The 288358-nt window shown below is 40.1% G+C and overlaps 13 protein-coding genes, 3 long non-coding RNA genes and 6 other non-coding genes across 42 annotated transcripts; 11 read left to right on the top strand and 11 right to left on the bottom strand.

Moving 5' to 3' along the window:
• The first annotated feature begins 56244 nt into the window (after positions 1–56244).
• LOC114568887 (uncharacterized) lies at positions 56245–57270 on the top strand. The gene is made up of 3 exons (XR_003694357.1): positions 56245–56395; positions 56916–56956; positions 57089–57270. It is a non-coding gene; the product is annotated as an uncharacterized LOC114568887 (long non-coding RNA).
• A 3482-nt stretch (positions 57271–60752) lies between these two features.
• arf2a (ARF GTPase 2a) lies at positions 60753–68198 on the bottom strand. Its single transcript, XM_028599271.1, has 5 exons — positions 67945–68198; positions 63973–64127; positions 63757–63867; positions 63523–63647; positions 60753–62095 (listed from the first exon to the last, which is right to left on the bottom strand). Exons 2-5 carry the CDS (start codon positions 64115–64117, stop codon positions 61934–61936), a joined length of 543 nt encoding a protein of 180 aa, XP_028455072.1. The 5' UTR covers positions 64118–64127; positions 67945–68198; the 3' UTR covers positions 60753–61933.
• Positions 68199–69853: 1655 nt separating this feature from the next.
• wnt9b (wingless-type MMTV integration site family, member 9B) lies at positions 69854–76248 on the top strand. Its single transcript, XM_028599885.1, has 4 exons — positions 69854–70028; positions 70678–70931; positions 72623–72888; positions 74323–76248. The coding sequence occupies exons 1-4, from the start codon at positions 69943–69945 to the stop codon at positions 74782–74784; spliced, it is 1068 nt and encodes a 355-aa protein (XP_028455686.1). The 5' UTR covers positions 69854–69942; the 3' UTR covers positions 74785–76248.
• Positions 76249–79116: 2868 nt separating this feature from the next.
• LOC114569522 (uncharacterized) lies at positions 79117–84061 on the bottom strand. The gene is made up of 3 exons (XR_003694403.1): positions 83697–84061; positions 83297–83386; positions 79117–79262 (listed from the first exon to the last, which is right to left on the bottom strand). It is a non-coding gene; the product is annotated as an uncharacterized LOC114569522 (long non-coding RNA).
• On the top strand, positions 82669–88197 carry gosr2 (golgi SNAP receptor complex member 2). The gene is made up of 7 exons (XM_028599402.1): positions 82669–82932; positions 84141–84334; positions 84581–84645; positions 85283–85391; positions 85938–86070; positions 86323–86463; positions 86980–88197. Exons 2-7 carry the CDS (start codon positions 84306–84308, stop codon positions 87139–87141), a joined length of 639 nt encoding a protein of 212 aa, XP_028455203.1. The 5' UTR covers positions 82669–82932; positions 84141–84305; the 3' UTR covers positions 87142–88197.
• gpatch8 (G patch domain containing 8) lies at positions 88044–116720 on the bottom strand. 9 transcript variants are annotated; one of them, XM_028599394.1, is made up of 9 exons: positions 111661–111741; positions 110744–110779; positions 107800–107929; positions 104198–104270; positions 95747–95814; positions 94760–94846; positions 93777–93920; positions 93499–93629; positions 88044–93045 (listed from the first exon to the last, which is right to left on the bottom strand). In XM_028599394.1, the coding sequence occupies exons 3-9, from the start codon at positions 107896–107898 to the stop codon at positions 89214–89216; spliced, it is 4434 nt and encodes a 1477-aa protein (XP_028455195.1). In that variant the 5' UTR covers positions 107899–107929; positions 110744–110779; positions 111661–111741; the 3' UTR covers positions 88044–89213. The 9 variants fall into 9 exon arrangements, with proteins under 9 accessions (XP_028455195.1, XP_028455198.1, XP_028455194.1 ...); XM_028599397.1 differs by lacking the exon at positions 107800–107929 and adding an exon at positions 107184–107202; XM_028599393.1 differs by lacking the exons at positions 107800–107929; positions 110744–110779 and adding an exon at positions 116575–116720 and having other exon boundaries at positions 111661–111738.
• A 2707-nt stretch (positions 116721–119427) lies between these two features.
• Positions 119428–120693, bottom strand: pts (6-pyruvoyltetrahydropterin synthase). The gene has a single exon (XM_028600038.1). The coding sequence runs from the start codon at positions 120441–120443 to the stop codon at positions 119997–119999; it is 447 nt and encodes a 148-aa protein (XP_028455839.1). The 5' UTR covers positions 120444–120693; the 3' UTR covers positions 119428–119996.
• Positions 120694–125699: 5006 nt separating this feature from the next.
• map3k14a (mitogen-activated protein kinase kinase kinase 14a) lies at positions 125700–140176 on the top strand. Of its 3 annotated transcripts, XM_028600660.1 has the most exons (17): positions 125716–125754; positions 130904–131190; positions 133369–133632; positions 133721–133802; positions 133925–134147; positions 134528–134902; positions 134986–135120; positions 135212–135341; positions 135767–135895; positions 137374–137478; positions 137583–137740; positions 137823–137973; positions 138437–138760; positions 138841–138950; positions 139248–139386; positions 139483–139583; positions 139696–140176. In XM_028600660.1, exons 3-17 carry the CDS (start codon positions 133383–133385, stop codon positions 139855–139857), a joined length of 2574 nt encoding a protein of 857 aa, XP_028456461.1. In that variant the 5' UTR covers positions 125716–125754; positions 130904–131190; positions 133369–133382; the 3' UTR covers positions 139858–140176. The 3 variants fall into 3 exon arrangements, with proteins under 3 accessions (XP_028456460.1, XP_028456461.1, XP_028456462.1); XM_028600659.1 differs by lacking the exon at positions 130904–131190 and having other exon boundaries at positions 125700–125754; XM_028600661.1 differs by lacking the exons at positions 125716–125754; positions 130904–131190 and adding an exon at positions 131312–131408.
• A 2118-nt stretch (positions 140177–142294) lies between these two features.
• On the bottom strand, positions 142295–144590 carry LOC114569518 (apoptosis regulator BAX). The gene is made up of 6 exons (XM_028599392.1): positions 144485–144590; positions 143626–143674; positions 143030–143188; positions 142766–142901; positions 142568–142672; positions 142295–142455 (listed from the first exon to the last, which is right to left on the bottom strand). Exons 1-6 carry the CDS (start codon positions 144513–144515, stop codon positions 142357–142359), a joined length of 579 nt encoding a protein of 192 aa, XP_028455193.1. The 5' UTR covers positions 144516–144590; the 3' UTR covers positions 142295–142356.
• A 1061-nt stretch (positions 144591–145651) lies between these two features.
• rps11 (ribosomal protein S11) lies at positions 145652–148210 on the top strand. Of its 2 annotated transcripts, none has more exons than XM_028599036.1 (5): positions 145652–145761; positions 146274–146414; positions 146650–146725; positions 147440–147569; positions 148012–148210. In XM_028599036.1, the coding sequence occupies exons 1-5, from the start codon at positions 145747–145749 to the stop codon at positions 148133–148135; spliced, it is 486 nt and encodes a 161-aa protein (XP_028454837.1). In that variant the 5' UTR covers positions 145652–145746; the 3' UTR covers positions 148136–148210. The 2 variants fall into 2 exon arrangements, with proteins under 2 accessions (XP_028454837.1, XP_028454836.1); XM_028599035.1 differs by having other exon boundaries at positions 145712–145783.
• Positions 146485–146568, top strand: LOC114570449 (small nucleolar RNA SNORD35). Its single transcript, XR_003694524.1, has one exon. It is a non-coding gene; the product is annotated as a small nucleolar RNA SNORD35 (small nucleolar RNA).
• LOC114570450 (small nucleolar RNA SNORD35) lies at positions 147221–147304 on the top strand. The gene has a single exon (XR_003694525.1). It is a non-coding gene; the product is annotated as a small nucleolar RNA SNORD35 (small nucleolar RNA).
• On the top strand, positions 147825–147908 carry LOC114570451 (small nucleolar RNA SNORD35). The gene has a single exon (XR_003694526.1). It is a non-coding gene; the product is annotated as a small nucleolar RNA SNORD35 (small nucleolar RNA).
• Positions 148211–167387: 19177 nt separating the features above from the next.
• Positions 167388–168004, bottom strand: LOC114570434 (uncharacterized). Its single transcript, XR_003694510.1, has 2 exons — positions 167895–168004; positions 167388–167803 (listed from the first exon to the last, which is right to left on the bottom strand). It is a non-coding gene; the product is annotated as an uncharacterized LOC114570434 (long non-coding RNA).
• Positions 168005–171396: 3392 nt separating this feature from the next.
• trnac-gca (transfer RNA cysteine (anticodon GCA)) lies at positions 171397–171468 on the bottom strand. Its single transcript has one exon. It is a non-coding gene; the product is annotated as a tRNA-Cys (tRNA).
• A 1148-nt stretch (positions 171469–172616) lies between these two features.
• Positions 172617–172688, bottom strand: trnac-gca (transfer RNA cysteine (anticodon GCA)). Its single transcript has one exon. It is a non-coding gene; the product is annotated as a tRNA-Cys (tRNA).
• A 947-nt stretch (positions 172689–173635) lies between these two features.
• On the bottom strand, positions 173636–173707 carry trnac-gca (transfer RNA cysteine (anticodon GCA)). Its single transcript has one exon. It is a non-coding gene; the product is annotated as a tRNA-Cys (tRNA).
• Positions 173708–179365: 5658 nt separating this feature from the next.
• lfng (LFNG O-fucosylpeptide 3-beta-N-acetylglucosaminyltransferase) lies at positions 179366–186813 on the top strand. The gene is made up of 8 exons (XM_028599482.1): positions 179366–179899; positions 183802–183850; positions 184080–184182; positions 184260–184413; positions 184518–184603; positions 184736–184901; positions 185009–185094; positions 185199–186813. The coding sequence occupies exons 1-8, from the start codon at positions 179498–179500 to the stop codon at positions 185263–185265; spliced, it is 1113 nt and encodes a 370-aa protein (XP_028455283.1). The 5' UTR covers positions 179366–179497; the 3' UTR covers positions 185266–186813.
• A 10290-nt stretch (positions 186814–197103) lies between these two features.
• Positions 197104–219363, bottom strand: ttyh3a (tweety family member 3a). Of its 2 annotated transcripts, none has more exons than XM_028598971.1 (15): positions 218994–219363; positions 218339–218521; positions 215626–215795; positions 213287–213398; positions 212910–213130; positions 211971–212066; positions 210943–211015; positions 209682–209757; positions 207054–207109; positions 206258–206350; positions 205340–205432; positions 204479–204615; positions 202925–203098; positions 202374–202449; positions 197104–197785 (listed from the first exon to the last, which is right to left on the bottom strand). In XM_028598971.1, exons 2-15 carry the CDS (start codon positions 218462–218464, stop codon positions 197711–197713), a joined length of 1578 nt encoding a protein of 525 aa, XP_028454772.1. In that variant the 5' UTR covers positions 218465–218521; positions 218994–219363; the 3' UTR covers positions 197104–197710. The 2 variants fall into 2 exon arrangements, with proteins under 2 accessions (XP_028454772.1, XP_028454773.1); XM_028598972.1 differs by having other exon boundaries at positions 219004–219363.
• A 376-nt stretch (positions 219364–219739) lies between these two features.
• snx8a (sorting nexin 8a) lies at positions 219740–234639 on the top strand. 4 transcript variants are annotated; one of them, XR_003694411.1, is made up of 15 exons: positions 219740–220076; positions 220173–220239; positions 221220–221365; positions 223854–223983; positions 224893–225083; positions 225442–225562; positions 226834–226970; positions 228540–228620; positions 228715–228875; positions 229064–229193; positions 229284–229352; positions 229879–230028; positions 231106–231255; positions 231737–231890; positions 233420–234639. XR_003694411.1 is itself a non-coding variant. In XM_028599652.1 (14 exons), the coding sequence occupies exons 2-14, from the start codon at positions 220218–220220 to the stop codon at positions 231815–231817; spliced, it is 1551 nt and encodes a 516-aa protein (XP_028455453.1). In that variant the 5' UTR covers positions 219740–220076; positions 220173–220217; the 3' UTR covers positions 231818–234639. The 4 variants fall into 4 exon arrangements, 3 of the variants coding, with proteins under 3 accessions (XP_028455453.1, XP_028455452.1, XP_028455454.1); XM_028599652.1 differs by having other exon boundaries at positions 221238–221365; positions 231737–234639; XM_028599651.1 differs by having other exon boundaries at positions 231737–234639.
• Positions 233202–237303, bottom strand: nudt1 (nudix (nucleoside diphosphate linked moiety X)-type motif 1). Of its 6 annotated transcripts, none has more exons than XM_028599658.1 (4): positions 237160–237303; positions 236805–236965; positions 235361–235506; positions 233202–233708 (listed from the first exon to the last, which is right to left on the bottom strand). In XM_028599658.1, the coding sequence occupies exons 2-4, from the start codon at positions 236954–236956 to the stop codon at positions 233536–233538; spliced, it is 471 nt and encodes a 156-aa protein (XP_028455459.1). In that variant the 5' UTR covers positions 236957–236965; positions 237160–237303; the 3' UTR covers positions 233202–233535. The 6 variants fall into 6 exon arrangements, with proteins under 6 accessions (XP_028455459.1, XP_028455458.1, XP_028455455.1 ...); XM_028599657.1 differs by having other exon boundaries at positions 236805–236961; XM_028599654.1 differs by having other exon boundaries at positions 237169–237303.
• An 880-nt stretch (positions 237304–238183) lies between these two features.
• mrm2 (mitochondrial rRNA methyltransferase 2) lies at positions 238184–242382 on the top strand. The gene is made up of 2 exons (XM_028599680.1): positions 238184–238617; positions 240400–242382. Exons 1-2 carry the CDS (start codon positions 238320–238322, stop codon positions 240831–240833), a joined length of 732 nt encoding a protein of 243 aa, XP_028455481.1. The 5' UTR covers positions 238184–238319; the 3' UTR covers positions 240834–242382.
• Positions 242383–288358: the final 45976 nt, after the last annotated feature.

Below are 288358 nucleotides of genomic sequence, written 5' to 3'. Positions count from 1 at the left end.
GATCATTAATAATGACTATTTTAATGATTCTGTTTGTTCCCCTCATTCCTCACTGACACATAATCTAGTGACATCTAATTTCCCCTGGTAAGTGACACATTCCATATAAACAAACATTTACAATTTTCCATACATTAAAACACCAGTAAAACCATTATAATAATGAAAGTAACTTGTTAGGCTGCAGATCTAGTTGCTAAAGATCCTTGATACCAGCAGCTATAATCAATATTTGTCTAACAACAATTTATCACATAATGTGAAAGGTTTAGCTTGCAGTGATGAACCTACAGAGAAGGAGTTTCAGCTCATTGTTTAGCTGTCTGGACGCAACTTTACTGTTTTGGTTCACTCTCACCGCTCTCATAGCGTAGTTAACTAGATTTCAGCAAGAAACCCACTGTACACTATCTGCTCTGCACCAAACAACAGTGCAAAGTGACAACCTCCCTTTCTTGGGAATGAGGAAATAGTGGGAGTAAAACCCTTGATGCGTTTCTTCGCTCGGCACAGCTCTGATCGCTTGTTTGTTTAATAGGGATGTTATTACGTCCTTTAGGACTTGTGTTGCATCCCCTTTTGTCATTGAAACTAACACAGTTGAATCTCTGTGATTTCATAGCAAACTGTAGCCTGTACCCCTGAAAAATAGTGGACAAAACCCACGGGTGAACTGCACATCCGCGCAAGCAGGAGTCGCACTGCAGTGACGTCACCTCCACGGCCTGGAGGGAGCGGTCTTTCCCTGGGAGGAGTGTGAGCGCCCCCTGCAGGGATTAAGGGGACCTGACATTGGTTCAGTTTTATTTGGTGTTTTATTTTGTTTTGAGGGGAGCATTTAGCCCTTGGCTCTGCACCTGGATGCGAGAATGCAGGCTTTATTTGTTGCCTTTTTGAACATGGTGAAAGTACTTGGTGACACTGGGATACTTTCTGCCCCTGACTCTCCTCCTCTTGGATAAGGGGGGAAAGAAACTGAGAGGGGCCCCTGGAGAACTTAAGGGCATAGGCCCCTGAACCACAAACCTCGGGCCTCTGCTCTACCTCTCCAAGAAGTTGAGAGAAAGGAAAAAGAGACTGTGTCTCTGTCCGTGTGTGCGTGCGTCCTTGAGAACTGTAACTCGTATAACTTATGTTGTCAGTTAATTGTAGCGTTGACCGGCATGAAATCGGCATATGTCTGACTGACGTGCCGGTCGCCGGTCATGGCCGAGCACGTGAAGCATGGCTTCGGTAGCCGTCATGTTGAATGTAAACAAAAAGCTGCTCGCCGTCGCTGCGCTATCCTCGTCCCGTAAAGCCCGCCTCAACGGTTGTGATTGGTGCCTCAATTTTGAGGACATTGGAAATGGGTGTGAATGGGCTTTTTGCCAGACTGACTTGCAGAGCAAATCTCAAATTTGCCGGAAGTTTGTCGGAAGGGTTTACCCAGGCTAAGGCTGGACGCTTCTTCTTCCCCTCTCCGGGGTGAGAGGGGCGACTCCTTGCTGTCACAGCAGCGAAGGAGTGTTTCCCCCACGGCTTGTGATTGTCTGACCGAGACTGGTGGCTAGTCTGTTGACCAGCAGCTTGTCTCTGTGGCCTTGTAGCCCTGTGTTTTACCTTCACTGCTGCTGCAGCAAAGCCACCTCTCTGTCCTTGCTGGGGGTAGGGGGTGTGTTTTCGGGGCAGGCATAGGTCAAAGGCTTCGCCCTCCTGTTTTCTGAGGGTGCTGCCCTCTCTCATTTTCTCTAGAGCTGGACCAAACAGACCTTTGGTGGGGTTGTATGTTGCGTCCATGACCTCTGCTTTCTGTGTGTCACTCAAGCCCAAGAGGTTTAGCTACAAAGCCCTCTCACCTGCAACTGCAAGCCCCATTACATGGCCGCAGCCTTGCACTGCACCACGTGAGGAGCACAGCACAAGGTCGTTCACCACACAGATTTCGTCCCAGAGGACCGGGTTAGGTGCCCCTAAGTCCAGCTGACGACCCATCTCCTTGAGGATTTCAGCCTGGTATGCAGCACAGTCAGTGTGCTCTGTGATCTGTACATCCTCTGAAACATGGAGGCGGTGAGGCGCTCCATTTTGTTAGGCAGAGAAATGCTGTGGGTGGCTCCACCACTGGGGATTCTGCCAGCCCCAGTGCCCCCATTCCGTGGATCTCAAGCTTAGAGTAACCCTTGGTTGGGAGCTTACTCTTAAATGGGCTGGACCAGTACCGGCTCATTTCCTTCATACAGGCAGGCACTGCCGGCAGAAGCTGTTTCGCAGGCGGCTGGGCTGGTGGGAGGCTCTTGCCGTCGCACAGGTCTCTCTCTGCCCCCTCGAGGTCCTGTGCTGCCGGCCATTGTATCCCCAATTTGGCAGCCGCCCATTTACAGACCTCGTACAAGTTGCTGTCCGCTGGGGGAGCAGCGTCGGATGCACTAGGAGTCCTCCTCCTCGTCCTCCATTCAATCCATGTCAAGGAGATCAGAGATGGCATTGCCCTCTGCGTCCTCACAGCCCGGTTCCACTTCGAGGAGGTCCTCGAAAAGTGGAGGCATGTCCGGGGTCTCCTCGTCCATCATGTCCACCCAGCTAGGTGTAGCTTGCGGCTGATGGGTACTGTTTGTGGCTTTCGGGGTGGTTCCCGTCAGACATAGGCCATGAATGTTGGCCACCGCCACCCTCAGTCGCCTTTCCTGTTTTTTCTGGCATTGACGCATAGTGGGTGCACGACTTAGGGTCAGCCAGCGCTGCCCGAGCGTGTTTAGTGCCCATGCAGGCTATGCACATCGGGTGAGGGTCCCAGCCCGAGATGGATGCCCCACATGACGCGGGGCACAGGCAGGATACAGCCTCACTAGCCTTCGGTTCAGACTGCCGAGGACATGGTCACTGGAAAGGAATAAAACAGCTTAAATATACAACCTTAGCAAGCACGTTGTGACACAGGGTTTAGCCCAAGCTAACGTTAACCATGTACCAAAAGAGCTAACATATTTTAAAAATATTATATTTATTGTATTTAATTAAAGTGCATCAACATAAACAAAATTGCAAAGGCAAACCCCTTCTCTAAGTGAAAACTCACAAAGATTGTTAAACATCCAAATTATTTATACTGTATTTGGATTAAAAAAAATCTAAAAAATCGATTTTTTGAAAATATGAATCGATTTGACCTACCAACTCGATTTTTAAATCAAATCGATTTTTTTCCCAGCCCTAACTAAAACCCAGGGAGGCTCGCCATAACGCGTTAGCCAGAGGATAAAAGAGTTACACAGCTAAACAACCGATAAACAAATACCGACTAGCCGACAGAAGAGCAGGTCGCCTTGACGCGGACACTGCTTTCAAACTGTGTAACCACAAGGTAAACACTTACTCAGCAAATCCAGACTGGGTCGGGAACTGCGTTCAGCGTCGTAGTCCTTAACGGTCCGTCTGGGAACTGTTTAGCAGATAACCAACCAAGCTAGCCTAGAAGCGCTGAGGGAGCTTAGTATAGTTTCTTCACAGGAAGAAAGCGAGAATGATTTGTAAGGAGCTGGTCGACTGTGATTATATGAGGGGGCGTGGCCCAAGCACAGTTTGACCTGTCTGTCACGGACAGACGTGGTGTCATTGGAGCTTCCATAGTTGGTCACGCCGAGGCGATTCCCATAGTGAAACACCAAACAAAGTTAAAAAAAGAACAATGTTTTAAGAAAATTGCCATTGCTGATGAAATATGCTATGAAAATATAGCCTGAACGTTTGTGGTGAGAACTCATCCCTACAGAAAGCTAATTCCAGAGGTTGACTGCTCGTGTGGTGCCAATGTGACTGCACAGGAAATAGAAAATATATCAAAGGGAAACATCACTTTCAGGGTAAGATGGAGCTCTCACAAATACTGCCACAGTCCTTCATCATCTCCTCTCTCCTCTCTCTTCACGACCAATTTCACCCTCACATCTCACTTCTCTTCTCCATGGTAGTGACATACAGTGCATATCCGGAGTTTCAAGTTCAACCCGTGCCTGGAGAAAAAACAAGGCCAAGCTAAGATGCATCTCTTAAAGTAAATCCTTACTTGTTACCACACAAATGACAAAGTAAACTTTGGTTTAGTGCACATTCGTTTAGGCTTTGTGCCAAATTCAAAGTTAGTTGTACAATACTAGTGCTGAACTAATTTAGCTGATCCTCAGAAAAATTAAGCGTTTTTTCAATTGTCATTTACCAAGGAAAAAAAAAAAACCATTCCCTGTGTCCTGCTTATTCAATGTCAGAAATTGCTACCTTTCTCTGTTTTATACAATGTAGACTGAATATCTTTGTATTTCCAAGATTAAAACAAGCTGAATATATCACATTTATAATAAAAAGAATTGTAAGCTACAGTGCTATAGGCAATGTTTACTGTAGGATGAAAGTAGTTGAGGTAGTAGTAAAGATAGTAAGAAAGCTTCTTCCATCACACACACACCTACACCTACTTATCGTCAGTGTTGGGCAAGTTACTTCCAAAATGTAATACATTATAGATTACTAGTTACTGTCATTTGAGAGTAATTAGTTATATTACAATATTACTGTCTCTGAATTGTAATGCGTTACACTACTTTTGCATTACTTTTGAGTTACTTTCGCCAAAATAACAGCGGAAGTTTGACTTGGCAGCTAGCTTGTGAATTTCATCACCGGATCAATAAAGTCTCCTCTTTATCCACTTTAATACTAATATTATAGATTATTCATAATATTTTGTATAATTAATATGGATATGCAAAGTAATTAAAGCTAGAAAATAGATAAGTAAAACGTACAATAGGCAAGTAGGGGAAAATGAAAATACTCAATTAAAAGTACGTTACAGTTGTGTTGAAGTACATTGTTGTAAAATGTTTGTTTAAAGCACTTGAATAAGAAATTCATGTTGTTTAGTTTAAAACCGTCTAAAGGAAAGGGTCAATTATAGTGTGATTAAAACTCACTATACATTAATTACAGTACTTGATTTACAGCTGATATGTGAAAAGGTCCACAACCTTATTTAACAGTAATTTAGTTTTACTGCGAACCGTCACAGGAAGGGCTTTTATTTTGAAGTAGCGACACGGAAGTTGTCTGTTGTGTACTCTTGCTAGCTTGTGTTGAGATGAACGTGAGACCCTAGATGCAAACATGTCCGTCAAGCTAAATTGCTCACTTTCTGGTTTGTAAAACTGCAACATTGAACAGCAAATGGTCACAGTAAAAGACAAGCGTGTTTGGTCGTCATTCGAAGCCATTCCACTACAGGCATAGCTACTCTCCACGGCTGATAAACTGAAATTATATTTACGTGTAGCAAGCCTAAACATTAATTCCCGACATGTTTAAATCTGTCAGCAGCTACCGTCACCTGTTGGGACACAGATGTTATGAAATAATATTCACAGCTTTTTTTTCCTGTGAACAAATGTTTTGCGGTGTTGGGAAATTCTTAAAAAATGTTGCGTTAAAATGCGTTGTAACTTGCGTTACTGAGATTGTAACGGGTATAATATTACCGAAATTTAATTAGTAATGCGTTATATTACTGCGTTACAGCAAAAAGGAATACATTACTGTAATTGCGTTACTTTTGTAACGCGTTACTCCCAACACTGCTTATCGTCTACTTCGCAGAGCTCACATGCATCTATTCTAAACAAATCCCAGCAAAACCCAAGTGTCAGCTGTTGCTTTACTAAAAGTGTACACCTGAGTGAGTGAGTGTGAGTGTGTGTGTTTTAGATGGTCTTACCAGAGCCTGTCTATGGAGAGCCTGTTCACTCCCTATTTCACCCCCTATTAGCCCCATTGTACCAACCCGGAATTTTCCCGAGAGTGGAAGTTCTCCTCTTATTAGACATTCTCTGGTCTTACTCTGAAAAGACTCCTTCCATTCCATTTCCTTTCCATTTCGCTCTTTCAAGGATACTTTGCCACCTGACCACGCCCACCTCACCTGTTGGCTAAAAACTGTGAATCATTTAGCTCATCCTTTGCACTCTCTGCCAGCACTCCAATGCATCCTGTGTGGGTCTTCATAAGTTAAAAGGATACGCCACCGTTTGTTTAAATAGGGCTTATCACGGTCTCCCCTAGCTGTAGGTAGGTGGGCCAATGCATTTTTTGTGCATGCATTGTTTTAGTCCGGTGCAACACCGGCAGCGCCACCGCTAGTTAGCTTAGCGTAGTGAATGGAATCCTATGTTGCCGGTTAGCATGTTGTGAGTAAAAGTGAGCCAACAAAAGACAAAAAAACAACCTAATTACTTGCACTGAGACAAAAAATGCGTTGGCCCATCTATCTACAGCCAGGGTAGACCGTGATAAGCCCTATTTCAACAAACGGTGGCGTATTCCTTTAACGTGAGTCAATCTATCCTTTTGATTGTGTTTTTATGCCTTGTCATGATTTACTGTCACTTTGCTAACATGTGCACTGCTGACTGGATTTCTTTGTTTGCCAGACATGTGCCATGAGCCATGTGGAAAGATTGTTTGTTTGAATTATCTTTTAAAGCCTGTGCATTTGTGAGTAGTAAACTCACATCTCCTTTGTTCATTTGTGTCCACTGTCACTAATTGTATTGTTATCTCTTTGTTCTCCCTTTATGCAGCACACAGACCTGAATGCAATGAATCAAAATCACCTTGAATGATAAGAAAATAAAATACTGGTGTTGCATCAAACCCTGCCTTCTCCATGCTCTTATTCATCACTCCATATCACTTGACGTCTTCTGACCGGGACTCTGTTTGCTCACCAAACCCTCACTCCACCCAAACCCTACAGTTCCTTCAGACTCTGTGAACCCTGCAGCCCCCTGGCATTGATCTCTCTCACTCCCACTCTCTCTCTCTCTCTCTCTCTCTCTCTCTCTCTCTCTCTCTCTCTCTCTCACACACACACACAAAATTCAGTGATGAGATCGAACTAAGGGCATGATGAATAAATAATGGTTTAAGCTCTGGAGGTTCACTTGACTAATTAACGAGGGGGAAAAGATTATTCTAGAGAAGCAACAATACAAGAGAGCAAGAGAAGGCCAAGCAGTAAATCAAGGATCACTGCACAGGCTTCATACACACCGACACATGCACACTTGAAATATATATACACACACATATGCACACATATACACACTGCATACACGCACCTCCTAATTTGCGATTCAGTGTTGTGAAGGGAAAGACAAGAGAGAAGAAGCGTTGGCCTCCACTGACTCAAAACCCTGTGGGCTAATGAGAACTCCAATACACAGACACACACAAAAGACCCCCTTACACACTCATTGCTGTCATATTGCTGTGTCGGAGTGTGAAGGCGGTGTGTTATCATCTCACCACAGTCCTCTTCACCCGAGGTTATCATGAAGGAATATCTAGCGAGAGAAAGGCCAGTTGCTTGTCAGTGTCCTTGTCGCTCTCTGAGCATCGTGGTCACCCAACAACATACTCGCACACACACCCATGCTGTCACTGAGGTAATTAGACTGGTATAATTATGAAGAATAACCAGTCTAGCTGGCCCAGCTGTCCTGCTAACATCATCCAACTAGTTCCCGCAGATCATTCACTGTCACTAAATATGAGCCGACAGCAGAGGGACAGGGAAATGAAAATGAGGCATAGTTGGAAAAGGGAGTAGCAACACAGAGTGACTGAGGGCTTTTATTTTGCCATGCTGACATCTCCTTGGAAACAGACGTGTTCGATATACAACGTATAGCAGGAGCCCTCAATAATAAATCCAAATAAGCTTAAACGGCATCAAAAATATGTTCGCTCTCGTGAACATGCAAATATGAATCAGTGTGGCAGCAGGAGAAGCAACAATAGAAATCAAATGAACTAAAAGTGACTGGCTACAAATGGCTTAAAAAGTCCCGAAGGGCGCACAAGAAGCCATGACAGTTTGTGAAGAAGCTTGTCACGAATGAGGCAGCAGCTTGAGTCCTGGAGGAGCTACCAAGCTCCACAGCCTTTGAACATACAGGAGGCAGGCAGAAGCAGACAGCAGAGCTACGTGACTCTAATGACAACAACCACAATCACACAAATAGACAAACACACCATCACACACATCCAGAGAGTCCCTTCAATGCTGTGGGTTATCAAGATTAAATACCACAAGTATCCACATAAATGCACCAACTAAAAGCATGCCTTAAAAACAAAGTGAGAGGGGAAAAAGGAGATAGAAAATGCAAAAAAGACAAAAACAAAAAGGACTGGGATATACAAAAGAGGGACGAGGGGAAGCATCTCCAAGCGCCCACCTGAGGGTTTCCCAGCATTCTCCATCCACGCTGCTTTCAGCCCTCAATTCCTAACTCACTTCTATCGTCTAGGTCACTCCATCCCTCCTCTAACCATCTCCTCATTCATCCCCAGCCGTCGCCACCTCACTGGGACACTGGCTTAGGCAGAATATTGTGTAAAAAAAAAAAAGAAGAAAAATCAGAGAGGGATGGCAGGGAGGGACAAAAGGATTGTGAAAGAGGTGGGAGAGAGGAGGAGTATGGGAAGAAACACAGCGAGAGAGAGAGAGAGAGAGAGAGAGAGATACAGAAAGCATGAGAGTAATAGAGAGAGAAGAAAGGCTGCCACTTCTGAACATCATCTCTTTTCTCTCGTTCTGAGAGTCCCTGGCTGTCTGTCTCACTCGCGTCCCTCTCCATTTCCCTCATTATGTCCATCTGAGTGGCCGTGCCAAGCTAGCAGGGAAGCAGGAGAAAACATGGCTCGCTATGGCCTTAAAACACCTTGCAGACTGGCCACCTCCTGTTGGCCACTGACTGTAGACCTGTGCACACTGGCTGTGTGCTGGAGGCCATGGATTGTGTTTATGGACGACTGTCCTGGCTGTCAGCCAGCCAGAGCACCAGATTACTGACGCTCCGCTGGCACGTCCCACTTCATCCTTCTCTCCTGTCAACCCGGCAACACCTCTGCTCCCCAACTTGCTTCCGCCGTCTTTCGCTCATCATTCTCCCCTCCTCCCCCTTTCTCCTCCTTCTGCCTCCACCTCTCCCTCCCCCATCTCCTTCTTCTCGACGTAACCTGAGAAAGTCTTTCAATTTAATTTCCGAAATCTCATCTCCGAAATCTATACCAACAGAGCTAACTTCATGTAGCCCACAGGAATAGTAAAGATTGTCAATCTCTGCATCTCAATCTGCTCTAATAAAAAGAGCCCCATCAAAGCAGTGTATACACACACTGCCCCCAGGGTGTTTCCTTGCTCAGATAAAGATAGCCAATCAGAGGCAAGAGGAGTGGTGCGGTAATTAACACCAGCGGGCCTGGGTTTAGGTCCATGTCAACACTCAGCAAATCTCAGAAACCGCACTGACCAACAACCACGGTTAAAATCTGAGTAGAAAGGTGAATGCTTTGCTTTCTACTCCTCTGAGATACTGATGATGTTTAATTAACATGTTAGATTCAGAGGACCTGAGAGGCCTTCATAAAATGCAGGGAGAGGTCAAGGCAGCCCTCGAGGTGAAGACCACCACAGACCGCATTGCAGGAAATCAATCTGCAGTGAGACAATCTGCTTTGAGTGAGCAAGAGTGTGTGTGTGTCAGTCATTTATCAGATCTAATATTTCATAATCTTGCAATACTGATGAATATTGTAATATGGCAGATGTATGCAAACTCTCATAAATGATTAAAATTGATGTTCAGTGCAATAAACTATATTCTACTGTTACAACTTTGATCAGAAAAAACTTCTGTAAAATATAAACTTCATTAACTGATTAGCTAGTTTTTTGTTACAATTTGCTTAGAATCATTAATTCTGACAAAACAATGATCCCACAGAAGTAATAAATTGAAATCGCGGATTCCATTGCTTTTTACATTTTAAAAAACATTCAGTGTCAACAAAAAATGTGTCCATGCTTGAGGCATAATATACAAGTTGAATGCATTTCCTTCATCATGCATAGTTGCATCATTTTTACTAGCTTGTAGTCTTTTAAATTGACTATGTTGGTGCATTACTTGGATGACTTGCAGAACTCACTGTTCTTACACGTTGTTTTTACTGTTATGAAAAAATTAGCCTGCGTGTGTGTGTGTGTGTGTCAAAGGCCCACCCACCATTTTCACTGTAGAGTAGACAGAGGAGCCGAGGATGACACCCACAGATATCTTACCCTATGCAAAGCTGCACCTGCTGAGCAGTGCAAGGTTAACAATGGCCACATAGGGCTTGACAACTGCTGAACACACAGTTTTACTCCCCACAGAGTTCACACACATGAAGACACACACACACACACACACACACACACACACACACTTTTAACTATTCCCTCCATGCACATGTATGTGTTGTGTGGGATGTGTGTTGGTGTGCATACTGTCTATGTTTGTGCCTGTGTGGATAAGTTGACACACATAAAGCATGTTCTTAAGCTAACACAGTGAGCTAATGCCTCACAAGGACAAGTAAACAACAAGCAAACATAAAAGTGTATCCTCTACCTTTGAAAAACAACCCTGTACCCACCAAGCAATTTAGCACCTACAAATACATACAGATGAGATATTAATGGCTTACTGCGTCCTCTTTGACCTTTTAATTATTCTGATTTGTGTACAGAGCAAGCGTGCTGTAATTGTATTAGCAACTCTGCAGGTTTACCTAATGTTCCAGTAGAGAGGGAATAGTGATCAGTAAGCAGATAGGATAACACTCTTTTTGTGTACACTAAATGATCCACTGTTAGCGTGTGTGGCTGTTTGTGTGCGTGCCTGTATGGTTGCAGTAAATCATCTGAGATTTATTAGCTCAGTTACCACTAGTCAAACCCTCTGACGTGCAATTATGCTCTATCAGCAAATAAATGATTTGGCCATTACAGGCCATAATTGGTGCTGGAACAAAGGGTACAATATATTGTCCGTCTCTTTGCAGCTGGTTAACTCCCTGTCCTCCTCTTTGCTGCTTGTATTACCGGAGAACTCTACTTGCCCCGTGTTTGCCCCCTCTTCCTATTCCCCATTTCCTCCTGTCCTTCCTCTTAGCAGTTCCCTGGAGTGGACCAATGCTCCTTCTTTCCCTTTATCTTCAGAGCGAGGCATCTGGAAAACAGGCTCTGTCTCCGCCTCTCTCCATCACATTCAATCATCCCGATGTTTATTCAGCTCTCCGCCCTTTCCATCGTCCCTCCACCTCCCTTTCTCCCTCCTTCTGTGCCACCCGCCTCCCTCTCCAAGCTCACTATGTCTCAGCTCTAAACCACCAGCATCGCTTATCACAGTCCTACATCTTTCCATTTCTATCTATCTCTCTCCAATTGTTTTCTTCACCACCATCTTGGCTCCTCTTGACGCCTTTTCCTCCTACATTTCCTCTCTGCCTCAAAGTGTTTTTGTCCTGGAAGATGCTGTACCATTTGTATTGTCGGAGGATGGAGTATGTAACAGGTGAGCCTTTTCCCCTCTGAAGCTATACAGTTCCTCCATCATACATGATGTAGTAAAGCTTGAGGTGCACCCATTTTTGCAGGATTGTAGCTGTACAGTAGGTGGTGACTACTACTAGGAGTTTAAATATCATCCGTCCTCCTAATCCCATTGGTCTGCTCTATACTTTTCTATTGTTCGTTCGATCCATAGCATATTTTCTAATACTTTCCTCATCTAATATCTTGTGTGTACCAACAGAAAATATGGTCCAGTGCAGGTCCCAGTCCAGGAACCAGGCAGCACGGCTGAGCAAGTGCGACCATCTGAACCCAGCCTCAAAGAAGTAAAAAACAAGCACCCATCTTCGACTACCCTCAAAGGGTTTGCTTGTTATTCTATGCTCTCACATCAGATAGGTATTTTATCTCTAATTATTCTAACAATGCAAGTAGGAGTGGGAAGTGAAAATAAAATCCTCTGTCACCTATATTGTGTATAATTTCAGATTGAGATTATAATATATATATATATATATATATATATATATATATATATATATATATATATATATATATATATATATATATATATATATATTGTGATATACAGTAGTAACATTTCTATAAAATCAATTCTTATGGATAAAATTACCAGACAGGGATGATCCAGTGAATTAGCTACCTGAAATATAAGGGTGATCATCATATTTATTTAACAATTCAACATCTAAAAGGTCAATATTGCCATAAAGCAGTCCCACTTATTAATTTGCAGCATCACACCAGATTGTTAGACAAACCACTCCAAGATTTAGACTCAACTGGCAGTGTGAGGGTCTGAAATCCGGAAATCAGAAACAGAGTGAATGCAGCGTCAGTGGGCTGGTTGAAGAAGGCAAAGAGGAGATGAAATACCCATCAGGACTTGGTGAGGGTGAATAGTGTCTAGCTATGGGCTAAGTAGGAGGAGATGAGCCTGCTGCCTAGAATTGCTCTTACACTGCAGCTAATTAACGCTGCCTAGTTCCAGTTCAACAACCTCGGTGCTACTGACTTCAACTGTGGCATCCTGCGATGAGAAAGACAGGGGAGAGAGAGAGAGAGAGAGAGAGAGAGAGAGAGAGAGAGAGAGAGAGAGACTGAAATGACAAATCAGCAAAAACAAGTGTGACCTTTTGGGCCTGATCTTCTTTTGACAATTCTCATAAGCAGTCTGTCCCACACAGAGATACAGAGTTGGTGGAAGAGGGATAAAGCTGGTATCTCTGTGTGAGAAGGTGGCTGAAGAAGAAGCACTTGTCTCATTATACCCTGGCATGGCCACACAGGACAACTCTCTAAACCACAGGGCCAAGCTACGCTGCAGATAAGAGGAAGCCCGAAGAAACTGTTGAGCCGATAAGAACTGGTCTTAGAAAACGCAGACCCTGACAAAATGGAAGATAAGCTCGACAGAAGAGCAAGGGGAAAGAGAGTTAAGGACGCCAAGAGAGAGAGAGAGAGGATGGATGGATTTGCTGAGTAAATGGCTGCGAGCTAATCATGACGCTAACTGTAATGGATAGGCAGGGCTGTCCAGATTACCTCATTTAAGGACACTTGAGTATCGTTTAGGTAATCTCTCTGACACACTCACAATGGATGTGAGCGGAGAAGACAGAGTGGTCTGTACTGAGAAAAGGCAAATAGTTTTTCCAGACTTTCTTATACAACGTAAGAAGTCACAAAACAACAAACTTCCAAACTTTGTGTTGTACTATTCTCTCTATTCGTAGTAAAACATGCTTGACCTTAGGTCTGCAACCAGGTATTTGATGATGCAAGCGGTGTAGAAATACTGTAGCTCCATCCATCTCGGGGTGAGTTGGCAGCGCACAAAATCACAGGAAACCTAAAATGTGTTTTCCGAGTTTTGCCCTCCTTTGATCCTCAGCTGGAGGTACACCACAAAATAAGATCAGCGACCCTGAACACACAACACACCATTATTGTTCCCTTGATTATGGCCCTTTACACTCTGCCATACACTACAGGCCGGGGACTCCTCTACGTCAGCACTCTTTTGTTTCTGGTATCCCAGTCGCTCAAAAACGTTGTCCCTCTTCTATATTTTTTACGTTAATCTGTTTTTTATCTCCTTATCCCTGACAGCATCTAGGTTTTGTATCTACCCTCCTACCCTCAGAGGTGTTGTTGACTGTACTGTAGCCCACACTGCAGTATTCCAATGTTATTGGGGGTGCTATAACTCAGTTTAATGTGATCAGGAGCCCCACAGCCCCGTCTGCTGCACCTTGTGACAAATGATCCAAGTCAGACGGGGCATCAAAGAGTCAGCCACACCAAGAGGCTGTGATGAGACCAACTTTTTAAAACCCTTTTTATTTCTGCTTTTCCAGGCTGGGTGTTGAATGTGTGTCAGTGTTTGTCGCTGTGTAAGTGAGTTTCTCCATCATTGAAGAGTTGGTGCTGCAGAGTAACATTAACATTAAATGTGATCAGTCCACCAGGAATCCAAAACAGACAGCAGAGCCATGTTGGGATGTTAGCTTTTTAAAATGAAACAATGTAAGAACGCAAGTGAATCACAGTGCTGTCTGTTTATTCTGCTCTCACAGTGCTTCCCGACAGCTTTTCCTCTCCCTTAACTACAGGCTTCTGCAATGGCACGCACCAAAGCATAAGCGGGAAGACATTCAAACGCTGGGTTTGCTCGTCATTGGTCGCTCTTGTAATAAACATAGGGTAGTAAGGCCTTGGTTTTTGTTAATTAGCATTTCCTAGCCTCATGAACGACTTTTCAAGAGGCAAGCAAACAGCAGCTCTTAGGATAAAGGCAATGTGCTAAAACCATCATACCGTAAACAACTGAAGCACATTATTTGATCCTTGATCCATCATTGAGAGAATCAATCTGTATGTGGAAGGAGGGCAGCCTTATATTCTCTCTGTATGCTACAGTTTGTCATTTTAAAAGAAAATGTGGGTTTGAAAGAGTCTTCAGGAGAGATGCTAAAGACTTGTCATTATGTTCTGCAGCAGAGGAGAGAAAAATGCTACACCAACCCATAAAACAAAAATCTGTATCCTATATACTGTACTTTATATGATTTGATTGATTGAATTGATTTCAGTTTTTACCAACTTTCTCCAAAAACTACCAAGACTGAGCGCATTTTAAACTAATTTTTACTCCCTTTTTATGTCTCCACACAGCCAAAACATGTTCCAAGTCTCCTATTGCAGGACTCACCACCACCACAGTTTAAAAAAGGAAGTGCTCTTGCAACGTTGAATATTCAAAAAATATTCCACTAATAGAGTGAAAAAGGCTGAGAAAATACAAATGAGCTGCAGATTATGCACCAGAGTCCCACTAAGTAAGTGAAAAACAAACTGTTAAACCAAAGAGTGTTTGTACTGCAAACGGTATTTTTAAAATACAATTTTTACAAAGTAAAGTATGACTTTGGTTTCTTTATACAGTGTAAAATAAACACTAATACATTCCTAAATGTTATTATTTGAACCAACATGAGCAACAATATGCTGTATAAAAGAACCAGGAACCTAATATACCCAACACAAGTCCACCATTGTTATATAGGCTTCCAAATATAGACAGGGCTTTACATTAATCATGATGCTGTAATACGTCAGCAGTTCTGTGAAGCTGCCCTCTCAAGGTCTATCCATCAATCCTCCATCCCTGATGACTGCCCAGTTCTATGATGAGGAGGAGGGCAGTCTTCATCCTTTAAAAAAAACACAAAATGCTTGAATTGAGGATGGTAGCCCAGATAGTCACTGGGTTTTCTACAATTACTACAGCATGGACGAGAGAAAGCTTCTCTTTGCAGTTTACTGAGAGTTGAATTACCCATCACACATCCTGCACAAAACTCCAAAGATGCTTTAAAGTGTATTAATTATGTAGATTGTGTTGCACAAAGGACTAAAACAATCAAATCAAAATGAAGCGCAGGGTTCTGTGATAAGCAGCTGTTTAAAGACTGTTAGATAGTGTGAAAATGGGTCCCTGGCCCAGTGAACAAATTAGTATTCAGCACTGGATAACATGAAGACTCAGTGAGGTCTGAAGGAGATCCAAAGGGAGTGGGCCGGCTCTTTCATCGGGAAGCTGGACAGGACTGTGTGACATATCGATCGGCTATTGGCTACGCAGTACTGCACTGTGGGCTCCATCACCGTCATGGCTACACTCTGTCACTCCCACTTTTTAGCTGTTAATTTGTGGTAGTCTGGATCTTTACATTCCGACCTACACTCTGGCAGCCATCACATTAAGGAGAAGACCACTACATCAAACCGCTGCTATGACGACAGGAATTTTAAATACTCGGGAGGGGGGGAAATAGTGCAGCTCAAATCCACACTTTTGTACATGAATGTGTGAGAACCTACACTTGTGCCACCATACTGTATGTCTGATATCTGTCCTTCTGCGTTACCCTCAATCCACCTCTCCTCCTCTCAAAAAATGTCATTCTTAAAACACATTCATATTTGCTTTAGCTTACACTTATTGATGTGCTGTATTAAAGTATTAATTCTTCCAGAGTGGTAAATTATAAACACTTCCTATTTAATAGGCTTAACGGCTTCAGCAAGCAGCTTTTCTACTGTTCTGCTCAACTTTATCAGTGCAAATCCAGACGTCCTTGTAAGAAAAAAGCAAGGTTCTGCTGACAAAAAGGCACCAGTTTTACACATTGTAAAAGTGACATTTCTGTTCAGTCTTTGTCCACGCAGATGTTGACTTGGATAATCTGTCTGCAGAGAAAGAGACTGTATCACTAATGAAGCCACTAATTAGCTATTTAATTCGCCGCAGTTAGAGACATCTGTATTAAACAGCAAGTTAAATATCAGTAGTAATGAGCTGTCATATCTGTAAAAATGTAGAATACCATATGAGAGAGGATCAAGGTTATCACAGGGGGGCAAATGGAGGGAGAGGATAAGACAGAATAGGGGAAAATGTCTAATGGTGGTGAAAAAGGCAAAAAATGACAGAGGAGCATCAAACTGAACCGTCTTTTGTTTACTTTATATGAAAACATTTCTCATTCTATTCTGTCTATGAGTCCAGAAATGTGTGTTTTATGAACGATATTGGAGGGTTTATGTTCTGCTCTCTCTGCTCAACAGGGCAGCACCGGATCTACTGGGGGCCCTTGGTGAAATTTAATTTGGGCTCTTCATTCCTGGCTCTGTGTCAACAATCAAAACACCCACAGCAGTGTACCTATAAAGCATGAGTCAGTTTCACTAGAACGTGTTTGCTATCAAGGCAAAAAATAACCCTGGAATAGGCTGCAGCAATAAAGTAGTTTTGTTCAAATATGTCTGATTTGGCTACTGTAAAATTAGTTGTTTTTAAATGAATTAAATATTGTATGCCCAATTTGTTATCTTAACAACACAGCTTGAGTAAATTAGCTGTAAAACATTCAGCTCGTCATATTTCTTAATTAATGGCTTAATAATAACTGTCAACACTGGCATTGTGTTGACCATATTGTACCATAATGGTCCCTTTAGATGTTACACAGGGAGAGCTCAATGATTCCTCAGGTTGTCTGAATACACAAGGCAGATTCAAGCTAGTCATACCCGGCGAAGTGAACTTCATCCTAGTCATATTTTTTGTATTTTGCACACTTTTATTATACACATTAAGGCAGGTGACTCTGCTCCCCAATAGCCTCAGCTGTTTTAGCAAATGCCTGAAACGACATATGTTTACAGTCAAGTGACCATAACCATAAAGGTTCCCTAACCTTAACAAAGTCATTTTAACCCAAACTAGGTTTCCTTAAACCTAACAAAGTCATTTTAAATGGTAAATTTTGTAATGGTTTTGGAAGCCACACGTAAATGATGTCCTGCCGATAGGGGCGTAAAATCAGAAAACACTTCTTTGTGTCATTCTAGAAAACATGGACAAACTACGTGTTCTGTCATTTCATTTGGAGGACTTGTTGTTGGGTAGATATCCTTCAAATATAAGAAAAAAGGCCAGTGGGAAAATAAATAAAGGTATTTAGGGAGTGATAGAATAGATTCATAGACAACATGCAGCCACATGCTCAGAGGGAAGGCACAGTTTTGGAAAACAGCATCTCTGACTAATATATGGAGGGAGTTTGTGTGTGTGTGTGTGTGTGTGTGTGTGTGTGTGTGTGTGTGTGTGTGTGTGTGTGTGTGTGTGTGTGTGTGTGTGGACAGGTCAGATAGCCATGAGTGTGGGCGGGGAGTCTGTCTCTTGAGCCGGTGGCGAGCTGCAAGTACAGCCATCTGGGAGAGAAATCTGCATAGCCTCACTATAGCAGAGTGCAGCTTGCAATTAAGAACTTACAAAAGGTTTTGTCATCTATCAAATGCTGCAGTTTTTCCTCTAAGAAAATGGGCTATATCCAAAGCACAACGAACTTCCACTCAAAAAAATGTGTGCAGTTTTCAACTGCAGCCTTCACAGTGCCCTCTGATGGCTACAAAGAGTCAGAGAAAGATGCTCTGCATGGGAGACCTTAGAGGTTCAGCCAACTGTTGTTGTTAGGTGCTCTACCATGGATTTGACAAGCCAATGGGACTGGCAGAGTTAAAAGCCAAATATAATCATAATCACGCATGGGCCGCCACCCCTCCTCCACACAGTTACTTGTAGCCAAGGAGGACATGGAGGATAAAAATAACATGATGGAGTCTTCAGAAGAGGTAATTATCTTCACTCGAGTTTCTGCGCGCGAAAGTCGCTGGATGACACCACATTCTAAACATAGCCATACTGAGAAATACAGAGTGTTTTGTGAAGCTGATAGTCTTAATTAGCTTTGTATCAACTCATTTAGCAATGGCTTGAATGTAACAGATGTTCATTAATATAAAAGAAAGTTACGCACTAAAGCTTTAAAGGTTCCCTGTGGAGTAATTTTGTTTTGTGTGGGTCCCCATTTTGTTTTCTCTTGTGCATGCGCACAATGACACACATACACATTCCAGCCAATGGTGTTACACTATTCTAGTGATCAACAAGTGACGGCAACATGTCAAGAAACCCAGCAATGCGCCACAAAAGGCAGTGAAGAAGAAGACTGCATACACACTTACACACACCCACAACTACATGCATTGTTTTTTCTTAAGAAACCTTTTTTGGCTCTCAGATCTGTTTTCTCCCTGGGGATTTCTACAGCTACTGTCTCAGCTACAAATAAGTTCCCGTACATTGATGATGCTTTTGATCTTTAAAAGTCTGGAAAGTGAACAAAATCATTTCAAACAGATACACAACTGAAGCCTATCATCCTGTCATTCCGAAACAGCAAAGCAAACCAAAGCAAACTCACCTGTGGGTGCAGGTGGTTAACAGAACAAGTAATCCTGGCCTCTGTCAAGGGAGATGTGTGGATTTATTACTTTAAGCCTGACAGATCCAAGAGGAACTCCCAGCCTTTACCTAAAACCCTGCATTCAGCCTTAGGCTAGTCCTGGAATCTAGGTAATCATTTGCACTCCTTCAGCCTAACCGTCCATAGTGAGTCTGTACAGTTTAAGAGAGGTATGACATAAATTACATTTGACTTGCAAAATGAATCCCAGGTTACTGGTTCAAATGGAAACAACAAAGAAGATTACCTGTCATTCATTCCGTTTGAAAACCTTTGAAAATGAACTCCACTGCGCCTCGACATTAGCCATCATTTAGAGCAGATTCTAGGATGTTTTGTCTGTTTGAAGCAGACAAAGCAACAAATTGTGACTCTCTCACACTAAATCCCTCTAAAACCAGAATAAGGTTGTTGTTTTCGTACATTACTGCTATCATGACATTTTCACATGAGCAGCATTTAAGGTTCCCAGTCCTTTGGTCATCTCGACCCTCAGAGAGTCACATTTAATGGACTTAATGGAATCAATAGCTGCTATCTATCCTGGTTAATCCTCCTCTCTGCTGCCCAGATTCCTCATCTGTCTCAATAAACCCTGTTGGTCTCCATCGCACTCTGATATTTAGCCAGGTGAGCAGGAGATCTGATCCCAAGGTTGCTGCAGAGAAGCTACTGCCATGTAGCTGACGACTGCGAGATTGATGCATGTGATTAGGGCATCCTCAGGAATATGGAAGACTGTGTGTGTCTACGTCAGATTGTGTGTGTGTGTGAGTGTTTTTATATCTTGAACACAAAAGCAGGTAGCCTGGTTGACACCAGACCCTTCTTAGTTGTAACTGAAAGTGGGTCTGGGCAAGCTTCATTCACAGCTCATTTCCAAAGGGGCATCACCAACGGACTCTGCTCAAATGTCTCTGGGCGCAATTGGATAGTCCTTCAACCAATCAGACCAGCGATCTGGGTGACGTAGCAGCGACAGCGGCATCATGCTGCGCTTCGGTGGCCGTCATGTTGAATGTAAACAAACTTGCCTTCGCTGTGCTATCGTCACCGTATAAAGCCCGCCTCAACGGTTGTGATTGGTGCCTCGATTTGGAAAAATTGGAAATGGGCTAGAACGGGCTCTTGCCCGGACTGACTTGCAGAGCAAATCTCAAAAAGTTCGTCAGGGTTTTCCCAGGCTACAAAGCAGGTATAATCAACTCCTAATTCTTCAGGTCACAGGAAAGGCTTGACATTTGCTTTGTTTGTCTCTTCTACCTGACTGCATATCAGGGTCACTGGCAGAACAAATCAGGGAGCATGCAGAGTGAGATGGGTGTTAATAATGCCTGAGTGAGGGAAATAGAGGCAGTGGTAAAAGGCGGAGCATTTAACGTGATTGAAATGAGATTTGTAAATGTGAAAGCGAGAGATTTAAGAAATTAAAAAAGGAATAAAGATGTGAATGGTGAGGGAAAGAATTGGGGGAAACAGAGAGGCGAGGTTAGGTCTGAGTGTGACCGCTGTCATGCGTTGACAGTCTAGAAATAGAGTGGGGGCGCGTGCCCTTGTCATCTCAACATCAGACTGATGACAGCCCGTGTAGTGAACCATAGAATGACTACAAGTCAAGGCTATTAAATTGAGAATTGGACAAATGAGAGCCTGCACTTACTAAACCCTAAGACCTGGTTCCAACAGTCCAACACGATAGAAAACCAAGACATCATACATTCATCGTCTTACCGACTCTCCTGGCTCAGTGCTGTGAGCTTATTATGTGTGTGCATGTCTGCATCTACTTTCAGGGATGCGTGAGTGTGAATGTGTCAAAGGGAGAAAGGACCAGACACCCATGGGAGGAATGTCCAATCCTATCGCCCTGCCCGAAGCAGAAGAGGAGGAAAGCACTCTTCCCTCTTCCTCTCAATCAACCCCTCCTCTACAACCTCCCAGCACTTTCCAGCTTTTGGCCTTAGCCTTTCCTTTTTTGTGTCTGAGTGGTGATAATGGCAGGCTGTCAGTCACGCGAGGTCTGACCCAGATTCACTCTGTAAGAAGGACGGTGGATGAGGTGATGAGGATATCTCAGGCCTTCACCCATGGGCCCCATCCTCTCCAATCATAACAGTTCACCTCCTAGATGAGGTTCAGCAAGAGGGAGAAAAACCAAGGGCACAGACTAGTCATTGTCTTCAGCCCGCACACTACTGAAAAGTCTGACTGAAGTGTGATGCAAACCAGCAGCAGCCATCTCATTAAGCCAGTAACCCACGGTCGGGTGCTGACTTATTCATGGCCAGCTCCACAGTATAAAGGCCACTGAGACGGAGTTAACTGGCTTACTGGCGTGTGCCAGGCAAAAACCACTGAACTTTGTAGTCCGCAGTCAAATGTGATCATGGATCAAAAATGCCAACCTTGGTGCCAATCAGAGAGAATCCCCTGTGGCCCTGCCTACACCTTGCTGCATAGATACTGTTACCAATGAGGGCACGAAGGAGCAGAGAGAGCAGTGCTGAGAGAAGGCACTGGGGAGGGAGGATGGGTGGAGACATGGATGGGACACAGAAAAAGAGAAGAGAGAAAAAATAAGACTTAAATCTGCCAAGGAAGTTGTTCTCTGGGGACAATAATACACCAAATGTCATGGCAATGCATCCAATACTTGTCGAGATATATTTCAACCTGGACAGAAGTCAGCCCAATCGACCGACTGACCTTGCCATCCCTACAGCCACACTGCTAGGATGTGGCCCTTATACAGCGTCTGTTACATGGCCACTTAACAGGGATTAACAAGGAAAATTAAAGAGAGCGATAGTTCACATAACCTTGTTTATTTTAACCTTAGACATCTAATCTGACCTGAGAGCTCTTTCTGTAATGAAACTGTAATGATACCATTATGTCAATAATGTCAATTTCATTCAGATTAACAAAGTTGCATTTGGCGGACAAACAAACATAACACATTGGAAGATATGAATCTCAATTGCAAAATGCAGCTGCAAAGACAGGTATTGTCATGTAGAATACTAATTAGAAGTAGATATCAGATAAAATAAAGGTCTGAGCAGATCTAAACATCACTATGATAAATTCCCGACAAAGAACGGAAGGCTCTCTATCTGAAAGAAAGATCTAACATCAGTAAAAGGACTTATTTGAGGATTTAATCTGTTTTCAAGGCAGAGGAAGGTTCTCTTTCTTCCATAATATTCATATTATGCTAGTAATTTCCATTGTTTTCTCCATTCCCTGTGGAGTGGCATGCAAAATTGTATTTATGACCAATTACCAACCACAGTACCAATCACTATGTACAGGAGAATTTATTTAAAAGCTAGTGTAAAGTGCCTTCATTCACCTTTTAAAAAAGACGATGGTATTACTTTTCAATATGTCCTTTAAACCGAGCAGTAATAGGTTTTTAAGAAGGAGAACATGAGCTACAGTACGATCATTCAATTCGGTAAAACATGTCTTTTTCTCTCCCTCTCGCTCAGTTTGAATGCTCTCTGCCACGGAGGTACAGCCATCCTCCCCCCCCTCTCTCTCTGTGTCCTTCACATGTCCTTGCGTGACAGTGCGACTGCAGTGTGCTTCACCGTTTCTGTGGGAGGTATCTCTGGGATCCCTATGTGTGGGAGAGGACTTCTGCCTGGCTCCCCATCTATCTGTTGCTTATCTCAATCATGCACACTCCTGCTATCCCTCCCACTGTCTCCCAATCTCTCTCTCTCTCTCTGCTGTCACGCACAGCAAAATATCACTCTTTCATTTAGCTCTGCCCTGCTTCGCTTTGTTTTTTCGAACAAAGGGGCATTTCTCAGTCTGTCACCCAGATGATGACTGACACTGAATTGAGGCATTTGTTGCCTTAATTCCTCTCAAATCTTTTTCAAAATGAATCCAGGCTCTGTAGAGAACAGGCCACAGCTACATCTGACGCCTTGACACTGCTTTGGCGTGAAAATTAAGATTTTTCCATCACTATGAAAGTGCTGTCATCGAAGTGGCAGGCAGGTTACTCACGTTAATGTGAGAAGATCTTTTTCCACTCTCAGGGTATCCTCTCACACAAACCTTTTCAGCTACATTTATTAGAACAAAATAAATAATTTTATTTAAACTATCTATGGTTTTTAATATACTGTAAGCTGCCAAAAGTGCAGGACAGAATTCTGCTGCTCAAATCTTCAAGGCTGATAATCATGATTAATAATTGTCATAATCACTATCCAACACACACACACACACACACACACACACACACACACACACACACACACACACACACACACACACACACACACACACACCATAGCTGCAGAGAATTTCTCCTGATTGAGAGTGCTATAGTGCCAGAACTAATTAACAGCATTTGATTGTCTTGCCGCAGAGGTGGAAGTCATTACGATCAAATTTCCCTGTGTACGCACTATATAGTGGTTAAAAACTCAAGCAGATGTTCGCAATGGGAATGCGCTGTGGGTGAGCTTAATTCACATCTATATTACGATCCTATTGAGAAAAAAAGTGTGACATCAGCCCTGGTGCTGATCACAAAGAGACTGGATGCAGAGAGGAAGTGACATTTGTTGGGCCTTTCCTTACTGTCTCCTGACAGTTTTCACACCTATTATTATGTTTGTGAAAGGAGATACGATAGTTGCCTTACAATCGATTCTCATTTTTCTACCAGATAACTGACTCCATTGACTTCAAAGTCTTTTGAACATTTTCATTGGGATTGAGCAGGCTAATTATTCTCACTGCCATCCCCGCCTTTGATAGGGAGATAGGGAGACAGGCAGACGGTGACTTTAAAAGCAAAAGGAGGAAAACAGGAGGCTGCACATCCCTTTCCCATTCCTTTGCCGGTGATCAATCACAGCTTAGGTTTCTACAGCCTATCCTGTTTGCCCCTACTCAAACTACAGAAAATTTACACACATACATACACACAGAAATGACAAAGACAGAGAGGGGTATGAATGCAAGAGCAAAGAGAGACCAAAAGCAAAAACTGTTTCACACTGCTGTGTGAAATGTTCTCTCAGGCTCCACTTGGCAGACAAAGTAGGCCTAAATGATTTATGAGAGGCAACAAAGCTTGCCAGTTGTTTGTTTTAGATAAATGCTACACAAAGCAAAAGCTAAGAACTCTGATGATGGCAAACAAAGAAAGATGAAAGTTTTTGGCCCAAAAGAAAAAAAAGCACCTAGTTTTCCTGAGCTGCACATTGCCATTTCGGGAGCGGTCCAAAGTTCAAACCTGGAAGGTGTGCAAACCTTGGCACAGAAAGGGGTTTTCTGTAACAGTGCAATAGATTTTTTTTTAAACTTAGCTTTTCAAAGGAAGTGATTGCCATTGAATTTTAAGTGGGATGGATCCCTGCCTACCTCCTGCAGCAGGATGCCTGTGTCCCAACAACACCACCTGGCCAACTGCCCGCCCATCAGATAGGAACACCTGGTAGTCCTCACCAAACATCCCCTCCCCCTGCACTGCCAGCAAACACCCTCTATCCATCCGCTCAGCCTGCACAGCTTTACTCAGCTCAGCACAGAAAAACGTCTACAGCCAACTGAGTGATGCATCGCAGTACTGGACTGTGATGTACTTTACTGTATTGATACTGTGCAACGCTGTTCTCCAACAGTAACATCATGCCTCAATGATTATGTTCATAAGAAGTTAGAGTATAGCAGAGGCCAGATTACACAATGAACACACACAATTGGAGAGCTCCACTAACAGCACATCTTGCTCTCGTTTTCTTCCACACACACACACACACACACACACACACACACACACACACACACACACACACGCTACTATACATTCTCTCAACATCTGCGCTCTTCATCAGCAGCATGCTTATTCACCAGCGCTCAGGGCTGCAGAAGCACTTCCCTTCTCCTTTCCTCTGCACTCTCTCTCTCTGCCTTGATCTCCCTCTTTCCATCCTTCTCTTTCTCCGTCTGAAAGGTTTCTATGAAAGGCCTGAGATGAAAGGCTGTCCTCAATGGGAGCGTGATTGCAGAGACAGCGCTTGCGGCCCAAGGTGCTACCAGAATTGCTCACTCAGAGTTGCTCCGCCCTACAACGATGCACACTGCCATTGTCCACAGTTTGTGTGTGCAACATCAGAATGATGCTCAGTTGAACAGTCTCTTTCTTACACGGATTTATATTCCAGCAGCGTGCAGACAGTATTTGTATTCTGGAAATCACATATATATATGAACCCCATATCACATGAAGATGATGTAATGGTCATTTAGATACATGACCACCGGCAGTAAAATGTAGACACACCTACTGCATAACACTTTGTGCTTTCTGTGACATCTGAATTAGTGTCAGCATATTCACACAAACACACAGTCATCATGCATACACATATACTGACATACACAAATACACACACTTTTTTTTGTTATGAACTGCTTTTCTAATCTGCTTATCTGATAGCAAAAAGTCTGGGGACTGGTGCAGAGAGCAGCCGGCAGGACACAAACATCTGCTTATGTAAAGTTGATTACTTTGAGAGAAACCAGGACAAACCACACAATGGGCACTTGACTGACAAAACTGCCCAGATGATGAGACTTATTGTCTGAAAATGTCCAGAACCCCAGACAGTAAAAATCTATATCCACCTCTCTCTGTGGTGAGTGGAAATGTTTTGAAGATATCAAGAATCACTTCGCTTTTTGTGGGCAAAAGCCACCAGAAAAGCTGAGTTTGAAATCAATGCGAAGGGCGGTGTGATCTGTTCAGACACTGCACGTTGTGTTTGGTACTTTTGCACAGGACTGATCATGACAGGCTTAGCACAGATAGCATGCAAATCATGAAAGAAATGTATTGGGAACATTTATTTCACTTCCTGTTATTGTTACATCTGAGGCTAATATCTGTGGATGTCATACATGTAGCAAGTAGCTTTGTGAAGACATAGTGACTCAGCAATGCTAAATCACACAAGTGGTTCTGCTCAATATGATGTGAGCAGTCTATCTCAGAATTTTCTCTGAAATTTTAAACATACAAAGTGAAATGTAAAAAGCAAATATTGAAAAGCAAATATTTAATTGTATCCTTAAAGTCATATAACAGAACCACACAGAAGCACAGAGAGTCCTCCTCAATATGTCTTGGTTATAATAGTAGCGCGCCCTTGTCGGTTCTATAATAAGCAAGGCTGCAGATCGATAATGCAGAGTGATGTTTCCGTAATGTAACCGCAAACATACTTTTCTTTCAGCGTCAGGATGAATACAAAAACTTTATAATCTACCAAAGACGCTACAGTGAAAGTGATTAATATCAATCAGATGTGACTGAAATTAACTGACCGGCGTGCCAGCATTACAGCTTATGTGTTGCTGTCATGAGACATGAGCTGTAGTGTGTAGTGAATTTGATTTCCAGAGGCCACTGACAGACGATAAGTGAGAGAGAAGCGAGCTCTGCTAATGTTATACCGCACATGCACAAAATGGCTACAGCAAAAGCCTGCTGTCAAATCTACAGAAAGACAGACTATTACCCCTCTTAATCCCAAAGATAATATGCAAACACACATAGACATAACCCCTAAACCTATTCATATATTTGAGAGGACAGAGGATTTTCAGCCCAATTCTGCCATATGCCTCTCTCCTCTCTTATCCATCACAAAATTGCCTCTTTTTTTAGCTTCAGTCCAATTAAAGTGATTATGTGTCAGAAAGGGAAGCGTAATATGATGATTATGATGAAAACCAAACATGACTCTTTGTCAATGGCACAGGTGCAAAGCTAGACCCAGGCAGCTCTATCCCAAGCGAGTATTTGGCATACAAGAGCCAGTAATATGTTACCGTAGGGGGCAAAGAGACGAGGGATAAAAGCCGACCCTTGAACTCCCAGAGACAGTAATACACACTTGTTGTTGAAAGGAGATACAAAGTGTCACAGCCCAATATCTCTTAAATGCACTTAGGCTGATTTACAACAGAAGCCGGCGCCAGCAACTTCTTTTTAAGTGGTCTGCAGGGTTTCAACAGTGCCTGGAATTCATTATGATGGTTAACTGGTGTGATTTTAATTAATGCAAAGCTAAGTTAACAGTATGTTGAGAGAGTGGACAATGCCTTTAAAATCAGCATCAGATAAAATCAACTGCTGTGTTCTCAGGACTGCAAATACTGATTATTTTCAAAATCTCTTAATCTGCCAGTCAATAAAATGTTTTTAAATTCTAATCACATCCTGATAATGGCTTGCTGAACAGACCCAGAGTGATACATTTTTGAGGCAGATATCTGCCATTATAGATATTTGAGCGTTTCACAGATATGCTAAACTATATATTTCTGTGTAGAATTGTGTAAATGTGTAAGAATTGTGGCTAACAAACATACTGAGCGGGACATTTTACATTTGAAAATAAACTTGTCAGTGTCCTCTGGTGGACAAACTATTTCATGGTGACACTGTTTGTAAATTACCTCAAAACTATCTATGGCATTTCTGTAGTAAAATGTGTTGTTACTTATTGGGTGATACGCAAATATCATATATCAGCAATAAGTTCATTTCAGAAAGGGACGATTTATAGGTCGGGCGGTCATCTTAAAACCGATGATACTGAATTTAGAAAGATATAAAAACAGATAAGCAGGAAATCCTTATATTTGATCATTTAACCATCTTGAATGATGAATTAATTATTAAAATAGTTTTTTGTCTTTTTTGACTGACTGATTAATTATCTAATCATAGGAGATTGACAACATCCACGGCTGAAACTGCTAAAATGCTAAGCAAAAGTCTTAAAAGTCTGGGAGTTTAATTTATCGACAAATATAATTTTATCGCTGATATTGTTACCGGCCAATAAGTTACAAAAAAATGCCAGGACAGAACTGCAATAAAGTAATTTAGGGTCTTAATTACATATTTTGCACCCCATGGAGCACTGACAAATTAACCAAATGTGGGATTATTGTCAAATACTTTTGTTTATGCTTTTTGTGTAATTAAAACATCGATTTCATTATCATTATAATTCAATTTTTTTAATTAAACCATAAAGTCTAAAATACTGACATCAGTCATGCTCTATTGGACATTGAATACAAAGTGATAATTAAATGATATATATACAAACCTGAACTATCACTTTTGCCTCACTGATTTCCTTACATGAAATACAGTACTATATATAAACAGTAGTGAGGTGCCTGCCTACATGTGCTGCTCTCCACAAATACCTACATTCTCCATCTTGCAGTGCTGAGAACGTAGTGATTCCTTTTCCTGGTTTACAACAGTAAATAGTACATTATAGGTACTCTAATCTCAATTCAAGTAACTGTATCGACAGCCATTTTAAACTCCATTAGTCTGCTGCTGAATTTTCAAACTGTTTAATGTACATGGATTTCCAAGGCGCTCTGGAGTCAATCAGTAGGATATTTTCTTCATTATTCAAAGACTGTGCTTAGATTTTAGTGCACCCTGCTGCTCTGGTGGAAGGTCTTACAGGCCCTGTGGCCTCCAGACTGTGACACCAGGCAAGGGCAGCATTCACAGGGCGGCCTGTCAGGTGGGCAGCATGCAGAGATAGGGTATTTTTTGTGATGTATCATAGGCTGGACCAGAGTGAAGATGTGGGAAAGGAACAAAGGCCACAACAAAGCCTTGCGTGTCCCTGAACTCCTCTGCCAAACACCCACCAACAGAGAAATCAATACCGACTCATGCTATGCCCAGGCAGCATCAGGTATATTCGACCGTGAAGACGAAACAAGAGAAGAAAAAAAGAGAGAGCAAAAGATGAGATGAGGAGAGGAAGAGAGCGATGAGACACATTTTGAAGGCCAACGCTGCTCCCTATTGTTATTAGACAGCTCCCTATCCACCCTCCACTGCACAACGCTGATGTTCTTTCTACCCGTGACCTTCTTCTGTTAGATCTTGTTGCACTCTCTTCCCAAACAACTTATCTATTGTAGAGTGCCTGCAGAAATGATTCATCTATTTCAATCTGCTCCTCATATTGCTTTCAATCATGTATGCATTGTGCAAGTGTCATAAATTACCATAACAACACACAAAGTTATAAAGGTTAAATTAAGTCCAGAACAAATAGGAAATTAAGAACTTGCTGCATCAGTTGGCATTTTCCACGAAGCTTCTGTTAGTCGGGAGCTGTGAGAGCGAGATGTGCAGGTGACCAACATCCCCGAGGGCTGAGTGACACCTAAAGGGCACAGCTTGGCTTCTCCAAGACATCTGCAGCACGTCTCATTAGTATTCAGCTATGAATCATTCAAACACAACCGGCTGTCATTATTAGCAGAAGAAAGGGACACACGCAGAGATACACACAAAAAATATGCCCAGAAATCTGCACAAATATGGATGAAAAGAGTCTGAAGGCGTCGCCTTGGGCTCTGGAAAATTGTGATGAGCATTTTTCACGGTTTACTGACAGAGACTAAACGATTAATCAAAAATATTAATGTAATGATTTTTTAGATTGATTTTTAAAATCGATTAATCCGCCAATTATTTTCTTGATTAAAGGTTTTGTCTTTTAAACAGAAAGCAGTGAAAATCTCCATTACAATGTGCTGGTGCTTAAGGTAACGTCTTCAGCTGCAACTAACGATTATTTTCATTATCTATTAGTTTGTCAATTATTTATATAATTTTGTCTCTAAAACATCATAAGATAGTGAAAAAGGCCAATCACAATTCTCTAGAGCCAAAGATAATTTCATCAAATGTCTTATTTTGACTGACCATCAGTCTAAAATCCAAAGATTTTCAATTTTATATAACAGAAAACAAAAAAAAACAGCAAATGATCACATGAGAAGCTGAGAAGATATTACCTTTACTGTCACAGAAGACTGAGAAAACCAGCAAATATATTTACATTTACGAGTCTGTGCAGACAATAACATGTCAAACACACACAAAAAGCTCTCGGTTTGCCTGCACAAGGTGAGACCTCTCTCCTACAGAACCACATTTGCATGCTGTGCAACAACAGTTTGTGGTTAACGTGCTTATACACCGAACCAGAACAGACTACTAATGTAGGAAGGATCAACTTCAAATGAAGATACCCCTATTTATCTTTCTCTATCTCTCTGCGGTTGTGTGCGAGTAAGTCAGAGTGCACAAGCTCAGTGGAGTTGCAAAACTACAAAAAGGCACAACAACTTTGTGTCCTCGACATTTCATCGCATTATAACAAGCACTATGCGGTAACAAACAACAAGACAGTCAATGATAACCCAGTGAGCTAAAACCCATTTGTGCTGGACCTGGCTGGGAGTCAGCATTTACTGTATTTGCCACATCACATCTAATGTCTATTGAGGGCTCCATTCACTTTAAAGGTCCCATGGCATGAAAATTTCACTTCATGAGGTTTTTTAACATTAATATGCGCTCCCCCAGCCTGCCTATGGTCCCCCAGTGGCTAGAAATGGCGACAGGTGTATAACCCGAGCCCTGGGTATCCTGCTTTGCCTTTGAGAAAATGAAAGCTCAGATGGGCCGATCTGGAATCTTGCTCCTTGTGAGGTCATAAGGAGCAAAGTTACCTCCCCTTTCTCTGCTTTGCCCACCCAGAGAATTTGGCCCACCCATGAGAGAGAGACATCATGGCTTTCAAACGAGCAAAGTGGCAGTTGGTCAAGGCCACACACCCACCCTCTGCCTTGCCCCCCCCCTCTCCTCCTCAATAGCTACAGACACAGAAATGGCACATACTAAGAAAAGCTCATTGTGGGACTGGCACTAGTGGCTGTAATTCTGCACCAAGGCTGAATTTCGGGAAAGAGATTTCAGATACAGTATTAGGGGACCACTAAGGCCTATATAAAAGCATTCAAAGAGCACCATGTCATGGGACCTTAAAACATTACAACATCAGATGTGTTTGCATGCCAATGTAAGTGAGTCAAAGTGTATTGTTGTTATACTGGATACAGTGTGTACAGTAATATACTGTAAACACACAATGTGAATGCACATAATTATCTTTTCTCCCAGCAATGCTTCAAACTGTATCCAAGGGAGATTTTCTCCACTCAAAATGTGGCTTCACTGTTCTCAAGTTTCACTTGACACATCACAGAAGGTGAGAAAGAAACAGAAACGTCAGTTGTGTAATTTCAAAGACAACACTGGGGAAGACACAGAGCAATAAGGAGAGGTCCTCCGTGGCTTCAGCAAGCTTTTTCTGGCATTTTCCACAGCATGTTTTAATGAAACCAGTAAAATACAAACTCCCGCAAACGCACATGATGCATTTGTAATTCTACATATTTATGAATATTTGAAGCTTTGTTTCAGGGTGAGTGCCAGTAAAACTTGCGAAAGCTGAAAAAATGAGTGATTGATGTTGATGTACAATGAGCGGATGCACAGACATTGCCTGCATAACCTGAAGAGGCATCACATATGGGCAGGGAAGCAATTTCCTAGGGAATAAATGGATAATAAATACCTCATACAATAATCTTCATAAACACTATGACTTATCTCTGACACCACCTACCCAGCACCATCCCCATTTAGAAATGACAGTTTTTCTAGGACAGATTACTCAACAGGCCTGCAAAGTGTCACTGAGAGACTTGCAAACAGATGCATCAGCCAGGCCAATATTAGCTCATGAATATATATATATATATATATATATATATATATATATATATATAGATAGATAGATAGATAGATAGATAGATAGATAGATAGATAGATAGATAGATAGAGAGAGATCATAGCTATAGTGTATAATTATCAGATTTCTTTTTAAACTCTCAAATATCAATGATGGTATTTGCCTTAAAAATCCTGTATCAGGCTATAAAAACAACCACTAGGAAATCCCAAACATCTTCAAGGAGACGCACAATGTTCACAAAGAGTTGCAAAATGACTAAAAATACACAAAATTACCATAAAGAGATGCAGAACGCCTACAGATGCAGAAATGACCACAAACAAACATAAACAAAGAGACGCAAAAAGACTCCTCCGCAACCTCTGCAGAGATGCAAAACGACAAAGTTTGCTCTTGTGTAGGAGGGGTAGGGGGCCTGTTGTCTCATAATCCGCACATGCATTCCTGGCAATATTTAACTCAATGAACAAATATCATGGAGGTCTGAATGACAGGCAGTGACCCATCTGTGTGCACTCCTCCATCTTCAGAGCATCTGTTTGGCAGTGGCCCCGGTACCAAACCCTGGAGCTTCTCACTGCAGCCATCGATGCAACATTCCTGCTGCCATCTAGAAGGTGGAGCTGATGTTGTACTGTGACATCCTTTGGCATCCTGGTGTGCCAAGAGGAATCAAGAGGAAGGAGAGAAAACTGCAACACTGGAAAAATAGCCAGCCCCCAGTTCCTGGCCAAGCAAAAACACATCTGCCAAAAGGAGCAGGCTGAAGGAGCCACCCTTCTGCACAGAGGGAAATAATGGACACTAAAATCTTGCACAACTATTTTCACAAAAAACAAAATAAAAATATATATGCATCATACAGATTAACATGCAAATGCATGTGCGTGCATCAACAGAGAGATAGAGGTCAAGATTGCTGCACTTTGTTTCCAAACACCTGATAAAAGATGAGTTGTTTTATGTATGGCTGGGTGATGCATTATGCATGCTCAATTAGGTTTAAACATTGTTTATCAGTGTGAAAGAACTGGTAAGTGGGGTCATAATGGATGTTTACACATTTACTGTATTACACAGTAGCATTAATCTACAATGTCAGAGACTGTGAAGTTATGTTTTTAGAGGGCAAACCCAAGAAAACGCAGTGAATGACTGTAGAGTTTAAGAGCTGGGGAAGTGAAGGAGATTGAGCTTATGTGTATGTGTGAGAGTGCAGCATGTGCACAGGTGTCAGTGAAGTGATGCCAACAAACGTGGTTACAGTGATCTTTTTTATGTGTACAGCATCTAGTGTTTAACCCCAGAGCCTTACTTCTCATAATCACATTACCCCTCGCTGCCGGTCTGCTTCCTCACAGCACCTCCACAGACTCAACAATCAGCTCTGTGAGCCTCTTGTTTCCTAGTAACTGTGGGAGAAATGAACAAAGGAGCTTTTCTAATCCCCAAGTGTCTCTCAGTTGTGTGCACGCATGCATTGAGTTCCAAATGATTACGTGTGTATGTGTGTATGCATGAACACATGAATGTCTATGGTAACATGGGAATATACCCTATGTTGGCAGTTTGTCAGGTATCTAAAACTACTTCAGTCTAATGCAACAACCTTGTAATATAGTCTACCTTTACTGAACATAATATTCATAAATGTAGAATATTGTACCATTTCATTTACTATTTATGTATTTATTGTATTAAACTGCATTTGTTTTAGCTAGTTGTACCTAATAAACTGGGAACTTGTTAAGTCATTTGTCGAACAAATTTGCCAAATATTCTCTGGATTTGCAGCATTTCTCTTTTACATAATTGTAAATTGAATAACTTTGGGCTTTTGACAAAATAAAGAAAAAATTTTGTTCTGGCATGAAATGATTAACCATTGATAATGAAAATAGTTGTGTTGCAGCTCTAAAAAAATAATAATTAGAAAACAAAATAAACAGAAACCAAATCCAAACGAAGGAGCATGTCCACACCATGACAACCTATAAACATGCTTGTTATACACTAAGGCTGAGCTCAGGCGTTGGCAGTGATAACCTCTGTGTGCAGTCAACACAGCTCTAGTTACTGAACAAGGTCAAACATTAGCAGGAAACTCCTTGCTGCTAAAATTATGACCATAGAGTGGACTCACTACCACCAGCAACAAAAAACAATGCTATGCACAAAACCAGACAAACATATCCAGTTATATTTGGCATTTTCCTCCCTCTTTCTCACCCACTGCTCACTACAGTAGAAAGCCAATCCATCCCAACACTTTCTCAGCTCATGATCTCAGAAAATCTCTGCACAGTGTTGATATCTCTCCCGCCTGTCGGGCATTACACACACACACACACACACACACACACACACACACACACACACACACACACACACACACACACACACACACACACAGCTCCGTTTTAAAAATGTCATGCAGTATGTTTCCCATTAATGCCTCGGACTGAGGAGATGGATGCCACCCAGCTAATCGATGAGGAGACACAAAACACAGGCAGCATCGGATGAACTAGGGGGATACAGGTCTTTCTCAGTGGAAAACAGAACTAACCTTTTCATACACACTGCTCTAATAGTTTATGGCAGTGTGTTTAGGCTCATCCTTGGATTTCACATGCAATGTTTGTGATGGCAGCAGCCCCTGTTACAGAAAATCCATCTTTTAAGCTCAGCTGGACTACTGGATAATGCAAGTCCGTATCTGCTCCCCAGCCGGTTACAAGCCATTACATGTATATTAGTGGGCGATAACATGGGAATTGGTTTCCTTGTCAGAAGGGTAGCTCCTAGTGGGGAAATGAGGAAGGAAATGCAAAGTGATCCACAAGGTTGCAGCAGAGCATAGCCTTTCTGACTGCAGAGACTTGCAATGGCATGAAGAAGTGCAGCCCAGAATCCGCACACGAGAATATACTAAAATAAATGAGTGATTTAAGAGATTAAGACTAGCAAACAACTGACAGTAAATGCGATGGAGGTTTAAATGTTGACTGAGAGCAAAGATGGAAATCTAAATTGTAGGCGAGTCCAAAGGCAGCGCAGATGCTTCAATTCGCAAAGTGATGCTAAATCTCTCATTGCAATTTGATCAATCAACCTTTAATCTGGAAGTAGAGTTTCAAGCAGAAAAGAAGGGCATATAGGGAGATGGTGACGGAGTCTATTGAGACGGAGACCAGAATGAGATGAGGGATATGTGGATCAGTAGCAGGAGGCGGCTCATCTGCCCAAATTCATCAGAGCCTGCGATGCCTGCTTTGTATTCCTGCGTGAGCAACTTGGGAATGAAAATCAGAAGTGATGGGAGGAGAAAGTAGGTGGAAACGGTCTGAGTGAGAAGAAAGAAGACTATTACTGCTTCTTCAAGCGCTTCACTAACACAACCCTCTTCATTTCCTCTAACTCTCCCCCTTTTTCCTTCCTTCTGGGGAAGTTTCAGAAAACGATTGTTTCTCAGTTGCTTTACAGTTCAGCCCCCTTTGTGAAGTAACACAGATGCCAGATATGATTCTTTAGCCCAGAGGTATCTGAAATGCACGCTAAATCAGGCTCTCCCAAATATGAAATGCACTCCAACCTACACTCAGGAGTTGACACATTTGTAAGTGATTCACCTCAACTCTCTCGGGACCTTTTTAGGCATTCACCTGGCTTTAATGTTTAATAACAACCACAAAAACATGGAACAAAACACAACAGGAAAGAGAACATCGCAAAATGATCTGCATCCCAGACTACCGATGTGCCCGTGCACAGAGGAAGCAGATGTATTAGAATCTGACACTGTGTGCCCCATTTTTACGAGTATTCAAAGCAGAGTGTATGCATGCTGCTATTGCAGGTGCCCGACAAAACACCAGGTGAGGCTCAAATGGATGTTAGACGTCTTTGTTCCACAAGGAGAGATACCATTTAGTTGTACTAGTAGGTAGGAGAAAGTAGCGTTCTGGTACACAAAGCTCGTCAATGAATTCATGACCTATTTTTCTTCTTAGTCTCTCATTTCTTTTTGCAGCCTACAAGTGACAAATAATGATAACAACCTACAGGAAGAAATTAAATGTGTGTTTTGTTCCATAATGACAAAAAAGCACAGATGGCAGCCTTTTTTTTATCTCAAAAAAAGCCCAAACCTTTAAAATAACTACACTACACTATTCATATTGGGTTCTCCTGATGCTTTGCCCACCACATTTACAAGCATAAGGGGAGAAATATATTAAAAACACATTTCAAAATAATGCAGTCCAGTACAACACCACCACTAACTACAACCTTAAAAAATGAACGTATAGTGGAATTAACATCTCTCTCACAGTGTCAACAAAAACTGCAAATTACAATCTTTGTAAATGTAGAATTTGTGGTAGATCTTTTGTAATCTATATCGATGTTTCATTTCCGGATATATCAGGTGCCGCCGGAAATTCCGCCGGATGTCCCTCATTTCGGCCGGATGTCCGTAACCTTCCTCTTCCTTTGTGTTGCCATTTTAATGATGATTCATGAATACTATGGTTAAAGTGATGGTTCGGAGTAATTTCACCCTAGGGTCCTTTGCACCATGACCTCAAGCCAAACACCCCCCCAGAAGCTTTTTTCACCTGAAGCAACAGAGAGCAGAAGAGAGCAGGCAAGTGTTCATAAACTTCTGGTGTACTTACAAACTTTCCAATCCATCATTTTATGAGTACATAACCTATTTGTACTAGTGTAGAAGTTTGGTATCATTTCGGGCATTATTAGTGGGGTCATTTACGAGATACAAACGTGGGTCCATTAGCCCCTGCGCTAATAAGCTATTCAGCTGATAATGCTACTCTACGCTAACTCTCCCTATGTTAGACCCAGGTGAAAAAAGCTTCTGGGGGGTGTTTGGCTCGAGGTCATGGTGCAAAGAACCCTAGGGTGAAATTACTCCGAACCATCACTGCTCCTCAGATCTCTGCAGGGTAAATCCAGACAGCTAGCTAGACTATCTGTCCAATCTGAGTTTTCTGTTGCACGACTAAAACAACCTTTGAACGTACACATGTACCACAAAAACAATTTCCTTCCAGAGGCTATTTTGCAGAAGCACCGAGGCTCCATCCAGCGCTTAGTGCCCTCCATGATGATTGTGATTGGTTTAAAAAAATGCCAATAAAAAAATGCCAATAAACCAGAGCACGTTTTTCTCCCATCCCGGAATGCTGTGTGGACCAGTCAGACCCTCCTCCGCCGCGCTGTGGAGGATGATCTGGCAATGCGAGACTACATCTTTTGTAATGGATTGCCGTAAATTATATAGATGTCTCTAATAAAGTGGCCAGGCAGTGTGTTTAAAGCAATCTTAATATTTCCCCCAGATAGTATTTTATTTGTATGCATGTCTTTATACTGGGGTGTGGGTGGGTGAGGAGAAAGTAATAGAGAAGGCAAACGATTTGGGAGAGAAGATGGATCTTAACTTGACAGCAATAAACAAACACAGATGAATCCTGTAACACAGCTGAGGTATAAATACCTATTATCAAAAACTATTAAAGCAAGAGTTCAACATTTTGGGAAATGAGTTTATTCATTTTTTTGCTGAGAGTTAAATGAGAAGATTGATACCACCCCCACATCTGGGCAGTAAAACTGTAGCTGGAGCCAGCAGCCAGTTAGTGTAGCTTAGTATAAAGACTGGACATATTTGAGTTCTAGAGGTGATTTATTTGCCTTTGGACATAACCACGCTAGCGTTTTCCCCTTGTTTCTAGTCTTAAGGCTAAGCTAAGCTAATCGGCTGCTGGCTGTAGCGTCACCGTACAGACATATAAGGGCATTTTCAAAAATCGTCAAACTATTCCTTTAATCTGGATAAAGCTACATTAATGAATTTATGACTAAAACATTACTTATTACTTATACTTACATATAGATTGGAATGGCTAAAAGTCAGACAGTGTGGTTATCTCCAGTTGAGGGCTTCCAGTTTTGAGCCTGATCCTGTACAGCAGGACTGACTCAGGTTTATTTAATTAGACCAAAATAAACTGTAAACAAAATTTACATGCACGCACATAATCTTCAATGAGCTGCAAGTCAGTTTTAAAGTCGCCACAGGCACATTTTATAAGTTGATGTCTATGTACAGCAAAAGCACACTTTGGGAACACAAATGAGTAAGATGTCACAATCCTGAAAATACTGACTGGGTAGTTGAAGGAGAGGAGTACGTTTTTCATATTTGCAATTTAAATAACTTTCTGCAGACAAACTGAAGGTTTTCAAAGCTCAAAATGTCATGATGTCATCCTGGCAGCCCGTGCTTCTTCTTGTTCTTGTTCTTCTTGTGTTTTTGTTTGTTTTCCCTCATCTTCCTCCCTCCTGTTCTGATGACTGTGAGCTGTGGGCGCGGCTTAGCTGGCAGGTGGCGCCAGGTGAAGCTCATTCCCTAATCACCTTCCTGCAGTATTTAAGGCTGGCTCGGCGAGCCTCGTGTTGCCAGATTGTACAGTCTACTAGTGTGGTATAGTGGCAATCCTGGCTTCCTGTGTTATCTGTGCTCCTGGTGTTTTAGCTTGTGTAGCTGAAACAATTTTTCTGTGTTCATCTCTTGTTGCATCCTGCCTTGCTTGTTCGTGTGCCTGCCTGCCTGCTTGCTCCTCCCACCTGCTTCTCTCTCTCTCTGTAAGGATTGGATTCAAACTCAATTGTTTGTTGGATTCTGGAGGAGGCCTACCACGTGGTCATCGCCACCACGTCACAGGGCACGCTCTGGAGAGCGCACAGCACCCACCACTCACTACTGGATTCCCTCGACACAACTCCCCCTTTTTTGCCACCAGCACAATTATTGTATATATTTCACACATTAAATCACTTAATATTACTCTTTGTGTTTGTCGTCTGCTTTTGGGTCCCACCTCCTGTGCCGTTCCATAACACAAAAATGGCAAAAATTCAACATTAATCACCATAAGAAAAGTTGAGTTCTGAAGCCAAACAACTACCTTTTCCTAACAAATATTTAGCTCATTATCTCCTAGATTTTCACAAATTGATCTGCGCTGTACCAACTATCATTAAAGTAGAAAACAGATGCTGCCTTAAAATACTGCCTGGAAGTGTTGTTATTACTGCTCGGGTATATTTAAACAATATATATATAAACTGGCATTAAACGAATAGAAAAGTCTAATTTTGCATCGTTAACATGCCAAGATGTGTTATTCTCATTATATGATTATACTTGTTGTCACTACATTACATTACACTAAGAAATATGGATCTTTTCCCCTTCTTTCTCCTGCTGCAGCACAAAGTAAGTAGTCAGCAGAAAACTACTTTTGATTTAGGGTCCATTTTGTTATGTCTCGCCACAAGTGCTCATATTATGCTCATTTTCAGGTTCATAGTTGTATTTAGAGGTTGTACCAGAATAGGTTTACATGGTTTAATTTTCAAAACATACCATATTTCTTTGTTATTCTTTTCACCCTGTGTGGTGAGCTCTCTGTTTTATCTACTGAGTGAGGCATCTCACTTCTGTTCCATCTTTGTTGGGAGTCGCACATGCACAGTAACTAGGTAAGCACTGCTAGCTAGTCAGTTGCAGAGTATGAGGGCGTGCCACGCTAGCAGCTATATAACAATAAAAGAAAGGGAAAAGGCCAAAAAGCATAATATGAGCACTTTAATACACGACAAGTTGTTTTTATGACTCACAGGTTGGAGCACATTAGGACAGCAATTCTGTTCTACCAGATCACTGTGGACCAACTACATATTTGCAAGTAGGGAAAATCTAGAGGATAATCAAGTAAAAATTGGCCTCCTAGAACCACACTGCAATCGCTTTGCTGTTCATTTCCAGCCAACTTTATTTTGTTTTGTTTTTTAAACATGACCATGACCATGATTGTTCCCTGACCTTAACCACTTGCGTATTATTGTAACTGTGACAATGATGCTCCCCTAACCCTAGCAAAATATTCAGTTTAACCCAAACCATGATGTTTCCCTCAGTCCATCATTATGCACAGATATCAAACTGCACATAATTGCGGCATGTAAACAAGGACCTTTCACGAATGGAAGTAATATTAAAACTCCTGTATCATAAATGACCTTGCTATATGACCTAGCTAACTAGTGTGATTACCACTGCAGCTGTGAGACGCTCATCATATAGACCACAAACCCTAGAGTAAAAGATCAAACCATTCACATAGTTTGACTTGCAACCTCAGTTCACATTAAGGATTCCCTTACCAAAGTACCAAACTGAAAAAAAGGCCAAAACTCTACTCTTGATGTGAAGACAGTCCCAGCTCTGTAGTGATCATTTTATCACAGAACTATCATCTATCTATTTATATTGAAGCATGCCTCAATCAATTTAATCCTAAAATGTTGCATGTGTATCATCGCTCCTTTGTACACTTGTACAACACATTTGTGAGCTCAAGACCTGGTGCATTTGCAACTTGCTGTGACAAGGACACTGCATGAAGCAAACCTAACATAAGGACCGGCTTGCTGGTTTGGAAAGAGAAGCCTGGCATTTCCCCATCAATATGTGCTCAGCCCCCTTTCATGCACGCAAGTTTGTGCCTCAGAATGTGTGGAGTGTGTATATCATGTTAATATTTTGTTTAGCAGATTTACTTTAACATTAGTACAACTCTGGCACTACTGTTTTCCCAGCAGGGTCAATTATTTCAGAAATGCCCTGAAAACATGCAGCTCCTCTGCCAAAAAACATTGCATCACCATCAGCCAATCACAGGGCGGCATTCATATGGCTTTGTGAGGCACAGACCTAGGGAAAAGGCAGGTGCGTAAGTAGAAAACAATGCCTGAGATCCACACGACTGCATGCTGTCAATAACATAATCCTTAAATGCTGGGGATCAGCTGTGGATTTGGTAATAGACAAACATTTCTTTCAAAAATTTGTATTACTTGTGATCTAATCCTTGCTTAAATAGACTTCAACAAAGGAAGGATATAATGTGGTTCAATTGAGGTTGTGTCCTTACATGTTAGATAAATATCAGACAGGCACACGATGACATGACCCGGTACAGTCCACCTATCTACTGCTTTCAGTATTGTCCTCTAAAATGAAAAGATAGTAAACAGACCAACAGAGCTCAGCTGATTTCAAAACAAACTCTATTATCCCATCAGAAAAGCATTTATCTGCTTAGTTTCCTTAAAGCTCTCTTTGTCCAGCTTATACCGGTTTGGTACTTAGTACTATAATGTAAATATGAATCTATCCCTGTCAGAAATATGGATGAACTCACTAAACAAAGTCTACAAAGGTATATCCTCCTTCATCCATACTCCTACATTATATCCATCCTACATTATATCCGCAGTATTGACTGTATCATCCGGTTGCCAACAAGTCTGTGCCAATGTCAAGATTAAATCCTCTACATTATCTGTGATCAAGTTCAAACATATCGCAAAAAATATAACACGCTACCTTGGTCAAGAGGTCATCACATCACCTCATACTTTCAGTCTTGGTCCAAATGTTACTGGATTGTGTTTAAATGCAGTAAATCACAGCATGTTACTGGAAAAATACATCCTATTCTTCATCACATATCATCTACACCCACAGCATGTTTATGTATTCTCCTTACATACAGTGTGCATGCAGTATAACAGCATCTCAGTTCCTGCAGGCCCCTCCCAGACACAGTTCTGCATTCGCCTCACTAGAGAGGATCAGCAGATAGACAGACATGTGTGTTGACATAAACCTCAGCTGAACATACTAGGTATAGCATGGAGGCATAAAGCTACCAGGATCTGCCGTCTCTGCACAATGGTGAAATCACGATAGCATTAACTCTGCAGCAGGCTAATACTGGGCTTAATGCTTGACTCTGCTTAATCTATTCTTTATGGTTTAGCCTAGCAGTGTGAACTGGTACAACTCTAATGGGCTTATAGGGATGCTTCTTTGTGCCGTGATAGGCAGTGGTTTAACGGTGACTACCATGTACAAGTTATACTTCTTTAATGGCCAACTTGGCAAAGCTAAGCCTGATCTGGCTAGGTCACTGGTAACCTGAATGCACAGCCAAAACCATAGCGTTGTTTGTGACAGTGGTCTTTGGCTGCAAAAAGTTAAATAGTACCTTGAACTGCCACTAACAGCAGTGTCAATCCTTACTACTGAATAATAATGAAAATAATAATGCATTTTATTAATATAGTGCTTTTTTTAAACACTCAAAGACGCTTTACAAAGTTTTTAAACTGCAGGTCCATACATCTAGAAATCTTTTGTTCCAGCACACTATTAAAAACTGTGAAAATAAACTCATTGCTTTAACATTCAGCCAACTCAATTCTCTGTTTTTAGGAAAAAAGACAGCCATGGCTCAGTATTCAGCCTAATCCATGTCAATCCCTCTAAGATAGACACTCCAAGGACAAGCTTTACGGTGATAAAGCAAAACAATAAATCCAGTAGACACACAGACCTCTGGCTAGTGCAAAAGGTCTCACTGCAGCTTGTGTCTGCCTTCACCTGAGCCTCAAAACAATTTCTTTTTGCGTTTAAAAAGACACTGATATGAGTGTCTGACAAGAGAATTTAAATATCAACTTGGGAGAAATGAGAAATGAAACTTCCAAAGGTTATCCAGGGAAAAAAGCAAACACACAGCAGCCGAAAACTGACCAAACAAGTTGAGTACATCAATATTCTACACCAAACGCATCTGAGAAGCTGACAAACAGGTTTAAAGAGCTGTTTACTATTCGACTGTTGAGCCCTTGCAATCATCCAAGTAATGGCCTCATTTCGACACTCAACACTGTTAAAAACAATGATGATGATGCCAGACTTCAGTGTTGCAACTTACCTGTCCATCTATGTGCCAACCCTTTTTTTGTCTTTTGTTCTTTCAAACTTCCTTTCATTCTTTCTCTGTCTTTGATATCCTCTATTTCTTGCCTCTGTCCCCTTCTCCCCACTAGCTACCAGACTGTCCCTGGGTGAGAGGCAAGCAAGGAATGAAGAGGAGGGGAGGAAGAAAGGAGGGAGAAATAGATGAGGGAGAATGAAGAGATAGAGAGGGAAATAAATGTTGTTGAATGTATTCCCAAAGCTGTGCGGCGCTGCCATTTTCTCCGAAAAGTAAGCGCTCGCCCCCTTCCCCCTTGCTTTATTTCTTTGCATCTTGATAGTGAATACTTTCCCTCTGTTTCCTGTCGGAGACTCCTTTCAATCCAAGGAGTGTTCACTTTATTTTCCCCAATTCTTTCTTACTTTCACACCCATGTCCTTTGCACTCTTTTCTTTGTCTCTTCATTTACACCCCCTTGTCCTGAAACACAGGTGTCACACATGGACACAAATGCAAATATACAGCATACTGCATGCAAAAATATAATATGTGCACATACACATCTGAGACCTTCAGTTCATTTTCAAGCAAAGCATTTTCAGGATGCAAAGCTTGCAACTGGTATTTTACCAAAGGGATTGTAAAAGAGTGAAATATAGAGATTAAAAGACAGATTGAAAGAGAGAGAGAGAGAGAGAGAGAGAGAGAGAGAGAGAGAAAGAGAGAGACCCAAAGGGAATAGAGAGAGCATCACATGAAGGAGTTGACCCAGCCAATCATCCATTTACAATACCATCCCCCATTCGCTCAAGGCAAAGCTGCCTAGTCCACTCATTAAGCTATCATTACATACGGCAATTATTTTATTTTTTGTACTTATCTTTGTTATTTCTCTAGCTTATTGTCTTTTACACACACACACACACATGCACACCTTGAATCACTTTACTTCTAAGAGGTCATCCATGTGGTTGACAGCGGCAGTTGCAACCACCACTCCAACACACATAAACACACACACCCATACTGTGTGTATGGGTGTGTACAATCACACTTTGCGCTTAACTACACACATCAAAAACCTCTCTCCCTAGGCACCACCCTCTTACACTTACACTTACACACACACACACACACACACACACACACACCCACACCCACGAGCACCACCTGCTTCACTGATGGTACTTCTGCTCTACACCAGCCCCCTCCCATTTCTTGATAATCCCACAAATGGTGCCTCCACCCTGTGTTCCCAGCACCTCATCCTTATATTCAACATCCCTGCAAGCCTCTCCCCATGAACCTCACTCCTAACCTACTACCCATTAACCGATGCTTCCCTACAACATCACTCTCCTCAAGTGATGCTGCGCTCCCAGAGCCCTCAGCCCAACCCCCATCCCCTGTTTTCATAGAGTGTAACAGGAGGACAGCCAGCTGGTTGGGAAGCACAACATGCAGAATCAAAAAGATACCTGCTACACAAGTATGCAAGGAGATAGGGTTGACATGCCTTGGGATGGTGCATTGCCCATGCTGCGACACGGACCGCTGCAACTGAAAGTGATCGCGTTTCCTGTTCCCCCTCCTCTTTTTTCCTCTCTCCTCCTCCCTCCTCCTGTCCTTCGCTTTCTGGTCTTCACAAAGCGCTGGTTCTCTCCTTCCTTGTGCCGGTCCCCGCGCTCCTATTCGCTCCTCTCCTTCTGCCGTCCTCCTTCCCTTTGTCTTGCTCTCGCTTTCTCTTCCCTCAGCTAGAACCTCCTTTGCGAGATGGCTGTGGTCCAGCAGCGGCGCTCCTGACAGTACTGCGCGTGTGTGACTGTGAGCATGTGTGTGTGTGTGTGTATGTATGTGTGTGAGGGAGAGGTAGAGTGGGAGAGCCTGAGTGTGTGTGTGCGTGAGTGAGTGAGTGAGTGTGTGAGAGAGAGAGAGAGAGGGGCGTACTCTTCAGCAGTATGAGCCTTGGGAGACTGTGCATGCCGGTGCAGGGATGCTCAGCATACAGCCAGCTAAGAATGAAGCACAAATTTTGCCCATGACAAATTCACACTCCCGCACCCACTCTCTCTCACTTGCACGCTCCATGCCTTATTTCCTCCCCATTACACATTATACTCTCTCTCTTAAAGACACAGGCGGCACACTGCTTTGCTACACGCCTAGGGCACATCTCATGATATGGTAATAAAGGGGAGTCCAGGGACATGGTCCTGTGTGGGGCTCAGCAGCTGAGCTAGCAGGGGGGCGGGTGGAAAAATGCTTGAAGCATTTACTGTACCAGGAATGGGGGAGGATGGGAGAGGGTGGTGCTGGTGATGCGAGGAAGAGAGAGGTAGGGAGAGACAAGAGTGAACACTTGGAATATTCCCTAGTGACAACAGCTAATGATGAAGCAGTGTTAGGCCCCAGGCGAGGTTGTAATGGATTGGCATGGCAATCGGAGCACAGTAGCAGGTGAGAATGACGAAAAGGACGCCACAGGAGGACAACCTCAGCATCGCTGTGGCCTGTGGCTCTGCCCTGCTGGATGTATGTTTGCAAGCATAAATTATTGCTATTGTGAATTCTGGCTTCTATCACCTCCACTCACCAACAATCACACTCCAGAAGTAGGGCAGAGCCCAGCGTTATGTCAGCTATTCAAGAATGCCCTTGAAACACACAAAAAAAAAATCCATACTGAAATCAATCATGTACAATACTGTATCTGCTAGAGGACAAAAAGAACTAAAAATGAGCTACAAGTGGCTTAGTGCAAATGGATGGAGTGAAATCAAAGGCAAAAAGTTTGGATCACGGAAATTGTCAGGTGTTGTGGATGAGAGAGATTCAGAGTATTGCTGTCAAACAGAGAGAGACTTTTCTTTGCTGTAGTAGCTAATGGGTGCTGATGAATTAAGAAAGTAAGAGTAGGAGGGAGAGAGACTGAGAGAAAGTAAAATGCCAGGAGATGGAGAGATAAAAGAGGATGGAGGGTGATGAATAATGTATGGTCAGGCTGCACATGACTTACACAGCACACTGGCCTGTCCGTCATGTCCAGCTGGCTCACAGGCTCAAGGAGAGGATACATCAGCTAGTCAGCTGGCGCCTGTCCACTTGAGCTTAAAGCAAGCCGACAAAACCCTTCAACAGCACAAATTTACACAATAACTTAAAGTTAAGGTAAGGGAAGTTTAAATACTCTTTTCCAGATGTCAGTATCTACCAAAGGCGATACAAATAGAAACACCCTTTATTTACATATGTCAAAAAATGCCTCCTAGGTAATCAAAATGTCATGTTTGGTAAAAAACACATACATTCCTGCACAAAAACATGAACTTATACACCACAACAACAATGGATGGCCAATCTTAAATAAAAAAGTATGAGTATTTGAATGTTGTGTAATTAAGTACACACATGCCATGTACAAATAGCAATTTGTATTTAGAGACATAATATTAGATGTAAATGTAATCCAACAAAATCATAAGAGGACAAAAGGTAAATGAGTATTGTAAATGTGATATATTGGACACGTTAATGTGCTGAACTACATCATGAAAGACCTAAATTAAAGCCATGCTGTTCAGGGTGCTGGTGCTGAAAACGATTTTACCCAGCAGGGGTTGGTTACTAAATATAGCTGATGATCCCATATTGAGATTGGAAAATTTCTAAAATCAAATTAGTTTTAAAGTGGCAACAGGTACGATTTCACTTCCCCTAAAAGCACAAAATGATGTGTCGGCAGGGGGCTTATAGGTTTGCTGATAAGTACCTAATTACATCACAGATGTTAATATTTTAGCAGCTTATACCCTCATTGGCACTAAATCTCTGATCATTGAAACACAACTGGTGCAGAATTGATTACTTACTGCAATTATATCTGCACCCAAATATCTGTTCAGAAAGAGCGGTTGTCGGCAGCCCTCTTAGCTGCCATGCAAGCGAGATGCTGTTTGATTTTATCATGGCACTCCAGCATTTGTTTTCTGAATGACGTGACGTGAAAATTATACCCTTCTATCTGCCTTGAACTTGCAGCAAACTTCCGAAAACATTGTAGTTGTTTCATCGACATCCTCTATTGTCACACAAGAAAACTCCTTCTTCCGGGATGCTTGTAGTCTCGCACTGCAAGATCTCCACAGCGCTGCGGAGGAAGGTCTAGCTAACATTCCTGGTCAGGTTTTTTTTTGCATTTCTTTAAACCAATCACAATCATCTTGGGCAGCGCTAAGCTCTGGACGCAGCGAGTGTGGCTCTGCAAAATGGTTTCGGGAAGGAACTTGTTTAGGTGGAACATTTGCACCCGGCAAAAGAAAACGCCACAAACAATATTAAATGTAGTTAATTTTTAACACAATACAGTAATATGAGCTGATAAATTAGCTGGATACATGGTTAAACGTAATCTGCTCTTACCAGTGTATCGCCGTCAATACACTATTCTTGATTGGCCAACGTCACATTCAAATCAAATCGTTCAACAAGCAATGTGGGCAAGGGGAGCGGGGCAAGAGAACGATAACGTCATTTATGAGACCATGATGATGTTATTATCATTACTGTTGAACCTTGCCTTATATACCATGCTGTGTGGCTATATTTCATGTTGTATACCTGTGTACAACTACAAACAAACATAAAACTGCTGCAGTAGATCTAATAGATTATCAACCCAAGGACATTGTTGTCATATTGAGATAATTGCTATGATGACATGCATCATTTGTGAAACAACATATTACTGTCTGATATTGTTTAAGAAAAGATTGTGTAGTGCTGATGGCCTGTTTAGCCTGAAGGCTTCTATATTTTACCGAGCACAAAACTGCATATTGCAAGGGTGCAACTTGCTGAGTAAGTAGCTTTGTGGAGGTGATGAGCATGCTCTGCCACTGTTTTCTAATATAATTACATCTGCTGTTTTATTGTTAGCTCTGGAGCTAACCATATTGCAGTGTGAATTGTCAGGCTGCTAAATCTAAAAATGATGTGGCCATTTTTCAGATGTCATTTTACAAGTTTTAAATTCATGGTCTTGAAAGACATGGTCTGGTTGTCCCTAAGGAGATAAAGGAACACAGTTTGTCCTGGTTGTCCTCCTTTTTTTCTCCCCATCTCAGCTGTGAGAGCTCATCGACCCAGAAACACTTCTCCGCTCATTCTGTAACACAATAGATCTGCCCTCGCTTCAGTGGAAACTGGCCATATAAGGTTATTAGAGGGGGGCTGGGGATGACTGTCAGTAGTCATGTTTCCGTCAACGTACATGTATTTTTATGCGCATTTTGAAGTATTGCATTAGAAAATGTTGATGGAAACAGCAAAATTCGGAAAAACTTATTAAGCTCGCTTGAGGTGCTTTTTGCCTTTTTCGAAAAAGAGTTAATGCGCAAAATGGGAGAAAATAGCTTTGCCGAATAAGTTGTGACGTAGCAAACATGTAACTCACATGACTATAGTCCCGGTATCCATTGGATGGGAGAAGGATCGGGAAATGGGTCCCATCCAGTGCGCCGTACACTTGTGGCACAAGGTGTGTAGTGAAGTGCGCTATTGCCTGGGCCTCAGCCACGTCAGGTAAATTGACAAATTGGTTCAACAGCTTGAATCGTATGGCCCTGCACACCGCGTATACACAGCGGTGTACAGTTGCCTTGCCAGATGTCTCTGCCACAACCCTGTATTCTGCACAGGTGGCCAACTTGTACAATGCTACCTCTCTTCATTTAGCCAAAGAACTTAGCTTCTAAACTCTTTGATTTAGCAAGCCGGTTTGCAATCGACAACCATGCGTATCATCAACGTGTGACGAAACTACGCTTTGCGTAGTCTAGTTTATTCGTTCTAAACCAGTTGATGGAAACCCTTCTATTTCGCATTTTCTTTTTTATTTGAGACATTTTAAAAGTTCGCTTAAAATTCGCTTGACAAGTTGATGGAAACATGACTAATGACTTGGATGCAGTAAGACAAGACAACCTGGCAGGTGTTCTTTCTGTATATGAGAGAGAGCAAAGGTAACTATTCACAACACGTCAATCATATTTCAACCTTCCCTTCACAACAAGCAGAAACTATCCATATGCACTAATGCACACCGTATGCACACACATGCACTAATGCACAAAGTTGCTTATGTCACATTGTAACCTTCAGAGCACTACACAATGACACTGTACGTTCAGAGCTAGTAGTGCGGCACGTAGGATCCTCTAGGTACAGAGAGAACTGCTAAGAGCTACTGTATAAGTCTAAATGTCCACAATGATGGATACCACTACTCTTCGTGTCCGCTAAACCTCCAATACACAATGAACCAAGACTGTTCCAATTATACTGTATGGCAAACATTTATTATCTAACCATTTTAAACTTTGCAGAAATACAGCAGAGTTACTGCTGCTAAAGCACTTATGCCCCTTTGTCCAGTGTAGACAATAGAGAAAAATGTTTATTGGAGCCAATGAGCCGTATTCAGTCAGCCAGCTCACAAAGAGCAATAATAAATGTCTGCTATAAAACTGCATTAGATACAGAGCATGACACCAGCTATTATGTGGAATCTACTACGACTGGGCAGCGCACCGACTCCTGTGCGGCCATTCCTCTGCTAGGCATGTCTTACCAAAAAGGTGCGGGGGATACACTGTGAGCACCTTTTACTTAAAGTGAGAAGTGGACATAAGCTGCCCATTGAAATAGATGTGAATTCAGCACACCACCTGAGGCACAGCAGGACGCTGAGCCACATCGGCTATGCAGAATCAGAATCAGCTTTATTGGCCAAGTATGTTTGCACATACAAGGAATTGGACTCCGGTTTGTTGGACGGGTGAGAATCACAGGGTACCTCACGATACACAATACATGATACCTGGCTCACGATACCAATGATATCACAATACAGCAATTCTGTGTTAATCAGTATATTGCTAGACAATACTATAATAATACATTATGATATTGGTCTAACAATGAATACAAAATGCCTGTGAAAAGGTTAAGTGCAGCTTCTCTCTCTTTATTCACTGCAAGTCCAAACTGTTAGAAAACAGCACAATTCTGCAGCACAGGTTTTTCAGTCTGTAAATTGAAATTACAGTATAGAGCAACTATGGGTCCAGACTTTGGACTTTAAAGTGGCTAAGGCATCTGTTATTTTCCTAAAAATGCTGTCCACCATCCTGTTGTAAACCTCTTCCTATTTGGCTAGTTAACTTATGTTCAAGTTTCCCTCATTCCCTCGTGTGTTGAGTCCCACATTTTAGGAGCCATGAAGTAGCAATCTATTTAAAGCGCCTTATTTTATTAATTAAAATATTGATATTAAGCACCAGTGTATTGATTCTTGTATCGCATGAAGGACAACGATATATTGCTGAATCAATATTTTGTCCCTACCCTAGTTTGTAGTGGTTCTCAATGTATAGAGTGCTGAAATAAATATTGCATGCATGGTTAGTAGGGTTGCACAATATTGACAAAATGTGATATTGATTATGAATATTGCAATATCAATATTAATTTCGATATTTTTAAACATATGTAAAATGACTAAACTTATGGGAAAACGCATCAAAATAGATTCATAACAAATAAAACACAAAGGTTATTTCAACTGACAGTCATATTGGACTGGTAAAATATGAATAAATAAATAAATAAATAACGACCATGCACAGAACAGTTAAGTCATATTGGACTGGTAAAATATGAATAAATAAATAAATAAATAACAACCATGCACAGAACACATGTTTTACTGCAGGTTTTACTGCTTGTACAGTATAAAACAATAAATAAAGAGCATGTCTATAGAACAGGACATATTAGAAACAATAAAAATAAATATAAAAAAATATTGCATACTTATCGCGACACTTTCAATATAATATTGCACAACGTAATATCGCGACAACGATATTGAGTCGATATATCATGCACCCCTAATGGGTAGTGTGATATGTTACTTATACAGTGGGTGGTTTATGTACAGTATACATGTATACACACATGTACAGTACATATACAGCCTCTTTAGATTTCCGTTTAACAATGATAGATAATATGTACATGTTATGGCACAATCTGTATGTAAACTGGAATATGCAGTACATGGTTTGTTGTACATCAAGTTAAGTCAAGTCAAAGTGTTTATCGTATATCCACAGTTAAAAACAAGTTTCCCTGTACAATGTAATTCTTCCTTTGCTCTTCACTCTGAACGGCATTCACAAGTTAACACAAGGTACAAAGAAACAAATAATAGAAAGAAAAAACACTATGTACAATATCAGATGTTTTAGTGTTACAGGGTTATTGCACAGGAATTGTTTTGTGACATATGAATGATTTCACTGTTCACAAGTGTGACGACATGTGGGAAGAAACTGTTCATGTCTGGTTGTTTTGGCGTACAGTGAACTGTAGCACGAGAGAACATTTAACTGCAGAAACCATAGATTGACTGTGTGTAAATCAATAAACATGTTTACATCCCTAAAGCCAATACACATTATTACCTTCTACTAGAGACCAAAGTTTGCAAATATGCAAGCCCACGACAAAGGCAACAACCAAGAGAGAAATACACTGCAAAAGCACTAAAGCCCATAACCAGTGGTAAAATATAACTATGTAAATGTATTCAAGTGTTGTACTTAAGCACAAATTTAAGGCACTTGAAAACTAGTCATAGCTGGTAGGCCTACAACTTGCATAAAATTGAGTTACTTGTAGTTTAACTATACTTAAGTATTTCCATGTTCTGCCAAGTTATACATTTACTTCCCTACATATTCTAGTTGTTACTCTATTGCATGTACTTCACATCTATTATCTGTTGTGGATTTTAGCAAACCACAATTAGTTTGTAAAATGTGATCTTTTGTTGGAGAATAAATTGCCTAACAATATATTATTGAAAATACCTCCATCTATGGCCGGTTAGCTCAGTTGGTAGAGCGGGCGCACATATGCAGAGGTCAACGCCAAAGGTCCAGAGTTTGAGTCCGACCTGTGACGGTTTTCCTGCATGTCTTCCCCCCTTTCATATCTCAGCTTTCCTATTCAATAAAGCCAGAAATGCCCAAATAATTTAAAATAAATAAATAAAAACTGCTCCATCTCAACCAGCAACAACAGTAAACTGCTGTTTTCAAGTTTTATGCGGGTAAAAATAGCTAATTTAATATGTAGGCTACAATAATATATCTTGTCAAGTGCCATTCTGCTACATAATAAGCACTTTTTTATTTTTGATACCTTAAGTACAGTTTGCTGATAAAACTTTCGTAAGTTAGTAAACATTTTAATGCAGAGCTTTTACTTACTGTATGTTTACTGCAGTGTTAGTGACTCTGACTAGCCTGACAAGCCAGACCCACATCCAGATGTAGGGTCTGGGAACTCACCATTGACGGAGCTCGATCCGAGGGGCGGTATAAACGGTTGTCTTTCAAATTCCCTCTGCACGTAATAGGATAGCGCTACAACCAGGCAGAGCAACGAAGAAGGAAGAGAAGCTAGTTGATAGATTAAACTTTTGCCGTATCCGGTCGGCAAAACTCCGAACACATCTTCCTTTTTTAAGAATGATTTCTGTGCCGTTCTTTGTTCTTTTATCAAAGAAAAGCTTAACTCCAAGTCTTCCAGCAGCAGCAGCAATAAGCCCCGCCCACCGACTCTATACACGATGTGATTGGCCTGACCATAATTTGGTTTTTGCAGCTTGAAAGTCAACGGAGAGTGCCTAGACCCCCCCTGGCTGCCACATAAATTTGCTGCCACTAGGGGGAGTATAGATTTCTAGGCTAGACTCTGACTGCATAATGTGCCAAACAACTAACAGTAGGCTCAGGCCTACTGAAAAAAAAGAGCACATCAACTTCATGAAATTAATTCACAATTGATTCAAATGCAAATAAAGTGGCCAGCATTAGAGCAAAAATAAGATAATATTTTACGCCAGCTAGCAGCTTAACCTTAGCCTCATAGCTAGCTAATGTAGCCAAGTGCTAAGACATACCTGACCATCCACGTTAGCAGAAATACTTACCAATGGACATGAGTACACTGCCATTTGGCTTGAAGTGTATTGGATGTTGATAGTTAATATGAGGAAAAACTGAGTTGGGGAGCGAACAAATGTTGGCAGGTGAGCTGAACAGGGACAGCGGCGGCGGAGCAGCATCTTAACTAGACCGCCTCATCTCAAAGGGTGCGTTAGATATACGTTACAGTACCGATTGACAGTTTGACAGGCGGTACTATTTCTTCCCTCTATCAAATAAATAATCCACACTGTATTTAGAAGTAGGCTATATGTTAAGTAGGCTAGTGTTACTGTACTGTACGTGTCTTATGAAGTAAAAGTAGCAATACCACAGTCTAGAAATACTCTGTTACAAGTAAAAGTCCTGCAGAATGTCCCAATTCATAATCATAATATATTATAGGCTTATTACTATATCATAATTATGAATGAATAGGCCTACATTATGTACAATAATACATATGTATTCTAAACATATATGTTAATACTTTGAATCTGCAAAGTATATACATACATGTAGTGAAGTAAAAAATACAATATTTACCTCCAAAATGTAATGGATTGAAAGTAAAGGAGCTTAAAATGGAATTAGTCCACTAAAGTACAAGGAACTCAATATTGTAAGTAGCCTACAATACTTGAGTAAATAGTAACGTTCTACCACTGCAGATGGCGGTGGCTCTTTGGGAGCAATTTAGGGTTCAGTGTCTTGCTCAAGGACAGATCGACATACGAACAGAAGGAGGCGGAGATCGAACCACCAATCCTATGATTAATGTGTTCTACTGTGCGCTCCCAAGTTAAATCAATATGATTTTTCATAAACCTCAACAAGAGGATGAAATGCAATTCATATGTTATAAACACAAGTTCATACATAGAGTCCAAACTAATACAATAGCCTACATTAACTGCATTTATTGGCAAAGCTTTATTCATATTAAATGATCTAGCTTGTTCTTTTTTCACCTACAGCAGACATCTGTCTTCAACTACGTTTGTAGGCTACAAGACTACAGATTCAGCTGCATTATGAAATCAAAGATTTCTTGGCCTCAGTGTTAGTCCACTGCCAATCAACTGGACATATCCTGTGTTTCCATGGCGATGTGAAAGGCTAAAGATGTCTGCCTTTACAGAAAGGTTCAGTCATTGGTGAACTCTGTTTCCTTTGCTGTGTGTGGGTGGCTGGACAGGATTTAAAATACCAGCCTAGCCACAGGCGCACTGCTGAGCACCTTCTGTGACTCCTGTACGCCAAGAAATGCAAGTGACCATCAATGTTACACATGCATGCATTGAGCTTGTAGATAGATAGTTGATGTAGTCATGGATAGAAAAGATTTACCTGCACTGTCAGAAGACTCAATCACAGCAGGAAACAGCACCACATATTTATATTTATATCAACACTAAAAGAACCTTCTACACCTTGTTTTTGTTGTTTCATGTTGCTCAATATTTACACCAGGCAAAGGGTAAAACTAATAAGAGATGCTGGATGATGTAGCTTTTATGTGACTACTTCTTCTTTGTCTATTCCCTTCTACCCTTTACAGTTCATTACCAATATCCTTTAATTGATCTTCAAGGGTTGATCATTGATACATCTGGTCGATGACAAACAATGGTGCAGTTGAGCGCCTCAGCACCCCTGGGATGGAGGTCATCAGTGGTGGAAGAAGTTAAAGGAGCTTTTACAACAATGTAAAAGTATTCCACTACAAGTACAGCTATATAGATGACAATATTATATTGTATGTTGCTTAAGCAGCATTTTACTGTTGTAACAGATCAAGGTGCTAGTTAAAACTACTTTATATAGACAATCCAATAGTTCACAACCTAGGGGCCGGACCCCCTCCAATGGTCACAAGATAAACTGGGCAGTTGTGAGATGATTAATCCAATCCATTGGATCCAAATTTATTCATAGAGCACATTTAAAAACAACAACAGTTGGCCAAAGTGTTGTACAATCAGAAAAAGAAAAACATAGAAAGAACACAATGAACACAAAACAACTAAAGGACAACAGTTTAACAGCAAAATGATAGTAATATCGAAAAGCAGCTATTGTAATGTGTTAAAAGCCTGAGAATAAAAATATGTTTTAAAACGGGATTTGAAAACAGACAGTGTAGGAGCCAACCTAATATGTAGAGGCAATTCATTCCAGAGTTTAGGGGCTACTACTGCAAAGGCGCGGATTAATGTGGTAGGAAAGAAGAAAAGCAAATTTCTGCTAAACAAATATCTATAATCTTTTTGGACTTATCTCTAATCTTTGCTCTTTTTGAAATATTAGATAATTGGATCAGTTTGAATTAAACCATCTGAGAAGTTTAGAGGAGAAATCTCTCTTTGGTGGAACTGCTAACAACTCATAGATATCTGAAACATGGCAAGCTAGGGCCCCCGACCAGACACTGCTTATTTGTGAGTGGTAGCCTACCAAAGTCGAAAAAAATGTGTGATTCTACATATCCTATTAGAATTATTTCAGGTAATTTCAGCATTGTCTGATAGTCAGAGCGTGTGAGAGACTGAGGTAGATTTAGGAAGGAAAGATGTCATGTTGGTGGCAAATGTGTTGAACCAGTGAAAGTGATTCAGATCCACAGTGCTGGAAAGATGATAATCACCTCAGCTCAACCTCAATTACAAAGCGAGATCTTTCTCATACAAATATTACCAGATCAGGCCATTGAGCATCTTGTAATTCCTATATAAAGGGGAACTGGCAGCTGCTGCAAGTTGAGGGATGATGTGTCTACGATAGACCCTCTGTTCAATGAAAGAGCCTTAGCAAAATAAAAGTATAACTACGTCCCCATCCCTCTGCACCCCAGTGTGTGCGTTCCAAGCTAAAACCTGTATCACAGTCAATGTCTTGTCTCCTGCGCTACCTTCTCCATTTCTACTCAGTTGCTCCCTATAAATACATAAGGTGCTGTTTCCAAGGTAACACCTCTATGGAGAATTGGACACCTGAAATCTAGATGGAGTGGAAAAGGAGGGTGAACAGTGATCTGCAGGCTTATTGATTGTCAGAAAAAAAAACTCATCTTTACTGTGTCACCGTCTGTCCAGCTGTGTGCTGCAGCGTGGCCCTTGGGACTATCAATCTTCATTAACCCAATATGTTATCCCACAAATTATGCCTTAGACCTATGAGAGAGAGGCATGTCTAAAAATGACTCCCATTAGTGTCAGGAAATATGTTTGGTGTTTGATCGGTTGCTGATTGGATCATTTGTAGCCTGTATCAATCTTGTCATCTAACTCCTGGCCCAAAATGCTGGAATATTCCTAGTCTACATTGTTTGTGTAAAGTGGCTGCAGTCCAGAGCAGAATATCTCTTTTATAGTGCACTTTGAAGCCATGGAGACTTACCAATATTGTAAGCAGATTTGAACGTGCAAATTCATGTATTAGTGGGAAAATGATAAATAAATGAACAGCACTAACATCCATATTGGTAATCAGTGGCGCTATATGCGTCGCATAGGGGAGCCAAAGCGATGGTAAAACAAAAAATAAATAAATTAAAAAATATATATTTTTTATATGTAGCTGCTTTTGTGCGTTTCTAAATAATTTCTGCATTTCCTCAATGTTACATAACATTGTAGTAACATAAGGCTAGAGTAGGCGCCCTATCTCAGAAGATTCCATCATAGAATGTTGACACGCCATGACCCCCCCACCCTCCCCATAGACAGATAAATAAACCCGGGCAATTGAAGGGCGTGTCTTGGGCGCCGTGAGAGCTGAGCGAACTGGTAGCCTACGGTAGTGAGTTGTCGTCTATGGAAAAAGATGGATAAAGCAAAAAATCTAACAATAGGGGCTAACAATAGAAAAAGAAAGAGGAAAAAGGAGATAGCATGTCAATGGATGCAACAGCAGTTAAACAAGTGGATGGTGAAAGCCAAGACAACAGGTAGTAGGATTTAAAGTGTGACGTCTGTGCTTGGAGGCTTGCAAATATTCATGTTAACAGACTATAGCTAGCGTTTGCTAACACTGGGAATGTAGCAGCCCAGTGGGGGTTTACAGCTTAGCTTAGAATATGCAAAACCGAGGTTGCTGAGCTGAAAACTGGAAAATATAAGGTAGCATGTACAATAGATGACAATAATCTGGAAAACATAACTAATGCAATAACTCTGGTTTACCATGGAATCATGAATAGATTTTGTTTTACCATTAGCTGTCAGACATATACAGGCTATAGTCATATCTGTTGGGTGACATGGAAGCTGTAATTACAGGGTCACATCTCTCTCTTTAAAGGTCTGTGGCTCTCCATATTTGTACTTTTTAAAATCCAAAATGTGAATGTAATTTTAACAGCAGCACAACCTTACTGCATACTAGTTGTCTTATCTGATGCCATCACTAGGCTGATTTAAGAATTGAATTCAGGTTGCTATATTTAACAGTGAGTTAATTTCATTCAGGTGTGAGGATGTTGGATCAGGAAGACAGGGGAAGGCGACAGGTAGGTCTAACATTAGGTGGAAGTGTAGGGGGAGCCACTTGATACCAACAGATTCATTTCTTAATATTATTAATATGGAAAAACTAATATGGAAAATCAATTACATAATCTTTGTTTGACAATATGTCTTAGTGGAGAAGAACACAGGCACGGAGTGAATGAGACAGACATGAGGTCGGTGATGGCATCACGTAGAGATGAGACTAGTGATGACATCAGGTAGGAGTTCTATTAGTTACACCACACAACACCAGTATGGTTTGAAGTTCTGTTGACCAACATATTCACGGTGTCGTTTTTGGGGAAAAAATAGTGTAGACAGAGATGGAAAATATAACAATTAGCCTAGGCCTATGTCTGACAGCGGGGACGTAGTATACAAATCAGAAAGCAAATTTAAACATCCGCAACGCATATGCTCAAAGATATTATAGATTTATTGTAATGAAAATACAGTACAAGAAAAAAGTGGGCTACAATAATATGGTTGCCACGGGGACAACCAGGGGTGATGATTAGGTTGCCACTTGTCACAATTTGGTTGTGGCATTAAATAGTTATGTTGAGATATATGTATATGTACATATATACAATATCATTATTTCTAATTATGGTAGGCCTACAGTGGCTGATATACTTTAAAATAAACCTTTATTATTTAAAGCCCATACATGATTGATTGATTTATTTATTTATTTATTTTTTTGGGATAGACACCAAAATTGTTGCTGCATACCCCTCTGACACTGGGTAGTTGCACCCCTGTTGGTAATGATTCTATCAATAAAGAGTTGTTTTCTGGTGTGGAAATCAGCCTACTTGTTAAAGATGTTCATACAAGGCCAAGTCAAGGCAGATATGATAGTATACACTTCCAGTGAACACCTTTTCCTCTTTTGATTGCTTTATTTTGAAAGTACATACCGGTAATATAGCGTCTACTCCATGGTCTCCTCTCCTCTCTCAATTTACCGTAGACTCAAATTACCTGTGTATTTAGAATCATGAGTGTTCACTGCCCTCCAGTGGTTACAGTCAAGAAATGCAATATTGGATTACATTTGTCCATTTAAAAAGATGTATATTTCTGTAACTAATTGCTTGTGACCTTTTTATTCTTCGTAGGGCTGGGCGATATGGAGAAAATCAATTATCACGATATTTTTGACCAAATACCTCGATATCAATACCGCAACGATATTGTAGTGTTGACTAATGGTGCTTTCACAAAATAGTTACACAATGAGATTTTAGATAAATAATCATCAGTAATGTGGATATAATGACTAAGTGGATAAAGGCAAATAATTGAACAGTTACAACAGTCTGGTAAGTTCAGAAAATGACATCACTTTACTGCAATGCAGCCTTTAAAACCAGGAACAATGGACAACATTTATGTCATATCACGATATTACGATATCCAAAATCTAAAACGATATCTAGTCTCATATCACGATATTGATATAATATCGATATATTGCCCAGCTCTAATTCTTTGATTTATTTTTTAAATTGAAAGCCTTGTCTAGGCAAGTGGCTTGAATGAAGAAGTGATTGTTAAATGATCACACAGAGCTGTTGGGAACATCAGTTTGATCCTAGATACAGATAAATTGTAAAAGGTTATATGGTGTCTTTGTTAGAGTGTGCGCCTAGGTAAAAGGAAAAAGATTCACTGATACTGCCCACTTTTATTCATCAGACTCTTTTAGAAATTGGAATTCACCTAATCAGATGTGTTGGCAGTGTAACACTCATGTTAACACCTCTTCACTACAAGTCTACTGGAAATAAGATGGTTAGAAACAGAACATCTTTGTATTTTTTTCAAGCCACATACGCATTGTTTATTCACCGTCAAAGCAGAATAACTATGTTGGATCTTATACTGTAAGAAACTAATTCACAACTAGTTCATCAAAGGTCATAATTTTTGCTGATTGCACACTGGAAGGAAAATTAAATTAAGAGTGAGAGGATGCGGTGGTAGATAATTATTTTTAAAGCTTTAGATGCTGCCAGATTATCTTCTTGTAACTTCTTCATGTAACTGTGGATATATTGAATTATGAATTAATTTCGACTGTCAGGGAAAAGAAATCAGACAAACAAAAACAGAGCTCTTGTTGGAAACAATTTTTCTGAACAAACATGATATGGCCTGAAGAGGACAGATCTGTGTTCTGATCCTGTTGACTGATGGGTGACACATTGAGGATGGCGTGGCGGATTTACATGTCTGTACATTTTACGGAGCAGGAAAACAAGACCTGAAAGGCAACTCACATTGTTGACATCTGTAACATCTTTAATGATGTTGAAAACATAAAAAAAGTGGATTTCGGGCAAAATGGCTCATTTAATCTACACTCAACAATAAAACATGCTGACAGGTTTACAAAATAAAAAGGATTCATATTCTGAATTCTCACTCTTTTAGAGCTGTTATATGTCTTGCACACTGACTTAAGTCTTCTCATAAATTCATAATGGATTTGCCCCTAATTAAACTATCACTATCATGTTATTTATGTGAACTTTACTTCGGCTGCTATAGAGGAATTTGAAAGGATTATCTGTGAGGCATTTAATTCTCATATGAATACCATGAAATGATCAAAGTTATTCATATGGAAATGCCAGTAAAGCAGATGTACAATAGAGATCTCTTTATTATAGTGCATTTATCAAATGTTACAAGCTTAAAAAAAACATAAGGTTATCCAGACAAACATATGCACATACCTTGTCATTTGTGAAACTTCCTTGAAAAGTGAATATTCACATCTGAACATTGGTATGTGGATGATACAGTTAAAATACATTTTCAGACAAAATATTATGTACATTTGTATTTCTTGTTGTTATTTTCTTGTTGGGTCCCGAATTCAATACGTTTTAGGCACCGACCGAATTGCCTCTATAGTATCGAGTATCAAAAAATGCCTTGTCACTCAATACCCAATTTCAATACCTAAGGAGCAAATCTCATCAGCGTCAGTGAGCCAATAAGCATGCAGCATGTTTCCACCAAGATCTAATAATGCTGCCGATTGGTTGTCTAACATTACATATCCTAGAGACGTGCAGGAGAAATACTGTACGTTTGCAAACTGATGTAGCTCACGTAGCTGAAAAATAAATAAAAAGATTTGTGCCATAATGTGTAATGTTGTAAATTCCTTTTGGTTTATAAAATTGGTATTGAAAAAAATAACCTGTATCAAAATAACGGTATTGGTATTGAATTTTTTTTTAATGATACCCAGCCCTAATCAATTATTTTATGAACTCTATGTATTGATGTTTAAGAAATACCCCAACGCAAGGACAAACAAAAACCCCAAAGAATAGTCAATTGGCTATTCTAACATCCCAAGAAAACTTAACTAAAAGCCTAGTCCTAGAAAAACAGAAGGGAAAATTAATTTTCCTTTGGAGGTCAGTGTGATATTATGACCTTGGTGTGCACAGTTCAAGATTGGTTTCTAATTAATCACAGTAGCCTTTGGCATCAGTGTTACTTTAATACTTGCACATTTGCATGTGTGCTGTTGGAGAGCAATGGGAAGGGTTATTGTATATGGGTTCATTGCAAAGGCTGATGGATAAGCCACTGTCTTCACATAGGCCTGTGTTGTGCAAGTTGCTGCTGTTGTGCAAATGATTATACAGGGACATCATGTAAATAACTCCAGGGGAAGTGCCCTGGCTACATGCTGGGGAAACACGATGCTTGAAGCATCAAGGAAGCATTTACAGTCCTGATACATAAGGGGACCAGAGAAAACACTTCCAATTCAACTGTACCTTTAATCAAAGACAATTTTGTGTGCTCTAGAAAACCACAGGTGGGAAAACTCATGCCCTGCAGGTGAACCAAATACTGAACCAAACCCGATGTGCACTTTATGAATCAAAACAATTGGTCCCTAGAGCATTTGCACACCTGGCACGTCAGCTCATCCCAAAGTAAACCAGGTTGTCTGTGCATCAACAGAAACATTAAAAAAAGAAAATGGACACAAAGAAATATATACAATAGAAAATAAGACTACCAGTAAATAAAAGAGAGTGGGAGAAAGTCCAAAAAACAAAAGGCCTCACCGTTCCAGTAACTGGACGAGGCTGAAACCCAAACAGCACCGGAAGGATACACACATCCACCAACAATATAGTAGCTACACACAACACACCTCCATATACGTAAACATACACTGCAACATTTATTGCCTTTACTAGACCCAGTCCTGATGGATCTTTTAATGCTCGGTGTGTAAAAAACAAAACCACATGTAAATATATATCAGGTTATTGCCATAAGAGGGATAACATTTAGAGGTGGCACTGAATTCAATTTAAAAACTGAAGAAATGATTCAAAAACTTCTCTTCAGAAACAGAGATGCCAAATACATTCTGACCCTAACAGGACGTACAACATACAGACTTGGGGATTCAAACATTTATGAAAGAGAGAAAATAAATAAGTATCCAGTGTTCACTTCAGCAGTCAAAATCAACTTAAATCCACCAAAACTCAAACTTTTCAAAACAATGTGAACTGATCTGGGATGTGGGATATTTTACCATATCAAACATGACACTGTGGTATACTGTGTGTCTTCTTTGCAGGGTGAATAAACAGTTCAAAAAGGCCTTAATGTCACTAGCAGATTTAAAAAACAAAATTACGCAGGACTCAATATCCTGTGTCCTTCTTTGCTTTGTGGAGACCAGTGGATTTGGATGTGCCAACACTGGAGGAATGAGATGCTTGAGAGTTAACAGTCTTCAAGGCCCAACATGGCTGCTCCCACTCACATATCCAAAAAACACACACCTACAGTACACAGATGCAGGGTAGCACTGGCCAAAGGTCCAACGCTTCAGAGGAAAAAGAGAAAAGGAGAGAATGAGACCAGGAACCAGTACACTGCAGACAGAGAGGACAGACAGGAGGTGGAGTGATGGATCATTTTGCTTTCTTTAGCTGGTTAGAAAGCCAGTCGAGACCCTCGTAAAGACCATCCCCAGCAGTGGCGCATGTGGCCTGGATATACCAGTTGCGATGGCGCAGGGAGTGTAGGCCCAGCTTGTCTGTGATCTCAGCTGCATTCATTGCATTGGGCAGGTCCTGAAAACACAACACTTTATTAACGACAAGAGAAAAAAGCAACCAACGTTCCCTGCTAAGGTTTGCACGGATCACTTTCTTACCCCCCTGCTTGTGTATGTATACAGACAGCTGCAGGTCCTCTCAGGAAGGCAGTTACCTTGTCAAATTCTCTGACAACACCGCCCTGCTGTCTCTCCTTCATGGCCACAAATCTGAACATGGTGCTGCCCTACCTGCATTCGTCAAATGGTGCGACGAAAAATTGTCTAGATCTATATGTGACGCAAACTAAAGAACTGATAATTGACTATTTGACTTCAGAAAAGGCGGTGTCGAACCTGAAGCGAGCATCATACATCGAGATGTACAAATCGTTCTCGAATACAAATACCTGGGAACTGTGCCTGATTCACAGCTGAAATTGAATGAACGAGAACACAGACTTTAAGGCCCTGACACATCAACCCGACGGCCGACCGTCGGCAGAAAAGGCAGTCAGACTGATCAGTCGGCTCCCCGAGGTCCAAAAAGGTCTGCTCCAAGATCAATGGAGTCCAGCAGAAAAACCTCAGCTCTCTATGGAAGGTGCAAGTGGTCCAGAAAGCTGATAAAATATTAACTCAACCTGACCATGCCCTTTTTAGTGAAATTTTAGTTATGCCATAAGGTCGGCGCTATTATGTTCCTGCAGGGAAAACTAATCGGTATGCAAATTCTTTCATTCCTTCAGCCATTAGGCTACTGAACACAAATCGTTGATCTATGCTCTTGTCACAGGCATGTTGATGTTGATGCTGATTGTTGTCGTTACTCTTGTACTTATTTATTACATGGATGGGATAGACTGTAAAAATTAATGATTAATAAAGTTTTCTATATCTATATCTTTTAAGGCCAATTACAATCACCAATTGCTTATTGCATTAATATCCTTAGCAGAATACTGATCCGACATTCTGTATCTCTCAACTCTCAAATCTCAACGCTGTTGGAGTTGTAACAACAAAAACACTCATGGTTATACAGTGGTGTTACAGTAGGCTGTTTTAAAGAAGAGCATGGCTGCAACAACAGCCAGGTAAGGTGGACAAAAGACAGTAGAGTAGCCCATACCAATCCATTAAAATATGCCCAAAATACATATCCCTAGGATCAGTATGGGAAATCTCTAATATCTAAACAAATCTAATAAATTGGGGTAAGTGCTGCTCTTTCACTTTCTCCACGCAGATTTATCCTGCCTGTCTGGGGGTTGAATCTTCCGATCTCAAGCCCGCTTCTCTAACCTTTAATTTACCACTGCATCTGCAATCGTTGGTCCTTTGATCTTACCATTATGTTAGTGGACCAATCCCCTGTTCAGTGACCAATGATTAATGACCAATTGATAGGTGTCAGGTTCTCCCACTAATGATTTTTTTCTCAGAACAGTGACTCAAATTCACCTGTTTGTTGGCAAACACAAGCAGCACAGCATCCGCCAGCTCATCTTCAGCCAGCATTCGCATCAGCTCCTCCTTCCCCTCACCAGCTCGCTCCCTGTCATTACTATCCACTACAAAGATAAGGCCTGAAAATGGAAAAGAGGGGAGGTTTGTATAAAGAAAGTGGATAAAAGGTCTCCACATGTAATGGAGGATTCAACCAACAGTGGGCTGGCAACATGAGAAGTCTCTCACCTTGTGTGTTTTGGAAGTAATGTTTCCAGAGTGGCCTGATCTTGTCCTGACCGCCAACATCCCACACTGTAAAACTGATGTTCTTGTATTCTACCGTCTCAACATTAAAACCTGCGGATGAAGGGAAAAACAAAGAGATAAAAATGTTTGATAACTTGGCATTGGTAAGAAGACCATGCAGTGTGACAACTTGTAAAGATGCAGGAGAGGACTTACCGATGGTAGGGATTGTGGTAACAATTTCTCCCAGTTTGAGCTTGTACAGGATAGTGGTCTTTCCAGCAGCATCCAGTCCTACCATCAGGATCCTCATTTCTTTCTTGCCAAACAAGCCTTTAAACAGGCTAGCAAAAGCTCCCATCTTGGCTCACCTGCAGAAAGAGAAATATTATCAAGTGGCCAGTTCTCTAAAAATATAGATACCAAACTGTAAACCATGACAGAGATCATTCATCGATGTTGTTCCACCTTCATTTTGTTGTTGGCTGACCTGTGACTTTAAGATTGTTTCTGTCGGTTACACATAGCTGGCAAATTGACTGTTGTGCTATAGACAACACTAAACATCACCTCCGAAGGCCTATTAAGTATAAATTCTGATCCGAGTCCTCCAATATTGTATACTGGCCAATACCAAGTCCAATCTGATAATTATATTTACCTAAATGCGATTAAATATATTTGACACATTAAAACAACAGCTGTAGCTACTAACTCGGACATGTCTTCCTGTCTAGCCTGTTATCAAGTTACTCACAGAATTAATGTTATTTAGCAACAGCTTCTATGGGCTGCCGCCACAGTGTTTGTCATTTTAACTGACAAAAGCTTGATGGTGGTGATGGTTAAGTGATGAGGTAAACAAGTCAGACCATTGCACTTTATATCAAAGTATTGGTAAGTAAGCCACTTTTGCAGTGTAAAGTGACTTCATTGAGCACATGTTCATCAAGCTACCCATTTGGCCAATTACATTTTTTGATCCTGTTTAAGTGACACTGCTGTGACATGACATCACAAAGCTCCAGCATGCAGTACTAGTTCCATAAACATAACTGAAATACCCCAGCATTACATACATGTAATTATAATACATATGTCCAAATAGAGGTTATTCAATTCAATTTCTTTCTTTTGAACACTTATGAAGACCTTTTTAATACCACATAGAACGGCCTATAGGATATAACAACAATTTTCTAATGCTATAATGAATTAAAGCAATGCAACCTAGTCCTTGCAGCAGAAAATGGATAGATTCGCCAATTAAAAATTATTCACTCAGTTCATTAGATTTTTCTACACTGTTTTCTGCAAAAAAAGACCTGCAGATACTCCTATGTGCTCACTTTCTTGTTTTTTAGACTAATTATGTAGAAATATGCTGGTTCAAACTACAATATCTTTAAGTAAAATTCCTCATCTATGACAGAAATTTTCATCATGGACTGAAAGTCATGAAGCCAGGTTGGATGACAAATGCAGACCCATATGTAGACCAGTTGAACCACAGACTTGAGTTTAACCTGTACTGAACCCAACTGACACCAGACAGCCTTTGCTTGCTGTAAAGTTTGAATGCAGAAATCTGTGATTTAGGTTCCCTAACACGTTCACTTTCATTACGGTTTGTTAATCATATAGTCTATAAAATGTCAAAAATTACAAATAGCTATCGCAAAAGTCAGAAAACATAAATTATGTAATTAAATTATTTATTAAATGCCATTTAATTAATCAATTAGCAGTTGCAGATTCATTTTCTGTTGCCTACTGTCAACTACTTGATTAACTGACGAATCATTACAGCTCGAAATAGCTATCTAATATACTGTATGTCACTCTTCACCTTAACATTCAGCAAATTCTGCATTCATAGTCATGTTATGCTCCATGACAATCAACTGTAAATCATGTTTCTGTTGTGTTTTTCTCAACCTACACCTGCCTATAGTTGTAGTTTCTGAAGAACAACTTGTTGGCAAGTTGGTGCTAATCTCTATTGCACTATTGAGCTGCATATTTACCACACAGCTGAGCAAAACAAGTTTAGGCACGGTGTCTCTAGTTGTCAACAGACATTGTGTCCTAATGTAGCCTCAACTTTAGTATCATAACCATGTAGTCCTGAAACAACGAGTCTATTATTCGAAGAAAAAAAAAACGTATTGCCAGCTATGTAGATAATTTAATTAGCCTATTTAAGTAATTTATCAAGACAAATGCCGGTAACACTTACAATACAATAAGGTACACAAAAAAATAGGTAGTTAATGATTAGTTACTGTTTTTGAAAGGGTAGTTACCCTTTTTCAGAAGGGTAGTTACCCTTTTTGAAAAGGGTAGTTACCCTTGTTCAGAAGGGTAGTTACCCTTTTTCAAAAGGGTAGTTACCCTTTTTCAGAAGGGTAATGAATGGTTAGTTACCCTTTTTCAGAAGGGTAGTTACCCTTTTTGAAAAGGGTAGTTACCCTTTTTGAGAAGGGTACTTACCCTTTTTCAGAAGGGTAACGAATGGTTAGTTACCCTTTTTCAAAAGGGTAGTTACCCCTTTTCAGAAGGGTAACAAATGGTTAGTTACCCTTTTTGAAAAGGGTAGTTACCCTTTTTGAAAAGGGTAGTTGCCCTTTTTCAGAAGGGTAGTTACCCTTTTTGAAAAGAGTAGTTACCCCTTTTCAGAAGGGTAGTTACCATTTTTTAGAAGGGTAGCGAATGGTTAGTTACCCTTTTTGAAAGGGTAGTTACCCTTTTTCAAAAGGGTAACTAACCATTCGTTACCCTTCTGAAAAGGGTAACTACCCTTTTCAAAAAGGGTAACTACCCTTTCAAAAAGGGTAACCACCCTTTTCAAAAAGGTTAACTAACCATTCGTTACCCTTCTGAAAAAGGGTAACTACCCTTTTGAAAAAGGGTAACTACTCTTTTCAAAAAGGGTAACTACCCTTCTGAAAAGGGGTAACCACCCTTTTCAAAAAGGGTAACTACCCTTTTGAAAAAGGGTAACTAACCATTCGTTACCCTTCTGAAAAAGGGTAACTACCCTTTTAAAAAAGGGTAACTACCCATTCGTTACCCTTCTGAAAAAGGGTAACTACCCTTTTCAAAAAGGGTAACTAACCATTCGTTACCCTTCTGAAAAAGGGTAACTACCCTTCTGAAAAAGGGTAACTACCCTTTTCAAAAAGGGTAACTAACCATTCGTTACCCTTCTGAAAAAGGGTAACTACCCTTTTAAAAAAGGGTAACTAACCATTCGTTACCCTTCTGAAAAAGGGTAACTACCCTTTTCAAAAAGGGTAACTAACCATTCGTTACCCTTCTGAAAAAGGGTAACTACCCTTCTGAAAAAGGGTAACTACCCTTTTCAAAAAGGGTAACTAACCATTCATTACCCTTCTGAAAAAGGGTAACTACCCTTTGAAAAAGGGTAACTACCCTTCTGAAAAAGGGTAACAACCATTTTCAAAAAGGGTAACTACCCTTCTGAAAAAGGGTAACTACCCTTTCAAAAACAGTAACTAATCATTAACTACCTATTTTTTAGTGTATCTTATTGTAAAGTGTTACCCATTGATTCAGTGATTAATCGATATAAAGAAAACCTGACAGATTCATTGATAATGAAAAACTTGAGTTGCAGAACCAAAAAAAAAAAAAAAAAATATATATATTATTATTTTTTTTTTTTTTTTAAGTTACATAGCCTAGCTATATCACAATTAATTTCTGTATTGGTGAAATCCCAACAAACCTATTTTTTTAATTCATTCATCGGGGGCTAGGATAGCATCCTGGTTCTCAAACAAATGACGTACTTTCGATTAACGTTAATAGCTAACGTTACTCCTTTGAGTAAACAGGAATGTTCTTTTTTTTCTACACCTTTATTTCTTACAAAAAAGACAACTTACATTTAGAGTTCACAGTCAGCAAACACATTTAAATTAGTGAGCTGACAATAAAGCAGGCGTTAACCCAAGCTAGCCTAACGTTAACGTTAGCTATATTTGAGGAAGAATAACATTAGCTAGATTACCGTTTACAGCATAGGATACTCCGTCACGTACAAATAAGACTGTGACTGACGTTAACAGGTTATTGCTCGCCACTTATTTAAATGAAAATTAATATCTAACTGGATATGACTGAAACTAGTGTTAAATGTTTAATTACAAATAATAGTTGTACCTTTACTGGTGCTTCTAAATCCTTCTTCCTGGTCTTGACCAAGGCTTAATAAATGAAGACAAGACACGTCTCTGAATCTGCTCTGAACCTCCGGTGCTGAAGAAATGAAGCCAATGCGGAAGTGCAAACAGCTGCAGTTAATCGAGTGGCCACTTGAGGCTGGCTCCAAAAGGGAGTCAATCTCCATAGACCCCTATGTTGAAATCATTGACAGTCTATGGTTGAAATGCACGCCTTTCCAGCAGAATTAAACACTTTCACAGCCTGTTACGACAACAAAACGGGTTTGGATGTATAGCTAAGTTCTCCCTTCATTATAACTGTGTGGCGCATCATATCATTTGGAGATGATACATCTGTCATGAAACACCCACAGGAGGAAGGAGGAGAGTGAGAAACGTTATTGGGTTATGGTCACTTTTATCACCATACATTAAAAAGAGAAAAGAAGAAAAAAAAAATGTAAGGAAAAATTTGTCACAGTTTCACACTTAGTTTGACCCCCTTTCATGGTTGTCAAAGGTTAAGGCCCCCTTTCTGAACCCTGTAGGATAGTAGCCTAGTGATTGTGTAAATTATTTCTAGGTCCCTCCTAAATGCAAATGTGTTACAACCTTATCCTCTGAACTTCTTTACCTTGTACCAACCAGTATGTACCTCACAAGCATTTAACTGGCGCTAATATTTACAAAATTTTGAATCTAAAGCATATTTCCTCATCTGGATTATGGGGGACGAACAGCAAATACTCAGCAACTATTTTGATGATAAATTAATCGTATAATAAACATGAAAAATTATATTCTCTGCCTCCAATTTCTCAATTGAGTGGATTTGCTGCTTCTCTCTGTTTTATATGATATTATATGACAATGTTTTTGGAATTGTGACTTTTAGTTGACAAGACATTTGAAGACATCACCTTTGGCTTTAGGAAATTGTGATGGGTGATTGTCACCATTTTCTCACATTTTATCAAGCAAATGATTAATTAATCAATAAAAAATAATCTGCTACATCTCCTCAGCTCTTACTTTTAAATTCATTCATGTTCCCAGATTGAATTTCTATATTGAATCCACTAGATGGGGCTCTATCCATGGTTGTTTTTTTTTCTCTCTAAAGGACCAATGAAGTTTGAAAGTACATGGAGTGTGTGGTTCATGGAAGAACAGGCTATAGGTCCTTTAATAATATACTACATGGTTGTGTCCTTTAATCTCAGACTTCATGGATCATTTACATCTCATCCATATGGTTCTCTTGAATGCTGTGCTTTAATTTGTTTGCAAGATTGGTGGATTTTGCTGCCTAGAAGCAATGATTATAATGTAATAACTTATATGTCTAAAATGGAGAAATTCTCTTTTGCTTTATCCATGGTCAAGGACACTTCAGGGTGGATGTATACTGCCTTTGTGGGTTAAACTCCGGGACTGGTGGAGCTTCGGGCTCTGATCATGAAACCACCATGCTGCTTTTAAATATGCTGAATATCATTTCTAAGACTACTGATCAACAGAATGGCAATTTATGCAAACAATTTAACCTTAGTTGATTACTTAATGAGTTGAGACCTACTGACCACAAATAAAAGCTCTGACATCAAAGAAAGGAGTTTTTAAGTTTCCCTAAAAATGTCCCAATTTAAAGTTTTCATCTCAGTACATAACTAGGATGGGGGTACCCAGAATATTCAAGATTTCCATATCACAGCAGGTAAACCCAGTCATTTTGCAGCTTCGTCCACCTGGGTGGCGTTACAGTGGGAGGGAATATACAGTAACAATAATGAGAGAATCCAATGAGGGTGCAGCAAGATGATGCCCCCCTCCTCTCCAGCAAAGGGCCCTGCCTCCCAGCGGACCACTGGGCCTGTCGCACCGGATTGAAAGTCTGTGTACATGTGGGGCCGCTTAAAGAGGTGCGCCGACCAAACGGCACAGACTTTCTCCGTTGAAGAATCAGCGAGATGAAGAGCAGCGCCAACCCGGCACCATGCGCTCCAGGCTCCCACGGACCGCCTGCTTATTGCGACTCTTTGCACTCTGCATCATCCTCTCGCACACTGCAGCTTATTTTGGGTCAGCCGATTTGTTTTTTACTTCTGTTCATCACATTTATTGGTTGCCTTTGTTGTTTTAACCCTTAGAGGAGATCAAAACGTCAACCATTACAAACTTTAGCCAAATTACGCACGCGTAATTGTGCGCAAACTATTGAGGTAAATTGTTATTGTGTTGTTCGAAACCGCTAGTTTTTTTTATTGTCATGCTAATTTGTTGCAATATACTATTTCCCTCACCAGTTGTAATTTAAGATGTATCTCAACCAAATTAATCTGAATTATTTGACTATTCTTACGTTTTCCTGGATTTGTTAAATTACCGTTCATTTTACCCGTATATGGATTTTTATTGTTTAGTGTTGTTACAAATCAGAAAAAAAACAAAAACCCCTATTTTTTAGTTTAATTTTACTGACGGAGTAAATTAACTTTTTCCAGGTGGCAAGACTGAGTAAACAGCGTAAAACAACAAATTCGTCACATGTTTCTATTAGGTCTAATAATAACGGCATCGATGGAATAATTATTAGAAAATGTTTCAGCGTAATAGTAGCCACGTATAACTACAGTTTATGTCAAAGTTAGATGCATTTATGCACTGCATTTATCAAAGACTAACTCACAAATGCAACTCATCGGGCTTTGTTTTTTCTCTCCTCTCCAAGGCTGACAGGTCGGGAACCCTTGGTGTTTTTACCAGGTCCGTTTTCCAATGAACCTCCGACAGGCAAGGCCCACCTGAAGCAGTGCGAGCAGATGACTCTGACCAGGCGGCAGAAGAGGCTGTGTCGCAGGGAGCCTGGTCTGGCCGAGACGCTGAGGGAGTCGGTGCGCCTCAGTCTCCTGGAGTGTCGGTATCAGTTCAGGAATGAGCGCTGGAACTGCAGTCTGGACGGCCGTGGAAGCCTTCTGAAAAGAGGTAAGAATACAATTTCAACACGCTTTACAGTTTTAGCACTTTGTTGATCCGTCATCTGAAGCGGCTTGCTGGGCTCAAACCTGACACCACCCAGTTGCGCAGTCCCTTTTGTGTATTTTATCTTTATTTGTCTTAAAATTTATTTACATAAAGTGAGACAGGTGCATAGCTGCCATTTTTTTTTAATCTACATCCACTTAGATGGCGGTATGTTTTTTTGTGTGTCCTGCTGAAGTGTCTCTGAGCAAGATACCAAAATGGCGTGCTGAGCCACATCTGCCTGCATAGCCCTGACGCTGATGGCAACATCCATTTATCTTAAAACCAAATGATTATCTACAGCAAAAGTAGTAGGAAGTTGAGAACAAACGTTTTGGGCCAAGACTGGAGACAGTAATCAAATAATGATTGCGGTGTACCTTTAATAAAAATATAGATTTATTTTTTAATCAATAATGACTCATAAGCCATGCAGACAAGACAGGGATGTGGTCAAATGTAAACATTTAAAGTTACATTTCCATATAGGATCGTGTTAATTATCACAAAAAATAGTATAAAATGAATATCAGTTAATATATTATGTCTATGTCTTTAATAATAAAACACATACAAAATGGTTTTTAGACTATCAAATGTTTGTATTGATTGTTGCTGCCTTTCCTTACTCGGCCCTGATTTTACAACATAGAAATTAGCTTTTCTATTAACTTTTATCTAACATTTGGAGAGATTGCTAGTATATCATTTTTTTTTAGAGTTGTGACAAAGTGACTGTGATTTAAAGTCACAGTCATTCTTGTGTACTTCGAGCAACTGTAACACCAAAGCGTTGGTCACAATGACACCGGGTGACACTTCTAAATCCTTTTTCTTTTATTGTGTAACTTAAGATGTTCTGCACACTCCCTTGACTTGATACAACCCCTGAAAAGTTTTCAAAAAGTAGTGTACTTAAATATTTTTTCCATGACCTGATTCAACCATTGATTAGCTACACTTAAGATATGCCATACTAAATCACCATATTGGATATAGCTCAAGTCCCCTGCAGGTCTGCTGTGCACAGAAAATGCTTTATGCATATGGATATCAGTGTGTGGGAGAACATGAACAGGTCAGCATGGAGGTAATGAGGGAGTAGAAAGCCAAGAAATGTGGTGCGGTGGAGAGTGCTCAAGCCCCGTGGTTATTTTTATCTCGGGAAAGCGCCCATTCAGAGAGGAAAAGGGTGGCATGATTACCCACTTTCATCTGGGAAAATCCTTCCTAGTCAAAATAATAATTAATTGGATCAAAATATACCCTGGTGATGGTTCTGGGTGAAGCAAATAACAGTGTGTAACCAAAAGGAAAGAAGAGGAATTATTACACATGCCATTTTGCAGAATAATGCTGAGGTTGTAGCAAACCATGACAACTTAGTGAGCTCTTTGGAAACATTTTGGCTTAAAGGCTTACTCAGTGACACAAAAGGCATTTGGATGATTGTAAACTATTAATTAATCTCTTAAACTATACACAGTTTGCACTCAGAACACGTTTTTTAATGACAAAAATAGCTCTTGCATTAAAAGCTTTGTAAATTCAGCTCTTTAAATCGGTCCTAGATATAGACAAATTTACATTTAAACATTACAAACGTTTACACAACATTAATCCACCTCCTCTGTCTTTTACATCTATCCCAGCATTCAAGGAGACTGCCTTCCTACTGGCAGTGTCCTCTGCGGCGCTAACCCATGCACTTGCCAAAGCGTGCAGCTCAGGCCGAATGGAGAGGTGCACATGTGACGACTCCCCCGGCATCCAGCATCGAGAAGCGTGGCAGTGGGGGGTCTGCGGGGACAACCTGAAATATAGCACCAAGTTTCTCAAGAAGTTCCTTGGCCAAAAGAAGGTCAGCAAGGACCTGAGGGCTCAAGTTGACACACACAACATCAACGTTGGAATTCGGGTGAGTGTGAACAAATAAAGCCAAAGGAGTAGAAATTTTACGTCAGATGTGGTTCAGCAAAACAGCCCCCTCTTCCCTTTATGATGCTGTTGCCTCCCGAGGCATCACAAACATCACCTATACCTGAGCCACACTTAGCTCAATTAGTTGGGCTACAATTTTACACTACAGTTATACCTCTGGCACACTCCAGCACCATTAGAGGATACAGAATTGTAAACCTCACCTGCATATTTTTCACAGTGCCAGCCAGACAAATGCCCCTTTATTTGCTGCCGTCGTTGGCCTTGGAGGATAATAAAGAGACAGAGGGTGAGGCAGTGCAGCAGGGAGTCAAGACGGCTGTGGGATCGTTGGAGCCAGGTGTTCTTAGACATGATAAAGCTTGCTGTGCGGGCCTACAGAAAATTAAAGGTCTCATGTCGGAGAGAACGATTATAACCGAGGCCTCTTTTTAATATACGAACGAGCATTTTTTTCCACTTACTGGATCACTGTGCTCTTCATAAATCCACCTAATGTTCATAACCACCACTGTGTTGCTATGAAATGGCAGGCCCCAGGGTCCTACTCCGGCAGCTCACACCTAGGGAGAGCCAGAAAGAAACAACACAACAGGAAGAACTGAAGGCATCAGTCTTATCTCATCTTTACTGAGTTAAATGTTTTCCTCACTTTACACCAATGTGGCCGAGAAGAGACCACGAGTCGTGTTAACAGAAACATGAAGCGGTTGGCGTCCCCCCTCATCTTTCAGTAATGGTGCTCTGAAGCCCCTGAGGGGTTCATACCTGCAAAGGGAGGAACTGAGCAGCACTTTTAAACCCAGAATTACCCTCTGGCTCCCTCTGTATGACCTGTCTCTGGCCCCCGCCAAGACAGCAGCTCTCAGGCTGAGTGATCGCGCTCTCATCACTGACCATCAAGCTTAGTGAACTATTAACCTAAATGGCACCATGGCAAAACGCTGCTACTTTTTTTTTTTGGCACTTCTTGTACAGAAATTCTTATCAATGTTTTCCATGAGCAGGCATGTACAAAGAACAGGGTGGAGAGATTCCACTGTCTGCACCGTTTGTCACCAATGCCTCGGGCCTGAGGAAAGAGACAGGAGAGAAGCAGACAGAGCTAGTTTCAACACATTGAGAAAAAAAATAAATTGCAAGAGCTGTCCAAGTGAGAAATGTGAAGTAAATGAAATACGACATTCTGAACAGTCCTCCTCAATCCATTATGTCAAAATTTTTGACTGAGGTGGGCTAAGGTGCACGTTCCCAGACCACCACTCTTAACCCTCTACCCACCCTGCAGGAAACTGTCTCACTCTGTCCAGATAGACCTCCCAGATAAGAGGCCAGGTAATGAATCAAACTGAAAGAACTGACATCTCTGCATTTTCTTCCACTCCTTTGCTTTTTTTCCCTCACATCTCAGGCAGTGAAGAGTGGGCTGAAAACAACCTGCAAGTGTCACGGTGTCTCCGGCTCTTGTGCCGTACGGACTTGCTGGAAGCAGCTGTCTCCTTTCCATGACACTGGACGGCTGCTGAAGTACAGGTATGACACCGCGGTGCGAGTGCTGAGTGTCACCAACGCAGCCACCGGGGAGACGGAGCTCGCTGGGCCCCGTCGCCACGGCCAGAGCCTTCGTACTACTGACCTGGTCTACCTGGAAGACTCCCCCAGCTTCTGCAGGCCCTCGCGCTACTCCCCGGGTACAGGCGGCCGGTCGTGTGCCAAAGACACCAGTTGTCAGAGTCTGTGCTGCGGACGTGGTTACAACACAGCCATGCGCCTCACCAGCCTGTCCTGCCACTGCCAGGTACGCTGGTGCTGCCACGTGGAGTGTCAGACATGTGTGAGAGAGGAGGAGGTGTACACCTGCAAAAACGCATAACAAATAATAAGAGAGAAGAAATATGAGAGAGACAAAGTGAGTTCATCATTGACCTGACATACTGTATTGACATGGCTGAACTATAAGCTCCTATAGACAATTCGCTGAGGGATCTCACACCAGAGCATGTCTTTGCAGATCTCCAGTCTGGCCTGCATGTGATTTGGGGAGGAATACACACTTGTAACATTATAATATTGCTGGTTATTTGCTAATCATCACCGATTTGATACGCAGCAGCTTACTGTAGGTGAGGATGTTTTCAAACTACTCTGCTTTTCTCTTGCTGGATGCACTGAATTCCCACTCCTCTGGGACGTAGGGGAAATGAGCTCTTAAAACAGGTACTGGACTGGACGTCACCAGCAGTACGACGTCAAACCCCCGTCTGCAGGGGATCTCTTGACACTGACTTTGTTGTATTGTAATTACGCTGGCCCCTTCCACTTGACTATTTATTGTATCAGTCATTGTATCTGTTGTACTGCTGATTTATACTTTAACCTTCTTGTAATTGCCACTAAGGCTAAAATGGCCTTAAAAGGAATCCACCTGTCTGTCTTTCTGTCTGCTGTGGAGAAATGTTAGGTGTTCATTTCTGATTAAAAAGCACTTAAGTTGCTCTTGCTACATATGATACAAAGTATATAATTAATCATAGACGTTAGAAAAATCTATAGGTCTAAATATGTTTAAACAGAATCACTGGAAGCTTTGAGGGGTGCCACTGATATACATTGTTACAAGCATTAACAGGGTTATTGTGTAAAGAAACAAGCTGGGTTTCAGTTGCTCTTATGGAAATGTCTATGGAAATCTCTACATGTAGCCTAATGTCTGCTCAACAGAACAAAGGGAACTACACGGGGTAATAGTGAGGGAAACACCAAACAGTGTCTTTGATAAACAAAAGAATGAAAAACGCTTCATTTCTGAACATACCACCCCTCCTCTTGTATTTCTTCTATTTATAGAAGCACACACAATGCTATACTTTCAAGTTTAAAATTGCCTGCCAGAACTATTTGGTTTTCAAAGTCTAATTTAGCCACATCTTTGTTCCAAAATGCCTTTGAAGTGGGCTAATCGTGCTCCTCATTTTCCCAAATTGCTAATCAAGGAAAATCCCCATGTTTACTCACTTATCCTTACATCTAAGACAACTCTCATGCGTCCATTTGTGCAAGTCAAAAGTGCACATTACACCCAAGGGTTTATTTTATTGGCCAGTTTATGTTTTGTTTGAGTGATTCTAAACTGTATATATATGATATGAATATAACTCATGTCAGGGCTCCAGGCATATGACAATGTGGAATCGTATTTTTCTACCTCACTTCATCTTTTGGCAAATATCAGTAAGATTTATGAGCTATGCAAAATTAAGTCCTGTCCTTTGCATTAGTTTTTAAAAGATCATATTTTAGATTGTTGTACAGTTCTTTTGAATTTGGTAATACATATCTCCAGACTCCAAATGTATTTTTTTAATCTTGTTGCATTACTTTCTTATTTAAAATAAATAAGATTATTAAATGGACATACATTTGTAAGAGCTGTGTGTTTGTTGTGTCTTGTTCAGTTGCCGCAGGCAGGTACCCTTAACCGTGCTCTCGCACACATGCACGCACACTCCACACGCAACCGCAATACACCTGCTTGAAACTCTGTGCCCTGCATCTATCGAGCAAAACCACTTCCTGCTGATACTGCCCTGCCCTCCTTTTCATCTGAAAGGACTGTGGTCTGGCTGCATCACCCTCAAGCGCCCAGTAAAAGGTGAGGGGTGGGTGGAGGACACGCATACAGGTGTTGCGCCTCTAGCCAGCACACCAACCACGATGGCAATCATAATGACGACAATGACTCAGAAGAATGCTGTCTTACAGAGCGTTTGACCCTCAATTCATCATTAGAAAGTAACATTGCGCTGCCCCAGAATGACGATGAGAGCAGTTTATATGCTATTATCTGTGAATCATAACGTTCCACTCATTTGCAAAACATCAGTGAACCCACAGCATACAGAGGGCTATTGTATGAGGTATTTATAGTGTGTGCTCTGGTGCTTTTGATGTTGCTCTCTAATTACTATGATTACACATTATTATTCCTTATTAGATTATCAACCAGAGACGCCAAGTATTGCAGTGAATTATAGGACAATTTTAAAGTTACTAAGTTTAATGACCTTTACAATCTCTATCATGGTTGTACAATATATTATGTTGTTGGAGCAAATTATCTCTCAGTGTCATGAGTACACTGCATGACAAAAATCAGCCCTTTTTTATGTAACGATAAAACGTGATAAAACTATGAGATGAGCCAAATGTTGTTTAATTTCAGCCATATGACAAATATGTTTGTTTTTCGTTTGGAGGCCACAGTTCTGAGACAAAAGGGTTTTAAAGGGGATAAGGCTAAAAGGTTTTCCTCATGTAAAAGAGAAAATAATCATCAATCTTTCTACTCTACTATCTCTTATCTTTTTTTAGATTCCTAAAATGTGATAATTGCTAAAAAACAAACAAAAACAAAGATATATTTTCTTCAGCACTAAAAATCTTATCGTTCCAGAATGAAAACCGTGTGTCTCTAAATCTGGCACGTTTTTAATTTTTCCGCTAAACTGACGGAGTTTGTGTTTCTTTATGGGTTGAGAAAATCCTTCCACTTCTAAAGTTATAAACACCATTTTAAACTTTACTGCATTGGCTGAAGAATACATTTGTCACAAAGCTGAAAACAAGCGGCTTTTTCTTAGCTCGTGAAAAGTTGACATTTTTGAAATACGTGGTTTTCACTGGACAGCAACAATATGTTTTTGTCTATCTAATAACATTATATTACCAATAGAAACCTTTATTTGTACCCTTTGCTTCAATATTAATTTCCCCTCTAAGACAATAAAGAAAACAAAAACTTCAGTTCAGTGATACATAAATGCGTCAGCCGTCAGGTCAAACAAGTTCATACGCTGAGACTACTGACTCACTATATTAACTCGTCATATTTTAATATTGTGGATCAATATTTAACTTTGTTCAACATGAAATGCTGTATTTAAAAAAAAGCCATGTTCTTCTCAGCAGAGCTGTGGGATAAGAGAGAGGAGTGTGTCGCAGAATGCAGGGTGGATCGGGGTTGAGATATTGAAGGACATAAAAGAAAAAGATGAGGATGGAGGGATGAGAAGGGGTAGTTTGTGGCCCCAGGAGGCCTATCCCCTGCTGCTGCTGTTGTTTTTTTATAATGAACTCCTAAAGCCTTCATTTCCCTCACTACCCTGAGTGGAAGGGGTGCAGCGATGGGGGCTGCTGAGTCCACAACCGGATTCGCACGCACAAGCCCCGAGGGTGGCTGCTTTGAGCGGGGTGGGGGGTTGGACGGAGCAGGGGTGCAATATACAAGCTCCTATGTGTGTGTTTGAGACAGTCCTGACAGGAGACAGGTGAGGGCAGAAAGGTGTTTGCATATGTGTGTGTGCATACTTGCCATGTGCACACCTGTGGTCACTTTGTAGGAGTGATATGTGAGCGTGTGTTTGTAGTCAGGTTTTCCAGTGCGGGCGGTCGGCCTGCTGGATGCTGGAGCTGCTGGAACTTCTCTCTGTCACCCTGAGACACTGAATGACATAGACAATGTAGGCTGACGCTGGTGGTAACACTATCTCTTGTGTCTGCATCGGCCTGGTTCAGGTAAAGGTTACTATGCCGGGCTGTGCTGCAGCAGTGCACTGTGCTCTGATGGATGAAGATGAATTGGCACACCTGAGCGGAGGCATTTTTTGAGATACTGTATGTATTATATTTGCTTTGTTTGGCAATTTTTTTTTATCCAAAGCAACATACACAGCTTTCAGGTTTATACATTACTCATTTGTGTAAGAACAGTAGATGTTAACTGAAGCGTAGAAGGCTTGGTAGATACTTTGCTCAAGGACACAAAGCGCAGTCCCGTCCTGTAATCGGAACCTCTGAGCCTCAGGTCAAACATCTAAACCCTACAAGACTTCCGCCTCTGAAGAGAAGGTGCTTAGATAGCATCAGTGCTGGGACTAATCCCCACAAACACCCTGACATGGCACATAGAGAAAATGAAATGATGAAGAGGATGAGGAGGGAAATGGATTTGGTGCACAAAAGAGGGAAAAGAGAGAGAGAGAGAGAGAGAGAGAGAGAGAGAGAGAGAGAGAGAGAGAGAGAGAGAGATTTGTGAATACAGCATGGGGTAGGAATTTGGAATGTGAAATGACTAATGCAATTGCTCAACCCACAACAAGAACATGCACTGCCTAGAGCTATGACAAGGCTGAGTGCATACCTCTATGGGGGGGCCTAACGCAGAGGCTGGGGTGGACTGGGATGGTGCCTCAGTTCCTCACAATGGGTGATGAGATGCACGGTGTAGAGAACGTGCATACATGTGTGATGGTCAATTGAGGGGGCAGCAGGGTTGAAATGATGGATTTTCACCTGAGGACAGAGGGGGAAAAAAAAGTTTATTATAGTATGAATAGTAATAAAATGTAATACGCAAAATGTAAACAGACAAAAAAAGTATTTATTTCCAGAAGTAGCCTGTAGTGTCTACCAGAGTCTAGCCTGGAGAACAGATGATGCGCGATATACAGAGCCTTCCCCCTCACCCTCTCTTCTAGAGAGGCTTCTTCTACATGGATTCTTCTTATTTTTCCCCTACAATATATATATATATATATATATATATATATATATATATATATATATATATATATATATATATATATATATATATATATATACATACATATGTTAAGTGTACTGTAAGACCTACTGTGTTTTAATGTGCTGGGTAGCCTAGCCGTGCGCTACATTAAAATCAATGCGACATACCTTCGTCGATAATTAAATGAATCGTTGCTACAGCTTTACTGTTTGTCTGTTCACCAGGAGACTAACTGGCGCTGTGGCCTTATTGGTTTACTTGTCACATTGACAACCATCACTATAGCTGGCTTCTTTAAACAATACTGTATATTTGTATTTCATACAGCAAAATACCCTACAGATGTATACTGGAACCCCCCCCACACACACACACACACACACACTGAGAAACTCCTGGGGGAGTCTGTTCCCATGAACCTGAAACACCTGCATCGCAAACAGCAGGGTTTTCATTGCAGCCGCTGTGATAGCACATGATAAGACCTCATGTACCTTCATAACTTACTCCCCATGCTCAATATATGGTACTCCTCTGCCTTTCTCACACACACTCACACACACACACACACACACTGACCTCCATTACAACTAAAACAAAACTTTCCCAGATCAACAATATGCAATGGAGAAAAACACAGATAAAGGGAAGAGCTATGTGTTCTCTCAACCAGCAACACCTCTAGAAAATAAGTCTGGAATGCTGTCTGTAATTATTTGTAATATCTGCAGCTACACAGTTATGCCATCTGTTGGCTTTATGTCCAGGAGTGCTCTTACTTATTAAATCCTCACTGTCATTAAAGGATTCAGATACACAATAATGTGCCATCAAAATCTATTAACTTTTGAGCTCTGTGAACCGCACTCTCTGGCTAACTGACTTGGTCATGATGAGAGTGTGGTTGTGAGTGGGTGCATGACTGTGGGTGGGAAGCTGTCAGGCAGAGGAAGCCCAGTGTAGCGCTCCATGCCATGTTGCTGTTTGTGTTCCCATCTTGGCTGAGCTGTCATACGACCGCAGGAGTTGACGGCACCTCTCATCCTCAGAGGTCTGGGTGTCACAGGTGGTATGGCCACAGGGCTCTATATGTGTGTGTGTGCGTGTGTGTGTGTGTGCGCGTGCGTGCGTGTGTGTGTGAGAGAGAGAGAATGTCTGACAGCTGTATTATCAATATAGGCTCTTTGAGGTCAGACAAAATAAATCTGGGAGGAAGTAAAAAAAAAAAAAAAAAAAAAAAAGCAGGAAACCATGAGGCTGATAACCTTCCATTATTGAGAAAGGCATCACTTTGTCCACTCAATAAATGAAATAGCAATAAATGTCAAATAAAATGTTTTAAATATTCTAACATGATTAATATCAGTAAATAGCTGCTGTCTGTAACTCCAAATAACCTACAGCCATGGACAGATTATGAGACAACAGACCCCTGGACAGTGGCCACAGAGATGTAAAAGGTCCCCCACCCTCCTATATGGGAGAAAGACACCAGAACTAAATGATACAGAACAACTACAGTAGACGTTTTGCATCATTTTATGGTCATTTTGCATCTCTCTGTGATTGTTTTGCGGCTCTGTGTAGGCATTTAGCATTTTTTTATGGTTGTTTTGCTTCTTTGTAGTCATTTTGCATTTTTTGTGGTTCTTTTGTATTTTGTATTCATTTTGAATCTCCTTGTGGTCCTTTAGCATGTTTTAGGGCTGTTTTGCATCTCTTCACAGCTGTTTTGTGTCTCTTTGGGATTGTTTTGCATCTTTTTGTAGTCATTTGAGTTTTCTAGTGGCCGTTTTTGTCTCTTTCTAGTCATTTTACATCTCTTTGTGGTTGTTTGACTTTGTGATGTCACTTCAGTACCTACAGTACCTATCACCTTCTTACTCTGGTAGAATCAGCTTCCAGGGGAGGGGGCATGTGCCACCCTTGGCCACCCCTCTGGCCCCGCCTCTGCACCCCTTTCCCAGCAGAAACCACTGAGACGCTGGGAGCTTATGAGTTTCTCCTGTCATTTCTGACAGGCCCTCATTTGCTTTCATTCAGCGTCTCATCACAGCTTCAAAGACGAGTGGATCATCTCCCTCGGGGGTAGTGAGAAGATCAGTGTGCCTTCAAAAAATGACTGGTATCCAAAAATTGTTGACCCGAGGCAATTTTGCTCCTCATAATTGGCTTCTTCACTCTGTCTGTCTTGGGCAATCATTAAAGAGTTATGATGTATTATATTGCCTGGAAAACATCATTAAGTATGTTGTGTAAAAGTGATTCAATAACATATAATTTTCTCTTGATAAACAAAACAGTGTTATTGAGGGGGGTAGTCACAGAGTACAGTGAGTGCTTTCTTTCCTACCAAATAACAACTCTGCTGTTGTCTAACCAGTACAAAGACATTGATCCAGCGCTAAATTTTGTTTGGTTCCAGGTGGAGCCCCCAAAGGACCAAAGCCTTTCACCAGGAAATGGAATTCTTTGACGATCCAGTGAGGAGGCCCCACACACACACACACACACACACACACACACACACACACACTTACTTAATATTCTGTGCTCACATAAATCTCATTCTAAGACTTACCTCCACCAAGGATCTAAATTTGTTAAATGTGAATACCTAAACATTTCTGAATCTGGATCCAGGTCTGCTTTAAAATACACATAAGCTAGACAATTATGGGATACATGTGCACTTTATGTGTCTTTTTTCATTCAAGTAAGAGTACCAATATTGATATAAACTGATAAAAAACACACACACACACACACATACACATACACACACACACACCTAGGAACCTAAGAAGTAGCTTCCTTTGTGGAGGTAACAACTGGACAGAACCCTAATTTCGCACCATGCATGTACATTAAACTATAAAAGTGACAAACAAGGTCTAACACACATGATCTCTCGGTCAGTCAGAGTGGCGTGATCAAGCTCCACACCTGGAGTCTGGATTTCATTTTGTGCCCGTGGTGCTCAGGTGTGGAGGAAAACCAGTAAGCTCATCTCATCCTTTCCTCAGGGCTGAAAGATAAAGGACAGACAGAGAGAACCCTGCGACCTTGAGAGAGAGAGAGAGAGAGAGAGAGAGAGAGAGAGAGAGAGAGGGGTAAATGTGCCTCATGTTCTGTTTGGAAATGGTTTGAAGAGGGCCTTATTTGTCCCTTTCTCTACATCTTCTTTACTCTGAGCAACAGGTTAAAGCTGTGCACATCCAACCAATGCCCTGGGGATGTGTTATGACAACCGAAAACGGTGAACAGCGAGAGCAAGAAGTGGCATGAACAGATCTCAAGGTTTCTGACATGTGGGGGTGGGTGAAAAGGACCTCTGTTGAGAAGTGTCTAGCCTGAAGATACAACCATCAACTCAAGTACCATCAGGCAGCCACGGAAAACTGCCTGGGCCGACTTCTGACTGCTGCGTTGAATGAGGTAAACAAATACAGCTAGCACTGGCAAACGGTAGCTTGTAACAGCTCACTGCACTAATTAGGTTAAAGGATGCTTGGATTTGCTTTGCTTGCTCCTGGTCTCATCGATTCTCCCCTCGCAAATTAGTAGTAGACAGCGAGATGATGGAGGGTTGGAGCAACTTGATTGATATGTGGTTTTGTGAAGGTGCCAGGCAGCACCCCAGGAGGATTTTCTTCACACTAAATCACCGATGAACTATTGTGAAATGTTCCCAGCTTGTTCTGGGAAATCCAAGCATGCCACTTTCACACAGTACTCACAACTTCACAAACAAACCTGTCTCCTTCCTCAGACATCCTCTCCACAGTGATCTGTGACTTACTGAAAGTTTGATATCATTAGTTTTGGTGTCTCTGACCGCAGGCAAGAAGGAAACCTCTGGATGGGCAGGCAGGAATATTCTGACACCTATCTGTGGAAAAGGAGGACAGACTTATTAGACAGATTGAGTGTGAGCTGACAAAAGCTAGCCCCAGGACATGTTTCAGAGTTTTTCCTGCCACATGTCTACATGTCAACAGATTATGCTATATGCTCTCAGAGTTTGTCTTGGGTTAGGGGAAATTATCTCTGCTACCACAACTGTCCGCTACTGCATTTAAGACGATATCAAATATAATGGAAAATATAGCCTGCAGCCTAGATTTCATTTTGAAGGGGTTAGGCATCAATTGAATAACCTGAACGAAATGACAATGGGGTGTTGTGAGCCAATAGCCTACCTGGATTCAGTGTGCATGACATTTAGTGCTACATTTGTGTCCTGTTTCACCTTAGTGATGTATCACAGCATTTAGGATTCAAAACCAAAAAGGACAATTCATAAAGGGGAATAAACGATGGGATTTGTACTAGCTTTTTTACAGTGTTTCTGCTACTGAGTAGGCTCGCTTTGCCAGACCCTCCTCCAAGGCGCGCTGAAGGAGGAAGCTACTGAGCGGTGTCGACACTAGGTGGTGTTTCTTTAGCATTTTGTACAAGCCAAAGATCGTAAATTAAAAACAAAACAAAAAAAAAACATATATCAGAATGAAAATGTCAGAGAAATAGCTGCTACCGGAGCAAAAGATCTGCAATTACATTTCCAGTGTCGAGAAATCGAGGCAGAGTGAGCACTCTTCATCCCCCTATCGCCTCCCCCCCATCTCCCTCTCTCTCTCTTTCAGGTGACGCGGCAGAACTTCCGCTTTCCTATTTCCGTACACAAACGCTCTGCTGATGACGTGTACACTCCACCACCGTTAGCTGGCTAGCTAGCTAGCTTAGCCACCTGTCAGAATAAAGTAACGCTACAACGCAAGGGGAAACAGTGCTTCAACAAATCACGGAAGATGGAGACGCTTTACCATCAGACAAACAAGTAAGTGTGTTTGTGTTCTGTGGAAACTGTGCGCTGCAGACTCTCAGCTAGCTAACGAGCTTAATTCTGGGGCTATTTAACTTCAGCCGTAGTTAACAGTAGCAAACTAATATCATAACGGTCGGGTCATTGGTCCCTGAAATCTTTACACAGCTGTTCGTTGACGTTCCTAAGTGTTCGTCTGGTTGTATTCTGGCATCATGTGTTGGTTCCCATCCACTAATGTTATGCTTTATTCTGGATAAGGCAAATCCAAGAGGTGCAGTCTCTTATGGGACATCTGGAGAAGACGGATCGTCAGTCAGTCCACTGTAAGTATGATTTAAGCTATGTGACGGTGACAGTCCGCTCTCCCACTGCTCTGTACGAGTGTTGTTATGGTACATTATCAGGGTTGATTTCACCACTTCTAGCCAATTTTCCTCTGAATTGTTTCTCAATTTCTATTCAGTACAGACTCTTTTATTATGGCTGCCTCTCTGATATAATGACAGGAGGGGAGGTGGTGTCTCTCTCTAGCTGATTGTTTTCTGTGGTTGGTGCCTGCTCAATCAGTTCTGGGCCAGGCTGGTGCCAGGACAGGAAGAAGCAGGGGTGGGTGCAGTGACACAAGCTGCGAGGGCTTCTTCTAGATAATGGTGGGAGCCAGGCAGTAGACACCCCTCCCCAATGATGACATCAACATGTGTTTTAACCCAGCCCACATGCTTACTAATGAGAGAGGGTCATTCCATTGATAAATACCGCTGTAGTCCCTGTGGAATAAACAGGCAACCACAGTCTCAGAAAACCTAGTAAATCCTACTTTCAAACAAATCTATTACATTTACCAAGGGTACATTTTTACCTGGTCATTTGGTATGGATCCAAATAGAAAATGTCTTCCTTCCTGTAATGAATTATACCAAATAATTTTTTTTTTTTTGTCTTTCTTTCTCATTATTCAAGTGTTAGAGAATGAATTGCAGACTAGAATCGACCAGATCTTCAATCATTTAGAACGCCTCGAGATCCTGGCCAGCAAGGAACCACCAAACCGCCGCCAGAATGCCAAATTGTGAGTTTGGAGTGAGTCAATTGATGGTGACCCTAAAGCCCCAGAGTTGGCTGTGGTGAGCCGTATGTATCCGATAAAGGCACAGGGCAGAAGATGAGACAAGCAGCCCTGTCCTGCCCTGTGGCAATGTGGCTCTATGAAAACAGTTACTCAGAAGCCCCGTCATCACCGGCATTCCTGCTGCATTGGGCAAAGACTCATTTCTGAGCTGGGTAAACAGGCCTCAGGGGACACCGTACACCCCATCCCACATCACTCTTCTGATCCTAGTCAAGCTCTAGTGGGGTGAAGCTAAGGATAGGGGGAGACTGTGAGAGACTGTTCATTCCAAGCGCATGAGATTTGAGGGGAAAGAAGTGTTTTCATTAGCCAGAATAACTACAAATATTTAGAATTACGTATTAGATTTGGTTTAATGATGCATTGTCATAAAATATTTCAAGGAGGTGAGCGAGAGAATATTTTGCGTTGTTATAGAGAGAGGTTTTGTCAACTTCATATTAAAGTTGAATCAACAGTTTGACTGTATTCTTTGCTTTCCTTTAGGCGAGTGGACCAGCTTAAGTATGATGTCCAACACCTTCGAACTGCCCTGCAAAATTTCCAGTACAGAAGCTACGCCAGAGAGGCCCAGGAGAGAGAGAGGGAGGAACTAATGAGCCGTACCTTCACGACCAACGTAAGTCTAATATAACTTGTGGGAAGTGAAATGTAAACCGAAAGCAAATACTGTTGCCACCCAGCTTAGGTTGGGCCTAGTGAAGATGGCAATCGCTTTATTGGGCATGAATCCAGCATTCAGAGGTCCAAGTCTTCTGATAGAAAGAGGTTTGGTAAAATCGTGATAGTGCTCTGTGAACTTTGACTCTTTTTTTTCTGGTTGAATAACGTGGAATAAAAAATAAATAAATTGTTTGTTCTTGTTCAAAAGGACGCAGATACCTCCATCCCCATAGATGAGACCCTACAGTTAAACTCCAACTTGCACAACGCACACAGAGGCATGGATGACCTCCTGGGCAGCGGCAGTAGCATTCTCAATGGTCTGAGAGATCAAAGATCTACACTAAAGGTGTGTGCATATGATTTAAGATCTAGAAATAAAAAAATCCATCTGTAGCAGAGCAGAGGACATTTGGTTTTTAACAGAGAAAGCAACCAGTATAGAGGCTTAACGGTAAAAAAAAAATATATATATATATATGTTCCCCGACCCAGTTTCTGGCGTTCACATTGATCACAATAGTCGTATTGTTAGTGTGCATATACTCAGCTAAAGGGTGAGTCCTTGTTTCCAGGGAGGAGATGGTCTTCCTGGTTTTGCTTCAGGCTTCCTCTTATCAGGGTGTGTCTGTTGATCAGCACTCGTAGCCCAGTTGTCTAGCCATGAGAAACTTCTGACGGAGTGGCGCGTCCGGGAGGGTGTTGACACTCAACTACTCCCAAAATCAGACAAATTAGTCTAGATAATTACAATGTGTCCATGTAATGCCTGAATTTTCCCAACCATTTGGTGTATTTATGGCTGTTATAGCTTAGCACATGTGATCATAATCTGTTTACGTGGCTTTGTTTTGGCTCTGCACAGGGGACCCATAAGAAGATGTTGGATGTGGCCAACATGCTGGGGCTGTCTAACACAGTGATGCGACTGATAGAAAGGCGAGCCACCCAGGATAAGTTCATCATGATTGGAGGCATGCTGTTGACCTGCATCTTCATGTTCCTGGTAATCAGATACCTGGGCTGACCACCATCCATCCACAGCGGCCATTGTGATCAGTCGTGGACCTTTCTGCAGCACATTATCCCTCACGATGTGAAAAGTGGCAGAATTGAATTTTTAACATCCGATTTGAATATATTTTTAATAGTGCCAATATAGTTTTTTTTTTTTTCCCCCCACCATTTAAATTATTTTGAGCACCTGCAAAATGTTAAGGTTAGACCTTAATTACATTGAGTATTTTATTCCACTTGAAGCTACAATAGAGCATTGCACTGTATCATAGGTCTGCTGCTTTCCTCAGAGGACTACCACAAATCCATAACCTAGTCATTTTATCAAAACCACTTCATCACTCTTGTGACTACCCAAGTGGCTTTTTCAAAAATACTTAAAACTGATCTTCATACTTTACTTGCTCTTGCCTCCAGTGAAAAGCTATTTGTTTTGATCCTGAATCTGTCAGTGTTATTCTGCCTTGTTGGTTCTTAAATAGAAACATCCTGAAGAATATTTTGTTTTATGTTTATCATGTACATAACAGCAATATGAATCTGTTCTGAAAGACAATGGAAGCAGCAATTCATTTATCGTTAAATTCTTTTTCCAATATAAGCTTGGGTCTAGTCTCACTATGGGCGTGATTGAGTTCTAATGTAATAAAACATGTTTGATTTCCTTTGTATATCTCTATCAAATGACTGCTGGAATCAGCGGTTCACAGGAGGGAAGTATAGTGGAAACTGAAGGGTGTTAACTCAGCTGTCAAGTTTCTTTTTTCACTGCTTTCACAAGTCTATTCAAGGCAACTAGGGCACCATCTAGTGTTGGTTGACTGTTCCCAATGACGCTGGTGTTTCCATGTTTGTGACTGAATGGTTATGTTTACGTGTGAATTTCATTAACCCTATAGATTATCAAACACATGAACTCAAGATTTTATTTGCTAAAACAGTAAGTTTTTAAAAAATACAGAGTTGCTACTGTAAAACAAATCAGTCATTTACCACCCCAGCCCATCTTAACCCAGCTGATTTAGAAACAAATGTAATAAAAACACATGTGACCATCTTCCATCAATCTTCTCATTCTGCTTATTCCAATACCAAACCTCTAGAATGTTAATAGGTTAATCTACAGCAGGTTTATTTACAAAATTACACAAAAGCAAAACACAGCCCTTCTTTTGAAGAGCATTTTTGGAAAATAACTTAAAAACAGAAAAATACATTTATTGCAGTATACTACAATCTTATTGTTACATGATGCAAACGCACCATCTTGATGTACAGATTTTCAGTGCAATTTATTCTGGTGCACCCTCACCACAGGGACCATGAGCTTTGCCTCGGAGCATCAGGGATGTTAAAACTTCTCCATCACATTTCCCCTCACTTATGTGACGATATACCAATTTGGACACCATAGCTGTAATTTCATATCGTCATCATTGATGAGATGCTTCACATTACACACTGATATATGTACAAGTTACTGCATTACAAATTATTTGAGAGCAAGGATCCAATAGAGAGCAAGTAGTCAAATAAGAACATAAACAATATCAGTAAATATGAAGTAGTCTGTCTCTGAAGGTTACATTACAGAGTCGAAGCAGTTTGCCTACCACATACTCCTCCTAACATGATTCAGTTTATAGCTTCAGTCATTACGCCGCTCTTTGGCTGCCAACATGAGCAAAAACTGAGAAGAAAAAAAAAAAACTCCAGTGGTTTCTCCGACTTGATTCAAAAACAAAATGTGTGGTGTTAATATACCTCAAACTGGAATATAAACCAATGTCTTGAGAATGTTGCTTTAAATCTACATCCCGTTTTATAAAATTCAGGGCAAAACATGAAAAAAGAACTTGCATGAGCCAGAAGAAAATATTAATGTTAATTTTATACCCAACACAGGCAGCACCACTTTGTGGCTACACCTTCTGCACTGTGTTGGCCAGTAAAAGGAGGAAGTAGTTTATTGACAGCTTCCTGTCTCGCTGCCTGCATGTTGCTGCAAAGACTTCATCTTAAAACCCTGAACCAAGCCGGTTAAGTCTTTTCTCAGTGGTTGGGTGCTGTGACTATACTCCTTCAAGAGCCATGGTTAGGTGGGTGCTGGAGGTCCTGCCCTGAGAAGATTGGGTGTAGCAGTGGGTGGAGTTGGAGAGCTGCCGCTGCAGCAGCTTGTGAGGGCCGGGGTGTGAAAAGTGTGGGGTAGAGGGCGTGTGGTACATGGTGGAGAGCTAAGGGGGTGTGGTGAAGTGCAGAAGCTGGGATAATATGTATGGGCTGACCGGAGAGGAAGGCTGTATGGTGGGCAGGAATCAGCCCAGCATGTCCTAGTGAGTGGCCCAGAGAATGGCCAAGGGAGTGGCCCAAATGAGACAGGGAGATGGGGGTAAAGTGGTGCTGGGGAATGTGGTGTACCTGGGCCAACTGGGCATGTGCATGGTGTGGGTGGTGGGCATGTGCTGGGTGAATGCCCATGGCTGCAGCCGTGGCAGCATGGTGCTGCAGGATGGCGTGTTGCACTGTGGTGATTGATGTGCCGGAGGCCATGGAAGCCATCGACACAGTGGGCTGCTGGATGTGGATCTGTTGCAGGGTTGGGGGAGGGGGAGCCGGGGCCATGTTGGCAGCTGCAGCAGCAGCGGCTGCAGCTGCCGCAGCTGATGGAAATGTCTTGACCTGCTTGGCCAAAAGCTGCTGCTGGATGTGCTGCTGTGCAGCCTGTTGCAGCTTGCTGTACTTCTCCATCTCCTCTGGTGTGAACGTAATGGGCTGACTCTCTAAAGGAGCCAGTCCATCCTCCTCTCCCTCCATGCAGTCTTCCTCCAGGTTGGGTGGTGGGTAAGCAGGGTAGGCATGCATTGGAGGCTGCTGCATGTCTGGCATGAGGGACTCCATCATGGGATTCTGAGAAGGGTCCTGTCCGGATTCACCTTGGTACTGGGGCATCATCATGGAAGACTCCTGTTCAAACAACGGCCGGGGTTCTTGGTGCACCTGGGATTCTGTAGTGGGATGCTGCGTCTCCTCTGGCACCACCGTGATCTGTGGGGCCTCCTCAACCTTCTGGACAGGTGGAGCTGGAGGTGGTGGTGGAGGGGGGAACTCCCGTATAGGCTCTACCAGGATAACCTCTGCCTCAGAGCACTTGCCTGCCCCTGATTTCTCACCCTCATTGGGTCTGGTTAGGGGAATCATCGGTTTCTTCCCTGCTTGCAGCTTACCAAAAAGCGGCAGCATGGTTTTGTTTCCAAGGGTCGGGGGTAGTTTGGGACCAAAGTATCCCTGTGGTGGGTCCTTAATCTTATTCCCAGATTTTGTTCCTGTGGCAGAATCATCAGAGCTTTTTTTAGACTGAACCTTCTCCAGCAGCTGGCGTGCTGTAAGGGTGTTTTTCTGTTCCCCTGCATCTCGGGACCCCCCTAGCCTCAGAGACTGGGAGCTGGATGAATGGGTGTTGCGGTTAAGGCCTCGTGATGAAGATGAACGTGGAGACTGGGAGCGGTAGATGCAAGAGCGGTTGAAGTCTCTGCGCTGTGCGTCACTGTCAGCTCGAGCCCTGGGGCCTCGTCGCCGGGGAGAGACTTTAGTGGAACTGGAGGAGCGGCTGGCAGAGCTGTGGCTACGGCTGTAGCTGCGCCTCCACGATCTGGCACTGGTGCTGCGGCTCCAGCTACTAGAGCTTCTCGAGCTGCTCCGATGGTGCCGCCGGTGCCTCTTCCTGCGACTGTAGCTGCGTGAACGCGAGCGGGAGTCTTCTGAGGAGGAAGAGGTGTACTGAGGTCTCCTGGATTGTCTTCGTCCTCGGCTTCCCCTACGCTCATACTCTGAGTCCGACGAACGTTTGGAGCGCCTCCGTCTGTGGCCCTCTTTGCTGTAGTCGCTGTAGCTGTCCGAGTAGCTGCGGCTACGGTGACTATAGGCGCTGCTGCCTGCTGAGGAGCGCTCAGAACTGCTGGAGTATGAGTGACTACGAGAGGTTTGGCCACGATGGCGCCGACGACTGCTGCCCCGTCTTTCCCCCCGTTTTGAAGAACGGCTGCAGGACCGCCTCGATTCTGCACTATGGTGGCGGCGTTGTTCCCGAGGACTTGACCGGTGATGACGTGAGCGCTGAGTATTAGAGCCCCCTTCTTCTTCACTCTCGCTGCTGGGCGGTCTACCAGGACCAGGACTCTTTTGGGCTGAGGTGGAGCAGGAGGCACTTTGAGGTGCACTGGAGTCAGTCTTTTGTCGCTTGGTGCCACTGTGCTCCTCTGAGGAGTTGACCTTGTCGGTGCCTTTTCCGGCTCCTCCTTCCTCTGCTCCAGACTTGCAAGGTACTTCCTTAGTAGCACGTTTCCTCTTTCCCGGTTCAACTCCTGTATTTCCCGTAGCTCCTGCCGCTCCAGTTGTCAGCTGAACAGAGGAGGCAACGGCTTTATCTTCTGACTTTGGTTTTGCTTTTTCCTTTTCATCACCTGCTGCCTCATCTTGATCTGGAGCCTTGTTTTTGCTCTTCTTCCGTTTGTGTTTTTTCTTCTTTTTGGGTTTCTCTTGCGTTACCTCAGTCTCGCCCTCTGCATCTTCTTCTGCTCCCTTGTCTTTTCCCTTGCGTTTTGAGTGCTTTGCAGACTTCTTATGCTTCTTCTTTTTCTTTTTTTTCTTGGCACTGCCAGTTGCAAGCTTTTGCTCATCACCTTCTGGTTGGCCAACATCTCCCTTACTTATTGGCTTGTCTTTGTCAGTGCTGGTCCCGGGTTTAGCAGTTATATCTACTTCAGCTGTTGATGCCGCCATCTCTTGCCCCTTGCCATCAGACTCTTGACAAGGCTTAGGGGACTTTGCTGCTTTCCCACCACGCACGCCTTTGTTGCGGGACAGCTTGAAGTCAAAGTAGAGGGGATTACAGCTATAAGACAAGGAAGGCTGAGCTTTTGTAAATTCGAGGAGCTCAGAGGGCCACTGCAGGGTAGTGCTCTCATCTTTGCTCAGAACTGGAAAGAAGGGACCTGTGGGGATTTTAGGACCCAAGTTGGAATCCAGAGTGTCCTGTGTTGTTGTGCTTTCTGCATTTTGTGGAGGGGAGGTGGGAACCATGGCAGCTGTATCTGCTGCGAATGAAGACACATCCTCCGTCTTCATTTTAGGCGATGGAGGAGTTGGCTCTGGGTCAGGGGATAAAGTGACATTATCTTGTCCTTTTTCAGTCTTGCACTCTACAACGTCAGGCTCTGTCTGTTCAGAACTATCTTCAACTTTCTCCTCCTGCCCATCTTCCTCATCTTCTTCTTTGCCCAGACACTGATCAGTGGCCTTCATAAACAGCAAAAACTGGAAGTGAGGCTTTACCCTGCAGTGAGCTGGAGGTATATAGTGGTAGTACTGAGGCTCTTGTCCAGCATATCCTTCCTCTTTTTTCATCATCATCTTCAGTTTGTTGAGAGTAGAGGCTAGAGAGGCTCCGTCGTCAGGCTGCTGCACCTCTTCCGTCGTTGCCAAACTAGCGTTTTCTCCTCCTTCACCTCCTCCTTCACCTCCCTTAGAGCTGTCTGTGCTGCTGCCAGAGGTCTCCTCTTGCCCTCCAGCCTTCTCTCCCTCCTGGGTCTCTTCTTCCTCCATAGCCTCCTCTCCATGATCAGCAAACACTGCTGCTGCTGTCTCCAGCTTTACTGGGGCTTTCTTGGCAAAAGAGAAGGACACGCTGACTTTAGATGCGCCACTAGGGGTTGGGGATGAGGAGCTGTTCTTCCCCAGAGAGAAGCTGACAAGTGGACCTGGCTTCGGGGAGGCTTCCCCAGTTTTATCTGCCGGAGATCCTTCCATGACACAGTCTGCCAAGGCAGTGTTTTCAGGTGTCACGTCGCCATCATCCGACTTCTCTCCATCCACAGACACTGTGGTAGTTTTGAACATGGGCCCACTTCCTGGAGTACTGAAACACAAAAGCATGATAACACAGAGTTGTAGGTTAACTGTGCCCACTGAAGAAATACCAGACCTAATTGCAGTGACAGCATAGTCGCATGCATGTTGAGTTTGTTTAATCATCACAATGGGCCAGACAAGGTCTCAGTATTGTTCAGTATCAGGATTCAATTTTATAAACTAAAAAATTGTAATTCAAGGAATTATTATAGTAGAGTATTTGACATGTGTCTTAATTTGAGAAAAATGTCCTCCAGACAAGTCTGAAGTTTAAATACTATATTTTGGCCTACTATTGTTAAAATAAAATTCAATTTATATTTTTGTTTTAATCTGTGGTGTGTTTGGCATTAACAGGTTGCACAATGGTCCTTCAAAACACAAACATGCAATTGTGCTACCACTACAAATATATTTTGAAATCCAGCCAGCAGAGGGCACTCCAGGAATAAATTCATACCGGTCCTGTTGTTTCCTCTGCTCAGCTAGCTCATGCAATCGGCGCAGCATCTTTTCTTGCTTCTTTCCACCTTTCCGGGAACGGGATGACACATTACGAGCAAACTCTCTCTGCTTCAGCTCCTTAAGCCTCTACATTACGCAAAGACAAGACATTGACAAGACAGGGAGAAACAAAGCATATCAGGATCTCTTCTCCTACAGAACAAAACAAGACACTTTGACAGAAGAAAAAAAAAAAAATCCATTAAGAGTACAATAATTGATAATCAGAAGTACCTGCTTGTGAGCGTGGTCGTAAGAGTTAATGTGGTTGTCAAATTCCTGGTGTTTGGTGTACTGTTTGTCACATAGCTCACAATAGAAATTGGCTCTCAGGTCTTCCAGAGCCTTTGCAATGGCTTTCTCCTTTTCCACCTGGTCCTATTGTTGATGGGAAATACAGGAAGGAATGAGTGAATGTTTTTTTACTACAGTATCTAGAGTACTTTGTCTCCATTTTGTTCCACTTTTAGATGTACTACAGCAGTCCCACTTACATACAGTGGTGCTCATAAGTTTATGAATCCATGCTAAAAGTTGACTAAAAAGAGGAATACAAATTTTTTTGGGGAAATTGATCTAATGCCTTAATTAAAACAAGTAGGAAAAATCCAACCTTTAAGGACACCAATTTTATTTGTGAATGAATAATGTATTGTAAATAAATAAATGTTCTTCCTTAAAATACAGGGGGCATAAGTAAGTACACCCCCATGTTAAATTCCCATAGAGGCAGGCAGATTTTTATTTTTAAAAGGCCAGTTATTTCATGGATCCAGGATACTATGGATCCTGATGAAGTTCCCTTGGCCTTTGGAATTAAAATAGCCCCACATCATCACATACCCTTCACCATTCCTAGAGATTGGCATAGTTTTATTTCAGTTAGCCTAATAGCTGGTTTGATTTGCATTGAGAGATGATTTTATGTAAAGTACCCCATGCCAATGCTGGCCTTTAAAAATAAAAATCTGCCCAACTCTATGGGAATTTATTTATTTATTTACGATACATTATTCATTCACAAAGAAAATTGGTGTCCTTAAAAGGACTGATTTTTCCTAATTTTTTTTAATAAAGGCATTAAGATCAACTTCCAAAAGATGATTTTTTTTATTCCTCTTTTAGTTAACTTTAGCATGGGTTCATAAACTTATGAGCATCACTGTTATAGAACCAACACTAATTATCAGAATGACACAGGACTGAAGGGCCCTTACCTTGTATTTTTGCCGCAGTTCTTCTGTGTCCTCCTTCTCCACTTCGAGCACTCTTCTCTTCTCTGTGGCGTCCTCTGCATAGTCCAGCTAAAAGTACAGACACAGCAGTTAATACTGCAAAATACTCCTGAATCAACGGGAGCAGTCCATATTCATCTTATATGCCGTTCATACATTTTTATTACACGTTGTGGACAAGCTGTTATGCTGTTGGCACATATGGGCTACAGAGGCTGTGATTGATCTGTGTTGCTAGTGTTTTCTCCTACACGTTACTGATCCTGACAGATTGTTAAGGTCCAACTGAAATCCAAATGAGTCATCCTTTTTTCAGGTGGATCTTTAACAGACATTGTGACAAACCATTTAGCTTTGACTGTGACAGGATCATGGTCATGCTTATGTCACTGTGTGCTGTGGCATTGAGACTTCAGTGTTTAGGCACCTAACCCATCATGAATCTTTCTCCACTGACCGCTTTACATTTGGCACCTATTTACTGTATTTATTTAGGTGAGTGCTCTTCTGGCATCCACCGCACTCAGCGTTGTCCGTCAGGCTGCCAGTTGTGAAGCATGATTGATAACTTCAGAGAATTGTTTTCGCTGCCTAACAGTCCAATGCTGCGGAGCTTTACATGCCTCCAGCTGAAACTTGACACTGTGCTTAGTACTCTGCGGTTCATGTATGTTTTTTTCTGCCATGGAAAAGGATTTGAAGAACCCAATGAATCTTCCAGAGACCGTTTGGAAGTCAGCACTGAGCTCTTAATGACCACTGGTTGTGTTACCACGTTCTTTATTTCATACACCTCTCAGCAATGGTTGCAGTAATAGAAGGTTAAAGATTACGGTGGTGAGAGCTCAACCAAGAACTGGTCTTGTCCAATATCAAAACAAGTTCAGAGCAGATATGTCATTGATGATTCTATCATTTCCTCATTAAAAACATAAACAAATGATGGGGATAAAATAAACAGCATCTTACCTCCATCTCCATCCGTCCCATCCCCATGACATCATATTTGAGGATGATTGGCACAGGGTCGATGCGTCCTGAGGGAAAAGAGACAGAGAGAGGACTAGGTGAGTTTTTGAAACTAAGATGGAGGGCCAGCTCGGAGACAGCCTGCTTTTAGAGCATAGGGTGCTGGGGTTAGAGAATTTTGCCTTAAAGTGCAAAGAGACCAGAAAGCTACAGTGAACCAAACATCAGCCATTCTCACAGCTTACTGTAGCCACCAAGTATAGAGTATTTATCTAACTTTCCTTACATTTGACCTAGCTGCTGGTTTGCATTTTAAATGAGTCAAATTAACTGCAATCATTGTTTTGAATGAAGTCAGGGCAACAGGGTTGTTCAGCAATATGTCTTACTGGAAAGATAAAGCTCACTAGAAACAAGCCTGTCAGCCTTAAGGCAATCTATTTCCATATCTTTCCAGTGTAGTTGTGCAACCCACCACCCCTCCTCCACCCTGCTCATTGCTGCAGTCCTGTTAAACCAGATTGCCAAGTTTATCAAGGACACTACAGCTTGAGGGACTGTTTGGTTTTGGTGTGTGTGTGTGTGTGTGTGTGTGTGTGTGTGTGTGTGTGTGTGTGTGTGTGTGTGTGTGTGTGTGTGTGAGAGAAGGGAGTTGCAACAGGTCTGCGCAGCTGCTGCCATTGCTTACTGTGCGCCAATGCGACATCCTCCATGAGGAGAACAAAGCCTCCCAATATTACCTAAGGCCTATTGCATCATCACTTTCTAAACTGTCTGCAGGCCGGCTGACCCTTGCAAGCCCCTTCTATTGTACTAAAGTCCAATTTTGTTCCCTTGTCACAGGCCCCCTTTCGCATCATGACTAGAGCTGAAAGATTATTTCTTTCCTCTGTCTACTTAAGCTACGTTATGAAAGCTGTGAAAAGAGCTAGATCGGAAGGAAATTAACTGTAGAAAAATAAACAAACCAAAGAACAACCAAAAAACAGAATGAAACATTAAAGATATAAAATATATAAAAATCAAAACTACTTTGGAGATTGACACAGAATTGCTTAATCCACTTATAATCAGCCAAACAAAGCAGAGAGAAAGACAGTAAAATTAAAAAAGGACACAAGCACTGAACTACAGCAGAGTGACGTCACAGGCCAGGTATCGCCATGGTGACAGTGCAAGGGATGGGGATACTTACCTGGTAAAACACGGGTATGGGTAGGGGAAAGAAGGAAGGGGAGGACAGACAGGGGAATCTCAAAACAAAAAGGCATAAAAAGAATTTGGACTAGTTCTGCTGCTCCTGTTGCCAGCCAGATACAATAATCAATCTTACTGATAGTGATTATCAATTCAGTTTGGTTTCAGTTTTTTTCCTCCCACATACTCAAGTTAGTTTTTTGCATTAATCGATTTACTATGTATACCATTGGGCATATGGAATATCTACAAGTATTGGGCTTGCAAGTGTACCACAAAAGTTGAATTGCTGAGACACCTGTGCAAAGTAAGGCCAGTGGTTTCAATTTCTACAAATTTGACTCAAAATTAAGGGTTTTCTCTATTACATAGAAAAACCAGAAGGCCAATACCATGTTTCCCACTGGCTTGCCAAAGTAATACTTACCAAAGACAAGATGTATAATGTACTAAATAATACTGCATTAAACTATGAATTTATTACTCTAAATGGAGCCATTTCCTGGCACATTCTTACTTTCCTGGACAGAGGTAGGAAGGTAGGAACATTATTTAATGTTAATATCTGTGCTTTCCTTGAATAATTTAGTCATCATAGCCCAATGACATTAATTCTGAAATCATAGATGCATGAGCATTGTAACATATAATGGCCTGCCTAGACTCTCAGTCCCACTGCAGTGTCTGGGTGGGTGTTTAGCTGAAAACCTTACTCTGATTGCATAATTGTGGAAGCCTTCTTCCAGTGAGGAAGTGAGAGGAGAGGACTGATTATGTGATATCTAGATCACAAGACTATCTGTTGATAGAAGTGTGTTCACACTCCAAAAAAGTGGTTGGTCTGTTAGTCAGCCACTGCAGTGGTCTGTCTGAATGGAGTCACAAGCCAGGCCTATAATTAAAGATTAATGAACAATTACAGTCATCCCAAACTATCACCAATCTTTAAACACAGTGACAATACTTCCACATTACCCATTCAAGTGGAAAATAAAGGGACTAGACAAAAACAATGTGCATCTAAATCACAGGGTGTGAATCACAAGGTTTAAAAAAAAAAAAAAAAAAAAAAAAAAACTGAAAACAAACGAAATGACAATGTTCTAAGAGTAATACATATGCATGATAATATACAAGCAGCAGAATGAGGACTAATAGAGAGAATTGAAATCCTATGTAGCATTGGTGCTCTGATGAGAGGAAAACAAAACAAATGGGAGAAATTAAAACAAAATAAATAAAACAATTCGATTGGGGGATAAAATAACATTTACCACTAAGTTTACCATCAGCACAACATGGGCAGGATCAAATCGCTGTAAAAAAGAAACACCAATTGGTTAAGCAGGAAGATTGAGGCACACAGAGAAGGGATTGTGGGGTTAGGAGTGTGGTTGTGAGGTTTAGTGGGGTTTATTACCAGAGGAGCTTCAGTGTGTGTCCACCCCCCCAAATCATCCCTTCACTCAGGGCTAGGTGCTTACAGGGATTTCCTCTCACCACTCTCCCAAACACTCGTCCAAGTCCCCAGGCCACTAGCCTGGTGTCATCTTGCAATCTCAACCAGAATATGTCCCAAAGGTACCAAACTACCACCCCTTATAAAGTAAGTCCTGTATCCCCTGCATCAGTAAAAACCTTAATTTTTTACCTTCACCGAAAATAAATTAGAAAGGCCATCAGAAGTAGTTTTGAAGGAGCTGTAATAGGTGAAGGAATAATTAAAAAAACAGCTGAGTCTGATAGCATATTAACTCCGACAGGTAAAGGAAAAAAAAATAAAGTTGTGAAGCAAAAGTAACATCTACTTTTGGAGTGTTTGATACAGGGAAATGTTTGTGCCTTAAAAAAAAACATGGTCAAATATCTGGTCTGAGATGATAGATGCCTCTAGGGACAATTACCATTTCCCCCCTTTGAGCTTTTTGCCTCGCAGACGCTTGTCAGCCCAGTTAGCAAATCTCCCTGAGATTTTTTCATTTCCTCGCCAGCCATCAGCGAGCAAGCTTGTTTTGGGATGTGCTTAACCCCAGAACGAGTGAACACATGACACACATAAAAAATACCTGAGGAAAGAGCCAGCAAGGCTTTGAGCAGTGCTTAGAGTGGAGTCTGCATTGCTATGTCGCAGCAGTTTTACCAAAGTAGACATACAAAATTTGAACTGTGCACCCGTCGGGAGTGTAACATTTCACTTCTTTATGCAAAAGTAGTAGTTCAGTGTGTTACCTCCAACACTGCTTAAAGCCCCAGGTGAGTGGGACAGTTTGAGGCAAGCAGGAGTGCACCTCTGGGACAATCATGCTGTGCAGGAGGGGCGAAGAGGGGGAAGGACGGGTGCGTATAACCATGGGGACAGACGGACATTCGAGGTGTAGAGACATTCGAGGTGTAGAAGGGTGGTGAGACATTCCCTGTAAGTTGACTCTATGGCCCGGTCAGTAACAGACACATACACATCTCAATCCCACATGATGACCACACACACACACACACACACACACACACACACACACACACACACACGTTTCACAGGTTTGGAGGTAGAAACAGGCAAACAAGCAGAGGGGGGAAAACTCGCTACTCTGCAAGCCATTCAAAGTCTGAGCCGTAATTACAGCCAATCAGATACCCGACAGCAGCAACGGAAACTCAAAGAAGAAGAAAAAAAAATCTAACATCGTGGAGATGATGATTCTAAGGGGTGTGATGGAATCATGGCTTTCTAAATCTACCTTGATTTAAAATGGACTTTTGGTCTTTGTTCAAATAGAAGCGCTTTACTCTTTGTGCAGATTGAAATAAAGGTTTAGTGATTATGAAGCAAAGAGGAGGAAGCTGACAGAGGCCATTAGCCTACGGTACACTGTAAAAGGGGTGTTATATTGAGGTCAACCTCAGAGTGGGAGAAAGAAAACACACCCACACACACATACTGACATACAGAGGGAATCCAACAAACCTTACCTAAAAAGGGGCAAAAAGGACAAAAAGAAGAATAAGAACAAAGTCAATACAGTGAAAAACTTAAAAAGGGGACACAATGCTTTCACTTCAAATTCCATAAACCTTCTCTTCTTGCAAGGACAGGAAAAGAGAGGAAGATTATAATGATTATCCAGCAAACTTCAATGTGATGCAAGGGTGCAATTGTGTTGTGAGCCTACTCCTAAGTGCATTAAGCAAATCTGAACAGAGATAGTGGGCTCCAACAGTGGGCCATTCATTCCTTAACAACTGCACACACTTTGCCGCAGTCTCATCTGCCCACAAAGCAGGACGCTTACATAACCACACATCAGTGGTGCCAGCAGCAAAAACAAGAGCAGAGTTGACCCCTGCAACTTGTTCTCTCCTCCAAACAAAGCACACATCCTTATCACATCAAATAGAACTGCTTTTCAGCTGTTCAAGGCCAGATGGAAATAAACAATGATGCACACCAAACGCTGAGTGTTTATACTATATATATATTTTTTAATGTAGGCCAATTGCTACAAGCAGAGGGTAAAAGAATGAAATCAATGTGCATATTATGTGCCGATCTGAATTAAAATAGGCCGATTTTCCATTTGCTAGGCTGAGGAAATAAAACAGTACAACTACAACTCTGCAACTCGCGATGCGCATAAGCCTCTGCCTGATGTCGCTGCACTGTTTTGATGCAGTTCTGCAGGGAGAAGCCGCTCTCTGCTGGCACACAGGGGACTTTTTTTTTTTTTTTTTTTTACGCATTCTACCTTGGCCAGTTTGATCCACTTTGGATAGATTTTACCGTAATCCCAATAAGAACCTAGCAGGCTGTTGAGAAAGTCAAGCCTCTGTAACCGCGGCAAGCGGTCATCATATATGGCATCTTGATGTGCTTCTGTGGCATTAACATTAATGAGAGGGGCTGTAGCTGGTGCCGACTCATCCTTGCTGGCAATTTCTTGGCTTCATTTACGTTAGACTGGACACTGCTTGGTATTATTCAGTTATTCACAATATTTCCCTGTTTCGCCAGGGCTTGGGCTTTGACTTTCCCGCTTGCTTGTCGCCATTTGTTGTAAATCTAAGGTATGCTTCTGCATTCAATCAAGAGTGAAAACAAACCTATAGTTTTTCCTTTATCGCATATGCTGTTGTCATTTATAAATGAAAAAATATGACTGCTCATTGTTTCAATAAAATGAAAGACATGACAATCACTGTAGCCTATTTTAACACAATTCAAATTGTGCAGAGAAAATCATTTCTACCGGTCATTCTGACCAGAGACCACTAGAATTTTGGGTCCTCATTTATTTTTGGTCAATGTCCAGTAATTACCAGACAACGGAAAATCAGGATATATAGGTATGAGTGACATACAGTAATACCTGCCTGTTAGACTATTTCCACACTGAGCCAAATAAATCTGATACCACCATTTCTTAGACCAGACTAAAACAGTAGAAAAAGATATATTATTTATTTGATTCTAAATGTTTATTATTTCTTCTTCTTACTCCTCCTGTTTTGATCAGCAAACAAAATCATGCATCACAGCCATCATCTGGTAAACCACTGTTTTGACAACACCTGCCCCGAATAAGCACATATACACTACACACACACATACACAACTGAAAATCCCTGAACCACAAACACAAGGAAGACATGGACTTTTCAATAATCTAACTATGCTGCCTACAAATTGAATTAAGCAGCACAAGCAAACACATAACTTGTCTTTTGATTTACATAGTGAATTTAAGAAACTTACATACTCATAATCCTAGCTCTGCATGGGCCCCTATATGTCCATGTCTAAGACTGTAACTTGTCTTTAGTTTGGGTGTGTGCTGCAGACATGTTTCTCATTCAAATTCTGATATTGAGCATCTTACTTCTGGGTTTACAGGGAGAGCAATGCACTCAAGCAAATGTTGCAATTGAGCAACAAAGAGAAATGAAGTGAATGAAAATGACTGCATGAGAGTTATAGAAATTTAAGATTTGAGTAGGGATGCACCGAAATGAAAATTCTTGACCGAAGCCGAATAAAATGAAAAACCTGGCCTAAGCTTAATAACCGAACGCAGTTTTTCCATTTATTGCCAATTTTTCATCATTGCATAAATTAAATAGTCAAAATGTACTTTTTACTATGTTATCTTGCTTTTCAAAGAAAAAATCAATTACAAAACTACAATTTAAAAGTATGTATTCAACAGTGAACATTTTAACATTCGAGCAGACACTATACTGACTGACGTCAGTGAGTGTGTGGACATGGTGTATGGTGCGTGGATTGAGTAGAGCAGGCAACGAGTGCTTCGATGTAAGGGAAAAGCGAGAGGAAAAAAAACAAAATTAGCAAAGACGGTGTAAGTTAACAGTGAACAATAAAACAACAAGCTTCTCAACACGTGGTGGCTTCAACTGTAAATACTGCCGCTTCTCGACCCCGGTCTAGACGATGACATGAGATGCAGCGTCTCTCGCTGTCGATGCTTGTGCACGGAGCAGACGAGTACCTAGGATCGAAATAGTTAGATGTTGTAGTTTTTTTGTCAGTGCTTCCACGCTGCCATCATGTTTGCTGCATTTATAAAGCGTGTGCGCCTCTCACTCTACGCTGGTTAATATTTGATCGCATCTTTAAAAACTTAATTTGGTCAAATTTAGTCAGCCTTTTCACTTATTTGGCTGAGCACGAAAGTACTTTTTTTTTTGCCATTTTTGGCCGAATAATTTTGGTGCACGAACATTCGGTGCATCCCTAGATCTGAGGTTAAAATGGTATGGACCGAGGATAGAAAAAGAACACAATGAAGGAGGTAGACAAAACTTAATGCCAAAAAGTATGCAGAAAAACAAGCTCCATTCTTAGCAAACTGAAAGGACTCATTGGCCTGCCAGTAAGAAAAGAGAGAGAGTAAAGATACTGATGAAAGAGGATGAAGTGACAGGACAAGGCTCAGTGGAAAAATGCCAGGGCTCTGCACCACCACCTCTGAGCCAATGAGACTATGAGCATAGGGGGGGTTGAGCTAATGAGGTGCTGACGTTAGCCAAGACCCACACACACTCAGCTCTGTTCAGCCTGCTCACACTTACAGCAAGTCAATATCAACTGGGCCATACAATTACAGATTTCTCCAGAAAGTCAATCTCTAATGCATCTTTCTGGTTGAAATTTTTCTACATCTGACAGAGTTACATCATTGTGCTTACAGAGCATTTTACTGGTACCACTTTCAAAACAGTCTAAAGATATGACATCCACAATCTTAAATAAAAGAGAAACGTCTAGTGTACATATAATGTTGATAAAAGTAAATGTTATACAATCTAAAGAGATTGGACAGACATCGCAAGTCTAGTAAAACCTTAAAACACAATCCAAACAGACTCAAATTCAGACTGTCTAGGATACCTTTGTTCTGGATTAAGTCCAATGTCTTTGCCACAGGGGCCTGTTCTGTAATTGCAAACACAACTAACCCGGACAAGGCCCAAAAAAGGTCTTGTACATTGCCTGTTAATTCAAGTGCTTTGCATAGAGTGGATAGAGTTCTGGCTAACACGTTTGCTGGTTTGCGTTTCCAAAGTCAACCATGTGCTCTTCATTATGACTTTTGTGACACTGCCCCAAAGCGACTCATGTCTTAGAAGAGAATTAACATTTAGCTCCTGTAACCAAGATTTAAACCTGCAGATTAGATTTAAAATTCTTTTCTATTTTCTTTTTTTTTTAAATCACCGGTTCAAAGTAAGATCTGGAAAAGTGCATCAGCAATCCATAAGTACATACTGTAAACACTTTCTAAAGCTGGCTTTAAAAAAAAGAAAAAAAAGAAAACCTGGATTTGAACAAAACTATCTAAACTGTGATTTTGACAAGGGGGAAGCCCACTTCAATCTGCATTGCTGTAAACTAAATGCATAATTGAAAGACAAACACTACAATCCCCCAACCCCCAGGGTCCCTGACCTCAGCCTTAATCCTTTACAAGGCCCCAGAAACATTCTCCTCCCTCTTCAAGTTCGAGGGAAGAGGAGCAAGAGAGCAACAGGATCAAATGGAATGACGTTTGTTTAAATAAAAAAAAATATTTTACCCAGCAATAGACACAGGGATAGATTAGAGAAAGGAGAAAAGAAAATTTACTGACACAAAAAAAACAAAAAACCTGGAAATATGAGGGGAAAGAAAATGACAGAGGGTGATGGCTCAGTACCACCAGCATACATTTAACATAGGTGTACAGAAGAGTGAGTCCTTACCCTGCATGGTTTTGCCAAGACCTTGCCCCAACTTCCAGCCATGTTTCTGAAGCAGCCGGTGCCCGATGTTATCCTAGTAGAGAGAACAGAGGAGAAAAAAACCAAAAATATTCCAATAATAAGAGAAGCTTTTTCCCGTTGGGTACTGGTCAGAAACAAACAAACAAAAACAAAATAAAACACTCAGATCACGCTATCATCATCAGCACAACCACCACCACCATTATTATTATTATTATCGTCATCCACATCACCTACAGCGTGTACTATCAGTGTCTTCCAGCACAAGGAGTGGTAAGAGGGGTTGGGGGATAGAGAGTGAGAGACTGAGAGGAAGGGTAGGTTTTCCACTATGATGAATAAATCAGGCTATGTGTAGCCTGTAAACTACAGGATACCCTCTACAGTAGGAGTGCGGTTTCTAAGGCAAAGAAATTGGGCATGAGCATTTCTACTTTTTTTTTGGATGATAAAGATAACACATCAAGTCACATCCACTAACTGAGAAGTTAAGGAGTGGGAGGAAGGAGGGGGCAATATATGTATCACACACGCATACATATATGAACCACCACAGAGCAAGATCTTAGTACACAAAAAAGTGACACAGAACAGGTATGGAAATCTTGCATTAACAAAACAAAGACCAGAATGTCCAAGCTTGCTGTGATTTCGTAACCATGACAAGGGGAGCATCATGAAACATATGCAGCTGTCACAAAAAATATAGCAAGAGGAAGAGACAGAAGTGGAGCTAGGGGTCCTTGGATTACCATTACAAGGCCCAGGGTGGACAGAATATGCACAGGGATATGTGGGTGTGCAGGTGAAGAGAGGGAGACATTGTGTGCATGTAGCCCCATTAGATATACTAGAAATAACTATTGTGCATGTTTTTGAACACCTTCAGCATCTCTAGTCTGTTATCAATGGTCTGACTCTGATCCCAACCATGTGAACAATTTAAACCATTATTAGATACAAATGTATGCCTCTAATTTGTCCATCCATAGATATTACTACAATTCATCTATCATTTAAAAAAAAAACATACTTGGCAGACTTTACCAAACTGCAAAGTAGTTTTTAGCTAGCATAAGATAAAATAACTGCAGTGAGGTAATCCACTTTAAAGTATTAATTTTCTGCTTTTCTTTTAATACTAATGGTTGCTATGGCAATATATACAAACGCTGCACATGTGGACAAGATCAGGCAAACTGATTATGAATCAAAGAGGCAAGAGAGGAGTGCGAGAACATACACAACAGGAGTTCATAGCACACTCTGGGGCCAAATGTGCACGTCTGAGACAGTTATATCACTAGTATGGGTCAGCAAGAAAACAAAAACATTAAGTGAAATGCAAAACTCTCCCACCACTACACACTACAGTACATCCTCAAGCACAAATAAACAGGAACAATGAGATTTCTGTGTTTTTCTGTTGTGATTATAACTATTTCAAGCTTGTCTAACATTCACCAGAGTGCTGCATTCTACCAAAAAGACATACAAACCAAACAAAAAGGATATTTATAATCACAAAGAGATTGACATCAACTTTCACAAACAGAAAGTGAAGGGGTTGGAACAAAACAGCATGCAGCTTTTTGTTAAAGAGTTTTAACAAAAAGGATCGTCGGTGTTAGTAGCGCACTGTGAATGGTACACATACAAAAGGGGTGGGGCAGTGTGGTGGAGGGCGGGTTAACAAAACTCCAGCTGTGTTAGTCTTGGGTGGATCAGGCACAGAGAGGAAGGTGATGGCTCAACAGGACTCAATTAGTTCTCTTTGACAAAAGAGGAGGTACGGGACGGGGGGAACAGAGCAGGCGGAGCCATGGTGTAGGTGAGTTTCTGGGGTGGTGGAGGTGAGCTGGGCTTGAATAGATTAGTGCATGTGAAGGGGAGTGGTAGTCAAACACACAGCACACACTGCATCTCCGCCCACAAGGTCTCATTTGGCATAACCTTTTTGTCAACCACTGTTGGTATTTCAGAGCAAACTGTTGCCTTCCTTTGCCCTATTTTTCTGGAAGAATTAAAGTTTGTTAGTTTTAAAAATTCTACCATCATGAAGACTAGGATAAATATATCTAAAACATCTGGCTGATGTTTGCCTCCCAAGTGAGTGGCTAAACTACTTCCCTTCCGGTTTCCGTTGAGATAAAAAAGGAATCTGTGCTAGGCCTCTCATGGTTGCAAGAAGATGGCCTGCCTGTATCAACTCATAACTGGGACATTAAATGCTATATTAACATGCTATCACTTTGTATAAGATGTCCCTGCCTGGAGGTTCCTGGTTCCTTCACAGACTAAGAGGCTGTATAGCTGATAGTGTGTGGTGCCTCCTGCCAGGTGGACAACGTGTCCCCAGACTTCATTTTGTAGGAAAACACTGCAGAATTTGCTGCAGTGAACGCCTCCCTCCCACCGTCACTGGATATACTTCTGTCCCTTACTGCAGTATTATGGTGCAACACTCTACACATGAACATTTATATTGACTTGGCTTGGAGAAAGGAGGAAATTAATATGCACCCTGAACTAGGCGCCTGAGAAATACTCTTGCTCAGCCTCTACACAATTCCTGTTAGCTGATTTGTTTATTTTTCATCGCGAAAGTCAGCAAAGTCTGACCAAGGGCTGTATAAAGAAATTATCTGAAAGCTTAAAAAGAACATAAGCCCTACATGTTTCCTCTTACAAAGCTTACAATTTTAAATTTTATTTTTATCTTAGTGAGATTAAAGAAATATTAAAAAGAAGGGCAGGTTGGATGAGGCACCAGTTGCAACTGCTGACACTAATAAAGATATTATTTCAAGATGGGCTCAGCAAAGGTTAAAGGGCTGAGATGAGGCGCAGACTGCGTGTTGAACAACAGATGAGTGCACCAAAAGAATAGACAGACAGACGGATGAAAGCAACGACGGCGAGTCCAACAGCAGTGCAAGTGGAGTGAAGGCATTTCCATACGAACCTGGCTTTAAAATACTGGGCTGTCAAAAAAACAGTCACACGTGACACAACGTAAGAAACCAGCCAAACGCTTTCAACTGCAATTCTTCTTGCTTCTCTAAAAAGGTCTTAAAATGCAAATCTCTCTCTGCTTTTAAACAAACATAATACTTTATACAAACAGAAAAGGTAGGCATGTCAATAAATCCAATAACTGACTGTTAATACAGGAGAGAGAAAAATAGAAAAATGTTATCCAAACAAAAGAGATCTACAATAGGGGGTGTTTTTAAAACTGTGCACTGTGCCGTCATTGGCACAGTGCAAAAGAGAAGGGATATGCAGGGGACCCCACCTAGAGACCTCAGAGTATTTAGGAATCATATTGCTTCAGTCTATGCAGCCATTTGTGTGTGTACAGTATGGTTGGTGTTTGTGTGTCTCTGTCTGGGTAAAATAAATTACTCCTGTTCAGATTACCTAGGAGGCTGTAACATGAAAAAGGCATATGAATCCACAGAACTGACTAAAGTTAAATAAACCCAAACCGCATAAAAAAACAAAAACAAAAAAAAAACAGACAGGCTCCTTAGGGATAAGTCTCGCAAAAAGTGCGCTGCTGCAGTAACTCATCATACTCTGCCGTGTCCCTGAGGTCTTCTGGCAAGTGACAGGGCCTGCTGTCTGTGGCTTCTCATAAACTCTTGCAGCTCCCTTGTGTAAGGTGCTCTGTACATTCCTGGTCAGTCTCAGCTATTGCAGGTGTGACTAAATAGAAAAAAAAAAAAAACTGTCTGTCGTCAAAAGCCAAACACTTAAAACAGAAGGCTCCTACTTCCCAGTAAATGGTGGTGTGAATGTGTCAGATTAAACGTGAGGGGATTAAAGATTTCCTTAACTAAGTGAAGGGGGGAAATGACAGAAGCAGAGTCCAATTAATATAAATGTTTAAGTATTATTTAAAAATACATACTTACCTCATAATTCTCAAGGCCCAATTCATCAACTGGAAGTTTATCAAAGTGTAGTTAAGTTAAAAACACTGAAGGCCAAAGTTAAAAAGGGGTCTCCAACATCTTTAAACCGACACTGTAACACCCATTGAGTTTGAGGTTTGTTTTTTTTACTGTTTTTCTCCACTCTTACTCCATTGCTGACTTTAAAAAGAACATTTGGAGGGCCTCAGCAATTACTTTGAACCCATCACCCCTGCTGCTCACTGGATTAAGACTGGTGCAAAATAGAGAGATTTCAGTGTTGTAAAAAAAAACTGTGGGTCAGGATATTAAAAAGGAGTGTGTTTGACCCATTCCTTGTGTTCCTCTTCCCACCTAAGGTGATAGAAGTCAACAGTTATAAACAGCTGTGTCAAATCATGTCTGGCTATAATGCAAAAGGCTATACACTCTCAGTAACAGCTGATACACTAATACCTAAAATGTCCCCCATCTGTGGCACTTAAATTTGACCAAGGACCCCAGTAAAAGATGATTAGTAATGACTACAACTTTGAAGAAAATAAATACACAAACGTTTCACTAAAACAAATCTTCCTGTGGCCTGTATACATGAGTTTCTTTGATTTCTGGTATGTATGTGTGGTTTCTGTGGCTCTGAGGCTGCCCGCTGCATATCGCTCTTGGACAGGGTCAGGAAGGGGAGGGGGGTAGGTTGGAGGGATTGGAAGGGGCAGAGGACGTGGAAGGGATGAGTCTGGGAGGAAAATTGTAGTAGTGATTAGGACAGAGTGTTGAGATAAAATAGTACTGAATGCTACCAAGTTAACACATGCAATGCAAAAACAATGTTAGAGAGAAAGATCAAAGACCAAAAGGGAAAAGACAGAAAGAGTAAAAAGATCCCAATAAAGTACCACAGACCTCTAGCTGCCTATAGATCACACACAACAAGTGGCAGGGGAGGGGCGCTGAGAAGCTAGGCCAAAGCATTCACCAACAGATCTCAGATGTAACACTTGTGGCCAACTGCCAGAAGTTTGCACTACGAAGGCCTGTGTAGTGTACCTAACAACATGGTCACATACTGTGTGTCAGTCTATGTGTTTTAACATTTTATGTCACGTTTTAGTTACCCCTCTAAGTGCACCGTAAATCATACCTGGATGTCTTTTTTTAGGCTGAGCAGGTGTAGAAACATTTCTCCTCGTTCGGCTGTGAGGCACTTGACTAGTACGTTATCTGTACGATGTACATGTTGCCTTTGAAACAGAAATTGCGTCATTATGAAAACGCACTGGTTGTCACCAAATCTTCTAAAATATTCTTTAGGATTAATGTTTTGCTTGGTGGCAAACTTTCATGTTTACTTGCCTGTGGATAAAAAGTCTGCCACCTTCTTCTTTGGGCATGCACTTTCCAAAGAGAATATGCAAGGTGTCTATTACTATTGGTGACAAAGTGACAGCAACTCAGATTTTTCCACTGATGTGTGAAGAGCTGTGTGATGCTGCAGCGCGGCCTTCAGCGCCCCTCCTCAAATAATAGCGCAGGAGCAAAAGAGCTACTCAAGCCAGGTGAGCAGGCCACCTCTCTCCCTCTCTTTTCTCACCCTCCACCACCCACACACAGTGGGATGTTTGTGTGCCTGAAATACTCAACCAGGATATACAATTTTTATATTCTTGGTTCTCTAGATTCTAGCTATGGAAAACACATGTTCAGGCTAAATATATGATCATAGTGTGAGAAATAATAACAAGCAGGACATATGACTATCACCATGACGACTGGATTTTGCTGCTGCTTAAAAACTCAACAGGATTGGTCAACAATATTTGATAAAAAAAAATTTTTATTGATAGAAGTGCTCTGAATGTTTTAGTCTCATATAATCTATGTCCTTAATAAAATAGTGTTTTTTTAGCAAACTATTATTTCAGTTATCTTTTTATTTTCAATTTAATTGCGTTTATTCATAATTCAAATATCTAATTTATGCTACAAAACAGCCATGCCAATTGCTTAAATATAGCTTTCATTGAGGAAAAACATGCTTTTTAAATTTGATAGGCTTTTAATTACTTATCGATTATTGATCATTAACATGGCTGACGACTGATTAAGGAAACTGTCAAAAATGTGCATGATAGTACATCAATGTTCAGTGCATTGATTTTAGATTGTAAAAACTACACTATTCTTTTGATCTATACCTGGTTGCTTATCCTATCCGAATGGCTTATTAAGCACATCCATAATGTTGATGTGACCAGACACTGTAGGTAAGAGGAGTTTGGGCCTGCTCACCACAGTGCTTCAGAGACAGGGGGATGGAGAGAGTGGTAAAGACAGAAACAAGAGAGCTGCCTGCACTATTATCTTTGTGCCTCTTCAGCGAAAAATGCAGTCCCAGTTGCACAAGCACCATGCCAGCACAGAATGACAGAGGGTACTGTACACCGAATCACTGTGTAATAGGGAGGGAGCGAGAGAGAAATAGAGGTAGAGAGAAAATAGATGTAGATTGTGACAGTAGTGAAACAGAGAGAGAAAAACACAGTCAGAGAAGCGTTACAAGGACCCTAAAGATAGGAGTAAGAAAGCAGAGCGTGCAAATACAAACCGGGTCATTGCTGCTTAGCTAATAGGGGCCAATTCGCTGCAGGAGAGAAATGTCGAACACCCCAAGTTGTGTACAATAAGATAACTGTCCTATAGACACAAACACATAAACTCTAAAACTACATAGACACACACTCATTCAAAAACAAATGTAGCCATTCACACCATCTTATGTGCACTTTATCGTTTGCTAATTGGAGTGGAATAAGCACTGCCCACTTTTAATTAACAGAAACATTTTAGTAACTGCAAAATAATCAGATATATAAATGTAAACTCTACCTAATTGGGCATATTCTTGTTTAACAGGGTTTCATTTATGATCACACCCCGCTGAATATTTTAAATCCGTGAATCCATAAATCAGAGTGGTTAAATAGGTAAATCACCAATACAAATATAACAAAAACTACAGGGCTCTGTACAGCAACCTTCCTCAAAGCAACTATATCCAGTATGCAGAACAGAATCTTGTCGTTTAAAATGGATGAACAGCTAGAATATTTAGAAAACAGCCTTTAATGACAGTGCTTTATCCACTCCATGCTTTCAGTCATCTCATCTCATTGTCCTAAGATGACTAACAATGACTAATGGGAGACTGATACAAAATTCAAATGATTATCTGTAAGCTTTACATAAAACAAGAAGATCTAGCATATACATAATCATTTTAACTGTCACACAGAAAATGGAGTAGGCAGAGGACATGGGAAATGGCAGGGACTAAAAGGGTATTAATGGACACGAGACAAGTGATTCTACAGGTTAGGTGGCAAGTGTGTTCAAGAAAACACTGGATGTATCTACTTGGACATAATGAATGGAGTAAAAAAGGTGTGGTTCTTATTCCTCCCTGGAACAATCATCCACTCTCACAGCTGGTCCAATGGTGCGGGATGATGTATGATGCCTTACCGATTCGATGGGCTTGTCCAGGGACGCCTGTTCCAGCTCCAACTGGCCCTCTTCATACTGGTCGAAGTGATTCCCACCCTAAGCGACACACATTTAAAAGGTTAAGTTAGACATATATAAATTTAGTCCTGCTTGACTAGTAGGAGGAGCTATAAGAATTAGTCAATTGACAGAAATATAATTAGCATCAGTTACATCGTTTTTCAAACAAAAAGCAGAGTTCCAGACAGTTCAGACAGTACAGAGGATTAGCTGCTTTTCTCTGCCTAGTGTAAAAGTAAACAGAATCTTTCGGTATTTTGCGTATAAGTTGGGCAAAACAAGCAATTTGAAGAAATCTGGAAAATTGTAATAAAACATTTTTCACAATTTGACATTTTATAGAACAAAAGATTAATAGAGCAAACAATCAAAATATTAATATAATTTTAAAAAAAGAATCATTTGTCACAGCCCTAATAGGTATCAATCACAGAAAGAGTTTGAGAAAGAATCCATCACCAAACATGAGTTTATACTTTAACACAAGACACTGACTGAGTTTATTTTCATCTCTGTGTATTCAAAACATTGAGACAGCACTGTGAAAGGAGGCTTGTCTACGGTCATTTACTCTGAAAGATTGTCAATCACCCAACAACACAAGATATCATACTCATCCAGAGCAATGCTGGGTTTAATAAGCTTCGTGAGAACAGTCGACAAGTGATGAAAAATACACATCCATTAATTAGATATGTGCATTTGTGTATATGTGCAACACTTAAATGAAAGCAAAACACACACTACATAAACACCGTTTACTGTATATAAGTAGTATGTTAAAATAAATATGAAGAAAAATCACCATAAAAGGGCAGCAGAAGCTAAGCCACATGCACCAGAGGAAAGAAGTATACAGCAGGTTTGCTACAACTGTAAATATGTGACTCCATTAGTTTCATAACCCACCCCATTTCCCAGTTATTAGAATTTAAAAGAGCCTTCAATGAGGTTTGTATTATAACTTATATTTTAGTAAGCAAACACTTTAGTTTAATCAAACCTATGATTGAAATTGTACTTGACAGAATTGATTTCTTTCTTTTTCTGGAACATGTATTCCAGGAGTGACAGCAGTGATGGGCTTGCTACCCCAAGCAAAAGGAGTGTGTTTATAGAGCAGTTTCTGCTCTGAGACAGATGGCTTCCCCTCTTTAGCAGCAGAGGAGAGACGAAGGTCATGTTTGTGGGTCTGTTTTCTACTGACCTTCATACAAGCAGAAAACTGAAAGATTCCAAAAATAGTCCATGGTTGGTATATTATTTACTAGATGTTTTAGCTACTAGCAAACGGATGTGTGGACATCAAAATCTAATGTAACTACACACAAAATATACTACAGATAAAGAGATGGAACAATGCACAGACTGCAGGATATTCATTAGGTCTTCTTGCTTCACTGCAAAATTAGTTTCTACAGTCTGCAGCAAACATTACTGTAAAAAGACAATGCTAACATGGGCTGGGGCATGCAAGAGGCTTACCCCCACAGTCTCTAGGGGAATCTGGTTTTGCAGAGATAAGCAACTACTCAAATCAGCCCACAATAATGGAGGTGATTTGATGCCACACTGGCAGTCATTAATTCAGATGAGACAGGACCCCTCATCAGCATGAGTGATGCTGGGGATTATGAGAAGGGGAGGTGCAGAGGAAGAGCAAAGGATTTATTTATGAACAAATGGATGGCTCCCCCCTCGCTATCGCTCCTCCTCAGACCACTTAATGTGCCATCAGCACAGCCCCCACCCACCACAATTACTTCTTATTTTTACTGCTGCTTCCTCATCGCCCTGACTCTGGTACACAAACACCACAGCAATGCTGCATAGAAATGATCTTTGCTCTGTCCTCACATTACAAGAGTAATTTTCCATTTGCTCATCAGTGAAATGGATGCTCCACATCACCTCATATTAGGAAATTAAGGACCTGCTGTCAATCAGCTCTGTGGATGCTCAAATTGCCTAGTGTGTTTCTGCAGCTCAAGATTAGCTGCATTCTAAAGCTCCAACAACAACAACAACAACGTAAATCAATAGAGCAGACAGAGCTGTTGGACTGGTTGTGCTATAGATATTAGGTAGACCATCTGTGGGTGTTTCCCGCACCATGTTGCTTGGCAGCAGGCTTTAGTGCATGGAGTCAGAGAGAAACTTTCTGAGCATATGAATGCCTTCACATTAGATCTCCCACACAGAGCTCCACTGTGCTGAGCCAGAGCTGCCATCAACAGACTTATTCAGACCACACAGCAATTCACTTCTCAATGACAAAAAAAGAAGCAAAATACTGAGTTCCCACTGAACAGCAACACAATCGGTTTAGAGGAAAAAACACTAACGATTTTGCCATGCTACAGCAAATAGCTAGTTCTTAAAACAAACCGCTACAGCGATTGTAGCCAAATTTACAGTTATTGTCTACAATACCAAAAGCCAGAGCATAATTTACCCTCCATGTGCAAAAACACTAAATAGTGGTGTAAGTGACAGAACAAAATGCTGTCAGAAAAATGTAATGACAAGGGTCTGGGTTGGTGTTCAAATTATTCATCTATACCTTTCCTCTGACCCTGAACATCGCTGTTGATACAGCAACTCTCTTCTTCATTCACAAATCACTAGGAAAAAGCACACAAGGTCACACAGATGAAAATGTTCTTAAAATGGGCATCAATTTTGGTCACCAAATATGTTTACTACTATCTAGTAATCTGGATCAATGACTGAATAATCGCCAGAACATCGGTTGCCGCCGGATCTTCTGCTGGATGTCCCTTGGCTCGCAAGTGTTGGTTTTGTGTAACATCAACAAACTTCGAGCTAAAAAGCTATTCACTGAAAATGGCAAGTTTGAAGAAAATTTGGATCGTGCAACAAGGCAGGCCTGCTTGGTTCTTTCGGGGAATGATTGTAAAGATTTACGGCATTTACTATCGACCTGGGGTCCGATTGGTGGGGATTGCTATGGACAAAATACACATGGCAATACACTGGTAAGATCTAATTACATTTAACCATGTATCCAGTTAATTTAAATAGCTCAGAACGGTTAACTTCACTAAATATTGTAAGCAACGTTTTCTTTTGCAGGGTGCAAATGTTTCGCCAGAAACAATTTCCTTCCAGAGACCAATTTGCAGATACACCGCTGCTGCGACCGGAGCTTAGCGCCGCCCAAGATGATTCTGATTGGTTTAAAGAAATGCTAACAATGCTTTTTTTCTCCTATCCAGGAGTGTTTGTGTGGAGGAGCCAGACCTTACTCTGCAGCGCTGTGGAGATAGGTCTGGCACGTGAGACTAACTATCTCAACATTCATAGTAATGTCTTTTATATAATACATTGACACCAAAACTTCTAATTGTACAATGTGATGTGTGTAAAGATGGTTCCTGAAAGAAATGTTTTGAAACCGTTAGATAAATGACCTGTGCATGACTAGAAACAGCCCCCAGGTAATCTCAAAACTCTTGACTGAAGTCTGAGGCTGGTTTTATTTGATAAAACAACTCTAAATGACTGCAAAACAATGTACCGATATTAAGAAGGGAGGGATTTTGATAAATGATCTTGCTTCTGAGAAAACGTGCAGCAGAATGACCCCTGCATTTATGATTATTTAAGATGTTTCACTTATACTATTAGTTGGTAGATAAGCAAATAACAATTATGTCAAATAAAAAAATCTTGTCAGGTAGCTTAAAAATATTTATGGACATAAAGTAGGAGTGATGCTGGGTGAAGCAGGGATAACAATGTCATTTGAGGAATTTGTGAGGAAATAAATGTGATACATGGCAGGATGTTTATGAAGAGAAAAAACAAGATATACTACAAACATGGACTTATTTTGTCTATCAGTAATGTTGTGTTTGGCTTTTACTGGGTGTGGTCTTAGATCGCAGATAGGCAAGTGAAAGACAAACGCTCATATGTGGGTTGTGAAATTCACCAACTTAGCTCTTGCACTACTGTTGTAATTTAATATACAACCTGGAATAATGTCAAAAAACAATGTGATCACTGTGCAAAAGGCATGGATTTATTCCTACAATTAATGGACAACTTCACACAGCTGAAGCTAAATTAGCCTACATTGTTTCCAGTGAAGAATGCAATTAACTTGCATTATAGAAACAAACAAAATCAAGCTGAGCTAAAATAGGTCTGACAATGAAATGCAATGAAATCGTGTAACTAACTTACTATCATCTGCTAGCTAATTAGTGGCAAGGACATGTTAATCTAAAATCAATCGATAATGAACGTTATTTCTCACACTTAGAAGACAAATAGTGAGATATTGGAGGTAATTGCAGGTAATGTCATTAAATTACTAGCTAGACCAATATATCGCTGGGTGTAACTGTGTTAATTTCAACCTGCTAACTAGCTGCGGTGGTTGTGTTCTGGTTGTCAAAATGATACAGCCATTTCTTGCTAGTAGTGCTCAATGTGCGTACAAGTTAGCTACGTGCTAGCTAGCTATCCATCGTTAGCATATGTCGATAAATAACTAGACCATCCAAGGTCACTAACAAGCTAGTTGGACTTCGATATCTATTTTGCCGTTGCGTAGTATGCATAATGGTACAGCTCATAACCCATGATAGGAGCCAAATATAGCACGCAGCCAGCCAAACACTGAGACGTAAGGGAAGTTAAATTCAAAAGAGCCGCAGTGCACTAGCCACTAGCGTTAGCTTAGCTAGCTTGCAGTGCTAGCAAGCGACATATAGACCGAAATGCACGATGCAGTTTGTAATGATTCAAAGCCGCCCGAGACGTTTTGTTCCGTATATATGTGCTAAAACACCCAGACACAGTAAAATACATGTACACCGTCCATCGTCTAACATGCATTACCTTGAAATCACGTTCTTCGTTGAACCTAGAAAATCTGTCGGCCATTTTCTGAACAGAGCAGCAGCTTCTCTATCGCTCCGTCTGTGTCCAACAAATGCGCGCTGTGCTGCTGCTGATGTGCACGTCGCAAACGATTCAATCTCTGTGAATTGACCTTTCACTAACAATTTCCACCAAGATTTTATAATTTAACATATGGGAATTACTTGAAGCTATATTAATACTGTAATGCCTGTAGTTAATTTGTATGCCCAGACTGTAAGTTGTTTTTTGTTAATTTGATTAATTGCAGATTTGTTTGGAAAATTTACCAGTTACAGTACAATAGCAGCTAATGCAGGTCCTGCAGTATTATGCAATTCGTTTTAATTCCATGGGCCTGTCTTGTAGAAGATTAAACATCTAGTTTTAAGACCTTAAATACAAAAAAAAAACAAAAAACTGGACCGTAGTAGCCATATTATTATAATCTAGCATTTTATTTATTTATTATATTTGTTCTAGGGTCCACAATAGTAAACATCAATGTTGTTTTTGATATATTGTGCTCACGGTTGGTCTCTGGTCATATTATGTGTAGTCTTCTGTGTGCAGCCCACTATATTTAACAGATTACTATACACAATGCATACTGGATGGATAATGAGGGGTGTTAGTGCCCTTAACAAGTTAAACCGGCCATGCATGTAAGCATCATAATCAACAGGAGACAGTAATTTATGATTACTATTTCTGTATGATAAGAAAAGCCTCAGTGCTTTTCTAGTGTAAATTGGTACATGACATCCGTGAGGACATGTTTGCTTTGTTTGATTGTGCTTTCCTGAGGAATTAAGCTGGGTGACAGGTGGTCTGAAATTTTCTATTTATTCTTCACACAAGTGCTGGACAACTGTTTGTTGTTGACCAGGCAATCCTGTCCTAACATTTCTCTAGGCCAAACTAGTTCGAATATGCCTATTTAAAACAGGAGTGCCTTTTACTGGTTGAACTGGGGAACCATATATTATTAGCTGTGATGACTACAAAAGGGTGAATCCCCTGATGTAGATCTACAAATAGACCTATATGTTGTTGTATGTCCCTATTTAGAATATGGCCATTTTACAGGTGAAACATAATTTCCTTGTTTTAACTGATTTTCACACATAACATGATTGTCTATATGACAAGGCCAAATGTTATCTTTTAAGGTACCTGCCCTGACAATGTATACTTATTGTTTAAGAAAAATAGCTAGAAAAGCACTTATAGTTTCTCCGATCATTGGATCATATTGCTTAATTTTGTCCGCTGTTCAGATGATATGTGCTTTGTATCCAATTTTCAGACATAAAAAATGCTCACATTTCTTGTTTTCTGCTGCAAACAAATGCTTGCCAGGAGCAAATGACAGAAAGAAATCCAACCTTGTGCTTGCTTTGTTTAAACAACACACTTAAATAAAAAAATTAAAAATGACTCCCTAAACAGTGATTATTGGTTACACCAATAAAACCGACCGTGGTATAAATTTATCAAAGGTTTTACTAGTGTAAATGGTTATGGCTGTTCATTTTATTGCCCTACACCTTAAAATGTTGGTCACATTTGACTTCAAAAGTAGCCTACAGGATATGATCATCAATGCTAAGCTTAACAATTCATTGCTTGTGAAAAGTATTAGACACTAATACTTAGCCTAATAAATTAAATCGTATTACTGTACCTTAGATTGCACATCAGGCAACCTATGCTTTGTATTTTAAACACACTTATTGTGAGAAATAATTTCATCACTGGCAAAATCCAACTTTAATGCAACAACTTTAGAGATGTACAGTTTGGTACCACTAGATGTCACTATTTGGCTAGTTCACAGGTTGCCATGGTGAACCAGTGTGCTCTGAATGTAAACATCCCCATGAACACATTACTCTGACTTCATTCAAAGATATTTGATGATAATTTTTTCAATGTTTTAAATTAGAGTATTCTTCCTACCCTCTTCAGTTATAGTTACAAATTTACTGTGAAAGGGTGTAACTGTCCATGTTAGGGATAAAGCTGCTAACATATGGAATTGATTTACTAAAGATAAAATAGACATGCATGTAATATTTGATACCACATATATACTCTTTTATATTTTAAGCAAACGTAACATATGCAAGTTGTATGAACATTAAAAGATGTAACAACTAAGACAAAAACTGAACAATTTTCACAGACATGTGACTAACAGAAATTGAATAATGTGTCCCTGAACAAAGGGGGGGGGTGGCGGCTACCAGCTGCATTAAGTACTGCAGTGCATCTCCTCCTACTGCACCAGACTGGCCAGTTCTTGCGGTTGTTGTTGCCATCCTGTACCTACCTACCCACAGCTGTGATATTCGGATGTACCGATCCTATGCAGGTGTTGTTACACGTGGTCTGCCACTGAGAGGACGATCAGCTGTGCTTCCTGTCTCCCTGTAGCGCTGTCTTATGCGTCTCACAGTAGGGACATTGCAATGTATTGCCCTGGCCACATCTGCTGTCCTCATGCCTCTTTGCACCATGCCTAAGGCACGTTCACGCAGATTAGCAGGGACCCTGGGCGTCTTTCTTTTAGTGTTTTTCAGAGTCAGTAGAAGTGTCTCTTTCCTAATTTTCTTTTAACTGTGACCTTAATTGCATACCGCCTGCAAGCTGTTATTGTCTTTTCGACAGTTCAACAGGTGCATGTTCATTAATTGTTTATAGTTCATTGAACAAGCATGGAAAACATTGTTTAAACCCTTTACAATGAAGATCTCTGTTATTTTGATTTTTACAAAAGTATCTTTAAAATACAATGTACTGAAAAAGGGATGTTTCTTTTTTGTTAAGTTTAGAATGATTAATTAGCTTTATTTAGTTTATGTGAATGTCTAAATCAAGGTTTCCTCAAGGTGTAATGAAATGAAGCAGAGTTGTGCTACAAAACAAATGTACATTTTTACACATTTGTTTAAATGTTTATCTAATTTCTTCAGGCCTTTAAAAATCACTCTATAAAAAAAACTAAAAACTAAAACATGCTCTTTGGTTGACCTGGTTACAACTTGTAGAAAAATACACACTGCAATCAGGGTTCACAAGTAGACAATGTTTTAAGGATAAATAAGCTAAGCAAGTTTGGTCTCAATAATGTTTCCCCCCCTGACAATAATAGAATTTCAACAAGAATACTGAACTTTTAGATGTGCTACAAAATCTTTTGTCTATAAAGGGCAAGTGTAACAAACAATCATCAAAACAATCATATATAGCCTACCATCTATCAACCTTCATAAATCTGTATTAGTGTCCAACTAACCAAAGCCTGCAGTCATCAGTGAAGTTAGCTAAATAATAATGCAATGAATGGCACTTGTACATGTCAAGGGTTGCCTGATCAAACATCACATTTTATCACTCTAATCTCCTCGATATATGACAACATTGTTATCGGTCTCATGAATCTTAATCTCGTAGAGCAGGTTGGATGGGAGCACCTTCACCATGTTGTCCCAGATGTAAACAGCCACGTTCTCAGTTGTGCTGACAACATTGGCAAAGTATGGGACGTCCTCATCCAGGTTTTTATGGTCCAGTGGAATCATGATGACTTCCTCGATGCACCTCTTCAAGTCTGTCAAGTTCATGACCATGCCAGTGAGCGAATCAATCTTTCCACGCACTGTTACCTCCACTTTGTAGTTGTGTCCATGACCATTGGGGTTGTTGCATTTTCCATAAACTCGTTTATTCTCCTCATCACTTAAGTGAATGCTGTGGAGTCGGTGACAGGCACTGAAGCTCTGGGCCCGCGTGATGTATCCAATACGCTCAGCTGCGCTGTTGCTCACGTATATTCCAGCCATGTTCAGTAGGCTACTGAGAGAGGGAATACTAGCCTATGAGAATACTATGCTGGGAGCCCGGAAACAGTGGAATGAAATGATCGGGCAACCTATAGGCTAATGTTAGATACCATAGACTGTAGGCCTATAAAGATGGACGACGCGTCTCCACTTTCTTCCACTGTACAAAATTGAATCCAAAATATCCCGGACACGGGCGCTGATGTCTCCGGTTGTCTAGTGCTTATAGCCAGAGTCTGCGCAGTAGTGGAGGTGCGCGTTATCCAAATCCCGCCCATAAACCCGTCGGACCAATCGCGAGTCAATAACAGACGTTAATCATGATGTTTCAACAAGTTTTATAGCTTCAAATAACTAATTAAAACCAAACGTATCAGAACATTGAAAACTTGAACATAGCCTACATCAGCGTGATGAGAGCTACCTTAAATGACAGAAAACATCTTTGTGAAAAAATAGTTGACTTGTGGGCATCTTTACTCCTTTCTTCATCTTGTAGTGAAACATTAATGTAGCCTACAGTGAACGTGTTTACACAACTGTGAATAAATGGATCACCGAGTCCAAAGTTATAGCCTACAGCGAACTGGACATTGGCTAATTGACAACATACAGATAGTTACATTAACACAATATAGCCTATTGTAGAGTGCAAAGTAGTCCTAATAGTGAAAACTTAGTGCGCAAGATGCATATTGGAATGATAAAGGCTATGTAATGTGTAGGTGAATGGCCGAAGTGGGGATGACCCCACTTATCAGCAGTTCAGGAGAGTGATGGCAGTGGAAAAGAAGCTGTTCTTCTGTCTGGTTGTTTTTGTGTGGAGGGGTATATGTAGCCTATGTTGTTGTCTAATTGTACAGTATGTGTCTATATGGCCAATAAAACTGATTCTGATTCTTATATATATTTTTATTTTTTATTTTTGGTACCATGGTTGTTAAAGTTTTTTAAAGGTTAGGGGAATGTAAAAAAATAGCTATACCGGTGTGTACCGAAGTTAAAACAGGACTTCAATCGGTCACCTGAAAGCAGAGGCACTGTCTTCCCCCTACTGGCGTGGGGGTGTGACGGTTGGATTTGTACACTGAACTGAGCCACTGTTAGAAGTGAAATGTGAAATGAAAGAAGTGAATTTTCTTAGTTGTGAAAATCGTTCTATTGATAGATTCTTGTTTTAAATATGTTCACCTAATACAGTTAAAAAAACGAAATCAAGCACAAAAGTATTGTTTTTAACAAAATTGTTATCAGCCTAAAAATGAATAGGCCTATATTCTCTTGCTATGTTGTTTATGTTACTTAGATTTTGTAAGACCAATCATTTTTGGGACATTGTGTTGAGGTAACAGTGCAACCACAGGAGAACGTTTCAGTTGGTTGGTTCCCTTAACGTTTAGGGGACGTTATAACCCTGAGGGAACGTTAGAACTAACCTTTAGGGAACCATAAACTAACGTTCCCCAACATTCCCTAAACGTTCTGTGTCAGTGGGGAATGTGGATATAATGACTAAGTGGGTAAAGGCAAATAATAGAACAGTCTGGTGAGTTCAGAAAATGACATCACTTTACCGTAATGCAGTCTTTAAAACTAGGAAAAGACAACACTTATGCCATATTAACATATTATGATATCCAAAATATAAGACGATGTCTAATATCACGATATCGATATCGATATATTGCCCAGCTCTACTGTGTAGGCCTTCTTGATTTTTTTGGTTTGGCCCATGTCCCATCAGGGGGCGGGATTTATGACCTATAGCCTACTGCAGCCAGCCACCAGAGGGCGATCGAGCTTCACTTTTGGAGAGTTGTCCTTAGGCCTATATGGAGTTGTCATGTCGTCCATCTTTATTTCAGTCAGAGACGGTTAGAACCAAAGAATTTCTGTTTCCGTAGACCGGCTTTGGTTAGAACCATAGACTGTTAAAATACAGTCTATGTTTAGAACCAGTCTATGCTTTAGCTATATACTGTAGGCTATGGCAAATATCTAGCAGTCTATGGTAAATATAGACAATAATACGGAAATTACTTGTTTTGTCTGAAGTTTATGACTCCATCTTGTGGTGATTCTGAACACTATTTAGAAGAAGTGTGACGTTACTAGCCTATGTGTGTAAGTAGGCCTATCATGTATATGAGTTAAGTATGATCTAAGTATTGATCTACACAGCCCGGTAAAACGTTTAGGACAGTCTAACTTTATTTATAGCAAGGAATCCTTATCATTAACATGGATCGAGCAGGCAGCACAGATCGCGTACCGACCATAGACTGTATATCATTATTAATAATATACAGTCTATGTTACAGACACATACCAGACTAGTCTCCCAAAAAGATGCTTCTTCTTCTTCTTCTTTTTTTAAATCTTTAATGCAAATCTAGTACAATGACAAATTCCAAAATAAAGATTTTAAATAGAAGTTTTCTGTTACAGAATTTACTTTTGTGAATGTGAAATCTTGCCAAGATGACAAAAAGATTGATGATTTACTGTACTGTATATCATCAATCTTTTTGTCATCTTGGCAAAAAGGCCAAAAGTTTGGACACACCTTCTCATTCAATGCATTTCCTTCATTTTCATGACTATTTACATTGTAGATTCTCACTGAAGGCATCAACACTATAATGAACACATGTGGAATTATGTACTTAACAAAAAAGTGTGAAATAACTGAAAACATGTCTTATATTCTAGTTTCTTCAAAGTAGCCACCCTTTGCTCTGATTACTGCTTTGCACACTCTTGGCATTCTCTTGATGAGCTTCAAGAGGTAGTCACCTGAAATGGTTTTCCAACAGTCTTGAAGGAGTTCCCAAAGATGCTTAGCACTTGTTGGCCCTTTTGCCTTTACTCTGTGGTGCAGCTCACCCCAAACCATCTGGATTGGGTTCAGGTCCGGTGACTGTGGAAGCCAGGTCATCTGGCGCAGCACTCCATCACTCTTCTTCTTGGTCAAATAGCCCTTACACAGCCTGGAGGTGTGTTTGGGGTCATTGTCCTGTTGAAAAATAAATGATGGTCCAGCTAAACGCAAACCGGATGGGATGGCATGTCGCTGCAGGATGCTGTGGTAGCCATGTTGGTTCAGTATGCCTTCAATTTAGAATAAATTCCCAACAGTGTCACCAGGAAAGCACCCCCACACCATCACACCTCCTCCTCCATGCTTCACGGTGGGAACCAGGCATGTAGAATCCATCCGTTCACCTTTTCTGCGTCACACAAAGACACGGCGGTTGGAACCAAAGATCTCAAATTTGGACTCATCAGACCAAAGCACAGATTTCCACTGATCTAATGTCCATTCCTTGTGTTTCTTGGCCAAAACAAATCTCTTCTGCTTGTTGCCTCTCCTTAGCAGTGGTTTCCTAGCAGCTACTTGACCATGAAGGCCTGATTTGCGCAGTCTCCTATTAACAGTTGTTCTAGAGATGTGTCTGCTGCTAGAACTCTGTGTGGCATTCATCTGGTCTCTAATCTGAGCTGCTGTTAACTTGCGATTTCTGAGGCTGGTGACTCGGATGAACTTATCCTCAGCAGCAGAGGTGACTCTTGGTCTTCCTTTCCCGGGGCAGTCCTCATGTGAGCCAATTTCGTTGTAGCGCTTGATGGTTTTTGCGACTGCACTTAGGGACACATTCAAAGTTGTCGCAATTTTCCGGACTGACTGACCTCCATTTGTTAAAGTAATGATGGCCACTCGTTTCTTTTTACTTAGCTGATTGGTTCTTGCTATAATATGAATTCTAACAGTTGTCCAATAGGGCTGTCAGCTGTGGATCAACCTGATTTCTGCACAACACAACTGATTGTCCCAACACCATTAATAAGGGAAAAAATTCCACTAATTAACCCTGACAAGGCACACCTATGAAGTGAAAACCATTTCAGGTGACTACCTCATGAAGCTCATTGAGAGAACACCAAGGGTTTGTAGCGCTATCAAAAAAGCAAAGGGTGGCTACTTTGAGGAATCTAAAATATAAGACATGTTTTAGTTATTTCACACTTTTTTGTTAAGTACATAATTCCACATGTGTTCATTCATGGTTTTGATGCCTTCAGTGAGAATCTACAATGTAAATAGTCATGAAAATAAAGGAAACGCATTGAATGAGAAGGTGTGTCCATACTTTTGGCCTGTACTGTAATTACTGAAGATATATTGGGCAGTCTTTCCAAAAAGTGACAGTATAAAGACAGCTAAGTGTATGGTTATTTCACGATCAACTCCACAGAAAGAGCAGTCAATGTCAATGTCATTTTTTTTTCTTTGCAAATAATGTTTTGCTGGATAGCACCGATGGAGAAGTTTAAAGGGAATCTTGAAAGGAAGGTCCAAACTTTTTTTCCACCAGACATTTGAAACAAATCTTCCCCAGTAATGGATAACATATGGGATGGTGACAATGTCCTTTTGAAAGAGGGATCTGATCCTTCTCTGTTTCAGATTGAAGGGCTCGATAAAAGACATATTTTCCTTATGATTGTGTCATTCAATGACAACAGACAAGGAATCAGTGTTACCTCTAAATAACATTATCACACCTTTTGGAATGGCATCCATTACAATAGCAAACTCTTTTGGGGTGACAGGGATGTTATAAAGACAATAATTTAGAGTAATTCATTAGAAGACCCTCTGACTGAATAAGTGTTTGACAAATAGAATATTATTGTTAAACCAACTCTGGAAAAAAAGGATTTGTTTTTGAATAATATGTCCTTGTTATTCCAAATGAGATACCTATGAGGAGAGAAACCGTGTTTGTAAATAATAAGAGACCAAACTAAAAGCATTTGTTTGTGAAAATTAGTACAGGGTAGACGCTAGATCGGAACTGCTAGACGTGTCTACGTCAAAGGACGTGCCTCGTGGCCCGCCTTATTCTGCTTTTGATTGGTTTACCCTGGTATTATTACCCAGAGCCATAGTAATCCTAACCAATCCGCTCCTCCTCATGCCTAAAACTAACTACGTCAATCATTTTGGCGGATCCGATTTAGGATTTACCCATAAACAGGCGCTTACAGGAAATACGGAAATTTCAGCTTCAAATTAAAAGCATAACTGTCACTTACCAAAAATGTAAACATTTTACTAGAGCACTAATATATCATCAGAACAATCAATGAATAATCATAATAGCCAAAAATAGATTTATACCATGGTATTGTGGATACCATTATTGTAACATTACGAACAAATATTTACTCTGAAATGAAAACCGGAAATGATTATTTTAGCTCAACACTGATCGCCATCGGCCGACGCCTACTAATTGGAAGATCGGTAAGTGAAACATCTATCTTACATTTATCGTTAAATAAATAGTTTTCCAGTTTTATGACCTCAGTCTTCTCTGCTCTCTTTTAAGCCAACGATGTCTTATTAGAAAAGTCTCCGACCTCTTTACGAATGGCAAAACCGACTAAGTTTGATGTGAAATGGCGGTGTAGCTAGCTATTTGGCTAGAAGGAAGTTATTAGCTAGTTAGTACACTGAGAGCGAGAAAAACAATACAGCAATACCGGAGACAGGGTAGATTTCTGTGATTATATTTTGTTTGTGACAATTAACACAACAAAGGTCTGCACAGTAAAAGGTAGGCTGCTGTTAAAAGTTTGGCAGTAACGTTAACGTTCTTGTCACCAGACGTTTTCAAAACGTATGTTAAAACCGCCAGATGTTTATGATTAAAACAACTGTTGTACTCCAGCTTGTACTTTTTCCAGTGCCACTATACTGTTGTTGGACGCTTGTGTTTGTTATGTTAGGAAAGGCTTATGGCCTTCTAACTTTACTAACTTACTTTACCTAAAAGTCCCCATAAGAGTAGTTTTATGCTTATTTCATGTTGGGCAATATTGATAAATGTCATGCACTTATCAGCTCTTTTCTGCCTGATTGATATATTAAACATTAAGCCACTATTAGCTCATATCTACCGGATTTAATTGTTTTGTAATGTAATTGGTCACCGCTGACATGTATGTTGGTCCAAGTCCTCCTGCTTTTCCACCCTGCATTTATAGTTTAGCAGCCCTGGGCTGTCCTTTCTACTTTGCCATGAAAAAATAAAGCGCAGAAAGGACATTGTAAGACAGCTCATTACCTACAAAGTAGGGGGCCACTCTTGTGCACTAATACACTAAAGCAGAGTTAACTACGTTAGTTAACATGTAATTAGAGATGCACCGATTTCAACTTTTAGGCCGATTCCGATTTTTCAAATGAGTTTGAACTGCCGATACCGATTTTAGCCGATTCCAATTTCATATTTTCTAACCGCTTTCCAGCACACACACATGTTTATTTTCTATCTTTTCTTTAATAGAACATTTTTCTGAATAGATAATCGATCACTATAAAACAGAACTATATAAATGACTTCTGATGTGGGACATTCACACACCTCTAAAGTGCAATGTTAGAACCATTTCCTTCTTCTCACATCCAATATCACACTAATATATATATATATATATATATATATATATATATATATATATATATATATATATATATATATAAAACAAATAAAATTAAAATAAATATAGTCTTGCAGTATAAAGATATTTCTCAAAACACACACGCAAGCCGGTTTGAACGTCAACAGTAGAGTTACCTGAAAACATAAACGTCACACAGATGATTTAACGTCACCGCTCATTTTACACACAGTTTAGCAACAAAACTAAACGCTGAGGGAAGATTACTACGTTTTAAATGTTGGTTTGGAGCGGTATGCACCCCCACTAACCTGGAAAGTGTTTTAAACAGTTACGTTAATACAACGTGTCGGTGGAATACAACGTCTCTCTTTTTTATTTTTTTTTTTGTTGCAGCGGGGGCGGCAGAGGGACTGCATCATTCGCTAACATTAGCTTCCTCATCTGGGGTCTGATAAACAGTAAATTCATCAAAGGGTGCCCAACACTATTTTCCGATAAACTGTAGCTGTCAAATTTCACGACCCATGTGAGTGCGGTTTTCATGTTCCAGTTGTTCAGCCTCAGAGGGGAGAGAGAGAGAGCGGCTGACCGTTCGCCTGAGATCAGTAGAGCAGACTACTCTGCAGAGCCGTAATTACGACTTTATGACATTTCATAAACAGCTGATTGAGCGGCGGTGCGCTCATGTTGCGCATTGTTCATCATGCGGCGCCCGATCGACATATGTAAGACTGACCGGCAGGTTGCCGGTCATGGCCGGTCACGTGAAAATTGACCAATTCCGGTCACCGGCCGGTCAATCGGTGCATCTCTACACGTAATATAATAACATAGTATATAATGCAATAAATTTATAAAATATTAAATGGCAGCGCACCGTTGTATCTCAATGACCTAGTGAAACCCTATGTGCCTGCTCGAGCCCTGCGTTCTCAGGGGACGGGTCTTCTGAGTGTCCCAAGGGTTAAAAAGAAGACAATTGGGGAACGGGCTTTTTCCTTCCGCGCACCAACATTGTGGAACAGCTTACCTCTGAACATCAGGCAGGCTTGTTCTGTTGAGGTTTTTAAAGCAAAGCTAAAGACCCATCTGTTTACTGTTGTGTATGAGACCTAATTTTTAATCTAATGTTTTTCTGAGAGTGTGTGTTATATTTTAGTCATTGGAACTGTTTTTAAACTGCATTTTCTATGTTCTGTACAGCACTTTGACTTGAAAGCGCTTTATAAATAAATGTATTATTATTATTATTATTATTATTAATGCAGTGCTAAGCATAAGTGAATACGCCCATGCTAAATTTGACTAAAAAGAGTAATAAAAAATAATCTTTTGGAAATTGATCTTAATCCCTTAATTAAAAAAAAGAGGAAAAATCCAACCTTTAAGGACACAAATTTTCTTTGTGAATGAATACTGTACCATATATAAATAAATGTTCTTCCTTAAAATACAGGGGGCATAAGTAAGTACACCCATATGTTAAATTCCCATAGATGCAGGCAGATTTTTATTTCTAAAGGCCCGTTATTTCATGGATCCAGGATGCTATGCATCCTGATGAAGTTCCCTTGGCCTTTGGAATTAAAATAGCCCCACATCATCACATACCCTTCACCATACCTAGAGATTAATTACAATGTGATACATTATTCATTCACAAAGAAAATTGGTGTTCTTAAAGGTTGGATTTTTCCTCATTTTTTTTAATTAAGGCATTAAGATCAATTTCCAAAAGATGATTTTTTTTATTCCTCTTTTTAGTCAACTTTAGCATGGGTGTATTCACTTATGCTTAGCACTGTATATACATTTAAAGCCAGATATCAAGTTATACACGCTGGAATTTAGCTATACCACAGTGTATACCACGGCTTCCTTAAACTTAATGTTATGTGGATTTTAGCTCCGCTTGTTAAGTTTATGTGTTTTTGATCTTTCCTCAATATCAGAAAATGCCATTTGGAATAATATCCTGGAATTCACAATAGTCAAATTGTAGGTGATTCATGCTTTTGGTGAATTTTCAAATTTGTATGTTGACAATTAGGATTATTTTCATTATCGATTGTCTGCAGAGCAATCAATTAACCCTTTTTTTAATTATAAACTGTCAGAAAATAGTGAAATCTGCATTATAATTTCCCAAAGTTCAAGTTGACTAACCGTTCAAAACCCCAAAATATTCAGTTCACACTGATAAAAAACAAAGAAAACATAAACACAACTGTGATCAAATAACAGCCTACATCTTTGTATCTATATTGTCAAGGGAGATAATCATTTTCAAATACCCACAATTGATGTACAGAACATGATCCTGGAATGAAAAGATGCAGAAAACATTAGTAACAGAGGACGAAGTATTAACGGAAAGATTTCTTCATTATACTTAATAGAGAAGTAACAGGAAAAAGGGAAGTTGTTAGAAGAGACACAGAGAGGTGTGGAGAACTTTAAGTCATGGTATGCAGATAGTTTCTTAGGAGCTCTGGACATATGTAGTCTAGGACTAGGACATTTTCCTGAAAAGCACTTTGGAATTTCATTAATCTGTGTGGGTGTGCAGCAAAAGTCGGCTCAATATAGCCACTAGCTGTCTGTGGAGTTTAGCTCAGGATTTCTCTTCAAATCTAGATTACAATTAACATTTCATATTTGAGATGTATGGTTATTGTGTACTTATTGTACTTTTTAGGTACATCTGTACAATCTCATGTAATCCAATGCAACAGCCCATTATAACTCCTATCTCTTGTGTGAAGTTTAGAATTCAGTTCCTGTTGACACTGAAGAAATGACAAACATTCATTCCAGTTTCTCAATTGTGAGGATTGCTACTTTTAATATCCGTCATTTTAAATGGAATACGTCATTTAGGTTGAATTCCTAAAAACAAGCTAGCAATTTGTAGACATTACTTTGGGATTGGCATTTTATTTCCTATTTATATTTTATAGACCAGACTAGAACTGCAACTAATGATTTTTGTCGTTATTAATTGATCTACCTATTATTTTCAAAATTCATCGTTTGGTCTTGACATTAGAATGCCAGCAAATAGCAAAAAAATGCTCATAACAATTTCCCACAGCCCAGGGTAACGTCTTGAACATGTCTTCTTTTTTTTTGTCAGACCAACAACATATTTGGTTTACTAATATAGTTGATCGACAAATGGTTTTAGATGTAGATTCCAAAAGTAACCTCTAACTGCCTAATCCTAATTCTGTAATTTTTACAATCATTTTACCCTCTTTTATCTTCTTAAGTTATTGTTGCCATGAAAGCAACGTGTTTCCTTTACACTAAGAAGGCAGTGAGCAACTTGCATTGAGCTTTGTGTTCTTGGGTAATGGCTGAGCCTCTTCAGTGGTATTCTGAATTTCCTGTGTACTGTGGCGGTTTTTATATGAGTAGGTTGTTTTGTTGCTGAAAAAAAAAAGCAAGTGAGATTATTTCAGATAGACGAAGACGCCTGTATTTCATGTGACAGCTCACACGCTTGCTCCGAATTCTATCAAATTCTCTTGGTGGCAAATCTTTTCCACAAGATCCTCATAATATCACATATCAGAATGTTGCTGTGTAAAGAAAACTCTGTTGTTTGAAGTTTATATAGTGGAGAGTATGTGGGGGTGTGACATGTCTTAGATTATATAAATTAGCTGACTACAGGGCACATGGTCATTAGGATGTCTGAGCACATGAAAGGTCACACAACTCTTTGCATTTTATTTAGTATGTCTGTGCAGAAGGTCAGAAACTCTTTTAACAACATGCACAGACCGAAAAATGCTTTTGCCCTAATTATAAAACATTGTATTTGTCCACATTCTGCTTTTAAATCACATCCATTATTCATTCTTGTTAGAGTATATCTTGACAGGCGTAGGCTACAGAGAGCTAATGTTCTGCTTTTTAACTGTCCAAAGTTCACAGTGGATCATCAAAAGCATAACCAAACATGTTATCCCTTAATCTAGTCAGAGGGAAGAGCAAGTAAGCCAGCCCTGTTGGAGGGAGCTGAGGGAGGGGGGAATATGGAGAAGTGGAGATGCATTTCCCATAAGTCATTGTCAGCCAGCTCCTCCCCTGGTTGGATGAGAGCCAGCATCAAGCAGAGCGGCAGGGACTGAGCAGAGACGTTACTGAGAAAAACCGAACATGAAGGACAAGGCAGACAAACACAGCACCTTTAACTAATGTGGATGACGGATTATTCAGAGCAGATACCCAGGAGAGAGATAGCAGCTCAGATTGGCATCTGTTGGTACGTCTACACGCCCCTCTGCCTCACACATACACAGAGTTGTTTTTGTGGTTGTGTTTATTGCAGTGGCTTTTTCTCTATTTCCTTTCCACGTAAATTCATTGGGGTGTGGTGTTACGCCCGGCTTTCAGAGTACCGGCAGCGTTTTAAGAAGGAAGTGACAGTTGAATTGCTTTGTTCTAGATAATCTTGCAGTGCATGAAGTCGGATTACACAAGGTAATGACACGACTCCATAAGCTTTCATTGACATTTGACTACAGTTTAATGTCAGTTTGTCTTTACTATTACTTGTAGTAGTACTGTGTTAATATTGTCAAGAGCAAGAATGTGCAGAACTTACTGGGAAAATGTTTTGGCAGCCATGCGATTTGTTTTAGTCTGAATACCAGCATTTATCAAGGTATGAGCTCAAACAAGAATATCTGTACATGCAGAAAGAGTCAAAAGCTGAGTGACAAGGAGAAGCTGCGGTTAAGTGTAATCGACACACTGATACAACATGATGACTGTAGTCCCAGTTTAGCCCTTAAAAACTGCATTTAATACATGTAACCAGTGCTGAGATGAAAGGAGTGTGTCTAAGTGTGCTGATTTTACAGTCCTACATGTTTTGATGATTATAACCTCCAAGCCATCTGCACTCAATCGTGTAAATCTTTATTGGAAATTCAGCCTGGCCTAATGTGCTGTAGTTTAGTTCCTCAGAGTGAAACAGAGTACTTGCATTTAACGACACAGTTGCAACTGTCAAAACAAGGCCAGGGTTGAGTTTCCTGTCTCATCGGCCCACCGCAAACTTTCAAAGTTTCAGTTCAAGTGATCATCATGATCCTCCTGAACCTACTTGACACAGTCAAATATGTAAAACTCTATAACAAGCTATAAAGCAGCAGATTAATTTGTACTCAGCCACAGTACAAAGCCCGTCGTTGTTTCATTGGGGTGTGTGCATATTTCTGTTGACAAACGTAAACATCTTAAGTTGAGTCAAGTATATGAGCTCTTCTGCTTTGCTTGATTACAACGGGTGATCCTGAAAATAAGATTTTCTTTTTAGGCCTGGTGGTGGTTTTGTCCCCTTAAAACTAAACAACTAAATTAAGAATCGAACAACCAAAAAAATATAAAAGTCAGCAGAACTTTTAATTTGGGAAAAAAAATACATATTTGGATGTCAATATTTTCCTCTTTTTAGGCACCATCACTCTCACATTAGCATTAGCAGATAGTAAAAAGTCCTGCATTACGTTATGTGGAAGCAGTTTTTGGAAGCACAAACTTTACGGCATCTTTTAAAGGTCAGTCATTGGCCAACCATGTGATTTACTGTATAGACACAATGCAGTAACATTGTGATGGCTTACATGTAACTAAGTGTTCAACCAAATTAGTTTTTAATATGATAATCAATTGAAAGTGCAGTTTGTAAGGGAGACAAATCTATCGTCGTTTCATTTCCACTGTAAAATACTGTTTAAAATATTGGCAGCTGCAGTGACCAGTCGATTCATCGATTAGTTGATTGACAGAATATTAATTGGCAACAATATTGATAATCAAATCATTTTCAAACAAAAATGCCAAACGTTTGCGTGTTCCAGCTTCTCAAATGTAAAGATTGGATGGTTTCCTTTGTGATATAAGATAGTCCACTGAGTATCTTTGGGTTTTGGACTGTTGACCTGACAAAACATGACATTTGAAGATGTCCACATGGTTTGTGGGAAAAGGGCATTTTTATAGTCAAAAGGATTAATCAAGGAAAATAGTCAGCAAATGATTTGCAGCCTTGTTGTTGTTATTGTTGTTATTATTATTATTATTATTATTATAAACTCCTACAAATGAAACACAGCCAGCATGTGTTCAGCAAACTCCATTATTCTGCAAACTTATTTGATCAGTTTTTTTTTTTAACTCAAACACCATGGCATTCAGTTTACAAAAAATGACGAAAAGAGCTGAATAGAGGTTCTGACGTGTATATGATAACTTATAATTACAAACTTTTTGACATTAATGTTGCCATTTGTACGATTGTAGAGAAAGCACTGGGTTTATCAGTTGCTTATGATGTTCTCTCTCTCTCTCTCTCTCTCTCTCTCTCTCTCTCTCTCTCTCTCTCTCTCTCTCTCTCTCTCTCTCTCTCTCTCTCTCTCTCTCTCTCTCTCTCCAGATCCAGCAGATGAAATGGCGGTGAGGCAAAGGATTTTTAACTCAACAGCACCCTTCTCCGGGTCATCCCAAGCTGCAATAAAGGGGTTGTACCCACCCTGCTCAGCTGCAGACCAGGAGGCAGAGGAGGAAGAGGAGGGGAAGAGCAACAAAATGTCCTACAGTTACAGCCCTTATTTTAACCATGTCTGGACACATGGGACTGCAGAGCAAGTGGGAGAAACGCCACTGAAGAAGACCTCAACCTTCATTGCCCAAGCTGAATGTAATTATGTATTTATGATTAAAAGAAATAAAAATCCAATAACTGTGCTTGGACAGATAGTGTAACATGAACACTGTGCTCTCTTCAGGTGAAACCCAGGACTCCCAAGAGTTGTGTACATCCAGCATTGACCGCTCCTTTGTTCCCTCCCCGAACTGCTTCACCAGAAGGTACGACGTTACCTCGACAACATTGCCTCTGCATTTCACACTTCATGCTTGTTTAAAGACGCTGTACTGAATTATTTAATGCCATGTCTGGAATTTACATTGTTGTCATACTTCTGCTTCAGTATTTCCTCAGAGCACAACAATGTGGCGTGCCCAACCACAGCCTCAATCCAGGAGCCGGGCAGCTCATCGGCACAGCTCACTCCAAGAAAGAAGATCAGGAAGAGACAGAAGCGCAAGTGGAAGAAAAAACTGGAGAAGAAGAAGGAGAAGCAGCGACACAGGCATCGAATGCCCTCTGGAGTGCCTGAACAGGAGAGTGGAAGTTCTCTGGTTCGGATCCTGGTAAGAAGCCTTCACATCTCATTGAGTGTTACATGTGAAAAAGCTATTGAAAATGCCATTGAGAAGTAGGTTGGTACATTGTATACTCTTGTATTCTTAAAAGAAAAAAAAGTAGAAAAAAAAAAAAAAAAAAAGGAGAAAGAAGTGTTTACCTTGTGAATCATCTTCAATGATAATTTGCCACATTCTTTGGCAGTCGGAGGCTCGTCCTCTAAACATTCCCATGCAAACATTTCCTTTCCTGTGTTGTGGAAGTGAATCAGCGAATTCAGACAAAGCTGCCTCTCATGGCCTTGAACGTTTAGCCCCTGAGAAAACTCACCTGAGAATGTAAACACCATGGATTCTGATCAGCCATGCTTTTTGCTTGTGTTCTTAAGGAGTCATCGTCTCTTGGAGGGAGAACTGACCTCAGTACTTCTTGCTGTAGCAGCATTGAAAGCTCAGAAGAGCAGGACAGAGGGCCTTCTATCTACAGACGACAGATCTACAACACAGGCTCAAGCTGCTCTCCTCTAAACTGGGCCACCGTCTCCAGTCTCCATTCCTATGGGCAGGACAGCGACTCAGACTCCCTCAGCAGTCTGGGAGACTATTCACTGGCTCTTGCTGGCCTCAGGGGCAGTGTCAGTCAGGGGGACCCGTGCTACGCATTTCCCTTTTTCAAAGATGTGGAGAGGGATGTAAGAGAAGAGGAAGATGAGCGATCAGCATCTGACTCTGTCAGCACTGAGGGAATAATCTTTTACAATGATGTACGTTCTGTTTTAAGTCTACTTTCTGTCTCGGTTTAAAATGATGTTCAACAACAATAACTTATTCTCTCTTATTCTATCAGAAAATCCAGCCTGTGGACTCTGAATACAAGGAAGGGAGGGAGTATGTCCTCTCACAGTTTATCAAAGAGGGCTCCTATGGTGAAGTACACAGTGCTCAAGATGTCAACACAGGCTTCAAATTTGCTGTCAAAAAGGTAACGCAGAGCATATTGCCCTCTTTGTTTTTTCCCCCCACTGCCTAGTTTTAAAGTGTGCTCACTCTTTTGTTCCATCCTCTTCTCACAGATAGCCCTGAAGAGGTTCATCAGTGAGGAGGTGGGTGCGTGGAGTGCCCTCAGTTCTCCTCGTGTGGTGAAACTCTTTGGAGTGGTCAGAGAGGGGCCTAACGTTGTCCTCTTCATGGACCACAAATCTGGTAAACAAGCCTCACTTCTGCCTTTTACACGCATCACATTCTGCCAGTGCTCACTGCTGATGTTGAGATTGAGGGTTGGGTGGAAATTGTTGGGTGATATGTGATGAATTAAGTGCAAACGCATGAAAATAATGAAGATTACAGAAAAAAACCCCGGATGTGATTAGTGTTGAGATGTGGAAGTGGGTGGTTCTGGGACGCTGGAAATGACTGTTGAGCTTCCTTGAAGTGTTATGGTCCAAATTACACCAAACAACTGTGATGAGAGATGCCTGCTCGATAAACACAATGACATACCTCACACTTTTCCTTTGTCATCAAATACCAGGCCATAATAGAATGAATAGTTGAATCAGACACTGTAAATGGCTAAATATTAACAAGACATAGTCTTTATCCTGGTCTGACCTCATCTGTTATTCCAGGCTCTGTGGGCCAGCTGATAGCGGAGCGTGGCCGGCTGCCAGAGGACCTAAGTCTCCACTACCACTCGCAAATCTTAACAGCACTGGAGTACTTAGGGAAGAAAAAGGTGGTGCATCTGGACATTAAAGGTATGTTATACAACGGGATATTTTGACCTATTTCTTTTTCAGTTAAACTAATGTTCATGTCACGTGGCCGATTAGCTCAGTTAGTAGAGCGGGCGCACATATGCAGAGGTTTATTCCTCGACGCAGAAGGCCCAGGGTTCGAGTCCGACCTGTGACGGTTTTCCTGCATGTCATCCCCCCTCACTCTCACCTTTCATATCTCAGCTTTCCTATCCAATAAAGGCAGAAATGGCCATAAATAAAAAAAAAAAAAACTAATCTGAGTTGTACTAAAAAGTCAAAACACGAATGGTTAAGATGTCATTAAGAAAACTGATTTGAACTCTTGAGTGTGTATCCTTTAGCCACATAGTCACTGCTGCTTGACATATCTAAGTCATAACAAAAATTCCTCCCACAGTTTTCTAAAGACAAACATTAATAGACATAATGTATTACTGTTATTTCATTTTGTACTGAACCCACTAGGTTTAACCTCAGACTAACCATCATCATTAGTTTATTATAATCGTTTTAAGAAAAGTATCTAAAGTATTTGAGTAATTTTCAGTATATGACATTTTCTGAAATGCAACAAAAGCAAGAAGCAGATTTTGGTACTTTTCCCCAAAAAAACACATCGGTGAAAACTAAATGTTCATTTGGAATTGTACGGATCAAATAAGCACAATAGTAATAACAGTAAAACTAAATGGGTCAGCTTGACTTTTACTTGTTGTGGTACCTAGTGGAAAACAAATAAGAGAATAAGTCAGATTTAGTTCTCAACTGAGGATTTTGTGTCTTTGTGTGCAGCTGTTGTGTGGAACACAAGTGTCACATATACAGTAGATTTGATCCTCAGCACCTGTGTTGTGAAACCAGACTGCCACAGAAGACGACCGGCTGGGAATTTCCCACAGTGTGACTCACCGCTGCTCTTCAGAGGCGGCGCATGTGCACAGAATCAGGAGAGCGAGAAAGAAAGGGAGAACGAAACAGAGAGGGGGGGATGGGACGAGGAGCAGGAAGTAGTTAGCGCGAGAGAGACAGAGACAGAGAACTAAGTACAGAGTCAGAAAAAAGACAGAAGATGAAAATAAAGTATAAAAAAAGAGGAAAGAGAAAAATGAAAAGAGAACTAAGTTAGAGGAAACAAAACAGACTTAAACAGGAAGACAAACATGATTGTGCTGTTGCAGCTCAGGCGCCACCTGGTGTCTGTAATGCGTCAGGAAAAGCAAAGCAGTGACGCCAAATCTCTTAATCTGCTACCTGTTTGTTACTAGACTCCACGTTCATTCCTTATTAAAGTGTTTCCTACAGCAGCTGTCCCTTGGTGATGTTATTTTTCCATCTTATTGTGCTCCTTTGTCTGTCAACTGTTTTGCGTCTGTGCAGCTGCCCCGTTTCTAATTATGTCATCAACAACTACGCTGCACAAGTCATGGAGAGCAGCGCTAATGCAGTGGATTATTGACTCTGCTTGCTTCCCACAGCTGACAATGTGTTGCTGTCGGAGGACGGTAGAGACACCTTCCTGTGTGACTTCGGAAACGCAGAGAGACTCAACAATCAGGGACAGAGCCTCAGTGGGTCCAAAGGTAAATACTGTGCAACTTTAACGATTTCCGTTAAGAAGATGGCTCCTTTATCCACTTCGGTGTACAGTATTAAGTCATTGTTTTCCCAATGTAATTCAATGCAGATCTGAAGGGAACTGAGACCCACATGGCCCCTGAGATTGTAAAAGGGGAACCCCGTGGAGCCAAAGCAGATGTGTGGAGCAGCTGCTGTATGTTACTGCACATGCTCAATGCGTGTCAACCTTGGACAAGATACTACACCTGTAGACTTTACCTGAAGGTAATGCTTCACAGACACCACACCCTGCTGTTTCATCGCAGTATTCACAGTATTCACATCCGACTTTGTGTGATGGTTACAGATTGCTAACGAGCCTCCGCCTCTGAGGGAGATCCCACCTGACTGTAGCCCTCTCACAGCTGACGTTATCAAGGCGGGACTTCAGAAGGATCCAGCCAAGAGAGCATCAGCATCGGACCTCAAAGTAAAAACTGCCAGAGCTCTGAAAGAAGGTAACTAGACCTGTACGGTGTTCATATCAATGCAAGCGGCGCATCCATACACACAGCCATACATACGCAGGTCAATAAATTAAGCAAATAACAAATTACGGTGAAACTGGTTATTGTGCGTTTCCATAATAATGGCGGTATAACAAAAAATAAAAAGCTATGTATTGTAGCCCCACTTTCCTTTGTATTGTTGTATTAGGATTTTTACTAAAAAAAGAGATCTGTGCTTTACTGTCTTGTCTTAGACTGATGTTCAATATCTTTTAAGGGTAATAATAACTGTAAGTACAAAATATTGATTTATTTTTAATCCGAAAAATGTTGTTGACAATTGTTAAGAGAAACAGTAAGCAGTAAGAAAATCAACCTGAGACTATAAAAAAAAATGTCAAAAAGAAATGACCCGCTCGATGCATCATCCTCTACAGTTTGAAGACTTGATGTATTGTTTGTGTGATTGCAGTGGGAGGACTCACCAGCCCAGTGAAGGGACCCTACACAGAGCCACTATATATCACAAACAAACCTCCTGACTCCCTGCAACTCAGCAACAGCAGCTGTAACTATGAGAATGAGGATGACCATCAACAGTCTGTGAAAGTGATCCCAACGGGGAGGACGGAGAAACTGGGTGATGATGATGGCGATGAAGATAAGAAGGCTGGTTGTAATGAGTCAAAGCGAGACTCACTTTTCTGTCCACAAACGCTGATCTCTGAGCCAAACCACAAGAGGGCCAACAAGATCACCACTGTGCCTGAACTTGAGCTACGTAAACTGGAGCGAGGTGAGGTTTCTCTGTGTTCTGCTTACTTTTTCGTGTGTTAAATGTTTGACCCTACTCATTGGTTTCCTTCTTGTTGGCAGATTTCTACCTGAGCAGTCTGTCCCAGCTCCACTCCGCTGAGATGCAGGAGCAGCTCTTGTCTTGTCTTAGCAGTGACCCTTATTCCACGTGGGAACCATTGGACAAAAAGGTAACCCAAAATTCACAATTCAGGTCATGACCGTTTGGATTGATAACTTAAACCCTTGTTTACTTATCATGTATCTCAGACTTCTGGGAAGTGTTTTTTTTGTTGTAAACTTTAAAAAGTCCTCACAGAACAAGAATTTTGTTTCTAAAAATGGATCAAGTTGACCTGTCCAAATACTTTTTTTTAAATTGGCTCCATTTAAACAAAGAGCTTTATTAGTTGTCATCCATTTTGACTAAAGTATTAACAGACCCACTGTTTGGCCTGTGTTCCTCTTTTTTTATCCCATTATTATAGGACTCGGGCCGCTGGTCCCTGAGCCCAGGAGACGACTTGAGCTCTGGGTTCTTCTCCTACAACAGTCAGCCAGACGTGCAGGTTTCCAGTATGGATTTTCTGAGTCCCACACAGCAACCACCACCCTGTTGCTTTGAAGGTGAGATGAAAACATTAAGGTCTCTCTTCATCTATTAAACTATTTAATGTAGTTGCAAATTGTAACGTGTATCTCTCTGCTCTGCGATTGGCTCAGGGGTGGATGTCTGCATCAGAGACTTCAACAAGAGAAGCATTTGCATCAGAGAGACGCGCCGGGTGAAGGTGGGCCACATCGCCACTGGAATCAGTGATCAGGTGAGGGCTAGCAACTTCCCACACCCATGTTAAGAGACAGCTATTAATGTTCTGTTTTAGTGTTTGTAAAAAGCAAGATTACATCTGTTTAATGTGTATCTCTCCTTTTTAGATCTCTGAGAGGGTTTTCACCCTGGAAACCCAGCAGGGCCAGCAGGTTGCTCACGATGAGGAGGTGCAGGATTCCGGTCTTAAGCTGAACTGTGTTCCTGCCCCAGACTTCAGCTCTGCCTGGAGGTGGAGGATCAGAGACGGAGTGCTGGAGACGAGATAGAGCCACACAGCTCTCTTCGTCCATCTTAACTGTCCTACAGTACATGTGGCCTTCTGTTGCAATTGTTTTTAAATATTTGCCTTTCATTTGGTCTCAGTGTTTAGGACCATGCTTTCATGAGGAAAAAAATAAATCTACCAGAATTGCTTTTTTAACAAACACGTCTTGTGATTTAAATGCCATAATGGGAGGGGCTGTTGGGTAGCTTTTTGTCTTTCAGTCAAAGTACTGAGCTTTTTTGACCACTGTGACATTAACATGTTGCACCCTTTCTTATTGCATGTTTAAATAGAGACATTAAACAGCATATGAAACTATACAGTGTATGATACATTATTGATCTTACTTCTTCACCTCATTCACAATCCAGTCTGTAATATATTGATTCATTAGTTCACAAACCCACACAGTGATTATGGACATTTCTGTTGTATTTTAATTACTTTATGTAGGATTTAGTCAGTCTCCCAGTAACATTATATTTAGTTAAACGGAATTGTTATGTCTAGGTTATAGATGCTATTAAACACTAATTCAGTCAGCTGGAACTTTGTCCAGAATAAGATGGATTATCATTATGTTTAATGCAGAAAACCATAGTCCCCAGAGAACCATTTGTAATGATTTGATGACCCTCTGACCTTCCCTCTAATTTCCACCGTGAGATTCATAATCCCCTTGAACAAAAGTTGTCTTACTTGAAGTTACTTCGAAGGGACTGCAATGCCTGGATTTGCAGAGGATTTTCATGAGCCCTTGAGGTTGAATCTCAGTGATTTTGGTGACACAATTTGCTGAGCACAAAATTACCAAATGTCTATGTCCTATCATATCCTTCAGTACCTCCCTCAAGACACATTTCATATTCATTGCTCAAATACAGTTAGACAAAACTAAGAATCTACAGCTATGCTAGCTAGTTTTTTTTAGGGCTTTTAACTGCCTTTATGAAAGATTGAGAATAACAAGAAATGGGGGAGAGAAAGTGAATGACACAAAGGTATGCCGGTCAGATTTGAAACCAGGCCGCTGCCAAGGACTCAGCCTACATTGGGGTGCACGCTCTACCAGTTGAGCTCCAGGTCACTCTGGGCACAGCAGTTCTTTAAGCTAAATTTTGCTAAAACATTAGCATACCGAGCTGGTATTTGATAATCAGATTAATTTATTATATAAATAATCCTCATTCCTACCCACATTATACATATCCATAGCCACAGTCAAGAGTTTAAAGGTTTATTTTCCATATTACAACAGACAAAAACCACAGCAAAAAGATTTTTCAGGGGGACTGGAAACTAATTTTAGCTTTACAAATGATAGAAAAAGGTGAAAAATTTGAGAATATCAAAGTGATTTCATAGTAAAAAAACACCAAGGCACTGACAAACAATAAGAATGTATAAAAAGCCATTTGCTGTGTAGATAAGATTTTGTAGTTTTAATATCTCAAGTAAATGTACAGTACTTTGAATATGTGTGGAGTGAGGTAAGCACCTGGGAGCAATCCAGGGCTTTCTGTGTCTGCAGTATAACATATCTTCCATACACTATGGGAAATGACAGTTTGTGAGATGTGGCTCCATTCACATTCACAACACAGGCAATAGGCAGGATTTTTTCAAATGGGAGCCACGTGGCTGGTTGGTAAGTCGGAATGCCCAAAAGGAGCATTTGATTAAATGTTACATTTAGATTAATACGACTGCATAATTTGCAACAACTTTGTACACAGGTCCCTGCTGTGGCAAATGTGTTATCCACTGAAATAAGGTTGAGCTGTGCATTCAAGGGGAGAAATTATTTGGGTTGTTTAAGCCCAAATATTATTGGAGGTGTCATTCCTCTTCGTCTATATCATCTTCCCAGTAAATCTAATAATTGTTTGTAAAAAATATCTCTTTAACTCGATGGGATGTGACCACCCTTTGACACGTTCATTGCCAGCAGATAATTTACAGCAGTTAACACTCATAAATACATATGAAGATGGATTCTCTAGCATACAGACACCATGGTGAGGTGGATAGAGAGAGTGGGAAGATCAGAAAAGCAAAGTGAAACTAAAAATAAAACTAAAATGAAAACGGAAATAAACCAAAATGTTTAGTCAATCTATCTTTTAGGACAGAAAACAAAATGGTTTTTATACGCAATTGTCTGTACCGAGTAAAAAATAAATTACTTAAAATGCATTCCCTGTTCAAGTCTGACAAACTCTCCTCCACCCTCCCGACCCCCCCCCCCCCCACCCCACCCCTCCCCCCGCACACTTTGGGCTCACTTCCTCAGTGGCATAGGAATCATGGGAGCGATAGTGCGTTTAGTCTAACTCCCAATCCTTGGGAATAACAGGGAGGCAGAAACAAAGAGTGGCTCTTCGAATGCAAGCTCATTCTTGTTCAACTTGTTCACTCTGCCATAACTTCTTTCTGTTCTCTCATGTTCTAGTCCCCATTTCCCACAGGCGTACTTCTTCTTCATCTCTTCACAAACCCCTCACATCTTGCGAATGACTAGAACAGTGGTGAGAACACCGGCCAAGAAAACTCCCACCGTCTGCCATGTGGGTGTGCCAAAGTAAGATCGAATACCCTCCTAAAAATCATGAACAGACACAAATATTAGCATGTGTCATACAAGCAATCAGGAGCAGAAGCTCCATTACTAATTAATGAGTTTGAACAGCATTTGTTAGCTAGCTTCTTACCCAGCCACCTTGCTCCCTGATCCAGTTGATCACATTTTCTCGGAGGTATTCCATGGTCCAGTTGATTATTGTTCTGATGATATCAGGAACTTGGGTCACAAGAGCCTGAGAAGGTGTGAAGGGGAGATGTTTCAGACTAGAGCAGGTATTTGTTATTCAATCGTATACAGATGGGTCTAACTTTGCTGCTAAACTCACTTTGATGACGAGTCGACAGGCAAAGTAGAACAGTGCAACCACCCTGCCCCAGTTGAATTTTCCATCTGAAAAGATCTCAATGGCAACTTTCATAAACATGTCTTTTGTGGGACTGAGTGAAGAGTTGTTTATCATCCTGGGGGAAAATAACATTTAGCGATTACAGACAGGCTAATTATACAGTTATTACTAGTAAAAACTTGTAATTCATAAATTCCTTAGGCCTGAAATTTGATGGAACTGACACGCAGACAGGTAGCTCACCTTTGGAGCTCTACATTTCCATCCAGCTCATCTCCAATCTGCTGCAGGCACTGGGCAAGCTTCTTGTGGTTTGGGTCGCACAGCTCTCCTCCACCCAGCTGTGCCCTGGTCACTTCAGTATTGCCGTCTCCATGTCGCTGAACACGCTCAAAGATGAAACTACACAGGGAGACAGACAGATAGTAATTAAGTGGGATCTGGCTCTTTTAACTAGGGCTGCAAATAACAATTATTATCATTGTTGATTATTTTCTCAATTAAATAATTAGTTGTTTGGTCTATAAAATGTCAGACAATGGTGAAAAATGTCATCAGTATTTTACAAAGACCAATATGCAGTCCTCAGATGTCTTGTTTTGTCCACAACTTAAAGATATTTAGTTTACCATCATAGAGTAGTAAAGAAACTAAAAAATATTCACATTTTATAATCGGCAAATCAAATAATTTTGTGTAAAAAAAATGACACAAATTGATGAATCAATTATCAAAATATTTGGCGATTAATTTAATAGTTGACAACTAATTGATTAATCTTTGCAGCTCTACTTGTCCAGTTCAATAATGAGGAGCCCAACTGTATCGTATATACTCACTCTTTTAACAAAACGGCTCCTACTTCCAGTATCTGGTCTTTAGTAATGCCTGAAAGACAAAGGTCAGTGTTAAATCATCCAAATGCTGATACAGTTTTACAACCAGTTATCTCATATTAGAAACAAATGAGTGAATAATTGAAGTATGTGTGCTAGTATAACTGTATGTTTACCGTCACTTCAATCTGATGCCCCACTTAGAAGTGAGTTTACTTAGATTAGCCACACTTGAAATAACGAATAAGAAAACATTATAGTTTGTTGGTCATTTGTTACATCTGTGCTTTACTCGACATATCCGTTGTGTTCGTCTGTAAATCTCTGTAAAATAACCTTGCGAAAGTAATTTGCAGTATCAAAAGGCAGCACATAATGTCCACAGCCTGTTAACGTTAGTTGTTAACTTACTGTAACGTTAGGCTAAGTCAATTTATCGAAGTTAGTCAATGTTGCGGCTAATGTTAGCTACATAAAATCGGACGACTGACGTTAACGTTACCGAGCCTGAGAAACAGAGTAGACTTTGACATTGTCGGTCTAAAAGGACGTAATGTTAGTCTCCTAATATCGGTTTCGGTTTTGTTCAATTATTTGCTAACTCACTCTTGTACAGCCATCTGCTAACCAAGCTAACGTTAACGTTACCTAAACGCAAAGAAAATGCAAGCTAACATACCATACGGCTAACGTTAAGGTTAGCTATCTAGCTAACCTCAATTCAGCTAATGTTACTGCTAGCAAGCAAACAAGCTACAGCCACATAACAAGAGTTAATTGTTAAAGTGTAGTATTATCTGTGTCAACCACACTGTTGGCGACAATGACACAGTCAATTTATTTTGCTGATGCTAGCTAGTACCTTGATCGCCTCCTCCCGGGTGTGATGCCATCTTGTTGTTGTCTGTTTATGGTTTATCGCCTTATCGCACAGCGCTTCCGTACAAGTGTCATGTGCTCATATTCTTCTTTGTTTAGGTTTATTTTCGGTTGGCAAACAACGATTTGGTGCATTACCGCCGCCAACTGGTATAGTGTGGAATATCTAACCGCTAGGCATACAATCTTAAAAAAAAAGAACCTAAATAAAAATATAAATAAACTTATAGGCCTATTTGCAATATGTATTTGTCTAAGATACTGAAATAGGCTTTTACTCGATAACACTCATTTCTTGAGCTTTTTGTAGAATATCTAACACACTAGTTTTACTTTTATCTTTTGAATCAAATCCCTTCTTTCTTCCTCATATTTCTGACGCTTCCTATCCTTGTTCTTTTTTTTCTAATAATGTTACTGTTGCATCAGGAAGTATCCAAGGAGGTATTACTGGCAATAGTACTGTTAAACTAAATAAGTTTAATGCAAAGCTTTTTGTTTCCATTCTTTTCCTTTTCCCAACAAGGTTTTAAAGTGTCTTGTGTTGGGTGATCTTGATTATGGCTCTGTTAATAAGTTCAGTGATAGTTGTATCCTTTTCAATTCTAATAGCTTTTCTCCCATTTCCATCTGTAATGCATGCTGTTGGAGTTGTTTTAAAAGCACCTATAATCTCAAACCCTGATATTGAATAGTATCTAACTTTTTGAGAGATGTGCTTGCTGCTGATCCATACATTATACAACCATAATCCAATATTAATCTAATTAATTTACTGTATATAGCCTTAAAAGCAGTTCTTTCTATCCATCCACTCGATCCCTTACACTTCATTACATTGATTACTTTCTTATATGTGTAAGAGCATTCAGCATTGAATTAGTGCATTTATTATTATTATTATTATTATTATTATTATTATTTATTAAACACTGCTAACAGCCCGACATTCAGCAGATCATGGACATTCTTATCATATAATTAAAGATTCCATAATATAAAATCAAATAGCCTACATCAATAAAAGTAAATTAAATAGAAAAAATAATGTATAATGTACATTATAAATAAACAATGAGATCAATAAGTCAATTTAACTTACTCAGAGAATTTTTAAAATATAAAAGTGTGCGTGTACCTTTTGGGCCCGGAGCCTCGCCTTTTGGTAAACGTCATTTCCTGTGGCTCGTAGTCTTCAGTTCGTCGCGCGCATCTTCAGGCCTCTTTACGACTCGGCAGGCAAAGATGGCGGATGCACAAGTACGTTCAGGAAAACGGCGTGGTGAATTTAAAACGTTATTTTTTACACTTTTAATAAACACATTTAGCAAGACAAGTTAAGTATGTGCCTTTATATGCTGTTCATACACGGCCATAAGCCATTTTAAACCACATGGAGGCTTATTTATCTGACATTTGTTGTTGCCGTTCTGCAAACCCTCGTGTAACGTTGACCTAGCCGGGATGCTAACTCGGTTAGCTTAGCGTGTTGCCACTTAATTCTTAATAGTACCTTGCTTTTTATATAACGTTACTGCAACGGTAACTATTCCCATTAAACTTCCCCGCTACAATTTAACATGTCATTTCGGTTAAGGGCGATTTTGGTCTTTCATAAAAGGAGGAAGTCGCTAATTAGCTAGCTAGAAGCTAACGTTAACGTAGCGAGGCCGGGCGGTGTTCTCGGAACGTGTCTTTCCAGTGTAGAAAGTGTAGCTAGATTGCGATGTTAATTTACACGCTCTTAACTTCTTGATCTTCTTGTTCCACAGACCGAGAGGGCCTATCAGAAACAGCCCACCATCTTCCAGAACAAGAAGCGTGTTCTGGTCGCTGATGGTGGCAAGGAGGTCAAGGAAAAGCTCCCCCGCTACCACAAGAGTGTGGGACTGGGCTTCAAAACCCCTAGAGAGGTAACTGGAATTGTCTAGAAAATTATTTTAACTAATGTAGGAAACTTAAGCTTTTGTTCTCTTTGTTAGCTGCAAATGATGTTTTTCTCACGATGGTCTTCCAAGCCTACATGGTTCTGACGATAATGCCTTTTGGCAATGCTGATGCAGTCACAATAGTTAAAATATGACCATATATGAAATATTTGTAATAGCTAACGTTACGGAATATTTAACAATCTATTATTTTCACCAGGCTATTGACGGCACTTACATTGACAAGAAATGCCCCTTTACTGGAAATGTCTCCATTCGTGGCCGTATCCTCTCTGGTAAGTTTAACACTTTACGCTATTACTAGCTCATTGGCACTGGTTTGGGAAGCTGCAACAGAACGTGGTCATTTAAACATCCCTCTTAATACATAAAAGTATACAAAACTGCACTGAGGATACTTATATCCTATATACTTATATTATCTATCATACACTACAGAAATTTAATGTGCAAAACGGTAGCACACTTAATGTTACTCTGGCAAGACTTTTTGGCTACTTTTGACATTAAGTGTGCAGTTACATTTCAATTCTTAAAATGTGAGCAAAAATGGTTTAATTCCAGCACTAAATGGGTAACAATGTCCACCCTGGCACTGAGTATTGGTGCATCAGGGAAATTGTTCACCTTGTATTTAACGAAGAAGAAACTGACTGCAAATAACATATCCTTGTACAGGTGATTGGTGAAGAAATCAAAGCCAGAACCAGTGTCTATACAGGGTAACTTACTACAAACTTCATATTGATCTACCTTTTTCGTGTCACTCCTGCAAATGATGTTTTTCTCACGATGGTCTTCCAAGCCCTCTGGGTTCTGACGACACTGCCTAATGGCAACACTGATGTAGTGGAGTGACAATCTAATAAAAAGAAAATGATTAGGGTTCACTGCAATGTCCATAGAGAAACTGCTGTGATTTTAATATTCCCATATGATGCTGTTCAACACTGCTGTAATATTACAATTCCTTTTTGTCTGGTCTACAGGTGTGGTGACCAAAATGAAGATGCAGAGGACCATCGTTATCAGACGTGACTACCTGCATTACATTCGCAAGTACAACCGCTTTGAGAAGAGGCACAAGAACATCTCTGTCCATCTGTCACCTTGCTTCAGGTACTGTCATGCTTTTAATTTAGGATTTCTACAGTTGTTGCAAACGTGGAACAGTCAAATTGTTTTGGCAAAGTAATAAATACATTTATATGCTTATGGTCTGGAAAATGGTGCACTAATTTGTACGCCCCAGCCAGATTTGATTTCTGGGTTTATTTCAATTGTTAGAAGCTACATAACCTACATTTACCCTACAACATAATTGTTCTGTCTGCCTAAATGAGATTATCCAGCCATAAAAAATAGATGACTTGCTGCAAATGATGTTTTTCTCACGATGGTCTTCCAAGCTCAAGAAGCTCTGACGACACTGCCTTTGGCAAACACTGATGCAGCTCGACTGTACACCTCCTGCTCAAACATGGCTTAATCTTTATCAGCTTTGTCTAGGACAGGGTACCCCAACCTCGTTAATATCTTGATTTGTGGTGTTTTGCTGCAGAGACGTCACAGTTGGAGACATTGTCACCGTCGGAGAGTGCCGACCGCTCAGCAAGACCGTGCGATTCAACGTCCTCAAAGTGACAAAGGCTGCTGGAGCCAAGAAGCAGTTCCAGAAGTTTTAGGTGTGACTGAACAGGAAGGCTGCTGTTTGCTAACTTGTTTTACTGTCAAATAAAGAAAACCTTGTTTAAATGGGATTTTTTTTGTTCTTAAGTGTATTCAGTCTTTTGCTTGTGCATAAACAGATGTGGTGATACACTGAATATTACCAGTTGTGTGGCAATTGGTTATGGATGACCTCATGGAGATAAATAAATCTTAGGGATTTAAATCCAGAGATTTAAATAAATCAAGGACTTTCTGAAAAGGGGCAGCAATTTAATATCTGAAAATTCTTATTGGCAAACTTGCTTTTCACATACAAGGGATTTGGCAGACAGGCTTATTGCCTGCCCCAGTGTTATGTACGTTTTTTTTAAACTACATCTGAAGGTAGAAATGCTCAGGACAAATTATTGTACTCAGATTGCAGTTATGAATTGGTTTATCCTTGATCTGCTGTCGGCTTCAAACATGCAACACCCTACTAGCAACAATTATACAAAGCCTGTTATTACCAAAACTTAGAGTGAATCCCTGAATTTGCTAGTAAATACAATCTTACACTGAGCCTTCGGCTTAAAATGAAACCATGGCTGGATATGTTTATGCACACCTTTCTTTATATACAAACATAGCTATACATAGTGTCAAAATGTTTATGGTTTTGTTGTATATTGCCATATGTATATTTCTGTGTATGTAGAGCCACAAAAAGCCAGAGTCAAATTCATTGTGTTCACACTTAGTTGGACATTAAAGCTGATTTAGTTTCGTCGCCTAATATAATTTGCTAAATTGGGAGCAAAACTAACGGATGTAAAGAACACTGTGTGTGATATAACGGGCAGGTAGTTAGTACACATACAATATTGAGTGTATGTCGTCGTGTTGGTAGAGGTTGCCGGGTGTACGCACAGCGCCTCCTTGTGTTTCACAACTTGTTTTTCCCATAAATGTAATATGTCCACAAGATGGCGACATATAACTGTTTCATGTGGAATTATAGCCAACACGTGAGGCATCAGGGGAGCCACTAATTGTTGAACCTTTTGAACTTGAAGTAAAGGCTCATCTGGCAAATGTCTACAGCGATACATTAGATGGACGTCAGACATATTTTTTACTAGTATTTGTGTTAACGTCTATATTACATGTAATCCTGTGTAGTAGCCTATAATTATCTCATCATATAACTTAATTTATTGACAGGGCTGGGTTTTAAAGATAGTTTCTCATTTACATACTATACATCAATAACTATGCACTATATATACAACTATATAATTAACGTTACAATCAGGAATGTGTTTGGATGATTACATGTCCAGAATATGTCACATTAACCTGTACATTTGGATAATTAGGAAAATTGTTATGCTAAAATCCCTTTTCTAGTCTGCTTTTCCTTTAATACATTTGAGACTAATGACATCTCTGTATGAGTGAAATAAAGATACAGTTTACGTTTAAGTACAATTTTGGTAAGCCTAATATGTAGCCTAGTTCTAAAGAACAGCACAATGCAGGATTTTAGATAGATAGATAGATTTTTTTACTGATCCCAAAAAAATGGGAAATAATGGTGTTGCAGCAGCAAAAATATCAGACACACAGCACACATACAGAGTATACATTAAATAATAGGAAACAATATACATTAAATAATAATTGAATACTACACAAGCAATATTTAAAATATATACAATTTGGAAATAAAATGTACAACTTATTCAACTGTATTATTACAACCATGAATATGTTGGAAACCTATTCATCAGCTGAGTTATCTAGATTTTTAACATAACCCACATGTTTGATTTAATATCAGAAGCAGAAACTCTGAACCAATTTAAATATCCTCCATCCTTGATTATAGTCTGCTGGACATGGTGGTCTAGATTGATAGATGGACTTTATTATCCCAAACTGGGAAATTACTGAAACTATTTAGGTGAACAGGAGGAGGGATTAATATCAGAGAAACAACAGGATCAATCTCTGTCATGTAGCTATGATGCTGAAGCCACAAGAAGACATGACCTCCTTTCTTTGTACAGTTACGGCCGTGATAATGCTCAACAGTATCTAAATAAACACATGCAAATATGTAAGGCCTGTCTGCATCAGCTGAGTCATTTGCATGTGTCCTTATTTCAGCCTGAGAAGATGGCAGCTTTTCTGTATGTGAATCAGTGACCCCCCCCCCCTCCATTAATCTTCCACCCATCCTGGCCTTCTGTTTGGTGAGTGCCATGTCAGAGGCATTACCATAACGATGCTGTACATGTTTTTTTCCCCAATGCTCCAGTGAATGTGGACCATATGGTGATGACGTGAAGAGGAGAAAGTGGTTAATGTGAGCTAAGCCGTGTAAGCAGTCCCATCATTTAATGATTAGCAGGGTAAGCAGCTGCCATCTGAAAGTTTGCTTTGAAATAACCAAACATTTTCCTCAATTACAGTTTTTCTCTTTTGTTTTTGTTGTACTAACACAGCTCTCCACCCATTGTACAACATTTACCTAAACAGCAGTGTCTCAGCTTCTAACCACAAATTGTCCTCTCTTGTACTGGGGCTTTCCCAGCTCCCTCTCTCCATAGGCACAGACACTATGCGAGGGTGGGAGGACCTCAGGATGTTCTCTGAATAACAGGCCCTCTCATGAGCAGACACCCCAGGGAGCAAGATATCCCAGCAGGCCACCCAGCCCACATGAGTGCATACATGCTCCCACAGAGTGTTTGTTTGAGGGCAGAGGTCTCATCCCTCAAAAAGTCCAAGCAACCATAATAAACCCAAGATGACAGTGTTCAACTTTGGTGAATGTGTGCTAGTGTGTTAGTATAAAGTGGTGGTTATCTGCTGATCTCTATGTGTGTTTCTTTTTACTTTTTAAAATCAAGATAAGACCATTTGCACAAATTGAGCTGAAGAAATCAGATTGTGGTCTTTATAAAGTTGAAAATGGGATATAATCGGCAATAAATGATGGTACAGAAGTGATGTAGGAGTTTGACTGTCAGTGTTTTTCAGAGGGAGCGGAAACTCTGGTGTTACCAGGCAATAAAATTTGGCTCTACTTAATCTTAACTGTTGTGACACAGTGGTGTTGCCATACACTATCTTGCAAGCCAAGGGATTTCTTTATGATACCACTCAGTTGAACACATGCCAGTATAAAAATATTATAACTATTTTTAACAGTTTACTGCTAACCAAGCTAGCCATTATGCTAGCTGCTTGAGGCTAATATGTTAATATGTTGCTAATGGAACATTGTTATTTTTGAACTGTTGGGCTAACCATTGTGAATTATTCTCTCTTTACTTTAACTTTTGTAGACTCTATATAGGCTGTGTCCTAGATTTATAACCGGGTTGTCTTCCTTTGGGAACTTGGAGCTAATTTGACAGCTAGGTTATATAATTCATTTTCACATTACCTTTGGTCAAACTGTTCTTTTTAGAATCTCACCATTAATTAATTAATTTAATTACTATCATTGAAGTTGTTATTTAATACTATTATCATAGTTTCACTGTTGCTTCCAATAAAAACTCCTAAAACCAACTGTCTTAACATTTATTTAAACTATGTTTAGCTCACTGTACAGGAGTGCTCCCACAACTAAATGTTGTTTCATAGTGACATTGTTATCTAATTATTTTAATTATTCTATTTATGACGCTTTGATTTTCTTCCAGCTCTGAATCCAGCAACAAAAAAAACATAATCCCATGCCAGAAAGATTTTTGGTTTAATTGCATGTTATAGATTATAATTTAGATTTTTCAAACAGCACACTTCCTCCCTCACATCTTAAAAGACAAGCCCATGCAATTCTCCAGGTGGTTATGTGAGTTTCAGTGATGGAGAAGCCAGTCTCTCCCCTTCTCATGGATCTGCTTAATGACCCAACTTTCCATATGGAGGCATCACCAAAAGGAGAAGGTGAACAGTGTAGATTGAGATTTAGTGCTCCATCCGTCACAGGTCAACCACCCACCCAGGCCAACGAGGTCAGAGATGGCCCTCTGTCTATACAATATAATTTATATTCTGTAAAGAGGGAATAAAAAATGGCTAAACCATGTGTTTTCCGTTAGCACTCGTGCATTTATCAAAACTCTGGATGGACGTCTCTTCTGTCTGTGGAAATAGACAAACTGTCTCACTTCACATTCCTCCAGTTTGCCAACATGTTGACCCAGTGTCATGGAGCGTACTTGCAGTCATGCTTACTTGTATATCTAATGGCAGGGATGTTAGCTCAGAGGGTCATCCCAATGAGGGTAATGGCCACTATCAAAACAGGGGCCTTCTGGTGGCCCAGCAGGAGGGGAGTCGTGTAATCCCATGCTGGACCCTTGTTCTGGGTTGTTTGGAGGCAGCGGCTTCCAAACTGTTTTTCAGCAAAACAGCAGCAGTAGACATGATGGGCTGAACAGATGTTATGTGTAGAAGAGCCTGAGCTGTAACAGATAAAGCCCTTCATCCTCTGGTCTGTCCTGTCGGCACTGAACAACAAGCCTCATCTTTAGGCTGTGCTAGATACAGAAGTAGGTTTTTGCACAAACGTGTATTTTAAGGCTTATGTAAAAGTGTGTAGAAATACTCTTACAAGATTTACAAAAGTAAAAGTACATTTGTATTATCATCAAAATACACTTCAAGACTGAAAGAGGCTAATTTGAATTACTGTATATGCTGCTGAATAGCTTAATCTATAATAATACACACTCATTATTGTTTTAATTATATTTTGTATTAATAATCAGAATCTTCAAAGTGACCCTAAAGCCTGCTAAAGTTGAATGATTCTTTTCACAATCCATTCAATGTCACTGAATATGACATGAATGTGTTTCGTGAGACTGAGGTGCACTCTTAATCTGTTATTTCTTATTTTTTCTGACTGCAATATAATAATTCAACCATCAAGCTGATCACTATCCAACAGCTTCTGCTGGGTTGCACAGCAGGAACAGTGTGGGGTCCATTTAGGGTCAGTGCAGGGTCACATACACATCTGGACATGTCATCAGCCCTCAAGATCTGCACGAAGACAGCCAATGTTCTTGCGCCAAAGACAGACTGGTGTCTGACAACATCATATCAAAAAACATGAGCCATTCCATTCTGTCACAAACAAATAGTCATATGTATAGGCAGCAAACTGTACTCACACATAATGTGGTTTGGTATGTCCTATACTGTCGGGGTTTGGTGTCAGAATGTTTTAAAGTCATTGAAAGTAGATATGGTGGCTAATGAGCGTGTCAAGATCTATTACTTTCAGGTGAAAGGTTGGGGTCACAGTTATCAGTGTCTGAAATCTGCAACAGCACCATGAGCTCCTTAACTGATTTTAAGTGATTTAACAGATGTGGCTCCTCCTCTTCACTTTCACACACCTTTTGAGCTGTGTCCCTGATAATGTGTCTGTTTATGAAATCATTGTTTATTTAGACTAATTTCACATGTGAATGAGAACAATCTGAAGGTTAAAGTTCAGAACCTGCTGTTTGATTCCAGCAGATATCCAAGACTATTGATTACAAAATCTTGATTGATCGTTGCTCACCTGGCCTTGCTGGTAAGCCGAGAGCCTTGCAACACATCCTAGATTTGCACGACCGCTCCTAATTCAATATTCTCATGTTCAGCCGTGTACATGCCTGTCTGTCAGACAGACTGCATGTCTGGCATGTGTGAGTGCAGCGCATCTCCAATTTTACACCATGTTGTCAGATCAAAGTGTGGGGCTGGCGCTGGCAGGGTGTTGCGTGCAGCCGTGCTCCCGGGTCATGTGTGAACCATCCAGCATTGCTGTCATCAGAGCATCCCTGGGGTGTGCTCCCGCTGGCTAATGGCCTCACACTGGAGCCCATAAGCCTACAATCCAGAAAACAGGCAGGATCTGGACTGCATATCTAACAAGGGCCATTTTCAGTACTGCGTGGATGATGATGGGTAACTTTGGTCTGCAGATGGAATACATTTATATACACAGACATGCTCTGTTATAGCTATAAAAAACAGAACTTCACATTTTAAAAACACAGAATTACTACACAAATAGCAGAAGTTTCAGTCTTTTCTTTGCAAGGCATTCTTGATCTTGTGTTTGAGACTGTAACAAAGGAACTGTAAAGTGTTGCACTTCTCTCTATAAAAGGTAACAGGAGAAACTCAAAGCAACGCCCCACACCAACAGTTTGTGCTGCTATTGAGCAGTTCCTCTCCAGCAGGAGGAATTCACCCTGGCAGATGGCAGGGCAGAGGCCCCCGAGGCCCCCAGGCAATGCTACACCCTGGGACCCGGATACCTAATCGTGCCTGTTGAGGCTCTCACCTGCTGCTCCGCTGCTCACAATGTTATCTCATCTCCCTGACCTATTGTGGCTCCCATCGGTGATAATGGCAGTTGAGAGACCCACGCAGTGCTGGAGCAGGGGCTCGCTCTCCCTGGAGAGAGGCAGGACCATGGGAAACCTGAGAGAAATTGATCTCTCCATCTTGCCTCCTCTGGTGGATCTCATTTCTTATCATGACCTGCAGACAGCTAATGTGTTGTTTTTGTTCAAGGCACAGATTGCTTTGATTTAAAGGACAGCTATTCTTAGAGTTGCTTGTGGGGCTATTATGTTTTATCAATTAGGTGCGGTTAGTCCTTTTCACCCTTATACTTTGCAGTGAAGAGGAAGAGCTTTGAGAGCAAAGGACTTTTGTCAATTAGCTACTGTACTTACATTTTTCTCAGACAGCAGAACAAATCAGTGTAATGTAAAATCTGTCACAAATATTTACCATCAAAAATGACATTTAATGTGTAATTTGATGTTCTCTGGTGTTATTACTCTGAAGTGTTATTTCCATCCTTTCACCCTGTCTCACCACATGAGTTCATAAACTGTCAGATCATAAATTTGCTTCCTTGGTTAACCAAAGTTGGTTGCATTTTGAAAACCCAGTTCTTGCAAACCTAACCAAACCACAGTGTTGAAGTGGAGAATCTGGTTGCTGTTATTGTTGTTGTCTTTTTTTTCTTGCTCTCCACTGCTTTAATTCCAACTTAGTCATTATTCCTGAGAAAACACCACCCAGTTCCTGTGTGACCTCGGTTCTCACCATCTCAGGCAGATATTGTCACAGCGGTCCAGACCTCACTGAGCCCTGCTGGCTTTATTCCGAATATGAGACAAATTAATTGGAAAGATGAACATTTTCTTGTTATGACGGTCAGATAATAATCAACAACAATTAGTGGGGCCAGTACACTACTACAATATGTTGCTGTATAACTTTATTCTCTTACAGCAATTTGGTTTTGTACTTGGCTTTATAAAGTTGGGGAACTCACAAAAGACATAAAAATGAAGCAGCAGAGGCCAATATATTCTGACTTTTTGTACCCTAATATAGGTCAAGCTCCAAAAACACTGGATCCTACATTTCCCATAATGCATTTAATTTATAGCATTTTTGATAAGATCCTCTTTGCCCTCTAAATGCCCACTTCTGTCAAACTCGATAAACGTTGGAGCGCTCTCCTCAGAGCCACAGAAGACATTATACAACTGTTTTCAACAAGCTAAGAAGTACTTTTTTGTGACCAATGAACTGAACTTCATGTGTAAAAGCAGTAGAGTGCCACTTCAAAGAATGGAGTTAAACTTTTAGGTGTCGGTGGCAAGCTCAGGCTTTTTTTTTGGATTTGATTGCTGTAAAACACGTGGAGGCTGCTACGTATCATACTTGTAGCTTCACAACCCTGACAATCTAGTTAATAAAAAATATATTTTTTTGGACACGGCTCAACCAAATTCAGAAATCAAAAGAATGAATCCTGCAACTTTTCCACTGACAGAGGAAGGGGAACTCTGTCTTTGTGACAGGCATTAAAGAAACAAAGTTGGATTTTCAGCCTCATAAGAAGCTCAGAATTCACTGAAATTAAAGAAAATTTCCTTTTGATGACATCACAGTTTGGAAGTTAGTTATCTAAATTGTTGATATTGCAGAAAGTTTGATGGAGACATTATACAGAGATTTGAAGAAGAACTTGAGAAGACCATCTAAATGGTGTCTTTGTGAATTATGGAAATGGAGAGAAATGGAGATCACAACCTCCATGTCCTCAGTGGAAGTTATGGGCCTGGCTGACATGCCTTTTCTGCAGGCAAAACACATTTTGCAGGACCCCCTCCCTGAGAAACAGAGGGGGTAGGGAGAAGCCAAAGAAGTGACACTGCTGATAACCCTGTGCCATTGTGTGCCTGGCTGCCAGAATATTTCTGTTTCACTGCAGTGTGTAAAACACGATGGAGATAACAGTAAATCCCAAACATTCTTGAAGCAAACAGCATATGTCCTTATCTTAAGATAGATTGCATCTGTAAAGACCACAACAATTGGAGGAGAGAGGGAATTCAGATGTTTTGTAATGTTATGCCTTAGGGACAAAACTGATTGTGTTTACAAAGTTAATAGAGCCTAAATGCACGCTAGTTATGGAAAATTCTTAAGGCCTATTAACTGCATCATAGACTGGCAACTGGCAAATTTGAGCAAGATTAGCTTTAGCTAGCCCCTAACTAAACTAACATTAGCTCCATTAATTTAACCCTGGTAGTTGAAAATATTTACGGCATAAATCCTCTTTAAATTCCTTTCAAACAACAGATTTTTGTTCAGTAGTTCATTCTGTACCCCATGATATTATAATAAGTACCTGTTAGTTAAAAAAATTAGCTACAACATAACATTTTTCCACAGTGTTACCCCTTATTCCCAGTGTTTGTTGCAGTAATGACAATAAATAACCTTGACACCGGTATATGAAGTAACTGAAGCAACAGAGGAGGCTTCCCTTCCATCAAACCTATCTCTATGGTTTGTTCAAGAACCACATCCTGCGCTCCATCAATAACAACAGAACCAATTTGTTTGCTTTTCACTCATCATGTGGAAGAAAGTGACTTATTTAATGACACACACATGGAAAGAAAAAGAAAATCAAAGCCGCTCTGCATCCTAGCGAGGTGGCCCCAACATAAACAGAGATCTGTGGAGCGGGAATAAACTTCCTCTGCTTGCACTGGTGCACACACTTCCTGAGGGGATTGAACGATGCATCAGATTGAACCCCGTTCTTTATGAAGGCTGGAAGTGTTTGACTCTGCTGGCAAGTGGGCCAACCAGGCAAATTCAAGCCACATGCTGATCCATGTCCTCATGAATGTTTTATCTGCGGCTCTAGGGACGGCAATGTCGGTCTGTTGGTCCGCTACTTTGGTCCAGACTGAAATATCTCAATAATTATCAGATGGATTGGCATGACAATTGCTACAGATATTCAAGGTTCCCAGAGGATACATTCTAGTGATTGATGATCCCTTGACACTTCCTGTAGCGCCACCAGCAGGTTAAAAATGTTCTCTTATTCAGTGAAATATTTCAACATCTACTCGTAGGATTAGCACATTTCGTACAGACGTTCATGGTTCCCAGATGATATATTATATTGACTTTATTGAGCCCCTGTCCCTCAAGCGCCACAATGAGGTTGACAGGTTTGTTTTTTATTCAAATATCTCGACAAATGTTAGAGGGATTGCCGTAAAAAAAGAGACTGATTTTTTTCAATAACTGTGATCCCCTGACCTTTCATCCAGCATTGTTATTGGGTCTGCACTTCATCAGGTCGACCTTGTGACCATATACATGCACAATGAATGACACTGCCATCTTCTACAGGAATCTTTGAATCTGTTCCATGGTTCTGTTTGCTTAAATTAAAGCAGCCAATGAAACTCAGTCACGGCTCAGTTTCCCACAATGTTTAGTGTTAAGATGATTTTCCTCTTTTATACATGATCTCAGCGCTAAGATGTTTGCTGAGAAACATGTCTGTTACTTTACTGTTATGGAGAAAGTGGATTATCTAGCTGTTTCTACTAATTCAGTGTGTTTTACAGCTTATTTTTGATTTCCTGCTCCATCACTGTAGATTAACATTGCCAGTGGCAGCAACCCAACTGCAACAAACCCTTGAATATGAGGGTCCCTAACCTCAGCACCCTGAGAAACACTAGAGCCCGTCTGAGAAGGCATAGCACTGCATAAATGGTGAAACAGTTAGATATGTGTGAGTTTTAGCGGCCTGGGGGGAGTCCCACCCAGGGAGACTGGAGAGGAAACCGTGCAGATGGAGGTCAGAGTTGGGCTGCTCACATTCTACTCACTACTTGTCCTGTTATTCCAATCTCCGCCAACACACAGACAGGATCGAGGAGACTATCCAGGGAATAATCTCAAAAAGGTTTTTTTTCAAGCTCTGCCCTGCGGGAGATTTCTTTTACAATCAACACAACCAACTCATGAAGATGATGGCATGAAATGACACGAAGCTGTAAAATGTGGTTATTGGGATAAACTTGCACTAAAGTCTTATGAAAGTTACATAAAGCAGTACAATTAGAGTTTTTGTTCTAAACTGCCATTTGTCATCTACAAAGGAGCCTTGATGCAACATAACAGCATGAATTGGCAAGTGTAACATAATCTAGGCTTAAAAGACCCTCCAAATGATGTTCAGCGTTTTTTTTTTTACATATTTCCAGACTTCTGCTGAATTTAGTTTGCAGAGGCTAAAGCTGGTCGTGTTTTTCATAGCTTAAATGGGCAAAGACCATCCAAAGATGTTAAATGTACAAGAGTAGTTAAAAAACTGTGTATATGTAATGATGGACAGGTCACTAACTAACTGATATTTGCTATTTAGTAAATACCAATGCCGCCTATGTTATTGTATCACTAAAGTATTTTAATATTACCGGAAAAAATATCCAGCACGGTATTTTAAGGCATGCAGACTACAAAGACAAAATCACAATGAGGAGTCTTCCTGGAGATGTGACTGTGTTCACGTTGTCTCAATTTGTAGATGTCACGGTGAGCCAGGTCAGGCTAACTTTGGCCAACACCAGTGAAGCAGCGGCATTGACCTGGGAAATCAGGATCTTTTCCGTCAATACTGCAGAGACAAAGAGATGTCAGAGGACGATGACCCTTTCCTGCTAATCAGAGGGAGGAAAGGACTCCTCCCTTCACCTCTGCTCAGACAGTGATGAGGTTTCCATGTTTGTGTTGGCTCATGACGGTATGACGGGACCTGTATCCAGAAGACAGGGATATAGAAACATATCTTTCGGATTTGTATAGAAAAGAGGAACTCCAGATAAGTCAAGATTGTTTATCATCCCCTACATTTTGAGTAAATTTCCTTTCTGTCTGTGATTTATTTATTAATAGTTGTCAGTGTACAATGAGTGTTGTAAGAATTTAGTTTCCCTTCACATTGTTTTGCCCACATTATTGTATAAATAATAATAATCCATAAACAAAGCTCTTGTAAGCCACAAGTTACACTTACGCAAGCAATCAAATCCCAAATCTACCTGTTTCCATTTACTCCCTTGTGGCGTGGCATGTTAGTTTGTCAGTCCGTCACTTTGTTCTAGACTGTCTCAACAACTATCGAATGGCTTGATGTGACATTTTGTACAGACATTCATGGTCCCAAGAGGTTAAAAAGTCTGCAGCCAAAGAAAGGGACAAATCACGATAATCGTGGATAGCGGGGCATATTTTCAGACAGTCTCTTCTGGAAGGCAAAACATGAAAAGTGACAGAAATGGTTGTGTAAAGACTGAAAAAAAGAGAAGTTCAAACCCGGACAGTATTTTCATGACACAAAAAGCAACAAAAAAAAGAGAGAAAAAAGACTGAGAACATGCTCATATTCTTTTGAATCCCTTCATGGATTTACTGATATGATGTGAAACTCTTTGGGTCCTCTTTCCTTTAGCTTCTTCAACAATAGCTCTATAGAGAGATGACCAGAGACTCTGAGGAGTTCTTTTCAAACATTATGGCCAACCATTGGCTGAAGATGCATATCTAAGTATGATTTGACCTGTGCTTTCTTCATGCTGGCTGAAGGTTTTGTCCAGAGCCCTGACCCACTTGCTTTTATGTACTCCAATCATCTTGGCCGTGGGCTGTGACCCCGGTAATGTTATACAAATGTCATGCGTCATAGGACTCACAGGCAAGCATTTGGCCTGCAAGCATTTTTGCAGAGAGGGTCCTTTGTAGAAATACAGAGACCCCTGGCAAAATGAAAGTCGGGAAGAAAATAAAACACCAACAGTTGGGCAAAGTTTTCTGTCCGCAAACTTATAATAAAAGTTCTTCTGTGGAACATTTTGTAATCTCTGTTGCAAGATATATTTATTACTCGAGTTAGCTCATCTTTTGAGCGTGTGGTTTATTAATTTATTATACTGTGGGAGTTTAATTTATCACATGCCCTTTATGACCATTCATTCTGTAAGCTTTGATGTTGAAGGTCAATTGTTGAAAAGTTGTAATTGTGTAAAGCTCTGGGGGTACATTGTCTTTGACAAGCTTGGCAGTGACGTGTTATCGTAACATGTTGCCACTAAGATGTCATAAAATACTGTCCAGAATGATTTCAGCTACAGTATATTAAATAAAAATCACTCCCTCCTAACATTTTGTTGCAATAAGAATGTCGCCAGCTCACCACAATCAGTGGGCTATCCTTTAGCCAACTGATGCGAATGGTTTATTGCCCATTTAGTGCACACTGAGATAACCTGATGTAGCCAGGGTTTGATCAAAGACATCAGCAGAAAATCACATTCCTCTGCAGCCGTCACCTCAAAGGAAATGACTCACAGTCCAGCTACAGTAAACAGTGAGGACAACAAGCTGTGCTTTTTATCTTGTCTTATTTCTGCTACACCCTGTGGCTTTGAAGCTTCGCAGCTGAAACCATCCCCAGACATTAAAGTTTCTTATTATAGTCACTGTTTATTGGTCAAGATTTAGCATTGTGTTTGTGTGGTCTGCAGAAGAGTAGACCAGAAAAAAACAATCTAAGGCAAGGAATGATGAGAATGATGCCCAAATGTTGCTCCTAAAAATGGTGCACATATATTTACTCAAGTACTGCACTTAATTTAGCTGTAAATATGTAAAGAAGAACTAATACAAAAAAAGTATGTGCCCACACTTTACTGATGGAAGAAGTATTCAGAGCATGTATACAAATCCAACAATGTAAAAAATAGCCTACTCCATTACAAGTAAAAAATAAAGTAAAAGTACTTTTTTTTTTACAAAAATCTGGCTCTTGACTGATGTATTATTACAAGATATAATAGATTGTTAATATGGATTCATCAATGTGTAAAAAGCATTTTACTGTTGTAGCTGCTCAAGGTGGAACTAGTTTTTACTATTTTGTATACAGTTAGCTAATTAGCTAGTTTAGATGTTTAATCTAGGGGTCAGGTCGTCCAAAGAGAAAAGAAGTAGAAACAAAATCCTGCTACACAAATCTGTGGACTTTTCTTTAATCTTTTTTGTGAGAAATATTTAATCATTTGACTTCTTTGGGCCTAAAGCTGCTCTCTCTTTGGCAGAAATGCTGACAACACACAGACATCTGAAACATGAACAGGAGCCCTAACCAGATACTATTTTATTAATGGTTCATAAGCCAAATGGTTGGGAACCACTTATTTAATCTTTATCATGTGTTTAGATGTTGTGATGCAGAGGTATAAAGTAGCATAAAATGGTCAAGTCTTCAAAATTTGGATTAGTACAGTACACAGTTATCCCAAATTAGTTGACTTTATTAGAAATTTGCGTAGAAACTCCATTAACCATAAGGTACCATAAGGTTTTGCACAAGGTGAACTTAACAGGTCAAGTTGTACTAACACAGAGCGGTAAGTTGATGCAGTAGACAAATCAAGTTAACATTAGTAGTCATTACTACCGTGGTCACTGAAGGCTTGTATCATGTGGATGCACCATAAGTTTTGATGTCATTGCTTCTTCATGGGGAGACATAAACTATGCACTATAGATTTAAACATGCAGAGAAACCTATTATATAAAACATAAACTACTCATCACTACTAAAGAAATAATTTGTCTATATAAATATTGTCTTTTCTTTGTCTGATTTTAAGAACAATATATTCATATACTCCAAAAAACAAAAAGACACAATATGCATAGTACATTGTGTCTTTTCAATGTGTACTGCTTGGATAATTTCACTCATGAAACAGAAATTGTAACTTCCATTCTGTTTCCAAGCAGTTAATAACTTTCTCACTAGCAAGATGCCATCAGTCCCCACCCGGGACTCAGTCATGGTGCAACAATAAATGTAGATAAACCGTTACTCTTAATCATCCATGAGATAAACATGAACACTAAATCAACCATACAAAACTAAAACCCAGATAACATCAATGCACACCCAAAACATTACCAGAATATTATAAAACACACTTTAACTAGGACAGAAACCGTTCAGAACAGTTCAAATACAGAAACTTAACATCCTTAGTTATCTCTGCTTACTAATATGATCTGTGCACTGCATACTTAAGCTGATTATTACAAACAACTAATGTGATTTAGTAATGAATATGTTTTTTAACAAAACATGAAAGAATAAGTAGTGACCATTAAAAAGTTTAATTACAACTAAATGTGGGTTTACAGTGTACTTGTACTTAAATGTATTCCACTAGTGGTGCACTTTAAACGCACAGTTGATTTTGATGTATCATTTTAAATGTATGTGAATTTGTAAAACTGTATTACTGCTTGTTCCTCTGCCTGTTTACCTTGGAACCATTTCATCATCAAGTCAAATCTGAACTGGACTCTAAACCAGATTCTAGAGTTTGTGTGTTATCAGTAGCAGAATAAAGGCTTTTTTTGTCAGTGATCCCAAAGCTTAAAGTCCTATTTTATGTCCTCAAGAACAGACGGCTTAGTGATTCAGCAAGCTGCCATGGAAACCAGAGTTGTCTGTTGTGTTGGTTGTGTCAGAGATCTGCCCCTTTGCCCTGACCCCTTCCTCTCGGTGGCGGCACACTTTCCCCGGGGGATTTCACATACAACATCTGCCCTGTCCCCCCCTCTTCGCCCTCTCTCGACCCACCCACTACAAAAGCCAGAGAGCTGCTGGACTGGCTTTTCTCAATAAAGGCCATCCACACACACCTGCTGAGAGGGTTAGAGGTCATGATCCAACAGGGACACTCTATCATGACCTGGCATGACATTCCTATACAACATAGCAAAGGAGAACATGTTCATTCTTACACTTACTGAGAAAGAAGCGTAGAATAAGCTCTCTCTGAAAAATATCTAAATAAAGCTTTTTTTTTGTAGAAAGGTATTTTATTGGGACATCTGCTGAGAACATGGCTGACCTGGATTTTCTTAAACATTACATCAGCTTCTCAAAACCTTTTCCCTTTTCATTTTCCCAGGCTGTAGCATCTGACCGCTCCGTCAATGTGGAGACAGAAGAAGAGGGAGTTCCCTTTGGTGTCTACTGAGGCTCACTGCGCTGCCTGCTGCCTCGCCAGGCCCTAAAGGAATCACCCGGCCTTCATCAATCTGTCTCCACATTCCACAATAGCTGACAAAGGGACTCCACTCTCTCCATGGCAGATGGCTTCGCCTCGGGCTGTCCACGCCAAGCTCCCATTGTTTAGGCTCCAGGGTCTGATGCAGGGACCTTTGCTCCTCCTCCTTCAGTGTCACAGAAGGATACTTGGGGTGCAAAAGTTGAATCAAACCTCTCCGTGTTTGGGTGAAATCAACAAAACATTTGATATTTCATGTTTGTTTTGGTGTAAGCTGCACTGCGTGTTGCTAAATTTCTAAGGACGTTAATCTTGAAATTAAATAAATACATGAAGCATTTGTGCTCCAACAAAAAGATGTTATCTCCCTGGATTATCCAGATTCCCAGAGGAATACAGGAAGTTAGCGTGGCCCCAGCAGGCAAACAGCAACAGACTCGTACAGTTTGCTATCATGCCGGAAGCCATGTTTTCTTTTGTTGTCTGCAACCATTGAGTAAAAATAAAGCAATTTTGAGGAAACTGCATTTATACATTTGAAATAAAGGTGGATGATGTCACAAAATGTTGGTCATCCGATACCGAGGAAACCCACGGCCAGAATCACCAATATCGATACAGATTTTGATTGGATATTAGGCATTTCCTCTGTGGGTTTTCTGGGATCTTAAAATTGGTTTAGTTAAAGATCTTTTACGGCCTTTTCTTTGCAGCTCTTCCCTTCCTGAAAGTGGAGGGAAGTGAAGTCTTCTTTATGATGTGGGATTCCTCTTTGAACGTGCTCACTAAAAGCATGCAGGAGCTTTGACTGACTCCATTCAGCAATTAACATAAAGCTGCCTCTCCATTAGCGAGCATGCAGCCTCAGCTCTCTGGGCTTTTTGTGAGGGAGCTGGCTATGTTTAACACATCTGTTGTCTCCCATGTCTGAGCAACCCACAGACAGGTCTGTGCACAGTAATCCTTTTATTCATCTCTGAAAAGACCTATAGGGGCTCCTGATAGATGGCCTTCATTCCAATCCGGATAATGGGAAGAATGGGGAACCACCACTCCAGAACACCCCCTGCTCCAAGCTCCTGAACATCCTTTTAAAAGGCTCCTCTTAAACAGTCTGATGCTGAGTCTAATCACGTTGAAAGGAGAAATTGTGTTTAGCAAAAGAAAAAAAAGTGCCGCTTTTAGAGCTGGTGTTATTTCCTTTAACATCTCAACAAATTCACAGAAAATAGTTTTATGAAAGGGAACCTTCATGTGCAAAAAGAACACCTGTCAAAATCAACTTCCCATCCAAATTTAGGCTAAGTTTAAGAGAATTTTCCTGAATATCGGTAAAAGAAAATACAAATGAACGTATTTTTCTATCCACTACTGTCATGTGAATATTAGGAGTTGAGCGCATCGAGAGAAACATGTAAGGTTTATTCATTTAGTTTGTTTTCATTACACATTGTTGCATTTTTCTTTCAATATCAATACACCAAATTTTTGGTCTCGGCCAAATGTAAAAAAACTGTTTTTTTTTGCAATATTTTGAATTTGTTTGTAAATGAAAATGCACATAAAAATAAGTGGATGGAAACATACTTACAGATATATTCCATCGTGTGAAGGGCTCATTGCACGAAGGGACTATGCTCTCAAAAAAGAAATACAAAATGCAAGTTTCCATCAAAAGAAATACAAGTCACACTGTAGGCTTTGTGCAAAATTGTGCAAAGCCAACATACTGTAAGTCTTCATCAGGATGAGGACCTAAGTTGGTCGCAATACAATGGTCATTTTGAAATACGTATTCCATGTAAATTAAACTTTAATTTTGCACAAAGCCTACAGTGTGCCTTTGATTGTTTTTTGAAGAAGACGTTTGAGACCATATTCCACCCATGTAATGAGCCCTTCACAAGATTGAATAAGCACAGTACACCTGAATTACACAAAGAGCACCTGTATGTGCTTCTTCTCCATTATAGATATAGTTATTTCCACTTAATCAAAATGGCCATGGGTTTATAGAAATTGTCAAATATTTCCCCATTCTTTAGTTTATTAATCCTATCAGCAAAACACAAAGTTTATGTACTCAACTGTGGATGTGAATGTCTATAATAGCTTTTGTTTAAAAGATAAACTTTTGGCCATATTTTTCTGGCACATTCCTAAAAACATAGAGGCCTGGGTAGTGTAAATGAGGATTAACAACATGAGGTCAGATTCTATGGGAGTGGAGGGTTAGGAGGGTCAGAGGATGTTTACCGCAGCGCTTCAGTATCAGTGATCAGGACAGCACTGGGATGGAAAGACAATAGACAAAACAATGTCCTATTTAAAGATGGGTCACTGTTATTTATAAACCAGTGAAGAGGCCAGAGGAGGTGGGATGGAACATGAAGACAACATTTCACTCTTTCTTTATTTTTGTGCATTCACAGCTACACCCAGTCTCCAAAATATATTGGATCCAACATTTCCCAAATTACATTTTCAGGTGATTTCATGACATTTATCAGGCCTGCATACTGCCTTGTGTTTCAGTTCTCACTAACGGCTACTCTAATGCTCTTATCAGAGTAAATCCAGGGATCCGGCGCTCTCATCCATTTATCATACTAAGCTCTTATTTTGACATCTCTAAGGGGCCCAATAGAGCTTGTTACATCGTTAAAAACAGAGACAAATTTAACCTGTCAAAACAGTTACAGAGCACATTAATCTGCAGCCCAGGCAGCTGATGATATCTTTAATTCTTTGATACCAGTTTTGTTGGAGACGCTTTTCTTAACGTTGCAGTAAAGCATGCAGTGTCTCTTATCTCGAAGAATGATTCTGACACATGGGGCTTGTTAATTTTCCGTGTTGTGCAGTCCTGAACGTGTCCTGTGTGGTATTCCTCTAGTCAGAGATATTCTCGTCATTGTCTATCTACTTGTGAGATCCGCTTTTTAAATCAAAATAGACACTTGTGGCTGGACACAATAGGCAGCATTGTTTCTCTGTGAAAGGAGAGCATGTGCTTTGCTAATGCCGTACTTGCAGCAGCTAACCTCCGGGACAACTTCGACATTCAGCCTTTGATTAAGCAGCACAGTTATGCATGGATGACTTCCTCCAAGGTGCCTGGAGGTTGTGGGAAAGGGCCAGTGAGTAAGCGTGGCCTCAATCAAGGGGCCGGTCCTGCCTCACTGAATGGACTACACACACTTTAATGAAACTGGGCCGAGGCCTGCTGAGCCGGGGGGGCCAACTGTAGATTGCATAACTAAAGCCCCGTTTACATGAAGGGAAGACGCAGATATTTTCCTGCGGTTTGGCCTCTCATTTACATGAAAACCCTGTTTCACAGAAAACGATTATTTCCGGCCAAAGTGGAGATTTTTGAAATCTTTGTTTGCACATTTGCATGTAAACTGAGACAAACGGAAGTTTAGGCAGCCGAGAGAGAGAACGAGGACGTGATTGGTTGCTGTTGTTGCTATTGTCGGGATTCTGATTGGCTAACGTGGGCTTGAGCTTCTCGTTACACTGCCACCTACAGGTCTGGCATGCTCTTGACTGCATTAACGGCCTATATACACGCGTACATATAAACAAACACTGAAAAATGAGAGGTTGAAATGTCTGTTTATGAAAATAGCCGTCCACGTGTAAACGTAGCATGAGATTGGCCGAACAAACGTAACTCTGTGTGTGTGTGTTTAAATAGACAACCTTAATGCCAAGCCCACTCAACAAACACATTCTCACACACACACACAAACACACACACACACAGTTGTCCATTATGTCCATTGATTTATTGTGACTTTAAGGCATCTCAAGCAAATTAATGTCATGAAGAGTGCCTAATTCAGGCAAAAAACTAGGGTTGTGTCCATGTAATGTGAATAAGTGTGGACATGTTGAATATTTCAATCCAACACCATGTTTTTGTCTTGACCACTGAAATACAGTCGATGAAAGGCAGAAATTGAAAAAAAGATGCTTTTAGTTTTATCTTAAGTAGTGTATATGTTAACCTTGCGCTTTGAAACAGAACTGAACCCACAAGGCAGAACGGTTTATTGCCAAAAACAAACAAAAGAGAAACTCAAAAATGGAAGCTGGGGGTGGAGTAAGGGTTAAGAGTGGTGGTCGGGATGTAGATCAGGTTGAGGCTGGGCGAGGCAAGCAGGTAGGTGAAGCATGGCAGGGCTGAAGGCAAAAACACATCAAAAAGGTAGGTAAGTAGCATGCAGAAACAGAGAGCAAAAAAAAGGTTTACACAGTAGGAGACAAACCTTACCACTGAGGTACAACAACAAATTGGGGAAGAGAGGAGTGGGAGACTGGGTTAAGTACTGCAGCAGGAGTAAGATGGCAATCAGTGCTGAGGGTTTCCAGGTGGTTGAGTGAACAGGCAGGTGAATGCAATCAGGATAGCTACGCCCAGCCTCACACAGAACACAGACAGGGGAGACAAACATAGGGAGATGTGTAGTCTATAAAGCTGGGTTACATATGAAGTGTCAAAAACACTCAAGATGTGTTAAAAATGTTTTAAGACATGTCAAAGTACAGTGAAACCTTTCTTTCTCAGCAGATGAATTTAAAAACAGCCTTCTAGTGTCAAGTGAAGTAAGTAAAACATATTTTGAATGGAGGCTGACTTTAAAAAAACTGCTTCAATTAAGTTTGGAGCAAAAATAAACGAATAAGGCCAAAAGAACAAAAAGAATATCACATGAATCTCAGCTTGGCTTTCTGCCTACAGACAATAGAGTACAAATTCCTGATAGCAGCGACATCATCGTAAAGATCCACATTAAGGCCTTTTGGCCAGAAACAGACTAACACAAGCTTAACAGTGCAGGGTCTGGTCCTGCAGCAGGGACAGGGGGCTGATCCGGGGTCAGGGCTGTTTGTGCCCAGCCTGATCTCAGGACACATGCGGTGGTGCGAGGGCTCGGCCACAGACGGCCTCCTATTAAACAGCGTGATTAGTGTGGCGCCCGTATGGAAGCCCTGCGAGGGTGACGGGTCGGCTGCCTTCAGAAGGAGATTAATATAAATCGCAGGCAGGGAGGAGCACCTGCCATCCGTCTACCCAAAGACTGCAGAGCATGAGATCTAACACTATCTGTGTTTGAAGTCTTCCAGGAGTGGAAATGCCATTAAATAGCTTTACACATTCTTGGCTCATGCTTATAAGATACTACATTGATATTCTATCTGAAAATAAATCAAGTATGATGTATAGATGTTCACAATCAGGGAGAACCTCACAGACTTCATGTGACTTCCCCTGATATCAGTAACATGATATCTACTATCCCAGTCATGTAATACATCCAAACCTGCTCCTGTCATTGATGTCTCCCATGGGAAATCAAAAAGGCTTGTAAGCAGTGCTAATACTACAGTTTCCCACGGATACTACAAGAGCTAAACACGGCTGATACTACGAGAGGTCACTTACGAATCATGTTTCTGACACTAGTGTGCAGAAATACTTAAAATTCACTCACTTTAGAAGCCCCATTGTGCACAGGCTGGGTGATTTTTTTCTCTCCAATGAGTACATGATTTACATTTACAGTTTGGAATTTTGTCAGGAAAGAAATGCCAACATGCTAAATCCCTATTCTTTTTATGAGCTCCTGACAGTAGAACAAGGACTTTGCTAATCCACTTAATACGAGAGGATCAGCCCGGTTGGACCCACCACAAGAGATAAACCGCTGCTCTGTGGGATGGAAGCTGCTCTTGTTCCCTGTCTGGAGCAGGTCCAAGCTGGTGCCAGGAATTAATCTGTCACAAAAAGAAGGGATTCCCTCAGCGAACCAGTTTGGAGGGTCTGGGAAGAAGGTGTGTGTTTGTGTGTGTTTGTGGAGACAGGTTGTATGTTCAATATATGCCATGTGGCAAAACCCCTGCTTGGCCCATTTACACATTATCCTTTAATACTGAGTCCTGCTGTTGTCATTTAACACCAGTTCCCTAAAAATAATAGCAATTAACAGATCACGAAAATAAACAACAGCTGTTAAAGCTGGAAAAATGATGAGAAATTACAGAACATTGGCACAAAATATAGGTACTGAGAAAAGGAAAAATATCTGTAACAACTTATACATTATATTAAGCATAGTATGTTTGCCCAATTACCAGAGTGTCTTCAACAATTAGCCAGCATTTACTGTATTGTCTCTCACTGTTTTCACATAGCAGTAAAGTCATATAACTGCCCTACAGTCACATCTGCTTTTCATTGTGTGGCTCCTTAATTTGTCTCGCCTCCTATGTTGCAGTATATCACCCTGCAGAGCTCACTCTCTGTAAACAATAAACCATGACTGAACTTTGCCGCTCTGCATTACAAAAACATGAACTAAAATCCAGTCTTAAAAACAACAAGTAAAAGGTTAAAATGAGTGTGAGGGACGTTAATCACTCTTACTGGTTGTTAATAGACCTCTGGCTGCAGAGCAAACATTAAAATCCTAAATAGATACAAATGGAATGGATTGATGGGGGTGTCACGGTATCAGAAGTGAATATTGTGAGGCTTAGGGGGCACCGAGCATCTCAGAAATGTTTGCAGACAGTGGTTTCCTTTCAGCCCGCTGGGAGAGACCACAAAGCCCTGAGGCCTGGGGAAGTGAGGAGGTCACAAAGGGTTGGTCATTTCTGAACACAGTACCAGAACACTGGTGTGTGAGACACAAGGGAGTCCCCCAGGTTTTTTTTACCTGTGGTCCAATGCATGGGCACCAGTAGTATAAATGAAGGACTCACAAAAGTCTCACTGCAGCGATGCTCCATTTTTCTGTCCTTTAAAATGCCAAAATAGTATCAATTGCTTTAGAGATGATCAATACGTTGTATTTTATAAGAATTGGTGTTTTTCACAGTTTTAGCATTTAGCCTGTTTGCCAAGTAGAACTGGGCGATAAATCGATTTCATTAATTAATTCAAATTTATGGTATAGGACAATGTTTAAATAATGAAACTATATATTTTTTTACTTTAGCTTGCGTAATTAGCTCCCGTATGTCATAGTAACATATTGTTACTGTGTGTAACACCCACACGCCTGCTCTCTGAGGCTCTATTTGTTGCCGACACCGTCGAGGCCCAGAGGTCCTGGGGGGAGCTGGAGTTAGTGGGTGGCTGGCTAGTTAAATAGTTTCCTAATTCCCCTATGCATATTGCCCAGCCATACTATATAGGTTTGTCTATGCTGTTATGTAGTGAATTTCCCCACAGAGATCAGTAAAGTTAGCCTGACAAGCCAGACCCACATCAAGATTTTGGGTCTGGGAACTCACCATTGACAGGGCTCAATCTGAGGGGGGGAGGGATAAATGGTTGTCTTTCAAATTCCCTCTGCACGTAATAGGATAGCGCTACAACCAGGCAGAGCAACGAAGAAGGAAGAGAAGCTAGTTGATAGATACAACTTTTGCCGTATCTGGTCGGCAAAACTCTGAACACATCTTCCTTTTTTAAGAATGATTTCTGTGCCGTTCTTTGTTCTTTTCTCAAAGAAAAGCTTAACTCCAAGTCTTCCAGAAGACCGCTGTTCGAAGCAGCGACTGAGCAGCCCGCCCACCGACTCCATACATGATTTGATTGGCCTAACCAGAGTCTGGTGTTTCCAGCTTGCAAGCCACCGGAGAGTGCCTAGACCCCCTTGGCTGCAAATTAAATTTGCTGCGTCTAGATTTCTAGGCTACAGTAAAGTCTCTTCTTATCTTATTCTCCACATATCTAAATTCTGTAAATATTTCTCCTGTATAAAGATAGGGGGCATCCGGATTTGAACCGGGGACCTCTTGATCTGCAGTCAAATGCTCTACCACTGAGCTATACCCCCTGATGAAAACTTCACAATAACAGAAGTTAGATAATGACAAATACCTACTAAATGTTGTTATTCAACAAAGAGGTGTCTGTTATATACTGTTAAAACTAAACTAAAACCAGATCAGATCAGATCCAACAGTCCTATTCTTCTACCATAACACACACACACACACACACACATTTCTGAACACAGTACCAGGACACTGGTGTGTGAGACACAACGGAGTCCTCCAGTTTTTTTTTACCTGTGGTCCCATGACCACCAGTAGTATAAATGAAGGACTCACAAAAGTCTCACTGCATCCATCCATCCTCCCAGCTGGACGTGCCTGGAACACCTCCCTAGGGAGGCGCCCAGGGGACATCCTTACCAGATGACCGAATCACCTCAACTGGCTCCTTTCGAAGCAAAGGAGCAGCGGCTCTACGCCGAGCTCCTCACGGATGACTGTGCTTCTCACCCTATCTCTAATAGCCGGGACACATTTAGCCGATTATCGGCAGTTAGACAGTCTGGCGAGGTCAGTGACGCGAATCTGTTCGGTGTGTCCCGTGCCGTCGTCAGTCTGGGGGGCTGTCGGCGTTCATTTTGGCCAACCTGACATGTTCAGTCGGCGGCAGGGCCGTCGGGACTCACCGTAGAACTGTAGATTGAGAGCTTTGCCTTCTGGCTCAGCTTCTCCCACTCCCGCTGCAGCCCTTCGGGCCCTTCGGTACCCTGCAACTGCCTTCGGGGTCCTCTGGGATAACATATCCCGGAAAGACTCCTTCTTCAGTTGGACGGCTTCCCTGACCACCGGTGTCCACCACGGTGTTCGTGGGTTACCGCCCCTTGAGGCATCTAAGACCCTTAGACCACAGCATCAGCAATGGAAACTTTTAACATTGTCCACACACGCCTGCTCTCTGAGGCTCTATTTGTTGCCGACACCGTCGAGGCCCCGAGGTCCTGGGGGGAGCTGGAGTTAGCGGGTGGCTGGCTAGTTAAATAGCTTGCTAATTCCCAATGCATATTGCCTAGATATACTACATAGGTTTGTCTATGCTGTTATGTAGTGAATTTCCCCAAGAAGATCAGTGAAGTCTCTTCTTATCTTATTTTCCATAACTCTGAAACTCAATGTCTAAATTCTGTAATTTTTTCTTCTGTATAAAGATAGGGGGCATCCGGATTTGAACCGGGGACCTCTTGATCTGCAGTCAAATGCTCTACCACTGAGCTATACCCCCTGATGGAAAGTTAAAAATAATAGAAGTTGGATAATGACAAATACCTGTTAAATGTTGTTATTCAACAAAGAAGTGATGCTTTATTGTAGACTGTATCTGTTAAATACTGTTAAAACTAAACTAAAACCACTTCTGGACAAAACAGAAGAGAAATTATACACAGTGTGTGTACACCCACATCACACCCCCAGATAACTGAAAAATAATAGGAATCAGATAATGACAAATAACATTATCTTCTCGCGACACCACACTTCAGTTGTTACGATTAAATGGATCTGTACCATCAGGCTCTATTAGCTGCCGACACCGTCAAGGCCCAGAGGTCCTGGGGGGAGCTGGAGTTAGCGGGTGGCTGGCTAGCATTTTTTTTTTTTTTACTTTAGCTTTGGTAATTAGCTCCCTTATGTCATAGTAACATATGACATACGTGTGACATACGCTGTTGATCCATTTGTCTGTGCAACGCTTCACTCTATTCCTATGGGTGACGTCAAGCGACTTCAACGTGCACACAAAGCATTCCGGGAGGGCGGCGCTGCATTTGAAAAAATGCTGCGCGTCCAAAAGCTGGCCGATGCCCATCTTTATGCAAATGAATCCGTTGAACTTGACACGACTATCCAGTAGAAGTAGACCAAAATCTTTCAAACTAACCTTTGTCGATCTGAAATGAAGACAGATTCAGCAACTGCATGGCTTATTTCTTAAAATGTTTTCAGAAAGACATTTCGGTGAACTATTTTCGTAAAATACTGGAACGTATTCTCAACGATCCACCATGACACTATCTCAAGCAGCCAGACCCACGTCACGCGTTCGTCCAATCAGCTGCTGGTTGCAGCTGAATTTCCCCACAAAGATCAGTAAAGTCTCTTCTTATGTTATTTTCCATAACTCTGAAACTCAATATCTAAATTCTGTAAACTTTTCTTCTGTATAAAGATAGGGGGCATCCGGATTTGAACCGGGGACCTCTTGATCTGCAGTCAAATGCTCTACCACTGAGCTATACCCCCTGATGGAAAGTTAAAAATAATAGAAGTTGGATAATGACAAATACCTGTTAAATGTTGTTATTCAACAAAGAAGTGATGCTTTATTGTAGACTGTATCTGTTAAATACTGTTAAAACTAAACTAAAACCACTTCTGGACAAAACAGAAGAGAAATTATACACAGTGTGTGTACACCCACATCACACCCCCAGAGTGTAAGCTCAGCAGTTTCCCACCGGAGCCTCTCTTGTCCTGCTCCTCCACTCTACTCCGTCCCGTGACTGTCTGCTCTGTCATTTTCACAGTATCAGATCCAACAGCCCTATTCTTCCACCATAACACACACACACACACACACACACACACACACACACACACACACACACACACACACACACACACACACACACACACACACACACACACACACACACACACACACACACACACACACACACACACACACACACACAGAGATCATATCTCTGCACCTCTTCATGTTCCACAACATAAAGCCCTCCCTGTAACACTGGTGAGAAAAAGATACAACAAGTAGAAAACCATGCCATGTGTCATAATTTGGGCCGTCCCACTAAATGCATTTCTGTTTGGAGACTAGACTAGACCAGAGTCTCCCCAGTTTAACATGTCGATCACTATATGTTCCCAGAAAACAAGAGCCGGCACAAAGAGAGAGTGCTGGGAAGCATTAGGCTGACAGAGTGGAAGTAGGGCAGGAGCAGGGGGTGACAAGCAGGTCTGAACAGTTATGCAAATAGCTTGTGTCCGCCTGGTTATGGAGAGGAGAGTGAAAAGGGAACAATTATTATTTAAAATAGGACATCAACCACCAGCCATGAGTTTCCTGTTTTCATTGGATCTGCAGAGCCGTGCCTTTCTCCTGGCCTCCCCTCACAGTGCTCAGCTTGTTTATTTAGCCAAGAAATGTAGAGTAAACTTGATTGCTACTGATACATCCTCCAAAATATCTAAAGTCATGTAACTGTGACATGGTACAACTAACTCTTTACATGTAATGTCCCTTGACTGCAGAGAAAAACAAACTAAATTATGCACACCACATCTGCAATGGCTCACACATTTTGACATATTTAAATAAGAAAGGGCCTGATGAGGGAACACCCACAGCAAACAATTGAAATTACCTCAATGACTGTTTTCATTGTCTGCTGGACTTCCCATTGTACATCCCAGCAAGGTAGCTATACAGGCCACAAACAAAAGGAGACTGTGTATTGGTTGAGAAAATGACCATTCACTCCAACACAAGGAAGCTTTTCACAGGCTTTTTCTAGGACATATAACCACCGACCTCACTCCTCTTAAAATTTACATTATGATATGGAAATAACTCAAAGTTGTCAGCAGCTTTTAGAGGTCCTTTGAGTTTATTGAGTTCTTAGTGGGACCACAAACCTGAAGGGTCTCCTGTGAATATTGTGTTTCCAGCAACAATAAGTGTTTTTTTTTAGTGTATAGAAATGAAGACTGGTATATGACAAAAATGTATCTGATTTCATAAGGCTGATATTTCTGAAGGACGTACAGGCGATCACAAATAAAAGATGGTTTATAGGTATTATTATCTTAATATTGAATAGAAGAAATTATGTTCAACATGTCCTTGCTTGCCTGCATGTAACCTGACACTTCTCAGCTGCTGGTTGATCATTTACAGTTTAACAAAATTAAGCTGCAAGAATTTGTCACATATAAAACAGCAGAATGACATAAGTATATATACAGTATATATATATATATATATATATATATATATATATATATATATATATATACTTAACTACTAACAAACAACAGTATATACAATAGTTAAAAATATGTCCACCATGAACACAACAATAAATGCTGCTTACACATAGATGCATAAATAAATATAATCCAATTATAAAATATATAACAGTATAACACTCACAGGGGCCATTTAAAAAAATAACAAACACTTTTATTTAGATATTTTAAGTATATATTGCTGAATATTCCCATAATTTAAATTAAGTGACATTTTCGACTTTTACTTGAGAATTGAGTAGCTGTTTTTATTTACTTAGGTAAAGAATCAGAATACTTCCTCCACCATAGCATGATGCCATACACTAGTGTGCCAGTATTGATTCTTAAGAGAGAAAGAAAAACATGCATCCAGACTTTTGCATAATCATTATTTATCTCATGCATTACAGGAGTTTATCTGTACTAAAGATCTAGTCTTATTTAAGGTCCAATCAGATTTATGGGAACTCTCTCTGCAGATCAATAATAAATGGGTGGTGTTTATTTGTCTCTCCAGCAGCTGAAGCATTCTCAGCCTTTTGGTCCTTGGAGAGTTTCCTCTAATGTTGCATGAGGAGGGAAACTGAAACCGAGTTCTGAGCAGGACGCTCGGTCCCCTGGCTCTCACTTCTGGTGTGACCTGTAATCCAATCAGAGCTGGTGCTTCCATGCTGGGAAAATAAACAGAACCGGAGACTGATCCCACCGCCCGGTTGTTATCCACTGATCCTCAGAGCGTAGTCAGTGTAATCACATTCAGTTTGTTCTTAATCATAGGTCTTGCTCACATAGACAGAGGAATTCAATATTAATCTTCATTGTGTGTTATTTTCATTTTTCATTCATGCAAACAAACAACCATGATTTATCTTAACATGTATCATAGACACAGCAAGAATCCTGGATTGTCAGATTCTTCTCCTGTTAAAGCAGAGACATATTTTTTGTATGTCTTTATGTAACAACAAAAAAGAAGAGTCTCTGGAGAGTGAAACATCCATGTGATCCTATGAAGGAAGGATATATGGATATATATGTTAATATCAAGGGGCAGATGTTTTTTTAAGAATATAATCCAAGAAATCTGAGTCTATTGTGCAGGGGATCTGAGAATCGATCAGCTGACCTTGCACAGCAGCATCTTAGATTCAAATGTGAAAGACTGAAATTGATACATATTTGGATCAACAAAAGCTTGAAAAGGCAGAAACATACAGGAGGCCATCCTGAGGAATGTTACAATAAATGAAATAAATGGAAACATCATGAGTTGAAAAGCAAGATGTGGCTTTGAGCTAATGTCTTCCATGTTGGATCTACAGTATATGCAGAGTATCAAGTTATAGCTGACATCTTACAGAGCTGAGCATGCACATGTGTTTCCAGTTTTTGTGGCGTGCATCAGTGAATAAAAATAAGATACTTTAGTGCTGTAATGACGCTTTCTGGACAGTTTGTGGGATGTTGTGACACCCTGGTCACAGTGCATGCTGGGATTCTTGTCCTGCTATGTGTGTGTCATCATCTTTGTAAAAGCAGGAACTATAAATAGCAGCCCTTTAATTTTACCATCTGACTGAGGCTTCACCGGCAGCTCAGATCCCCCACCATGCTGATATGATCAGGGGGACATCAAGCACATTGGGATGTTTATTTGTGGGTTTGTGGGCACTATGGTGAGGAAGTGGGCTTGTCTGAAGAAGCTGGATATATAACCTCACTGGTATCCAGCAGTAATGTTAGATAGGGGGGTCTAGGCTGAGGTGGGGTGATTTCAGAAGGTGTTTTTTTTCTGTTGGTGTCTGTGGCAGAAACAAAAGGCTGAAATAAACTGAACCAAGGGGGAGGTTGGCGCTAATACAACTGGAGAACTTTACTCTTTCTCTTGCCATTTTAACAACTGACGTTGTTTTTTGTTGTTTTTTTTGTCCAAAGGACCAAAAAGAGTTTCCGAGGAGGGACGAATGCCTTGCAAGCCCAGCAGAAAGAGGCAGTTGATTGAAGAAGAATGAAGGCCACAGAGACAACCCCCTCGGCCTGGTTTTTTATACTTGCTATTAGACGCTTTTCTATGCACACTTTTTAACGGTGAACAAAAGACCCTGTCAGGAGCAACAAAGCAGAGAGGTAACTTATGCCCTGTGTGTCCCAGAATTAAAAACAATGAAACACCTGCTGTAAAAAGTATATATATTTTTTCTCTTGCAAAAGATTTTCAAAGAATTTCTCTTACTAGTGCAACCAAAGACAGTTGGAGAGGAGTCAAGAAGCAGGATGTATTTACTACAGACATGAACGGTGTAACTCTCTTACACCTTAAAGGACAACATTGACTTTTTTTTTTATCCCAAAGGTACCCAAAGTTTGGATTGAGACCAAAATCATCTGTGTTTTCAGCTGCCTTTGCATCCAACTTAAAAAAAGTGTATCAAACCTTGGGCTTCAAGGATTTTGGCTTTAATCTTGCACCAAACTTAAACCTGGGTTTAACCAGACTTTTATTTGATACTAAACCATCTACATCCACACTACTATGTTTTCATTTTTAAACAGTGTTTTAGAACGAAAACGATCTTGATCCTCACAAGTTTTTTAGTACCATTTCAGAACTAATCTTGGTCCAAACGCATATCACAGACCATTCACGTAACAACGCTGTGTCGCAAATCAAATAATGGCTTGCCTCTTGCACATGTAGGCAGCAGTAGCATGATAAAATGCAGAATTTGACTGCACAATAGCTGCAAACATAGGAAACAAGGTCCGAAACGGCTGTAATTAGTTATCCATTTTGAATTACCAACTGATAGTTGGTAGGCTAATGTCTTAAGTTTTCTTCTGGAAAAGGGTCAGATGATAGAGACGTGACAAATTCAGTTTCTGCCGGTTCAGACTCAAACGTAATCCTACTAAAACGGGCCCATCGGTGTCTCCAAATATCTACGTTAGGGGCTCGGAAACACCGGAGTAGTTTGGACACCAGGTGTAAATGAAGCAAAAGTTATGCGTTGAGTGTGAATGCCTAAATCTGGTGGTGGCTGGGTGTCAGGTTTTTTTTTTTTTAGGCTCCACCGGCTGCATATTGGTCTAAATGGATTTGCATGTCTTTTGGTCAGCCTCCCAGCACCAGAAGGCACTCAGTTGTGAGAGCCAGAATTTGAATAACAAGTGTTCAGCAATGGCCAACTGTTTAGAGTCCTCACAAGGTCAGGGAAGAACAATAGAGCCCGTTTCTCTGTTGAACACCCGGCTCACACTTGGCTGAATTCAAATAGCTTCACCTTTCATCAAATCAGTCTGATTGCAGATTCAGATACGAAAGATAGGCCTACACCTTTTTGTGTGAATGATGCAGTTAGAAACATACCTTTCTCGTAACCACCTGCAGTTTTGTATTCTTTGGGTCAATGTTTATCTCATATTATCTTTAAAAACCAAATTGAACTGTGCAAGTCACATTCACACACACACACACACACACACACACACACACACACACACACACACACACACACACACACACACACACACTCACACGCACACACACGCACACACACACACACACACACACACACACACACACACACACACACACACACACACACACACACACACACACACACACACACGCAGACACACACACACTCTCTCACACACTCACACGCACGCACGCACGCACACACACACACACACACACACACACACACACACACACACACACACACACACACACACACACACACACACACACACACACCACGCCCCATTGCTGAGTCACTTGTTGGAATGCTGCATTCTAGGACCTCCCACGAGGCGTGGCCAACATGGAAGCTTATATATTTTCCCCTCGATACAAATAAGTTATTTGTGATTAAGCTATGCACCCTGACGGACCTGTCGTTCATCCTTTTACAGTTTATTGAGAAAAAAATACCATATGGACTTTGCTTTGGAGATTCGTTGCGCCGCTTCATAGTTTTTAGTCATCAAAGTTTAATCATGTTGAAAAATAATGGAAAGAAGACAGCCATCTCTGTAGCCAGCACAGCATGTGTCTGCCTGCTGCTGCTCCTGGTTGCTGTGCAGCATCACCGGGTCCAGGTGGACGAGGTGGCGAAAGGAGAGAATACCGGGACACGCTCTCTTCTCCAAGATGCCGCGCAGGAACAGGAGCAGGACGCACAGGCTAAGAAAGGATTCTCGGCGTACTTCACCAAACTGACCCGGGGACGGAGGGAGGTGGAGAAGCCCGCACTCTCCTCCGCGTCCGCCGCTGACCCGCCTCCAGCTGAAGACATCAGCGCGGATGACATCTTCATCGCTGTGAAGACCACCAAGAAGTTCCATCAGTCCAGACTGAGCCTGCTCCTGGACACATGGATCTCAAGAAACATGCAACAGGTAAAGGAAAAGTGCCAAATTAATTATTGATATCATTCATGTTTTATTCATTTGACATGCATAATCCGCTCTTAATTAATGCTGTGCATGCACAAGTTGGAAATTTAGATTTTTAGAAAAGTGATGTGCCTGTTTGTGGTCTGATGTCATTGTTGCTGAGCCTGTGCTGCACAGCTGAACAATAGGCCTGTGCACACATGCAGGTGATGCGTGTTTGATGGCTGCTTACAGTGCTGTATTGTTCCCCATGTCACCAGATGACACACTGAAAAAGCCACACAACCCCTGTTACCATGCTGAATTTCACCAGCTCTGTCACTTTTTATTCTCCTCTGAGTGATGTCCCTGAGAACGAGGGAGCAGTTTCAGGACTCCCTCTTCTCCCTCTTTCAGCCCCCCTCTCTCCCCACTCTCTATTATCCCTCCTCTTTTTGGATGTCCCTGTGAATGCCCCCGGTGCAATGGATGCTTCACAGCACCGACTCCAGCGCTGTCCCCCTTCCAGCACTAACAAAGCGTCTTTCTGAAGGGGGAAAGAAAAGCTTTCCCAGCCCCTTGTCTCCCCTCTCTCCATGGGAACGTGGGAGCTGTGTCTGGGTCAAGCTTACTGGAGGGATGGGAAAACGGGGGCTTCGTTAAGGGGATCCCTGGGACAAAGGGTTGCATCTATAGGCAAGTTTATGCTGGGAAGCCGCACGCTGAGTATGAAAATGTGGCCTTGAGAACCAAGCTCCTTCAGATGGTGCACAAAGACAAGCACATGTCCACACTTGTGGTTAACAGTTGCTATTCAAAGTGATTTTTATCTTGCACTTAGAGCTGTCACACACAGAGGTTCTCTTTTTTTTTTTTTTTTTTTTAAGCCTTGTCTCTCTTTATCTCAAGCACTGTAAAATTTGTGGAGAGGTTGCTTCTCTCATTTTTGATGTCTGTAAAATTGTAATAACTGTCTGTCACAATCACTTAGCCCAGACAGAATCACTTGCACAGCTCAAGTTAATGTCCAAACCATACTCCACAACATCTGCTTGGATGTGAGTTAATTGTGCTAATTGGTGATAATCACTGTACTGGATGATGTTAGTTAACCCATCCGACAGCGTTAACAGCAGGGCTTATAGGCAGGCAGCTGGTGGGTGGCTGCATGGACAAAAAGGACAGACTGAGCCCCACAATGCAAGAGGGAGTTCCTGGAGGAAGGGTGCCAGGTGGTCAGGAGAGACAGAACAAAGGACGGCCTTAATGCCAGCCATATGATGCTCGGAGTTCCCACCATGTACATATGGCCATCCCCAATGTTCAGGTTTGATTCTCACGCTCAGCTGATGGGCATCTGTGGGGTTTGGATCGCTTTTGTAGCAGTACACATACAAGGGACAAAAATATTATTTCTGCAAATGGCAGTTTATAAGACTTTTTTTTTTTTTTTTTTTTTTTTTTTCTGACTGTGTTGTTACTTTTCTGCTCAAACTGAGATCTTTCTACTCGTATGCATGAATAGAGTTGCTATCTGCAGCTGTTTACATGAGAACAGGGAGGGAAGATTATCTCTGTGATAACTCTGTTGACACATTAGTGCCTGTGGCCTTCTTAACCTTTGAGCCCATTCAGAGCATAAATAGCATTTTTCTGTTAATCCAACCAGTTAGTCTTTATGTAAAAAGTTACTTTGTGGATATTAAATGCCAGACCCCAAAAAAATACTTGTAAATTGGTGCTTTTGAAACAGAAAGCCTCTTTCATCAAACACCAACGGTTCCCCTTCCTGTTTTCTATTAATTACCCTTGAACAATATATCTTTGTACCGAGAGCAGGGTCATGAAACGAAAGAATAAAATGCATCACAATATTTCCTGATCCGCAGCGAATTGTTTTGTAAAACTGGCCCCTAGTCGCTGCTTTCATCAGAACTTTTTTTGCAGCTGGCACTGAGATCTCTTAAGAGTATGATAATTAGAAAGCACTTAAACAATGAGCACTTTTAGCATTTAGAAAAAAAACCTTGGCAATGTAGTTGAGTTTATGAAATGGCTTCACTATGAAGTGCAAGTAGTCAGAAAGTGGGTGTCATTGAAGAGGACAGCCGGGTGTTAAAAATGTGCCTGATGGTATGAATCATTTGTCCTGATTAAAAGGGCTGAACATGCTTTGAATCTCTGGGACAGAAGAGGGAAGGAGCCAGGGTGGAAGTGGTTGATGGAGGGAGGGGAGCCTGATGCCCTTCCTTCCCGTGGAGCTGGAGACAGCCAGCCAGGCACCACGTTCAGCTCAGACAGGGCCGTGCCAGGCCTTCCTGTGACCCCCCCCTCACTTTGCTCTCATCTCCCTCTTCTCTTCACCCATGCCCCCTCAGCTCTTATCTCTGCTCCACACACAGCCATCTTTTCTTTTTTTTTCTGTATGAATTAGTATTCCATGAAAGTAACTGTTCTTTTAGGTTTCAGTTAAAAACAAAGACTGAAAAAATCCTTCCCAGGGAGGGTTCTCTTTAGTTAACTCCTGCAGCTGTATGCAAATGCTGGCAAACATATTTAGAATTTACCCAGTGGAGACTTTACCCAGCATGAAAACTTACAGCATTGTTCTATTCAAGAGGCTCTGGCCGTATATGTGGGCCGGAGAGGGGGTGGGAGGAGGAGGCAGGATAGGGGGTAAAGAGGGGGTGAATGGCCACACACGGTTTTCGATTTACTAATCAGCAGTGAGATCCCAGCCCTCTCCTCCATCCTTCCTCCCTCCCTCTCTCTCTCTGTCAGTGCCCTGGCAGCTCTGGCAGCTGCCTCAGTGATTAGGCTGTCTATTCAACAGGCTTTAAAGCAAACAGCGCCAGCCTCTGATCCCTTAACCAGTGAAACCACCACCCTTCCTTAAACAAATACCGGCCCATGGCTTCAGCATCAAGCAACATCTGCTCTGAGTATGTTGTCCTCGCCTTGTGCTGAAAAAGAAAACTGATGTAGAAAGATGTCTTTCCATGTCTTTTCATTGAAGTAAAGTCAGCAGACTGTTTCTGGATGCAGTCCACATATCGCAGTTGCTCAGCAACAGAGCGGCGAACTTGCAGGAATGCGGGTTAAAGTTGACAAAGTGCTCGGTCAGTGAGGGCGAAGGCACCACGACCTGGCCTGTAGAGACACGTGGCACAGATAAGGTAGCGTGATGTTCGGCAGGTGCTGCCTCACCTGAGGTGAAGAGTAAACAGACCGCTGGCGGTTTCAAAGCTCAGGGCCCTTTCATCATCACTATTCACCAGCTTGCACCTGCTCAGTGTAAAGCATCATAAAGAGGAGTCTAATCTTCCCCTGCTCCTTTTTTAAAGTGTGTTCCTGTAAGCTGCCCTTTGTTGTTGCAACTGAGTAACTTATGAGTAACTGCAACATTTAACAAGCGCCTGCAATCTCGTGGTATGATTCTTAAGACTGTCAGTCATACAGCAGCGAGCACGCAGATCATTGTGTGCAGTGGTTTATCGACTTGACGCTTCTCTTTTAGTTGTATTCAACATTGTGAAGCCAGGCAGCAGGTCCGGCAGAGCGAAGGGGCTCAGCCGGGGGATGGGATACATGAATGGGTTGTGTGTGGGGCGGACAGTCTGCCTCCTCTTTTGTTCTATGTCTGGGATGCTTCGGGGCAGCAGCATAGTTGCCATGGAAAGAGTGAAACGCAGCACAATAGGGCTTTATTAGAGCAGGGGGTTGTTTAACTCAATGTGTTTTACACTGCATAAAAGGCCAGTTGATTGATGCTAATCACCCGGGGCTGGATGTGACGAAGAAGGACTTTGGACACACTCTTAAATTTGATCATGTGATTACTTCACTTGATCATCCAGAGTGGTTTTGATTTTGTGGATTTAAAGACCAAGTCCACTTATCTGTGTTCTCCCTTTGTTTGTTTACAGACTTACATCTTCACAGATGGAGAGGACGAGGAGCTAAAAAAGAAAATTGGTAAGTTTTATGAGGGGAATTTCATCATATTCAAGGAAACAGAGATGCACATTGTTTTATTAGAAAGGGAGCTCTGAATTAATGAGCAATCATACTTTGAAATCCTACTTTCATAAAAATTCTGCCTTGAGCTTTTTCTGTGAAAAATGCTATTTCAATACATAGAGCCTTCATTGATGTGTCATCTTTAACTAAAAATTCCTCCTGTTTCTTTTCATTGTTGCCACAGGGAGTCACGCAATCAACACCAACTGCTCTGCAGCTCATAGCAGACAAGCTCTGTCTTGCAAGATGGCGGTGGAATATGACAAGTTCATAGAGTCGGGGAAAAAGTAAGTATCACATAAAATACATTTTAATGGAGATTTTTATGAACATCTCAGGTTCTAATAGTTCATCTCTTTCCTAGGTGGTTCTGTCACGTAGATGACGACAACTATGTGAATGTTCGGACTCTGGTGAAGCACCTATCGCAGTACCCCCACACCCAGGACATGTACATCGGTAAACCTAGCCTGGACCGGCCCATAGAGGCCACAGAGAGGCTGGGGGACAACAAGATGGTACGTAGAATATTCTTTTATTTGGTGCATCATATTTTTTAAGCTCATATGGGTTATATGTCAGATGATTCTGTATATTAACAAACTTTTCTGTGTACTTATAGAAACCAGTCAACTTCTGGTTTGCTACTGGAGGAGCAGGCTTCTGTGTGAGCCGAGGTCTGGCTCTGAAGATGAGCCCATGGGCCAGGTAAGATGCAGATACACTTAACACACATCCTGTATTGTTACGCAGAACATTTATACCTCAGTCTTGAGCATACATTGCTGCAATTATTACATCAACACTGACCAAGTGTCTGTCTATCTTTTGTCTTTCCAGTGGCGGGCACTTCATGAACACAGCTGAGAAGATTCGCCTGCCCGACGACTGCACCGTCGGCTACATCATCGAGTCGGTTCTGGGGGTTCCTCTGACCCGCAGCAACCTGTTTCACTCCCACCTGGAGAACCTGCAACAAGTGTCAAGATCTGAGATACACAAGCAGGTGAGAGGCGCATAGCTCATATCTCTTTATATACATGATCAGTATCCAGTATCCTTGGTGTTCTTCTTTTCTATAGGCTCATGTTTTTGCTGTTATTCTTCCTGCAGATCACCCTCAGTTATGGGATGTTTGAAAACAAAAGTAACATCATCAATTTGAAAGGGGCTTTTCCTGTGGAGGAGGATCCATCAAGGTGAGAGATTGTTCTGTATTTAATGACATATTTAATCTCTGTTTTAACACCTTTTTTTTCTTCTAGCAAATCTAACTCCAAACCTTCTTATCTCTGTCTTCCAGGTTTAAGTCTGTGCACTGTCTCCTGTACCCAGACACCCCATGGTGTCCCCCTCAGGTTGCCTTTTAGGGCGACCGCTCCTTTCTCATCCTCGTCCCCGTCGTGCCTCGGTATCTGAAAGGCTTGCGGGGACCAGTGTTTGGTATTAGACCGCACGGCTGCTGTATTGTTGCTGCAGTTTTGTGCGGTCTTTAATAGTTTTACTGGGCTGCTGTGCGGCCCGCCTCGGGACTATTCCTTCCTGTCTGCAGCCAGGACCTTGCCCCATAATGTTCTGGTGGAGGACCCCAGCTCTCGGCAGGAAGTTGCTTTCAGCGTTAAGCTTCGCAGGCAATCAGTTGAGCTTTGTGATGTATATGTTGCTTGTAAATGTATCTGCAATTCTCATAGAATGTATTGTCATATATTCAAGCCTTTTTGCCAGCTTTACATTCACTGTTTTTAGCTTTTAAAAATACAAAGCCATACAGGTCTTTTTTAGTAGGCTTTTTGGCTTTTATTGCATATAATTGGCTTTTTCAGGCATGTTTGTTTAGATATTTTAACTCTGATGACTCCGGACAAATGCTCTAATATGAAGATATTGTTGTGCTTTTAAGTTAACAGTGTAATTTCTCCCATAAACTGAGCTGGCAGTAGGCAGATTTCCAAAGGCATCTTTGGGTGACCTAATCTGAGGTATATCAGGACAAAGCACTTTTCCCTTTTTGATATTTTTTGGTGAACTGACCTAATTTACGTCCTTTTATTGACATGCCTCAGATTTGCGTCCAAACTAACAAAAAAGAAAAAATAACCCCTCAAAATCTTGATCTATTCATTTTTATGTAATTAATAACACTCCTTGCATTTGTTACAATCAGGGAAAATAATGAGTGGAAGAGATTTTGATTCAGGGTTACAATCAGCCTTTTGAATTGCTTTGAAAAGTTTTTTTTGTTTGTTTAAAATTGCACATCTGAGTGTCAAATTATCTGATGTTTGCTACTGAAAAGACGCTCACCTCAAAAGGTTCAACAGCAAATAATTTGTGACTTTTAGCTTGGATGAAACCAAATTAGTAAAGAAAAATCACATTGAAACATTGGCATCTAAACAATAACCATGTGTGATCCGAACCACAGTCTGTAATAGTTTGCACAAAAGACTGATGAGCTTCTGTTATTATTAACATGAATGTTCTGTATTTACACTTCATATTGGCTGGTTACTGTTGAAGCCTGTGAGGTGAGAACTTTACAAGAGCAACATGAGTGTTTCCACATGGAGGTGTTCGTTCCCTCTGTGTCGTCTCTCACCCATATTGGGTTACGCTGTACATTTTGATTACAGTATTGTGTACTGTGCCTTTTGTCTGAATTAGTAATTGTATAATGTTTAGAATGTAATTTCCACTTTGTGGGTTACATAAGCTTTTAATGACCCGGACATGATATTTGTACTGCTTTGAACTGTGCTAAATGTGGTGTTTATTCTCCAGTATCTGGAGGGTTTGAACGGTTCATTCCCAATACTGGCTTCTCAGGGATTCTGAGCTGATCCTGGTATTAACTACCATTGGACCCACGGTGGGACATAAAACTTTGAATAAAAGTGCATAACCACTGAGAAACTTTACATATTTGGTCATGTTTTTATTTGACTGCCTTCCAAGTTTAAGATGACCCATTTAATGTTCAAAATAATAATTATTACTATGATGCATGAGGGCAACCAGTAGTGGAAAGTAACAAAGTAGGCATTTAATAAAGCACTGTACTTAAGTAGGCCTATAATTTTGTTTGTAATAACCAGTTTAAGTATGCAGTGTACAGATCATATTAGTAAGCCGAGATAACTAAGGATGTTAAGTTTCTGTATGGGCGGGGCGGGGTCATTTGAACTGTTCTGCGCTGAAGCGGTGCTAAGGCTCATGGGAAAATATATATATTCTGAACAATTTCTGTCCTAGTTAGTGTGTTTTAATAATGTTCTGTTAATGTTTTGGGAGTGCATTGATATTCTCTGGGTTTTAGTTTTGTATGGTTGATTTAGTGTTCATGTTTATCTACATTTCTTGCTGTGCCATGACCGAGACCCGGGTGGGGACTGATGGCCTCTGGGCATCCATGCATCCAGTCATCCATTTTTAACCGCTTATCCGGTGTCGGGTCGCGGGGGGAGAAGCTCCAGCAGGAGACCCCAAACTTCCCGAGATAAAAATCATTGTTAAGCACACAGGTTGGAAATCAGTAACTCTGTCTTCTGAGAACTTTCTATGCAGCATGGAATGTTGGGAAAATATAAGCATTGTAGGTGTAATGCTTTTTCTGTGTATTTGGAGCAAATTTATGAAATACATTGTTAATGGAATCAGAATCATAAAGAAAAAACAATATTAAGTAAAAAAATGTCTTCAGTAGTGATAAGTAGCCTAATGTTTTATGTTCATTTGCATGTCTAACTTCACATGCTTATTTTAGACAAAATGAGTTCAGAAAAAAAAATATTTATGTTTACTAATTATTTTTAGTATTAATTTAAATTGTATTTGTTTTCTGCAGCAACTTCTGCAGATGGTTTAAGGCAACGGGTTTCCACACAAATTTCTATAGTCAATGAATTGGTGTCAGTTATAAATAATTAACAGTTAGGGGCTCAGAAAAAGTAAGGTAACTCTTATTTCACAAAAAAATCTAAAATGAGAGACAAGTACAAAAAAACGCAAATTTATCTAGCAAGATTACATTTTTTATTCTTTACTATATTTCATATTATGACCTAGTCCCTAGTTTGGGAACCAGTGGACTGAAATATCTAATGACTTGTAATCAGAGGGAAATCTTGTACTATTTACTCCACTACATTTACCTGGTGTACTAATTGTTTTTCTGATTAAGATTTAAAATATCTAGCCTATAATAAACATATCAAAATATGAGGTATTATTTATACAGTTCATTAAAGCAGCCAACTATAACAATAAAACACTGCTTACATGCATCAATCCTATTATATAATATGACAATATAACACTGTCAGAAGCCTTTTTTTTTTTTTTTTTTAAATCATCCTGCATTTGCACATGTTGAACTCTGACAGACAGAGCACAGGCTCCATCACCAAAGCCTTGCATGGGAGACAAATTACTCAGAGCAAACATCCCCACCACAAACCCTAATCACAGCTTTGCCTTCCAGAGATGCATAGTGGGAAAAAGTGCAGTCTTTTATGTGTCTAAATCTCATGTTCAAACAGACATCAGTCATCTGCAACCTCTGAATTTGCTCTGTCAACTCATAAAGCGTTTCCAATAAATCTGTGCAGACGTTTCAAATCATACATTGTATAAAACATTAAACAATCAAAGCAGTCTGATTGGTAGCTATAACCTTTAATTCAGTGGCAAATGCTTGATCAGCTCAGCTTTCTAAGAAGAGGGAGAGAGATCTCTCCTCTGGCACTGCATCCATGGGAAAAGAGTGCCTGTGGCTTAAGTTTAAAACTCTTGTATTATTGAACTGGCAAGCTATGACCGTGCAAACAGTAATCTGATCTGCAGCACTTTGATATTTCCTACAAAAGAGAAAGGCTTTTACATAAATAGGAAATCATTAGAGTGTTGGTTTAATCGGTCTCTAATCAATAAATTAATAAATTAAGGTCAGACTCTCAAAACTGTCGCTTGTATGTAACATTGTTTAAGTCATAACTGAAGAGACATACACAATATCACAGTATTACACACTGTTTCAGTCTGCATCTGCACTATTGCAATGAGAGGAAATAAAATAGGTAGTATGAGATTTAAATGAACCTTAACCCATTTCTTCAAGCTCATTTGTAATCCGTCTGCATCAGTAATCCTTCAAACATACCAATCTGTCACATCTGCGAGCAACCTTAAATGAATGGTAATTGTTACTGTGCTTTTCCACTGTTTATCTTTCCTTAAGGTTCGCTATTGCAATTATGTCTGTTGCCATACCAGCAGCTGCAGAATAATAAATACAGTCAGACTGAGCTTTTTAAGTGTACGATATTAGCATTTCAATTTACACCCCGAGATGAGGCCAAGCTTTCAGCCTCACACAGGGAGAAATTTTGGAGGGAAGACAAAGCTGTGACAGAGAGGAGAAACCACTTGAGACACTGAATGGCTTTGTAGTGACAGCATTATTATGACAGATAGTAGAATGAATCAGTTGAATAGAATAGAAAAATTGTTTGATTTCTTGGTCTGGCCCAGCAGCAACCAGTAGACTCCATTGTTAAAATTGTCTGGCACATAAAGCACCGTAAAACAGAAAATTGTCGTTTTAGATACATGTTAATAAGTGAGCTTTAGATGTGCTTACAGGCAGATTTTCTTACTTTTGGACAGAGCCAGGCTAGCTGTTTCCCCCTGTTTCCAGTGTTGGTGCTAAGCTAATCACCTGCTAGGTGTAGCTTCATATTTAAACAGACAAATATGACAGTGGTATCTTCTGATCTAACTCCCAACATGTCGCACTATTCCTTACAGTAAAATGTTTGATGGTATCAGTACTTTTGTAAGGGATGTCAGTAGTTGTTCCCCTGTAAACTGCATCGTTTTAATATCATTATGAGATATGTGTCTTTACTGTAAACAAGGAGTCCGTATCATGATTGAAAGTATAACTCAGGCATAACGTCTCCACAGGTCTGTCGTTGAACTCTTGTTGGAATGATTTTAGTAATGTTGTTTTGCATATGTATGGTGTAGCAACAGGTGAGAGATTATAAGAACACCAACATCCAACTGCAGACATCCATCGCTGGCTGTCCACAAAACTGTCAGTAAACTGTGGTGAAATATGACTGGAGGCTGTTGTTGATTATCTTCCAGTGATAAAGGATCCAGACAACCAAAATGTCAATCATGTTCTGTGTACAAAACATAAGAGTCCTGCATGACTTGTGTATGTCTGAGTTTGAGTCGTACCTGAGGAGAGATCTGCCCACCTACAGTTTTCACCCCAGGGAGAAACCATGTCTGTCACCCATGTAATGAGCCGACAGCCTCATCTGTAGAGTTGTATAATTGTTGTGACTTTTGCTCACCCATTTCTGAATAAGTAAGAGTTTAACTTTTAAATTTAAATCCCACAAGAGGATGTTCTGTATATCACACTATATTACAACAAAAAATGTTTGTGTTAATATCAAAAAATTGTGTCAGAGCAGTGGCTAGGCAATAGGGGCAGCATGGAATCTGGATGGCCAGCCCTAATCCCTGCTCTACCAGAGTCAGAAGGTGATAGGTAGTTTGCTTGTTAGTATCATGGATTTATGTGACTGTTAACATTTGTCACTGGAAAATCAATTAAACGTCCACAAAGTAATGCAAAACAAGAGGCAAAATGTAAAAAAGGGGACAATTAATCAACAAAGAGACACAAAATGACCACAAAGACAACTACTAAGAGCTGCAGAATGACAATAAAGAAACATTAACTGACTAAAAGTGACATAAAATTATCACAAAGAGATTCAAAATGCCCAAAAAGAGTATAGAGGTATGTAAAATCACTACAAAGTGACAAAAAGCGACCACAGAGACAGAAAATAAGATGTAAAATGAAATGCAAAACCCCTAAAAAGAGACATCAAATGACTATAAGAGATCCAGAACAACCACAAAGAGATGCAAAAAGGTGAAAAAAGTAGTTGTTTTGCATCTTCTAGTCTGGGTTTATAGCTTGTCTTCAGCATTATGTGACAATATGGATAATTTGTTTCAAACAAAACAAGTCAAAAAGTGACACCATATCTCTCTGGAGTTCAACTGTTTAAATTTGCATTCACAAAAAATTTATAATTCATATTTATTTATATTCAGTCATATTCAATACATAATAAAATATAAGAACACATTTTAAACACTGAATATCAAGGCTTCACAGGTCTTAACAATGCCATTATTTCTGCCCTGTTTTAATTTGGAACGACAGGAAACACTTAAGTCTGTTAACACTTTGTACCCTGCTGATTAAAACACAAACACCTGGGTGTGTTTTCTTGCACCTCACATCAGTGCTCTGAGTGGAAGATGTGAAATGTCACAACTCTGTAAAGTTGCTCTCTCTTTGTGTTTGTTTGACTCAAAAACAAATCAGCGGCTCTACTAACTAACTGTCAGTAAAATGGAAACCCCAGAGTGGGAGGTGAAGAGTTGGAATATGTGGTGAAGTATGGATGGCTGCCACAGAGGGACATTCCTCAGAGTACAGGGGATTACAGAGACGCTGGCCACTCGCACACCGTCTTCATGACTTCCCTTTGCTATATCAGTCAGTCTCCAATTAACAGCCTGCATTGTCTGCAGGATTAGGAGCGGCGGGACAAGTCCCATTGGCCCACAGAGAGATCTCGCAGCAACTGGCACAGGCCTTAATCCTGCTCAACATGTGCTCTAAAGGCAGACCAAGTGGGAGTTTACTATAATCCAGATATCACATATCCCTGCTATAGAAAGTCTTGAATTTGTTAGTAAGCAGCACTTGAGTGGAGGACTTGAGGAATTTGGAGGAGCCAAATTGAATTCATCCTGCCAGGGTCTGTCCAAAAATCTTTGAATTGACATTTTCTTAGGTTAATTTTAAAATTCAGATTTTTAACAACAGAATGAATACTAAATATTAAATATAATACTGCTTATGCATGCTAAATATGGACAAGTGGTTAAAATAAAAATAAAAAATCTTTTTTAGGACTTCTTAAAAGACACTCGAACATATTATTATATATATTATTATATATATCTCTTATATAATACCACCTTTACTTTTAATGTCAACACTTTTGCACAAGGTGTTTAAGGAGCAACAACAATTTGACTTATTGAACATTTAGGTCCATGTGTTAGTGTAACTGATATTAACTCATGTATTGTGTCATTTACAGCATCCTCATGATGGCTTGTTTGTAGGAAAAGTGAAAACTGTTACAACATAAAATAACATAATACATTATTATTTAATGGTATCCTTTACAATAATGATGGTGATTTAAACCGCCAAATAACAATTGTCTATATAGCTTATACAGCAGCATAACGTGTTATATGTAATATGTCAAGGTGCTTTGCAGAAATTCAAATCAGGATGCAAATGATGCTGTGCAACCTCAGGCAGTGATAACTAATAACTATTATTATACAGTAAGAATACACCATCTCAGTAATTGTCTGGGAAGGGTCTAATGGTTGCAACACAGGAAGGTAATGTGATATGGTGTACAAGGAATCATTGACTGAAAATACATGGGCCGTGTCTGAATGCAAACACATTGACTCGCACACATTGTGATTTTGAATGTTTGTTGTAAGATAATGTGATTAAATCTCTAATGTGGTTAATTTTTAGGGAGGTGGCGAACTACTGGTTCATGACAAATTCAGATGACTTTGAAAGAGCAGGAAGGAAAGGGGAAAGTTTTAAGAAAGTCATGGAGCATCAGAGTTGAGTAGGAGGGGTAAAAAGACGAGGACAGGGATAACCAGACAGCTCCATAACTCCTTCACTGGGTACGTGCTCCCTCTGACAGGTCCGGGTGATGCCTACAAAGGAGGAGGTGAGGTGTGAATAACGTAAGCGGTGACTCCCAGGACACAGCTGCCTCCCTTTGAGCCCCGCCACAAAAGAGACAAACCAGGCAACCTGTTACCTCGACTCCCTCTCCGTCGTAAGCATGGCAGCAACAAAGCAGCAGCGTTCCCTCCAGAAACGGGACACAAAGGTGCTCACGTTCTGTGTTTTGCATTCAGTGTTCATCTGCCTCATGATGACATGTACATGCTGAGAAATGAGATGTAAAAGTGAACATTATGAGCAGGGAAAGGCATGATAGCAGAGGTACTTATACTTATCTTGAGTATTTCCATTTTCTGCTACTTCACTACGATTCAGAGACAAATATTGTACATATATATATATATATCATTTTTTTTTTAGATGTTGGTGCTTCCTTAAATTCACCAATAAGGATTTACAAAACACTCCCTGCTATTTAACTAAAAGACAACATCATCTTAACTATGATTTTGCAACTATATTGTAATGAATGGAATATACTTGTAGTCAGAAAGGTAGGAAATGCATCTAAATGTTTATGGGATGCTGCTTTGGAAAATGCCATTCAGTAATGTACCGTAGACATCATTTGTATTTGTTAGGCTGAAACGTGCTCTGATAAATCATTTCCTGTGGGCGTGGAGAACAATTCTGTATCCAGAATTTCAATTAGACAAAGAAAAAGAACCTACAAGGTCTCAAAAGGGTTGGGATGCGGCCTGCACTGTGATTTAGGCTGATTACGTTTTTAAATGGAAGTCTTGCCTTGTGCAGCTTTAACTCTCTTGTGTGTCTCCTGGCCGTCGTGCAGCTGCCTGGCATTGAGGAAAAGGAGAGCCGTGGTCCGACCACCTGGCAGAGAGCCCAGCCAGACTCAGGAAGTGTCTGTGGCGGTGGTGGGGTGGGGGGTGGTTTAGAGGGGTTCCCATTCCTCCTTCTTCCACCTCCCTCCCTCTCCATTCAGCTCCTCACCTCAAAGCATTAGTAATGCATTCCTCCAGTCCAGCAACAAGCCGGGTAATTCAATTTGCCCGATAGTGAGACCGTGTGAAATTTCATTTGCATCTCTGGGTCTCTGTGTAATAACACGGGTTGTAAAAACCTCTCTGCCTCCATCATGCTTTGTTTGTTTACTGCTTTGTTTAGTTCGGCCCCCACAATAAAAAAAAAAAAGCAGGGGAACCAGAAGATGTTGTAATCTCTATATTCATCCTTTGAGACAGAAAATACCTTGAAAGATTAGAGGAAATGTTTTATATTTACTGCCAAAAAATTGGTGCATTTTTAGTTTGTAGTTATTACCCAAAAGACACATTTTGAATGAATAATGGAAGTTCAGTTAAACCTTTATAGACAAAATAACAAAAATAGTGAAGCCTTTTCCAAATAAGATTCAGAGGACAAAACCGTGTGTTTTTAAGCTAAAGAAGGTCCACTTTCCTGATCATTTTATAATCCATTTCAACCCTCAGAGAAGTCAGTGTTTGGGGGGCGACAGCAGCTGGCTGGCGATATGAAGGAAGTTGACAAAACCAGACTGGTGGCCCGGTGCTGACACTGACCTCTCGCCTGTTGTCGACCCAGAGAGGTCGGAAACACAAAACTGCCTTTCTGCTCCTCTCCAAGTGATCTGCATGCACGCCTGTGGTCGGTCACTGCACCGCAGAAGAAATAAATACCAACATACACAGGAGCAGAAATACCACTATTACTTGCACTGCAAAGTAGTTTATATTGACATATATTTAACCTCACTTTAATCACTTTATGTTGCTTTAACCAAACATGCAGCGATCACCATTTTATATAAAGTACTTCATTCACGGTTCTGATGATTTCAATAGTAATTGGATCTGCATGGTTATCCAGGATCACCAATGTCAGGCTCAGTGAAGCCAGGCAAAGCCAAGAGAGACAGATTTAACACAAAGTTAAATTTGCTTTGTGTTACAGATCCCAGATAATGTCTTTAGGGTCTGTGCCATTTAAGGCAGGTCTTTCTTGCAAAATAGAAAATGTATCTCTAGAGACTTCCTGGTTAACTAAAGATTAGTCCTCCCCCTCATCCACAGCGCTGCAGAGGGGAGGGGGGGGGGGTCTAGCTAGTCCACCCGGCAGTCCGGGATAGGAGAAAAAACATGCTCTGGTTTACTGGCATTTCTTTAAACCAATCACATTTGTCATTCACGCTACACCTTTTTTGTGTGTAGTTGTATTGAAGCACATATTTCTATTTTCTATTGTTTTCACACAAAGAGTTGGGGGTGGCAGTAGCTCAGTCAGTAGGGAGTTGGGTTGTGGTTAAAGTCCCCATATTGACCAAAGTATGGTGGTGGACTGGTAGCTGGAGAGGTGTCAGTTCACCTCCTGGGTACTGCCAAGGTGCTCTTGAGCAAGGCACCGAACCCCCAACTTCAGGGTCAAAGTGAACCTAATCCTTTCTTTATGCACACATGATAAATTCTTCAATCTGTAACCAATAAAAAAAGTGTCACAAAAAGGACCAGTATCCCTGTAAAAGTGAAATGAGGGTGACACCAGAGCTGGCAGTGACGTAATGCTGCTCCCTAGTGTTCCTGGTCAGGATGTCAGTATGTTTCAGCTTTTCAAGTGGAAATATTAAAATACAAAAACAAAGAAATTCAACGAGCAGGTGCACTACAGTTAAGTTTGTTTATTTTTTAAAACACAGCATTCATGCTCAATATAACCACAGGTTTTACATGTACATATTTTAAAGATTGCAAAATGATGTATAAAAGAAGAAAAAAAGATTACATCTAGAGTGATTTTTTTTCCAGAAAAAAAAACTCAGACAAATTTAAATCTATTTAACATATTCCCATTAATGAAGCAATACCTTGTGTGTGCTAGAGATTCTAAAATGAAAATAAAAACCTAAAGCAAATCAAATGGAGTAAGCTTTTAAGAAATTAAAATGAAATGTCGTTTTCAGCCAGTTTTTTCTTTTTCATTTTGTTAATGTTTATATTCTGTACAACCACCTTGCATTACAAACAACAAAGAGAATATGACTATTACCCCAAAACAGAAAGATTGCATCAGTGTAATAATGTTTTACAGAGCATAAATGATTACAGGCTCATTTTCTCATTTGATTGCACAGGCAACCAGGAGCTGCAAACTTTACAAAGTGGCTTCAAGTAAAGACACTTAAAAAGATATTCATATAGTAAAAGAGTTGTGCTTCACTTGTTGGCACAAACAAAATCACCTTTTTTTTTCTGGTCACAATGCACATCTAAGAGAAGCAAGTTGAAGCAGCAGAAGTACAAACATCTCACTCCACATTTGAAAGATCGTCACGCTTCAACAGGAAGTCAGCAGGTTTCCTTTAACAATTTCCAGGTTATAGAGAGCAGAGTTATCACAATCCCTTCACAGCATCCACTCATTCTTATCTACTTTCTGTTATAAATGCTAAAACACATTTGTGAGACACTGCATTGCCAATGCATAAAGTTTCTTTCTGAAATTCTCCTAGAAACTGCGATATGCATAACGTCACATAAAATTGCATTAAGATTCTTGTGAGAGGAATTTCTGACTCTAAACTGCTGCATCTGGTGGAGAGGATCATTGGCGGACAGAGTTAGGGATGAGTGTGTGGACTATTCCCAGTTCTGATGCAGGGAGATGAGGCTTTACAACTTAACAGGAGCGTGAGGAGAATAACAAGCGGTCTGGTGAAGAGGCAGATTATCGCAAAGTCTGGAGTAATGTGGCAGAAGACATCACGCGCAACCCTGTCCTCCGCTACTTCACCATTGTCTTCAATGGGCTGTAAAAAAAAAACAAGTTTCTGCTTCCAGTAGTATAAAAACGTCTCGTCTTCGTCAAACTCATTGCGGTTTCATTCCTTTTTTTTCGGCATTGGTCATCGTCATCCCGCTGAGACTCTTCCTGTCAAACAGCTGCATTTCCATCACACAGCTCATCTTTGTCCTCTGAGAGCATGTGCCAGAATCAAGTTCACAGTTTAACAAGTTGCATTCATTGCTGTAGAATAGTGGCTCATCAATGTAAAATGCCACAGGAAATGTCCCAAGGAAGTGTCCCAAGAAGAAAGAAAAAAAATCCATTTCAGACCTGTAAAACGTGCAACACTGCAGGAAAACTGGTCCCAGACATTGGATTTAACACAAAATGCAAAAACAAGCCAATGTGCATGTGTAATATACAGTATGACGACTTTAACTGGAGAATAATCATAATCTTGTTGACTCAAACAGCAGACTTGCATTTTAAATTCCACAAGCAGAAAGAGGAGATGTTGCACTGTAAGATGAATCTATTCTACTACCGTTTGATCTATGTTGAGTGTGTTATGCGAGAAATAATGTCTACACTTCAGGTGGGAAGAGAAAACAGCCGATTCCTCCTCCATGTGTAAGGCATTTCTCCTACTCTCTCTCCCACAGCAACGAGAGAGTGCAGTACAGTACTTTACAAAACAAAATCAACAACCAGTAGTAATCAGTGTTAGTCTATGAGCACTTCCAGAGTCCTCAACACTGCAATGTTTCGTTAGATGTGACACTGTGCTTGTCGTGGTGCATTCATGTGTAAAGAAATGATAAGTTGGAGTGTAAAAGTCAGTCCAGGCTCCATCACAGCAGAGTTGCAGATGAATTCCCAGCACCAATGATGATTCTTGCATTAATAAACATCAGCCAAGGATTGTGGAGAAAACGTATATGCACTATGATTTGCAGGATTCCTTAAGTTTAGCTTTCACCAACCAGCAAAAAAAAAAAAAAAAAGAAAAGAAAAAAAGCATTTGTTTTTCCATTTTAAGTCAAGTTAGACGGTGGAAGAAAGCAGGAGGGGTGACTGAAAGGTACGACGAAAAGTAAGAACTGACTGGATGAGAGGCTTCAGAGTCGTCAGTGCTGCAGACAGGATGCGTCCAGTGTTGTTTAGTGTGGTGGAGGGGGGTTGTTGGGATCTGGTCGGCTGTTAGCCAGGTACTTTGCCCGCATGCTGGAGGTGTACTGTAGATGAAAAAAGAAAACGACACAGAACGAAACATAAATCATGATTTCACACTCTTTATAGATAAAACAATTACTTACAAGTAGCACAAATAAGGGAAGCATCAGTCCTATCTTTAAACACAGTCCATGTAGCATTTTCTCATTATTTATATGACTGAAATTGCAAGATGCAGCTTTAAAGACTGGAAAAAAATAAATGTATCTGTTGCAATAGCAAACTGATTAAAAGGCTCAGTTATTAAGTGACAAGAACCCCCTTCTGAAAAATAAGTACAGGAACATACAGCATTGGACAAGCACATTAAAGCACTACAGAACACAAATCATTCAACAGATCAGAGAAAGTCCTAAACTGATTACCTTTCAAACTAGTTACTCCAGAGCCCTGGAATCTAAAAGGATGTTAATAGATTCCAATACAGAAAGGACATCACAGCAACAGAGGACAAGTACATAAGAGTACAAGGAGTTGTATAAATATATAACACCAATTACAGTTTAAATGATTTCACTTTTAACTGTCGTGCACATACATTTACATTTAGGATGCACCCATGCAGTTTCTTTAATACAAGCAACACAAGCACAAAAAGGCTACATTTCAAACTCATGTGGAAACGCTATTTTGACTTGGTAGCTTTTGAATTGTAATATCTAGCTTTTGAATTGTAATATCTATCTATCTATCTATCTATCTATCTATCTATCTATCCATCCATCTATCCATCTATCATCAGCCTTCAGAGCCATTTGGTCAGCCAGTTGAGGATGTGAACGCCGAGTATTAGCACCAAGGGGCTCAATAACATGCCTATAGCTTACATTCGCTGTTAAGAAAATATGTATCATTTGTAGGGCTGTAACTAATGATTATTTTCATTATCATTCATGTCTTGATTCATTGTTTTGCCTAAAATGTCAGAAAAAAAGCCAGTTGTAATTTCCCACAGCCTAAGGTGGTCGTGACGAGTCTCGTTTTGCCCAATTTCAGACTGCTTTGCGAATAAATAACTTCTACGTTTACACAGACTACTTCATCTGTCGGAGGTGGAACTGGTGACCAAAATATCAACCCTGCCACCGCAGTAATGGTGGCGACGCTTGAGATCGCAACACACGGCTCCATAACGTGACGTTGACACAGTGAGCCCCGGGGCAGAGTTACAGCTTCACATGTTCCTCCCAATACATCTGTGGTGGAGGGGGGGGGGGGGGGGAACATGCAGCCCAGGGCCACAGGAAACAGAAATCAGGTAAGACACCAGGTGGGACACTTAGCAAGAGTCAGGGTGTGGGTGGGGGTTCCAGAAGTCCTGGTGGGAACTGAATAGAGGGGAGGGCTAGGAGTTTGGGAGGTGGTACAGGGGAGGAACAGGCCAGCAGGTGGAGGAGGCGGGCATGTTTTGTACCTGTTAGTGTCGCAGATGAGGTTACCAAAACGATCTTGAACTCTCCGAAGGCTTTAACTGCCAGCTGTGACTGCCGTTACGGTCTGCGGCAGTCAAATACAACTGTATGGATTCGCAGGGAAAAAAAAAAAGAAAGAAAGAAAAAAAAAAAAAAAAAAAACGACAAGAAGAGAATATAGAGAAGATACACAAAGCAGCGTCTAGGTCCAGGCAGACACACGGACATACATTATCAGGGAGGGAAGGATCTCTGGTAGAGGTTCAGGCCGGGGGCAGCAGGAGGGAATTTATTTGTTTTGCTGTGCTAATACATGGTCAAAGTTTGTATCTATAAGTTGCAATTTCAAAAAAAAGGTTCTTGCACACCATAAAGCCTTAGTGACCGGTGAACAGGATCAAAATCTCTTGACTTGGAAAGGAAACAAAGAACCCCTCATACTGTCTGTTACTAGTACAGATTGTATTGACAATGTTTCTGTCCGTAGACCTTCATCAGGCAAAGTTCATATAGACAAACAGCACCAAACATATAAAGGCTCTCTCTTTCATGGGTGAGAGCCGAGAGCCATTTGTCCATAAACTTTGCCCGATGAAGGTCTGAGGACCAAAACTTTATCAATTAAATCAGTACTGGTGTGTACAGTAGTGATGGACAGTGTGCGGGATTCTATATGTTCTTTCCAACTAGTGTCACATAAAAGACAGAAAACACTGCTATCTAACACATCACATACTAATGCATGTACGGACATTTCTTTTTGTTTTGCCATAAGAAAGGGTCAAGTACAGCGCTGCCAGAGCAGGAAGAGATACACGGTGTCACTCAGACTGTGTTTAGCGGGGTGGATGCTCAAAGAAACAAGAGCTCTATGTGAATAATTAATTCTCCAAATACTGGTTCCCCTAGTTCCAACACTAATGTTCTACCATACCATCATAGTGCTATACACTGTTAAAAGCATGCCGTTAAATCAAAATGGCAATCATTCTGTGGCTGCAAAGTTAATACGTACTCACACATACTGCACGTTAATAAGCTTTTCTACTATAGTATAGAGACCAGGGTTCTATGTTGTTAATTAGTGCGTTTACAGCGCAGCAACTTTTCCAGGTAACCAAGAAGCTTTATAGGAATTCAGAAACTACATTTGTGTTTCGACCGGAAGAACAAGGGACTACATTTAGTTCCTGTAAGATAACCCTCTTTCCGACCAAGTAGTTACAGGAACGTAGTTATAGGAACAGTCCACTTCTAAAACGGTGCTATTAACTACTTTCCCCCAAAAAACGGTTTTGCCATTTGCATTCGCACAGGCCAAGTGGCCATAGGGACTGGTAGGAGGGGTAAGGGAGTGACGCAAGCACGGTATTTATAGTGTTGTCACTTGATTTTAGCACAACATACAACAACAAACCAACATGGAGGAGGCCATCGGAATGTTCCTGTTGTGCCTTGCCGGGATCCTCATAACGGAGTACGAAAGGCAGCGTTTAAAGACTAGGCTGGAGTACTTAACAGAAAAAAAAACAAAAAAAACACAGAAGACAAAGGCTCCAGCGTAATATGATCCTAATTAATATGATGGAAGAAGATAGAAGAGCAGAGCGCAACAGGCAAACGAAACGACGGGTAAGTTTAACCCATTCAAATCGTATCACACATCAGTGTGTGTTTACCTTTAAGACCTGATCACGCATCTGCGTCATTTTGAGCGGTGTCTTCTTTTTCAAGGCACATGGTCAATTATATGTACCGTGATTGGCTGAAATATTCTTGGGGTGAGTGACAGAGATGCATAGGGATTTTGTTATGATTTCTTAGACGCTTTTATCCAAAGTTCGATCCAAATAATACAAGAAACAAAATTAACATAAATTAATATGTAATTGTTATGTAAAGAAGAAGTAACACTCTGTTTTGTTTTGGTTTTTTTTCTATAACTTTGTATCAGTGATGTTCACTTGTCACTTTGGTACCTCAAAAGTATGAAATAATTAAATAAAAACGGATCTGTACGGATTTTCAAAATATTCTTGATATTTTTGTTGTTTATAGATTTTTTTTAAATGCATTTGAAGATTATGGCCAAGCAAGTCAGTCAAGTTAAAAGCCAAAGAAGTAAGCTCTCAAATGCTTTTTATTCCATGTTTTTATCTGCTATAGAGCCTGAGAAATTAAGATTTTAGTAGGCTTTGACAAATTTTGACAAATATTTCTGGAAACCCTTAGGTTTTGAGAGGGGGTTACAGAAAAGTACTTAGGCAAAAAAAGGCCTTTTTAGCAGGCGTTTTAGGCCTAAATGGGTTAACTAGCATTAACAATTAGCTGGTTGAATGCGTGAGGTTTGTCTTATGAGTTAGCAGTGGTAGGCGAATTGCAACAGACAGTGAAGAATATGTACCGTTTGTGTTTCAGACTTGCTGCTAAGGTTTTCTATGCGGAAAAGGGAAAAGACCCTGCTCTGAAGTAGGAGCTGAAAGAGTTACAGGAACTGCGGCCAGAGGAATTTAAAAATCGCCAAATTGGTCTAGTCGCAACATGAGAAAAAAAGGGTTCTAGGAATTTTATGGTCTAGAAACTGCAAAAATCCCTCCGGTCGGAAAGTGGCTAATATCAGGATGAGGGGCAGACATTTCTTGATCTTTATTAAAGTTGACAACAAAGTAGCGCGTTGTTGTAGAGAAAGAGTAAGTGCGTGTGTGAATGCGAGAGATGACGCAGCGGTCAAGTGGCAATGAGGAAACAAAGTGAGTGAAGGAGAGTAATAAAACAGTTTGCTGATGGTTTCATGGCAGTTATTTTCTAAATCAGAAATAAATGACCATCAAACACACCGATTGTCTACTATGGAGATAGACGTTTTCAGTCTTATTTTCCTCCTCTGTATTTCCGCTTTGTTTCTTTCTGTGACACAAACAGTAAATACAAAGAGCTACAGGGTGACTATTTTAATCTGTCATTAGTCTAATTTGCTTAATATTAAATGGTTCTTCAGATGCAGCGGAAACACAAACAGTGACATGCTAAGTTCCTAGTTTAGTTCATCTGGTTCCATAGTTTCTGGATCATTTTGGTCGAGAAGGGCTAATGGTCAGTCTCTTAGAAAAGGCTGTCAAATGACCCAGAGGTGTTCTTACAGTTCTAATGTTTTTTTTACAGGAAATGCGACACTTACCGAGGGCGGAGGAGACTCTCGTCCTATCAGAGGCGTGTTTTCACAGCGAGAATTCTGAAAGTTGGCGTTCTGAGCCCTGTTGAATTGAAACACAATGAGATCAAACACAACAAGCTGAAGAGTGCATAAACCCCTACAACAACCTACAACATTGCTTTGAAGATATGAAACAATATACTGTGTCCATGAAACTCTCCACGTCAGTTTTCAGCATACCAAGGCATTAAAATACAGAGCCAGAAAATGGGGGATCCCCTCCCCCAGTTTCCCCAACACTGAGATTCACTCATGAGGTTGAGAGCTTTGAGTTTCACAGGCTTCACAGCTGGAGACCAACAGCTGCATCTGCTGTCCACTGCATGACTTTCTATAGGAGAGCTTAGCTCCTCTCTGGGGACATAAAAACTGGCTCCCGATGAAGTATCTAGTATCAGTCACACTGTGCACAAAATCAGGCTAGGTTGTGAAAATAAATGATCCACTACTTCTGCCTTTCACTTAGTGCAGCTTTCCATTAAAATCCAGAGTAGTTTTAAGCAGTGGTGACTTACATGTACTCGGTGACCGGTGCGTTGCTGACTGTGTGGGCTGTGGCAGGGATGGAGGTCTCGCTGCCGAAGCTGCTGCCACAGCTGTACAGGCTGGGCATGTGGACCCGGTACAGGTTATCATGGTTTTGCCTTCCCCCGTGGCTCAGAGACTCATCCTCACTATCCTCCTCGTTCCTGCAAACATAATACAGCACTGTAAAACCACCACCACCAGAGGGACCCCCTCTCCTATCTTACGGATAACAAAAAGAGCATGAGAGTGCTACATGGTCACGTTTTGTGTTTATTCTCAGTCACATTTTGATTCACGTTCATCGCTGCCTGCAGAAGAGAAAGCACAATGAATTATCTGCTGCGTGAAGCAAAGAAGAGGCTGTTTTGCCCTGACCTTAATGGGACTGAACAAAGACCAAAAAATAAAAATAGCCTCATGTAATTGGTTCAGTTTCTGCAGGAAAATTCAATCATCAGGACGATGAATGCATTTTTTCACTGTCAAATAAAAGCAATAGCCTACTCCCGCAGAGAGAATGTGATTCCACTTGATTCTTTTTAAATAATGAAGCTCAATAGTGTATGTGAGATAACAACAATGCACTTACCATGGTCTGTCAAAACAGAGCAACAATGACTCCGACATCATGGTGCCTGTCTCCCTCTAGTGTTTATCCCATAGGCTTTTGCCTGCATTACTTATCCATGAGATCATAGTTTTATTCAGTGCAGTTTACAATACATGTATTTACCCAAGTATGCATATCAGAGAAAGTAGCGACTTACTCATTAATCAAATAATACTAATCCTAGACATGCTTACCCTGAATATTAAATATACATCTTCATTTAGTTCCAGATGGGGTAAAAGGAATAAGTAGGCTTGCATTATTATAACAGTAAAACAGAACAAGCTTAGCAGACCACTGAGAAAACAGAGTGTGGTAGAGGGTAAGCCTTTGCTTTATAACAGGAAGCACCAGCTGAGATCAAACTGATGAACATGCCCCCCAATTGTTGGGAGGGATCAGTTAATTATGTAGCGCAGCTGAGTTGGGGAAACCACTTTCCTCGTAGCTATCCTGCAAACCTTATCTGCTGCTGCTGCTGCTGATGATTTCCCCCCTCGGCTGCAGAAGAAGACACCAGCTGAGGCCGTGGTTATGATAGATTTAGGCCAATTCGGCACAATTAGGGGGGATAACGGGAAGCAATCTATTTGAGGAAGCAACTGAAGCCTTCTGGACACGTCCCAGTGGTAAACACAGCCTTAAGTCCCAGTGGGAAACACAACCTTAAACAAAAATAATCGTGTTTCCCTATCTGTGTAGATTTATCCTGAACTACTTTGTCTGCTTCGTTCCCATGCCGCGTACAAACAAGTGCTGTAGAGGGTTAGAAGAAATGCTATAAAACCATAATTAATTGATAAGTTTATCCTCTTTAATTATTTCTCACTGTATACACAGTCCTGCACACAAACTCTGCTTAAAAGCTTTTGGATGGGTTTCTATGTGGTTGTGAGTTAAAGGATGTATATGTGGCCAGTGGAAGTCTTACCCCTTGCTCTGCCAGGTGTGAGGCACACTGCAAACAATCGAGGTGAACATGAGAGCAGTGACGAAGGAGAAGAGCACGAGGTAGATGAGGCCTTCCAATCCATCATAACACAGACCCGTCATCGCCTGGACAAAGTCCTGCAAAATGGGAGACGTCACTTTTATTACGGCAGGTATGACCAGTTCAGATGCTGCATTCAAACATCTAAAGCAGTTTGAGAAACCTAAGAAGTAAGAGCAAAACAAAAATGCAGAAGTAGTAAAAAGGCTGTTTTAAAAATCTTAGCACGGGGATACTAAGAGGGCCTTCAAAATGTATCTGCTGTGATTTCCTATTTAAACTAGGTCAGACTAAAAAGCTCACGGTTAGCGAACTGGAAGGAAAGCTAGGTTTGAAAAGAAGCACTACACCCCACAATATCATGATTGAGTATCTACAGTCTGCATGCACTGCACAGCAGAAATATATTTCGAATTCTACTGGAGAGACTCTAATTTTCATGAAATAATAAGCTTGGACGGGTAGATGTTTAAGAGAGAAGGCAGACCAGAAAGCAAAAGAAAGTGCTACACTTTCATGTGTGCACTTGGAAGCCACTGCGGGGCAATCCAAGTACTTGTCATTTAGCCAGCTTCATAAATGGTACAAAGCTAGCGTCAACTCGCATACAGGAAGGCAAATGTTATTTATGGTGACAGGTGTAGTCATCTGCACAAGCATAAAAATAGGAGTTGCTTTATACAACTAAGCTGCACTACGAAGATGTCACAACAAATCAATTTCCAGGCCCTTTTCCATCAGACATGGAGCGACCCGGCAATAAGAATGTCTCGGTTTGTAAATCTTCTCCTCCCTGCTCACCATGTGCAGGCTGCGACAGTCCACCAGGGCAGTGAGTTGATGTAGACTGATCTCTGTGGTGTTCAGTATCCCTTGGATCTCTTCTAAACTTCCCTGGGATTAATGAGGAAGTAAACACAAAATTAGCAATGTTGAAAAAAGGTTTAATGTGAAATCCAAATTTGGCACCTGGGTATGCTTTGATGACAAACTAAATTTGTATAATTTACATTGTCTTCATTACAAAAATGCAACTAAGCGGTAGTTTCCTGCCTGTAAGCAGTAAAAAAAATAAAACGTAAACATTTGCAAAAAGGAAGCAGGTGAAAAGTAAATTAGGTTTTTAACATTAATTAATTCACTGATTAGTCTATGCATGTCTTGGATGTCTTTCGTCAATATACAACAGAACACAGCAGCTTCAGCTGAAAAAGCAGATTTTAATGTACGATACATTTTAATGGTCCGTTTCCCTTCTTCCTCCAATTCTCATCGCAGCTCCAGCGGAAAATACGTCCGATAGCCTGATATAAACATTTCCACAACATCAGCACATTTCTCTGTGTGGGTATGTGAAGTGAAATATGCCTCTCTCTATTCCCAATGTCAGCTCTCATTTGTGCCTCTGTCAACACAGTGTAAGGACCAGCGCTGGACAATACCACAGTGTTGTATTGACAAGGGCCAGTGAAAGCCTAATGCAGCTAAATGGACATAATGCAGGTCCCAGGTGGGCCGTCAGCAGATCTTTATGTGGACAGGTGCACTTTCCTTCTCTGCAGGTCAGTTATTTGGTCCCATTCACTGGGATATTCTGTCATTACAAACAGTACAATAGTACAGGACAGCTTGTGGCTTAGTGGGGGGGATTTTTATGGTAACAGTTGCCCTGTAATGGCATGTCTAGTAAAGAGTCAAGTGATGGGGCTGGAAACATACCTGAGTTTGTTTATACTCTCTGGTGGCAGAGCGCAGCAGTTCAGACACGTCATCCTGCATCTCCACTAATGCTTTGTGACTCCCGGAGAGCTTCTGAAATGAAGTTTGAATACTGTAGCAGCCCGGCACATCTTAAAAGTACTTCCATTATTTTAATCATTACAAAGATGCTTTGGTTGTCTCCCTTTGTAGTCACATGGATGTCTAGGGAAGGCATGCTAATACCTTACAGATGAGCTAAAAGGTTTACATACTGTATAATAGATCGCTTCCATTTATTTACAGTTGTACTAACAACAGATGCCTGGACTTCAGTAGCACTCAAAGATTTTGATTTATTCATGTGGTTTGTAAGATAAAATGAAAAGAAAAAAAAAAGGTAGCCCATTGATGCAAACTATAGATTCACAGTAAAGTGAAGTTAAAGTTCTTCTCTAGCTTCTAACACACATCGTCTGATGCAAGTGAATGCTATCAGTACACAGGAAAGGCTGCTCTGCATCAGTTTTCCTGCTGGCATAATGGGAAGTATTGTACTATTGCATGGAAAAAAGTCCTTTGAGCAATGGGAGTGGCTCATTGTGCCCACTTGAATTCTCACCAATTACAAGGTCACACATCATGCAGAGATTATGTCTATAATATTGTGACCGCTGAATTTTCTATTATCAACATCACATTAATGTTGAGCTAGTAAACTACCTACTATTGGTATTCATCTAAGTGTAAATGTGTTGATTTCATGCGTTTATTTAACATGTTAAAAACAAATGTAGTGGTGATAAATGCAACAAACCTGTTGGAAGGGGTTTGTTTGTTCCAAACTGCAACTAAGGTAGTGCTGCAGGATATCTGTGAATAAAAAGGACAGTTTGAGTGTTAGCAGAGCCACATAAATTCACATGTAGGCCTGCAACAGGAACAATTCTTTTCATTACCAATAGTCCAAAACCCGGACAAATTTAACTTAGCCATATATGACAAAGAAAAGCAGCAAAAACTGTGAGACATCTGAGAGGCTGGATGAGTGAAAGTTTTGAATTTTCACTTGAAAAATTAGGTTTCTGATTTTTATGCTAACCCTAACCCTCTGCTTATTATGGCGTTGCTTAAAAATTAACAAGAAGTTGCAGCACAAAAATGACAACTAGGTTTGAGGTCATTTTTAAACCGTGTCGTCATAATAGGCCGATAGACCATTATCGGACTCATTTAAATTGGCAAATATTGATATTGGCCTCGAAACTCCAGTATCGGTCGAGCTATAATGTGTTTGGGTTTTGGACTGTTAGTTGGACAAAACACTACATTCGATAGCCTGGTAGCAGACCCATGCAGAGAGATTGTATTTTATTTTCTAGCTCGGTCTCAACGTGTTGTCTGCATGCCTTGTTAGAGCTTGACTGCTTCTGTAACTGTGATCCCGCTACGCTAATCCTGAGGTGAACTGTTCCAAAAGAATGAAGTTCACACGCGCTCTAATAACATGAATAAATGTGTTTTTTCCCATGATGCAGTAACACATACGCAACAACAGAACACAAAGCCAGTATAAAAGGCTTAGGTATAACCCTTTTTATAACACAGAGCTTTCTGCAAACAGCCTGACGAGCGGTTTAATCACCTCTGGAGTTATTGATAAATTTACATGGGCAAACTTGTATTGTGCTCACAGCACACCAGAGAGCAAACCAGACTGTAATCATGGTTTTGGACTTTCACATGCTATTAAAACCCATTCTAGCTACTAACTCACAGCGACGATGAGAAATCCTCAGTGACTCAAAAGCAACAGCAACGTCCACAAATACAAGCTGTGAGAACACCACCACCAACCTAGACGTCCACGCTCGCTGCTGTGTCGGGAGCTTCTTTCCCACACAGTTGAGCAAAATCATGACGAGGATATCCGGTATAGAGAAGTACATAGCAAGCAAGTTTCTGTCACACATACACCCACACACATACATATCAGGAAAAGCACATTTCTTTTTTGGAGTCTGACTTGGTAATGGATAGAAATACTGCTGTTCTTGTATAACTTACAAATTAGTTTCAACTGTGCTGACATACGGTGCTACAGTGGGCTGGAATGGAGATCCAATTATGGCTTATAATAATAATCAAAAATATAAAAGTGACTTTATATACATGTAATTCTGTTATTTTGCCACAGTTTCATGTAGCAGAAAATTAAGAATTTGTTCTGCCCCCTAACTTAGTGATAAAAGCTCAAAATAAAGCTTACAATGACTTGGACAACACATGTTTTATAATCAAGATTGATTATTTGTGAGCTGAGGCTTTGGGCTACGGTCACAAGATAGCTTGTTTATTAGACAGAGATTTGGCATTACATTATCCCACCAGGTTAAACATTTTGGCAGGGTGAGACAAATTGGTATAGTAATGTCTTAATGTAATAGTAATAAACCTAATTTAAAACAAATAGAAATAGATTTCCTTCAATGACTGAATAGTTTACATGAGTGACCGAGGAAAAAATAGAACAGAAAACCCCCATACAGCACAATTCAGCCCTGGGGCAAAAATACAGCTTCACAGCTGTGGCATTATACAGTTTAGTACATAGAGTCAGTTGGTGCTCATGGTTCAGAGAAAATCACAACATTTACAGCTGATGACTCACCAAAAGCTTGGTTTGTGTATTCAGCAATAACCATATTTTAGAGAAGAGAGCAGAAAAAGAAAAAATTGTGAATCTGATGATGATATCAAGTAGGCAGGAAGTCCTGTTTTTTTTATTTCTAAGCACCATCTTCTGGACTGAAGAGGGATGCCGGAAATGCATTGTGTCTCTGATCCTCTTCTCCACTACTCTTATCTCTGCCTTACACACACACACACACACACACACACACACACACACACACACACACACACACACACACACACACACACACACACACACACACACACACACACACACACACACACACACACACACACACACACACACACACACACACACACACACACACACACACACACACACACACACACAATCATTTTCCCCCTTACATGCATCCCATCATGGACGAGATTGGGCAATTACTAAAGCAAGACTGTTAAAGAGGCTTCTGTAGTGCCTAAAAAGGCAGCTCATTGTCCTCTTGACCCTGCCGCAGATGTGGCAGTCATTTTTAGAGGCTTTTTATGGGCAATGGACTAGACCAAGCCTCACTCTTCAGAACAAATCCACCTCACTGCTGCACAATAATCAGAATACTGAGACTGGGAAGGGGGCGGAAATTAAACAATTCAGGCTAATGTGTCCTCTACAATTTCAAATGCGTAATATTCACCATTTCTACGAGTTGTCTGAGTAAATACAAAACCAACGCATTACAACCTGGTAATCTCAGTCAGCGTCACATGAGTGATACTTGTATGCGATTCATACCTTGATTGACGACTCCATACTGGTCTGCCACTTTGGTGACATACGTGTCAGGGGCAACACAGAAGTCACTGGAGGTCTAGAAAAACAAGAAAACAAAGACTTACAAATGAACAACACAGTTGTAGTGACATTTTCACGGCATTCTAACAACACATTACTAGATGCAATGTCATGTTGGATGGAACATTGGAGTAATTGATTGCAGCTATCAAAAACATGTTTACAACATTACAGGCTGATTCCATCCCAGCTGAAGTCCCAGCATCAGTAAAAGTAGTTTTTGTGAGGCAACCAAATTAGCTGCTTTGGTCTTCTGTGTACAATGGTTGCCATATAATGGCTACAAAGCTAATCCAAATTATTTTGCTTGTGATCACAAGTCTCACCAAAATTAATCTTGAGCATTTCTGGAAAGTGCTGAGTGAGAAAAATATAAAACCCTGTAATTGTGATGCGACTAAATACAATAATTCTGTGTTCAAATACAACATTTGTGGAACGTAAACTTGTTTTTAGGACTAATGAAGTACAGGGCTCCAGTCTTTAAGACAGTGGACAGTGTTTTTTTGAACTACTCGCACATGTGCGACCTGCAAATTTGATGACATTTTTATTTAATGCTGAAAAAGAAGAGGAGAGCGAGTCTGCCAGAGATGGCCAATGTGTTTGAGAGGTGGAGAGTCCGTGAGTGATTAGTCAACTGTGTGGGTAATGTCATCTACACTCTTGCGTCTCGTTTTCATAGCGCCACACTCATCGTCACATGCTGTTGCACAGCGCTGTTGTTACCATGTTTCAGTGAAAATCATTTTTACTCTACTACATTTTCTGCCTGTGCCCCTAATTTATTTTAAGTTAGGGGCTACAATGCTCCTAATAAAAAAAGTTAGTCTAGAGTCCTGAAGTAGTTTAAACAAAAAATTTATGTTTACATTAAAGTCCCCTTCCACTCAAAAATGAGTTTTGCTTATGGTCATGTCTGGAGAGGATCTTTATGGTTGTATTTACTGCAATGTTACAGTAATGCCTTGCATTACATCATACAGGTGTTTTTTTCTTGTCACTCCGTGCCACATTTTATAAATTTTTTGACTCCTCAACTGTACAGATTAAGAGAAATAAAACACCCCTCCATTGCCAAATTCTGCAGTCCTTGGCTGAACACATACACACAAAAAAAAAAACGTGTTTTCCAATTATACATAATAAACTACGCAGCTCTACCTGGAAAACACGATCATGCTCTGGTGGAGACACTTACCGCAGAGACGGCCAATTCCAGCCCAAGGGAGACCCAGCTGATTACGAGAGCCACTACACCAAACAAGCACACCCTGGGGAGAGCAAGAGGAGGTGAGATGTTTAAGTACCTTTAACCAGTGTTAGAGAAATACCATTCATGTGCACAACAACAATCCATACAGTGTAGCGGGAGATATGTTTAAGCTAATTAAGTTGGTACTTTAGTATGTGTCAAGCCTACTCATGCATCACATTGGACCAGTTTTCTTTTGGAAGTAAAACACTAATCTCATCTTCAAAACACTGTGGTGAAATTGTGTATGTTTAGGTTAAACTACGTAAAGAACAAAAGGAGAAAGTAGAGCTCCTACAGAAGGAGAACGGTAGGCCCAGCTACAGATTAACAAAACAGACAACATTACCTGAAATATTTAAGTTAAATGTGGCTATATAATGATGTGCTGGAAACTCTACTGTATGGGAAAAGTGTGGAATCAAAAAACAAGCTCAACCATCTACTTGTTGAATCACAATATAAGACAATAAGCTTTTAAATTAACCATTGTTGAAAATAAAAAAACAAAGGCAATTGATTACAAGCATTGCTGTCACTGTGTGTATAACTTACTATATACAAATTGTTTATATTTGCTTTTTTGATTCCTATTAAAAAGGAAAAACTGCACAGTGGTCTCATTTCTTATGATACATTTATCCCATCGTTGGCTGACTTTTAGTGCCTATAAAATGCAAATAGCCCTTTCATAGCTGTTTTATTGAATATAAAACAGTAACCAAAAATATAAGATTAGATTTAAGTGTGTCATGAAGTGTCATTAGTAAACACCAAATACTGAGGATATCAGGCTCATTATGCTAAATTAATTGTGACCGGACTGATATTTTATAGAGCGTAAATTCATCCTGACTAAACCATAATGACAAGATGGCCCTGATTAGTTGAAGGCTTCGTGAAAAATAATTTTATGATAATTTCCCAGGGCAGAACCAAGTCCTCTTGTGGCGATGACTTGTGATGAGACTCACCCTATAAGTGTTCCCTTGGAGTTGCGAATGAGGCCAAACAGCACCAGAAGGCAGATGAGGACGTCGAACAGTAGCAGGCCTATGTAGCCCAGCCACCTGTGAGGACAAATGTCATTAACAACAAATGGCCAAGAGCACAGCGCAGCAACCCATCTCCTAATAGAAAAAGGAGCTCCATCTTTAGAACAAGCACAATAATTCAAACTCTTAGCTCATAAATACAAAATTCTATAATAATTACCTAGAAAAATGTGTTTAATACCAGGAATAGTTTATTTCAAGACGCCAAAGAGATTATAACAAGAGACCCCTTTCACATTGCCACATTGTTTTCACATTGACATTATGGATATATAAATTATAGCCGTTTTCAGAATAAGTTAGACATGATATGCAAGTATCGCATATCATTTCAGGTTTGAATTTATGTTGTGACACAAACATAGTAAACCATTTGGTAAGCCACTTGCATATTTATAAATTTAGGCATACATATAAGCAAACTCAATACCGCCCAGAGGGATTACAACTCTTTAATATTTTCTACCAAACTTAATGCAGGTTTGAGATTCTTGGTGAGTCAATAGACTGATGATATGCTGAACAAGTACAACTCATTCCTTGTTGTCTGTGGCCGCATCAGCTTCCTAATGCACTCCGAGAGCAGCCTCAGCCAAGGAAGAGACCAAGCAACATTCAACTTTTCGACACAAAGTCTTCACAAGCCAGTGAATTACTGAAAGAGTGCGTGTCTGCATTGAAAGTTTAATAAAGAGATGTAGCACATGAATCATGATGTTGTCTGCATTGCTCCCTGCTGCTGCTGCTGCCACTCCTTACTCTGCAGCATCAGACAGAAGCTGAATATATAATGTGCTGCATTATTCTGTATGGCATCCTTTGTTTGAATGATTGCTTGAACTGCACCACTAGACTTACCTGTACCAGTCAAACAGCTCAATCTTGACGGCCAGTTCCTCCAGGGAGATGTCGGTGTTGTCCCAGAAGGGGATCTCCGCCATCTGTCTGACCAGCTCATCCAGCTGGCCCTGCAGCTTTTGGATGATGGACAGGTAGTCTGCGTGCTGTGCATACTGGCCCTCAAGCTGTTGCAGATTGTTGTCTACCGTCTGGTTCAATGAGGATGTACTGTCATATACCTAGAGCCAGCACAGGGACAAACAAGGACACGATGGAGTTGAAGTAAAAAGAGATTTACTGCACAGCTCTAGTGGTAGGGGGAAACCAGGGATGCAAATGGCAGAAGGGTGATGAATTATTAAACATGTTGGTATAATTTGTGCCCTCAGTCTTACCAGCTTCTCCACCCCAGTGATTGTGCGGTTAGCATGGCGCAGGGAATACGTCAGCCGGTTCACTCCATCACAAGTCTCGCCGTTCCCATAGAAACCGACAGCAATGCCAGCGCTGAGGGGAGACAAAAGAAAGGGTGGGGAGACAGGGTGGTGAGGAGGAGGGATTAGCTAAAAAAGACACAGAGAGGAGACAGAGAAGCGAGCGAGCGAGGGGGATAGCAAGGCTGGGAGAGAGGCGTGTGAACTCTATATTAACCCTGTCGGTTCAGACCCCAGTCAACAGGCTCCTTTCAGCTCCGGCAGAAAGACTCCTTACAGAACCATGGAAACACAGCGGAATGGACCAGCTATGCTCCAAACCCCACACTACGGCTGACAAAGGCTGTACTGAGGCAGGAGATCAGCTCTCATTTGCACAGACAGGCCTCAGGTTGCAGAAAAACAGTTCCGACAACTGCATTGGAAACAGTTTCTATAGGTACATCAAGAAAAGAAAAAATATTCTGACAATTTCTTTGTGTGCAATTCGCAATCCTCTACAGAGTAGATGCTTCTCAAAGAGGTATTGCTTTGTATATTTCAGTGACAAAAAAATAGGCTCCCTTTCTGTGCTCTGAGAAGCAATTTGAAGTGAGAATCAATATCTCGTCCTGTGTTGCAACTGTTGGTTTTTGCTAACCCCCATCCTATGCCAGAGTGGATTTTTATCAAGTAGGATGATGATAAGCGAATCCCTCCAAGCTAAGTCCGACCAAGTCTAACAGTGTTCAGCCAACTTCATTCAGTGAATCAATGGGTTTTCCCTGCTTCCTGGAGGGCTGCTAATCTCTTCCTCTCACACCGTGCAGTGTGAAAAAGGTGAACAGGAGCAGTATCAGAGCAAAACACAACTAACCTCCACGCTGAGATGATGAACCTCTGGAAACTGCTCTTTCAGTATTGGTAAAAACAACACTAAAAAATAACTGATAACACACAAATGAAAAATGTAGGATAATCCCAATATCGTTAATATTGGTGCAGTGCCTTTTGCAATAATCCCACGCATGGACTCCTTTAAAGAACAAAAGCAATACAAAACAAAGAAATTTATGATCTCCGACTGTTTTATTTTTTTGTACAAGCACCCACAGATACAGCGATTGTAATGCAGTTCTTGTACTCATCAGGTCCCCAAGCTCTTTGTACTACTCTGAATCGATGGCTCAGTGGCCCATCAACAGGAGGAGGAAAACAGGAAACAACTGCAATGCTCAAGGATAGAAAGCATGTCCAGATGGTACAGTTCTCACACTATCTACTTCAAAAATAACAAACAAAATACAAAATTGAAGGATATAGCAGCACTCCTATAGTATTTGTGCTTTAATTGTGCACACATACAAATATGATTTCCCTCAGCACTGCTGTACAGTTTTACAAAAATGACAAACAAGTTCATAACTAATTTCTTCATCCATGCTATTTGTGACTGTCAGTCTGGGTGTAAGCCTTGCCTTAGATACTTAGTTTAGGGTTAGAAAGTCCTTTGGGTTTCTGCTAAGAAGCTGTTTTATTGAAATGTGATTTAATTTTACCTTGGATTATTTTGTGTAGTGAACTGTGGTCGTTGCCAAATTACAAGCATATCCTTCTTTTTCATATGGAAAATATTGAGTGGACTGAGCAAAATTTCAAACCTCTGCAAATGTGATAATGATTTATTGAAATTGTTTCAATTATTGTGATTAAAAAATTGCAGGTTCCTGGTTGGTTGGTTTGCAGGCTGTATGAGGATAGTTCTTGCCCCTCTCTAAAGCCGAGCTTTCCATTGTGTTTAGTGCCGACCACATAATTAAAATATTTAGCTAAAATTGGTCGGTTGTTGATTGGCGTCCTGTATGCCATTGTCAGACAATGCATAGAGTATGCAGCTTAAAGTGATCATACAAGACAAATGCAGCAGGACACAGCGGGTGACTTACAGCAAGGTCATTGTGTCTCGCTCTGCTCTCTTGTCACTATTGTGGAAGCATGAAGGTGGTCAAACCCAAGCAACTTAAAACATGAGGAAGACTTCAAATACATACCCTCTGAAAGATGTACTTATTTATCTAAACATATTCCGAAATAGGTTTTCAGGACATTTACAAAGTTTTTAATTCACACAGGAGTACACAAAAGTAGACTTTAACATGTGGTTATTTCATATAGACTATTTATGTATTGAATTACCAGAAAACATGCTATATGGTGATAAATATTGCTATACAGATATTAAATGACATATTGGGATAGAAGATTTTGGCTATATCACCCAGCCCTAATCCTCTCCACTCCAATCAGGTGTTTAGACTCACCTGCAGACGAGTGTTGCAATGATGACACACCAGGCTGTGCAGCAGCAGTCAGCACCGGGCTGATCCTCATTCTTTTTTCGCCGGCAGCACAGACAAATGGAATAGATAAGCAGGAACAGGAGGTCCAGTGCCAGACAGGCGAGCGCCACACCACCCAGTAACAGGATAGACTGGTGGACAGAAGGATGGCGTTATGGAAACTTCATTGCTGATGCCACTTTTACATCAATAAAAGTTTAGAATGAAAGACAAATTGAGAGATACATACATGCATACATACATGGGCAGAATTTCAAAGCTAGCAGTAGAGCAATATACTATCATAGTCAAACCTCTTAGTCAACAGCAGCACTATGTAGGTCAGACAGAGGGCGTACTTCACTGTATACTCCTAAGGATTCATGACTGGGGCAGATTTCCATCCTGCCATTTTTGTTTTGTAAAAGCCCAGGGTCAATCCATTTGTCTAGTTTTCTCAACAATGCATTGCAGTGACTGACACACCCTGATGCAGTGATTGGGAACATGGCAATTAGGGAACTCAATCTTGGAACAATTGCAGTCTCAGAGCACAGTCTTGACAACCGAATATTCAGTTCAACCAAACATGACTCAATAACTGCGAATGAGCGCGTCCAGCAGTAAAAACTATAATCCTACTTAGGGCTGAGCGATATGGAGAAACTCAAATATCACAACTATCTTGACCAAATACATCAATGTCGATGATATTGTAGGGTTGACAAGTGACGCTTTCACAAAATATTTTCACAGTGAGATTTTACCAATCATCATCATCAATATATTGGATATAATGATTAAGTGAGTAAAGGCAAAAAATAGAACAGCTAGAACAGTGTGGTAAGTTCAGAAAATGACATAACTTTACTGTAATGCAGCCTTTAAAACCAGGGAAAGACAACACTTATGCCATATTACTTAAAATCTAAGACGATATGCAGTCTCATATATTGATATAATATCGATACATTGCACAGCCTTATTGCATGCTACTGTTGGTTTATTGCTTCTATATCATCTGTGCAAGAGGTAAGAGTGACAAATTCAAAGGCACCAAGGTTGCATCATCATGAAGTAGTCCTATAATGAGCACCACTGACAGCTGACAAGTCAAGACTTGCCCTAACAACTGTGTGAGAGCTATGCATTGACAATAATTAGCAGCATAATGGGTTAATAAAGTATGGTGTTTAAGCTAATGATGGCCTCTTGTGTTTTGCTCTTGCTGTGATAACAGTGTGGAGTGACATAATGTGCTCCAACAGCTGTATTACTTGTGCATTAAGAAAATGTGCATTACATTTCCACTGAATATCCCCATCCTTTTAACAGTAATGTTGTTTACATTGGACTTCTAGCTGTACACACTGAGCGCCAAACATATACAGTTGCAGCCATTAGGCTAACTATCCAATAAACCCTCCCTGTATTCCACCAGGAAACGGCTCCCAATTTTACCTCCGAGAGCTGGACAGTAACAACGGTGAGTAAATGGACTCCAGCGTCACCTTAGGTAAACAATACATTCTGTAAAATGCTCATTTTGTCTTAACTAGAGCCCATCCTTGCCACTAAATCATGAATCAACTAAAGAAATCTGGCAAACATCTGACACCTTTCCACCTTAAAAAATGAGCAGCATAACAAAGTCAGTTAATGAATGAATTAAAGACAATTATTAATTATTTTAGGGCCAAATAATGTTGGTACATTTAACTCTTTATCACGCCCTAGACAAAATAAACAACTTCCCATCTTACAAGACAGCAGATTAAGTTAATTAAACAGTTGAATCGACAGTTTCTACTAAATTACTTAGGAGGATTTGCAGGATTTGTAGGATGTCTTTGTTGAATGTTAAACCAAAGTTTAATCTGAAGTTAATGCTGTGCCATCTGACACAATCAGTGGTCCTAATTTTCAAATTGGATATATGCAGTCATTTCCCTGGATCCTGTGGGTCAAAGCTAATAGGTGTGCCATGTCAATCACTATTCTGAGAGGCATAACCTGCAAACCAACTAAGACATAACAAAAACCAATGGCATCAGCATAAATGAGAACATAGAAAGTGCCAAACACCCACCAAAAGGTACAACTGCAATAAGAACCTATATTTAGAAAATCTCTTATATTAACCATGTGAAAAAAGCCATGCTGCTCTCCCTCCCAGAGTCTTAGCTGTTCCGACTGTACAGTACACTGGACCTTTGCTACCTCTTTAAACTAGACATCAAATGGAGGAAGATAATGTTTTTGCAAAAGTACTGTAGAGTCCAAATGCCCTTAACAAATACAGGTTATATTAAATATGAGTATTATGACCGTTTAAGTAAATTTAGATGGCATGGATCACAATATACAATGCCAGCTGGTTGGTGTCTGGCAAAGGTCAAGACATGGATATAACAGCTACACACAGATGGTGACATGGATCAAAAGGTCAAAAGGTGAAGAGGAGGAACAGGTGCAAACAGGTCATCTGTCACTGAGAAATAATATTAACGTTAATTTAAATTTAAGGTTGCAATCATATTCTCCTGCTCTTGAAGGTGGACGCTGAACTCAATCTAACAAGTCAAAGAAGCCTTAATTGTTAACATTCCTATAGGCATCTGTAAGGTGCCTGGGAATCACAACTTATAGGGTCATATGATATACAAGGCACATGGGTCAGTGAGACGTTTTTTACCTGTTGATATGTCCAGTCCTCTGGTCGGAAATCACTGCTTGTGTGCTCGAACATGAAGTTGAAATGGGGAAGTCTGTGTATAAGGTTCACCCACCATGGTGGAGAGTAGCTAACCACTGCTGCCATGGCGAGCAAATGTTAATATGATCCACTCACCAAAGAGGCAAGCAAGGATGATTGAAACTGTAAACACATAGAGGAATCCACTTCATAAAGTATGTCTGTATCCGGGATGAAAGACAAAAAGAAAAGCAGTGTTGCTAATCTAGCATGAGAAACGAAGTTGGTAAGGTAGCTCGCGTTAGATATACTAACGATACCAGTTGAAGTGTTATTTTGACTGTGCCAATTGCAAATACTACTAATCTAAATCAGTACATAATAGATGTTCACACTATATTATATAATTTAGTATTAGCAATACAAGTTCGACCAGAACAGCTCGCTATATTGACAAACACTGATGTAACGTTAGCTAGTAACGTTAACGTTATAACTCCAGCCAAGTGTAGCTAGTTAACGTTAGCTTCTTAACATGTCAACTTAAGTCAATGTTGTGTCGCTAGCCGGGATCTTGTCTTAATGTTAACGGTAAACTCCCGAGTGCCGCGGTCAATTTAAAGGTTTAAAAATAGTAAGCTTTTTTTTAAGCTACCTAGTTTTACCCGTAATGTAGCTAGCTAACTCAGCTAACGTTAGCCGGGTTTAGCTGCTGGTTAGCTAGTTCAGTCCGCTGAGACTCGTGCACGGAGGCGAATAACAACAAGAAGTCTCTTTTGTTCCACTTGACATGTTGGTCTGCGGTTAGTGAGCTAGCTACATCCCGTTTTGTTCAGTTGGTAATCCCCGGTTTCTCTCTTGCAGTAAAACGTCCATCCAGTTACTAGTTGAGTGTAGGGAGACCGGTGGCCAACACGGCAATTGTTCACGAAATTAACCCAGCTGGCGGAATACCCGGCCCGGCCCGCACACACACAGCCCACCTCACCGGCCAAAAAAACAAATGACCAAGTAGCGCCACCCAGAGGCGCCATATTGGTCAGTTAATGAGAGATTCAAGTACTGTCGGAAATATTATAACTCCTGCTTTATTGAATCGGGTGGTGAATTCAACTTCAAGAAAGCGGTGATTTTTGAGATTTGACAGGGGCTTAAAGCATAAAGCTATCTGACAAAATGGTAAACGTTGTGTGCATAACAAACCATAACAGATAAATAAAAATTCCCAATTTTATATTGTATAGCCGTGCGACTTGATTTAAAATTTGCAAATATTTCTGATCGTGGCATTTAGCTAAATATCGCAAGGCTGTATGGCGGCAGCCTGGAGCGTCCCATGTCATAGCGTCCCGTCTCATGCCGTCCTGCCTGGTGCCGTCCCTGACCTTCTACTTGCCATACCCCATACCCGCCTCAAATATCGGGAAAGCCGTATTTGCGACTTTAGAAATACAGAAGCTGGAACTTACAAGGAGTACATAAGGGCAGCGTTAGCTTATATCGACTTTGAAGAATGAGGAACAGAAATTCAAACCAAATTTAATTGGAAGTGAAACCAGAAAATAATCAGGTCATAATAAGACAGTTTCTCCCAGATCATTTGGTGAAATAGAAATAAACTGCATCAACAGAGCTGCTGATTGACTAGCACCCGCGCTTCTTCACTCCTTCGAAACTTAAACGTTTAATTGAATTACTGCAAGAGATGATGACATATACTCCTTAGCTGCCAGTGTATGTAAGTGTCTCTATTGCTCTACTCTACACTTGGACTTTAACCAGCGCTCACTACAACTTTAAGAAATAAATTACTTGTTTTTTTCTTTTTTTGCAGGAAATCACATGGAGGTGCTCTTGCGCTCACATGACAGTCTGAACCATGGCAGGAGAGATCAGTGAAGGTACAGTGCGAAAACTTCCTCTACTTTTCTTATCACAGTGCTGTCATGTTATTTCCTAATCAATATTTTTAGTTTGGGGTTGCGGTGTCAAGCCAGTCAAAGTATATAATATCAGATGTTTTAAAATGTGGACATTACTGTTCGGGAAAGTCTTGACGTGAACTAACCAATGAGAAAGTTTGGGTACATTAAGATCTCGCACTGAAGTTGCTCCATCTTAAAAACTCTTCATGAGTGGTTGATCTTATTTTGATGCGCTACTGTTTTCTTGATACCCGATGAGCTACAGTAACATATTACTGTTAAAGATGCCAGGGATGCAAAGGGTTTATGAACATTTTGATTCTTTTTTTACTGCCACGTGAAAATGTGTCTGTGCAATGCAGCTCTTTTGCAGTATATTAGTACTCAGATTTCATATCTTCATCGTATCTCCTTCTCACTATTGTAAAGCTATGATTAGGTTGACAATCTCTGAGGGTTGTCTGTTTTAAATACATTGAAATCATCAGAGTAAAACTATAAACTGTGTTGAGATAATATAAGGTGATAAGATCACAATAACCATTGAGTGCCACTAGAGCTGGGCAATATATCAATATTATATTGATATCGTGATATGAGACTAGATATCTTAGATTTTGGATATCGTAATATCGTAATATGGCATAAGTGTTGTCTTTTCCTGATTTTAAAGGCTGCATTGCAGTAAAGTGATGTCATTTTCTGAACTTACCAGACTGTTGTAACTGTTCTATTATATCCACATTACTGATGATTATTTATCAAAAATCTCATTGTGTAAATATTTTGTGAAAGCACCATTAGTCAACACTACAATATTGTTGCTGTATCGATATCGAGGTATTTGGTAAAAAATATTGTGATATTTTGATATATGATATATTATCATATATTACATTATTTTTGATTAGGGGTATGATCAAGTATTACACTTGGGTGGTTGTGATGCTATGTAGGTGTTGTTCCTCTTTTAGGCTCAGTTCCTGCCTATTACAGGGAAGTATATGAGGCCATCCGCTGTAAGACAGATGAGAGAGTGCAGGTTGAAGTTTTTCAGCGGTTGCTCCAAAGGACCGATCTCTCCAAGACGGTTTTAGGCCAGGTGAGGGGTTCACACTTAAATAATCAAGAGGCTGTAGCAGGCAACAGCCTATACAAATCTGTTGTTTGTAATGATACAAAGGCAGCACCCACCATTAAAACAACAGTAAATAACATTTTCAAACAAGTATCACTTTCTGCATCTTGTCTTTTACCTGGCATGTGCCTGATAGCCTACAGCTTGCTATAACTTAAATACTTTTTACATCCCATCCATGTATTATTTGCTCACATAGACTTTAGCTTTTATGTTGACAAGGGGTTGGAATATGAAATAATTATTGATTGATAAATTAAAAAGTCTAAGACCAATGTTCTAATCAAAGGAATTAATTAATACGTTAAACACTTCAGTACATGATATCCTTGTGCAAATATTTGTTTGATTCTGATAAGACTTTATGTTTTGTGCAGGCAAGGCAGATACTGTAGATTTAAGTGTAATGTCTTATCAATAGGAGGTTGGTACCATCTTTGGGTAGGCTAGCAGACTGTTAAAGACGTGGGCTTTACATAATTCACAACCTGTCAGATTTGGTTCCTTTAATGCTAGAATATAAAATATTGCTACAACACACATCGATGTTATGAAATTGCTCTGAGTGTATAGTGTTTGTCATGGTTCAGTAGAATTTCCCTTTTCCTGACCGTTCAACATATCATTGCCCATAGGCGGAGTTTGACATTCGAGCCAGGGGGGGCAAAAAAAACAAAAAACTCATTGTAGCAACTGAGACCTGGGGAACACAGCACGATCACATATGGACAAAACAAACATGCTAAATAAACATAGGTTTATTTTTTTAAGCAGATTTGAATTTACATTGTAACATTTTAAAACCTCGAGCTCAATTTAGTTAAAAAAAGAAGTCCATAACGCATATAATTCTTGAGCGACAGATGCAAAAAATCCACAACAATCTCTGTCCCCACAGGGCAGGCACAGACACAGCCGCTCTGCTGCTGCGCAGGCTGTACGCTTCTCTGTTCACAACGCTGCCTGTTCTGCTTAACGTGAAAAAGCTTAACGTGGTTTAATGTACCTCAACAACTTTCACCAAATTTATCATGGCCATATCTTGAAATGAACACGTATGCCTGTCAAAAGAACTTGACAGGCTATGGCGAGGAAAAGGCGAGGAAAAAGCTTGTACCTAAACAATGGTTACCAAATTTCTCTCATATTGCTCCTCATAACCACTGAAAACTGTCAAAAAATCTAACCAGAAATGTGGTGATGATTGATCGTTGTTTAGGTATATTAAACCACGTTAAGCTTTTTCATGTTAGGACTTATAAAGCCCATGAGAACCGTTGGGAGTCAACCAACAGCTGCTCTGCTGCCCTGCTGAAAATGTGAAGCAGAAACGCTAAATGTCAGATAACGTCCATAATAATTGGACTTTGGGTTCTATTTTTTGACAGTTTTCCGTGGTTATGAGGAGCAATATTAGAGAGAAATTTGGTAATCATTGGTCATTGTTTACGTACATTAAACCTGACCTGCGCGAAAGAGAAAAAAACGTATGCGTCATTGTACCCAGCACTTCTGGAAATGTACCTCCGAATGCGTCTCTGTCCCCAGCACATTTCAAACCAAACTGACGCCCGTGGGCACGGCTGTGTTGGAGTACAATAGACAGACGGTAGCAGAATGCCCCGACACTTACATTCAACTAACATGTAGGTTAACAGTGAACAATCAGTCTGGACCTCCAGTCTGTTGAGATGCCTCTCCAAACGCAGAAACCAAGCGCAATCGCACCATAAAACGTTAAGACACGTTAAGAAAAAAGATCAGTATTTTGCCGTAATCCAATGACGTGAAAACAAGTCATCCACAGCGATCAGTAGATTCACAATCAGAGTCACGGTGTATCCAGCAAGGCCTATACGCGCGTCACATTCACCAGTCAGCTCCAAACAGGTGAACGAGGTGAACTTCGCCGTTTAAACAAAGTGGAACAAAACGTATCAAAGTCCAAATCTACACAAAATGCGCATTCAATTAGTAAGCTGACAGCAAATGTATATACATGGCATTTAGGCAACCTTTATTGTAACGTTGGCACGGTAAGATGTCCCGACTAGTGCAACAAATTATTGTTTTTTGCGTCCTGCATATGCGTCGACAATGGTCTCAGGTGAGAGGCAGAGCCCTGAAAAAATATTATTTTTACTAAAGCAGTATATGAAATCAGATGTATTACCTATCCCCATTTAGTTGTTTTATGTTTTTAAAGTATTTATAAAATATCTGGTTATGTCAGAAGTAATTATTCCACTCATTTTTGAAACAATGCAATTCAGCTACCAGGGGGGGCAGTGCTCCCCCTGCCCCACCCAAACTCCGCGCAAACTCCGTGCATGTCATTGCCTTTGTGTCTAGTGAGCACTTTTTGCGTAAAGGAATGCAAAACCACAGTTGAATTTGGATCTTGGACTGAAAAACGGTGACCTTAATGTCACATTGTCTTTGTCCTTTTCAGATTGCTGAGCATGTTGACTCCGCAGATGGATTCATGAGCAAGTTGTCACTCTATAAAGCCCTTGCTTTGATTGCTCTTGCTCAGCAAGGAAAGCAACCAAGCCCCAAACTCTTGGAGAACTGCATACAAGGTAGGTTACAGTGAAAACAGAGCAGTAAAGCTTTGCTTAATGAGTAGCTTGATGATTCCTGTGTGTGTCTGAGAGCAACCTCAGCTATCTCCCTACTGTCAAGATATTTCATCTGTACAGGGCAAATGTCACTCTTTTATTGGCTCACATAGACTCAAGGTTTAAACATTCTCTAACAGTTTACCATTACTGCATAATATCATAATAATTATAAAGTAACAGAAGGACATTGGGAGTATATATATATATATATATATATATATATATATATATATATATATATATATATATATATATATATATATGCCTAATGTATTTGTACAAAAATAAAACTTTTTCATACCATACTTCTAATTTATTTCACAACAGAAGAAAAGGCAGTATTTTTTATTTAATTCAACTATCTATTATTCAGCTATATGATTTATTTATTTTGGTAAAGAAGCCTTTGCTATGTTTATGTGTTGCATACCTTCACTAGTCCCAGAGTGGCAAGATGATAGGGGGGAACTCATGGTTTTCATAGAGGTAGCCATTATGCTGGTTTGAGTTAGATTCATTCCCGACCTTCTGTGATTATTTAAAGCTCTCTCTGTTATTTCAGGTGTGGTCGGTAACGCAGCTAGCTGCATGCCACTTCCACATCTGCTCAAGAACAAGTTTTTTGCATTTGTCGCAGTACATTACATTCAGTTCATGACCTTATTGGAATGTACAGAAATGGTTAAATAACAGACAGCATGCACAATGCTGTGCTAGCTTAAGACAAATAGAGCAAGACACGTAGTAATCTGTTGAAAAGAGAAAAGTGGTTTGAACACCAGCATTCCTCACAGTTAAGAAATTCATTTCATTCTAGATTTATCGATTTAATCAATTAGAAGTTGGTGCTTGTTGTGTGCTTGATAGAGTTACCAAAACCTCAGCTCGGAGAGCTGAAGGACCTTAACGCATTGAGGATGCAGCCGGCTCAGGAGGACGTTCTGATGATGTCCCAGACGCTGGACAGACTGCTGGTCAGAGACACAGTCCAGGTGGAGCTCATACCTGAGAAGAAAGGCTTGTTCCTCAAACATGTGGAGTACCAGGTCACCAGCCAGGCAAGGGATCCCATAAATCCCACTGCGTGTAATTGTGTTAGAATAACCTTAACAACAAGAAAAGCTGGAAATGTGGTGCAGTATTCTTCATTTGTGTCTTACCCTTACTTTGAATCATTTCTTTTCTTCACTTAACTTCTCAATCAAGTTTGAATTGCATCATTTACTCTGGGGCTCCTATTACAATAGTTAGTGGGTTTTTTTTTCTTTGAGTAATCGTTTGCAGTCTACAGGAAGAAAAGTACAGATTTACCTTCCATTATTACCTTCATGTAACTCAGTTTCCAACGGAAAACTTAATGATGCATGCTCTTGTTCATTTTGTAATGATTTTCTTTCTTTGCTTCTTGTTTTTTAGCGTTATAAAATATCAGTTTACCGGCGCTATAGTGATTTTGATGTCTTCCATGAGGTTTTGCTTCAGAGATTTGCCTACAGAGTGGTGCCGGCGCTGCCACCTAAAAGAATGTTAAAAGGAGGTATGTTACTCTGTCTGAACTCTGACATCTACACAGTCACCATTGTATTTCTTTGTTTCTGCATTTCCTCCATTTTCACATTTCTTTCTGAACCCATAATTGTTTTAAGAGCAGAGTTTGGATTATTTGGGGTTATATGCTTGACTGAAAGGTCAATTGTAAATATCCAAGCTGAGCATTTTGTTTTTGTTCAATAAAGAATAAGTGTTAAATTTTAATACAAACTGTTCCTGCAGGCTCTGTTGTTTCACACAGTCATCGCCGTTCATCAAAGTTATTGCCTGAAAAAAACAAGGAAACTAGTGATGCTTAAAATTAGCATTTCAGTTTTAGTGTAGCTTTGGAATGATAATTATATCCACACACACACACACACACACACACACACAGTTGATTGCAAAACACTTGAGTAGACAAACAATGTCTCAATCTTCTTTAAGTACAGAATATGTCATAAAGATACCACACATGTAAATTCACCATCCCACCGAATGTACTCTTTTTTATTTTTTTTCCCCTCACATCCTACTGATATGTGTAGCTCAAGATCTAGCTTCAATGTCTATGTATATACTGTAATTATTCATTTTTATCAGTAATTGGTGCAGTGGAATTTTGAGGATAAGTAAACTGAGAGAACACTCCACCGATGATAGCATTGCACCTCTATAACACTGTCGGACTCATGATGGTTTAAAAAAAAGTGATAGATGCAGCAGAAAGAATAAGAGATAATATTTTTTCATGCATTCTTTCTCCGTGGCAATACCTGGTGCCTACGTTACCCGCAATGCAACTTGACCACTGACAGCTCAGTGGGAGGTTGAGGTGTGTTATGCTAGTAGCAGCTAGTGTAGCCTCGGGCCGCTCGCCTCAGGCAGAGAGAAGGAGCAGGCTTAAGAGGTCACTTCTTCCTAACTCCACACCCCCAGATTGTTTTCACTTTTAAACTTGTGGTCTTTAGTGCCAACCGACTTTGACTCAAATTTTGCACAGCTTCCTCTGCATCCACAAAAGGCGTTACACAACTTTTCTTTCACATGCACTTGAACTCCCCGACACCCGTAAACAGACAAAATCGGTGGAGATCTCCTTTGGTGTTTGTATTTATTTAAAAGGAATTCTACACTATATAAATTGACCATAAACATGGTTGGTACATTAGTTTATTCCAACAGTCTACCCCTGTTATAGTTTATAGCCACAACTCTCTCAACATACACAGTCCTTTTCAAAGTGCTGAAGGTGTTTTCTCTCGTATCTGTCCACAGTCTTGACCTCCGTCTCTGAGCGTGAGTTCATTGAAGGGAGGAGGCGTGCTCTTGGCAGATTCATCAACTTGGTGGCACGGCATCCCTTCTTCTCAGAGGACGAGCTGGTCAAGACCTTCCTCACCTTCAATGGCTCCGTATGTACATCAATTAATCAATCAACATTTATTTATATAGCACTTTACAGCAACCAGCAGGTATCCACAGTGCTTTATATCAAGAACCAAGAATAAAACAACATAATATACAATAAAAAGAATAAAAATATAGAAAACAGTCAAATCAGAAAAGGTTACATAGAAATACGAGGAGGAAAGGGAAATTGTCACACCACTACTATGTATCAAAAGCCATTCTAAATAAATACATTTTGAGTTTGGAGCTAAAGAGAGCTACATCAGTAATAGTGCGGAGGGGGTAACTTGTTCCAGAGTCTTTTTTTTTGTAATTCAAGTATTTTTTTTATTATGCTTTTTCCTTTGGTGCATGACAGTTCAGTGTATCACAGAGACATTTCTTGTTACAATGTAAACCGAGTCTTAACCATAGACAGAACAAACAAATAATATATATATATATTTTACATATATCAATTACAGTTACAACATCAAGACTATAACATCAGCAGCTTTAGGGGCACTTCAATATTTGAATAATTAGCAGCCTCGTTCATAATACAGGTTTATCAGTGTGATGTATATCCAGAAACTATCCCATGCTGGTGCTTTGTCTTTTTTTACAGTGTTTATCCTGTTTAGGATATGCTCATATGAAGCTGTTTTTTTTATCATGGTGTTAGCCCATTCTTTTAATGCTGGGGTTTTAGGTGTTTTCCAGTGTTTAAGTATCGTCCTGGCAGCCACTGTAATGTTCCAGAGTCTTGGGGCAGCAACTGCGAAAGCCCAATCACCCAACAGTTTATACCTTGACCTTGGGACTTGTAAAACCAGTTGACTTGAAGACCATGTTGAGCACAACAATGACCTGTTGTGCTCACGAAATGTTAAAATCTCAGACAAATACTCCGGGGCCAGGCCATTTAAGGCCTTGAAAACAAACATTAAATACTGGAAATTGATTCTAAACACACTGGGAGCCAATGAAGGGTGTAGAGAACAGGAGTAATGTGTGCACGTTTAGATGTACTTGTTAAAAAGCGTGCAGCAGCATTTTGCACAAGTTAAAGGCGCAAGATGGAGGTTTGATTTAGACCAGTGGGTCCCAACCTTTTTTCCTTGGCGCCCCCCCTCGAGATAGAGCCTTACTTTCTTTTTTGATACAGAGGAGTTATCAGCACTGTTACGTTTCTCCGCCATGTTACAACAAAATATATATTTCTCATACAGACTTTTGTATACATTATATATTCTAGTGTATTATCATAATTTGTTTAACATGTGCAAATATTTTTTTTTTTACCTCAACCTCAAACCAGATAAAGACTTGCGCCCCCCCTGTGATCTTTGCCACCCCTCCTGGGGGTGCCCGGACCCAAGGTTGGGAACCACTGATTTAGACCAACATAAAGAGCATTAAAATAATCCAGCCTCGATCATGTTGTACAGTATCTTTGCAACTCGCCTAGTGCTGTGGCACCAGCTGTTACACAATAAGCATTATCATCATGATGACAGTGAGAGTGAGATGCATCCTGTTACTCAGTGTCTTTTTCCACTCAAACACTCCCCACCCGTCTTCCCAAACAGGATGTTCAGACTAAGCTGCGTGACACTTACAAGAAAATGGGCGATGAGTTCATGACCAACAGAATCGCAACCCAGGCGAAGGTTTGTCACATGTCACATATGTACAATTGAAAATTAACATACTTTCCCTCCCAAACAATCACCTGCATTTAAAATTGTTGGATCCGTTTCGTAGGAATATCTCCCCGCTGACATTCAGGCTCAGTTCTCAACAAGCAGAGAGCTGATTAGAAATATTCACAACAGCTTCCAGAAGCTGCGGGACAGAGCTGAGAAAATGGCGGAGCGCTCTAAGGAGAATGCAACTGATCTCCTCATGTTTGGCAGAGAGCTCAGGTATTTCATTATTATGGGTATGAAGTTAAAGTCTTTCTCCAGTATCAGAGGTTTTGGACTGAGCAAACAAATGTTAATAAGATTCCAAATCCTCTGTGTCTCTTCACGGTTGTTAGTTTGAAATGAGTTTGGCAGCTAAGACACCACTATGTTACATTCTGGCCCTGTGATACTGCTGTTTTCGACAGTACGCTGGGCTCAGATGCTTCGTCTCTTCCCTCCTTGGCCTCTTCACCAAGCACCTGGGGGACACTGCGTCAGTCTCTGAAGAGTCTATCTGTGGAGTTCGCTGTGTTATCTGACAAAGCTGCTCAGCAGGTACAGCCCTCAGTCCTTCATCCCCACCACCTGCTCTGCTTGTCCAAAACTGGCACTGGGTAAAAAATGTTGTTTTGCTTATGTCCTCAGGGCAGGCGGGAAGAGGATGATGTTGTGGAAAAACTGAATATTTTCCTGGATTTGCTGCAATCGTACAGAGTAAGTCAGTTTCACTTTATTTTTTATTTTTATTTTTTTTTGCTCTGCTCATTTAGCCTAAGATGTTTGCACATTTCACATTGCAATCTATTTATGCTCACTTTATGATGCACCGCAAAATGTTTTTTATCAATCAAGGCAATAAAATCAATCAGAACGAGGAACTGCATAATTACAGTAAATCCAGGTTCAGCTAGTAACTAAAATCAGGGTATTATGTAATGATTAATTTAAAAAACAGTGCACCCTGTTTTTCCAGACCCAACCAGTCTATCTCACATGGAAACAGTTCTTAGTAATGGGTGGTTTGCAGAGATTAAACAAGGGGGACTGGTGGGCAGAAAAAGTGGCATTTTCTATAGCCTCTATTAAATCTATTAACTGTAATATGTATGGCAATTTCATAATTTGTACAAGCAATTCTCCTATCATCCATGGCTGTTGTGTATTACTGTTGTTTTTTTATATTACCATGCCATTCTGAGGCAAATAGGAAGAGCTTTATGCGACTGTGTTTTTTCCCTAGGATCTCTGTGAGCGCCATGAGAAAGGCGTTCTCCACGAGCACCAGAGAGCTCTGCACAAATACGGTATGATGAAGAGGCAGATGATGAGCGCCACAGTGCAGCCCAAAGAGCAGGCATCTGTGGAGCAGCTGGAGTCACGAATTGTTCAGGTTGCCAATCTCTTTTGGTTTCTCTCTTTCCACATTTTGAGGATGTGTTCTGATTGATAGCGTACTGTTTTGATTAACTACTTAATAAATAAAATGCCAAATTGGCTTGAGTGTTTCTATTGCTAATACATTCCCCTTAAACACAGTCAAGACAGACAAATCTTGTAGCCGATTGCAAAATTCAGCATTCTACTCAATCCCCTCATTCGTGCATACAATAAATGGTTCATTGACATCCCCTGGGTATAAGTAAAAGTGACGTGAGATATCTGAAGTTCTTTTATACACAGTTTGTATCAAAACATTCTAAAATTTATATAATATATATATAATAATACAATTTCATTTATTTTTTTCAGTTTTGAGGAATTAAATCAATAAGCAAAAAACTAAAAATTGAAATATTTAGTGTAAGGGGCAGATATAATAATATAACTTTATGAATAAAAGTTCTGAATGAACTAAATTACTCTTCAAACATAGGTACAAAGCTGAGTCACATTAGGTTAAAAACCAAGTAAACTTAGTGGATACTGTTGTATCCCCTGTTGGGTTTCATCTTGTGACTGTAGTTCCTTTTTAGTGAGTGTGCTTTGTTTGTGCTTGGCATATGTGTTCATGATTTTCATTTTGAGCTCAGACGACTGTTCTGTCAGGTGACCCGCCATGTTATTAACTGTGATTCAGTTGAGATTCAACTGACCGCCTGACTGACAGACCCACATAACCAATAGCATGGCACAGATACAGATATTAGTAATAGTAGAGTAATAATGCTGAGGTTAATTTTAACTTTGACCGTTTCACTCCTTTGCATGGCGCAAACTTCTACAGGGCTTCTTCATCAGTGACAGACACCAGTGTCGGTGTCAGTAACAGTGGCAGTGAGTCGGCGATGAACAGGATTAAGCAATAGTTCACTCTAACAAAACTAGGGCCAATTAAAGTGTAATGGAATGATTTAAGGCCATCTCCCTGTTTGAGCAGAGCTTTATAATGCTGTATAATTGGAGAAAATGTTCTACTTATTGTCATTATTTGATATCATTTCCCTTTTTTTTTCAATTCTGTTGATAGCAAGAAAATGCTATTCAGACCATGGAGCTGCGTAACTACTTCTCCCTGTTCTGCCTTCATCAAGAGACACAGCTTATCTTCATCTACCTTCCAATCACATCCCACATTCTGGGGGCTTTCGTTAACTCCCAGGTCCAAGGACACAGAGAGGTGAGACTGCTTGTCTGGAAATCATTTTTCTACCGACCCTTCAGGAGGGTCAAATCAGTTTTAAATTGGCTTTTAAAGTCCAACAAAAGAACTAATAACGATGGATGGTATCACTGAAAGGATACTTTTTCCTCATGTGGGATCTGAGCTGGCTTACATTTCACACGAGCAAGTGAATCTCCCATATACCTTTGCCTGTTTTGAAAACAAACACAGCACACAGTATGCATTTCTTTGGTTAGATGTCTCTATCTAAACCTTGTCTATTTACACTCAAATTCCAATATGGCAACAATTTGACAAAGGTTTTTGTGGATTTTGAAGTTCTTAAAGATAACTTCACATAGATGTTTCCTGAAAGTGATTACCTGCAAACCACTAAGCAATGTTTTGATGCAGTTTATTTATTTATTTTTGTATTGTGAGCTTCATTGAAATGTACTGTAGTTTGAGAGAAGTGACCTTTTTGCTTTCTTTCCAGATGGGAGCGGTGTGGAATGAACTCCAGCCAAAGCTCGGCTGTCTCTTTGGTGGTAATAATGGATTGAAACCCTACATCTGAAAGCTAAATACACGAGGTGCAGGAGAGAACACTGCCGCTGATAAGGATCACAAACTGGAAAATAACTTGCTCTGTGAGCTAAAGAAAAGTCTTCTATTACACAATATACATTCCATTCAATAATCATAAGTAATAAGTATTTTTAGTATAAATGACAACTTCTCAGCTTATTTGGGGATTTGATCATCAACCATATAACTGGAAAAGACAGTTGCCTCATAAATCTGTCATTTTATGTTCTGCTTGATGAGGGAATAATGTAGAAAGTAAATCTAAATGTTATTTCTTTTTTTTTTTTTTTTTTTACAAGGGACCAGGATGTAAGATGTAAGGGATGACCGTATATAAATGCATTCCAACTCATTTCCTAAAGCACCTCTTTATACACTACGATAATTGAGAAAAAATTGGGAGGGACAGCAAGTTTTACTTTATTAAAGATGGGATTATTTTTACTAGGTTTTACTAACTGAATAACTTTAGACCGTTGTGTTTTTGATACAGATTTAAGTTCATTAGGATGTGTAGCTGCGTACTTTATATTTTGTATGGACATTTGTGTTATTTCTCCTACTTTTACAGTGTTTACTTGTACAGTATGTGGAGCAACATATTTAATCTCTTTGCTTAAATTGACTCCAAATTGAGATATTTTGAAAGGCCTATGCTCAAAGTGTTACTACAAAGGGCAGATATGAGGTTTATTGATTTAAAATAAGACCTTTTAGCACTAGTGGCATAATGTCAATAACACTATAAGCTATTGATTTACTACCAAAGAGAAATTATATAAATTCACACAGCGGTGCAATAAATCATGTAACAGGGTTACCACGCAATTCAAATTTAAACATTTAATAATCACCACTTTTATTACCTTAACTTCACTGGATGATTTTTGCCCATATCACTTAATAGATGGAGGCTATTTTTCACAATTAGAGAAATCCTAATTTAAATTTGTGTTATAATGTATCAGAGCAAACAAGATCAGGATATTATTGAATTCCCTTTCCTTTGCGCTATTAGACTTTCTACTTTTCAGATATTTGGCATGAAAACATCCATGGACATTTATGTCTGTACACGTATAGTTTTTCATAACATTATGTATTTAAAAAAAAAAGAAAAAGAATATCAAAGGGACACTCCCATAAATAGGCTCACGTTACCTCACAAACTAATTTCATCTCAAATACACCAAACTGACTGTGTTGAAATATATGATGCCAACATGCAAATCATATGTGCACATAATTCAACTTTTATTTAATGAAGACACTGTAGTACTGTGCATACAGTATGAAACATATTTGTTTTGGCAAGAAAAGTGTATCAGAAATCAAGTTAACTAACTTGCACAGAATATGAAATCCAATAAAACTGTAGATATTGTAAATACTTTATTAAAGAAATTCTTGCTGAATTGTGTTAAATCAAGTTATCCTGACAATTAAAATAACAGAATGCATATTTATGTCAGTATATTGTGATGTGTTACACACAAAAAAAAATCTCAATATGTAATTTTACATGTAAACATTCTCCATGTACAGTTAACAGGGTTTAAGTCCTCAGAGTTTGTTCATTTCCTTCCACAAGGTAAACTGAACAACAAACACTGAACCCTGGGATATCATCAGCATTTGAAGAAGAACTTTGGAAGGCGGACGCTTTTTTTGTCACAGTTATAAATGACCTCAGAAACGCAGGTTGTCTCACAGTTCCTCCACCTCTTCCAGTTTATGGCTGAGGATCACATCGTGACCGTGAAACTTAAAGTATCCGACAAATTTCTTCTTCTGGAGCATTAGGGGGAACCACATGATGTCATCAGCCCACATTTGACTGAAAGGAATTTGGTCACATTCGAACCACTGAGGCCGCATTTCTAGACAACAAGAGAAAATAATTAGTGGACCTCCTAAGAATAAAATACTAAATATTTGTATCATCTATCTTGATCTGTTATAGTAGACTGAAGAAGCCTAATTTGAACTTTGGCTGAAATTTATAATGAAGTGTGACTGTGGATTTTGGTCCATCTCTTACATTGGAGTTGTGCTAAGAAGGGATTTCTTCATAGCCAGTATGGAGAGAAGGAACTATTATAGCGACCAATTATTCTTTCAATGTACAGCACATAGGGGCATGTGAGTATTGTGTTAAAACAGACTTAAAACAAAATATGAACCTATCCTTTAAGTGTGTGAACATATATTTTCTTTAGAAGGGAATAAACAAACCACAAGATTTCAAATGATGGAAATTTATAAAATACATAATTGTAGGGGTACACTTTCTCTCTTTTTAAAAACAAAAGAGAGAACTTTGGCATTCATTTCCTAACTAAAGGCTTGGTTTCTCCTGTAACTACACTGTGTCACAAAACATGTAGCTTACTTTTGCTATCCAGTCCTGTGGATAGGTTAGAAAATGTGATTTCTGATTTTTTTTTTTTTTTTTAAACATAACCACTTGCTCAGCCTGCTTCTGAAATTTAATTTAATTTTAATTTTTACTGTTTATTGATCCCCAGTGGGGAAATTACAATTTGTTACAAATGTTGCTCTTTAAAGTCATACTAGTCCCAAATTTTCAGCTGCTGCTTCCTATCTTGTCAAATTTCTCTCTTTTCACTAACTTCAGCACATTTCATTTAAGCTTTTTCCTCCATTTATCTCTTCACCCCTTGGCTGTTTGACTTCTCTTGACCTGCAGACTCTTTGGTGGAGTGCTGCGCTTTGCTGTTTGTCTGTAAACTTCACCCAGTTGGCCTTGACTTAACTCTCAGGAAATAAAGATCACTGTGGCTCTCTGCATTCCTTCTGTTGAGGGCCTCCTGTTTCCTTTGTGTTTTTACAGTCTTTTAAACTTCACCACTGAGAGCACACTTATAGATTATTCCCCTTAACTAATCTGCTCTTCCTGCTTACAGTCATGTCTGTGAAAAAGTTCCTAGAAGATTGTTTCAACCACTATACTTTAGGAGGATCTTAGTGGTGTACTTGGTTTTAAAAGTTGAACTGAAAACTGTTTTGGTTCTCAGAAGGCCTCATCTAAACTTTGAGGACACAACTACAATTGCCATGAAGCCTGGACTGTTATTGACATAACATAAAAGGAAGTCAAGATTAAGGGGAACTAAAAGCGAAAAGAGAAATGTTTTGCATGATTACAGTTTTTTAATCTATTTTTATTTTTACATATCAGTTCCTTGGAATTGTACAACAAAAATGTGGAGTTCCTCTTCAACTCCAATGTGCATGAGTTTGTGTAATCATGGTAACAAGTGGCACTTTTTAAAAACTATTTTCTAAGAAACGGTTTTAAAATGAATGCTTTTTAAATATTATAGTGCTGTTTTTTAGCTCGTTATTTAAAATCTTTATGATTAATTTTCACATTTTTGGGACTATAGCTGTTATTCAGATTTTCCTATGAACATAAAACCCTGAAATAATTCTGCTGGAATTATCCTTTACCATTATCCGGTTTCTTTTCTTCACAGTTTAGTGTGGTGCAGTGGAAATCCTACTGTACCTTCTGACTCTGTTGGTTCTCCATTATAGGTGTCAGCTCTGAAAACATGGACGTCAAGTAGCTGCGTTTCTCCAACAAATTCAAATTTGATGTTTCCGATCTTCTCGAGAGCATCCACCGTAAGGCCACTTTCTTCTAGCAGTTCTCTTAAAAAAAAAAAAAATCAAATAAATATTTGATAAGGTGTATTTTAAACTTGCAGTACACGTCACACAGACACTAAAAGGAAGTTAACTGGTGATATTAGTGTTCCTAGACACAGGATCTATTTGTGTGCAAATCAGTCAGTCAGAGTCAACGACATTCACCAACGAAGACACTGGGATGAGGTTCAGAGCTAAACAAAAAAATCTAGTAAGTGGATCTCTTGAGTTTACAAGATTCTGCCACATTGTTTATTTTTTCCTTATAAATGTCAAAACAAAATGATAAATAAAAATGAAGACTGACTTCAAGAAATCTGCCAGAATGGTGCATTCAAGAACAATTATTTGCAGATGACGCTCAATGCTCAGTGATGTTTGCCCCCCAAACACTACTTCCCTCAAAGTTGACCACCAACCTTCTGTATACTCTTATAGCTGAACAGCACATACAGTTCAGAAAGTATATGTACACCAGTAGATTCTGTCTAAATGTATTGAGTCCCAACACTTGATTTAAGACATTTTCTTTGGTTGAGTCAAGTCAATAGCCAACACAGCCATCACAACATAAAGTATTTTAATGACACAAAGAACTGGGATTAATCACTTTCTTTCTTTCTCCAATATTGACTGGATTTCCTGAGTGCTTTTGTTCAAAAGAGAAACTAACATAGCCTTGAGACCTTACTGATTTATTTAGTCTTCCAATAGTCTTAACACAAAGCAGGTCTCTTTTTCCTATTTCAGAGAAAACAGCTTGAGACGGGGCCTGGTTACCTTCAGGGCTTCCTTCCTTTTGCTTTGGAACAAACTTCCTGCTGATGACTGATGATCCACACTCAACATTTATTTATTTTGTCAAGCATACAAACTACGTGAACTCACATCTTAAATATTTTCTCCTTTTTCTATTCCCTTAACACTTGGACACCACACTGGCAACACCTATGCTGTTGCACCAAAAATACATGTTCAATTTTAAATGCAAAAACACAGCTCCATATCTTGTGTTGTGTTTGTTAGAAGTGTAATGTTGTACCATAGCATGATATAATGCAGCTGAAAAGTAGATTGTAAAATCAATTATTAAACTTTATATTTTTCTATAGGAAAACAACTTTGTTTCACATGTTGTACTTAAGAAGGAATAAATATAGAATGTTCTACTTATTGCTTGTTATCATTAAGGTTTTGTCAAAAAATATTTTGGGTGTTGACCTGTGAACCCTGTAAACTGCTTTTAGTTGAAGGGTCTCTACATTGCAGGTTCCAGAAGACAACTGGTAAGATGAATTTACCTCCTTGCACCATCTTCAATAGTTTCTCCAGGTTGAACTTTGCCCCCAAAACCATTCCACTTCCCAGCCCCAAATCCTCTCTTCTTCATGCCGAGCAGCACTCTGCCCGGCTGGACCACCAGCACCAGGGTCAGCAGCTTGGAGCTCAACATCTCACCTGTCTGAGAGGAATATAGGAAGTTAGTTAGGCTATAAACACAATGTAAACACTGCCTGAAGCAACATAGCAGATGATCTTTACTGTATGAGTACAGTTAACTCTGCGTTAACGTCGTCCCCTCCTCAATTTATAGCTGTGTCCCGAAAAAATGAGAGGAGAAAAAAAAGAAGATGTTGAATAAAAACAAGACTTAACGTTGAATACCCGCGTGAATTCCCGCGTGCAGCACTACAGACGTCCGCACATGACGTGCTGATGTGTAGGAGCAGGGATTGGTCTGATCAACGGCAGACTGGATCCACGAGTACCATCATTTGCTGAAAGATCAGTGGGAATGTGTTACATTGAAATATGTTCGGCTAGAAACTACCAATGTATCCTCTCCAGTCGAACCATGGATGTATTATTATATTGATTCAAACTCACTTTACACTCCTGTTAATTTAAGACGATCCACAGTGTGATAAAAGCATGCACAATATTTAGAAATATTGTATAAATAATATAATGTGACAATATATTATGACTAATATTAAAAATTGCAAAATAATTTAAATGTAAGTTTGTTTTCTTGTGATTATCATCACTAACATCATGATGGAGTTTTAGATAGTACTTCTACTAGCATTAATAATAATAATACCAATAATAATAATAATAATAATAATAATAATAATTAATAATAATAATAAACTCTATTTTAATAGCACCAAGAATCATTAGAAATGCTGGAAATTAGATAAATCAAGACAGGATATGATACGATAATATATAAGATATTATTTATAGATAAGATAAAACTTTATTGCTTTCCAGAGAAGAAATTCGCATTACAGTAGTCCAATAAACAGTCTAAAGACATAGGAAACAGACAAACATTTAAATAAAAGGTATTGAAATGAACAACAATAATACACAAATAAAATAAAATAATATATTTTTCATAGATAAATCAAAGTCGTAAAAATTAAAAAGCCAAATACGTGCATGATTTCCTCAGGTATGTTTCTCCAAAGTCTAGGGCCCTTAATAGAAAATTACTGTATTACAGTAGTGTTGGTGGGACGTGATGAATACCTGAAAAACAGTTTCCATGTTAAAAAAAAAAAAAAAAAAAAAAAGTGTTGTTCCCTTGATACTGAGCTGAACGAAACATGGCTATCCCAGGTAGGAACTATTGTTCTCGTCGTCAGTGTTTTGCAGGAAGGGGACATATAAGTTTGACGCAGTGTTTGTCTTTATTTCCACGCAGGCGCAGTTTACCATGCGCTCCACGAGCTTGCCCCGTTCTTTTAACGCTAATAAAAACCCATGACCTTCCCATAGACAATATATAAGATATCCCCAGTTAAAAAATGTGGTGCTTTTCCTTGCAGAGGAGATCTCTCCACTCCTCGTCATGTTTAATGAAGAAGTTAAAGGGTAAAACTCCCGCCGAGCAGCGCTGGCTGCAGAGGCAGCTCAAAGACCCGTATGTCAAAGCTTCTCACGCACAAAACTTCCGGTGCAGAAGTGCCTTCAAGCTGCTGGAGATAGATAACAAGTTCAGGCTTTTACAGCCTGGATGGAGTGTGGTGGACTGCGGAGCTGCACCTGGAGCCTGGAGCCAGGTGGCGGTCCAGAGAGTCAACTCCGCCAGGACAGCTGAGGGAGGTGAGGAGTGGACAAAATAACCGGGACACAGATGACACAGACAGTTTGATACAATACTAAAGCAGTATTGTGAAGCTTGTGATCTTCAGGTGCTGTTGAGGCTATGCCAGATATGATTTTATGATTCAATTCATCATACTGTATTGTGTTTCTATCTATTTTGTTCTTCTCAGTTAATTTAGGTTTGAAGTACTGTGAAATGCCTACACTCCTTAAGTTAGTATAGGGCCTTGCACGGGTTTATTGGATAAGTTGTTCTACATTATCTTTTATTGGAGCTTTTATGTATTAGTCGATCCTTATAAATGTCACTATTCCTGCAATGTTTTGACTTTAATAAGCAACATATTATAAATATCCGTCACTACTGTTGTTTGTGGAGGTATAAATAATACTGAAGAAACTATTGGACAGATTTTTCAAGAAAACCAAGTTCATTGACTAAAATAGCAACATGAACAATTATATGGACAATCATATATTTGACTCAATACAGAAAATTAGCTTTTTTTCCCTCCAAATTTGGTATGACTTTTTATTCAGTGTCTGCCCATCCTTGTAATCATGTAATATCATATGCTGTTATTGTGGTACTGTATGTCGGAATTTATGGACAGTAAAGGAACAACAATACTACCACAGTTTAAAAGGCTGGAGCTGCAGTAAATTATAAATGATGGACACACGTTTTCAAATTTTTGGATCATCCTTATTGTGTCTTATCATTATAAGACTAATAAAAAGAGAGTTTATGCACTAAATAATCAATAAATAATTATGTGCAGCTATGAGAGACTCATTTCCTGAGTTTTAGCGTTATAAAGCATCACTGTACATTACAGTTGGGATAGCCTCTAAACATTACACACAGATGCAAATCAGAGAACCACATCAATGTTCTGCGGTTTTGTAGTATCTGAGAACATTGAACACAATGTAAAGTATGTTTTAAAGTAGTTGACTCAGCTGATACCAAGTGTTCTTGCATGTTTTAGTCCATGTAATACAAATCCTGTATTCCTTACCCAACTGCTAATTACATTTTTTAAAAGGTTTTAGACTTTGATTTCCCCCCCCTCCGACCTTGCAGTCAGCCTTTGGTTTCTATTTACTTCATTAAAAATCCACATGCAAACACTTGTAACAATAACTATCATGTCTACATTAGTCTGGTCAAAGTTGTATTATTGTAAGTGTAGGTTGTTCTGAAAAGTCTCCACTAAATTACCACACAACAATTATAAAAGCAGAAGGTATGTTAAATGTGATGGATTACCATTCTCAAGGGCCTTTAGAAACAAGTAGATTTTTATTCAAACTAATGGAAACTACTGAATGCTTAGAAGATAGGCAGTTTGCATAACAACATTTGGATCAGTTTGGTTAGCAGAAATATAATGTTGCTAAAGAAATGCAAAAAAAACCACATCCAGTATGGTAATTTCTATATTAATATTAACTTTGAGTAATATTAGTGTAACAGTTAAGTATAGGATGCTTTAATGCATTTTGGAAAATGTATTTATTTATTTATTTGTTCCACAGGGAAAGAAGTAACAGCTAACAGACTATTCAGTTATGAAATATGACCGCACTCTATTTATCCAAATAGGTAATGCTATGCTATAATTAGCTGTTATCTGTGTTGAAATACCTGCACTTTATCACCTGTGGATTTGTTACATAACCACACTGCTGTGTCCGCCCACGGTACATAAAATCTGATGGAAGAAACATAAAATTTCCTTGTAAATACAGTTGAAATGTTTTCTTGCATCCTAGATGCAGCATTACCACATGGTACAGTTGTTGGCATTGATCTGCTGAACATACCACCTCTGGACGGTGCCCACTTCCTGTCCAGTCATGATGTCACCGACCATGTCACGCACACCAAGCTGCTGGAGCTGCTCCCCAACGGCCGGGCTCATGTCATCCTGAGCGACATGGCGCCCAATGCCAGCGGGTTCCATGAAATGGACCACGAGAAACTCATCACAATGTGTTTGTCTTTGATAGACTTGGCTGAGAAGATTTTACAGCCGGGGGGCTCTTTGGTTTGTAAATACTGGGACGGAATCCTCGCTCATAAACTTCAGAAGAAACTCTCAAGTGTGTTCAGTAGTGTTCAGACTTTAAAGCCAAATGCCAGCAGGAAAGATTCAGCTGAGCGATATTTCCTCGCTAGAATGTACAGAAAGCCAGTAAAAGGATAATAGTTGTCTTTCATTTTTCTAATGTGTATCCTGAAATGGTCAATTTGTCCAAATTAGATGTTTTCTGGAGATTCACAGTCTCTGTTTTTGAAGAGTAAACCTGAATAAAAAAATGCTTGCTTAGTAACTTTGATCAAAAGGTGGCACTGTTGAGGCATCAGTGAGGTTCACAGCTGCAGGCACAGACACATGCAAACTTAACACAGTAACAGCAATGAATCAGTAAAATGTTAAAACTATGCAAGAATCATCAGGGTGATATTCCTCAAGAGCCCAATGCTGTGTGTTCTCTCTGAAGTTATTGTTTGCCCCACAGTGTTTGTTCTACACAGTCAGTTTGGTATTTGCTTTGTTACAAAAAGTCATTTACCAGTGCTGCTTATGCTAATAATTTGCACTGCCAGCCATGTAGAAATATGCAATCTCTCATTGAGAGCTTATGGAACAACCTAATACAGAGTCACATACAGCATGACTAATGGGAAGAGGGATGATACTGAAGCTTGGCACACTGCAAGTGTTGTCAGGCTCTGCTCTCTGACTGTGCAGAGATGTCCATTTCCTGTGAAAATATTTTCAGCCCAGTAGACCGATTTTCTTCTTTTAATCCTTGGAATTTATTTGTGTTTGTTTCTGTTCTTTATCATACTGATATGATTCTGGTCTGACCAGAGTTCAGAAACACTGGTATTGAAATAAAGGGATGTTTCTGCCAAAGCTGCATTGTAAAAGACACAACTCATATATTTGATGTCACCGATATCTATATAGAGATTCACACTATGCTTGCAAATACAACATTGTCTACAATGTCATGTACATAGTTGTTCTTCTTTGACTTGCAGTGACTCCATCCATCAGGGGCGTAGCACAAACATTTGGGCTCTGTGCATATACCCTCTCAGTGGGCCCCCTTCTCTTTTTAATGCATAATTTGTCATGCATGTACAGATATTTTTTGGGGCATTTTATGCCTTAATTTATAGTCAACAGTAGGAAAATGACATGAAGGACAAAGAGAGATGGGAAATGGCACCCTTTGTACAAATAATGGACTAAAAACCAAATACCTGCATTCTTAAGGTGGATTTATGGTTGTACATAGGCTCTACACAGAGCCCACGCCGTAGCCTATGTAAGTGGCCTATGCCGTTGTGAGGATTTATACTTGTGCACTGGCGTGTCTGCATAGTACTAGCATATATTTTTAAAAGAATAGCAGAGCCGGTGTGTGTGCGTGTGGAGTGTGTGGTAGAGCGAGTGAGTTACAGGGTTTAGCTTCGAAACGTTCTGCGTCACCGCGACATGTAGTTACGTTTCTGGAGAGGTGCACTTCAGGCTAAGGCGTAGGGTCCGTACCTACATACTGTACGTACCTACGTCGTAAATTCAATGCAGAATCATAAATCAGGCTTTAGTTGTAATAAGTAATGACCTTTTTTGTTCCACTTTTAAGCTTAAATAAATCTGATATGCTTTCACTGAGGTTTGCTTGGGAGCTGGAATATAATGCTTGCTGTATTTCATAATAAAAGACAAGTAAACAAGACTTTACAGGAGTCATGTTTTACATTGCTAGCTAGTGTTCACTCTTCATGTTTGATGCAATTCTTTCAGTGTTAACCACTGCAAATGCTTGCTTGATAACTTGTAGGAACCACTTTATGGGTTCACCTTGTCTCACATCCACAGTAATAATAATACAAATAATAATACATTTTATTTAATGGTGCCTTTTCTGGAACTCAAGGTCACCTTACATCACATAAGATCAGTGATAAAACAATAAGCAACAAAGCAGCAGTAATAAAACATAGTAAAACATATTAAGTCATTTCTGACCTATGCTCCGTTATCAACAGAGCTTAGGTCGGCAATAAGTTAAGATCGGTATAAAGTAATAAGATGCTGTTCTTGCAGTTAAAGTGAGTAAGCTAGTTTAAAAAGGGTTTTAGAGCAGTTTTGAATTCTGTAATGTAGTCAAGTATGCGGATGTGAGGGGGAAGTGTGTTCCAAAGTTTGGGTGCAGCATGGGAGAAGGCCTTGGCACCCATTGTGCTGAGGTTGATGGCTGGCAGTAGACCTGCTGATGAAGACCGCAGGCAGCGGGAGGAGAAGTCGGAAGGAGGTCTGTGAGATAAGCAGGGGAAAGATTAAGAAGAGCTTTAAATGTTAATAATAATATGGGAATATGGAGGGAAGAGAAACGCTTAATGCATCAACAAGCTAAGCTTTGGGGGAGACAACAAGGGGCTTCAATATTGTTTTAGATACAAAGAATAGTCTGTTAAACTAGCTTCTTTAGCCACCGATACTAATTTACTATTGAGGCTAAACATTATTCTTTTTATTCCAGGCTTCTTGAGCGCCCTCCTTATGTCTTGGACCCCAGTACTTTGCTCCACTATTCCCCTTTGAGACCCCTGTTGCCATTCACAGATTAATAACAGGACTCATAATCAACAGTTAGAGGATCTTAGATTATGTCTTATGAATGCTGTGCAAAATGCTTGGAAATAACCTTTTGAGAAGAGGTAAATATACATATGTATTGTTCTTGTATTCAAGAAGTATGGAAGTCAATAAGTATTTTTATGAAATTGAATATTTTATTATTACCTTTTCCATCTGAGTTTGTTTGCCATTGCATAACATGTAAAACCGTAATTCTTCTGAAAATCTACCTTCTCAAATTACTAATAAATTATCATTGCTATTTAAAATCTGGTAATTTCTAACTAGATTTTTAAAGTGTATTTATTCCACAGAATGAAAATGAAGCTTAATCAAGACTGAATTTGCATTTAGAGATGGCTCACATGCTATTTAGCCTTTCTGTCTCAGGAGTGATGAGGAATACAGTTTGAACTGAAACATTCATGCCTCTTCGTTAAATAAACTGCATAGAAGGGGGAACTGACCTCTAAATATGATTATTTGCAATGAATGGGAGCAGCCATGCCTGTTGATGAAGCTGATAGTGAAAGATGTGAACAGATGACCAATTTTACTTCTCATTACTCGGTGACTATTCAGCCCTTTGCTATTTAGATTCAAATTATTTCAAAATTACTGTGGGATTTATGTAAATTCCACCAGGAGCTGGGCAGTCAGAGAGCCGCAGATTTTAAATTCAGATTTGACACTGAGATGCTTGTAATCACTTGAAAACAAATCTGGAGCACAAAAACCTCCTTGAAGTACTTGTTGGATATGTTTGTGTGCACTCTAATTGTGCAATGCTATTCAGGATACCAAAGGTGACACATGCTAATATCCCCCAACAGCTTATATAACTGGTAAAAAACTTAAAATATCAGTAAGTTCCTTCTTCTGTTGATGTGTAAGAGGTGATTTATGATCAAGTTATGAGGATGAAGAGGAGTATAATCAGCTGCCACTTAGTGTCACCTTAATCAGGTGTTACACAGGACTGTGTGCATAAACACAGTCTTTGGGAGGAAGTTGTTTCTTATTACAGGTTATTATAAATACAATTGTGAGTTCTTAATAGATACCCTGCCTGCTCTGACGTTATTTTTTATCTGGTGTCAAAGACCTACAGAAGACATACAATTAGAAAAGCTCAGAGTTGTTGTTTTTTCCCCCTGCATGCATGCTTTTGTATGGCTGCTGGACTTTGGAATGATTTAGAAAATGTCCTCATTTTCAGATGCAAACTAGCAAATGATATTCATGAGATGCAACAAAACTCTGGTACATTTTGTAAAGAAGGAATGTTTCCTTTTTAAATGTTTGCTCCATCTCAATAATAAAAACAAACAGTCTCTCTAATATCAACACAGTGGAAGTCTCAAATTGACAGGAAATTAAAGAAATGGTAATATCATTTCTAACCACTGAGCCATTCATTCCCTTGGCTGACCTGAGCTACCAAAATGAATTGCTTGTCTGACAATATTCATCATTCCCTGAGTCCTTCCCCGAATGTAAGCAGACTGAGCCAAGCAGGCATTCACTGACACAAAGTAATGACTACTATTATGATGATAATTTCATACCATCTTCACAGCTAAATGAATCTGAAATTTCAGGACGGTATGTCGACTGCAACTCTTTTTATTGGTGCCACTTTCAGTTTATGATGTCGATGTTTTGGCAAGCCATTTGACATAATGGCACTGGGAAAATTGCCTGTAAACAACCGAGTTCCTCAGAAAATGTGGGAGTTTAAAATGAAGCATGCAATTAAAATATTCATGCCTGTTCAAACATGATGATGGAGCCACAGCGCTCTAGTGCATCTCACACCATAACACATTAAAGTTTGCCAAAAAAAACTTCCAGGTATTTTGTTTCTACCTCTCTGGCGCTATCGTACAAAAGGACACATGTCAGTGAATAATCAAACAATCTCCTCTTGATCTTTGCTTTTTTTTTTCGAGGTTGAGTCAGTCCTGCGGAAAAATGTCAGGAACATTATTGCAAACAGGGTGAAGGATGGTTGTGGGAGGAGGGTTAAAGGGACAAGGGAGAAACAAAACAGGCTACGGAGAACAAACAACGCACAGGTTGCACTCAGTGGCACCTTTTTGCATTATCATATCAGCTAAGCCTGACATTTACTAGCAAGTATAGAAAGTGACTGCAGATGAAAACTGAAAGCTAATAACCTTATGTTCACATTCTCCCAATGTGGATTCCCTTCAGGTAATGTATCAGTCTTTTTACATTTAAAGGTTTTGGCAAAGAATGGAGGAGGATTATATACAATGTTGCTCCTTTCTTTTGTCAGCACCATCATTTTTATACTGTCTTCTTTGCATTTGCACTCCAACACACAGCCTTTTCTTCCATTGATAAACTAACTAGTCACTATTAGTAATTGCAGTACTTAGGTCGAAGCTCATCAAACATTAAGGCTTAAAGTGGCAGCTCTCTTTTTCAAACCCTTTAAAACTGAGTATAGCTTAAACCCCTCTGGATCTCATGAATAATAATGCTTCATTATCATCACCAGCTACACTTTAAAGACCAGAAAGAAAGACCAGTTATCAGTCTTTGCAAACACTTCAAGCGTCTGTAATGGGTAGATCTTAATATCATGTTTCCTATATGAATCAGCTATTGGGTAGTGAGGAGAATGATTTTTTTTTCCCCCTTGTTTCTTGTGAAGACACTCTCCTTTTCTTGTGTTGTCAAGATGCGATCAGTATACGTCATTTACAACCTTTTGCTGTTTGTGAATCGAAAGGAAGACAGTGGAGGTTCTAGTCAGAATCAACTTCAAATAAGAAAAGAAAACCAGGTTTTAAACTAGAAAAGCTTATCTGGACTGGTCCCAGTTATCGACATCAAAGTCTGAAGCACTGCCATTTTGGATTATGCAACTTTATCCTGCAATGAAAATCTAAATCTTTAATCAGCTCACATCATCTCAGAACAAACTGGTCATTGGCTCATGAATCATGTTGATGGAGCCACTACAAAGAACTGAAGTGAGACTCAAAATGCTGCATTAAAGCTGCTGTTGGTAACTTTGAAAGAGCCATCCCATCTTCCCCCTCCCCCCTTCCCCCTCCCTTCCTCTCTGCTGCACTTCAGCCCTGCCTGTACTTATTTAGACTCAAACAACCTGTCTATTATATTTCACTCAAAAACGAGAGGGTCATGTGCAAATATACACACTGATTACCAAGGAACACTTTCCTTCTCATTTCTTTCATTAGTAGTTGTCTTAAGATAAAATAAAGGGAACATTAACATGTGTACACGTGTTACTGATATAGATTTGTTTTTTGCAAATTCAGGATTTCATCACAATGCAATATCTGGAACCAATCTTACAAGTTGTTTTTGTTATCATGGTCGTAATTTTGAGATGTCTGTGTCTGTGAGACTTCAATGTGCAATAAATCTAATCTCATCTCCAGAGGTGTCAAGTAACAAAGTACAAATACTTCGTTACCTTACTTAAGTAAAAATTTTGGGTATCTATACTTTACTGGAGTAATTATTTTACAGCATACTTTTTACTTCTACTCCTTACATTTTCACGGAATTATCTGTACTTTCTACTCCTTACATTTTAAAAATAGCCTCGTTACTCATATTTCAGTTCGGCTTGTTTTCATTCCGGCTCGTCATCGTTAAAAAAAAAAAAAAACACCCTATCCAGATCGCTCCATCCGGATAGAGTGAATTTGATTGTGGTTGGATGAGAAGTATAAACATAGTCATTCCGGTTTGTTCGCGATCCATCAAACCTGCACAGACCCGGTGCTAATACGCCACCGGTGCCTTAACGACCGTTATCTACCGGACCGAATAGCAACGCTGATTTCGGTGCCTTATTTAGGTGCCACTTAAATGCCTGCGCTTCTCTCTGGGGCTCCGAAAACGGACGTTAGAGGGAACTGAACATCGCCGCACGGGACGCTAGTTAACACTACAGTTGGCAGCAGCTAACGTTAGCCTACGGTTAGCTAGCAGCTGGAGTAAACACGGTTAAAATTCTGAGAGCTAAACGGTGTAAAGCAGGGGTGGCCAACCAGTTTAGCATAAAGAGCCACAAAAAGACACGCACCATAGCAAAAAGTCACACAATACATGCACGTCCACATTACAACAGCAACAGTGACTTCCAGATCTAATGACATTCATAATACATAGCAGTTTTCATAGTTTTTTCTTTTCTTTCTTAGATTGACTCAGTGTGAAACCTGACAGTCTTTGTTATCCACAATCCTCTTTAGGTCTGGTTGTACTCAGTTGTGGCCACTCTAAGCGACTCTTTCACTCATTTGTCACTAGAGGGGCTTTCACACAATCTGATTCAGCAGTAAAAGGGTTAATCAGGAAGCTGTTTTTCCTCAGGTTGCAGAATCTGTCCATAAAAACCCTCCGCTGCATTATTTTTTATTTTAAAATAATTGGCAAATGTATTGGCAGATGCATTCAAATGCTTTTTTTTTTTACTTATCTGAAATGTTTCAAAAAGTAAAAAAAAAAATCCACCAATAACACAGTACACAGTAAGAGCCTCAAAGGAGCAGGCAAAGAGCCGCATACGGCTCAAGAGCCACAGGTTCGCCATCCCTGGTGTAAAGTGTGTCTGTATTTCACTGGAGAGGATTGTAACACCAGACTGTAGCTGCCGTTGTCTGAAAAACACAGAAGAGATGTGTCACCTTTTTCAGCCCTTCTGAGTTTGCAGGTATTATTTTAATATAACATTATTATAGTCATATGATTTTGTCCTAACGTTTTGGGGTTAAGCTGTTGTCCTTAATGGCATTGTTTCCCCCTTACATCAGGGGTCTTCAATGTTTTTTAAGCCAAGGACCCCTTTACTTAAAGTGAGATGTAGCAGGGACCACCTACTACATATTGTATCAAATTAAGTTGCATATTAAACTGGGCCTACAATAACAGTTAGGGCAACCTAAAGCGTTCTTACATACCCTTTTTTCATAAGCTATTAAAATATTAATTGTTGGCATGATTTTATAAATCATATTTTAATGTTACATACTGTATGTGACATACTGTATGTGGCACAGTAAATCTAGGATTAACTGTATCTGTGGGCTGATATCTTAGGGACTACCTTACTTATAGGCCAGTAAGCTTATCATCAGTGGGAATTTATGTTTGCTAATAATATGTTGGAATTATGTCAAGGCATTTTAATTTTAAAAGACTCAAAGATAATAAAAAGACTCAAAAATTTACAATAATTTGGAGGGCCCCTGCAATGACTTTGAGGACCCCTTGTTGAAGATCTCTGCCTTACATTACTTTTACTTTTATATTTTAAGTAGTTTTAAAACCAGTACTTTTACACTTTTAAGTAAAAAGCTTGAGTTGATACTTCAACTTCTACAAAAGTCTTTTCAAACCCTAGTATCTATACTTCTACTTGAGTAATGAATGTGAATACTTTTGACACCTATGCTCATCTCATGTAACTTCATTTTAATCCAACTCAACTACATTGTACCAATTTGTACAACATGTGTATCAATTTCAATCAGGAGGCAAAAACGAGTACATAAAAAAAGTGACAAAGGCTGTCTTTAAATATATATCATTTCTTAAATTATCTCATCTCTATAGATTATGTATTCGAGGGAAACATTTAAATGCATGCAATGGAATTCTCAACAACATGAATGTCATTTCAGATGGTACAAAAATCCTATTACTATGAGTAGTTCCGAAAGCTTTGAGGCATCTTTCCTTCTGTTCCCACACAGCTTGGGCCGGGTGAAATAAACACAAATGTTGTGACTTTAAAAAATATATTTTTGACTTCATTTTGATAGCGGATAGTAGAGAGGTGAGAGGAAATGAGGGGAGAGAGATAAGGAATGTCATGCAACAAAAATCCCAGGGCATATTTGATGTTGGTCTGTTGAGACATTGAGATTTTTTGCTATGTAAATAAACTTGACTTTAGTTGACATGGCTGCAACAATAGCAATGTTCTAATTTATTTTACATCACCGCTATTCCACTGTGTTTAATGGGTGTGGGGCATTTTTTCATACCTTACCTTTAAGAAACATTGTTTTTGTGCTGGTTCTTAGTGAACATAGCAAGAAAAGCCTTATCATTATTGTTTCAGAACAGTAGAATTACATGCATGCAATATTTCTCAGTTTAAGCGCTTTGTGCAAAGAGCAGAAAGATGGATTCTAAGTTTTAATTGGTTTTTGTTTTCTTTTCCATTTAATTAACTTGTCATGGGGCAGGTGGGAAGCTATCTTCTGGGGAACGTGGGGCCGATCTGCTTGCTGGTGGATTGAAAAATAAGAAAATACATCTGGGAATAAAGACTGGGGCAGAAGACAGATGGTGCAAGGGCTAATTGTATGACATCTTACTTAATGCTGTTTAAATATTTACATATTGGACAGAGGAGCTGTATTCCAATTTAGGCAAAATGTTAAATTGGCTGATTTGCAAAAAAAACCCTACAAATTTAATAAAAATTTGATAAACCACTTTTTATTTACTTGCAAATACACAGACAAACTCAGCTGGCGAATATTTTCTCATTTCATTTTGATAAATGTTTTAGTTGTTTGGGCAAAATAACACTTATGCTGCCACTTTCTGCATATTATGAAAGTCTGCTGGGCTGTCATTATATAAATGAGGAATGTTTATCAAATCCAAGACTTTAAAGTAAAATTCACCCACGTAGCATCTCAGGTAATGACTTCAACTCCCAATGGATTACTTAGAAAGTAAGAGAGGAAGCAGGGGAGTCTTTTGGAGTGCGCTAGCTTGCTCATTAATCTTTTCAAAGATGCTGAAGGCACTTGACGTGGTTACAGCGGGTGCCCCTTGGGTTCATGTCAGCACTGAATGGAGAGCCGGTTGTGCAACCAGGGGCGCTGTGTTGGGGTTTGTTTTTCTCAAGCAGAACGGGAGAGAGATCGGACGAGCTGTCTTTGTGCTCCAACAGTGCTCCACTGGTTGTTACTGTATAGTTGACTTATTTCATTCCTGGAACTTCACCTATTGTGGGGGTGAGGGGGGGGGGGGGTTGTCATTCTACCAGCAGGAGAGGAACACAACACTTTTGGCAAAGCATCTAACATTCTCTCAGAGTGGAGAGCAGCGGGAGGTTGATGAATGTAGGGGAAAAACATGTCCTCATTGTTATGCAAGAGGACTGAATTATAATTGGTACATTTTCTTTTTTTTGGGAGAGTTTTGGTAGATTCAAGCTGTGATTTTAAATATTCATATACTTTGCAAATATTGTGTTAATGTGGAGGACTTTTCAATTTGAAGATGGTGTGGATTATCAGCATCAGTGTTGACATACAACAATCCATCAAAACAAACAACATTATCACTCATACACTGAAAAAGTGCCATAATCTCATCATCGGACTCATTTTAACAACTGCGAGTGTTTCTTTCTCTTCAGTGTAAAATGATAATAGATCCAGAGTCTCCAGGGAAAATAATCAACTAGAATTTACAGTATATATTCTGTATGTACACAATGGTGTCTCTGGGATGTTTCTTGTTTTGTGGTAGTGTCACAGGAACCTGTAAAAAGCATTTGAAGTGACACATAGTGAGAATAGTTAATCTAGCGGTCCCTGCAGCGGTGCAAAAAACAACAAGAAAAAGGGGCTTCAAATTAGTTTCTGTCTATATTCTACAGCTTTGAAACTAATTGAAGATGCAACATTCAAACACATCAACGTGAAAGGAATGGAAAAGAGAAAAGAAACAAGTCCACTAAAAGATCGATGTGTGTGGCAAAGCGAGGCCGAGCTGGGTTGTTGGTCAAGCGGCGGAGGGAGGTGAGGGGCGGCCTGATGAGACAACGAGCAGCACCTGAGTCCCATTAACTCTCTATATCTGTCCCCGTCCTTCTGCACAGTCCCAACCTAGCTTCCCTGCCTCACCATATGGTGGCTTCATCTTTTTTCTGTCTGGCCTTTATTACATGAAAATAGTCTTTTGCTGCCGTCCTTTTTATTTCTTTTCAGGTGCGGGAGAGCTCGGCAGGAGCCACCATTTTGAAAACTTCTTTGTGACAGGACTCGCCTCCCTGCAGGATGAGCAGTCTCTTTGTTTCCAATTGCATTGTTCTGATTTTGTTTCAGAATTGCTCTATAACTCATTTTCCTCAGCCTTCTGTTAAAGGAAATCTCTTGCTATCGCTTGGCAAAAAAAAACAAAAAAAAAACATTGCCTGAAAAACAACTCTGGTATTTTTTGGAATTGTTTGAAATCTGCGCCTCTTTCAAACATTGTGATTGAGTCTATATTGGACCCTATGATATAGAAGTGCCTGTCTTACGTCAGCCAACATTTGTTGTTCAATGTACACTAATTAAACCTAAATGTAATGGACTTGTATTGTTAATGCACAGTATCTTTAACTCTCACACGATCAATTTCTAATCATACAACCGTCTTGAGTTATTTAATGATGTGAACACTCGCAAGTCGTTAATATGGGAATCTTTTCCATCCCTACCATCCATCCCATATGACGTGGATGTGGCATAAGCAAGGCTAATGTCTTTCCAGCTCCAGCTGTTAACGCACAGACATGAGAGTGGTATAGTAAATAAGGATATTTCCCAAAATATTGAACTATTCAAATACTCCCTTGGGATCAGCCATTGCTACGAGTATCTCTTTGTTCAGCTGATCCTGTATGGGGATACTTCAATCTAACTGTAAGTCCATCTCACATTCCTATATTTATGTATGTATACGTGCAGATGCATCACATACTCATATTAGTGGTATAGATTTGATAAAGGAAAGAGCAGGAAAGTCAATCCTTCACTGTCTTACTTGATGTATTGTATAAATCCATGCAGATTAGATAAGGAATAGATTACAATCGATTTTCATCCAAAACAAATGCCTTTTTGTAAAGTCTTGTTTAGTCTTAAATGGATAATAATATTTGTAATGCTTTAAAAAATACTAAATCTATTCATCAGATTTCTTTCTAAATATTTTCTTATTTTTCACTTAAAGGCTGTCCACCCTTTCTGTGACTTTCTTGTTTCTCCCACAGCCACTGTCTGTTAACCATCTCACCGCCATTTTTCACATGCTGTGATAGAAGATTGTGCCGGATAATTTCCTTTTTAAAGTCTTAAACTAAAAACTAATGAAACCTTATAGTGAAAAATCACACTATTAGGTTTCATTAGTTTTTAGGCAGCCACAATGAAATGACCTCATCACCACAATAACTGTGCAGGTCACTCTGTCCTTGTCTTCTTCGTCTTCTTTTTTTTTTTCCTAGTGAAGCATCCTGTATACAATTCACCCAAGTGCCTCATATTTGCATTAATATGTGATTGTGTTTCAGAATGTCATGACTATGTACATGTATTTCATATATTGTCAGCCTTTTTAATGTCTGAAATGAGTGAATGGAAATGGTCCAATGTTTAGTTTCTCATGAAATGGTTTATTTTAATGTCTGGCTTTGATACATTTTTTCTCTCCATCACTGTCCCTTCTGGTTTTTTGATTCTGTGTTGGTTTATGTAACATAATTGTGTTGCCATTTTGTCCAGGACTATCTCACAAAATAGATTTCAGTCTCACAAAAAAATCTGGTTAGATAAAGGTTAAAAATGGTGTCCATAAAAGCAGTAAAGTTCTATCCCAGCTACCATATTTGGACACCACATGAAGAGGTTTGTTTGCATGAGCACTCCTTCATAATCAATGTATCTAACTTGACGTGTGACCACAAATGATTCTTGTCACTTACACAGTAATGTGGAGCAGGAGTTGACTAATTGAAGTGTATCTCCTGTGAATACAATGAAATGTTCAACTGGTACCATATATTGGCATGGTCTGAAATTAGTTTTGGGGGTGATCACCACTTTTCTGATTAGACCAACACCTGGCATATCCTGGTGAAAATGATCCCAGCTGGACTCGAGTCACGACAAAAAACAAACTTACTCTGTGATAAAATTCCCTGTTCTTAATTTAGTTGATCTATGCAGCAGGTGAAGGAAACGGATGTTCAGTCTGTCCTCAAGGTTTGCTATACATACTGCTGCTTATTATTAAGAGATTATATATTCATACTTTATGAGTGCTCTGCTCTCAATGACATTGTGGCCACTACGTGTGTTGCATCAGAATACATGTATTATATTCATTAGTCCAGCTCCTCTGCCATATAGCACATTATTTTATGAATATTAATTCTTAAATCATCGTGGTCCACCTCTTCACAAGACTCTTGCAACAACACACGGAGTTCAGGTGACCCATCTCCTGAGTCGTAAAAGTTGCATGAATTCCGATAAGGCAGTCAGACTGAGGTTGCAGTGCAAAAAAATAAAATCTGATCTGTATCTGATTTAGGAACACATATGAAAGTAGCCCAAATTTGAATTGAAAAGATTTGGACAGATTCCATGTGATTTGTGTTGTTCTCACTGTCGTGAATAAAACAGATCTGTGTCACATATGAGCAAAAAAACAATCAGATTTGGGCCACTGCTGTGTGTTTAGGAACTAGCCTAATATAACAGCAGCCTTATGTTTAGATCGACCATTGTATGATTTTGAATTTGCTAAATAATCAATCAGTTGAAGTTAAACTGGGAAAAATTGTGAAATTATAAAAGCAATATCTTTGACGACTTCGTTGTGTTAACATCACACACATCAGTAGTAATAAACATGGGCAGTTCTTCTGCTTATTTCCCTTTAAATCATTCCAGTGTTAAATTGACTGTACCAGGAATAAAGTATTTGCTGCATTTTGTTTGTTTTCATGTAAAATAATTGGCTATTTTTTCTGGCTGAGATATGATTTGAGTGTATATTATTGAAAACAAAAAATTACTCATGAAGCAAAAAAAATGGACCTCTGCTGAGGCCCTGTTTGTCTGACTGGATAAAAGATCATTGCAGGTCTATTGTCAGTTTTCTCCAACAGACTTGATGACATGCTGCTGGACACCAGGAAACTGAAGTATCGTAAAACTGTTGAAACGTTAATTCCAATTCCACTGCTGGTACATCAGTCTTCAATGCCATGTGTGGACTTACTTCTCTTCACACTTACATTTCCATAACTACAGAGCCATTGCCATATGCAAAATGGTCCATCATGGTAAAAAAAACATGGCAGTTATTGTTAAAATGTATTGTCTCAACTACGACCTAGCCATTCCTACCAGCCTCTCCTTCTGCTCTTAAAGCTGCATCTATCCATCACTTTAACTGTAACTGACAATCACGGTCAATGCAGCAGCTTACCGGTCCTCATGAGATTTGTGGCTCTGTGGTTTCAAGAGTGAAGAACGGTCCACATTCACACAGAATGAACTGGATCATTATGAAGTGAGCTCAGAGTGAAAGTCATGGGAATAACACGTCCCAATTCTGGATGAGGAGTGGATTTTCTTTTTAATGAAGAGCGCTTGTCAAAGTAATTGTCCTGCTTTATTTTCTTTCTATCACAAAGACATGTAGCTTATTAGTCGACTACAAAGACCAAAAGCTTGATTCCAAAAGAATTATGTGCTTAGAAATGGGAACTGGAATTTAATAGTAAAGCTTTGAATTAAGTTAAGTGATACTGATGTAATAGAAGTAAACTATGAGGGCACATTTGGTTGTATAATGTCTGACAGTAGAAAACATAATAAATCACATTACCAATGCCCTTTGCCTAACGCTGCTGCTTTTACATTTTATAGCAGACATAAAGAATTTACCACATAATCTGAAATCAGCATGGCAATGCAATAAATGATTATGGTGCCGGTGCTAAAAATACAACTTAGGATCATGAGTCCGTTGAATAAAAAGAAAGGGTCATCGATTGATGTTGGAATGAAACAAGCCCATGAGAGTAGATCTGAATGAAGTGAGTTAATCATAGGAGCAAGTTGCAGATAGACTATCCATATTATTGATGTTCCATAAATAGGAGGCACATATTTTACCTTTTGACAAGCTTCCTACTTACTGAGCCTGTTCAGACCATTATTACAGCTGGCCAAAATATAATGCAGGTGGTACTTACTGAGTTAAGTTTTAATACAGATGCTTTTGATTGGAGTAGTGTGTGTGGCAGAACAAAGTGGGATCTTTGGTTAAAATTCAACAACTACAGGCATGGGCAGATTATGAGACATTTTCTTAGTCTCTTGGACTCTCTTTTTTGGTCGTTTTGTGTGTCTTTGTAGTTGTTTGCATCCCTTTGTGGTTATTTTGGTCTCTTTGTAGTTGTTTTGCATCTCTTTTGTCTCTTTTTGGTAGTTTTGTGTCACTTCGCAGTGTTTTGTCTTTGTATAGTCGTTTTTTGTGTCTCTTTGTGGTTGCTTTGCTTCTCTTTGTGACTGTCTTGTGTAAAACCACTAATACATACTATATTCTAGAAAACAATACTTTACATCCTTTATGATACAAAAACATACCAGTTAGGTTACACAGATTGGTGTATGTCAGTAATGTGGAATGTGATGCACCTTCTGTCCCATTGTCTGTTTAGAATCCTGTAGGGCCCACAGCAATTATTTACGTTAAGTTGCAGCGAAACCATCAGCTGGCTTGAGTCGAGCTGAGACGGGCCGGTTCAGTATCTCCACCCTCATTCAACCGACCGAGTTTGAGGTTAAGGTGAGTAAATCATTTGGTTCAGGTCAAGAAAATAATATTATAAAAGTAAAAAAAATATATAAACTCTCTCTCTCTCTCTCTCTCTCTCTCTCTCTATATATATATATATATATATATATATATATATATATATATATATATATATATATATATATATATATATATATATATATATACAGCTGTTGAAGTGAGGTTCTGGCTTGCAGGTAGACATCGAAAGAAGGACAGGAGAGCTGCACACTTATAACTGAGGTGCAATATTTTTGCTGGGGAGACTGGGCTGAATTGTTTCATATTTCCTTACCTCCGTGGCAGACTTGAGACTGACAAACAAGTTCTCATTATGGAAACCCCTCCATTGAGCATCCTCACAGTATTAGTGGCACATTCCAATATAACAGCCAAGGTGGATATTACTGGTTACCTATTGGAAAGAGCAAGAAAATAAATCAAAATAAGTACCACAAGTGCTGCCTCATCCTCTGCAGGCTACCAGCATGTTTTTAAGCCACTCAACATGATTCACGGCTGAATTGGCAGAATGAAACACTCATTGATTATTCTTGGCCAAAGTCTTGTGTGTTTTCATGAAGCGGGAAATCGGTCTCCAAGTCAGTGGTGCATCGACGTTCAATGAAATCCTGATTCTGTGTGTTCATCCAAATATGTGAGTCATGTCGCTGAAAGTTGTTTCTCATCACAGCGTCTCCAACGGCCCACCTGGGTGGTTACACACACACACACACACACACATACACACACAACAAACAGAAACACGCACACACACAATACTGCTGTCCATCTTGTTTTATGCACTGCTGTTTATTGTTTACATGTTTACATTGTTAAACAGAAAGCAATTGCACGTTATGAAAACGAAATGGAATGAAATGCCAGTATTAATCAATGTAATTGTGGACACTGATAGAAGTGATAGAAGTAGATATAACTGGTGATCTGATTCCAAACATGGGTCTGCTGGTGCTGAGCTTGAGTCAGTGCACAGCCAAGGTGCCGTGTGACTCTGCAGTTATTTCACATTATTTTGATGTGAATTTGTTTTAAACAACCCTGTCAGGGATGATTTATGTGGATACTTTGATAGATGTTTTGTTGAGATTCAGCAGCAGAAAATCAGGTGGCAATTTCCATGACACAATTAAAATTAGCTTATTCTCAATCATCACAGTGGATGTGCAATCACAGTGACAATGGATGAGTAACCTATCATCAGGAGGCCGGTCTTAAACAAGGAGACAAAAACAAATCCTCTCTGGCTGAGCAATTTTGAGTATCACCTTACAGTAATTGCATTTCGAAACCTTGCAATACGGCTGAAATCTGCACAAATTCTTATATATTATTGAAGACAGTTATTTTTTGAGCTGTGAAAATATTTTTTGTATATAAGTATGAGGTTATAGGAACAAAGATTGGGTAATTAATGAATGTATGAATGGTATATGTATTACTCTACTCCTTTTCCCAATTTTCAAGAATGTCAAATCATGTTTTTGACAGATCTTTAGGGCCTATGAATGTGACACAGCAGTTATATGATTATTCTTTGAAAGCTGAAACACAAATGGGACATATTTCATGTCAACACATGCTGATTTGTACCATGAAACATTTAATTTTCACATCTGTTACTGGACTGTAGTAATTCATTTTGCTGCTTCAGTCTTTAAAGGCTCTCCTTTAATATTCCACCTGAAGCCGGTGTGAAACTAGTTGCCACTGTTCAAAGTACAGACTGTCCTTTTCCCATGGCAAAGCCAAAGGCATCCAACAGCTAATTCAGGTCAGCAGTCAGGCAATTGTCCCATGTATCTTTGGCAGGGACAAATCGAGTGGAGCTTTGTGTGCTTAATGGCATGTTTAAAACGTTTACAGGTAGGTTACATCTGCTGGTGACCTTTACTGAAGTGTAATGCAGTGAGCTGCAGACAGTCTGCTAGATTTTTTATTGTCAATGTATTCCAAATTTAAAGCTACTTCAACCAATATCTTTATACTAACAAAATATCAATACATAACTATGTGAAAGCTGTCACTAGTCTCTGCAGTTCCTCTCAGCTCTACTGTGCAATTACTCAGCACCAAATAGCAGATAGACAAAGTTAGCAACTAGCTGGTGAACATAGTGGAGCATTTAGCAGCTATTAGTGCCAGGCATTTCCCTCAGGAGTTGATGAAGAACAGGATTTAAAGGTCCCATGGCATGAACATTTCACTTTATGAGGTTTTTTAACATTAATATGCGTTCCCCCAGCCTGCCTATGGTCCCCCAGTGGCTAGAAGTGGTGATAGGTGTAAACCGAGCCCTGGGTATCCTGCTCTGCCTTTGAGAAAATGAAAGCTCAGATGGGCCGACCTGGAATCTTGCTCCTTATGATTACCTCCCCTTTCTCTGCTTTGCCCGCCCAGAGAATTTGGCCCGCCCATGAGAGAGAGACATCATGGCTTTTAAATGAGCAAAGTGGTAGTTGGTCAAGGCCACACCCCCACCCTCCACCTTCCGCAAATAAGCTGCTGTTTGCTAACAAATTTGCCATTTGGAATTTATGAAGTGATAATCAATGTAACAGCTTGTTGGACTGCTCCAAGTGGCACAAAATGAAAAACATCAGTTAACGCAGCTTTTATTTTTGGTACAGGACATTATTAACTTGCACACTTTAAAAGCCAAATATATAATAATAATACCATTTTATATTGTTATTTTACCATGCAAAGGATACAATGTACAAATGCAAATTTTATGATTTTTATATAATAAAATATATGGCTAGGCAAATGTATCTATATAGCACATTAATACAAGTACTTTACATTTAAAGTTTGAAAGGAATCAAAACATGTTTTCAAAGATTGAATAAAAAGTTTAAATGTACACATTTGTAGCTATTGATACTGATACAAAATTCTAAATAAAGACATAAAAACCATAAAGGTGATAAACATCTCATTAGAAGGCGGCAGAAAATAACAGGGTTCAACATTAATTCAACAGTAATTTTGGTGTTTAGCTTTAGGCATAATTATAATCCATTATACTGAAAGGAAAACCTCACATTTTTCCCTGTAGCATATTTGTGAGTTTAAAATAAATAATCTTGGGTCAACTGTAATATAACGTTATCTATTTTGGCTTGATTACTTTGCGCCTCTACAATTTCTGAATATTAGAGGGCATGGGAGTTCAAAAAGTCAGCACTGAGACACAACAACTAGGGCCTGTTCGGATTCACATCTTAGTTCGATAAAGTCAGAAAACCAGTAACTCATCTGCAGGGCGACAGTTTCATTATATTACATTAAAAATAGTAATTATCTTCCTTCCTTTTTAATTTTTGCTGAAGTTTATAACTGGAGGAGGTGCTGATCCTCATATTACAGAAATAGATTTGAATAACTGCCATGTGCAGTTGTTACAGTGAAGATAATGGCCATGATATTTCTGATTATATAAATTGGAGGAGTATGCTTTCTGAGTTCTTGCTGTCTCACACCACAGCTCCTTGTGGCAAATTATGACTTTTAAGTTTTACACCAAATTCAATAATGCCAGAGATTTATTTTTTCAATAACAACAAAATGCTGCGCTTTCACAAAGCATCAGCCTAATTTGTGCTAAAGAGATATGAAATGAAACAGTTATCAATGCAATATACAGTCCTTAAAAGTTCTTTAGGGATGAATAAAGTGTGTCACAGGTTAGTGAAAAGACAGCACCACTTTGAAACTAAGTTTTCACTAATTATCTTCACAAATAAAGGCTAATGTACATCGTAATTGGTTTGAATCAGAATGCACTCATTAAACCTGCTGAAAACAGAGGAAAACAAAGAGCAACTTAAACTCATGTAAAAGAGGGAAAATAATTGTCTTCAGGCTGAGCTTAAATGGGAAAAATACCAATTACAATGTAAAATAATGAAAGACTTTGCTGGAAGCTGTAGTTAATACAATTACGAACCTAAATGTCTACCAGGTTTCTACCACATTACATCAACCTTTATCTATATTACAAGTGACATGGTAATATGCTGTTCATTAAAAATAAAACCTCATCAAAGTAATTATTAAAACAAATTTATATAAAAAATTGTCAGTCTCAGATTAAGCCCTAAATGGATTGAAGTTAATTAAAGAGATGCCGTTCACCTGCCATGACATGTAACTAAATAATCTCTGCATTATACATCCTCATTTTTTTACATTGCATATAAGTGCAGTCTTACTTATTTTTCATTGGCAGTGTTTCCCTGATTTATTTGTGATTACATTTGGGTTTTTTTGTATTGTAATTCTTAAAGCAGTTACGAGGAACTTTCAGTTTGTGTTGATTCTAGTGGCCCCTTTGGACAAAAGTGGTAGTACCACACCTGCTATCGTAAAGCTCTTTTCTAGCTGTCACGAACCAAAGCATTAGCAAGAGTTTGTTGTTGCAACCAATGTCATTATAACTAGAACTGCAAGCAGTTATGAATGGGGTTATGAATCGGACTGAAAAGAAATCAAAACTGGGCGCTAAATGGCAGAGGGACATTATTTCATGTAGGCTGACATAAGCCACAACCACGTTTCGCATTGTAAAGTTATTTCATGAATTAAATAGACATAGGCTACATACCTCTTTTTCTGAAACAGAAAACCCAAAGTTTCCCTCATCTCAGGGTTAACAAACTCAGAGTTTTCACTAAACCTGCTTTCTGAAATACCACCCAGGAGGAAGAGGGCCAATTCAGGGTCGGTTTTGAATAATTTACAATCACTTAAAGGTGCTCTAAGTGATGTGATGCATTTTTTTGTCACATACAGCAAACATCTCCTCACTATCTGCTAGCTGCCTGTCCCCTGAACACACTGTAAAAAAAAATCTCTGTAGACAGCCCAGGCTCCACAAATATGGGATTAGTTTTGTGACTTTAATTCCAAGCAAAACTTCTCAAGTATCAAACAAAAAACACTAACTCAAGCAAAAAAAGTGTCACCTCAAAGGTAAAACTTAAGTTTTAAGTTTTACCTTTGTTATGCTAGTTTACCTTATTTATCTTTTGGTTGTTGTTTGCCATACTATGATGCTTTCATTGTGCTGATATTAGTATTGTGTTTGGGCTGAATTTGTTATGTGACAGTATTTCCATGGGTTGTTGTTGTTTTTGTGGGTTTCTTGCTGCAGACGTTGGGCTCTAGTCGAGGAAATGATGTGTGTATGTGTGGATGTAAACATTAGTGTTGTCTTCCACACAGCCTATTGCTTATAAAATGATTTCCTTGTCTTAATGGAAAACTCAACATGACCTTTGGATAGGCGCTCAAATTTCCTTTTTTTTTGTAAAAATCATTTCACTAGGCGAATGTTCAGTGAGTTTATGTGACACTTTCTTAACTCCTCTTCATATCATAATCTCATCTGCTGCTACATTCAACTGCACTCTTTGCCAATTTTAATCTGAAAGTCACGTACTGATGGTCATCTGCAGCTTATCATTGCTTCATAACATTTCATAAGAGAAGACTATATCTGCTTCAAGCCATGAATATTGAGATATTGTAAATCCGCTTCATAGCCTGGTGCTGCATATCAGGTGGGATCCGGTGTTTAGATTTGTGTGCCCGTCCCACACATACAAGACTACACAAACTTCACTGTATTTATACCTACACTATAAAACAACTTTGAGTTTGTGAGAAGCGCTATATAAATTCAATGTATTATTATTATTATTATTATTTAGTATTTAGTGTTTCCCGTAGGATTTTGTGAGATGTAGAGGGTGGACCTCACTTTGTACCCTCTAGGGGGGCCAGGGCATGCTCCCCTGGAAGAAAAGTTGTACATTTTAAAGTTAAATGTTAAATTCTCCAAGTTGATACAGTAAAAATGCATGATTTTTAGTCTGCATGTGTTCCTTAACTGTCCTGGATATTTTTTCCTGCAATCCAAAATCAAAGAATATAGGCTAATTTCCCTTACAATTTAGTGGTATTTCTTAATTTAGAAGGGACACAGGTAACATGTTTTATACTTCCTGTGAATCTAATCCAATTCATTTTATTTCCATTTATGTGTTTTGTATAGCCTACTCTGTGTTACACCCTTTTGTTGTAAAGTGGACGTAGTTACATGTGTATCCTGGGCATTTTTCAATGCATTTACCGTGAAGGTCAGAATTGAGGGGGCACTCCAATTTTAGCGGCAGCTGGTTTGACCCATCGGTTTGTTCGACTATGGCACAGAGATGCAAGAGATGGCTAGCTTGATGCAGAAACATCAAACGGTGCCACCCGAAAAGCATAGGAAGACGGGATTTAATTCAGCTTGGTTGACCGAGAAAAAGACTCGGGTGAAGATAGCCATCACTCGCATCTCTGTGGTCAAACCAGCCGCTGCTAAAGTTGGAGACATAGTTACATAACGCACTGACCCGATAGAGCAACTGGCTGACTGTATTGTCCCAAAGTAACTTTTTACATTGAGCAATACTTGTTGAACAATGCATAAACACCTGAATGTTGATGACAGAGCAACAAAGTCACACCCACAAAGCTGACTGACTGGGAGTGAGAGATGATTTGCTGAAGTAAAGGCACCAAACACAACGTTGGAGATTTTTCATGGTATTATAAGAAGTGTAAAAATATTTTCAGTTTATTATGAAACTGTGGCGGGACAAGTTAGACCATGTGGGCCGCCACAGTCTAGGCAATTAATCGGAAACGTTGAGTATTGTATGTAATTCAGTATTGGCGGGAAGTATATAATGTATATTCCCCTTGCTCTGCTATGCAAACCTTGGTGCATGGAGGAGTGATGAGACGGGGAGAAAGCCCCCAAGCCGAATATCAACACAGTACCATATGATTTATGGGCACATACTATTGCTGGAGGAGTACATAAAAAGAGAAATCCACCATATTTGCAGGGACAGTAGTTTTCTTTGAAGTACAGAAGTTTCCCACAGTAGTGGTGTGTGTTTGTGGAGTGTTTCATACATGCAAGTGTGACTATTTTGTGTGTCAATCACATTTTTCCCCATTCAATATTGTTTAAATAAGCTTTTAGAATTCGGACAAACACATTACTGCATTACTGCAGCAGCAATGTGATATCAGTGGAGAGGATAATTAATGTAAATACAGTTTGATGAATAACTGTGCTTTCTTAAATGTTAAATGAAGCCATCTTTATGCTTATATCATTGGCTCCTGATGGATTACTGAGGGCTGTCACAAATTTGTTCCATTTGCTGCTTTGAAGAACAACAATGTGTCAGGAAATGTGACCAAAACAACTCTCCTCTACATTACAAAGGCATTCTCACACAGTGGAAAATATAGCATGGAAAGTCTCAGAAGTTAAGATGTGGAATATTATACATAAGTGCAAAACATTAGTATTTTCTTTCATCTTTAAGTAGATTTATGGCGTTTTGGGCAAACTCTTTCAGAAGTCAATGCTCTTATGTGTTAAAGGGAAAAACAACAGTTATAACCACATTATCTATGTGTTACTTGTTTTCACTGATTTGCTGCTGGAAAGCGTACTTTGTACGGTTTTTCTCCTAAATGTATTATGTATGCAATGCATTGACAACATGAAAAACTATTGTGAATCTGAAAAAGAAAACTCATAAAATCTAAACAATTTTAATAAATTAAAAATTGTAAACATTTTTCTGTCTCGCGCTGCTGGTAGGGTTAGCTTGCCTAGTGCAGCTTTCAATACACAGCAGCAGGAGTTGGTTGGGCTTGATGTGCCGAGACAGCTTGTACACGACCCAAAGCCTGTCTGGCCCCACGTGGTAGGAGGCTGTAATCCATTACCTGGATGACAATAGGGGAGGGAAGAGGACTAACAAGCCAACTCCAAAACATTTCCCCCATAAAGGTGGGGGTTGGGCGTGGGACCAGCTACTCCACCCTGTAAAAAGCCTTCAGCTACGGGAACATCGACAAAAATCAGAAAATCCTCAAGCCTTGGGAAGGAAGCCTCTGCAGTGAACCAAGCTAAAGAAAATATGACGATGTGCATGGAAAACCGCAAGGAAACTGCACGTTTGAAGCGGCTTCTGACCTCAAAGCAACCCACCACCATAGCGACGTGGAATGTGAGGACCATGTATGCTGGTGGAAAGGCAGCAGTGATAGCAGAGGAGATGAGGAGGTACGGGACATCCCTCCTTGGTCTAGGAGAAACCAGGTGGCTCCAGTCAGGGCAGGTCAAGCTGGCGAGTGGAGAGACCATACTCTACTCAGGACATCCCGATGACTCTGCACCACACACAGAGGGAGTAGCGTTCATGCTGTCCAAGGAAGCACAAAGGGCCCTTCTCAGCTGGGAGCCCATCAACTCACGGATCATCACTGCCAAATTTCAAACCACCCACAAGAAAATAAACCTCCAAGTGGTGATGAAACAAAGGACCAATTCTACAACCAACTATACACTATTCTACAGGCCAGGAAAAGGAAGGACGTCATGATCTTGATGGGAGACATGAATGCAAAAATAGGGGGTAATAACAACGGCTTTGAGACAGTTATGGGAAGAGAAGGATTAGGGACCATGAATGAGAATGGAGAAAGGTTCGCAGCAGCTTGTGCAGACAACAACTTGGTCATTGGTGGGTCAGTATTCCAACACAAGAACATCCATAAAGCCACCTGGGTGTCTGCTGACCACACCACAGAAAATCAGATAGACCACATCTGCATAAGTCAGAAGTTTAGACACTCTCTGCTGGATGTCAGAGTCAGAAGAGGAGCAGACGCAGGATCTGACCACCACCTCCTCACAGCAAAGATCCAGCTGAAGTTAAAATGCATGAAGCACAGGGAAGAAAGGGTCAAATTCAACACACAGCAATTTCAGGATATAGGTACATCCAAACTCTACAAAGTGGCACAACACAACTGGTACAAAGCCCTAGAAATAGAAACGCCAAGCAAAGTGGAGGAGATATGGAAAGGTCTGAGAAACTTGTGGAAAGACACATGCAAAGAAGTAATAGGGAGGAGGAAGACAGACAGTAAGCCCTGGCTATCCAGAGCTACAGATAGCAAAGTGAGTGAGAGGAGGAAGAAAAAAGAGGCAGTAAACAGAAGTAAAACCAGTGTGACCAAGGCGGCAGCACAGAAAGAATATGCAACAGCAAATAAAGAAGTGAAAAGAAGTGTAAGGAGAGACAAGAATACATTTATTGAGGATTTAGCACAACAGGCAGAAGAAGCAGCAGGAAAGAACAACCTGAAAAACCTATATCTAACCACAAGAAAGCTCACAGGCAAATTCAGACACGCACAGGCACACATTAAAAACTCACAGGGTGTACTCCTCACAACCAAGGAAGACCAGGTAAAGAGATGGACTGAACACTTCAGAGACCTGCTCAACAGGCAGCCTCCTCTATTGTCAGCAGATATCCCAATAGCCCAAAACCCATTGGAGATTAACTGCAACCCCCCCACCAAGACGGAAATCAGAAAAGCCATTAAGGCCTTGAAAGGAGGGAAAGCAGAGGGACCAGACGGGATGACTGGAGAGATGGCCACATCGTGAAAATCCCCAAGAAAGGAACCTCCGGCAGTGCAAAAACTACAGAGGAATAATGCTCCTTTCAACACCTGGGAAGGTGCTCAACCATATCCTGCTCGAGAGGCTCCAGAAGGGGGTCGATGAGAAACTGAGGGAAAACCAGGCTGGCTTCAGGAACAACAGATCCTGTGGAGACCAAATTGCCACCCTCAGGATTATTATTGAACAGTCCATCAAATGGAACTCGCCTGTCTATGTGAATTTCATAGATTTCGAAAAAGCTTTTGACAGTGTGGATAGGGAAAGGCTGTGGAAACTGATGGCTCATTATGGGATCCCAGCAAAGATCATCAACATCATTAGAAGCATCTACCACGGGACGAGATGTCAAGTCCTCCATGAAGGATGTATATCGGAGGCATTTGAGGTCCTGACTGGTGTGCGGCAAGGGTGCCTGCTCTCACCCTTTCTTTTCCTCCTTTGCATAGACTGGGTGATGAACGAAACAATCAACAATAGACGAACCGGCATACAGTGGAGCTTGACCGAGCAGTTAGAAGATCTCGATTTCGCAGATGATGAACAGATGCAGGAAAAATCTGGAAAACTGGAGGAAACAGTTGCTCTGCTCGGTCTCAAAATAAACTCATCAAAAACTAAAGTATTGCGTATCAACAGCAAGAACAATACACCCATAACCATGGATCAAAATGCACTAGAGGATGTAAACAGCTTCACATACCTTGGTAGCATCATTTCAAGGGAAGGTGGCACGGAAGACGATGTCCAAGCCAGGATTGGAAAAGCAAGGACAACATTCAACATGCTAAACAATATCTGGAAGGCAAAAAACTTGTCACTCAAGACCAAGCTGCAAATCTTCAACTCAAACGTAAAGACCACTCTACTCTATGGCTCAGAAACCTGGAGAATTACCACCACCATACTCAATAAGCTGCAGACCTTCACCAACCGGTGCCTCAGACGCCTCCTAGGAATATACTGGCCTAACACCATCTCTAACGCCAACCTGTGGGACCTCACCAAACAAGACCCAATAGAAATGCAAATACGGAGGAGGAAATGGAAGTGGATAGGGCACACACTCAGGAGAAAGAAATCAATCACTAAACAGGCGCTGACGTGGAACCCACAGGGCAGGAGGAAGAGAGGCAGACGGAGAATCACCTGGAGAAGAACCACAGAACAGGAGATGAAGAAAGAAGGGCTGACGTGGCAACATCTGGAGCGGAGGGCCCAAGACCGGAGAGGATGGAAGAGCTTCGTCAATGGCCTATGTTCCTATGGGAATCTAAAGGCCTAAAGTAAAAAAGTAAAAGTTGGAGGATTTTACATTTTTTTAAACTGGACTGAAGAGGCTATCCCTAATGGATCCAAGAGCAATACACAGTATTTAGTACAGCTGCAGAAAAGTGAACAGCCTGAAGGATGTTTTTCCATAATTGCCACCCAATTAATGAGCTAACTAAAACAGTATGTCCTGCAGCAGTTTCCTCTGCTTTGTCCTCAAATTCGAGCCATATTAATCCAAAATTCAAATGAGACATGTCCTTTAAAAGATAAACATTCTCTTTATTAGTTAATGCTGCTGGCCATTAATTCCTGCTTGTTGTGGTGTGAAAGAATCCCCAATGTATTTCTCTGTCGTATTAGACAGCAGACATTTCATATTTTCAAGTTTTCAAAAGTCTTTTTAATAACACATTTGTAGGTAAACAAACATAGTAATAATAATATAGAACTTCCTCTTTCATGTTGAAACTCCACTCAAGGGACCTAAAAGTTAGAAAGGTGACGACAAGGTTGCTGGTTCAAATCCGCAGACAATCTTGAAAAATGTGTGCTGGGAAGTGAATGAGAATGAATGACACTTGTTCCTTCTACAACCATTGAGCTACTGCTGAGCTGAAGTGACTGGAAGTCAATGGTACTGTCTGTACATCAGAAATGTGTGACACTGCAAGAATGTGAGAGCTGTCTGATAATGTGAAAGCAATTTCTCCAAATTACATATAGATAAAGGATTGTAAAATAATACAGAATTACCCAATGTCTTTGTGTCATTTCCAAATGATTCATTTAAAAGAAATTATGAATTGGTAGGGTTTTCAAAATCATTTCATGGGGCTGCCATGCTTTAAATATCAAGAGATGAGAGACATTCAGCTCTTGATTTGTATGTGGACTGAAAGGACGTGCTGTTATGACGTGCTTAATAAACTTGTAAAATGTGAATTTAAAGTGGCTATATGTAACTTTCAGTTTGTGTTGATTCTAGCGGCCGCTAGCAAAAAGAGGAGGCGTGTTCCGGCGCAAATGTTCCCTAGTGCTATTTTGCAATTTCAGAAAACAATTCTGCAACTGACCAGGAAAAACCTAGTCTAAAGTCAGTTATTCAGATGCTATTTTAGGGGAGCATGCTTGGCCATAACGTAGAGTGTGCACACCGCGCATACACTTTTCTACTCTCATCTCACGGACCCAGCAGTTCCCATTTTTGTAAACCATACATAAATACAAGGACAAATATGACCTTGTTTTACACAACATTACCATGAATAATGGATGTGTTGATGACATAAATGAGGAAATATTAGAGGACTTAAGGAGATGTGATGTTGAACTGCATGTGCCGATGCCACTTAACCCAAATGCCCCGAGATCCGCTCACAAAGCTACTTGCGTTTGCCGTTTGATACTTGCGTTTCAGATTGTTAAAATAGGGCCCTACGTCTTGTTTATTGTTACAGGTCATTTATTTCACTTTTAGTCTCGTTTGCTGTTACAGGTCATTTAAAACCATTTTATGGAAAATGACAGAGCTTCAGAAACATTAAAAAGTTACATATAGTCACTTTAAGTAAAGGTGACAGGGGATCAGATTGTCAGTTGGGACAATGGTAACAGTCCTGTACGCCTTCCTACAGGATAATGTGTTGTCTAGGTTGTAATTATTTAAAACATGTTTTTTTGCTTGTGATATGCTTTTCAATGAGAGCACAACTTTCTAATAGTCAGGCAAGCACACAGATACTGCACACTATTATAGATCATTTTCTTGATGTAGTCTTTACTTCTAGGATGCTGTTATTAAAGCAACACTATGTAACTTTTAGCTGCAGCTATAGTTCCAATGAGACAACCTGTAGGGGGACCAAAGCGGGAAAAGTTACATAGTGTTGCTTTAAGGGCAGGAAAATATATCCACAGCAGGCTGCACTGTGTATGATTAAAATCCTGCTATCCAGAGTACAGACACAGTATGTTTACAGATGCGGGAAAGACAGGGTGCAGCTCTCTGTCAGTTTGTTTGTTTGCATTCTTTTAAAGTTAGTTAGTTAGTTACGTTTTATTTCTGTGTCATGCCAAACATTTTTGCCCCATCCCACATGGGATTACAAGACACCACAAATGTACTTATTTAACAAACATCTTCCTGTCGCATATACAAATCATTCGGAGAAATACATGAATACAAATATATACATATACACACATACACATACATATATGTATATACAAATACACACATACACACACACACACCACACACAAACAACAAATTCTCATCTACAATTCATCTCGATAAAGAGCTTTTTTCCTCTTCTCCCAAGCTTTATCTAAATAATTGGCTAATTTATGTTTCATCTCAATCTTTGAGCATCATCCATATTTACCAAGTCAATCTCTGCTTTTATCCTACGAAACAAAAAATCACGCTGTTCACAATAAAAAGGACAATAGAAAACAAAATGGAACTCATTTTCTATATCATTCAAACAACACATGGGACAGATCCGTTTTTCCTCTTCTACATTAACATGTCGTCCTGTTTCAACAGTCAAAGGCAAAACACCAGATCTCACTTGAGCACATAAAGATCTTTGCCTTTTTGACAAATTATATACAACATAATTCTCAGTGCCATATTCTGGTTTAATCATTACAAAAATACGCAATTTTGGCTTAGCACATATATCGTCGGCCCACTGCTTTTTGTCTTTAGCAAACACATCTTTTCATAATTAAGAAACAACTCACCAAAACCATAATTACAAAACAATTTGTATATGTCGTTAAACCAAGGACCAAGAATGTGTTTATCCCAGAGAAATATTTTCCTTGTCAACCTATTTGCGTCCATATCTAATAGACGATTCCATAACTGGACATACATATCTTCCAGCGAGCCTCACATGATTCCCATCCCACTATCGCCAATGTAGGGGTATATTTATGCACACCCAGAAAATATCTTATGGCACTATTTTACACTAATTCACAATTAGATATATTCCTAAGTCCTCTAACACCCACAATATAATCAAGTATAGGGCACACACAGGCATGAAACAATTTAGAATAAGTTTGAAAACTTATGTCTTTCAGATTCTTGCTTTTACCAATGATTCCTCCCAAAGCTCTATGTGCTGAATCAGCAAGAACCTTAACACCATATCTGAAATTCATATGTTCATCAATATAGAAACCTAGATATTTATATGAGTCTACAAAGTTCAGCTTGTGTGACCCAATTTTAGTGCTGCGAGTAGTTAAAGGTTTTCTAAAGTGAATTATTTCGGTTTTCTTTCTATTGATAAACAATCTCCATTTATTACACCAATCATCAATATAGGAGAGCACCCGCTGCAAATTATCTTCAGATGGAGACAGTAGTACTATGTCATCCGTGTACAAAAGAATACTTTTAATTTCATTTCCACATCTTATCCCTCAATTCAATGCTTTAATTTCCTTTGCCAAATCATTTATATAAATTGCAAATAATGTGGGAGACAACGCATCACCCTGTTTTACCTCTGATGATGTTGGAAACCAGTTTGTATGGAGTTCATTCAATCTTACACATGCTATGGGCTTGTGATAAACAGACTTCAGTGCCATATAAAAATTTCCATTTACCCCATACTCTATAAGCTTATATGCTAACAGATCCCTATTGATCATATCAAAAGCTTTGTGAAAATCGGTAAAGCACAAATATGTTGGCTTATTTTCACTTATTCTTTTAGTTATAATTGTAGACAATACAAAAATGTGATCTAGGCAGAGTGGCTGTAAAGGGCTTTGGGTTATTTAATTAAAATGTCATCTTTATGCACTATCATTGTCCCCCGCTACATCAATGACAAATGCAGGTGGAGGTGGATGAAAAGGGAACCACCTGTTGTGTGACATTTAACAATATATTTTCATTTTAGCTTGTGTTGTGAAGAAATGTTTCACTTACTTTTTAATTTACCACAAAGGTGAGTAGGCACCACGTTTTCTCTGTGGAAAAATATCTTCTCCGGAGTGAGAATCTAGTAATCTCTGAGATGTTAAACATTTCTCTGTGAAGTGACTAAAACAGGCCTGGACGACAACAGTGACGAGGACAAAAACATGAAATGGCTTGAACGATCTTAAACAGGATCTATTCAATTGTGCCTAAATACACTTCCTCAATTTATATGACACCTTGAAGTGCAATTCAGAAGCACAAAAGTGATCAGATTAGAAAAGTTTTGCCAGATAGAGCCCTGGGATGTAAATTACTTTGTCTAATTGCTGCATTTAGACACCCAGTGTGGTTGAAAAGAGAGCAATTGGAAGGAAGGCTTGAGCTGCAGGTGCAGTGCAAAAAGGATGAAGTGTGACGTCTATTTCCTTTTCTAAGAAAAGCGCAATATTGAAAGAAAACGTCTTGCCTCTGTTTCATTAGGACATCTATATCCGATACAACAACAACAACAACAACAACAACAACAACAACAACAACAACAACAACAACAACAACAATTTAACCTCCATGTTATTCCCCTCAAATGATGCAGACAACATTACAAAAATTCTCCTTGTTACTAAAATTTTACATGCTTTGACAGAGATTGTGTTTTGACAGTGTGGTAAATCTCCATCTTGTGTTTGTCTGAGGATAATGTGAACATCAGAGAAAATCCTTTTGGCTGTTTTTTTTTGTGCTGGAAATGTTTGTGCAGAATATATCGGGCACAGATGTTTGAGAAATACATCATTTTATTTATATTTATTCATTCATTCATTGAACCTTTATTTATCCTCCAGAGATCATTGAGGGGCGATCCTCATTTTCACAAATACAGAACAACACAGTACAGTAAAGTACAATCCTAAATATACAGTAGAAAGACAATAAAACATTCAAAATTATTTGATAAACACATTAGGATAATAGGGATGGAAAAGAAAATGTGTAAAGCAGTTACAAGTAGAAGTTTGCAGGTATATGCAAACTTGGTAGCAAATGGACTGGCTAATATTAGCCTATTTTCTGTGAGCAGGAATACAATGAGAAACAAAGAGAGAGTGGAGTCCTTTTCCTTTTTTCCTCCAAACATCATTACAGTCTTTCATTTCCTATGTTTTCAGCTCACTGCAGCAGTTCACAAAATTACAACAGGTATTAGTGAGCTGTTTAACCATTTTAAATAAATTATTGAGATGAATTTGTCTAATGGAAGTATTGATTGATATTGACGGTAATGGGAGGATGTTGCTGACAGAGAAATTTGTCTGGAGTCTTATTTAACACTTAGATTCACACGTTTGTTTTCCCCATAACTTTCGCGGTTTTGTAATGGATGTTCAGCCGGGATACAAGACATTCTGACTTGCTCAAAAATGGCTTTGTGAATTTACATTTTACTTAATCAGAAAAGTTTAATATTTTGTTTCTCCAATTTGTCAGGCAGGAGAAGCTGCAGACACTTTGCAGCAGGTTGTGTTTTTAAGTGGGAACAAAATGCTTTAAAGGTCCAATATGTAATATTTGTACTGTAATAAATCCAAAAATGACACCAGTGCCTCATCAGATATTTAGGAAACATGTTAAACTGAAATACTATCTTTTCTGACAACAATGCTAATGTCAGTATTTTTCTTTTGAAATTTACATTCCGTGACGGAATTTATGTTTATGTTTTGATCTGTGTGTTGTTATCAATGGCCCAGTTTGACAGCCAGGCCGGGTTGCCAGATATACCTGTAAAAACGTAAACCCAGCACGCTACAGCTGTAACGTTAGTACAGCCATGAAAGCAGCAAACAAACGAACAGGATCAACGGAGATTGATTCTACATGACATAAAAAAAAGAAAACAGCATGTTTCTAACAGTTGCGTGACCAGAGACGTAACAACCCCCCGGTAAATATTGGAGTTGTATTTGAAAGATGGAGACAGCTTAGAGCCCAAAAGGACGCAGAGTTGGCTTATTTTCTCCTGAACAGGTAAGCATTAGCTTCAGGCTAATTTATCACAGCTACTAGTGATGGGCATTTTTTGTCATTTCAACATTTGTGTACTCACATTAAATTATATAACTAGAGTACCCCAGTTGGTTACTCGCAAAAACAATTGAGACATAGCCAGTCAAGTGATCCCGACTGGTCCTGGCTAACGCCGCCATGCTAACCCAGTTAACTGCTAGCTAACGTTACCTGGAGGACCAGGCATGCAGCCCATGGCTGTTTACAGCCTGTAGCCTCTTCAGCGGCTGCAGCCGACAACGGTGAATTATTTTAAACCACGAGAGGGGGGCTGTAAATCGGAAAGAGAGGACTGTGAGTTTGCAGTGTGTTTAGCGATTGTTGCCGTAATTCTAAGCCAATGAAGTGTGTTCCGTTGGCAAGTTAGTGGTATTTTTAGCGTTTCGTATTGTAATTCTAAGCCGAGGAAGTGTGCCTGACTGGCGTGTGGAGAGCACAGTGAGGTTGTTGTGTTTTTAGCGGTTCATACTGTAATTTTAAGCCGAAAAAGTGTGTCTGTCAGTTGGTTACAGAGCTCCGCGTGAGCACGGGCTTTTATGACAATATAAAATTATTATTTTTTATATTTTTTTATTTTATATTATTATGTCAATATAGCCAGCATCTAACGTTAGGTACTGCGCTGTGCTGTGGAGTAATGTCTGGCTATGTGAGAAAAGCGTCTAGCAACATTGTTGTGAATGCTGCAGTCTCAGCCTGGCAGCCTGGGGGAAACCTTTAAGGCCTTTAAGGCTTTAGATTGTACAGTACATGCTGTATAATTTTTTTGTTTGTTAGATTCTTAGACATGAAAGAGAAAAGCACTTTGTTAGACTGCATGAATGTTCTCTGTCTCACTGCTGTAGCTATAATGAACAGTAAATCTAGTTGAAGTAAAAGAAAGATGTTTGGAAAGAACCTTTTCACCACCTCAAGTCATCCGATTATTAAGAAACTATAAAATGTAAGGGGATAAACACTGACAAAGATGCTTTTCGTGGTTGTGTTATTGCCTTTAATCTGAATAAAGCCTGCACACTTCAGATTTATTTGCTTTTGTCTCCACTTCTGATGCTTACATAATTGGAATGAACTCAGCTCAAAGACATAACACATTTAAGCTTGATGACTAACAGGTTCTCAGCTTGGTAAATCAAAAACAGAAGGCGACAAGGTGTTTTGTTGTCTGCTAGCAATCTCTACTTCTTCTACTCTGTTTGCTCGCGGATTACAGCCATGTGTAGCCAATAGCTCAACTTCTGACAAAACTACGCGGTAGCTTAGTTTATTTGCTCCAAACCAGTAAATGGAAATGCGTCTAAATCACATTTCGACTAGTGTCTTGAAACAATATCCTCCCACCTTAAATACTGCAGAATCAGGGGTCCGTTTCAGAAACCAGGTTTAGTGAAAACTCTGAGTTTGTTAACCCTGAGATGAGGGAAACTGTGGCTGCGGTCTCAGCCTGGCAACCTCCGTGAACTTCGAGTCTGGGCAGAAGGGGGCGGGGGAAACGACTCTCCAGTATTTTGAATTGGTAGTGCAGTAACTATTTTAACTGCTATCTGCCAGTATTACATACAATATTACATATTGCACCTTTTAAAGAGAGTGTATGGACTTATATTTGCTGGATGGACAGGCACACCACTCCAAATAAATGAAAATGTTGCTCCATTACTGCTGCATGTGTAAATAAGCAACTGTTTGCCTAATAAGTTCACAATATCAACGTGAAAGGTTATCATATGTCAATGTTGTGTTTGCCCCCAAACCCTATAGTGGACCCATAGAAAGAGCTGCATTACTTTCAGCTATGTTTGTTCCCATTGCTGTTCCATGGACTTCATTTTTAAAGGACAATAAGAAAACATAAATAGAAAAAGCCGGATTCAACAGTAGTTTGACTGGCTCCTCTATCTTATATCTATATTTTGTTGTGGAATATATTACCTCAATGTCAAGCATGTACAATATGTGATTTAATTCTCAAGGAATATAAGAAACTGTGTTCATGGACATTTGAACTTGAAAGTAAAATTGAGATTACTAAATGGTGTTCTTTGAACAGGCATTTTTTTCACCGTCTGTAAACCTTTTATACACAGAATCACAAGTGTATCATTAACTGGCAGCTCCCTCCAACATATTATCACACTGGTAGAGTGCTCTGAATAGATTATTCAAAGTGCCTGATAACTGTGTGGGAAGTCTGCGTAGGAGTGGAGATAGAAGCAGGATCCACAGAACGACTACCAACAGCTGATGTCTTCATCACATTTACAACAAGAAATCATACATTTTAGCTGTAACTCAAGGTTTTGCAAGAGCACTAGTTTAACAGGAAAAAAGTAAAATTATGGAAGCTCCTTTAGCATCCTAAGGGGAAAGGGAGCTAACTGAAGTGGTCTCCTCTGTAAAAAACAATTAGTAGCTCACTGTCAACCAAATCAACAAATCCATACAAGTTAGTGATGTAAGAAACCCTGTGTGTGCCCTTGAAAATTGGGGCTACAAGTACTTTCTTTTTCAGTCAGTATACAGCCCCCATTGTTCGACTAATGTTCCAAAACTCAAGGATATTCAATTTTTAATAATATAGAGAAAACCAGAAAATCCTCACATTTGAGAAGCTGAAACTAGTAAATGTGTCACAGGTTTGCTTGATAAACTGATTTTTTTAGGCTGATGCCGATATTGATATTTGAGCGTTGCATAAATTTAATAATGATATTTTTATAGTATACTTTAAATTTATTTTGAAAATAATTATGACCAAGAAATGAGGATGTCCAAAAGGGTTCATGCATTTTATCTTGTTACATAGAAATGTGTGCAACACTCTACAGCTCTACTGTACATTTGCAATGACGCATAATGATGATGAGTTTTCCTGATTTTTAATTCATTACCAAATAATTAAACGTCATCCATTTTTAAAGGATATTATGGTAGAATTGTCTAAGCAATATTCCTTTCTTTTTCAAATTTAAAGGAATATTTTCTGCTTCAACAGATGCAACAGTATTGCTTATTAGTATGCGTGAGGCATTTGGAGAGGCTAAAGGCTTTGTTTGAGATGTAATCACGTCTCAAATTAACACAACAAAAGGTTCAAGTATGATGCTCATCGGTGGTCAAATAGAGACATTCCCTGTAGATAAAGCAAGCAGGTAAAGGCATAGGGCGACACCAAGAGGACCATGTAGCTGCATTAAGCTGTATATCAGGAATACTAATGTTGAACAGCCCCCTAAAATTCTAATTGTGTTCCTGTTAATCAACAAGACTGACAACAGGCAGGGCGAGCTCTAGAGGACTGGGAGGAAATCTATTAACATACAATATGTTGTTGTGCTTGTTAAAATAATGGAAAAGCTTTGGGGTGGGGGTGGCTGCGGTAGGTGCATTGTTCTCCTCACTGTCGCTTTAGTTAATTGCAAATCCAAACCCTTTAAAGCCTTATGGAAGTTTGTGCAGTTTGACAAGCTTCATGAAGACTAGAACTCCACACTTCCACTGAATTGTGTCTCTGGGTAATCCTAATTGAACATATATTGGCCATGCAGCTTATGTTGTTGTGGCACAATAATAACATGGCGAAGAAGAATTCTAATGTGGTTTTTACAATTGAAATAAAGATAAACAAGAGTCCAGATCTCTTCGGTATGCAGAGACCAGTAATGCTTGACTTGTCACTACAACTCCTCTAATTGGGCCCTAGGTGAAGACAGGACGGGGCTTTAGGGACTGATTGGCTTTCTTTTAGATCTATTCTTATAAGGCAATCGTGGTTTGGATTTGAATGTCTTTGTTCTCTAATAAAAAGTACTATAGATTGCGATCTGCCCTAGGAAATTAGTTTCACCAGTTAACAGGCTATCTGCAAAAAAAGTCTTAAAAAGCAGTCATTGCTATCTAAAAAAGGCCATATAAGGTATTAAAATGTCTTTAATTTCTTTTTGTTAACACTTTATAATAACCATCATTAATAAATGGTAAATTGATAGTTAATTAAACTCTCTCATTTAACAATGAGACCAGCGCGACTGGATTGTGCAACCAGGAGGTTGTTCTGTCCTTTTTTGTGGAGTTTGAGTCGGCGCCATTTTAATAAATCCATGGAATGAACAGGGCTTCGCGCCGAACGCTGTATCCAGTTCTCTTAATACATCATGCATCAGACCTGTAGCAAACAATGCTGCACCTGCTAGCCACAGTAGCTACAAACCTCATTGTCTTATAATGGGCAAGTGTCAACTTTAGCAAAAATGTAGCTAATGAAATCTTTTTTTAATTGGTTAATCCCTCCATCAATAATCTGGTGCTTATTTGTGTTCACGTCATGTTAATTGATTAATTATATTACTAATTATTGTTATATACAGCTGTGAAGTAGTTAATAAATGTTAATAAATGAATACTTTTAAAATAATTGGCCTTATTGTCCCTACTGATGTCATTCTTCGACCAGTATAAGCGTGAAAATGGGATTAAACTGCAATGTGGTAAACTCTGTGGTATTTAAAAAAAGGTAGGGCTGTATCCAGATCAGATTTTTTTATTGGAATTGGCTGTTTAATACTAAGATTTATTTGTTCCCTTTTTTTAAATTTCATATAGACTATCTGGCAATCAGAACATCCATTGGCATGAGATTCAGTGATGATTTAGACCACACAACATAGTCAAATGTGATCCAATGGGTATGCCACAGTTTCATAATGAACCGAAAATATATTATTATATATACGGGTGGCAGGCCACGCAATCTACCCGGGCGATTAGTAGGGCTGGGTACCGAATTCGATTCTTTTTAGGCACCGACCAAATTGCCTCGAAAAATGCCTCATCATTCAATACCAAATTTCAATACCTAAGGAGCAAAGCGTCAGTGAGCCAATAAGCATGCAGCATGCTTCTATCAAGATCTAATAATGCTGCTGATGGCTGCTCGGTGTGGGAGGATCCCCTTGTCTCCCCGCATTTGGTGGACGGGGCACTACCGGCTCTAAGTCGGCTTGGAAAGGCTCAGGGTGAAGGTGGCTTGTGGCTCCGTCCGTGAGCTTTACAACATCCCTTGCCCGGAACTTGACACTTCCCTGGGCCGTGGACTTAAAGCTTGTTGCACCCTCTCTTCCTGCAGGGAGGAACTGGTGTCAACAGAACAAACTGGGGTTTGCGTCTCGATTTTCAGGGGGCGCCCAGAAAAAGGTCTTAAAAAGACTTAGATTTGATTTGTTGAACACTGCCGAAACCCTGGATAAAGACTATCGCAGTAAGATGCTACACATTCAGCTTTTGAAAATTGAAAGCAAGATGTAATCAATTTTTTGCCTTTTTTTTTAAACATACAACATACAGACTCATTAAAGCCTCTGCTGGTGTATATGTAACAAAGCAAACTGTGTCTGACGTGGGTGCTCACTGCTTTTGACAGAACGTTCACAAGGTCCCAGGGGTGCTGTGCAGAGAGGCTTCACCACCATGCCTCATCCTCTCAGTAGACATAGACAGCAGAGAGTGGCAGCCCCGAGGGAGGGCTACTCGGTCCAGTCTGCTCACTGGCCAAGGCACAGACATGTACTGTTGGATATGCCTTTCCACTGGGTAGGCAAACTTTTGTGGATACATGACTTTTTTACCCCTTAACCTTGTAGACTTTTGGCAGATTTTGAAATTTTACCATTTCCTATATATATATATATATATAGGCTCAGGAGGCTCAGCATTTAATTCTGCCACCTTCATATCAACTCTGGGCGCTCTTTGGAGTTGCAGCATGCTGTATTTACGGCAGTGGGCATTCATTAAGGTTCAGAATTATCCCACAATATATTAAAACCAATAATCCCCAGACTTGACATTAGTGTCAGCGACAGTAGGCTGATAGGTAATAGACTAATGACCCCACTGCTTGAAAGGCAACGCAGCTTTATTTGTATAGCACGTTTCAGCAACAGGGCAATTCAAAGTGCTTTACATAAAATATGAAAGAGCAGTTAAAACCAATTCAAAATATAAAAACAGATAAAATACGAAAATGAACAATTATTTAAAGAAAGGCAGCATCAAAAAGAAAGGTCTTCAGCCTTGATTTAAAAGAAGTGAGAGTTGCGGTGGACCTGCAGTTTTCTGGGAGTTTGTTCCAGATATGTGGTGCATAAAAACTGAACGCTGCTTCCCCCCGTTTAGTTCGGACTCTGGGGACAGAAAGCAGACGTGTCCCAGACAACCTGAGAGGTCTGGGTGGTTCATAGTTTAGCATCAGATCAGAAATTTATTTTGGCCCCAAACCGTTTAGTGCTTTATAAACCAAGAGAAGTATTTTGAAATCAATTCTTTGAGGGACAGGAAGCCAGTGCAAAGACTTCAGAACTGGAGTGATGTGATCCACTTTCTTGGTCTTAGTGAGGACTCCAGCAGCAGCGTTCTGAATCAGCTGCAGCTGTCTGATTGATTTTTTGTTTAGGGAGACCTGTAAAGACACCGTTACATAAGGAGTATATGAAATAGGATTTACAATGCAGAGAGACTACAAAAGAGGCTGTGGACACTTTTCAATTCCTGCCTATACAACTGTACCATGGAGACTGTCCTCCCAAAAAGAACAACATCAGTCATTTCAGCAAGTGCCCTGGAATGACATATGTTTCTATATAAGTGACAAAGGCTTCTAGGGCCATTTGAATTATGAGGGGAGCAAAGGAAGAAGTCAGGTGTTGCTATAGAGCGACAAAGTCCGCATTGTGAGGAGGTGGGGGTGGATAGATGGACGTTGCCTAACCTTAAGCATGTGTTTGTTATTGTAACCATGACAATGAAGGTCATTTAACCATGACAATGTTTTTAATTTAAAGCAAAACCCTAATCTTTCCCTAAAAGATCAGAAAACATCTATGTGTCATTCTAGACAGCTTGGACAAGGGATGTATTTTGTCATTTAATTTCGATGACTTGTTGGTACCATACCATGGGAGATTAAAGCATCTGTCTTTTAACTGTGACATGCATTTCCACATTGCTGATCTTGATCAAAGCTTCGATGTAGCGCTTAAAAATGCTTGTAAACTTATAGATAGATGCTTTGAGTAGTTACTGCTCATACATTAGTTAAATGCACACCGTGAGTGGCAGGTTCATAACCCAAGCAGAGTAGTTGCAGAGAGTGCAGTTTCAGCATCTTTAGCCTTTCAGAATGTTGTTTCTTGATGTCAGTTAAAAATCTCTGATATGTAATCTTGCCAAAAACCAATTAGGCTACAGCAAATCTGTATCTAGAATTCCCACATCAAAATGGAAGCACTCTACCGAGACACATGCCAGGACTGAGTTAATTAATCCCTGTAATCAGAGGTCTAATGAAATAAGAGCTGAATGTTGCCCTTCCCAAGACAATTGTTAACAAAGCTGTTCTGCTCTTATTAGTTCTGCAAACTGCTTATCGGACAGCTCCAAATCAAAAGCCCAACACACCATTTTAAGTCAAGTGTTGCTCTTAGGAATTGAAGTGAAAGTATAATTGTGGCCCAAAGTATTCACCTCAGGACCATTAAATTGTAGCCCTGTAGGTACTGCATTGATGGCAGAACATGCAGAGTCTAAGTAGCTCCAGCATGATCTGTTATTGCAAGGACCTGCAGCCAAACCTGGAATCGTATGTGTTGTCTCAAAACCAAGATTTATTTGGAAATGTTCACTTTAACGTTTTCATAATATAATTGCTCAAATGTTTTCAGCAGCTTTTGAAAACCATGACAAGGACTGCATTTAAAATCTGTGAATGTTTCATGTAGTAGCTGAAAAACTATTCTTCAACCAATCTGAATATAATACAAACAGTGCTTCTTGCAAAGTATTGCCAGAATTTGGATTGTAGTATTATATGCCCCTTTTAGACATGCACCCATTTACTTTAATCAGATGACAAATTAACATGTTGGTCTCAAGTCACAACGGCAATCTTACTAGTAGGGCGAGGTATTGTCAAAGAAAATCAATATCAGAATTTTCAAAATTTCTAAGGGACATTTATATTCCAATGCACTGATTTATTGATTTTTTTACCCAACCTGACTTACTTGGTTGGCCCTATTTACATTTCTGTATCACATTTAGCACAAGTCTGACCATGAATTGAATGCCATAAGATGAATGTAAAGACAGCAGCACAAGGTTAACAATGCAGACAGAGATTAAATGTGCATCATCACTGTAATAGTCTACTGTATAAAAATATTTTGATATTCATTCCAGCTGCGTAGCTGAATAAATGAATATGCAACGCTTTTACATACAGAAAAAGCAAAGCAAATGGGTGTTGGACGAGAGTCCCAATTTAACATCCTGTCATTCAATGCATGTGCAATGTCTACTATTATAAAATCAAATGAGCATTGGCTAATTCCGCTTTAAAAAACTAACCATTATCAGTGTTTCTCAAACTTTTTATACCACGTACCACTTCAGGAAAAATTAGGCTCTCTAACTACCACCGTTATGATGACAGTAACGGTTGCCTGGTTGCCCTTGGCAACCATATTGAGTCAATCCATTTCGTGGCCTCTAATTGCCCCCTTTGGCAACCAACTGTACAATTTTTTCTTTTTTTTTTTTTAAATAAATCAAAACTTACAAAACTTGAACATTTTAGTAGTTAATTTTATTTGGTTGTCTCCGTAAAGTTTAAACACTACGTGAAAATGTGATGTGAGATGCACATTGCCAAATGTGTTATGTATCTGGAACTGTTTGTTAGCTGTGTGTGATATCCGTAAAGCTGAACGGACTCACAGTAGTAACATTAGGCTAAACAGATTTTATTCTGATCCAAAAGCTCTTTCTGTGAGAAAGGACAGAGCAGGGACACTAACATTATATCCTGGAATGTAATTGTAAGACTTTTGAGAAACTATTGCAAATAAAGCAAACTGTCGCTAAAAAGGAACTACACGCTGTTTTCACGTAACTAATGTTGACGTTTATTTCCACCCCACCCCACTCTGTAGCAGTGCTTGCAATGGTGATTTAGTTGGTGTTCATGTTAATTTGTCTACTGGTCACAGAGCAGCTGGAGATCTGTGTGTGTTGCTCAAAGGCACCTTGATGGTGCCTATTTAGAGCAGAAAATGGTTTCACTTTCACCACATACATGTTCCCTTTAGGGATTTGTTGCCAATGCCTAAAGCAAAAAAAAAAAAAAAAAAAAAAATACTGCTAAAGCAAATTGCTGCCAGTTGTGCATATGAAAAAAGCCTACCATTAGTAAGTGATTGTGCACTTCCATCTCCTCAAACATAAAAATCTTTGTTGTAAATTATAGGCCCCCAGAAGATAATAATGAAAGCTCCTGAAGACTATGTTTAGTAGCGTGCTCCCATAAGGCCATGCTTTTCACATGTCAGCAAGCTAGTATTCTGAGAGTAAATAGGATAAAGGTGGATAGTGGTATCACGCGTACACGCTGCGAGGCGATAATAAAGCTCAATAAGCAACATGACAATGATAATTGTTTCTTTTATCTACCACTGTAACATGTTTTGATGTGTTGAACCAGTTTATTCCCTCTATTGTTATTGTAGTGTGATTATAAGACCAACACAAGAAAATTACAGAGATGTAGCTTAAAACAATGTTCCAATCAATTATTCCCATTGTTTAATGCAGGAAAACTTTGGAAAGTTTTGTCTTTACACAACATTTTGAAACAGTGCTTTGTTTGTGCCCAGGTCCTCTCTGGTGTATTGGTGTGTTGTACCTGTCAGGGTTTTCCAGCCGACTTTCATCGATCATGACATGAAGCACCTTGGGATAAAGGCAGGTATTTGTGTCCTGAGTACTGTTCAGCAAGGGAATAGTTTCTGGGCTGCAATACTAAAGCAGACGAGAGTGGGTGTTTCATTTAAACAGAACAGTAAAATTAGTACATAACAGCCTGAGATAAAACACTTGAGAGCAGATAAAAGTGTTTTTTGATCTGGAGTGAAATGGAACATCAAAATATAGCCTATTAAAACACCATACTAAAAGTATTTGAATTATTTTGCATGTATTACAAATGTGTAAATTATATACAGTTATTAATAGCTTTTACAATGCTTTAAAATAAATAAAGTTGTGTAGTTTAGTGTTCTTAATGATGTATGCAAACTTGTGGTTTGTAAGCAAGAGAAGCTAAAGAAAACCAAGACTAAGCGTCTACAGCCATGCTACTGGCTCTGTGAAGCTATGTTGTTTTGTTTACCATGTTCACTATCTTAGTTTAGCATGTTAGCATGCTAACATTTCCTAATTAGCACTAAACACAAAGTAGAGCTGCTGGCTGATTTGAATGTCTTTAGTTTAGGAGGTATTTGGTCATAAACCAAAGTATTGGACAAATTAAGAATTTGACCTGATGCAGCCGCTAGATGAAAAGTCAGAGATCACCAAAGGCTTTACAATTCATCCTCTTCATAAATGTGTGTAATGAGATTAGCTGCTGAGACATTTTAATAAAAAACATACGTTGCCCTGTTTAGTTATGTTGGCCATTTGATTTCAACTAGTTCTCAACACTGCCATTGTCAGTAAAGTTAGTAACAGCATTGGTAAGTAAGACACAGATCTATCTTGTCAGAACAACATTACTAGTGATATATTTCAGATTACTTCAAACCAATGAGAAATGTATCATGGTACAATTCCAAGAATAAAAGAGCTTTGTTTCGGTACTTTACTGTATATCTGTTACTGTAAAATTAGACATTGAACAAATGTTCTTTCACCACACCAGGATGTTAGTGAGTTGTTTGTTCACTTGTCCTTTGCTCAGGCATAGATCAATTCATTATGTCATTAATTTATCCACTGAGTCAGCTGCTCAATCATTTTGACAGGAACCTGTCGCTCAGGATGTGCTCGGACCCTCATTCATCCAAGTGTAGTTTGTATATTAAATTACGTATCTTGAACCTGGAAGAGCTCATTTGTCATCTTTGTTTAGGTTTGACGTGGCATGACAACTATGACAAACTATTGCTTGTGCTGTAAATTAGCAGCCAATGCTTTTAGAAACAACAACAGTTTAAATACCAATCAAGCAGCCAGTTGCCCAGAATGAGATCAGGATTTGCGATAGCTTTTTGTTAGAAAAGAAGAGAAAACTAAATTAGGTCATGGTTAAATTTCCCTGACAACTTCAGTTTTCAAAAGCATTTCAAGGATGTTTACTTTCACTTAGTATAGCCCTTTAATTATCTTCATCAAACATTTCTATACTTTATTTATGCAATTTGAAGCCTGCCATATTGCTGTTCATTCTGTCATGTCATTTTCTTGCCACTGGCAGTGTGAAGCCCCAGTAGGGGAGAAGAATCAAATCCAGCAGTCCTACCTACGCTTCAAGAAAAGGATGAAAATCAGACACTAAAGGCTCCCTCAAATGCTTGTCCTGATTATTTAATAATCATTGCTTCGACTTAAGCTTGCTATATAATATCATGAAGGTATTCTAAGCTTTTTTGAATGTGCTCATCCATTTACACCAATATAGATAGAGCATCTTTCCTTGTCCGTGTACACTGCATTTCTCTATGCAGGCTTCTGCGGCTTGGAGGGTGTATATCATAGTCAAATTGCCCATAACCTTGTACAACACAAAAAAGGGTTCCACATTAACAAAGAAAAAAAGAACTAAAAACTAAACAAGCAAATGAACAAAAATAAGAGTTAATATATTTCTCTTATTTCTTGAAGCTGATACGGAAACAGCAGGGAAATGGCATATGTGAAATGTACACTGTTGTAAGCCTTAATATACTCTTGATAAAAATACTTTTAGCCGCTCTAGCAGCATGGCTCTAGGAATGGCAATGTCGGTCGGGCGGTTGACCTACCTCTTTGGTGTGGACTAAAATATTTCCACTAGGGATGTCCAGATAAATGTTATTTTGGCCCCTATCCCAAGTATTTTAATATTATTATCTGCTGATACAGAGTCCGATCCGATATCCGATCCTTCTTTTTCTCAAGCTTCTTGGTCCAAATATGAAGGCTCTGATTCAAACCTATAAAGCTACTAATTATTGCTGTGATCTTTTAAAGCTTTAGTGCGTAACTTTTTTTATATTAATGAACGCCCATTGCATTCAAGCCATTGCCTAATGCGTTGATACAAAGCTAATTAAGACTAATTAATTAATTAATTGATTAATAATTAATCCTCCGATTCCTCCTTGGTTACAAGCAACTGTGTGGAGTAGGGGTGGGGATGGTTTGCGATCACGGAAGACTTGTATCATGTGGTTGTGCCGACAGTTTTGCTGGCATTACTTAGAATTCCTCACGGGGGAGACAGAAACTACCCACTATAAAGATTATTTTTTGGCCATTTTAGGCCCTTATTTATATAGGACAGCTGAAGACATGAAAGGGAAGAGAGAGGGGGAATGAGCAGCAAAGGGCGGCAAGATGCTGGGTCTAGGAGTAAACCTCCATATATGGGCGCGCACTCTACCAGGTGAGCTACCCAGGTGCCCAGAAACTACGCACTATAGCTCTAACTGGAAAATGTGACTCGTTAAACTGATGTAAAGCGATCCGCTAGAAAGAAGACGTATCACTCTGTTTGAGTTATTGGTCTTACACTTATGTTGTTTTTTTTGTTTTTTTTACCTCATAAACAATCTTGGGCAGAGTACAGAAACCGGCTTGCAGAGAGCACACAAACCTATTTTATACAGCCTACAGTAGCCTATGACACAGTATTATTAATTGTATTATTTAAGTTACTGAATTAATGTCAATTAGTTACAGCCGTGACTTGCTGCTGCCAACGTTTGTAAGTAAAAGTCAGTGCCGGCTAAACTACACACTACACTACATTCCCGTGAGGTTAAAAAAAATGCAGGTTTTTTAAGTGTATGCATGAATACTAAACGCATGCTGCTAAAAAATTCAGACAGACAGATTTGATTTTAATTCCTTTATTTCTTTCGCCATTTAGTTTTTTGCTTTGCCGTTTCAGAGATTAGAGAATCATGTTATCACCATTTTTTTCATGCGTTCATTTTAATTACAGTACTGCACATGATTTCCCTTGTGATCTGTTTATTCTTTCTAAATGAAAAGGCATACAGTCACAGGTTAAGACGTTCATTGACTCTGAAAGCCTTGTAGGTCACAATTTCTGGTTTGACATTATCACAAGCAGAGCTGATTGAGGGGGATGACCTTCACAAATGCTTATCCAGGCTCGTGCTTATGGCAACCTAGTATTGGCATTGGATTATTCCTACATTCCTAACTACTGCCTTGGCTTTGGATCAGACAACTTCTATCAAGGAGCATCTATGCAATTATATATTTATCGCAAATCTAAATCTAAACAGGCTGGTGGACAAAAAAGGTTGTTTATTAAGAAAGGATTTGGAAATGGTATTGATCTTCCTGTTGGAAATCTTGCCAGCAGGATGAGTGCTGCCTGTATTGAAACATAATTCAGTTGCTGAACCAGGCCCTATTTCCCCCTTTATCTTCATCACACAGTCCAGAATTTTGTGCTTCATTTTAGAGCTACCACACCTGAAATTTGTTTGAGAGCGTGTACAGCTTCTCCTACATGCATCCTGGAAAGCAAAAGACAAGTAGCTCTATAGTGGAGTGATAGTAAGACTTTGGCCAGAATTGCTCTACACAATGAGTGTTTTATCACCGACCTCCTTTATTGCATTTTACAGTCAATCAAGGAACTGCATGGTCGAATGATCAGCAAGGTAAGATATCAATAAAAGTTGTTCAGCATGTTTCCTTAAATGATTAGAACAGGATTTACTTCAAGAAAAGCAGTGCTCCTGCCACATGTAAAGGAAGTTTACGCCATCATGTACCTTCAGTAAGTTGGAGGGCTAAACCTGACAGGATCCTCCCTGTGGATAAGAAGTCTAATGAGAGGCCTATCTCATATTGTCAACAGAGCAGAATCACTATATATTTGACCTTGTGGGGCCATTTTAATGAGGTAAACCATTGAAGAAGTAGACCAGCACTCCAGTATTTCATTAAACGTAATGATTTCCTTTAATTGTACCTAAAGGTTGAGCAAGAACCTCTTTATACAATGGGAGATCTTACTCTTCACCTATACAGTGAGACTGGGAAGAACATGTTGAATCTACTTCAAAATCTAAAGTGAATAGAAATGATGGTAAATGACTGAAATTGTCTCTGCCAAGTCACATGCAGTATTAAAATAATTAAGCTCTATGCCAATGACTTCCTTTAAGCATATTTTGAAATGTGATTGCTGCTGCCCGGCAGATTTGGCTGTCTTCTGTACTTTGGTCCACAGCACTGAACAGCCATCTTTAAAAATCCTCATCAATTAACAATACATTTTGTCAATATAAAACTTCTGATGGATAACTCTGCATCCTAAAAGAAGCGGCATTGTATGGGATCTGTGCTACACTTTTCCGTTCCCCTGTGTGGCTTTTGATAAATGTTTTTTAGATTGACTGAGTTAACAGTAGCCTGGAGTGTGCACCTGCGACCTGGCTGCAGAGATAATTCTATGTTGCTGTTCATTAAGCCAGAACAGTTTAAACCAGCAGGACTTGTTTTGTGCGTACTCAGCAAACAGGTTCCCAGCTCATGGTTACGTTCATGCATTTAGCCTGTCTGTCACAGATTGCACAGCACACAGGAACGTCACATTGAAATTACATTGTTCAACACTGACTCTAAGTCAGATGAGAGGTGTGAATTCAATGGGAAGCTTCTTAAACCTTAAGTTTAAAGGAAATTTAGCCCCTTGCATGTTCTCCCCCTTTTACCTGTGTGTGTGTGTGTGTGTGTGTGTGTGTGTGTGTGTGTGTGTGTGTGTGTGTGTGTGTGCGTGCGCGTGTGTGTGTATACACTTTGTTTTGTACATCATTTTGTTGTGTTGATGCTTATACTCTATTCTTATTTTCGTTGTTCATGTATGTATATATATATATATATATATATATATATAGCTAAATGCACCGCTGGGCTGCTGTCTGAGTGGCTGCTCTCTGCATCTATTGAAGCTTTTCTGTAACTTTGTTCACAGAGGGTAATGTCTATTTGTCCATCTGCTACATCAGAGTTATTTCACTTGAGCACCATGTTCCCCCTTTGATTTGGAGAACGGCAACAAACTGTCAAACACATCTTGGTGTTATCTTTTTCCATTTCACAGAGCTCCCTCCTGTTGTGCCTGTTGCAGTAAACCTCTCTGAGCAGTAACTTCGAGTCTCTGCTCTTGTAATGTGCAACCAGGGAGCAACTCCAAAAGGCAAAGCACACTGTTTCTGCTTTTTTTTAATGTGATTTTGAGACATTCTTTACGAAGGATATACGCAACCAATAAATGCAGTGTCAACAAGAGTAATAGTGTAATTAAGTACTCATAAATATATAAAGAGATGTTTTCCTTTTAAATGAATTCAATTAATTGTCTTGAGCAGATCTATTCAACTTTAGATTACATGGGAGGACATAAATGCCAGGGCTGAGATATGTCCTGGCTCCCATAAGGGGCTC

Source organism: Perca flavescens, chromosome 15 (assembly GCF_004354835.1).
Source record: "Perca flavescens isolate YP-PL-M2 chromosome 15, PFLA_1.0, whole genome shotgun sequence".
Classification (NCBI taxonomy): domain Eukaryota; kingdom Metazoa; phylum Chordata; class Actinopteri; order Perciformes; family Percidae; genus Perca; species Perca flavescens.
This window is presented reverse-complemented; position numbering and strand designations above follow the sequence as displayed.

What these genes read in the sequence shown, in the direction of transcription:
- lfng (XM_028599482.1), top strand. Translation starts at nt 179,498, where the DNA reads ATGTTGAAAAATAATGGAAAGAAGACAGCCATCTCTGTAGCCAGCACA. An exon ending in TTCATAGAGTCGGGGAAAAA is followed by an intron (nt 184,183 to 184,259) that starts GTAAGTATCACA and finishes TCTCTTTCCTAG; the next exon opens with GTGGTTCTGTCACGTAGATG. An exon ending in GATCTGAGATACACAAGCAG is followed by an intron (nt 184,902 to 185,008) that starts GTGAGAGGCGCA and finishes TTCTTCCTGCAG; the next exon opens with ATCACCCTCAGTTATGGGAT.
- LOC114569518 (XM_028599392.1), bottom strand. Translation starts at nt 144,515, where the DNA reads ATGGCATCACACCCGGGAGGAGGCGATCAAG. An exon ending in GGAGCCGTTTTGTTAAAAGA is followed by an intron (nt 143,189 to 143,625) that starts GTGAGTATATAC and finishes CTCCCTGTGTAG; the next exon opens with TTTCATCTTTGAGCGTGTTC. An exon ending in TCAGGGAGCAAGGTGGCTGG is followed by an intron (nt 142,456 to 142,567) that starts GTAAGAAGCTAG and finishes CATGATTTTTAG; the next exon opens with GAGGGTATTCGATCTTACTT.
- map3k14a (XM_028600659.1), top strand. Translation starts at nt 133,383, where the DNA reads ATGGCGGTGAGGCAAAGGATTTTTAACTCAACAGCACCCTTCTCCGGG. An exon ending in GCTACGTAAACTGGAGCGAG is followed by an intron (nt 138,761 to 138,840) that starts GTGAGGTTTCTC and finishes TCTTGTTGGCAG; the next exon opens with ATTTCTACCTGAGCAGTCTG. An exon ending in ACCACCCTGTTGCTTTGAAG is followed by an intron (nt 139,387 to 139,482) that starts GTGAGATGAAAA and finishes CGATTGGCTCAG; the next exon opens with GGGTGGATGTCTGCATCAGA.
- nudt1 (XM_028599658.1), bottom strand. Translation starts at nt 236,956, where the DNA reads ATGTTGAGCTCCAAGCTGCTGACCCTGGTGCTGGTGGTCCAGCCGGGC. An exon ending in ATTGAAGATGGTGCAAGGAG is followed by an intron (nt 235,507 to 236,804) that starts GTAAATTCATCT and finishes TTTTTTTTTAAG; the next exon opens with AGAACTGCTAGAAGAAAGTG. An exon ending in AGAACCAACAGAGTCAGAAG is followed by an intron (nt 233,709 to 235,360) that starts GTACAGTAGGAT and finishes CTTGTTGTCTAG; the next exon opens with AAATGCGGCCTCAGTGGTTC.
- wnt9b (XM_028599885.1), top strand. Translation starts at nt 69,943, where the DNA reads ATGCGCTCCAGGCTCCCACGGACCGCCTGCTTATTGCGACTCTTTGCA. An exon ending in TGGAAGCCTTCTGAAAAGAG is followed by an intron (nt 70,932 to 72,622) that starts GTAAGAATACAA and finishes CATCTATCCCAG; the next exon opens with CATTCAAGGAGACTGCCTTC. An exon ending in ACATCAACGTTGGAATTCGG is followed by an intron (nt 72,889 to 74,322) that starts GTGAGTGTGAAC and finishes CTCACATCTCAG; the next exon opens with GCAGTGAAGAGTGGGCTGAA.
- arf2a (XM_028599271.1), bottom strand. Translation starts at nt 64,117, where the DNA reads ATGGGAGCTTTTGCTAGCCTGTTTAAAGGCTTGTTTGGCAAGAAAGAA. An exon ending in TACCACAATCCCTACCATCG is followed by an intron (nt 63,868 to 63,972) that starts GTAAGTCCTCTC and finishes CTTCATCCGCAG; the next exon opens with GTTTTAATGTTGAGACGGTA. An exon ending in TTACTTCCAAAACACACAAG is followed by an intron (nt 63,648 to 63,756) that starts GTGAGAGACTTC and finishes TTCCATTTTCAG; the next exon opens with GCCTTATCTTTGTAGTGGAT.
- snx8a (XM_028599651.1), top strand. Translation starts at nt 220,218, where the DNA reads ATGGCAGGAGAGATCAGTGAAG. An exon ending in TAAAAGAATGTTAAAAGGAG is followed by an intron (nt 225,563 to 226,833) that starts GTATGTTACTCT and finishes ATCTGTCCACAG; the next exon opens with TCTTGACCTCCGTCTCTGAG. An exon ending in ATTTGCTGCAATCGTACAGA is followed by an intron (nt 229,353 to 229,878) that starts GTAAGTCAGTTT and finishes TTTTTTCCCTAG; the next exon opens with GATCTCTGTGAGCGCCATGA.
- rps11 (XM_028599035.1), top strand. Translation starts at nt 145,754, where the DNA reads ATGCACAAGTACGTTCAGGAAAACGGCGTG. An exon ending in TCGTGGCCGTATCCTCTCTG is followed by an intron (nt 146,726 to 147,439) that starts GTAAGTTTAACA and finishes TCTGGTCTACAG; the next exon opens with GTGTGGTGACCAAAATGAAG. An exon ending in CATCTGTCACCTTGCTTCAG is followed by an intron (nt 147,570 to 148,011) that starts GTACTGTCATGC and finishes GTTTTGCTGCAG; the next exon opens with AGACGTCACAGTTGGAGACA.
- mrm2 (XM_028599680.1), top strand. Translation starts at nt 238,320, where the DNA reads ATGTGGTGCTTTTCCTTGCAGAGGAGATCTCTCCACTCCTCGTCATGT. An exon ending in CGCCAGGACAGCTGAGGGAG is followed by an intron (nt 238,618 to 240,399) that starts GTGAGGAGTGGA and finishes CTTGCATCCTAG; the next exon opens with ATGCAGCATTACCACATGGT.
- pts (XM_028600038.1), bottom strand. Translation starts at nt 120,443, where the DNA reads ATGGCTGGAATATACGTGAGCAACAGCGCAGCTGAGCGTATTGGATAC.
- gpatch8 (XM_028599393.1), bottom strand. Translation starts at nt 116,619, where the DNA reads ATGGCCGACAGATTTTCTAGGTTCAACGAAGAACGTGATTTCAAG. An exon ending in ACGAAGAACGTGATTTCAAG is followed by an intron (nt 111,739 to 116,574) that starts GTAATGCATGTT and finishes TGTGTCGCTTAG; the next exon opens with GGTGGGAATCACTTCGACCA. An exon ending in TGGACAAGCCCATCGAATCG is followed by an intron (nt 104,271 to 111,660) that starts GTAAGGCATCAT and finishes TCTCTCTACTAG; the next exon opens with GATAACATCGGGCACCGGCT.
- ttyh3a (XM_028598971.1), bottom strand. Translation starts at nt 218,464, where the DNA reads ATGGCAGCAGTGGTTAGCTACTCTCCACCATGGTGGGTGAACCTTATA. An exon ending in ACTGTCGCAGCCTGCACATG is followed by an intron (nt 204,616 to 205,339) that starts GTGAGCAGGGAG and finishes CCCATTTTGCAG; the next exon opens with GACTTTGTCCAGGCGATGAC. An exon ending in GAGAGTCTCCTCCGCCCTCG is followed by an intron (nt 197,786 to 202,373) that starts GTAAGTGTCGCA and finishes TTTCATCTACAG; the next exon opens with TACACCTCCAGCATGCGGGC.
- gosr2 (XM_028599402.1), top strand. Translation starts at nt 84,306, where the DNA reads ATGGAGACGCTTTACCATCAGACAAACAA. An exon ending in CGCCGCCAGAATGCCAAATT is followed by an intron (nt 85,392 to 85,937) that starts GTGAGTTTGGAG and finishes GCTTTCCTTTAG; the next exon opens with GCGAGTGGACCAGCTTAAGT. An exon ending in GCCGTACCTTCACGACCAAC is followed by an intron (nt 86,071 to 86,322) that starts GTAAGTCTAATA and finishes CTTGTTCAAAAG; the next exon opens with GACGCAGATACCTCCATCCC.